This window comes from Neurospora tetraspora, assembly GCF_033439725.1.
Source record: "Neurospora tetraspora strain CBS 560.94 chromosome Unknown B0H65scaffold_5, whole genome shotgun sequence".
NCBI classification, from domain to species: domain Eukaryota; kingdom Fungi; phylum Ascomycota; class Sordariomycetes; order Sordariales; family Sordariaceae; genus Neurospora; species Neurospora tetraspora.
In genome coordinates this window covers 2,231,518-2,497,387 of record NW_026944387.1, presented here as the reverse complement: position 1 = coordinate 2,497,387, position 265,870 = coordinate 2,231,518, and the positions used below count along the sequence as shown (strand labels likewise).

General features: G+C 47.5%; 63 protein-coding genes and 1 non-coding gene across 64 annotated transcripts in view; 29 read left to right on the top strand and 35 right to left on the bottom strand.

Moving 5' to 3' along the window:
* B0H65DRAFT_232539 (uncharacterized protein) overlaps positions 1-862 on the bottom strand; it is a 1,053-nt gene extending 191 nt beyond the window's left edge. Inside the window, exon 1 of the mRNA XM_062822205.1 lies at positions 1-862. This exon is cut by the window's left edge and continues 191 nt beyond it. Coding sequence (XP_062680669.1) covers positions 1-571 — 571 coding nt within the window. The 5' untranslated portion in view covers positions 572-862.
* Positions 863-2,309: 1,447 nt separating this feature from the next.
* On the bottom strand, positions 2,310-3,845 carry B0H65DRAFT_428528 (uncharacterized protein; the record flags this gene model as incomplete). Its single annotated transcript, XM_062824768.1, has 2 exons — positions 2,310-2,699; positions 2,772-3,845. The coding sequence occupies 2 exons, from the start codon at positions 3,843-3,845 to the stop codon at positions 2,310-2,312; spliced, it is 1,464 nt and encodes a 487-aa protein (XP_062680668.1).
* Positions 3,846-4,449: 604 nt separating this feature from the next.
* B0H65DRAFT_429010 (DNA-directed RNA polymerase III largest subunit) lies at positions 4,450-9,051 on the bottom strand (the record flags this gene model as incomplete). The annotated part of the gene is made up of 2 exons (XM_062824795.1): positions 4,450-7,887; positions 8,062-9,051. 2 exons carry the CDS (start codon positions 9,049-9,051, stop codon positions 4,450-4,452), a joined length of 4,428 nt encoding a protein of 1,475 aa, XP_062680667.1.
* A 1,399-nt stretch (positions 9,052-10,450) lies between these two features.
* Positions 10,451-13,974, top strand: B0H65DRAFT_232508 (DDHD domain-containing protein). Its single transcript, XM_062822204.1, has 4 exons — positions 10,451-10,924; positions 10,989-12,405; positions 12,473-13,712; positions 13,789-13,974. The coding sequence occupies exons 1-4, from the start codon at positions 10,658-10,660 to the stop codon at positions 13,916-13,918; spliced, it is 3,054 nt and encodes a 1,017-aa protein (XP_062680666.1). The 5' UTR covers positions 10,451-10,657; the 3' UTR covers positions 13,919-13,974.
* Positions 13,975-20,518: 6,544 nt separating this feature from the next.
* On the bottom strand, positions 20,519-21,890 carry B0H65DRAFT_469595 (ribosomal protein L18e/L15P). The gene is made up of 4 exons (XM_062827019.1): positions 21,798-21,890; positions 21,318-21,422; positions 20,880-21,247; positions 20,519-20,824 (listed from the first exon to the last, which is right to left on the bottom strand). The coding sequence occupies exons 1-4, from the start codon at positions 21,799-21,801 to the stop codon at positions 20,747-20,749; spliced, it is 555 nt and encodes a 184-aa protein (XP_062680665.1). The 5' UTR covers positions 21,802-21,890; the 3' UTR covers positions 20,519-20,746.
* A 693-nt stretch (positions 21,891-22,583) lies between these two features.
* On the bottom strand, positions 22,584-24,410 carry B0H65DRAFT_232429 (mitochondrial carrier domain-containing protein). Its single transcript, XM_062822203.1, has 4 exons — positions 24,113-24,410; positions 23,311-23,940; positions 23,117-23,253; positions 22,584-23,066 (listed from the first exon to the last, which is right to left on the bottom strand). Exons 1-4 carry the CDS (start codon positions 24,119-24,121, stop codon positions 22,826-22,828), a joined length of 1,017 nt encoding a protein of 338 aa, XP_062680664.1. The 5' UTR covers positions 24,122-24,410; the 3' UTR covers positions 22,584-22,825.
* A 2,891-nt stretch (positions 24,411-27,301) lies between these two features.
* Positions 27,302-29,181, bottom strand: B0H65DRAFT_469581 (RNA-binding domain-containing protein). Its single transcript, XM_062827018.1, has 6 exons — positions 28,751-29,181; positions 28,219-28,275; positions 28,052-28,151; positions 27,762-27,982; positions 27,417-27,703; positions 27,302-27,324 (listed from the first exon to the last, which is right to left on the bottom strand). Exons 1-5 carry the CDS (start codon positions 28,831-28,833, stop codon positions 27,601-27,603), a joined length of 564 nt encoding a protein of 187 aa, XP_062680663.1. The 5' UTR covers positions 28,834-29,181; the 3' UTR covers positions 27,302-27,324; positions 27,417-27,600.
* Positions 29,182-29,668: 487 nt separating this feature from the next.
* On the bottom strand, positions 29,669-31,420 carry B0H65DRAFT_509878 (MBOAT, membrane-bound O-acyltransferase family-domain-containing protein; the record flags this gene model as incomplete). Its single annotated transcript, XM_062828353.1, has 2 exons — positions 29,669-29,788; positions 29,846-31,420. The coding sequence occupies 2 exons, from the start codon at positions 31,418-31,420 to the stop codon at positions 29,669-29,671; spliced, it is 1,695 nt and encodes a 564-aa protein (XP_062680662.1).
* A 2,293-nt stretch (positions 31,421-33,713) lies between these two features.
* On the bottom strand, positions 33,714-36,129 carry B0H65DRAFT_232277 (fimbrin). The gene is made up of 3 exons (XM_062822202.1): positions 35,930-36,129; positions 35,648-35,858; positions 33,714-35,509 (listed from the first exon to the last, which is right to left on the bottom strand). The coding sequence occupies exons 1-3, from the start codon at positions 35,950-35,952 to the stop codon at positions 33,812-33,814; spliced, it is 1,932 nt and encodes a 643-aa protein (XP_062680661.1). The 5' UTR covers positions 35,953-36,129; the 3' UTR covers positions 33,714-33,811.
* Positions 36,130-36,640: 511 nt separating this feature from the next.
* On the top strand, positions 36,641-37,834 carry B0H65DRAFT_527156 (uncharacterized protein; the record flags this gene model as incomplete). Its single annotated transcript, XM_062828869.1, has 2 exons — positions 36,641-36,861; positions 36,930-37,834. Exon 2 carries the CDS (start codon positions 36,959-36,961, stop codon positions 37,832-37,834), a length of 876 nt encoding a protein of 291 aa, XP_062680660.1. The 5' UTR covers positions 36,641-36,861; positions 36,930-36,958.
* A 202-nt stretch (positions 37,835-38,036) lies between these two features.
* On the bottom strand, positions 38,037-40,928 carry B0H65DRAFT_527154 (uncharacterized protein). The gene is made up of 3 exons (XM_062828868.1): positions 40,661-40,928; positions 40,303-40,587; positions 38,037-40,239 (listed from the first exon to the last, which is right to left on the bottom strand). The coding sequence occupies exons 1-3, from the start codon at positions 40,706-40,708 to the stop codon at positions 38,362-38,364; spliced, it is 2,211 nt and encodes a 736-aa protein (XP_062680659.1). The 5' UTR covers positions 40,709-40,928; the 3' UTR covers positions 38,037-38,361.
* Positions 40,929-41,151: 223 nt separating this feature from the next.
* On the top strand, positions 41,152-42,666 carry B0H65DRAFT_232245 (uncharacterized protein). The gene is made up of 3 exons (XM_062822201.1): positions 41,152-41,717; positions 41,772-42,228; positions 42,294-42,666. The coding sequence occupies exons 1-3, from the start codon at positions 41,367-41,369 to the stop codon at positions 42,476-42,478; spliced, it is 993 nt and encodes a 330-aa protein (XP_062680658.1). The 5' UTR covers positions 41,152-41,366; the 3' UTR covers positions 42,479-42,666.
* Positions 42,667-44,444: 1,778 nt separating this feature from the next.
* On the top strand, positions 44,445-45,886 carry B0H65DRAFT_527149 (exoglucanase 3 precursor; the record flags this gene model as incomplete). Its single annotated transcript, XM_062828867.1, has 3 exons — positions 44,445-44,889; positions 44,979-45,303; positions 45,375-45,886. The coding sequence occupies 3 exons, from the start codon at positions 44,445-44,447 to the stop codon at positions 45,793-45,795; spliced, it is 1,191 nt and encodes a 396-aa protein (XP_062680657.1). The 3' UTR covers positions 45,796-45,886.
* Positions 45,887-47,167: 1,281 nt separating this feature from the next.
* B0H65DRAFT_232233 (uncharacterized protein) lies at positions 47,168-47,879 on the bottom strand. Its single transcript, XM_062822200.1, has 2 exons — positions 47,560-47,879; positions 47,168-47,505 (listed from the first exon to the last, which is right to left on the bottom strand). The coding sequence occupies exons 1-2, from the start codon at positions 47,666-47,668 to the stop codon at positions 47,324-47,326; spliced, it is 291 nt and encodes a 96-aa protein (XP_062680656.1). The 5' UTR covers positions 47,669-47,879; the 3' UTR covers positions 47,168-47,323.
* Positions 47,880-47,932: 53 nt separating this feature from the next.
* Positions 47,933-49,937, top strand: B0H65DRAFT_469568 (Adaptor complexes medium subunit family-domain-containing protein). The gene is made up of 3 exons (XM_062827017.1): positions 47,933-48,087; positions 48,148-48,567; positions 48,638-49,937. The coding sequence occupies exons 1-3, from the start codon at positions 48,044-48,046 to the stop codon at positions 49,884-49,886; spliced, it is 1,713 nt and encodes a 570-aa protein (XP_062680655.1). The 5' UTR covers positions 47,933-48,043; the 3' UTR covers positions 49,887-49,937.
* A 26,595-nt stretch (positions 49,938-76,532) lies between these two features.
* B0H65DRAFT_443644 (uncharacterized protein) lies at positions 76,533-77,916 on the bottom strand (the record flags this gene model as incomplete). The annotated part of the gene is made up of 3 exons (XM_062825639.1): positions 76,533-76,974; positions 77,228-77,269; positions 77,822-77,916. 3 exons carry the CDS (start codon positions 77,914-77,916, stop codon positions 76,533-76,535), a joined length of 579 nt encoding a protein of 192 aa, XP_062680654.1.
* Positions 77,917-83,895: 5,979 nt separating this feature from the next.
* On the top strand, positions 83,896-86,743 carry B0H65DRAFT_576465 (uncharacterized protein; the record flags this gene model as incomplete). The annotated part of the gene is made up of 3 exons (XM_062830661.1): positions 83,896-84,736; positions 84,791-86,003; positions 86,097-86,743. The coding sequence occupies 3 exons, from the start codon at positions 83,896-83,898 to the stop codon at positions 86,302-86,304; spliced, it is 2,262 nt and encodes a 753-aa protein (XP_062680653.1). The 3' UTR covers positions 86,305-86,743.
* Positions 86,744-89,946: 3,203 nt separating this feature from the next.
* Positions 89,947-92,688, bottom strand: B0H65DRAFT_232111 (uncharacterized protein). Its single transcript, XM_062822199.1, has 3 exons — positions 92,622-92,688; positions 90,032-92,551; positions 89,947-89,975 (listed from the first exon to the last, which is right to left on the bottom strand). Exon 2 carries the CDS (start codon positions 92,401-92,403, stop codon positions 90,187-90,189), a length of 2,217 nt encoding a protein of 738 aa, XP_062680652.1. The 5' UTR covers positions 92,404-92,551; positions 92,622-92,688; the 3' UTR covers positions 89,947-89,975; positions 90,032-90,186.
* A 498-nt stretch (positions 92,689-93,186) lies between these two features.
* B0H65DRAFT_496237 (emp24/gp25L/p24 family/GOLD-domain-containing protein) lies at positions 93,187-94,479 on the top strand (the record flags this gene model as incomplete). The annotated part of the gene is made up of 3 exons (XM_062827795.1): positions 93,187-93,390; positions 93,558-93,863; positions 93,957-94,479. 3 exons carry the CDS (start codon positions 93,187-93,189, stop codon positions 94,104-94,106), a joined length of 660 nt encoding a protein of 219 aa, XP_062680651.1. The 3' UTR covers positions 94,107-94,479.
* A 2,252-nt stretch (positions 94,480-96,731) lies between these two features.
* Positions 96,732-97,418, bottom strand: B0H65DRAFT_469552 (uncharacterized protein). The gene has a single exon (XM_062827016.1). It carries the CDS (start codon positions 97,191-97,193, stop codon positions 96,753-96,755), a length of 441 nt encoding a protein of 146 aa, XP_062680650.1. The 5' UTR covers positions 97,194-97,418; the 3' UTR covers positions 96,732-96,752.
* Positions 97,419-99,524: 2,106 nt separating this feature from the next.
* On the bottom strand, positions 99,525-101,060 carry B0H65DRAFT_429324 (kinase-like domain-containing protein; the record flags this gene model as incomplete). The annotated part of the gene is made up of 4 exons (XM_062824817.1): positions 99,525-100,505; positions 100,567-100,715; positions 100,772-100,841; positions 100,929-101,060. 4 exons carry the CDS (start codon positions 101,058-101,060, stop codon positions 99,525-99,527), a joined length of 1,332 nt encoding a protein of 443 aa, XP_062680649.1.
* Positions 101,061-108,812: 7,752 nt separating this feature from the next.
* B0H65DRAFT_427898 (Non-repetitive/WGA-negative nucleoporin C-terminal-domain-containing protein) lies at positions 108,813-113,196 on the bottom strand (the record flags this gene model as incomplete). Its single annotated transcript, XM_062824716.1, has 3 exons — positions 108,813-109,147; positions 109,216-112,747; positions 112,858-113,196. 3 exons carry the CDS (start codon positions 113,194-113,196, stop codon positions 108,813-108,815), a joined length of 4,206 nt encoding a protein of 1,401 aa, XP_062680648.1.
* A 656-nt stretch (positions 113,197-113,852) lies between these two features.
* On the top strand, positions 113,853-116,438 carry B0H65DRAFT_231876 (AFG1-like ATPase-domain-containing protein). Its single transcript, XM_062822198.1, has 2 exons — positions 113,853-113,895; positions 114,009-116,438. Exon 2 carries the CDS (start codon positions 114,197-114,199, stop codon positions 116,300-116,302), a length of 2,106 nt encoding a protein of 701 aa, XP_062680647.1. The 5' UTR covers positions 113,853-113,895; positions 114,009-114,196; the 3' UTR covers positions 116,303-116,438.
* On the bottom strand, positions 116,313-118,059 carry B0H65DRAFT_469537 (uncharacterized protein). Its single transcript, XM_062827015.1, has one exon. It carries the CDS (start codon positions 117,724-117,726, stop codon positions 116,575-116,577), a length of 1,152 nt encoding a protein of 383 aa, XP_062680646.1. The 5' UTR covers positions 117,727-118,059; the 3' UTR covers positions 116,313-116,574.
* Positions 118,060-118,496: 437 nt separating this feature from the next.
* Positions 118,497-120,692, top strand: B0H65DRAFT_231866 (acyl transferase/acyl hydrolase/lysophospholipase). Its single transcript, XM_062822197.1, has 2 exons — positions 118,497-119,192; positions 119,272-120,692. The coding sequence occupies exons 1-2, from the start codon at positions 118,994-118,996 to the stop codon at positions 120,387-120,389; spliced, it is 1,317 nt and encodes a 438-aa protein (XP_062680645.1). The 5' UTR covers positions 118,497-118,993; the 3' UTR covers positions 120,390-120,692.
* A 402-nt stretch (positions 120,693-121,094) lies between these two features.
* B0H65DRAFT_576433 (uncharacterized protein) lies at positions 121,095-124,417 on the bottom strand. The gene is given in 7 exon segments (XM_062830660.1): positions 121,095-121,644; positions 121,671-121,947; positions 122,085-122,094; positions 122,331-122,421; positions 122,431-123,290; positions 123,479-123,511; positions 123,554-124,417. Coding segments are annotated over 7 exon segments (2,493 nt in total). The 5' UTR covers positions 124,331-124,417; the 3' UTR covers positions 121,095-121,199.
* Positions 124,418-125,217: 800 nt separating this feature from the next.
* On the bottom strand, positions 125,218-126,898 carry B0H65DRAFT_509860 (Aldehyde/histidinol dehydrogenase; the record flags this gene model as incomplete). The annotated part of the gene is made up of 2 exons (XM_062828352.1): positions 125,218-125,639; positions 125,716-126,898. 2 exons carry the CDS (start codon positions 126,896-126,898, stop codon positions 125,218-125,220), a joined length of 1,605 nt encoding a protein of 534 aa, XP_062680643.1.
* Positions 126,899-128,527: 1,629 nt separating this feature from the next.
* B0H65DRAFT_231828 (uncharacterized protein) lies at positions 128,528-132,302 on the bottom strand. The gene is made up of 2 exons (XM_062822196.1): positions 129,874-132,302; positions 128,528-129,811 (listed from the first exon to the last, which is right to left on the bottom strand). The coding sequence occupies exons 1-2, from the start codon at positions 132,220-132,222 to the stop codon at positions 128,822-128,824; spliced, it is 3,339 nt and encodes a 1,112-aa protein (XP_062680642.1). The 5' UTR covers positions 132,223-132,302; the 3' UTR covers positions 128,528-128,821.
* An 861-nt stretch (positions 132,303-133,163) lies between these two features.
* On the top strand, positions 133,164-136,197 carry B0H65DRAFT_469520 (uncharacterized protein). Its single transcript, XM_062827014.1, has 5 exons — positions 133,164-133,664; positions 133,741-133,873; positions 133,939-134,223; positions 134,286-135,072; positions 135,131-136,197. Exons 1-5 carry the CDS (start codon positions 133,591-133,593, stop codon positions 136,009-136,011), a joined length of 2,160 nt encoding a protein of 719 aa, XP_062680641.1. The 5' UTR covers positions 133,164-133,590; the 3' UTR covers positions 136,012-136,197.
* Positions 136,198-136,406: 209 nt separating this feature from the next.
* On the top strand, positions 136,407-137,920 carry B0H65DRAFT_231786 (histidine phosphatase superfamily). Its single transcript, XM_062822195.1, has one exon. It carries the CDS (start codon positions 136,802-136,804, stop codon positions 137,741-137,743), a length of 942 nt encoding a protein of 313 aa, XP_062680640.1. The 5' UTR covers positions 136,407-136,801; the 3' UTR covers positions 137,744-137,920.
* Positions 137,921-138,602: 682 nt separating this feature from the next.
* Positions 138,603-139,172, bottom strand: B0H65DRAFT_589830 (uncharacterized protein; the record flags this gene model as incomplete). Its single annotated transcript, XM_062831049.1, has 2 exons — positions 138,824-139,172; positions 138,603-138,679 (listed from the first exon to the last, which is right to left on the bottom strand). The coding sequence occupies exons 1-2, from the start codon at positions 139,005-139,007 to the stop codon at positions 138,603-138,605; spliced, it is 261 nt and encodes an 86-aa protein (XP_062680639.1). The 5' UTR covers positions 139,008-139,172.
* A 1,689-nt stretch (positions 139,173-140,861) lies between these two features.
* B0H65DRAFT_231647 (uncharacterized protein) lies at positions 140,862-142,484 on the bottom strand. The gene is made up of 4 exons (XM_062822194.1): positions 141,794-142,484; positions 141,655-141,734; positions 141,220-141,589; positions 140,862-141,159 (listed from the first exon to the last, which is right to left on the bottom strand). Exons 1-4 carry the CDS (start codon positions 142,058-142,060, stop codon positions 141,076-141,078), a joined length of 801 nt encoding a protein of 266 aa, XP_062680638.1. The 5' UTR covers positions 142,061-142,484; the 3' UTR covers positions 140,862-141,075.
* A 2,047-nt stretch (positions 142,485-144,531) lies between these two features.
* On the top strand, positions 144,532-146,993 carry B0H65DRAFT_231557 (uncharacterized protein). Its single transcript, XM_062822193.1, has 2 exons — positions 144,532-145,461; positions 145,518-146,993. Exons 1-2 carry the CDS (start codon positions 144,782-144,784, stop codon positions 146,857-146,859), a joined length of 2,022 nt encoding a protein of 673 aa, XP_062680637.1. The 5' UTR covers positions 144,532-144,781; the 3' UTR covers positions 146,860-146,993.
* A 1,114-nt stretch (positions 146,994-148,107) lies between these two features.
* B0H65DRAFT_231533 (uncharacterized protein) lies at positions 148,108-149,733 on the bottom strand. The gene is made up of 5 exons (XM_062822192.1): positions 149,374-149,733; positions 148,928-149,302; positions 148,672-148,837; positions 148,484-148,556; positions 148,108-148,407 (listed from the first exon to the last, which is right to left on the bottom strand). The coding sequence occupies exons 1-5, from the start codon at positions 149,546-149,548 to the stop codon at positions 148,237-148,239; spliced, it is 960 nt and encodes a 319-aa protein (XP_062680636.1). The 5' UTR covers positions 149,549-149,733; the 3' UTR covers positions 148,108-148,236.
* Positions 149,734-154,151: 4,418 nt separating this feature from the next.
* Positions 154,152-156,835, top strand: B0H65DRAFT_469499 (uncharacterized protein). The gene is made up of 4 exons (XM_062827013.1): positions 154,152-154,810; positions 154,877-156,100; positions 156,168-156,344; positions 156,409-156,835. The coding sequence occupies exons 1-4, from the start codon at positions 154,366-154,368 to the stop codon at positions 156,417-156,419; spliced, it is 1,857 nt and encodes a 618-aa protein (XP_062680635.1). The 5' UTR covers positions 154,152-154,365; the 3' UTR covers positions 156,420-156,835.
* A 349-nt stretch (positions 156,836-157,184) lies between these two features.
* On the bottom strand, positions 157,185-159,182 carry B0H65DRAFT_231516 (C2H2 type zinc-finger-domain-containing protein). The gene is made up of 2 exons (XM_062822191.1): positions 158,904-159,182; positions 157,185-158,841 (listed from the first exon to the last, which is right to left on the bottom strand). Exons 1-2 carry the CDS (start codon positions 159,053-159,055, stop codon positions 157,236-157,238), a joined length of 1,758 nt encoding a protein of 585 aa, XP_062680634.1. The 5' UTR covers positions 159,056-159,182; the 3' UTR covers positions 157,185-157,235.
* An 822-nt stretch (positions 159,183-160,004) lies between these two features.
* B0H65DRAFT_231496 (uncharacterized protein) lies at positions 160,005-164,705 on the top strand. Its single transcript, XM_062822189.1, has 2 exons — positions 160,005-162,516; positions 162,580-164,705. The coding sequence occupies exons 1-2, from the start codon at positions 160,143-160,145 to the stop codon at positions 164,610-164,612; spliced, it is 4,407 nt and encodes a 1,468-aa protein (XP_062680633.1). The 5' UTR covers positions 160,005-160,142; the 3' UTR covers positions 164,613-164,705.
* On the top strand, positions 164,706-165,438 carry B0H65DRAFT_231497 (uncharacterized protein). Its single transcript, XM_062822190.1, has 2 exons — positions 164,706-164,959; positions 165,056-165,438. The coding sequence occupies exons 1-2, from the start codon at positions 164,799-164,801 to the stop codon at positions 165,342-165,344; spliced, it is 450 nt and encodes a 149-aa protein (XP_062680632.1). The 5' UTR covers positions 164,706-164,798; the 3' UTR covers positions 165,345-165,438.
* A 1,138-nt stretch (positions 165,439-166,576) lies between these two features.
* On the top strand, positions 166,577-166,954 carry B0H65DRAFT_402115 (uncharacterized protein; the record flags this gene model as incomplete). Its single annotated transcript, XM_062823788.1, has 1 exon — positions 166,577-166,954. A coding segment is annotated over one exon (378 nt), but the record flags the coding sequence as incomplete, so codon positions are not given.
* Positions 166,955-168,555: 1,601 nt separating this feature from the next.
* B0H65DRAFT_576405 (uncharacterized protein) lies at positions 168,556-169,806 on the top strand (the record flags this gene model as incomplete). Its single annotated transcript, XM_062830658.1, has 2 exons — positions 168,556-169,536; positions 169,787-169,806. The coding sequence occupies exons 1-2, from the start codon at positions 168,861-168,863 to the stop codon at positions 169,804-169,806; spliced, it is 696 nt and encodes a 231-aa protein (XP_062680630.1). The 5' UTR covers positions 168,556-168,860.
* Positions 169,807-171,870: 2,064 nt separating this feature from the next.
* Positions 171,871-172,128, bottom strand: B0H65DRAFT_428337 (uncharacterized protein; the record flags this gene model as incomplete). The annotated part of the gene is made up of 1 exon (XM_062824754.1): positions 171,871-172,128. One exon carries the CDS (start codon positions 172,126-172,128, stop codon positions 171,871-171,873), a length of 258 nt encoding a protein of 85 aa, XP_062680629.1.
* A 3,725-nt stretch (positions 172,129-175,853) lies between these two features.
* On the top strand, positions 175,854-177,500 carry B0H65DRAFT_540414 (concanavalin A-like lectin/glucanase domain-containing protein). Its single transcript, XM_062829153.1, has 2 exons — positions 175,854-176,664; positions 176,730-177,500. Exons 1-2 carry the CDS (start codon positions 176,041-176,043, stop codon positions 177,426-177,428), a joined length of 1,323 nt encoding a protein of 440 aa, XP_062680628.1. The 5' UTR covers positions 175,854-176,040; the 3' UTR covers positions 177,429-177,500.
* An 863-nt stretch (positions 177,501-178,363) lies between these two features.
* B0H65DRAFT_443617 (uncharacterized protein) lies at positions 178,364-179,365 on the top strand (the record flags this gene model as incomplete). Its single annotated transcript, XM_062825638.1, has 1 exon — positions 178,364-179,365. One exon carries the CDS (start codon positions 178,364-178,366, stop codon positions 179,363-179,365), a length of 1,002 nt encoding a protein of 333 aa, XP_062680627.1.
* Positions 179,366-206,150: 26,785 nt separating this feature from the next.
* Positions 206,151-206,805, top strand: B0H65DRAFT_576387 (uncharacterized protein; the record flags this gene model as incomplete). The annotated part of the gene is made up of 2 exons (XM_062830657.1): positions 206,151-206,705; positions 206,743-206,805. Exons 1-2 carry the CDS (start codon positions 206,217-206,219, stop codon positions 206,803-206,805), a joined length of 552 nt encoding a protein of 183 aa, XP_062680626.1. The 5' UTR covers positions 206,151-206,216.
* A 1,596-nt stretch (positions 206,806-208,401) lies between these two features.
* On the top strand, positions 208,402-210,002 carry B0H65DRAFT_540411 (UDP-Glycosyltransferase/glycogen phosphorylase; the record flags this gene model as incomplete). The annotated part of the gene is made up of 3 exons (XM_062829152.1): positions 208,402-208,827; positions 208,884-209,440; positions 209,503-210,002. The coding sequence occupies 3 exons, from the start codon at positions 208,402-208,404 to the stop codon at positions 209,903-209,905; spliced, it is 1,386 nt and encodes a 461-aa protein (XP_062680625.1). The 3' UTR covers positions 209,906-210,002.
* A 1,287-nt stretch (positions 210,003-211,289) lies between these two features.
* On the bottom strand, positions 211,290-213,574 carry B0H65DRAFT_509846 (uncharacterized protein; the record flags this gene model as incomplete). The annotated part of the gene is made up of 6 exons (XM_062828351.1): positions 211,290-211,457; positions 211,614-211,702; positions 211,797-211,904; positions 212,424-212,528; positions 212,836-212,871; positions 212,965-213,574. 6 exons carry the CDS (start codon positions 213,572-213,574, stop codon positions 211,290-211,292), a joined length of 1,116 nt encoding a protein of 371 aa, XP_062680624.1.
* A 687-nt stretch (positions 213,575-214,261) lies between these two features.
* Positions 214,262-215,489, bottom strand: B0H65DRAFT_231426 (uncharacterized protein). The gene has a single exon (XM_062822188.1). It carries the CDS (start codon positions 215,389-215,391, stop codon positions 214,351-214,353), a length of 1,041 nt encoding a protein of 346 aa, XP_062680623.1. The 5' UTR covers positions 215,392-215,489; the 3' UTR covers positions 214,262-214,350.
* Positions 215,490-216,183: 694 nt separating this feature from the next.
* Positions 216,184-217,678, bottom strand: B0H65DRAFT_576377 (uncharacterized protein; the record flags this gene model as incomplete). The annotated part of the gene is given in 4 exon segments (XM_062830656.1): positions 216,184-216,924; positions 216,992-217,439; positions 217,506-217,553; positions 217,568-217,678. 4 exon segments carry the CDS (start codon positions 217,676-217,678, stop codon positions 216,542-216,544), a joined length of 990 nt encoding a protein of 329 aa, XP_062680622.1. The 3' UTR covers positions 216,184-216,541.
* Positions 217,679-219,377: 1,699 nt separating this feature from the next.
* On the bottom strand, positions 219,378-220,964 carry B0H65DRAFT_231348 (uncharacterized protein). Its single transcript, XM_062822186.1, has 3 exons — positions 220,440-220,964; positions 220,063-220,385; positions 219,378-220,002 (listed from the first exon to the last, which is right to left on the bottom strand). The coding sequence occupies exons 1-3, from the start codon at positions 220,671-220,673 to the stop codon at positions 219,480-219,482; spliced, it is 1,080 nt and encodes a 359-aa protein (XP_062680621.1). The 5' UTR covers positions 220,674-220,964; the 3' UTR covers positions 219,378-219,479.
* Positions 220,965-222,802: 1,838 nt separating this feature from the next.
* On the bottom strand, positions 222,803-224,092 carry B0H65DRAFT_469479 (uncharacterized protein). Its single transcript, XM_062827012.1, has 2 exons — positions 223,677-224,092; positions 222,803-223,316 (listed from the first exon to the last, which is right to left on the bottom strand). The coding sequence occupies exons 1-2, from the start codon at positions 223,936-223,938 to the stop codon at positions 223,198-223,200; spliced, it is 381 nt and encodes a 126-aa protein (XP_062680620.1). The 5' UTR covers positions 223,939-224,092; the 3' UTR covers positions 222,803-223,197.
* An 871-nt stretch (positions 224,093-224,963) lies between these two features.
* Positions 224,964-228,357, bottom strand: B0H65DRAFT_509842 (TUP1-like enhancer of split-domain-containing protein; the record flags this gene model as incomplete). Its single annotated transcript, XM_062828350.1, has 4 exons — positions 224,964-225,076; positions 225,145-227,808; positions 227,879-228,172; positions 228,321-228,357. 4 exons carry the CDS (start codon positions 228,355-228,357, stop codon positions 224,964-224,966), a joined length of 3,108 nt encoding a protein of 1,035 aa, XP_062680619.1.
* A 949-nt stretch (positions 228,358-229,306) lies between these two features.
* Positions 229,307-230,376, bottom strand: B0H65DRAFT_231243 (uncharacterized protein). The gene is made up of 4 exons (XM_062822185.1): positions 230,107-230,376; positions 229,692-229,927; positions 229,492-229,584; positions 229,307-229,409 (listed from the first exon to the last, which is right to left on the bottom strand). The coding sequence occupies exons 2-4, from the start codon at positions 229,896-229,898 to the stop codon at positions 229,341-229,343; spliced, it is 369 nt and encodes a 122-aa protein (XP_062680618.1). The 5' UTR covers positions 229,899-229,927; positions 230,107-230,376; the 3' UTR covers positions 229,307-229,340.
* A 1,796-nt stretch (positions 230,377-232,172) lies between these two features.
* B0H65DRAFT_231198 (uncharacterized protein) lies at positions 232,173-233,812 on the top strand. Its single transcript, XM_062822184.1, has one exon. The coding sequence runs from the start codon at positions 232,324-232,326 to the stop codon at positions 233,584-233,586; it is 1,263 nt and encodes a 420-aa protein (XP_062680617.1). The 5' UTR covers positions 232,173-232,323; the 3' UTR covers positions 233,587-233,812.
* A 6-nt stretch (positions 233,813-233,818) lies between these two features.
* Positions 233,819-235,713, bottom strand: B0H65DRAFT_469474 (nucleotide-diphospho-sugar transferase). The gene is made up of 3 exons (XM_062827011.1): positions 234,899-235,713; positions 234,382-234,820; positions 233,819-234,311 (listed from the first exon to the last, which is right to left on the bottom strand). Exons 1-3 carry the CDS (start codon positions 235,441-235,443, stop codon positions 233,991-233,993), a joined length of 1,305 nt encoding a protein of 434 aa, XP_062680616.1. The 5' UTR covers positions 235,444-235,713; the 3' UTR covers positions 233,819-233,990.
* Positions 235,714-237,835: 2,122 nt separating this feature from the next.
* Positions 237,836-238,788, top strand: B0H65DRAFT_231181 (acyl-CoA N-acyltransferase). Its single transcript, XM_062822183.1, has 2 exons — positions 237,836-238,264; positions 238,354-238,788. The coding sequence occupies exons 1-2, from the start codon at positions 238,039-238,041 to the stop codon at positions 238,692-238,694; spliced, it is 567 nt and encodes a 188-aa protein (XP_062680615.1). The 5' UTR covers positions 237,836-238,038; the 3' UTR covers positions 238,695-238,788.
* Positions 238,789-238,882: 94 nt separating this feature from the next.
* Positions 238,883-240,110, bottom strand: B0H65DRAFT_509838 (uridine-2'-O--methyltransferase TRM7; the record flags this gene model as incomplete). The annotated part of the gene is made up of 2 exons (XM_062828349.1): positions 238,883-239,940; positions 240,008-240,110. 2 exons carry the CDS (start codon positions 240,108-240,110, stop codon positions 238,883-238,885), a joined length of 1,161 nt encoding a protein of 386 aa, XP_062680614.1.
* A 444-nt stretch (positions 240,111-240,554) lies between these two features.
* B0H65DRAFT_496161 (DEAD-domain-containing protein) lies at positions 240,555-243,670 on the top strand. The gene is made up of 2 exons (XM_062827794.1): positions 240,555-240,963; positions 241,025-243,670. Exons 1-2 carry the CDS (start codon positions 240,739-240,741, stop codon positions 243,215-243,217), a joined length of 2,418 nt encoding a protein of 805 aa, XP_062680613.1. The 5' UTR covers positions 240,555-240,738; the 3' UTR covers positions 243,218-243,670.
* A 403-nt stretch (positions 243,671-244,073) lies between these two features.
* B0H65DRAFT_231155 (uncharacterized protein) lies at positions 244,074-246,464 on the top strand. The gene has a single exon (XM_062822181.1). It carries the CDS (start codon positions 244,372-244,374, stop codon positions 246,175-246,177), a length of 1,806 nt encoding a protein of 601 aa, XP_062680612.1. The 5' UTR covers positions 244,074-244,371; the 3' UTR covers positions 246,178-246,464.
* A 65-nt stretch (positions 246,465-246,529) lies between these two features.
* B0H65DRAFT_t325 lies at positions 246,530-246,617 on the top strand. Its single transcript has one exon. It is a non-coding gene; the product is annotated as a tRNA-Lys (tRNA).
* Positions 246,618-246,977: 360 nt separating this feature from the next.
* B0H65DRAFT_231167 (trimeric LpxA-like protein) lies at positions 246,978-247,987 on the bottom strand. Its single transcript, XM_062822182.1, has 2 exons — positions 247,366-247,987; positions 246,978-247,227 (listed from the first exon to the last, which is right to left on the bottom strand). Exons 1-2 carry the CDS (start codon positions 247,834-247,836, stop codon positions 247,039-247,041), a joined length of 660 nt encoding a protein of 219 aa, XP_062680611.1. The 5' UTR covers positions 247,837-247,987; the 3' UTR covers positions 246,978-247,038.
* A 513-nt stretch (positions 247,988-248,500) lies between these two features.
* B0H65DRAFT_469463 (uncharacterized protein) lies at positions 248,501-250,735 on the top strand. The gene is made up of 3 exons (XM_062827010.1): positions 248,501-249,040; positions 249,111-250,098; positions 250,160-250,735. The coding sequence occupies exons 1-3, from the start codon at positions 248,717-248,719 to the stop codon at positions 250,327-250,329; spliced, it is 1,482 nt and encodes a 493-aa protein (XP_062680610.1). The 5' UTR covers positions 248,501-248,716; the 3' UTR covers positions 250,330-250,735.
* Positions 250,736-251,212: 477 nt separating this feature from the next.
* B0H65DRAFT_428153 (peroxisomal biogenesis factor 11-domain-containing protein) lies at positions 251,213-252,887 on the top strand (the record flags this gene model as incomplete). The annotated part of the gene is made up of 3 exons (XM_062824738.1): positions 251,213-251,613; positions 251,712-251,854; positions 251,986-252,887. 3 exons carry the CDS (start codon positions 251,213-251,215, stop codon positions 252,885-252,887), a joined length of 1,446 nt encoding a protein of 481 aa, XP_062680609.1.
* Positions 252,888-254,153: 1,266 nt separating this feature from the next.
* B0H65DRAFT_231149 (SRP40, C-terminal domain-containing protein) lies at positions 254,154-256,093 on the top strand. Its single transcript, XM_062822180.1, has one exon. It carries the CDS (start codon positions 254,302-254,304, stop codon positions 255,808-255,810), a length of 1,509 nt encoding a protein of 502 aa, XP_062680608.1. The 5' UTR covers positions 254,154-254,301; the 3' UTR covers positions 255,811-256,093.
* Positions 255,907-257,251, bottom strand: B0H65DRAFT_231123 (uncharacterized protein). Its single transcript, XM_062822179.1, has 2 exons — positions 256,404-257,251; positions 255,907-256,337 (listed from the first exon to the last, which is right to left on the bottom strand). The coding sequence occupies exons 1-2, from the start codon at positions 256,862-256,864 to the stop codon at positions 256,004-256,006; spliced, it is 795 nt and encodes a 264-aa protein (XP_062680607.1). The 5' UTR covers positions 256,865-257,251; the 3' UTR covers positions 255,907-256,003.
* Between the last annotated feature and the right edge of the window lie 8,619 nt (positions 257,252-265,870).

Here is a 265,870-nt window from a genome sequence, read left to right as displayed (position 1 = left end):
CCCTACCCTCCTCGAACTTATCCACCTCCCTCAACACCCCATGCGCAACCTCTGCATACACCGCAATCGTCTGCCTGAACAGCTCTGCATTCTGCAGAGAACCGTACCGCGTGATGTCTTCGCCAAAATACCGTCCCATAGCCCTGAAGTGGTTGCCCAGTTGGGATATATAGCGGCGGATATCAGAGGGTGTGGCTGGGAGTGTGCGTGGTGGGTTTGGTTGCGGGTTTGGTTGTTGTGGGTTTGGTTGTTGTGGGTTTGGTTGTTGTGGGTTTGGTTGTTGCTGCGTGGTTGATGCAGTGGGTACCTCTATAGAGGGGGAGGATAAGGAGAGTGCGGCGAAGGCTTCTCTTACTTCTCTTGAGGCTATGTACAATTCTGAGGCTGGGTCGGATGACGTGTAAAAGTCGTTGGTAGTGTTGGTAGTGTTGCCGTTGGTGGTGTTGGTAGCGTTGCCGTTGGTGGTGTTGGTAGCGTTGCCGTTGGCGGTGGTTGTTGTTGTTGTTGTCGCAGGCTGGGGCTCCTCGAGGTTAGGCTCGTCATAGCTGTTGTTGTTCTTTTCGTCTGCCATTTTGGGTTGGGTCGGTGGTGAATAGTTTGAGCTTGCTTGTATGGAAAGTTAGACTACCTCTAGTCGTCAAGTTAAAATGGAGAGAAAGCTTTCTGGCGATGTGATGTCTGGTGGATTGCCACGCGATGTCGAAAACAAGTACTGTGGTCTGTTGGGGAAACCAGTGCTGCACACAAGCCAAGTCGTATACAAGTCAAGCCAAGTCAGCTTGTTGGGAGGCAAGTCAAGTCGCCCGAAAGCCTGTTCAAGTCAATTCAAGTCCAGAAGCTGACTTGACTTGTTGGACTTGTTTCTCCAAGGCACGGACATATATGTACTAAAATATCCCCGACTGTAGGTATCTGGAGGGGGGTGCATATTGGTCTGGTACAGGTATTGACGCAAGCAAGTTAATAAGCCAAGTTAAATCCGAGGTCAAAACAAGTCAAGTACACGCTTGTTTTTTTACAAACAAATTAAATTAGACCCCCGACTTGATTTGACTTGACTTGTGTGCAGCACTGGGGGAAACTGTGTTTACCGAAATGGAGGCACGTACGTAAAGAGGCAGACAAAACTGTAGTAAATCGCTTGAACTCGGCGATGGATTCGGGCAGATTAGAAACTAGTGATGATGTAGTCCTTGAGTTTTTCTGCCAGGGCAGTAATCACGGATTTTCGCCCCCGTCATCGCATCATATCCTTCCTAATCCTCGTCATCTCATGGGAGGTAGCTTCCACACAAACGCCGCGCAATTTCCAGTTATTGGTGTAGTCTGTCGTTCGTTCATGCCCGTTTCTGCAGGGGCAAGAGGGTTGGGAGGAGGGGTAAGAGATGCAGGTAGACGACAGGCGACAGGCAACACCGACCGAAGCATTTTTCACTGACAGTGACACCTGACACCGGTCACCGACCGACCGACCGGCTGGCTGGGTTGTTACTCCGTGACACAAGGAGCGTTTACACAGCAGACGTACCCAGGCTGGCGGTAACCATTGGATTTCTGTGAGATGCTGGTCGGGCGACAAATGATTGGATACGTTTTACTTTCTGGACTTCGTATCCCGAGAAACCCATTTTTTCAATGACCTGACAATTCGATACCCTGACATGTCGAAGAAGACGAAGACAGATAGTAATGTTGGATGTTGCCACTTGAGTGTCTTGCCTTGCGCGAGGAGTAAGATTATAGTTGATTATGTTTGTTCGATGCCCGATACCGAGAAATGGACATATTATGAATGCCATTGGGAACGAACGCCATCGCAAACTCTTGGCGCGTTGTGTGGAAGAGAAACAAACTCATCCCATCCATCCAATTCCAAATCGTCGTCCCCTTCGGCCGAGTGAAGAACTTCACCCAACACAGAAAAGGGGGTTGCTTTGACCAACGGCGACGAGACGAAGTGCTTCGTTTCACCACGACACTCGCGGTGACCGCCGTGCTGGTGGTTCCAATGCAGCTCACGGTCGTAAACCTTTCGACTTGATGAATAATTTCTCCTTCCCCCCGGTTGATCGCTCTTTCCAAGTCCTTTCTTTCCACCACTGCAGCTGCGATTTCGGGAAAAGAGAAGGAGGGGATGGATTCCCTTTCCTGTCTGCATATTTCCCCCACAAACCACCACTTTCTGGCATCTTCAGAGCCACTTCAATCCGCTTCGACCATTATCTCCCATTTGTCGCCGGTTCCATGATAACCGAAAAACCGGCCTCTCGTTACTCGTTCAGCAGAACAACAGCTCCCAATCCTTCTCATTAAGCACTATTCCCAAAGAACTTGGTAATCTTCTGCATCCCCGGCGGTGGTGCATTCCTAGGTCTGATCGGACTCCCCTTCCCCTTATTCTTCGTAGCACTGATGGGCTTTCCTTTCGCTTTCGACGGCGTCGGCGGCTTCTTCTTATTCCCCTTGACTGGTGACGACCTCCCTCCGGTCCCCATCGACTTTTTAGCAGGCGGTTGCCCATCATCACCCAGCTCCGAAGATGCCTCCCTCTTGATCCCTTGACGCAGCGGCGACGAATGCATTTCCCTCCCTTCTTGACCCGCTTCTTCGACCAACTCATCGATGGATTCAACCTTAATTTTTCCAGTCTCCGTCTTGACTTCCACTTCCTTCCCCTCCTTCCCATCCTCCTTCCCATCCTCCTTCCCATCCTCCTTCCCATCCTCCTTCCCATCCTCCTTCCCCCCCTTCGCCCCCTTCTGGTCCATGACCCCCTCCTCCCCCTTCCCACCCCCACCAAACCAACTCTCAATCGCCCTCTCCTCCCTCCTCACCTGCTTCGGCACCACCAAATCCTCACCATCATTCCCCACCTTCCCCACCCTCTTATCAACCGGATAACACTCCAGTTCCCCCTCAAACGGCCTCAAAACCCCCTGCAACTCCCCATCCCACACCTTCCTCCCCGGATCCAACCACTTTTTGAGACTCTCCGGCCCAGCATCCAAAATAACCGGCATCCTATCGTGCAAAAACCTCAACTGTTCATTACTCGACGTCGTAATAATCGTATACGACCAGATTTCGTTTTCGATGCCGTCTTCGTCGGTATAGTGGGCGCAATCATATAATCCAGCGAATAACATCAGTTTCCCATCTTTCCTTTTGACAAAATGGGGGATCTTTTCAACTCCTTTGCCGAAGGGACCAGGGGTGTTGAGCCACTCGAAGAAGCCTTGAGCAGGGATTATGCAGCGGTGCCGGTGTTTGATGCTGGACCAGATACCGGAGGAAGAGGAGGCGAGGGAGTCGTCGCGGCAGTTGATGGTTTTTAGGGTTGTTGTGTAGTTTGTTGATCCGGGTTTTTGTTGGGTTGATTTGGATTTGGACTTAAAGGTCCAGGAGGGGATGAGGCCCCATTTCATTGGTTGGAGGATGAATTGGTGGTTTTCTTTCGGTGTTCCGTCTTGTTGATGTTGTTGGATTTGATGTTCCGTAGGCTGAGTTTGGCCCTGTTCCTTTTCTTGCTGCTGTTCTTCTTCTGGGGACTGGCTCTGGTGCTCCTCCTCGCGTTCAACTTCCGCTTCGCCTTCAGTTCCTTCCTGAGCACTATCATCATGTGCCGCTCTCCTCCGTCCTCCAGCTCCACGGCTACCACCAACACCACCACCACCGCCCACCCTGGCCCTGTAGACAACCCCGCGATACCCCGGCGCAAAGTTGTAGCTCTGTCTTGGAGAATTGTCGCCTTCATCGTCCGGCGCGTCGTCGACTGGCATGTTATCCGCTTGTAACATGCGGCGCACCTCTGAAGGGCGCAGATTGATGGCGTACCTACCGCACATTGTGAAAATCCGAGTCGTCAATGAGACGGCGATTGTCTGAATGGGGAGTTGCGGGCGATGAAAGAAAGTGAAGATAGGTAAGAAAAAGAAAGGTGAAAGGGAACCATGACGTAACATTCCTTTGACACGTTAACGACGCGCGTTTGCTAACTGCAAGGTCAGAACGCCTGATCATGTGACCGCCAACAACCTCACCTCACTTCAACCCATCTATTTGGGTTGTTCGCCGTGTTCAACAAAAGGCCATTCTTTTTCGTACATAAAGAGCTAATAAACAAGTATAACCGCCAATGATCATTTTCTCCAAAACACCACCCTCCCTTTCCACGCGCGGCTTTGATTCTCTATAATTAAATACACACACACCACGCTCAAAACCTCAGGGTATCACTTCTATCCCGTCCTTCTCGACGCATGATCTCGCTTTCTGTCGTCCCCATCAAGAGACATCAAGACAGTTTAATGAAGCCAGTTTTTTTTCCTGACGGCTCCCAAGATCCCCGCACCGTACATGATATCCCCTGAGATAGTTTCTGTGCAAAATTTTCCGTTCGACACCTTACCATGCAAAAAAAAACACTAACAAAATGACACACTCACTCATTTAGGCAACAGCCACCATGGGCGCCGCCGGCATCATACCATCAATCTTTCCCCCACGCCCGGTAGACGCAGCCGCAGCCGCAGCAGTCTTCCTCATCTCCATCTTTGCCCTCCTCTTTTCGACCTCATCCTTCTTCCACACCTCCTCGAACATGGACTTTTTGGGTTTGACCTGGTGATCCCTGATGCCCAACCGTCTGACGACCTGGAACGCGCCGGTACCGATCTTCATGGTTTGGCCCATGATGATACACTCCGACACACCGAGGATGCGATCCGTCTTCATGCCCGCCGCCGCATCGAACAAGTGATCGGGCGTGCGCTCGAACGAGGCAAGCTGCAGCACACTGTCGCGCATCTTGGCGAGACCGTGGCGCGTGATACCGAGAATCTCGCCCTTGTAGGTCATGACGTCGGCCAGCAGGTCCATGTGACGGGGATCGATGCCCATGTCGCCCATGACGCTGCCGATTTCCTTGGCGATGGTGGTGCGGGCGGCTTCGATGCCCAAAACGTCGCGGCACTCCATGATGGAGTTGGAAATGCACTTGGTGCCGATGACGCCCTCCGTGGTCATGCAGGCGCGCAGGCCGTAACCTTCAACGAGGACCTTGTGCTCATTGGACTCGCTGGATTGGATGATGGCACGGAACGCCTCGGGGTAGCCGGAGATGGGCACCGCGGGAAGCATGCGCTTGAGGAAGTTGACGCGTAGCTGGAAGTCGGCGGCGGTCTCATCTGAGGTGGTGAGAAGCAATTGGCCCTTCTCGATCGCTGCGGCACGAACTCTTGCCGCTTTCTTTTGGGCGGTCAGATCCTTCCAGTCGTTGTTCACAATGACCTCGATGGTGTTGTCGGGACCGATCTTGAGATCATCCATCTCCACCTTGAGCTTGAGCTTCTTGGCCTTGACGATGGCGACCATAATCTCGCGAAGACCGATGCCGAGCTGCATGTCCGAAAGAGCCTGCATATCGATCTTGAGGACAATCTTGGCGACATCCGGAAGCCAGACATCTTCCACATAGGTGATGACATCGGAAATATAAGTCTTTTCGATCTTGCCCTTGACGATACGCGCGGCCTTGATGTCTTGGTTGTTCTCGAGCTCGCAGCTGATGACGGGCGTGCTGATGAGTTTCGAGGCACCAATAATTTCCTTGATACGGGGAACACCCTGAGTGATACTCATACCGGCGACACCGGCGAAATGGAAAGTCTTAAGTGTCATCTGAGTACCGGGTTCACCGATAGACTGCGCACCGACAGCGCCGACGGCGTGACCAGGCTCCACCTTTGCCTTGTCGAACTTGGAAAGACAGAGGTTCATGAATTTTCTCAGGGTAGCCTCCGAAACCTTGGCGACGCGATCCACATGGGCTTGCTGGATTTCCTCCTCTTCCGGATCCAACATCTTGATATCACCGCCATTCTGCTTCTTCTCCCATGCAGCGAATTCCTTCAGCAAGTCCGCGTTGTCCTGGGGCAGACAAGGATCCAAGCCGGCGAGCCTGCGTGCTTTTGCCAGCTTGAGCGCACGCTTGTCCATCTCAGCCTGAATAGTGTTGAGATAGACTCTGGCACCCTCATGCTCATCGATCGCAATGAAAACATCATGATCGTCACTTTCCGCAATGGTCTTGTCCTCGTAATGCAGCAACTCGCCCGTGACAAGGTGCTTGCGCACATACCATTTTCGCCTTTCGTCCAGAATCTCCCTGCACATGGCCGAGATCTCTGCCGGAAGCAGCGACCTGTCACTGTGGTTCATGGTCAGGCTTTCGGCATGATTCCACGACCTCTCGAAATCGACAGGCTTGGCATTACCCTCCATGTCTGCGGGATCCAGTCTGTCGGCACCGTACTGGAACTGCACAATGTTTCCTTCGGATGTCCGCACGGTATCATCGTACTGAGTTGAGAGATCTTCCAACGACTTCATGAGACGACGAGACATGTAACCCGTCTCGGCTGTCTTGACGGCGGTATCGACTAGACCTTCTCTACCAGAGATGGCGTGGAAAAGGAACTCGGTGGGCACCAGACCAGTGTAGAAACTGTTGCGCACAAAACCCTTGCTGGGCGGCTGGCGAGCGTTCTTGTGGAAGTGGAAGAGCGTACGATCCTGGAAACCATCCGCGACACGCTTGCCACCAATAATCTGCTGTCCGACAAGGGCAACCATCTGGGCGACGTTGATGTCGGAACCCTTGGAACCGGACTTGGCCATGATCAAGGGAGAGTTGTTGCGACTTAAATGGCCGACACAGTAGTCACCGGCCTGCGAACGGACTTTACTGAGAATACCAGAGATCTTGTTCTCGAGCGTCTCCTCCATGTTGCAACCGGGAGCCTTTTCAAGCCTTCCGCTCTTGAACTGTGCGATGAGGTCGTCGCAGAGTGCATACGCATCCTGAACCAGCTTGGCCTTGTGCTCGGTCAAATCCTTGGACGGATAAACGTCGCCAACACCAATCGAGAAACCGCGGAGGGTTAGTGTACGAGCACACAACTTGGCCAGGCGGTTCATGGCCTGAGCAGCGTGCTCCGGGCCCCAATCACGGAGGATAACGTAAAAGACCGAGTTCTTCTTGCCACCACCAACGGTCGACTTGTCCATTCTTCCGCACATGACCTCGGAGTTGCGAACAACCAGGTAGCAATCGTCAATGTCCATATCCGGAAGCTCACCAGGCTTCGCCTTGTAAACCTTGTTCTTGGCCTCAAGGTTGACCAGGACCGGTGATTGCTTGTTGGGGCGCATCAGAACGTTGAAAATCTGCTTACCCGTCCACATCTCGACAGGCTTGATGATGGTGGGCGGGGGAAGATCGAGATGGGTTTCACCCAGCAACATTTGCGTGCAGATGTAGGTGAAGGTCTTGCGGTCGAGGAACAAATCTTTGCTACTCAGCAGGTATGCCGCAGTAATGAAATCCTGCGTGGCGGCGATGATGGGTTCACCGTTCTTCGGGGTAATCAAGTTGTTTTGTACACCCATAAGGTTGATGGCTTCGGCGCGAGCCTCTTCTGTTTGCGGAAGATGAAGGTTCATTTCGTCTCCATCGAAATCGGCGTTGTAGGGTGTGCACACACATTCGTTGAGACGGAACGTCCTCCAGGGTCTAACCTTTGCACGATGGCTCATGATAGACAACTTGTGTAGCGAGGGCTGACGGTTGAATAGCACAATGTCGCCATCCTCCAAATGTCTCTCAACAACGTCGCCAAACTTGAGTTCCCGCGCGCGTTCCTCCCGGATGGACTCGTCACCGAAGTTTAGGTTGAACTTCATGCCGCCGTCCCTTTTGATGACACCCTGAGCACCAGGCCAGACTTTGGGTCCGTTCATGACGCATTTTCGCAACTTTTCGATGTTGTTGCGGTTCACACGCTCGGGGTATGTAAGGTTTTTGGCCACACGCTCAGGAACGGCGACCTGGTCAATGCCCAAGTTGGGATCGGGTGAAATGACTGTGCGGCCGGAGAAGTCGACACGCTTACCCGACAGATTACCACGGAAACGACCCTGTTTACCCTTCAGACGCTGGCAGAAGCCGCGGATGGGCTTCCCAAAGCCTGGCTGGTATAGACCGGGAACGTCACTGTTGACGTACATACCAACCTGAAGCTGGATGAACTCCCACTGTTCCATGATGGTGTTGAGGGCGGCGCCCTTGAGGAGCGATTCGCGCAAATGGCCGGCGTAGAGAATTATTTCGGACAGCTTACTTGTGATGTCGTCTTCGTTGCTGGCGGCTTCTTGCTGGACCGACGGGCGAATACAGATGGGAGGAGCGGGAAGATATTGCCACAAGAACATCTCTGGTCTGCCCTCGGAAGGGTTCAATCCGAGCAACTCGCAGTCTTCGGCAGTAATCTTCTTGAACAATTTCAAGACTTTGAGAGGGTCCATGTCGTCCATAGCTTTCTTGGAGTGCTTCTCGAGGTCCGGAGTGAATGTCTTGGCCTGGATGAAGGAGGAATCGAAGGCGGCCTTGGCAACAGGCGGAACCTTTTTCTGGGCAGTCGACTTGTTGAAGTGGGAGAACTTGTCGTGGGTGAGCTTCATGACGCTCAACTTGCGGATAACGCCCTGGGTGTCGTGGCAGTAGGGGCACGTCTTCTGCTTGCGGCACTCATCGTTGATCTTTTTGAGGATGGCTGATCGCTTGAGGTTATCGATACCAGGGGCACGGAGAGCCTTGAGGAACTTGGCCTTGGGTTCCTCTTCGAGCAGAACCTTTGAGCAGGTCTTGCAGATGTTCTGGAGTGTGGCTTGGATGTACTTGAGATAGCCGATGTGGAAGACGGGAAGCGGTAGGCGGACGTGACCGAAGTGACCGGCGCAGGACTGGAGAGGGAGGTTGCAGGTCTCGCAGGTGCCCGTCTTGCTCGAGGTACCGAGGCGGGGATCGAGAGGGCCGTGGGGGAAAGTGCGGCGACCGTTTTCGACATCGTAGAGGAGGTTGTCGGAGACTTCGAGGACACCCTGATTTACTATATCCTGGTGTGACTGGACTCCGAACTGGAGGGCTCTAAAGCGCTTGGGGAGCTGGTCGCCCAGCTGCTCCTTGATAGGAGCTCTCTGCTCAGCGCCCATTATGTGTGTTCCGTATTTCTGTTGTCGAGACTAGCGATGCGATGAAGAGGGAATATGCAACAGGTAGGGTAGGTGGTTATTGTGCCCTGTTCTGGTGATGGATAAAATGTTGCTACCGGCTCATTGCGGATGATGGCGGTTCGAGGTTCGTAAGGTGCTTGTAAGTCGCAATGGATAAGTTGCTGTGAAGAACCTAGAGCGAAGTGGAAGCCAGGCTGTCGATCGAGAGTGTGGTGGGCGACGAGAACCCCGAATCCCGCTATCGGCCGAGGCTTATATAAGTCGTCGACGCTAATACCAAGTCTTGTCGTAGTGGTATTTTCGAAAAGGTTGTAGAAAATGCCGTAGCAAGTGTCGGAGTACTTGTATGTTGATTTCCCAGACAATGGGAGTCGAAAGTGGAATGAGGTGGCAGATGCCGTTGATGTGGAAGGGAATTTTGGACGACTTCGCGACCCGTCTTGAAAATTATTTTGTCGCTGCGCGCTGCGTCCCCAGTGGTGCCGGCACCCATGGTGAAAACGGCGCCTGGGGGGTGGGCGGGGCCCGGGCGGCAGTCAAAGACAAACCCCCCGCCGTCGCCGCATGACTCCGCGTCTTGGAATTGGTTCAATTGTCGCGGGTTGGAGAGTGGAGACAGACTCGAAACCTGCCCGTGCCCCACCATGCGATGCATCCATCCGATCGACCGGCCCAGGCTGCTGATACCCCACCATCCGTTATCGTGTAGGGGTACTTGTCGCGTTTAAAAGATACTTGGAGCTGCTATCGAAGCCAGCAGCACACAGAAGTACCTCTGTATCCAGACAGAGTACCCGAAACTGCTGGATGAGAGCGGGACGAGGACCAGCTCCTGCCAATCACCGCTTGATTCTGATCTGCTGGAATCGTCATTGCCGTGTTGTCCAAGACAGCCAAGAGCTCCATTGGCCCTTCCTGTCATTCCATGGAAGATGAGAAAAGTCACAAGCCAGCGTTACTGACCTTCCTCCTGACTCTATTACTTCTTTACCGTACATACCATACATTGTCACATACAACATCTAAAAGTGTATATCTACCACACTTTGTTCAATTAACATTCCTCCCTGCCTTTGGTTCTGCGAGCTCCCTTTGTTGCAGTCTCCTCCTTCCCGTCTCTTGCATGTGCCCGCATCTTTTCCGAGGAAGCTTCAGCTGTTACAACCCGTGAGACTCCTTCATACAACAACTACGACTACCTAGAAACCAAACATCGAAACAGATTCTTCGAGATCGACCACCCAACCAGCAACTGTCGTTCAGAATTAGAGACTAACCCTTCCACCAACCAACATCAGCCAAGACCAAGTCCCGTATCCTCTCCCTTGGATCTTCCCAGCGACCGTCAGGAGCAAAGCTCGTCCTGTCAACTTGATTCTCGGCAACGTTGGCGCTTGTTTTCGCGATAAGGTTGCGTCTGCGCGGGACTGGCCAGGGTCCTCGTACCCGTCAGGCTCTCTACCCTCTGTCAGCAGTCTTCAGACCAACTACCTCTACCTTTACGTCTAGCGGAGGCCCCAGAGCCTCGTTCTCTTCTTCGGCTTCTTCCTCTTCCTGGTGGCCCTCTGGCCATAGCAGAAACCCAATGGCTCCAACTACCGGTACTGGCGCCGGCGCAGCCGACAAGAAGCCCGAAAAGTCCTACCTCGCATCCGCCGTCGACTCCATCAATCCTTGGGCCGCCAACCGGAGTACCACTCCAGCACCCAAGGAGCCGCCTCCGCCCAAACCAGTAGTCCCCGTGAACCCGAATCCCGGTGACCACAGTACCAATCCCTTTTACGGCCAAAGCTTTAAGCGATATCCTCCCGACTGCCCTCCGCTCAATGTCCAATGGTTCCATGCGGTAGATGTAGGTCGACTCTTGGATCACCGGTACAAATCAGGAAAGGCCCTAACTCATAGTTCTTCTCTAGGTTCCAAAGCGCAAGCCCAAGTTCCTCCAGTCCAAGCCCGACGATGACAAAAAGACCCAGGCGCAACCAAAGAAATATGCGCCTTTCTCTTCTGGAGACTCCCGAGCACTCGAAGTCGCCTACCAGGCAAGACTCGAAGAGTTGGAGCAGCAGAGGGCGAATCCGAAACGCTCAAACAGTGTCCGTCTAGGCTCCAAGCGGCCTCGAGTCGTCTCAGGCGACGAAGCAAACAACACAAACCTCGAGTCGACGGAGGATGAGGCCAAGAACCACATCCGTGTCCCCGTCAACGAAGATTTCTTGTTCGATGTCGACCTTGACGATCGCGAGTTAGCCCCTGTCTACTGGGAGGGTCCGGTATATGAGGTGCGTCGAGGAACCTGGTTCTACCAAGAAGGCTCGACTGTACGCCCATGTGAGGAGAATCTTGCAGCCCAGCTTGAAGAGGGATACCTAAAGATAAGGCCGTGGATGTACCCAATACGGACGCGCAGCGACTCGGGCACCAAGACCGTCACACCAAAGACCTCGGTGAGCAATCTCAAGGCTGCTGCTGCCGCCCAAAAAGAGAGCCCAGCGAAAACAGAGACCACAGTTGTCCAGCATCAGCCCCAGACATACCGGCTATTCGGGGCCTACATGAACAACATCGCAACATACCACGACGAAAACACTGCATGGCTCTCATCCGAGGGTGTGCTCTCTTGGGTGACCTCGACCGTGTACGAGAGGTTCGCTGGAGGTGGCTACATGAGCGGCGTGAAGCTCGTTCGCGGCTATAATACCGAAACAAAGAAGCCCAAGGATGACAAGCGACCCTCGACTCCCACGGGAACCAAGAGTTCTTCCACAGAACAGGACGAGAAGCTGCAAAAAGCCCTCAAGAGACGCTCTGCTCCGGCAGGTGCGCAGTCACTTTCTGAAGATGCCATGGTGATTAAGGAAGAGGGCGAAGAGGATGTGCCCGAGGAGATCGAAAGTACAAGGGCCAGGCTCACTCGCCAAATATCAAACCTGATAGAAGGCGTCAAAGATCCAGAAGCAGAGGCGGAAGCGATTCGGAAACGAGAAGAGAAGGAGATTCGGGACGACTACAATGCGCGACTCGGAGAGACTCAAGGCCGCGAAATTGAGCATATTATTCTCGTCACGCACGGCATCGGACAACTCTTGGGAAAGAAGATTGAGAGTGTCAACTTCGTTCATGACGTGAACATGCTTCGGAAAACATTAAAGGAAACATACTCTTCCTCGGCCGATCTTCGAGCACTGAACGGCGAGATTGAAGTGGAAGGCCCTGGCAACTCGCGTGTGCAAGTCTTGCCTGTTGTCTGGAGGCATCTTCTCGACTTTCCAAAGCGCAAACCGAAAAGAAGAGAGCATGATTTGGGTGAAGCTCCATACGAAGAAGATGAATGTAAGTGGTGCTCTTGTTTCAAGTCACAAATTTGTTTGAAAAAAAGCCAGTGCTAATTGTTACAAAGACCCATCTCTAGAGGATATCACGATTGAAGGTGTGGCCTTTGCCAGGTCGCTCATTTCCGACTTGGCCCTCGACGTTCTCCTTTACCAAAGTGCCTATCGAGAAACGATTGTGGAGATCGTTTCTCGAGAAGCTAACCGGATATACAAGCTGTTCAAGGACCGCAATCCTAACTTCAAGGGCAAGGTTCACGTCATCGGTCACTCCCTTGGGTCTGCCATCATGTTTGATATCCTCTGTCGGCAACGGGAAAAGCGACCAGAAACTGAGCCGTTCAAGAACCCGCTCAAACTCTGGCCAACGCACACCCAGGACCGCTACGAACCCAAAGAACCTAAGGAGCTTGCGTTTGAGTTTGACGTGGAAGATTTCTACGCTCTCGGCTCTCCCATTGGCCTTTTCCAGATGCTCAAGGGACGGACGATTGCGGCTCGTCACTTGCCCAACGTTTACCCCTCGGAAAGCCCCCTAAATCCCGAATACATGGATGACCCGTTCTTCCTTGCCGCAACAGCGCAGCACCACCATCACCACCACCATAACAGTGATCAGAGTCTCTCTCCTATCACTAATCTTCCGTACAGCATCTCCTCTCCCAAGGTCGCTCAACTATTCAACATTTTCCACCCTTCAGATCCCATTTCATATCGTTTGGAACCTCTGATTTCCCCGGCCATGTCCACCCTCAAACCCCAAGCTCTACCATATACCAAAAAGAGCATCTTCGGCTCCGTCGCCCCTCAGGGCCTCACGGGCATCGGTGCCAAGGTCGGGCAGAGCGTCAGCGGACTATGGAGCAGTCTCAGTGCCGGTATTGCCAGCAGTTTGCTCAACCGTAGTCTCGGTCTGAGTCAGGAAGATGTAGCCAACATTAACGCATCGCAGGCTCAGAACCAGAATCCCAGTCCTGGTGCTGGTACCAACATAGCGGGTGGTGTCATATCTCCCGAATCTTCCAAGATGTCGGACGCCCAGCGGAGCGAGAAGACGGCGGAGAGGATGCGCCAGCTGGCCAACGCCGGTCACGACGGAACTCTTATTGACGACGAACTGGAGACGCTCTTTAGCAAATTCGAGAGGAAGAGGTTGGATATGGTTCACGCTGCCAAGGAAGGGGGCAGCACCGCTGCGGCCAAGGAGGAATGGGTCAAGGAGGAGGCCAAGGCCCAGAAGTTGAAGAGGGAGGAGATGAAGGTACGGGCGCTGAACAGGAATGGGAGAGTGGATTACAGTATCCAAGAGTAAGTCGTCATTTCTGCGTGCTCTCGAGTATTGTGACTTGAAACGACGGATGGCTAACAGCTTGCGGCTATACAGGAGCGTTCTGGACTTTAACCCCATCAACACCATTGCTTCACACATGAGCTACTGGGCAGACGAAGATGTGTGCCACTTTATTCTGTCTCAGATGCTGGTATCGAACAGGACGAAGACGCCGAGGGTGTAAGACTTCATGTAGAATTTGTGCATAGTTGGGGTAGTTTGCATAGATAGTCGTTCTACGGTTCGCGGGTTAACAGTTGGAGACGACTCATCGAGGCTTTTTTTGGATTTCGGAATTAGCATAACCACATTGCATCCGCTTTACAGAGTTGTCCTTTCACTGGTGGTATAGACACTTGTAACCTTCTTCCTTGGCCAACCTCGATAAGGGGTGAGAAGTGCAGTAGAGATTCGATACATCCAACACCCAACTTCCATTGTTCATTATATCTCAGGGGGCTTCCCTGAGCCGCGTAGGGTCGGAAGGAGCTTTCCCCCAAAGTTCTTGGTGTATCTTCACGACCCGTTGTCCTTCTGCACATGCAACGCCATGCACCCCTCAATCCCCGAGTCCAGCCACGGCCATAATTTTTTATTTTTTTTGGGGGGGAAGTGGCAGAAGGAACAAGCCACGGAACCCTAACCAGCCCTAGACTTCTCCTTTTCCTCCTGGCACTGCGGTTGAGCTTCCAAACTTTCGGTTCCCCGACTTCCTTCGAAGCTCATCCTTCATCCGCTTTAGCCACTTCCTGCCTCCCACCCCCTGAACAATCATTCTTTGGACTCTTCCTCTTTATCCTGGCACTGCAGCCAGGGCTCCAAACTTCCCCTGACTTCCAAACTCCCCCCCCCCCCCCCCCCCCCCCCCCCGACTTCCAAACTCCCCCCCGACTTCCTTCATCCTTCGTCCACTTGGGCCACCTCCTACCTCCCTCCCACTGAACAATCAGTCCTGGACTTTTCCTCTTCATCCAGGCACTGCAGTTGGTGTTCCAAGTTTCCCTCCACTGCAGTGCTTTCGTTCTTCATCCGCTTTGGTCCCCTTCTACCTCTGTCATCACCATCTTCCTCCCAAGCAGTATCGTTAAGTAATCTTAAACCTGGCTTGAGGAAAAGTTACATCCCTTTCTGCCTCTTGGCTTCCCTCCTATTGACGCCTCTGAAGTGAGCCTGCTCGTACCTTTTGAACCTCCATCACTCCTCGTGGCAGCGCTTCATCCCCCCAGCGCCCCCCAGCGATCAACTCACCCATCCAAGGCAGCCCGCAATCATCCCTCCTTGGAGCCAGCACTGGCTGCGAACAGTTTCCTCGTACCCAGCGTTAATTTCTCCGAGGCACAGACACTCCTGTGCCTTCTTGGACTACAGCCATCTGACTGTTGTTGGCGTTGCCTACAGCCTTCCTGCTACCCGGCTCTAGCGTCATCCATCGCACCCAAAGTGCCAGAGGATATGGGTTCCCAGTCGTCCACCATGATGGCAAGCACACCACAAACCGCCTACGCTCCAACTCATGTCGCATCTCCAGTTTTGGTAAGTGTGTTTCCACATCTCCAACACCATCTTCGACTTGCCCTCCATCATAACGTTGTTTCTTCTTGTCTCAACTGGCTTCTTGGTTACTGTGCGTTAGAGTCCAGATCAAAGTACCACTCTTGTTCGAAACCGAGACTAACAAAGGCGCCATCATTTCAGGATACCAACAAGAAAGCCGGCTTCGTCATGGCCGACCCAGGTCCATCACAGTCCCCGGACGTGGAAACAGACTGGGCCCGTTATTCGCTTTCTGTCCGACTGCGATATGGCTTTCCGGATCGCCGTGACCCCAGGGTTATTCCCGTCGGCTGGACATGCTGCAAATGCCGGCACAGGAACACCCACCCCAATGCCTACGGCGAGCCTGCGGAGATTGAGCCTGGAAACACCGACCATTTGAAACCCTGAGCTGGGGTGAACTGTTGTAGCAGGAAGCGAGATCGTGACGGCAACGAGTTGGACCCCTCTCCTCATTCTCTCTGCCCGGAGTGTGCCTTGACCAACCACAAACGCCAGCCCATCATGTCTGGCATCGGCGACTGGGCAGGGAACGTTGCTTTATCCGACTTCGACCATATTGACCGCGCCAAGATTGCTTTCTGGGAATGCTGCCACTGCCTGAAGCTGAACAAGATCAGTGACTCGGTCGCTAGGCGTCGCTTCAGCTGCCATTTCCAGAGCCAGAGCCCCGGACACTGCCGCAAGCCCGACCACCCTCAGCTTCAGATTGAGACTCTGCGTGCGCTCCGGCATACGCAGAAGAAGTATTTCTATCCGCGTTTTGTTCATCCCACTGATGTCAAAGAAGAACCGCCTACTCCCGCTGAAAAGAGGCAAATCAAAAAGCTGAGAAGGCGCAGGGAGGAGACTTACCACGAAATGGAGAGACACACGAACAGGAAACTCATGCCGCTTTCCGCGCATGTTACCTGTGGTGATTGCAGGCTTTTGAACGGATACAAAGAGTACTTGATCTTCGCGGACAAGGAAAAGAGGAAATTTGTCAAGGGGGGCGTGCTCTGGGGCAGTGTCAACGCGAGGTTGCTAGAATGGCAACAGACCAACAAGAGGGCGCCCGCTCTTCTTCCTGAGTTCGAGAAGGACGTCTGGGATCAGTTCAGGATGCGCGCCAACGTCGACGCTTGTTTCCGCACCATCCATCAGTTCAAGCTTTACCGCGCAGAAAAGCTGATAGACAGATTTTCCTCACTCGGCAACTGTGACCCCAACCTCTATCCCGAATGCAGCAGGGAAAAAGCCAAGAAAATCATGCTGAAGACTGTTGAACATAGAATCAGTTCCGCGGTGAGATATAATCAGCCAGCAGCGGTCCTGATGTTCTGTCAGAAGTTTCGCATCATGCATGACCACGGCTATTTCAGGGATACGCGCCTTGATGAGGTGGAGAGACACCGAAACTCGGACTTCCAGAGCAAACCATCCCCTTTGAGGCAGTGTTTTACTCGTCAGGTCCCCGAAACCGACCGCCGCTTGACTATTGTCGGACTTGTTGACCGGACGAGGACCCGTTCCACAAACACAGCGGGACAAGACGAAGTTGAAGCTGAGGCTTATCGACAGCGACGTGCTGCGGCTCAACGGCGACATGCTGAGTTCCTTCGACAACACGGTGAGGCGTGTGATGAACACGAGGCGGCCTTTCAACGAATGCTTGACGATCACAGGGCGGCCTTGCAACGAATCCTAAGAGACGATTTGGAACAACGGAAACAGGCTGAGTCTTCGGCCACCAACGGCCATGCGCATCAGGAACCTCCTTCGGCCACCTAGTCGCTGGACAAGGAAAAGATTCCCAAGGCAGGGTCTGACATTTCTGGAACTGTCAAGGTTCCCAACCTTTGGTTCGACTACTGGAACGGTGTCTTCGTTGCAAAGGGAGAAGACTCGGACGCGACAGCTCCTGCAGCAGTCAGTGAAGATGACATTAACAATCTGGCCAACGACGTCGAAAACATCTGTTTGAACACGAATGCTGCTCTGAAAACCCCGGTGGAGAAAAGAAACGACTCTCCTACTGAACGATCCGGCGATGACGAACCAAAGACCACTCCTCCTCCTGAGGTAACAAAGCGAAGGGAGGATGGATGGAAGGACTCAGAGTCAGACCCTGTTCAAAGAGGCAAAAAGAAGACCGAGATATCGCAGGAGTTTGACTTTCCTGGACAATTGACCGACGATGACGAACCAAATACCAGTCCTCCTAAGGCAACAAAGCGAAGGAAGGATGGATGGGTGGATTCCGAGTCAATTAGACCAGGAAGAAATCCGAGATTTCGGAGGCCCTGCATGTTTGTTTGACTGAGAACACGCTGGTGATGAAGGATTATTGGAATGTCTGAGCGGAGCGTAAATATCCGGAGGGTTGCCCATCTTGAGGAATTTCGAGTTGGGTGATGAATCTTGGGCTTGTTTCCGTCATTATGGATGTTTCTTGTGTCGAGTTTCGGGCCTCATGTGTTTGGACAGCGAAGTTCACTTTTTTTTTTTTTTTTTGCGCTGCCAGTTGGATTTTTTGATTTGATGTTGGGTACCAAGATAGCGCTTGTCAGTTGTCGGTGGTCAATACGGTTGACGGGCCGTTTCTTTCATGACATAGCGGAATATAGTTTGCTGATCAATGGTTTCGAACCCATATGTGCCAATTTTCCAATATGATGGCGTGCCATGATGAAGTGCTTAAGTGATTGAGTATAGTGTTTGCTTTGTGATGCGGAGACAAGAGATGACGTTGAAAAATGTATGAAGCAATGCGTGTTATATGACTAAGCGGATCGTGCTGGTCGCTTATTGTAATTAGTTATCGTACAAAGCGAACAGAAGCGATGAAGAAAAACTTCACAAATTGCATGCAAGTCTCCAAACAACGACTGCCATTCTATCCACTATCAACCACTCACGTCCTCATCAATTTGAAATTGACGACCAATTTTCGTATTTCTTCTTTTGTTGTTGGCCTCAAGAACTTCTTATCTACACGGCAGGATAATCATCGTCGTTTACCTCGATCATCCCCACCCATTCTCTTCCGACGCACACATCCATCAATCGTCAAGAATCTCACCCACCCAAAAAAAGGCCCAAGATGTTACCCCGACGATTACCACCCCATCTTCGCCTTCGCTCATCACCATTAACACCCATCCTTTCATCCACAACCAGGAGCGCCGCCATATCTCTCATCACCACCGCATCCCCCTCGCCCACTATCCCCTTAAACTCCCCTGCCCACCAAACCCCACTCAGATACTCCTCATCCTCAACCTCCCAGTGGAAAGCCCGCCAATCCACCGATTTCTACGCCCGCAGCGCGCGCACCGCCGGCCTCAAATCCCGCGCCGCCTTCAAACTCCTCGAAATCAACAAAAAATACCGCCTCTTCCGCCGCAATTCTTCTCAGGTAGTCGTCGACCTCGGTTTCGCTCCCGGCTCCTGGTCGCAGGTGGCGCTCGACCTCACAAAACCGGATGGAAAAGTGGTGGGCATCGATATCATCCCTGCCCAGCCGCCGAGGGGGGTTAGTTCGATTCAGGGGAATTTTTTGAGTGAGGGCGTGAGGGGGTTGGTGAAGGGATGGTTGAGGGAGGAGGAGGGGCGGGGGAGGGGGGAGCAACTAAGACGACAGAGGGAGGCTGAGGCGCTTAGGGAGGCTGAGGAGGTGAGGGAACGGGAGTTGGAGATGGAGGAACGGGGGGAGGTGGAGGTGGAGGAGGAGGTTAAGGATTCGGGCGAAGAAGTTGTGGGTGAAGGTGAAGGTGAGGCTGAGCAGAAGAAGAAGGACGGCAAGATGATGGACGAGGTTGTTGTTGCCGGGATGGAAAACTTGGAGATTAATGAAAAGGGAGAAGGGCAGAAACAGCAACAGCAACAGCAACAGCAACAGCAACAGCAACAGCAACAGCAACAGCAACAGCAACAGCAACAACAGAAGCAAGCAGAGAACCAAGAGATTTTCGCCGATCGACCGAGTTATATCGAGTTGGAGCGCATGGCAGTCCGAGAGGCACAAATGCAGCAGCAGCCTGAGGTTTTGGAGCAAGACCTAGACTCCGAGAATAAAGCGACCACCGCAGCCATCGTCGAAACAGAAAGACAAGCTGGCGAGGAAGAGGGTGCTGAGGAACTTGAAGAGGGACACCAAGAACAACAACAACCAAAGAAGAAAAAGCAACCCGAGCAAATGCGGTTGGTTGATGTGCGTCTTCTCTCTTTCCCTTTCCACCGTCTCCCGTCCCCCGTCCCCCGACCCCCGTCCTCATCACTCATTCATATCCTCACCCAAGAACTCACGAACTTTGGGAACACAAACTAACTACTAAACACTTACCATTACACACAAAAAAACAGGTAGTACTAAGCGACATGTCAGAACCCTGGCCCCAAACCTCCGGCTTCTCCATCAAGACTTTGAGTAACCCGTATAGCAGGATGATGAACACGAGCGGGATTTCGTTCAAGGACCACGCTGGTAGTATGGTATGTTGTTTTGATCGTTTTCATCCCTTTCCTTCATCCCCCATTTCTTCCCCCATTCCCCCCACTACCCCCCCCTTCCCATTAACAAATATCCATCCCTCATCTACCCTCTCCCAAGTCCCATCCCCATCCCCAACCGTTACTCAAACCTCAACCCTCCCTCCACCTTCGAAAAGAAACACTAATTAACACATCCCCTCTCTCTTTCCCCCCCTTCCCCAAAAAAACAGGATCTCTGCTACGCCGCTCTCTCATTCGCAAACGACACGCTCAAACCCGGCGGTCACTTCGTCTGCAAGTTCTACCAAGGGTCGGAGGACAAGAAGTTGGAGGGGATGCTTCGTCAGCTGTTTACCAAGGTGTATAGGGATAAGCCGGATAGTTCTAGGAGTGTAAGTCTCCATTTCCCTCCCCCTTCCCGGTTGCAGTTGTTTGGACAGGACAGGACAGGACAGGACAGGACTGTTCTTGGGTTATTATGGTTGAGAGGTAGCTGACGAGCTTGGACTTGGGTTATAGGAGTCAAAGGAGGCGTATTTTGTTGCGCTGAATAGGAGGGGGGATGTTATTTTGGAGGATATTCCTATTTGATGGATGATGGCGCTCTATTGTTGATCTAAGGCATTGTACGAGTAAAACGACGTTATCGGGAGAATAACTTGGGGGCAAAGACATTCACATCCGCATGTTGAAGACATTGTACATCAGATACCCAAACACATCAACATTCACAGCAATCACAAATATCAAATGGTTCTGGTTAAGACGTGGTGGTCATCAATTTCCTTGTCATGAACTGAAGGAATTTGCCCTATGATGTTTGCACGCCAGCCGCAGCCCGGAGTATTGCCCCATGCAAACCCAAATACGCGCAGCAAAAACAGCCAAGCATAGCCATTCTTGCCAGCAGTACAAGAGAGAGCAGCAAAAGATTCCCCACGCCTTGTACCAGAGGATGTCGCCAGGGGTATCTTTGCTCCGTTTAGACCTTGAAACCCTTGGATCTTCTGCGACCACGAGCCTTCTCGAACTTGCGGCCCTTGGAAGCGACGTAGGGCTTCTGTAATGGGTGTCAGTAATCTGTTTCCTCTTGATATGTGTATGATGCGACGTACCTTGTGCTTGTGGGGACCGAAGCCGAAGTGCTTGACGGCCTCGCGAGCGTTCTTGGGGCCACGGAGAAGGAGGGTGTTGGCACCGGTGGGCTTCTCAAGGGCGAGCTGGTCGAGGGTGATGGCCTGGCCACCGGCAGCCTCGATGCGAGCACGGGCAGTGGCGGTGAAGCGGAGGGCAGCAACCGCGACCTTGGGGACGGTCAGGAGACGGTTGTCATCGGTGACGGTACCGACAACAACGACGGTCTTCTTCTCGTTGCCGTTCTTGAGGTTGGCGGCAATGCGAGAGAGAGAGATGGGGGGACGGTTGATGCGGGACATGAACAACCGGCGGAGCACGACCTTGTTGAAGGCAGAGTCAGTGCGGCCTGGGGGGGAGCGCGGGTTAGTATGCTGTCGTGTGGCCTCAATAATCAGGGACAGGAATCATAAACTTACGGGCAAGGAAGCGGTAAAGCTTGACCAGGAGCTTCAAGTAGACATTGTCGCTCTTGGGGGCCTTGCGGTGAGTGGACCGCTCGTGGTGCTTGCGGAGATCGATACCTATTCGTCGCAAACAGACTCCCAGTCAGCCTTCAATGGTTCAGGTATGCTCAGACTGGCGTGCCATTGCTCGACCAAGTGCGCGGAGTACGTCCGTTGTTGTTCTTTTGCGCCTCGAAGCCTATCCGCATCAGACCGTCGTCCTCTTCATTCCCAGAGAGAGGGCGCGATCTGATTGATTGCGGTATGGCATCTATCGAGGGCGACAACAGGACCATCTCCAACGACCGGGAACGCAGGTGAAAATTGCCATGGTCGCAGATCGAAAAGTTTCTCAGTTTTTCAACGTCGAAAATCTCGTCCACTCGCACACAAAGGCTTCAAAGGAGGCCATTTCGGTGGCAGTTGTGATGGTGTTTTGTTGATTTTACGTACCCATCTTGGCGGCTGACTCTCGATTGTCGACTGAAATCGGGGGTTGTCAAATCCAGAAATCAAGCGGTGCCGCAAAATTCACAGAAAGTTTTTGGTGTCCAACCGCCGGCGGATTTGTGCGGGCGGTCACCAATGGCACAAATTGGGGTTGTGGGCCTGGAGGCGCCAGCTGGTAGAGGACTGGTCTGTGCGTGCAGCCAGAGCATGGCTCGTGCGCCTAGTCTGCCCACCCGTCACTTCCCTGTCACTTTGTTTGTTTTCCCCTTTTGCGGGACGTTCCGTCATTTGTCGTCCCTTCTGTCTGTACCAAGTTCAGCTGTCACCACTGACCAGTCTCAACTCCAGTTATCCACGAACATCGAGGAAAGTCACAACAATTGTTGGAAAGACACTCGGTAGTATTTTTTATCTACTTGTGCTTTACGTAACGAGTGTGCTCTTGTGGCTTTTCTCTATCGCTAACCTTTCCCAAGACGCCCCGCTCTGGCTACTTAACTCCTTCCCCTTGTCAGTGTATCTTCAGCTGAGTATAACACATGCCTGAGTACTTTTGCTGTGCTTTTCCCAATTACTGTTATCCGAGAAGCAAAATGGCCTTTCATGCAATAAAAACGAGCTCCGATGCAAGCAAAACAAGAAGAAAACACAGAAAACACAATTCAACACTCTGCTTTATTTGACTGCTCTTGACAGACACTTGCCCGGTTGAAGCCATGTCTAGTTGTTCGATAAGAACCCGCCGTCATCACTTGATGTATGAGTGCTTCAAGTTCCTTCAACACCATTCCGACCCGTGAACTCACAGGTTGACTTGCGCTGGTTGATTAAAGTGTAGTATGAGTTGGTAAAACGGACTATCACCAATTATGTGCGAATGGAAGGCAGAAGTCGATGCGTGATGAAACGTAGGGCTCTATGTGTTGCCCCTCTATTATTGACTTCTAACGTCTTTTGTTATTTCCGTAGCTGGCGCTCGGTGGTCGAAGACCTTCGTCGGATTTGTCGGGTTGAATTCAAGCTCATGGCGATTATTGCAAGAGCTTGGTCTCCTCGGGCTTCAGGCCCACGAGGAAATCACGGCACACCTCGTAACTCAGCCAGCTCGATGCCATGCTAGGAGCCACCTTGAGCAAGTTGGGTACTATCCCCTTGTACAAGCCGCGCACGCCTTCCTCTGTGACGATGACGCGCACGGCGTCGAAGATACCCTTGTACTGGTAGCCCATACCAGACATGGTGTTGATCTGGAAGCGACGGCGCAACACATCACTATTCTTGGTCAGTCGCATGCATAAACCTCATAGAAAATCTGGACTTACAAAGGATAGGTGCAGGTCTGGGCCACCGCACCGGAAATCGCACCAGCGAGCAGCTTCCTGACGGCACTAGGGTTCTGCTCGCCGTCCAAGGTAAGGTATTGGCGCACGTGCTCGTAGACCATGAAGTTCAGGCCGACCTATTGCCCTCAGTCAGCATATACGGATTGCCTTGACACATGCCAAGTTGAACTTACGTAAGGAGCAACACCGGCGACAGTGGGAACGATTCCTCGATAGAGTGCCGGGAATCCGCCCTCGGTCCTGTACATCTTGACCAGAGTTTCCCACATGCCGGGCATTTTGCGTGACCTTTCACCGAGCTCCGCGAAGGAAGCAGTCTGGATGGACAATCTTGTCCTGACGATGTCGAGCGGGTAGGTGAAGGTAACAGAGGTGATGCCGGCAAGACCACCGCATGTCAGCCTGGACAGAGGTGTGAGAGAGTCGCCGGGATGCCTCTCAAAGATGTTCCTCTTGTAAAAGTTGTAGCTGCCAAACTGCACCGCCGAGTATGGCACGATACGGATGCAATTGGTACCGTTACCGGCCATGAAGCCCCTCCAGCCTTCCTCCCTCCACATCTTGGCCAGCGCCTTGCCCACACTAAGCTTGTACGCTTCGCGACCGTTGCTTTGGATCTGGTAGAGGATTTTTAGGCGCTCCAGAGGTGAGACTACCGTTCGGGATACGGCTCCGGCGACACCGCCGGCGCAAAAGGCAGCCACGGTAGGCTGAGAAACTGCGGATCGGAACTGGTCGGCGGCGCTCATTTTCTCGACAGTTGGTATGGGTAGAGGCGAGGGTGCGCCGCTAGCGCTTGGCGTCTGAAGGAGGAGAAGTCAGCAAAAGGTAAAAAGACAGTGACATGCAAGCAAGCGCCAACGTTCGCGGTCTCGGCTTGTAACGGGAAAACAATAGTAGAAGCACACTAAGCCGTGGCGCAAAGGTTATGGACCATGCGGCGTGTACAGATGGCCGAGAAGGGGGTGAACATACCGCGGACATTCTGAGGACTTTGTGAGAGGGGCTACCTCTTGGACTCGGGTTGGTGAGAAGTTATCGCGAAGTTCGATATGTCGCTGCTCAGGGGCGCAGGGCGCATGCGCAAGGTGGATGTGTCCTTTGGATGATCGCAAATATGGCGCCAAGAACAATGACGCAGGGTTTGTTGACTCGCGGTTATATAGCTGACTCGCGGTTATATAGCTGAAGGTGCAGCTCCCGTCGGTGAAAGGGTATCTCGTTGCAAAAGGTATTGCTATACCGCTGGTAGAAAGGTGAGTCGTCTTGGTGAGAGGTTCTCGTCGTGGTGATGGGAGAGTGAAAAATCGCAGGACGGAAGTTTTGTTCGGCTTTTGCTGGATCGGACTGGGGGGGTTGAGCGTTGTTCTCGGTAAAGCCAATCTAGGGGTTCCCGTCGCACCGGGATTATCTTATGTCGGATGGAAGGCTAGTAGACAGTGTGTGTAAAAGAATTAAAAGATGCGCGTTAAGTTCTTCGTTAATATACGGTAAGAGGCGCAACCTAACCAAGTTCTGTGACACAAGAAGAAGACTGGACGCAGGCAAAAAGGAAGGGAAGCTTCAGAAGGGAAAGGGTATAAAAAGGAGAGTCGGGAAGTTGTCAACAAGAAAAGGATCGGTCGGGTTCCGGGCCCAGTGACGGGAGCGAGAGATGCGGAGCTTTTCCTTTGGACTGCTCCTTCTGGAAGAAGTGAATGAATGAAATCCAGGGCGGGACCGAGTGAACGGCTTGTGGGGTTCCGTTGGGTGGATTTTCGATCCCGAATGACGAAAATTCCCAGCAATGCAACTGGAAAGCCATTGGAGCCGACAGCCGCGAGACCTATGCCTGCCAAGCCCTGCCAGCAGCGTGAGCAGGCACAAAGTCATTCCTTCCCGTCCCGTTCCAGCAGTGAATGGTTGCCCTGTCGTCGTCCTGTTATGCCTGTCATCTTGTCTTGCTGCCAATGTCTGAGCGTGGGTTTGAAGTTCTCGAACTTCAATGCTTTGTTTGACTTGTGATTTGCTGGCCAGCTGGCGCATTGTTTCTTCGATTTCATGTTTCCATCTGTCCACCCCTTTCCACAAACTCCAAATGAGAACAACAACCTTGACCCATCCAGACAGATCCAGCTGATCTCACAAAACCCCTTGGCTTGACCGTTTTTGAGGTCACCTGACCGCCCTTGACTAAGTCACTAAGGGTCCAGTGCTACGACAAAGGGAGACACTACGCCAAAATAGGACAAAATCGAGGATCACCCGTTCGGTTATGCCTTCTAGCCCTACGTTTGCTACGCTAGCTGGCTAGCAAACCTTACCGTTGCTCACCTACCCTTGACAACCTTCACCTTGACAACGTGTTGGGATATGTCCAAAGTGAGTGACTGGACAAGAACGAGCTGACAACGTACCTACGCCTCACTCACTACTTAGCACTTCAATGATACGCCGATACGGTATCTAGCAGACCACAAACGGGCAGCAGCAGTATGAGTTTGTTGTACCTGAGCAAGCACGACATACAACTCACGCACCTCCCAGAGAGCTCATGTGATGTAACCGCAGTGTAGATCAGACATAAGAGATAGGGAAAACGGCATGGCCTGCCTTGCATAGTATCTTTTTAACTTCGTTTTTATAGACCTCGAGGCTATCATGTAACTGGCACAACGGGGTTAGGTTGGTGTTCTCTTGATGAAAATAAGGATGCGTATATGAAGTTCACAAACAACTCTGGCAATGATATGATCAACATCCATCAAGGGGGTAGATATGTTTCTGTACTTGTCTCGCTTGTCTGACTTTGCCAGTACCTTGCCTAGGACTGGGATCACGACTGCGGCGATCCGGATAATCCGACTGTGTTCGATTCCAATCCGACTGTGCGGGCGCCATACAAAGTCGGAGGTCAGCCATGCCAAGACCACCGGAACTCCCAAGCTTGGCATCGACTTCGCGCGCGCGCAATCACCACCAAATGCAATCACCAAATGCTCTTCAAACTATCGACCACAACGGTGCCAAATCATCTTCTTTTCAAACACGGATTTCTCATTCACACGCGGGGGCCTCTCACCGGCCCCCTGCACCCGGAACTAATCCTAACACCTAACCCTAACCGCTAACCTTAATACTAATCTTAGGGTCAAAAGTAGGGTAACTTACATACCTTAGCCCCGCACAGTCGGATTGGAATCGAACACAGTCGGATTATCCGCCTCGCGACTGCAGATGCCAATGTTCCCAATTCGCCAACCAGCCAATCTCCTTTGCAGCTTTTACTCGGCTTCCAACGGAGATGCAAGATATCACGATTCAGATCCAGATCCAGATCGGGAATTCTTTAGCTCGGGCCATTTAGTACTGATAGGTACGGGGTAACGACTGCCCGAACCATTCTTCCCTAACGGTGGGAATACATGGCATCTTCTTAACTTAGTTGAGTTCTGCATGGTAGAAGTGCCTTTGGTTTTCCAAACACGTAAGCCGATATGTGATATGTGTCTCTTGGGGAAATGTCACGATACATGCTGGATCATCTAGACTGTGGATGAGTAAACCAGTTTGACTCTAGATACACAAGAACACCTAGTATCACAACGGCCACCGGAGTAAAAGAGTCCGAGTACTGTACATCCCCAACTGTGAAAAAAAAGACAAAAAGCAAGACCTGATCACCCGTCATACAGTTCGCTCATCCGCCTCTTCACATAAGTCTGCCCGTGGAACCCGATTCACCTCAGTAGCCCCTACCATTTACTACCTAAACAGCTGCTCTAGCTACTTTTCTGTTGAGAGATAAAAAAAAAGACGAAAACAACTAAGGAAATAAAAACAACTAGGCCACCGGTGACCAAGACCAAGAGCCCCTTTCTGCCCGCCCCTTGAGGGATCACCCGATATATTTGTTTTGTGTTCCCCCCTTTCCGGACTTGCCAAGACATGAAGTAAAGCCTTGGAAGTCATGACCTTTATATCGGCCAACAACAGCCGTTTGTTACGTCTTTTGACAGGTCATGGACCATGGATCCATACCAGCAGTGTGCCATCGTATAAAAGGGTCGTCCTTCCGGATTTTATGGAACCCGAACGGTCGAAATGGCGAGTGTGGTTTTCAATAGGACCCGATCGACCGCTTCGTCTCGATTCTAGAGTTGAGAAAACGGGCAGGAGGCGTCATATAACCAGCACGCCAAATGCAGCTGCCCAGGAAAGAGGGCCCGACATCAGCATGCCCACCACACACAGAAACAAAGGAAATCACGAAACCACGGTAACAGTTGGCGTTTCTTACAACATGCCAACACAGCAGGCGGGGCTTGGGTGACTGGCGCCCAAACCGGAGGGACCCCGCGCCGCGAGTGGGGTGATCTGTTTACTCGGCAACATCGAGGTCGTCGTGGGCAGGCCTTTCGGGGCTATCGATGGCTGCAGAGGGATAGGTCGTCAGATCATGGTCGTGCACGGGGGTTGCTCGCTCAAAGGGTGTACGTACCCTTTCTGTCGTCACCGTTGGTGCCGTTCTCGCGACGATCACGGTCCTCGCGGTCGCGGTCGTCCTTAACATCGCGCTCACGCTCACTAGAGGAATGTCAGCATCGGGCACAAAACTTGATGCAAGAGGTCAAGGGCCACCTACCGCTCAGGGCTGCGAGAGCGGTCACGAGTATCGCGGCGATCACGGTCGTAGTCACGGTCGCGGTCGCGGTCACGACGATCATCCTTCCTAGGGGAGTAATCTCTGGTGCTGCGCCTGGGGCTAGGAGAGCGGCGACGGGGGGAGCGGTCGCGGCCACGAGGACCACGCTCACGATCGCTGCGGTCAAAGCGCCAAGAAGCGGAGGGAGGAGTGCGAGCCCACTATAGTTGGAATTAGCAATCAGCCTATCATGAGCTTGGGTCTGTCGTGGCAGGAAAAGGTGAACTGACCTCGATCTTCAGAATGTCATCGCGGCCAATGCGCTTGTTGTGCATATCATGGTACGCGTCATCGGCATCCCGACGGTCCTCGTACTCAACGAAAGCGAAACTTTGAAGCTTGCCGTTAGCTCCAACTCGGTTCCATCACTGGGGAGGGATAAGTAATGGTAACATACAGTCTGCTGCTGGCACTGCGGGGAGCAGGAATATCGCAGCGCACAAGACGACCGTAGCTATGATATTCGTCAGTACTCGGGACCAACGTAGAATGATTCGTTCCGTAGAGATGGTGATGCCGTTTCGCAGAGGCGCGCGATCGAGCTCGAGAGGTTCCGCCAAAATCGACGGGCGACTCGCCCGACGTGGGGGGAATGGTACGTGTAGGCGCCGACCGCTCGGTGAGAGAAGGGGATGGTTCGAGGGCGTGGGCGTCGAAATGACAACGAGGTTACCTCGAGCGGATCATGATGCGCAGTGGACATAGCGAAGAGCGGCGGGAGAGACGGACAGGAGATAGGAGACTGTCGCAAGAAGGGCGAAGACGAAGACGGAGAGGGTTCGGAGGGGGGTTCGACGACGGGGGCGGGAGAGATGGAGGAGAGGACGGGGCGGGATGGGGAGGGCGAGGGCGGATCTCGGACAGGAACCGTACTCGAAGGTGGTGATCGAGTCATCGCCGTTGTAGTGATTGCTTTCTAGATAACGTACCGCTCGAACTCGTAGGCTAGGTCGCGTGCGCGGGTGCCGTGGCTGAACCCGGTCACGTAGAGAGTGGTGCCGTTGCGAGACATGGTGAGAATCGATTGCCGTGCGCGATTCGCGGTCGCGGTCGATGATGACAGATGGCAGGCCTAAGAGAGTAAATGCTAGATGAGTGTGTTTGTCCGAGAGTCCGACGCGCGGATATAAGGCAAGGTAGAGTTGCAAATGGAAAAAGGCGACGAATGGATAAGCAGCAATGGAAGTGGGATGGGGGGAAGGAGGTGGTGGTGGAAAGAGGAGACGGGACACACCGTTGGGGAGGTGAAGGGGAGAACTGATTTAGGTGAGAAGGGAAGCGAAGCAGCGGGAAGCGGAAGTGGAAGGGGAACCTCGAACCTGAAAATGGAGTTGGAAATTTGGATGTCGCTGGAGCACAGTGGAAAATCCGCTGAAAACGCCTTCACTCGTCGCCCGGGAACGGCAGGCTTCGAGGCAGGGAACCCGGACGCAGAAGGCGGTAAGGCGATGGACCCACCTCGAAATGACGTATGATTGGTGTATCGCCCGTGTGATTGGCAGCCGTGTCGCTACAGTACTGTAGTGTACGCACCAACAGCCTTGACACTAACAATTTCCTCAGGGCGGCAGGGTCCAATATTTCCACATGCCTTCCCGTCTCCCGTCTCGGCTCCCGTCTCTCCCTTTTGTTGATCTTCAATCCCCCAGTCACCAGTCAACAACACCAACGCCAACAAGGTCACAACCACAGTACAAACATCTTCAACACGAACATAGGATTAGAACTTTCGAATGGCGTTGTATTCCTTCAGAACCAGATATCCAAGCTATCCAAATGCATATGTCAACTATGCCACGCCTCCCTTTATCAAACGCCGACGTCGTCAGATATTCCCCAAGCTAGAGTTACAGAATCAAATACAAGCTGCAAAGGATACTCGGGCCCGTAAAGATGCCCAGCCAAAAGAAAACATTCCCCAATGTCTTCCTGTTCCGCATCCACTTTGTCCTGCTCATACTCACAAGCTGTCCAGAACCGTTAGCATGCTGTCAGTCAACGCATGTAGGGATATAGAAACTTACCGGCAACTGGAACATCTGCAAAAAGAGCAAATAGCCTCTCAGTTTCTTAAAGATGCACCACATGACTAGCTCATGGACACATGCCGACAAGAAGAAAGTGATGAGCGTGGCCGTGTGCTTGTCGACCTTCATGGCCGAGATGGAGCTGTGGTACACATGTCTCAACAAGAAGTTATGCACCGGTCGGTTCCAATCCCTCGCGAACTGATCCCACGACACGCAGTTCCACCAGGCATCATAGAAGCTTCGGTCGGCGAACTTGGTCAGCTCCGCCACAAAGTTGAGGATCGTCTCCCAGATGAGATACCACGACAGCAGATACTCCATCATGAAGGGGAAGATCAAGTCGGCCAACATCCAGGGGAAGTATCGGAACCGCTCGTTCAACGGCATCCCCATCTCTTTCATCCTGACCGTCTCCATGACCACGGGGTAGATGAAAGCCTGCGAGATCATGATCATGACGAAAATGACTCCGAAACAGGCCACCATCTTCTCGGCAGCATAGTACCAGTTGATGGACTCGGACCGCGGATACTCGAGCTCGTACACCAGCGTCGGCAGCACGATGAACTCGTAATGGTTGGCCAGCGTAAGGTTATTCGGATACACCCTCTTGTCGTCCGTCGCCTTGCCTCTCAGCTCATCCGTCATGGCGTCCACTTCCCATTTCAGCGCCCTCTCAAAAACATGGACCTGCTCCTCATTCAACGGCTCGCGCGAGTCAATCGCCGCGACAATCTTGTCCATATCATCTTCTTCCTGAGTATCAGCCCCTTGCTGCGCAGCAATCGACATCCTTCTCCTCTCCTTATACTCCTGCGCCGACGGCACTCTCGACAGATGCTCTGTCGACAAGTCTCTCGGCAGCAGCGGGAACGGCTCCGTCCAGCTCCTGTCCGGATCATGCTTGGCAACCACCTCCACATGCTCAAGCTCCTTCAGCTTTCCCAGCAACAGCTGCCGCTTCTTCCACACCGACGCCAGATACCCGTTATAAAACGCGTAACTATGCATCTTCATCAACATGACCATACCATGCATCACGAAAAAAACGGTATGCGTCCACGGCCAGTCCCTCACCAGGGGGAAACCCACAACACCAGCCACGAACAAACACTGCCAGATATTCTGCAACACCCACCCCTCTTTATCCCAATCGACCACGCCCCGACGAACAAGACGCTGCAGAATCCAAGAAAAGCCAGTGGAGAAACACATGACCCCGTCGGCGATGAGCAAGACCACCAAGTCCCGGTGGAACATGATTTTCAGGATTTCGTTCCGACCCAGTGGGTTGCCGTGCTGCCGCCAGTTCTCGGCGCCGATCTTGATGACGAAGAGCGAGATGCCGAGCCAGAAGAGGGTGAAGAAGCCGTGGAAGGGCGAGGAGGCTGCCAGGGCGTTTTGGCGGTCGAAGGTGGAGAAGTTGCGGGTGAAGACTAGGTCGGAGAATTTGCCTCTTCTTTTTGTTCGTTTGGTGTGGGCGTGGTGGTGGTCGGTTGATTCCGTTGCTGATGCTGATAAGTGATGTATGGACGTGGTGGGAGAAGAAGAAGACTCGGAGGAGGACATCCCTTCTATCCGCTGGCATTGCTTTTCAATAGCTGTCAAAAGCGAGTTGTGGATGTCTGTCGTTGAGGGGGTGGTGGTTCCGACGTGGATGGTTGGTCGTACTGGTATTGGTACTGGTTTTAACGCTTTCCCGTTGCCGCTTTCCTTCCCCCTCCCCTCTGCTGCTGAGACAGCAGCGTCCTCGTCACTACCAGACAACGGTTGCATAGTATCCATCGTCACGGTAAGCGAAAACGCCGTCGCCGGTTCCCCCGCCGCGGTTGATGAACTTCTCTCATCCACATCTCCGTTCTCATCCCGCTGAACCATTGCGTCGGGAGAAATGGTAAGGTCGTCGTAGTCTTCGATTGCTGGACTTTTTGTTCCGGACGATGATGATGATGATGATGATGATGATGATGATGATCTTGAACCAAGATCATTCCTTGTTGCTGCTGCTGCTTTCTCATTTGGCGGTCCGGTCCGGCTGCTGGCGCTGCTGTCTAATGGAGAAATTCCTCCGTCACCATCACTCTCCTCTTCTTGAGATAAATGTGGACTCTGATCAGGCGTTGGCAAAAAGAAGAAGGGCCGCTCGACAAGCATGTTTTTGGGTTTGCCGTTGGTGGTAAAGATGTTGTTTGATGTTGGTGATGAAGCTGATGATGATGATGGCTTGATAGATGGGCGTTTTGTTCGCGCTTTGAGGTGCCCGATTGGCGTTGGCACTGCTGGTACTGGCGCCGGGTAGCTGCTGGATGTGAATTCCATGGTTTCCATGGGTTTTGGGGAACTGGCGTTGGGTTGGTGGTGGGTTGTTCCAGAGTTATGGCCTCTTGTCGTCAGTCGCTTTCGTGACTTTTCGAGGACCAGATATGATCAAGTTGATTTCGAAGTATCGGTGAAAGATTTCCTCCTTCAGAAGAGAGGTCCGGATATAGAGAAAGTTCAAAAAGAACAATATGGTCCCCTTTGAATTGTGGATCCCCAGCGGATCGAAGTCGCACGGATAGCCGCGTGATATCGAAACGTTTCTTGCAGGGCAATCCTAATCTCGGTGATGGCAGCAATACTGTACCTCGAAAGGTGGTGTGGATATGCCGGTCGTTGTCGGTTGGTATACCATTAAGGTCGGTGTGATGTATCATTGGACCTTGAAGGGACAGTAAGAAAGAATAAAAGGCCAGGGTACTGTATCCAAAAGACTCTTATAAGAGAGATGAAGAGAGCGATCCTTCGTTCGGGAAAGACGTCAATCACATTCAAGAGAAACAAGATTTGCCCAATTAGAAAACCACAAGTGCCCAGTTCCGTCCAACTCCGGATCAAGCGGATCCTTTCTTTACACAAGCGGGCGGGCGGGACGAACGGGATGGGATCGACGGACTTTTTGTCAAAGAAGAGATGAACGGGTTATGGTATAGTACTGTATGTAAGTGATACTGCATTTGCTTGTGACTTTTGACTATTTGCGGCGCGGTGCGGCGGCGCGGAGACGGCGACGGCAAAGATGCGGAGCAGATCTCCTGATTCAATGAAAAGTCTAGATCCAAAGCTCCGTTCTCGCTTTCTCAGGGCCGAGTTGCGAAATGCCGTCCGTCCACCCCTCCTTCTCCCGGATTGGTCCCTCCCGTACGGTGTTATTTAACCAAAACGGAACAAAGGGAAGACAACAAGACGCTCGACAAGTTTCCTTCTGAATGGCTGAGTGGTGATGTATGTTCAAAATTCCTTTGAACAAAGCAACTATTCCTTACAAACATACCAGTTTGAACCCTTCAAACATACTAACATTGGGAACTTTCAAGAATCCACAAAACCCAACGCCATGACGCCGTCAATGATTCAGGCAAAGGTCCCGCTCGTTCGGTGCATGGAAGCTCGCGAATGGGGTCTGTGGAGTACCAGGGGGAGAGGGAAGTGGAGGAAATGACATATGCAGGGCCTGGCCTGGGAAAGTCGGATGAACCGGAGATATATCTCCAAGTTCAATAGGGCTGAAGTTGCCACCGCGCCTCAACTTAGTCGGGCTTTATTGGCTTGGGATTTGCAGGTTGTGTAACCAAACAGCTGACGGTTCGGAGTTGTATGGCGGCAGTTGGACTTCTTTGGGATGTGCAGTATCGCGAATTTAGTAGGTACCTGAAGACGAATGTGCATTCAATGTCATACGGCTTGCAGTGGTGAGGTGTTGGCTTCAAGAGGAAAATAAACATTCGTAAAGGCCATTCGCCAGTTCAACTTTTTAGTCCATCGCCCTGTCAAGGGTGTATCTTTATATTCATCCCCCGTTATCTCAGGTAAAACCAGTTCATCATTCCCCGTTATGTTATTTACTGCATCTTCTCATAAGTAGCCATCAACGAACCTAGCCCATGTGTTAGTCCGGTCGCGCAAATTGAAGCCTAATAGTCAAAGGAGTAACTTACCGATAAAGGTCGTGACCAAGCGGCTGCGCACCTGGCAGATATCCTCTGGCACCAGCCAGATAGTGGCGCCCATCTTTCTGGCAATGCTGATACTGAGCTTGGCGTTGAGGTAAGCATCATCATCAGTCTTGCCGGGAGTAACCAAGTCGTAATCGACATAGTTGCTCTTCATGCCATTAAGCACATCCAACAGGAAGATACCCGAGCCAATGGCAGGGTCCTTGAACGAGCGGATGCTCGAGTTGCGGCCGCCCTTGCGGCTCATCTCGTTAGCCCATCTGACCATCTCCGCATCCGTGATCTCACGCTTGCCGAGGCGCTGAGCCAGACCGTGCAGGGTAAGGGTGATGTCCTTGCGCATCAGCTGCCAGACGAGACCCAGTGTCAAGGTGCGCTGACCATCAGTGATATCGGCACCCTGGATACCGACCAGGGAGAAGCCGTTCTGCTTACCCAGCTCGATCGCATAGTTGGTGTTCTCGACGGCCTTGAAGCGCAGCATCTCACCGCCATGCGCGGGAGCCTTGTTGACGTGGCGCCAGTTGACGGATCCCTTAATAACCTTGTCATATGCTTGTAGGAGAACGCTACCGTCGCGGAGATCGTCGAAGAAGGACTGAACGGCGGGGTTGACGTCCAAGCTGTTGAGCCACAGGGTGAACACACGGGCCTCGCGCTCGCCTTCAGCATCAAAGTCCTCAACCTCGAGCTTCTCCTCCTCAGTAATAGGGTCGAGGGCAGGATGTGTGTTGAAGAGGTTGGCAACGAAAGCGAGGTTGAGCTTGGGGTTACCGGCAACGAGCGAAGAGGGAGAAAGGAACTTGCGGCAACCGAGCTTGTCGGCGTTCTGGAGAACCTCCTCAGCCCGCTGATGGAGGTCGCGCGTCTGCAGAGGCGCCCGCGTGCAGCCGTACTCGGAACCGATCTGAGCGAGAAGGACGGTGTAGTTCTCGGCATCCTTGACGTCGGACGAGAAGTTGGCTACCCTCCTGGGCCAGCCGGCGGCCTTGAGGTGGTAGTTGAACCAGCGGAGGAGAATCTGCTCAGGAGGGAGTCTGAGGAACTGCTCGAGGGTCTCGTCCTCCTCGAGAAGGCGGTAGAGCTCGGGGTGGAGCTTGATATCGATCTTGCTGAGCAAGCCCCTGCGGATAATCTGCCACATAAGGCCCAGGATAAGATGCTCCTTGACCTCAATGATATCAGAGCTACCAATGTTGACGACCGAGCAACCAATACCCTTTGCCGACTCAATAACAATGTTGTTGTTTTCTGTCATCTGGAACGCATTGAGGTTCTTGGTCTTCTTGCCGGGCATGTTTAGTACACGCTCATCGATGGTGTCGGGAACGCTGTCGTTGATGAGCTTGGCCAAGACCAAACCATCCTTGCACTCGTCGAACATCTCGAAAGTGTCGGTCGGGAAGGGCAGGCGGTTGCCGATGTCGCGGTCGCCCGCAAGGACGGCGTTGATGTGGCGCGTGAATTCGGTACGTTCATCTTCGTTGATGGTGTGGGTGATGTTAGCGTTCGAGCCTTGGACGAAGATCTTGCCGGCGCCACCGATAGATGGCTTCGAGGCGTGACTAGGAGTAGCGCCTCCCGTCCGCTGGGCGATGACAGAAGCGGGGGTCGAGGGAGCAGCGGCGGCGCTGCCGGGACCTTCGCGGAGCTTGGCGACGAGCTAGAGAGTCGAGTTTGTCAGCCAAATCTTCGATGAGCGGTATTATATTGAATGCGACCTGGGTGGCCTTCAACATGTGGTGGTGATGCGACCCCTCTCGACTGTTGCGGGGGAGCTTGGAGGAAGGCTTCGGCTTACCCCAACGTAATCTTCGAGTTCTACACGGCGCGAGGCGTCAAGACCGACGTCTTTGAGGGCTGCGCGGACGGCATCGTAGGGCTGGCGCTCGCTGGCCTGGGTGGCCTTGATGGCGGTGGTCTCGTCAATGTACCCCTTATCGTCTACGTCGAGCTTGCGGAAGGCATCGGCCAACCCGAAGATGTCGCTCTGTTGTAGTTGAGGGAATTTCCTAGTTCCATTAGCTATATTCTGCTATTGCGCACGTCGTCTGTAGCTTTTGGAGGCTCGCCATGTTCTTACTTCTGGATCTTGAGGACATTCATGATTGCGGATGGTGATGTCAAAAAGGGGTCGGTCGGGAATCACTCCTCTTGGTGATAAATGGCGTGATATCCGGCGGGAACCGTGGTAAGAGAGAAACCCTCTATTAACAAAAGTAATGAAGACGCCCAATGCGGTCGTCAGTATTAGATTATTTTCCTAATCGGTGTAGTGTAGGCGGTGCTGGTGATGACGGGATGGTCTGGCGGAAAAGGGGAGTGGATGTTATTTGTATGAATGCCTGGGCCAGCCGGAGTTCTTGCTGTTAACCATCAATGAAGTGCCTTGTTCCTCCTCCCGTTCCATGCGTCGTCGGCCGAAGAAGCGAAGCTCAAAAGAGCATGGCCGCTACAGGCGTCAAGGAACGGCTGGCGGGGGCGGGGACGCCATCGCAATTGAGACAAGCACTAACAGCAGGTCCCAGAAGCAGCCTGATGTAATCGCCCAGCTTTTGCCCAGAAAGGGAGCTGCGTAACGCCCTCGCGGCCCAATCAGCCATGCTTCAGGCAGCCAGCCCAGCGATAACCCTGGCGACTTTTTCCACTTGCATGGGAACCCTGAAACCACCGCCAGGCTTCCGTTTGGGTTGGGAGTTCTGTTAAGCCTGAACTTGTGCGGGACTCACAATGATACCTCGGCTCCACGTATGCATGGGTGGATCACTGCGACCCGACCCCTGAGCGCCAGGACCCTGTACCTCACTAACAGTCCGTAGAGAATTTTACTTCCCTTTTCTTCCATTCGCATCCTCGGGATAACCTCACGTCTGTCTAAGCCACAACAACCCGAAACCTTTTCAGCAAATCACTGGGGTTTTACGACAACTTGAAACCCGGGATTACGACGCCTCTAAACGCGCGTTGCTTCAACAAGTGATAATCACAAAGTCACTATCTCACTTCTTTCCCAAGGTAAGTCACCATATCTCATCCCATACTCACTGTGCCTCATCAGTGATCACTCACTAACGCCCTACCAGATATCATTAAACCCACACCCACCACCAAAATGTCCGTCTGCAAAGCCTGCGAGGAACCTCTCTACCTCGAAGTCGGCCCCGACTACGACCTAGACCAGGACTCCGACGACGACGACAACATGGATAACGGCGGCCCCTCCTCCTCCTCTCACCCATCAGGCCAACCAAGCCAACCCCAACAAATCCCCGACGACCTCGTCCTCCCCTGCAACTGCCACTACCACTGGCAATGCCTAATGGACCTCTCCTCTTCCGTGGCCCTCTCCCTCCGCTGTCCCTCTTGCAACACCTACCTCCCTACCAACTCCTCTTCTTCTTCATCTAACCAACCTTCGGTGCCCATAAGCGCAACAAACCCCATCCTCCCCACCTCCTCCGGCCTCGCAATCCTCACCCAATACCACAACGAAGGCGGGCTTCAGTCCTCCCTCGACATCTTACCTGCCCTAACCGAAGAAGCCTACCTCTCCTCTAACCCGTCGGCCAGGCCGGCGAGGGCGATGCACACCATGGCCTCTGAAGGCGATTTCGCGGGGATCATCGAGCTGTTGACGGACGTTGCCGCTTCAGAAGATGAGGAAACCACCATCACACCAAGCGAACTCCTCACCTTCCGCGACCCGCTGAACGAGGGGAAGACGGCGTTGCATTTGGCCGTGGAGAATGGAAGAGAGGAGGTGTTTTGGTTGTTGCTTTGGTTGGGCAGTGGACTGCCGACCGAGGTGTTCCCGGCTGAGGTGGTGCAGGTTGCTAATGGGGTTGGGGTGGGGGAGAGGAGGGCGGAGGTGGGTGCGGAGGAGGATGTGAGGTGGGTGAGGGATGAGAGGGGACGGAGTGTGAAGGAGGTTTGTGGAGAGGTTGGGGGGCGGTGGGCGGAGATGGCGGTGGGGGGTTTGTTTGATTAGGGTGTGTAAGGGAAAAGGGATCTGGGGGGGATAATGGGTTGTAGTGTGGATGGGTTGGGAGGGAGGAGTTGTAATGTTGTCTAAAAGGGGTCAGGGTGGTCTAGATAAAAGTTGAGGTGATGAGAAAATAGAGGCTAAAGAAATAAGGGAAAGCCTCGGTCATGAGTCAATGAAATCAATACACGGTATCACAACCCTTCCGGTTCTCTTTTGATATGACATGAATCATGAATTGCTTCCGTAAACCGCCTACCTTGTTGATGTATGTGTATGCCCTACAGAAAAGAATCCTGAACTATGCACGTAATCGTACTCTTACTCGTCATGCCATACCATGCCTGGCGATGCCATCGACTAACTGAACTCCATAAACACCGAGTCCTAGACCGCCAGCTAGACGCCAGAAAAATGCTTCCATCCCAGATGCCATATGCACACTATATAGCCAAACAAACCATGAGCCCATAACAACCACCCATCCCTTCGCATCAAAGCAACAACGACCGGCTGGTCCTAAACCATCCAGATCAATGCAAGAAGCTAGCATTAACACCCCTACGATCCTTCTTGAGCGGGCTAAACTTATCCACCTTCCCAAAAGGATTCTTACTCCCTCCAGCAATATGCACTTTACCCACCATGGTCTTTCCACCGGGCGCCACCACCCTCTTCGCCATCGCCTTCCCCGTGACTGCGGCCACCGCTTTGCCTTTCCCGGGAAGGATACTGGTGTCGACTCGCTCGCCCTCATCGTCGTTATCGAAGAGCGTGGTCTTGCTGGTGTTACCGAGCAGTTTGCGCTTCTTCTTCTTTTGAAGCGGTGCCGCTTGTTGAGAGGCGATGGGCTGCTGCTGCTCGGACTCGGATGTGGGTGCTGATGAGGGCTTGGTTTTGGGCTTGAGTTCGGGTTTCTTGGGGGCCGGTTTGCTGGTTTCTGGCTGGGGCTCGGTCCAAGATTCGCCGTTTTCTTCTGTTGACTTTTCTGACACAGCTTCCGCAGCGCGTGGTACTTTGTTGATCTTCAGTTTCGATACCTTGATCGGACCCTTCTTTGACGCTACCGAGGCTGCGAGCGGTTTTAGGGCCTTGACCTTGCCACGGCCCTTCTTCGCCTTCTCCTCCGGTTTGCTGCTGCTCTCCTCCCCTGCCTCATTTTCTGGCGCACTGCCGCCGGCTTTTTCTATCTGCTCGGTAACCTTTGCCTCGGTTGGTGTATTTCCTGTTGGGCGAAGATGTGCTAAGACGGAGTCATCACCAAGTTCCATGAGGGAATCCTCCGCTGGCGCGGGCGTAGGCTTAGGCGCAGCTTCAGTCTCAGCCGCGCCCTCAGCCACCGCCGGTGCATCCTCGTTGGTCGTTCCGTCTGGGTTCAGCGTCTTGTTGAGGAAAGGCGTGATGGAAAATGTGGACTTTTGGACCATGTCCGATGGGTCGAATCCCCTCTTCTTAAGAGGACGCTTCGGTCTGTCGGCTGCGCCCGGTGTACCAAGGGCCGTTTCCTCCAGCAACGCCTCATCCGCACGTCTCTTCTTGCCCGCAACCTTCGCCGCCGCCTTCTTAGTCGGTATCGTGGTTGTCGTTACCAGCGCCGCCTTTGCTGCCTTCTCTCGGGCCTTTTCCAGATCGGCTTTGCACTTTTTGAGTTCCTCCTTGGCCTCATGAAGTTTGGTCCTGAACTTATCCAGCTTTTCGTCCGTTGCTGCTTGTCGTACTTCGGCCTCGGCGATCGCTTGCTGACTCTCTTTTCGTAACCTCTCCTTATCCTTCTTTTCCTCCGCCAGAGCCTGCTTCAACTCGTCGAATTGTTCCTGTAATGCCGCGAGTTCGTCCTCCGATACGGATTCCTTGGTCTCCTGGTTTTTCGCTTTGCGTTGAGCTGCCCGCTTTTCAGCTGCTAATGCTTTTTCTGTCTCGGCAAGCTTCTCTCTGAGCTGTTCGACCTCTTCCTCCATCTCCGTAGACTTTTCCACTTGAGCCTTCGTCGCCTGTTCCATCTTGGACTTTTCCGAAGCAAACTTCTTTTCCGCCGTCGCTAGTTGTTCTCGAAGGGCCTTGACTTGTTGTTGGGAATCGCCACCCTTTTGTGCTGCCTTTCTCTCCTTGTTGAGTTCCTTTTCGAGTTCGCGGACCTGTTTTCGGAGTTCCTCTTCTTCCTTGGTATATCGCTCCTGCTTTTGAGCGGCCTTTTCCGCAGCGCGCTTCTCATTGGCGAGCTCGACTTCCAGCGTGTTTAGTTGGCGTTCTAGTGCCAACTTTTCGGCGAGGACATCTTTTTGGTGGGACAATTGGGATTTGAGGTGCTCGATTTCGGGCTTGAGGACGGCGACTTCGCGTGTTAGGGCAAGTTTCTCGGATAGGATCTTTGCGGAATCCTGTGATACTGTGCTGAATGCTGCGATTTCCTCCTATCGCATGGTGTTAGCATTGGTCCGACTTTTCCGCGCTAGCATTCATGCACACCGCCCTACCTTAAGGTGAGCGATCTCGCGGATTTGGGCCTGGATCTGCTTCTCCTGTCGGGCGCATTGTTGCTGAATAGACTCTATTAGGTGGCGAGCGTCGTCGGCTTGTTGTATGAGGATCTTGATGCGAATGTCCTTGTGCGCAAGCTGGTCCTTTAGCGTGACGTTATCATCGCGGAGTACCATGCTGCGCAGCTTCATTCGGCGCCCGTCTTCCTCCCTAACCAACAGGTCAGCCTGATGGACAGCCTGTTTGTATCGCATCTCCAGCTCAAACATCCTCTCTGATTTCTGTATCGGGACACATTGTTAGCCAACGAAGGGGGGCGCGCGGACCGGACGTCGAGGGTGGGCTATAATTGACCTGTTCGGGATCCATGTTTACACATGGCGACACGCGTTTGGCAGGCATAGAGATGCAGACGCGCGCAATTATTACTGCAATAGAATAATGCGTAAAGTCAAACGCAATGTAATGTTGACGGTCGCAATCCTGTAATTCGAAACTTGTATATTTTGTTGTCGTGCTTTGGTATGAATTCGGGGTTGATAGTGGTGGTGTGGTTGTTGGGTGGTATTGAAAATGACGAAGTCAAAAGGACGAGAGCAACCTAACAACGGTCAGATTGCCCGCCAAACCTTGAAGTAAACAATGTTCCGGAAGAGGGTTAGCCTTGGTGCGGCCCCACTGAAGAATGGGGAAAGACTGGATGGAAATGGAGCCGCATCCTTGCTGTTGCCAGCCGGCAGCTTGAGCTCCACAGGTGGGAGAGGTACCTGGAGGTACGTACCGGGACACGCATGTCATTTGAGGACACCTTGGACACCTCGATGTTTGGGAGCTGCCCGTGCTGCTGTCCAGTGAGCTGTGTCCACTGTATCCCGTCAGCTAGCTGTACCTTGGGTCGCCAAGCTTAACCTCAGCGACAACCATCACCATCACCATCACCAACCTCGACGACGCCGACGACGACAACGAGGCCACATCGAGAGAATTGGAAGCAATTGGCCGGTCACAATTGCCCACGACAACACTCTTTTGCTCTGGTTAAAATACAAAGCTCGACAAGATGCGCTGGCTGCCCGCCTTCCTGTCGGCGTCGCTGTTCGCGGCCGGATCGTTTGCTGCTAAGAAGTCCTCCGAGGAGCGATTCGCAGAGTTCCACGCCAAACAGACATCCCACGCCCCCGTCAAGCTCAACGATGCCTCCTTCAAGTCTCTCACTGCCGCCCCTCGCGATTATAGCGTCGCCGTTGTCCTGACAGCTCTCGATGCCCGCTACGGCTGCCAGCTCTGCCGCGAATTCCAGCCTGAGTGGGAGCTTCTCTCCAAGAGCTGGGTCAAGGGCGACAAGTCTGGCGAGTCTCGTGTTATTTTTGGTTCTTTGGATTTCGGTGAAGGCAGAGAGACCTTCATGGGTGTATGTGGCTAAGTTCACTCTCGAAGAAACAGAGAAGCTAACAACTTGTAATAGTTCGGCCTCCAAACTGCTCCCGTCCTCTTCTTCTTCCCTCCCACTACCGGTCCCCACGCTGCTGCTAGCCCCGAGCCAATCCGCTATGACTTCACCAATGGACCCGTTCCCGCCGAAATGGTGCACTCCTGGCTTGTCCGCCACCTTGATGGCCGCCCTCATCCTCCCGTCAAGCGACCTGTCGACTACCTCAAGTGGGCTGTGAGCTTCACCATGATTACCGGTAGCTTGACTGCCGTCTACGTCGCCTGGCCTTACGTCGTGCCCGTGATCCAGAACCGCAATGTCTGGGCCGCCTTCACTCTGATTGCTATCCTGCTGTTTACCAGCGGTCACATGTTCAACCAGATTCGCAAGGTCCCCTATGTTGCCAACAACCCGCGCGGTGGTGTGAGCTACTTCGCTGCTGGCTTTCAGAGCCAGTACGGCTTGGAGACACAGATTGTTGCTGCTTTGTGTAAGTTCTCGTGAGCTCTCCTATCCGTCTGCCTTCGGGATCGCTGACTTTGGATGATTTATTAGACGGTCTTCTTTCCTTTGCGGTCATCTCCTTGGCCGTCAAGGTGCCCAGGATTGCCGATCCCAGGTCCCAGGTTATCACAGTCTGGGCTTGGAGCGGCGTTATCCTGCTTGTGTACAGCTTCCTCCTGAGCATCTTCCGTGTCAAGAACGCTGGCTACCCATTTTACCTGCCGCCATTTATGTAAGGCGGCAGCGAGTGATGAGGCAGTATAAACGATACATCCTGCCAAGATCTATATCGCCAGGCTTGCAGAGCTAAACACACATTTTTAGGCGGGTTTTGCTTCAACGGCCATTGTTAGTTGTAAAATAGAGCTATTGCTTCTGAGAGGAATAGGAAAACAAAAGGAATAGAGCCACTCGAGTCACACAAAAGCATTGACGCAAGAGACAGAGTTTATAAAGACTTCATAAAGCCCCTGTCGGATTCTGTGTCTGCTAACGGGTTGAGAGATGCAACTGGCGGCAATATTTTGTTCCTTCTCCGGCCCTTCGTCTCTCACATCTGACAATACAATCAACAGCCAAGTCTCGCTCCGTGCCTGACACTCAGTCCCCCATTAACAGTCATCACGTCGTGCTTCAAGCAATGGAAAGTTGGGATGTGACAAGAGAGAACGACATGTTGAGCCGTCCAGTCGTTTTAGCCGAACCGGCGAGGGAGGAAGAGAGTAAGTATTATACTTCGGACGTAACGTACCGGGCGGCATGTTTACCCCAGCTTTTCAACTCGTAGATTCCGTCGCGCCTCACGACTGGTGACTGTGCCGGCTAATAAGCCGCGGCTTAATGAGAGGCACTTTATACCCAACAGCGAATGGCAAGCAACATATCCCGTCTTCAGATCATGGGATTGCGGATCATCCATATCGAGGGCGATTTATCCAACAACGACCACTTGGCGACTTGACCAATTCGATCCGGAGGACCCTTCGGTGGCCATCTTACATCTCCAGGGCAAGACAGCAATTCTCATCATAAGAAAGCCTAGACTCAAGAATTTGAGTGTTTCTATACCATCCATTGTAGAGAACCGCCACTCCTAACCGTTGTGCTACTCGGGAGTCGGGGGTGGCATTTCCCCAGACCATCAAGCTCGGCATTTGTCAAAGAACCGTAAACATTTACCGATGGCAGAACCACGGTGCTTCTTCGAGAGGTAGGGTACAACTCTGATGTCACTTGAGCTATTGCCTTCAAACGTTCATCACAGAGCTATGCGTGGTGGTTGAGTACCATAACAAGACCAACAAGGCTTCTCCGTCTCCAACTTAATGCACGGATGTAGAAGCCTTAGGCCGAGGCCGTAGCCCCTCCAATACAGAAGTTTAAAATTCACGGAGCCTCAGCTGGCTCGCAATATCTACCTTTTTTCCGCAAATCCCAGGAAGGTTGTCTGACTGCACGAGATCTTCAAGACACCCTAGACCAAGGGGCCGCCATCCGAAAGGACCTACACACCCACCACAAGACGTGCATGAAGGAGTCTAGACTGCCTTTCCATATTGGGTTTCCTTCTCTAGAAACGCCGCCGCCTCCTCCTCTTCCTCAAGACACTCAACTTCCCCACACTTTCTCAGGAACCAATCGCCAATCCCATGCTCGGTCCGAGCAATGGTTCGACTGAGAAGGCAAGAGATTAAAGTCAAGTGCTATATGAACAAAAGTGGGCATGGGACCTGAAGAGCGTAGCTTCCTCCGTCCACTGAAGAGCTGTAAACAGTTGAGGCGACTCTCAAAACCCTGCATGAGATGTATCCATGCGAATGTGCTTGGTCAAGGTGGACTCCTCAAAGTGACGACCTCGGAAGTTCCAGGCCGAGAAGATCTCGCGTGTGACGGGCCTGCCTTCCTGATTGCCATGCTGTGTTATTGTTCATCTCGAACCGCCCTCAGGGAGGATGGGAGGCGAGGCGAAATCGGCACGACTAGGTGGAGGAAAGATGATAAGTGTGTATGGCTCAACCTGGTTAACCAGAAGACAGACAACCGGGACAGTATGCCGAACGAGGAAGGGAACTCATCAGTATAAAGACCACAAAGCACCTCCCCGCTTCTGATCCTGCCATTCCCAACTTCTTCATCTCCCCCCATCATCATCACACTCAAGCAGTCAGTCTCTGGTTCGTGCCCCTCCTCCCCTGTTTCACGATGAAGTTCTCCAACTCCGCCGCGTTGGCCTTTGCCGCCACCGCCATCGCCGCCCCTTCCACCCCTACCTCGCAGGAGAAGCCGCGCGCCGTCCAGGCCGGCTGCGCCTCAGCCGTCACCCTCGACGCCAGCACCAACGTGTGGAAGAAGTACACGCTCCACGCCAACAAGTTCTACCGGGCCGAGGTCGAGGCGGCCGTCGCGGCCATCTCGGACTCGAGCCTGGCGGCAAAGGCTGCCAAGGTGGCCGACGTCGGCAGCTTCCTCTGGCTGGACACGATCGAGAACATTGGCAAGCTGGAGCCGGCGCTCGAGGACGTTCCCTGCGACCACATCCTGGGCTTGGTCATTTACGACTTGCCCGGCCGTGACTGCGCTGCCAAGGCCTCCAACGGCGAGTTGAAGGCTGGCGAGCTCAGCCGGTATAAAACTGAGTATATCGATGGTGAGTCTTTCTTTGTCTGATGACCCGCCCGCCCCATGGTATCCCAGAAAGAAAGAAAAGGGGCTAACAAACCACTCCCATCAAAACAGCCATCGTCAAGATCCTCAAGGCGCACCCCAAGATCGCCTTCGCGCTCGTCATCGAGCCCGACTCGCTTCCCAACCTCGTCACCAACTCGGACCTGCAGACCTGCAAGGACTCCGCGTCCGGCTACCGCGACGGCGTCGCCTACGCCCTCAGGAACCTCAACCTCCCCAACGTCGTCATGTACATCGACGCGGGCCACGGCGGCTGGCTCGGCTGGGACGCCAACCTCAAGCCCGGAGCGCAGGAGTTGGCCAAGGCCTACAAGGCCGCGGGATCCCCTAAGCAGGTCCGCGGTTTCGCCACCAACGTTGCTGGCTGGAACCAATGGTATGTTCACCACATCTCGTGGGACTAAAAGAAGAAGAAGAAAGGTTGCTGATGATAGTATCGTAAAACAGGGACCTCTCCCCAGGCGAATTCTCCAAAGCCTCCGACGCCAAATACAACAAGTGCCAAAACGAGAAGCTGTACCTTGACAACTTTGGTCCGGCCCTCAAGTCCGCGGGCATGCCCAACCACGCCATCATCGACACGGGCCGCAACGGCGTCTCCGGCTTGCGCCAGGAGTGGGGCAACTGGTGCAACGTCAACGGCGCCGGCTTCGGCGTTCGCCCGACTTCTACCACGGGCCACGACCTCGCTGACGCTTTCGTCTGGGTCAAGCCCGGCGGCGAGTCTGATGGTACCAGCGATAGCAGCGCAACTAGGTACGATAGCTTTTGCGGAAAGAGCGATGCGTATCAGCCTAGTCCCGAAGCCGGGACGTGGAACCAGGATTACTTTGAGATGCTGTTGAAGAATGCTAAGCCTTCTTTCTGAGAGGGAGGGGGAGAGGGAGAAGAGGTTTGGGTAGGGGGTTGAAAGCAGGGTGGCAGGAAAGTGGGAGAAAGGAAGCTGGGTTTGTCCTTGGAAATGAGAAGCAACTTGGATAACCAAAAATTTGGTACTGTACCGGTTTCTCCTAGGATTTGCTTTTTGTTCCCTCTCATAGTCAAGACTAGAGAAACAATGTCCAGCTAGTCATTGCGTGCATAACGATTGCCCTTTTGCTCCATGGAATATTTCACGACCTCGTCCTGGGCTATAAACGGACATCTCCTTCTGATATGTGTTAAAGGCCGGAACCATGGCTTACTCCCCGAGTGTCCTTCCAGCCATGGTTGCTTCGTTGTCGATATCAAAGTGATGTTCAGGGTCCCTGGGAGTCGTCAGCTGAATACATCTCCACTCTCAGGCCCGCTTGCCACGTGTGGTTTGAAGCCAAGTTTGGGTCGATGAAGCCTGGTCCCTGTTGTCATCCACACCATAAGCGCGGAAGTCGTGGTGGAGATGTCACCTTTGTCTCACTTCCCGATTGACTACCTACTGAGTTCTCTTTCGTGCCAGACTGGAGGCGAGCTGTTGGTACGTGTTGGAGCCGGAAGAGAAAACCTTGCAAAAGGAACGTGTAAAGTGACGGGTTGGGAAAGGAAATAGCAGATAAACATGAAGACGTGCGCGGGATACTACGCGCTTATAAACATTGTTAACATGTTAACTGGGTATCTCACAAAACAACAATAACACGAGCGTGAAAGAAGAAGGGACGCGCGCAGATCGCAAAAATGGGGCTCACCAAGACAGGTACTGCAAACCTCACAAAAAGGAAAGAGCGAAAAAAAAAGATTGTTCGGATGGCTGGCCGATTGGTAACCACAGGGACCACCCTACTGATACCAATCACCCCAGAGGTTCACAACTGTTACTACGGTAGCCCGAGCGAGACTAGATGGGCGGCCGAAACCCCCGGGCACCCGAAGGTGCAGGCCTGGGCAAATATTGAGTAAACAGCCGCCACCATGGGAATCGAACCCATGGCCTTTCGAGCAGGTTGTGGTGAGCTGTGCGCATCACCAAGTCCCACTCGGCCAACCACCCTGTTGACAAACAAGCTCGAAGACCCTCCTTATAAGGTCCCCCCTCTGCCGTCCCGTCTTACTATGGCACGGGCCCCAGGCAGCGACCGTTTCCGAACGGGCTACCGGGTGCTCCGTTAAGACCTCCTTTCCCGACGGTCGAACGGTCGAACAGGTGATGACGCCGATGGTGCACAAACGAAACAACCGCCCAGCAGAGCAAGTATGGCCAACATGGTATCATTTGCTAGAAATTCCTTGTCGTTCAGTCCAGCAACTCTTCGGGCCATAATGAATCTCGGCTGTAATGTGGCAGTTGACTGACACTGTCGCCTTAGTCCCTTATAGACCAAACCGTGTGGGAGGCTCTTGTTCACCCGGCAGAAGGCATCACACAGTGGGCTGCTCCGCGCTGGTCATTTCAAGTACAGGCTCTGGGCCTTCCAATCACCTCACTTGAACAGTCTGTACAAGCCCAGATAGGCCATGCCACATGAGAGACCGGTGATGGCCCATCTCCTACTCCTCATACCAAAGAAGGACTTGCTGGCCAGGATCTCGGCTTGGGCCTTGGTGAGCTGGGAGTGACCGGAGTAGTAGCTGTATGCGGCAAGACCAAGGAAAGCACTTCCACCTAGAGAGATTGTTAGCTTCTGAAGTTTCCAAGTATGAATACAGGAGTTCTCACCAATGATCCGGCAGGGAAGGCAGTCATCACCACGGTCCTGCTTGAGGATGTCCTGGAGCTTCTCAGGCCTGTCCAGGGTGTGAAGCGGGGGAATGTTGTCTTTGGCCATGGCTAATGACTCGACTGAGAGTTGAACGAGTGTGCTGACTCCGTCTAATGATCCCCTCGGTATTATTGACACCCCTGATGAGAGCACCCGGAGACGTGGAGTGAACAGTGGAGCTTGTTGGAGAGAGATCTGCCGTTGTCCACCGCCCACGCCGTTGACTTAGTCAAGCCTTGGCAAGGCAGTGAGAGCATGGGCCACCTGTTGTTGCGGGTTCGCATTGCGTCAGTGCTTCTGACAGTGACAGCGCTGGCACTGTCCCTGCCCATCGCTGATTGCCCAACTGCAACCCACAAGCCAGAGGACCACCATCACCGAACCCCTCCTGTTATCAAACTTAACCCTCGAGGTTCTCGTCTTTCTTCTTTTTCTTTCACCATGAACGGTGTCATCGAGGCCCTCCACATTTTCGACGAGCACAAGTAAAGCTGCACCCTTGAGACAGAGCAATGGAAAATACAAAAGCTAATTCCCAACTCCAGCAGCCCCATCCTGTCGCATACATACACATCGCGTCCGCTGTCGCCGTCGTACTTGCTGCCCCTCTATCTCGAACATGCCGCCCCGAGGCCGAACTTGATATACCTCCCTAATACCAACCCACCAACGCTCGTCTTCAGCCTCAAACATGCCAACCTTCTCTTTCTCCTAACAACTTCTTCAGAGGTCGAGCCGCTGCTCGTTCTCGAGTTCCTCCACCGTATCGTCGATTCTTTCGAAGAGTTCCTGGGCACCCCATTACTGGCCCACAAGATCGAGAGCAACTACGATGTCGTAGCCCAGCTTCTCACAGAGATGTGCGATGCCGGCACCATCAATACAACAGAACCCAATGCGCTGCGCGACTTGGTTGAGGTGGAAGGCTTCATGGGGAAGCTCCTCGGGAACTTGAACCTCCCCACGTATGATCATCCATTACCCGTTATGGACAAAACAAAACAAACCCCCTGACTGACTTGCGCATCTCTCCAGAAAACCTACCTTCTCCAACCCAAGCCCAGCTTCTCTCCTCGCCCAGCAGAACACTTTGGCCCTCCCCTGGCGCCGAAACAACGTGCGACACACCCAAAACGAGCTCTACGCCGACGTAATCGAAACCCTCTCTGTCACCCTCGCCCCATCCGGCCGACCTCTCGCCGCCTTCGCGAACGGCACAATCGCCTTCACCTCCAAGGTCTCTGGAGTGCCCGACATAGTCGTTACTCTAACCGGTCCGACCGGCAAGCACAACCTCGGCAGCATCATTGACCTACCTGTCTTCCACCCCTGCGTGCGCCTCGCAAAATGGCGCGAACAACCCGGCGTTCTCAGCTTCATCCCTCCCGACGGCCGCTTCACGCTAGCCGGTTACGAAGTCGACCTCCTCCCGCTGGGCGCCCGAAACCTAGGCAACATGAGCGCCCCAGCAAACAACCTCAAGCTCCCCGTCAGTCTCGAGATCAAGACCTGTCTCGGTCCCACCGGCTCCGACTTTGAAGTCCGCCTCACCGTCAACAGGATCCCAGGTACTGGTGGCGGCGGCGGCGGCGGTAGTGGCTCATCATCCAACTACCCGCTCTCCTCAGCCAGCGGCGTCGGTCGTGGCATGGGAGGCGGTCCCCAACCCGGCACGCCCGCCTTCCCCACGCTTCAAGACCTCAAAGTCACGGTGCCCCTGCCGGCGGACGTGCGCAACCTCGCCGAGATCCGCACCGCCAAGGGTGACGCCACATACAACCCCGGCGACCGTTTCCTCGAGTGGACTATTCCCAACAAAGACGTGGCCGCTGGCTTTGCCTCCCACTTTGCCCTCCGCTGCACCGTCGTCGGCCAGTCTTCTGCTGGCGAAGACGAAGACGACAACGACGATCCCACCGGTTTCGGCTTCAACACCTCCTCCGTTGGAGGCCGCGACTGGTCCTACGACGCCGGTGAACCAGCACCTTACCAGAGCGCTAGCGATTTGCTGTCCAGCGGTAGTGGTAGCAAACAACTAACAGCTGAGCAAGAAAAAGAGGAAAAAGAGCGGAGGGACGGGAAACTGGCGCAGCAGAACAAGATCCTGATGCCCAGCTCGGCGAGCGTGAGCTTTGCGGTCAAGGGGTGGACGGCGAGCGGGATCAAGGTGGAGAGCATCGTGCTGGATCCGAGGAGGAGTAAAGGACTGGCGGAGACGGTGAGGCCGTTTAAGGGGGTCAAGTATTTGACTGTGAGTAAGGGGGGTGTGGAGATTAGATGTTGATGTCTGAAGGATGAGGAGTGGGGAGTGAGTGGGTGTAGATTTCGGTTTGGGGCAAAGGGGAAGAGGGGGGGGGGGGGGGGGGATAATCAAAGTGTGTTGTTGTGGTGGTGAACGAGTAGATGTTTATGAGCATGTCTTCAAGATGGTGGTGGTGAAGAAGCATTGATTATCGTGGGATGTCTTCCCTTGTGTGTATAGACGCTATCTACCGGCATATGGACGTCTCTTTCTTCTAAAGACAAAACATTATTCCTTCTTGGAAAAATTCATACCTGCAGTGTTGATTCTGATAATTGGTTTGTTATTTTCGTTGATTTAGCCTCGCTCACAACTCCTGTTATTAGGTAGTTTGAATGAACACTCACTCACCAATCAAACATGAAGTCTCAGTCAGTCAGTCAGCAAAGGTCAGCCAGTAAAGAGTGACTATATAACTTTGCTACATACATACTTTCCAAGTTCACTCTACGAGTTATGATGGTCCGTCTTCGGTACCGGTATTTAACATTCCTCTCTCTTTCTCTTTGCCGTCTGGGGCTGCTGCTTCTCATTATCGAACTAGAGATGCTATCGTTACCTATCCAAGTGTTCTCATCTGGCTGAATGTTTGTTCTTCTTATGTCCGCCTGACCTGAACTTAACTGACTCAATTGATCATGTTTTTCTTTTCATTTAAAAAAGCGTCATCTTGCTGTTTTGCCGTCTACTGATTTGAACATGGAAAGCTCACATGACCTAACATCGATGCTTCTTTTGATATGAAATGTTGATATACCAAAAGGGCATCACTGTATCAACCGGTCTACGGGCACGCACGTATGTATATACTTCTCCCTCGCACGGAGGATGAAAGCACACGATTTGAGTTCACTGATGCCACGAGTATGATAACTCCAGCGTAGAGCTTCGTTTGTTTTTTCATGTCCATTGCTAGACTACAAATACAGGCACTTTTTTTCCCACTAAGCTGGCGTTCTGTGTAGAATAATATTGCTTCGTAGAACGACAAAGACGCATTCTCTTTTCTGGTCAAATCGGCCTCCATAGTTAAGCAATTATCGCCAAGTGTAACGCAAATGTCTCCTCCTCCTCCTCCTCCTACGTCCTTCAACACGTTCAACAATAATTTCCCCTTGGCAATCCATGGTCATGATGTCAGCATAACAGCTTTGAGTCCAGGTCATCACACTCGAAGGACGTTTGATCGCCAAAGAGGGTTTCTGTCGTCCGTCCTAGGACAAGTCAAAAGCTGCTGGCATCGGGTTGTGTCATTGTGTTCAGTCAGAGGTAACCGACTACAGGAGATCAGTTCCAGCTTTGGACCTCGAATATCCAAGATTAAAGGCTTTCGCCCGCTTGACCGGGTGGAAAGCTAGCCGCCTATGCTACCTGGTGAAACCGTTGTGAGTGACAATATTCCAAAAAGTCATCATTTTTTAGTGTTGTTTCCAGAAAATAGGCACAGAAAGACCCAGAAAGATCAACGGTATCATATGTCCATGGAACAGCAAGAGACTTCGACTCCAGTTTGATTACCACATGTGTGTGATGTCCTGTAAGTCGTGATTGTAGCCGCTTGACTATAAATATGATGTGTCGGTGGAGATGAGGGGAGAAAGCAGGGAGGGAAAGTGTGATGTCGAAGGGTAGGACACTTGGCTTCGAGAAGAAGGGATGGGATGCGAGAAGAGTCTTTTGTGACGACGCTAGTGTCTGCAAGTAATCATGGAGGTTAACTCAAGGCCGCTGGACTGCCAGGGATGCATATATCTCCGAGAGTTCGTCTGTATTTGTGTTATGGGTGGGCGGCAAGGTTTGGGGGTACATAAATAGGTCGTGATGTTGGAAGCAGTGACGTTAAAAGTGGATCCGAATCGACGCAGGTACGGTGTTGAGATCTGGCACAGATGGCCAGGTACTGGTACCTATGTGCGGCTCTTCGTCATGCCCTGGACCCCAAACCGACACGACCACGAGGCATGGCATGTGGAGGCTACTAACAAGCATTGCTTTGGCTAAGTGTGATGAGGGAACCGTTGACGCAGATGCCCATCTTGGGATGCGGAGGACGGGTAGATGTGACGGAACGCTGGGTACCCTGGCACTGAGGAGGTGTTGTTGGTCCGGCTAGGGAAGCAGAACAAAGAGAAGGGTCGGGTTTGGTGTTCTATATTTGGCCGGCCAAGTGACGATACCGATGCTCCGGCTTGACGTAACGGCGATGGCCCAAGTAAATCCCCGATGGTGTTGAGACAAGCCAGCCACAACCGCCGACGCTACATTAGAAGCCTTTTGAGCCGCCCAGGGAAGCGCCGTGACTCTGGCTGCGTTGCATATCCATCATGAACTAGCCAAGCTAGTCCAATGCCCTCGACATATGTTCCCTGATCCAGAAGATTTAAGGGAGCAGTTGTTTGAAGCCGTCTTGTGAATGTAAGCGCTCGGCGCATAGAAGGACCGTCGACAGACAAAGCCCAGCTCCTGACTTGATACTGTATGCATAGCATCCAATGTTGACAGTAGTGTTGACAAGGGATGAAGCACAGTGTGTCGCCCGTGCACGTCAAGTGTGGCTAGTAGCCGTTACGGTGTAGCCATGACTGCAAGAGATGGCAGGAGTTGTCAACGTATAGCGCCCACCCTTGAGCTCGGTATGCGGGCATGGGAGTCGAGGGATGGCTGGTAGACGGCTCTGTTTGGCTGACAAGAAACTAGAGAGACTGTTAGGCGCCCGATATTCTGCAAGTAACTGGAATTATCTCAACTTACGGATGGCGGATGGAAGAGTTCTAGAAGTGTAGAAGACGGGACAGTGGTTAACAACGGAGAATAGAAGTGTTGTTGTTGACAACAAAATAGTTCATAGGGCGCTTAGGAGCATCGAGTTGGTTCGTGGGGTAAACATGGAAGCCTTGGCAGGGGCATCGAAGCAGTGGAGGGCGGCTAAAAACAGAGACCGCGGCGGCTCCAGCGAATCGCGAAGTGGCTGGAGTCTTTAATAGCACCTCAGCCAATCACAGGCCAGAGAGAGGAGTTAGTTCTCGTGTGTTGAGACCCTTTTGTCGTCATGTTTTAAAAGGGCTTGTTTCGTCACAGAGTACTGGCTTTGACTGCGTTTTCGAGGATGACGTCGTACTTGTTGGTGGTGGTATTGGAGATTCAATTTTAAGAAAAGAAAATGTTTGGATCGTGGGATGGGACGGGACGATGCAGTGAGGTGCCTGGGAAAGGCGGGCCATCTGCTCACTGGAGCGGGCCAGGCCTGCCACCCGACGGTGACCTGTGCCCGGGCCTGACGCCACGAACGGGCAACCGTCGCGACGACATCTGCACAGAGGTGGTGGGCGAGGCACCTTACCCATTCAGGTTGTTTCCAGCGTTGAGAAGTGCCGCCCTACCTTACTCCTGTGCGCGGGGTTCGTTGACAGGCGACCTTACATGGAGATTTCTATGTCTCAGATTTTTGTACACCAGTCCACGCAATCTCAACCCCGCGCCCGACCAGCACCACGACCGTGACATTTTCGTTTTGGCAGGGACGGAATGGCAGCATGGCAACATGGATTGCTGCTGCCCGTTTTGGACAATGCCCGTTCGTCCTTCCTGCTGAAGAATCAATCAAGGCCATGGCGGTGAGTGAGATCTTGCCGAAATGTTGAACCGGGGCAGGTACGTATCCCTTTAACGGTGCAAAGTAACCATTTTTGCCAAGCCTTGGAGGGACTTATAGTACTTAGTGACTTGTTAATGCAGCTAAGCAACGCTAGCAGGCGTATCTATATAAAAGATCGACGATAATAAAAGTGTCGTTTTTGCTAGTAAAATTAGCGATTTTATATAGCGTATTAAAATAATAAAACAGATTTACCAGACTGTACTATCAGACTCCAATATCGCCAGATCTTTTATATAGTATTAAGGTTTTAAAATAGATCTTTCAATAATTTTGAACTCGTTTTCTAATAAGACGGTTGCCCAATAGGCGCCCCCCCTAACTCGCCTAGTAAATATTAACCCTGTAAACTGCTTACTTAATCGAATAGTCTTCCCTTGCCCTAGTAAATTAGAATTAAATACTAATAATAATAAAGGTAATTTTATACCCGATTTTAAAAACGATTTCGATAACGAAGACCGTAACGAAGGTCTCCCTAAGCTACTAAGCAATTAATTCCCGGCCCTTCCTCTACCTAACTATAAACTCTACCAATATATCTACTGGCTAATAAACGAATTCCCTAATAATATACCCGATAATATTAACGTCAACGTCGATTACGAACCTAAAAACCTTCGGTATAACCTTATCGACTTCTAATAATTCCCCTTCAAAACAATCCGCAGCAACAGCGGTATATTTACACACTAAATCCCCTATACTCCTATTACCATTTTATTAACGTTTTACAAATTCTTTCCCCCTCGTATAATAGAATAATAGGCAATATAGACCAACCTTTATAAAATCTTATTGCTGGGTAAAAATAACCTTTTCTCCCGCAATAAGCGTTGATAACCTATTTACGCCGCGGAATTATATATTATACTCGCTATTTTACTATATATTAGCCTCTACGTAGAGGCGAACCTCCTATTATATTAGTAAGAGAAAGAGGGGCACCCGAATTACCCAATCCGTTGCTAAATGCTTTTCTTTCGGTTCGAAATGCTTTTAAGGTGGTTTTACGTATAGGATCCAATTTAAAACGATCTCAATCTATAGGATAAAGTACGCGCCTTCGATAAATACGTTTAAAAAATCTACTTCAAATTGCGTACCTCGCTATAATACGTTACTATTAATAAAAAAATAGTAAAATATACTAATCAAAATATAATAATAATTTATATTCCTAATAAATTAATACCGTAGGGTATTAAATATTAAATCGCTACGTCTAGTAGGTATTTGTTTAATTAGAAGTAGTATAATAACGCGCTTAGTATTATTAATTCGAAAGCTTATATATATCTTCTTTTAAACTTTAATTAACTATTAGCTAATATATTTAAAATTAAAATAATCTCGCGCCGACTTAAAGAGTAATTACTCAATTCGTAATTAATTTACCCCCCCTACTATATTAACCGGTTTATTATATTTTCATTAATAACTTTTTTATTACCGTTCCTTTCGCTTACTACTGCTACGAACCAGGGAAAGCTAGGCTCGTAGTCACTATTCTACCTACTAATAAAGTCGTCAATTAACGGATTCTTTTAGGAGAAAAGAATCCAGCAGTGACGGATTTATTAAAGGGATTAATACGTAGCGGAAATCGTTATAATAGACATAACGGATTCTACTTAAGAAACTACGGTTAATTATAACTTAGAACTTAAATTAATAAATAGTTTCACTAAATAATTACTTCTAATTATAAATAATAATTAATTAAGTGAGAAAGGAATTCGTCTCAATAGAGACGAATCCGTTACTAACTATCTAATATTACTTAGAGCTATATCGGGGCCAAGATATACCGAATCCGGCATACTCTAATCCTAATATACTCTAGCCCAGCCGATTAATTGTTATATAATATTTCCTAAGGGTACAATAGATAATTATAGTAACGGTTAATCGATTTTATTTAATTATTGATATATACGTTATTAACGTTTTCGGCTTTTACCGGAATTAAAATATAAATTATACTCTCTTATACGCAAATATTTCACTATACCTACACGAATTACCTCTTTTCCCTCTTAGAATTCGTATTTTAATATTTAGTTATATCCTATTTATAAACATTAAAACCGAAACCGTTAATATAAGAAGAAAAGCCCAACCGATTTAACCGATATTAATTAATTATTAAGAAGAGGTAATAAATTATTATAATAAAAATTAGGTTAAAATTTTTTTCTTTCGGTTATAAAGCGTAGAATAAAGGTAATTGAAAATTTTTATTTAAATAAGCGCTACAGGACGTCTTTAATAAATTATTTAAGCGTTTTACCCCTGCGGTTAGAACGATTAATACCGGTTCCGCTATTTCTATTTAAATTAAATAAGCCTTATCCTCCCTTACTACTTTGTAAAATAATGAAGGGATTCTCTACGCTGGTATTACCTTAGCGGCGCCTTTTACGGTTCTATTATTACGTAAAGGGGGAATTATAATCTAAATCCATAATAATACTATCGTTATTAGAATTTAGACCTATAACTTTAATTATACGGGTGAATTTGTATCCTCCGCGAATATTAGGAGTAATAATATTATTTACCGAAGGTTAAATAAAATAGTCGGCGATATTAGTAAAAGATAGTAAGGATTCGAAGTGAACTTTGTATGTAGAATTAATTATTAGAATAACATTTTAGTAAATAAGTTTAAGTCCCAATTTATTTATAATAAAGGCGAAATTGCGAACGTATTCCTCTAATTCCTTAATATAATTTTTATTAATTAAACTTTTAAAATAATATAAATACGTATTAATATATTCGAAAAATCCGGCTTATTAATTAAAAATCTTTTCCTTTATATTATTTATTTTACGCCGAATCCGGTCGTATTATATATATTCTTAATACTTTTATAACTTTTTAGTAGATCTATTGAATTTAATAGGATTAATTTCAATTAAATAGAAATAATAGAGGCGGTATAGTATTCCGGTGAATTATTCGGGCAATATATTAAAGGTATTCGCTATTCGATAAGCTAAAATCTACTTATAAAAACGTAAAAAAATTCTCCTAACCCCTATTTTCGCCCTCGAAGTTACGAAAACAAATATATTTAACACTAGTAATTTTAAATTATTTAATTATTAGCAATTCGGAATAATTTATTTTATTACTATAGTATGTAGCTTTTGTATAATTTATTTAAATATAAAATATTAGGAGCTTTCGTTCTACCTCCTCTGATAATTCTTAGGTAGCCCCGCTGTACCTACGCACTAAATAACCGAATTCGGTATTAAATTACTTACTAATAACATATTATATAATAATATTACTTCCCTTAAAATTAATAGGGCGTACTTCGATAAAATATTCTACGTCCTCTTCTTTAAGGACGTCTAAATCCTCTTTAGCAACGCGACCGGATTCTTTAAATAGGAATTCGTATTAAATAATATCGTTATTATAAATTTTAATCATATTCTAAACAGCGTCCTAATCGTTATTAATAAAAATAAGTTAAATATTATATATAATAATAATAATACTAAGGAAGAGAATAAGAGCAAAATAATAAATAAGTCTATTATATTTTCCTTTAAAAGCTACCGTGTTTATAACTTTATATAAGTAGCAAAATAGGTTATAAGCAATTATTAATAGCCGACAAGTGTTAAAAGAAGGGTCTAATCGTATAATATTAATATTGCGCTTATTTAAAGAGGTTTACAGACTATAGAAAGCCTAAATCCTTTAACCGTCGTTATATTAGACCTATTAATCGTAAACGACGCCTTTTGGATTAAATATAGTATTATATTTGAATTTATATATATTAACCGGGGTAAAATCAGTATTATAGAATATAATAGCGGGTAAGAAGTTAACCGTAACGTTAATACTTACTATTAAAATAAATAGGATAGGATTCACCTTTATAATACCGTTATTCTTTTCTAAAATAAAACCGAGGGCCGTTTCTAAATTTAAAATTTAATAGCGGCAGGTAAATAAATAGCGGACTGTTTAAAATACCTCGTCTAATTTTTAATCGTAAACTAGGAGGATCGGCTTATAGAATCTTATAATTTTAGCAAACTCCTATTATTAAATTTAATGGCCGTACAGGCATTCAATTTAAACTTTAACTTAGCAACGGATTAAGTAGTAAAAATATTTAACTTACTTTTTATAAAGTATTATAAATACTAAAACAAAATTAACGGTTTATTTAAATATTTAAACGATAATTTTATTACTAAAAACGCCAAAAATATATTCGTCCGCCGTATCCTAAATACGGGTATTATAATTAAGGATAATATAATTAACTTTATTATACATAGTATCTAATAGCTTTCTATAGGCGGTATTTAGTAACTTCTTATTTTATTACTCTAAATTAGTAATAAAATATCTACTAACGCTATTAATAAAGTCCAACAAGTTGGTGGCAATGACCCGACGGCTACAATTACTACGTTAATTAACTAATAAATTTACTATATTATTAATCTACGTTAAAGAGAGGTAAATAGAGAAAAAATAGATTTCAGATATAGTAGAACGTAAAAATATATATATTATAAAGGACCAAAGGTAGAGAAAGAATAGTAAAAATTAATTTAATTTAATAAATAATAGGTATAGGATTGATAATTTATAATGAAAAACGCGGAGAATTAACGAATATATTATATCAAAAAAGAGAAAAAGGACTAAAAGAAAATTGAAGGGCCACAGCTCTTAGGGTTTTAAAAAAAATATAAACGTTACGTGAAAAAGCAAGTAGCGAACGGTATAATAAAAATTATAATAATAGTTACGGGTAGAAGAAAGGTAAAAAGTAAGGAAAAATTGCGCGTACAAAAGTAAAACAAATAATTAAAGAAAATAATAAAGAAAAGCGGCCTATATTCTTTACTAACGTTTTTATTAATTACGTAGTAAATAACGAATTTTATTCGTCCTATATTAGACGGGTAATAGATTTTATTCGCTTGCCGGCCGTATTAATAGCGGCCTAAGCGTTCTCTACCCTTCTATTCCCTTCTCCGTACCAGTAGCTCGATAATAACGTTAAATTTCGGCACTTTCTTAACTAATATAAATTCGGAGAAAATATATCTAGAACGTTCATACTCCTTTTATTATTTAATAGGGAATTCTACTTTATAATTACGTACTATCTTCTTATTTAAATTTATTAAGACCAAACGTTGAATTTATTTACTATTTAAACTTCCTACGCCCTTCCTATTTATTAGAAATTCGATTACTTTGCCCTTATGCTTATAAACTCTAATATATTATTTAAAGATCTTCTTAAGTCTAAATAGTATTTCATCGTCTAATTTTAATTCTGTAGGCGGATCTTTTTAACGTTCGAAAGGATCCGGCCCGTTAATAATCTTATAAAATTATACTACTAAGATAATGCGATAGAGCTTAGACGTTAGTAGGAAATCCAATTTATAAATAAAGTAATTAACCTTCCTAATAATATAATATAAACCCGCTTAAAGTATTAATTATTTCTTCTTCGGTTTCCTAAGTAGTTTGTACCTATTACCGAATCGTACGAATACTAAATCTCCGATTTCGAAGTTAATCGGTATATACCGAATATTATACCGCCTCTTTATAGCTATACTAATTATATTAATTAATTCAGTAGCCTTTAATTAGTATCCGGACTTTAGGACCTATAGAGTATCTATATTTAAATAATTCTTATTTATTACACTCAATATAAGGATATTTAATCTAGAACGGAGCCTAAAGCCGTATATAATTTGGTTGGAGCTTATACCGAAGGTAGCGTATATCGAATTATTTAATTAATATTAAATTATTAGTATAATATTAGTCTACGGGTCGTCGGAAATTGTGTAATAAAAACGGATGGCCGTTTTAATAATTTAGTTAATATATTCGGATTATCCGTTAATTTAAGGGTAATATACTATAGAATATAATAACTTTATATTACAAACTTTAAAGATTTCCTTCTAAATATCCGAAATTAGTTTAACGTCGTAATTATTAATAATTCGTTAAGGAATACCTTAATTGGTAAAATTCTATACTCGCAATTTTACTACGGCCTACTCCTTAATTATATAAGTGGAGTAGCCGGTAGTTAATAGCGTTTTTTTATTGAATTTATAAATATTAGTATTTATAATATTTAGTGTATTATATCCGGGGAGAGCTTAGAAGGTGCCTTTAAATTCGATTTTAAATATATTGGTTACGAAATTAGTAGTTATTATATAAAAGGGCTACGGTAACGTCCGAATAGGTTGGAATTTACTAAGGGTTAATTTGTAATTAGTTTAATATTTTTAATATATACCGTAATAGTTAACGTAGAATTATACCTTCTACGTTTTATAATAAAAATAAATATAATTGAAGTTTGCTATTATATAATTTATATTAAAATATTAACGTATATTATGAATTAAAGCAAAGATCTCCTATATATAATTAAAAAGTAAATATAACTTTTTCTCGTTATTATAAATTATATAAAAGAGTAAACTATTTTTAAATTTAAATAAGCCGGCCGGTAATTAACCCTGGTAATCCGCGCGCTTTAGCGCCGATTTCGGTTCAAATGCTGAATTTATCTCCGCCTAAATTATAGTATAGAATATATTAATAATTTTTTAGTAATACGAATTAGTTTATTCTAAACCTCGTAGATTAATAATACTATTTAATCCTTATACCGAAAATAGACGGATAATTAATAGAAGAAACCGGAAGTATCGAAAATAGAGAAAATAATATAGCCTACTATATTATCTATAATATCCTACTAATTTAAACGGGCGTAGATATTAGGAATAGCGATTTCATTTAATAGGCGGAGATTAGAAATAATTTAGCCTTTTTCACCCTTTATTCCCTTATGTTAAATAATAAAGACGGAATAAGCAAATAGAATTAATTAATTTATAAAGCTTATCCACCCCTAAATATAAAAACGGTTATAAATTTTATTAAAGAAGGTACGGTCCTTATATCCTAAAGGGTAGACCTATATTTACTATTTTCAATTTTACTAACCCTCTATTAAATTAGTACGCATTTTCTCGTCCTCTATTATAAAGATAACACTTCGATTATAAAAAATATTAAAATTATTTACTAATTTAATAAAATTTTCCGCGAACTTAAATTTTTTATAGTAAACGTTAATTCCTTTAGCCGATTTCACTTTAAGAATATTATTTGGGTTATTAAGTCCCTACGCCGGCAGTTTAAATATATCCGGTTGCTTTAACGAAATAAGATTATTGGAATTAGCTTCTTAAATTAGTAGGGTAAATTGGTAGTCTTCTTTATTAAAGAATATAGCGTATTACAATAGAATAAATCTAATTTAAATAGTAAGTATAAAGTAGTTGAAATTATAATTAATAATTAATATACTAAATTCGTCTCTAATAAATTTATAAATATAACCGATTATCTTATAGGCTTCAATAATTAATAATTATATAGTTCTATTTACTACTATAACGAATTTAGCTATTTTGTAAGTAATAGTATAGTTGAAGATACTATCGTAGTCGGATTGAAAATTATATACTTTAAGGTCTAACCTCCGTAGGTCCTTTTCGAAATTAAAATATTATATAGGAATTTACATTTTAATAAAAGTTAGGACGATAACCTTCTGGGAGGTGGTAACTTTATATAATAGTATTTAATATATATCGGTATTAGTATAAATTAGTTCGCTATAAATTTAAACGATTTTCTCTATCCTTATTTTATAAAAAGCTTAGCCCTTTACTTTTATATTATATACCGAACGAAAGCGAACCTTCTTTAAAATAAAATTAAAAATAATATTATAATTAATAAAGAAACGGGTTCTAAAAATAGTTTAGGGGCGAATTTAGGAATTATATTAACCATAACCGGGAAATAATTATTAATCTAAGTACCGTAGACGCGGCCGCGGATATAGAAATTAAATTCTATTTATTCCGTAATTTTTTTGCTCTCCGAAATACTATTAATATAAAAACTTTAAATAGGTAAGAATCGAAGGTTCTTCGTAAACTCGTAAATGAATATTTTATTTACTAAAATATTAGAAGCGCCTAAATTGAAGTATACGTTTATTTCGAGGCCGTCGGGATCCCAATTAATAAATATCATAAAGTAAATAATCTTTCTCGGAATATAAATAAATTTAATAATTAAAATCGGGTTTGCCTCTACGATTTAATTATTTTAGAAAATAAAATTAATTTCCCTATTCTTATCAGAAAATTTACAATCGGAAGCGGGTAGTATATCTTAATCGAGGGATTTATCCTATTTAAAATTACTATTATAAGCGCCGTCGTCGTCTAATTTATAGGCGGTAAAAGCTTAATAATATTCAGCCTAGTTGCCGAATTCTTCTCCCAAAATAATAAATATTATAATAGGCGTATTACCTTTATTAGAAATATCTTTAATATATATATCGAAATTAATAGCCTCGTTATAGTCTTCGTCGTTTTCTCCTTCGCTAATAACGATATAATTAAATTCCCGGAATTTCTTCACCTTCTTCTTCAAATTAAAATAGTTATTATATAAATAGAAATAATCCCTAAAGTAGGAATTTTTATTATTATTAATCTTCTATTAGCAAAAATATTTATATTGATAGCCTCGGTAATTAAAATTACCCCGGCGACTATTATTATTAAACCTATTGGTCTATCGACGTTAATTATCTAAACTTCGGTTACAATTACCCTTATTATAACTACGGAATAAAAAGCGGCTACGCTAATTATTACTATAAAAAAATAATTATTTTCCCTAATTAATATTTTTTCCTTCGGGGTTGTATTTAATCTCTTCGTCCTCTTTTTTGTAATAAATTAAAAATTTAAATTTCTAATCCTTCAATTCCAAATATTTTATTTTAATTTTAATATTTAAATAGCGTAAATACTTCTTTTTAATATCGTCGACTATAAACTTATCTATTAGACCTTAAAGGTTAGGATAGAAGCTAACGTATAATTATCAAAATTATTAATACGTAGTAATATTACCCTATCGGCGGGCGTAATAGAATAATTAACTAGTAAAAGTCCGAATAAATATTTTATAAACGTTACGGGCTTTGGAAAATCTATTCTTTCCTAATTATTTAATAGTTTTAGCGGGCTTAATACTGAAACATTTATTTATAACATTTAAAAAGATTTTTAAGGATTCGGAATATACCTCGTAATCGGCATAAAAATACTCTTAAATCTACTATTAAATTACATCGCCTTTTAATAAATTTAGGAAATAAAAAAGAATTTTACCAATACGGCCTATTATTCCTTCTACTCCCTAATATATACTAATTTCCTAACTAAAAAAATCCTTATAATAAAGGACCTTTCCCTAATAAAATACTAAAGAACCTTTATAGGCTTTATAAGGTATATTAAACTAAAATATACTTACCTTTTAAGCCTTCTAATCGTTATTGGCGGGGTAAACCTCAGTCTAACGAAGACTATTAATAGGGCTATTCTCAAAGAAATTAAACCGTCAGAATGGAGGAAGAGGAGGGCAACTAGTACCGCCTAAACTTTTAGGACTACTAAGGCCGCTAGGGTTACCTAAAGTACTAGCCGCGCTATTACAGGGCGGCGGCGTACTATTAATATTATTAATAGCGTTAATAATAATAATTAAAATAATAAGGAAATTAATTGGAATTAAATAGGTTAAAGTATTAAAGTACCTATAAAGGGGTATACCCTATTTATAATTATAATAATTATAATATCCTAGAAGAAGCGGGATAGTTTTATAGGAATACGGGTAATTAGGGGCGCTAACTTTAATTAGAAGCGGCGGACTGGGCAGAAAACCGGGTAAAAAACTAATTAGTAAGAAACCGGTTAGTAAGAAGCCCAGCGGAATTCGGGATAATAATACGCCGTATAAAGGCCTAGGAGAAGTAAAAGTATTAAGTATTATTATAGGAGGAACTACATTAGTAATTAGAACTATAGTTCCGCTATAAATAAATAGACTGAGATTAGTAGAGATAAGAATACCGAATTTTATAAAGTAAATACTAAATTCGGTAGCGCCGATATATTTAGTCTTAATAACAGCCGGGTCGGCCAAATTATTAATTAAAGTCTATCTTCTAAGGGTTATTTTATTAAAAGGATCGAAAAATTTATTAAAAATAATAGAATCGTTAGAAAGATAGTTTTTTATACTAATATTAAATTTACTTTTTTTATGTTATGGGATATTCTAGGCAGGTGCCTGAATGCCCTACTTTATTTTAGCATATACTCTATTGAGCGTAGGACTGCTCTGTCGAACAGAATATATTATATAAGAGTATTCTCCCTATCAACCTCCGTCAAAGTTAACTAGATTATTAATTTATATTATATTAACCTAACGTCTATTTTATTTACACTCTATAAAATCGTATACGAAGTCCTAGGTTAAGGCTTTCGATAGTACTTATTTTTAATTTCCTTTAATAAGACTATCGTCAACCATTATATACTATTGTTCTATCTAGCAATTAGTTACTTACTCTATTATTCTATGTTAGTATTATTTATAAAGTATTACTTCGCGTAATAAGTGGTGCCTATAGTTTAGTTTTAAACTGACTTTATTATTCTTTATTTTTTATATCTTTTTTCGTCTCTTCCTTTCATAAAGGGGGAAATTCTACCTTCGTTTCGTTAATCTTAATAACGATTTATTAGACTTATTACTACTTATTTAATTTGCCCGCTTAAATTAAATATTTGCCTATCCCGTTTAATTTTGAACTTTCCTTCTTTATAATTCTTTTGTTATCCCCTTAAATCTTAAAGTTAACTTTTACGATATTAAATAGTAACGCTACTCCTTAGACGGCTTTTAACCTTTATGACGATAGTCTAATACGTAAAGTACGTTAAATTTTTAAATTTATAGTAATTTAGTCCTAATTTTACTATAAAGAACGTTTTACTCCTCCAGCCGCTGAGTTTTTTATTAAAGCCGCTAAGTTTCACTTTAATATAGAAACCGGCCAAATTGAAATTTAAAAAGATTAGGCTAGCGAAATTAATAACGATATTTATAATAAAAGTTAGATCGTCCATATTAATACGGCCGATAGAGAAGTCTAATGGATTTTATATAGATATCGTAATTTTATTATTAAATACCTTTTTAAGGGACGTTAAATTTTGCCTTTTCCTAAGGAAAGAAACGGCGCTTCTGCCTAATTTAGGAAAATCTTTTAATAATAATATATAATTAAATTGAAAATTAATAATAATAATGCTATTTAATATAAAATTAATAACGATATTATTAAAATAGCTGTTAATATACTAATTTCCCCTAATATTAACGGCTCTGTCACTTCTAATTCTTAATTTTCGCCTAATACCTTTTCCGATACTATTAGAATAATTAACGCGCCGCCTCTTATAAATTCTATTCAAATTCCTATTCCTCTTTCGTTACTACTAATTCTAACAAAATAACTTTCTTACCCTATTCAATCCCTTCGTCCGCTCTCGCCTATTAAGTCCATTATTTCCCGCGCTAATTTAATTATCGAAGTCGCTACTAATCTTACTTAATAGCTTGCAACTAATCCTACTACCAAATATTTCGCTAATATAGCGCAAGCGGAGGTTCTAATTAGATTTGTCCAAAAGTAGTAATAAGAGCGAGTTCTCGCATAGCTGGAACCGACTATAGCCGATAAATTCTAGTTTTTGGGGAAATAAGGACGGTAGCAAACCCTTCTTCAAGAAAAACTTTTAGCCTAATAATAATGGTTTTACTGAAAAGGGTAGTGCGAAGCCTTATTTTAATAGCGGAGGATTTAGGAGTTTGGCAATAAGTTTAATAAATGCGATAGTGACCATTCGGGTAATAGTGGTGGTCGTAATCGTCGTTAGGGTAAAAAGTTCGAAAAGCGTCGTTTTTCTAGGGATGGTCGTTACGCCTCCGTTAATTCCGTGACCGTCTTTACGGATAATTCCGACGCTGATAATAAAATTTATTACCTATAGAGCGAAAGTTATTACTTTATAAGTAACCTCGAGGAAGAAGTAATTAAATTTAATATAGATATTTCCATTATTAAGTATAATAATAAATTTTCTATTTATTTTACCAGTTCTTTCGCTCCCTTTAATATTGTATTTTCCGATATTCTATAATCTTCTATTTTACTGACTTCGTTTTCGTTAATTCTGGTTATTATTATTAATACTATTCCTATTAAAAGTATTAATTTTAATAATTATATTATACTCTCATTGTTAAATCTATTATCCGATTCTAATTTTGTAATAATTCCTAAATATTTAGAGTTGATTTAAACGTTTAGTAGGTCGTTTAATCCTTCGTTTAAAGATTGAATAATAATTACCGAAAGTTTTCGGGCTACGTTAAATTGGGTCAGTAAGGTAAGGGAAGCGGATATTGCGTTAAAATTGCTAATATTAGCCAACGGACGGAAGTTTAAATTATTAGAGGTATAGTATAAAAATTAATATTATTTATTTACTTTTATAAAAGGGTAAATAATTGAAACTATCCCTGATATTATTTTATAAAACGGAGAATTAAATTTAAAGAAAGTTACGTCTTATTTATAAGTAGATATTAAATCGAATTTTAACATTCTTATAGTTACTATATATTTTAATTCCGGTTATTTATCGATTATAGTAAGCCTTACGTTTATTAAAAAGTTTTTACCCAATTTTTAATGTTTATTAATCCCGCTGAGCGTTATAAAGGGAATTAATTTAAAAATAGTTATTAATATTATTACCGAATTTAATTTCTATATAGAAGGAAAGGCAAATGGCGTTACGGTTAATAATTATTTTTTAAATATATACTTTAATTATTGAAGAATTTGGCCCGAATATATTATTAGGAACTAATTTCTTTCGCTACTATAGTGTAAAAATAGATTTTAATACCGCTCTTCATTCTTTAAATCTGTTTTTAGTATGAAAATGTAGGGAGAGGTCTTTTTTAAAAGAGAAAAAGCCGGAAAAGATACGTTAATTACCGAAGTATTTACTAAAAGAAATATTATTTTTATAGTTTATTAATTAAATACTTTCTAAATACGTTATAACGCCTAATTTAATAATTAGTAATCCTATTAAAGTGAACGTCCTATTTATAATTTTTACGCCTAATTCTATAGTTTATTAAATAGTACGGTAAATAGTAAAATATATAAAGTAGTTCTTTATTTTAATTATTTTAATAATAATTCTTTTATTCCTATAGGTACCCGAGTCTGTATAATTATACGTCCTTCGCTTAAAGTTAATAAGAAAATTGTATTTTTCGACGTATTAAACGTAATGTATTTGGCTACTAAAATTTAAATTGGCTTCTCTCTTAAGTAATACGTTATATATATTGATAGGATTATTAAGGATAATAAGGAAGTTACTATTTAAAAAGAGGTTTTTGGTATTTTATTTTATAGATTGAATAAATTTAATAATATCGATTCTATCCCTTCCAAAGTAGGTATTAATATTTATAATATTAATTCCGATTTTATTTAGTAATTAAAAAATTTCCTAAATAAGTACGTCGACGTTTTTAAAGATAGAAGGATTATTCTAATAAAAGAGGAGGATAAGATACGTATTGATTTCGTCGAAGGATAGTAAAATTAGCAGAGAATCGTTAGGGTTTATTTATTTAGAATTAAAAATTACGAATTTCTTAATAAGGAATATAATAAAATATACGTTTAAAGTAAAATAGCGTTTATATTATAATTTATACCTATTATATACCTTATATTTATTATGTAGCGGAAGGTTAACAGCGTCGATAAAGGTCGTATAGTTATTAATTCACGGCCGCTAAATAATATTATTATTCTGGACGTTTACTTACTACCCGACTAAAAGGATATTATTAACGTTATAGTCGGTAAGAAATTCTTTTTAATTTTTAATACCACAGGTTTCTTCTATTAATTACTTATTTTAAGAAAATATTATAATAGAATAATAGTAATTAGCCTACATAGTTTTAAGTAGTTTAATATTGTATTTATAGGTTTTAAGAATTCGCTCGCCTTTATATAGCGGTTTATAAATCGATTCTTCTTCGATTACCACTCCTTCGTTCGCGCCTATATTAATAATATCGTTATTTTTAGTAATATTAAAAAAGAATATCAAAAATATATTAATATTATAATAAATTTCCTTAATAAATATTATATTTATATTAGTATTAATAAATCTTTTATAATTTACCCTTTAGTATAATTATTCGGTAATATTGTCGACGGCGAAAGTTGTAAGCGTACCGAAGATTATATTAAAGCTTTTCTAAAAGTTTAATTTTCCCGATATTTTAGATATTTTTAAAATTTACTTTAAAATAGTCGGTTAGTTAAGATAAAGAATATTTTAGTTCGCTATTAAACAAGAATTATTTAACTATAAGAAAACTAAATTATTTAAGCGAGCGCGCGAATTAGGAAATTTATAATTAAGAGTAATAAAGTAAGCGAAAAAGGTTTATACATTAAAAGTTAAATTTATACTAATTAAGGAGAAGATCGAAGCTTTTTATAATATATAGGAAAATTTATATAATTAAATATGTATATTCTATTGTATTAAAAGCGAGGCTTTATTTATTAAAATTAACGCTAGCGGTATAGTATATAGAGTTTACATTTTTTAATTCAAATACCTATAGGATAGTGAATTCATCCTTAGTATAAGTAAAATTCCCTTAATTATAATTAAACCGGTTTGCTTCCTATTAAAATTAACGATTTTGGCCGAAAAGAAAAATAGTTCTACGGAAGTAGAAATCGTAGTTATCATTTAGGCCCTCCGGAAATTTAGAAAGATAGTATAATTTAACGAATAGTGCGTGAATATTATTATTAATTATATTTCTATTACCGGTATTATTAAATATACTTCTTTACGAACTATAAATTTAGTTAAAAATAACCCTAAATTTATTAATATTACTAATTAGGCATTATAATTTTATTTAAATATTTTCTATATTTTAAATACCTTAAATATTATTCCCGACGCCTTATTAAAGTTATTTATTATTAAATTAATTAATAACGACAATATTTCCAATAAATCTATTAATATTTGGTCCTACTTTCCTTATTTAATAAGTACCTTAATTTGCCCACTAGTCTTTACTTATTCGAAGATAGTCTTCTTTATTATATTAACTATTAAAACGAGGGACGGCTTTATATTCCTTATTTATATATATAGAAAATACTAAAATTAGTGTACAAAAAAAAATATTATTTTAGTATTAATAGGATAATAGATAATTTATTTTAATTTTATATACGATATAAAATATAAATAGTTCAGGAGTATATTAAATATTACGAAGTATACTATTAAAATTAATATAATTAGTAACCAACTTCTAGCGAACTTCTTCTTATTCGAATATTCCTACGCCTATTTTATATAATTATTATAAATTTTGTTACTAATATATTAATTATTAAGTTCGCTAATACTATATAGTTTATCTTTAATTTTAATAAATTTAATATAATATATAATATTATTTATAAATTTAGTAAGAAAGTACTATTATTAATAAATTACTTAACTTATAGTACGTATAGATAGATTAAAGTTTTATTCTAAATTTTACATTATTACAATTAAGGTTTACCGGTTATTATTATTAATAATTGTGATTTTAAATTCGTTTCCGGTATTTAGCGTAGTATTTTCGAGGTTTTGGCTATTAATTTACTTTTTTTTATAGTTTATTACGCTTAAATTAACGGATAATCGGAATATATTAATTAAATAGTAAAAATAGCGATCTATATATAGTACGCTATTAATATTCTTCCTTAAATGTTAATATTAGTAGCTTTACAATATAATTTAAATAATACTATTTAATTTATAATTAAATTATTGTTTAACGAATTCATATAGAGGTTTATACTTCGGGCTATATTCAATTTTCTCGTCCCGGATACGGAAGAGGCGTTAATTATAGAATTATTAGTTTTACTACGTTAAGAATATTAATTTAAAATAACCGAATTTATCTATAGGGTTAATATACCTACTAAGGAATATTATAACGTTAAATATTTTCCGATTATTTTCGAAGTTAGAAATAAAATTTATTTACAATTAAATAAAGGTTATTATTTACCCGGTAGTTTAAGAAGAAATAGTCCGTAGAATATATAGGCCCTTATAAAATTCTCGAAAAAATTAACCCTCTAGTTTATAAATTTAATCTACCCGGCGATTAACGTACATATCCAATTATTTCGGTAATTTACTTTTATAAGCCCGCTTAAAGTTTAGATCCTTTCAATTGTAAAGTGCCGCCTCTTAAGCCTATAAAGGTTAACGGTTAAAAGGAATAGGAAGTCGAAAATTTGGTAATTGAAAATTAAAGTCTATTAAATATTAAATATCTTATTAAATAGATTAAATATCAAGATAAAGATAATATATAGGAATTACGTGTCGAATTTATAAGGAATTTAAAGGAGAAGGTAAAGGAATTCAATATAGAGTACCTATTAGAATTTCCGTTCCGGGGTATTTATAAGAAAGTAATTTAGTATATTAATTGTTAAAATAGGCGACCGTAGGTTAGATTTGGTAAGAGTATTAAAAAAGTTTTTAGTAACGCGGAGGAGAGGAGGCGAATATTTCTTTTATTAAATTTTCTTCGTTTTTGTTTTCTTTAATTTTTACTTTTAATTTATCAAAATTTCTAAAATATCGTTTAATTGAATTCCCAATTTTAATGAAATTATCAATTAATATCGCCAGTTTATAGTATATTATATTATTTCTATAGTTTCATCGCTTTCCTTTCTATTTTATTCTAATAGAATAGCGGTAGTACGTAAGACCGCTAAGGTTTAGGTAAGTATAATCGTATAAGGTAAACAACTCTCCCAGTAACCAATTAGGAATATAATGTCGAATAGAATCGAAAGGTTTTAATACGTATATAACCTTTTATATAATTCAAAATCCTTCTTTCCTTTTAAAATTTCTTCTCTATTCTATTAATTTCATTATAATTTGCCCTATCCCTACAATTCCCCTTATTCGCCAAGCCTATCCCTCTACCTATTACTTATTATATTACTTATTAATATAGAAGATATCGAAATACCTTTAACGCCTCCTAGCAACGAACCTATAAACGGTCTCGATAATTAAATTAATAATAATAGCGACCTTAATAATAACTTTCGTACCCTATCGTAAAATTACCTATTGGCTCCGCTTACTTTAGAATTAAATCAACGTTTCCTAACGTTAATAATTATAGTAAGGTACTTTAATTACTATATTATAGCTAGCTACGCTTACAAATCTATTAATTTTAATATTAATAATCTATATATTATAATCCCTAATTTTATTATTAATCGTATCGCTAGTATAAATACCGTATATTTACGTAATTTCTTCTAGTATATTCGCTTTAAATATATTGTTAATTATTTTACCAGTTTATATAATTTTACCGGCCCTTATAACCTATCTAATTATTACCCTAATATTAGATTTTACGTACTAAACGGTATTTTAACCGTTAATAATAAGAAGGCTAACGATAGCCGCCGTTATATACCCCTTATAATAGTCAACTACTTTTTCGTACTTTATAATAATTAATTACTATCGGTCTTCTATAATACAATCGATTATATTAGCGTTGAAATTAATTTCGACTAAGTAATTTTATAGGCTTTAAATAGTAACCTATACTATTTTATATCGGCTATATTATTAGCGCTAATCTTCGAAAACTTTATTTCTAGTAGTAGATTTAGCGACTAGTAAGACTAAATTACTACCCTATTTGGCTATTTTAATATTCGTATATAGCTTTCGTATTTAGAGAAAACCTTCGAACTTATTCCGACCGTTTCCATTACTTATAGTAATTTTACCTTTTACTATAATTAAATAGAAGAAATCCGCTACGCCTCATATACAATTTAATACCCTATCTATTCTAATAATATTATTTTATAACCTATTAATTTTATCGGCCGCCTTATTATTTTTAACGGTTACAATTTTTCGGAAATTTAAGAATAATACGAATTAGATTTCTTAATTATTAACGCTATCGCTATTTTGCGTCCGATTCCTATAATAGTTATTCCGACCGTCCTTTTTAATATATTTAACGCTAAAATAATATTTAAAAAAGCGCGCAAAATTACCTTATATATTATCTAATCGGGTAATAATACTAATACCTATAGCGAGGCTAATAGTAAAAGTAAGTCTTACCTATTCTTTGAAAACGTAATTAATATATTCGATAAAAATTACCAAGATTTAAATATTTAAATTAATTACTATTTCCGCGCGGATATCGAGAAAATTATTAAAATATATATAATAAATATTAATAATTATAGGAAGGAATTTACGAGTACTTATAGTTTTTTATAGAATAAATTAGTACGTAATATTAAAGGCGCTTTTAATAGCGTTCTAAAGAAACGTAGTAATAACGACCCTACTTTTATTAATAAAATTCCGTTAAAAATCACGTTACTAACTATTTGATACTTTAATTATAATATTAATTTATCTAAATAAATAAGTAATTTACTAGGTTGCTTAAGTTATTTATATTACGTTGAAGTAACCGTAATTAAGTTTATTATAAGTAAATTTCCTATACGTAAAATTAAAGTCGTTTATAAAATAGAAATCGTTAAAGAAATCCCAGTTACTATTAGAATAGGTAATTTAAATGCTATTTTTAATATTATTACTACCGCCTTCGAGAAATATAAGTATTTTTTAGAAAATTTTAACTTCTATTAGGGAGAAGTAGTAGAATAATTAAAGGTAGAATTATCGAATATATATTAAAAACTTATTAAATTTTAAAAACTTTATATCCGTTACGTTCCTTTATTGGCGTTTATTATACGTATATATTATATTAATATAGTGCCTAATATTATTCCTCTTCGTATTATTAATTCTAACGATATATTACTTCGCGGTACGCCTAGCTTTACTAATATATTAGACAAATTCAATACTATAGCTATCTATTCTATTAATCGTTTCGATATTATATTACCTATTCGCTTTCCGCGTCCTAGTAGTATTATAGAGGATTGGAAGTAAAATAATTCCCCGCTTAGTTATAAACGTATACGTTAGGATCCTCCTAGGTTTAACGAAAATAATTACGAAGATAATAATAATATTAATACTCGCTCATTTCGTCGCGGCTATTATTAAGAATCTCCTCCGTCCTTACTATCTACGCTAATTGCTTATTATTATTCGGTTCTCGTATTAGAATATTTTAATTATCGGAAATAGTTTTCGGTAGTCAAGGGTTATATAGGATATAAAAAGGATAGTTCATTAATAGTAAAAAAAGTAATAATTCTTATTTTCTATTTTATATTTAATAATAATTTTAGTAAATTGTAAGTACTCTTCTCCTTTCATCGAAGGGGAAATATTATAGGATATTCTAAATAAGTACCTAAATATCCTACTTTATTTTAATATATATTCTATTAAGCGTAGGATTATTGTATCGAATAAAATATATTATATAAGAGTATTTTCCCTATTAACCTCTATTAAAATTGATTGGATTATCAATTTACATTATATTAATCTAACGTCTATTTTATTTACATTCTATAAAATTGTATACGAGGTCCCAAATCGAGGCTCTCAATAGTGCTTATCTTTAACTTCCTTTAATAAAATTATCGTTAACCGTTACGCACTATTACTCTATCTAGCAACTAGTTGCTTACTTTATTATTCTATATTAGCATCCCTTGTAAACCATCGCTTCGCGTAACATTTTAATATCGGATACAGAAATATCGGAATTAATCTTTAAATATACTTCTACTTCCTATAGAAGGGTCTTAATAATTGGGCGATAATATTTAATAATATTTAATCATAGAATATAAATTTCGAATATCCTAAACGTAATAAAGGATAATAATATTAGGTAAATAGAAATCCTATTATATTTAAATAGTATTAGAAATTTAAAAGTAGAATTCTAAATTCGTAATCTTTCGGTTACCTAACGGTCCTCCTTTAAATTTCTAGTGTAAACGCGGACCTTTAACGTTAATTAAGTTATTAACCTATATTTAAAATTAATTATACTGGATATAACACTAATAATAGAATAGGAAATTAATATTAACACTAGCGTACAAAACGAAGAAATAATTAGTAAAGACGAAAGTAATATAAATAAGCGGCGATTTAATATAACCGTTATATTATCTTCGGCGGGGGCAGTATCGAAGAAAATTCCCCGAATAATTCTTATAATACTAATATAACTACGAGTACGTATAAGATCCGACGTTCGAAGGTTAACTAACCTACCTACTTATATAAGGTCGATATAAAACTGCTCTTTAATATCTAAATAAATTAATCCGTCCTTAAGGAGAAGATTAATTCCTATCTAAATCTAATCGACCGCTTTACCCTTACTTTTAAAATTGGATTTACTTTCGTAATATAGGACTATAATTAAAGAAGACAGATCGGCAGTATAATAAGAGACTAGAACGGTTAATAAGGAAGGCTTAATATTATATAGGGTTAAAACTATTTCCTCTTTAATTATTCTAACTATCTTTACTCTTATTTCTTAAATAGTAAGAATTTAATTAATTTAATAATTCTTCGTAACGAATTCGTTAAATTTAGCGAAGATAGAAATAAAATATCTTTTTATAATATTAAAGTCGGTAATTCAGTGCGGATAATATATAAATATATTATTATCATTATATAATTTATTATTAATTATATAAAATATACTTTTACTAAGCTTGGGCCGAATTCTCTTATAGTAATTAAAAACCGCTAAATTGTAAACGTCCACGCTCGCCTATAAGGGGTAATTAAAGTAATGTTCGTAAAATCTATATAGACTATTAACTCTCTTAATATCAGTTTCGGTCTAAATATTAAGAACTATTTTGACAATACGGGACGCGATTTTAAGGGGACAAAGAAATAAATATAATAGAGTAAAAATATTTACAAAGTAATAATAAAGGTAAAAAATCTTATTCAATTCTAAACTATAGAAATTCCTTACTACGAATTAGGGAGAATTAAACTCGTAATCACTATTCTACCTATTAATAAAATCGTTAATTGACAGATTCTTTTAGGAAAGAAAAATCCAATAATAATGAATTTATCAAAGGGATTAATATGTAGCGGAAATCGTTACAATAGACGTAACGGATTCTATTTAAGGAACTACAATCAATTATAACTTAGAATTTAGGTCAATAAATAATTTTACTAAATAAATATTTTTAGTTATAGATAATGATTGATTGAATAAAAGAAGAATTCGTCTTAATAGAAACGAATCCGTTACTAACTATCTAGTACTACCTAGAATTGTATCGGGGCCAAAACATGCCGAATCCGGTATGCCCTGGTCCCAGTATGCTCTGGCCTAGCTGACTAGTCATTATGTAATAACTACCTTCGTATTAAAAATATTGCGATTACCGGTACGATACACTCTAACCGTATAATACTTTAATTCGCTAAACTCCGAAACGAAGATAATAAGAAAAAGAAAGTACCATTTAGGGCACTATATTAATTCATTTTAAATATCCCGATACCCAAACTTAAGAAAGGCGGAAAAATACTAATAATAAAGGATTAAGAAACCGGCGCAATATACCTATATATAAAAAATCGCTAAATAGTAAACTTCTTATTTATATAATATATAAATAACGAATTCCGTATATATATATACTACCGCCGTTGTACTTATAAAGGCGCTATAAAAAATCACTTTAGCGATAAAAGTAGTAAGCGAATTTAAATACTATTAATTATTTAAGTATATAATTACTATATAAATAACGTCGACGTTAATAACTAACTATACGCGTATAATACTTATAATTATCGCTACCGCCGTAAATTATTTATAGTATTATTAATTAATTTCTACCTTAGTATATTACCTACATTTAATTTCTTACTAAATACTATACTAACGATATATTATTTTTATATAGAAGTTATTGCGGCCAACCTCTTACTTAATTAGAGGAAAAAGCTATATAAATCCCCCTTTTATTAAAAGAATTAGACTATATATATAAACTTTCGAAGCCAATTAATTAACGAAATTTGAGCATTTTATAGTAAATAAGCTATCTAGTACCGCGCTTTACCGAACCGAATCCTAATATCGAATACTAAGGGAATTACTACAAACGAATATATAAGAATAAAGTTCTCAAAACGAAGTACTTATACTATATATTTATCTACTCGATTTAGATAGTTAGCAGCCTTTAATATTAATGGCTCCTCCTCTACATACCGCATTCGTACGTTTCTCGATTGCCAGACGTATAATATTATAATTTATAAACGAGACCGCTACTGGACAGCCCATATACGTTAATCGACTTTGGGAATAGCTTCATTTCGGCTTGAAATATATTAGTTAATTCTAGCATCTTCTCTACCCACACTTGTACGACATCCCCTGCAGTGACAAAAGTGCTGCAAATGCTGGTAAAATCGAGGTATCTGCATGGTCAAAGATGTCAGGCGCTAAGAAGGGGAGCAATCGATTGGCTAAAATCCAGGGCTTGGCAAAAATGGTCACTTTGCACCGTTAAAGGGATGGCAGGGGACAGGCGCGACCTTGGGGTTGCATTCTCACCTTTTGTTCCATCTTTTTCCGTTGACTTTTCCAGTCCTTTGCTGTTGCCTCGTCGGCACCTCCTTCCAACTGCTTCCCCAAGGAACCAACAACAGCACAGCGCCTGCACGGTCTTGCACTCTGCAACCAAATGGAAGTTTTCTCCTCTGCCTCCTCCCCTCTCCCACATTCCGAGTCCGCTTGGGCCTTCATCATATGCCAGACACTTTTGGATATTCCAACATGACTGTCAATTCGCGAGCTTCAATGAATCTCGAATTCCCAATTTGTTTGAAACGCACATGATTGAGACCGTTGTTGCGGAGGCTCCAGAAGCGTCGGAGGAAACGAAGAAACGAGGAAACGACGGCAGGCAGGCCACTGGTCACTACACACCCTGTCACCCCATCAACCCAAGGCCCCAAGTCCCAGACGGGTCGTCCATGGTTCATCGCAACAGCGTCAGGGGCAGCACTGACCATGGCGGAATCAAGCCGTCCTCGAGACTTGGACAAGCGATGACCCATGAATCTTCGATTCTCGATGGCATGCAAGGCGGGGAGACAGGCACGACAGGCTACCAGGACAGGCGACCGCTCAGACTCTTGTTTCGTCACGCATGTTATAGGACCAGGGTGGCTGATTAAGGGCAAGCTAAGTCGTCGACAACAGGATCAGTTCACCCAACATCGCCTTGGATCACGTATACTGATTTTCATAATACATAGCACTCCCAGGCACTCTCGTTGGGTCCTTGAGCCTCTACATATGCAGCTCCTTCACCATTTCGCAAGTGGTGAAGCTCTCTGCACAACACCGGACTGTGGACAATGAGTCCCAAAATGCGTTTTTGGCGCGCTCAGAATCAAAAGATCCGCCTAGCCGGATCTGATATGCCAAATCCTACCAGGGACCGTACATGTCGACCAGTGTGTGTCGAACAGCACGCCTATACAAGTCGACAGCTGGCAAACTGTGTGGTATGCCAGCAGCCCGTCGCAGCTGTAAATCTCGAGAACCATAACCTTGGAAGCTCAGGAGACACACCATCCCCTTCGAGCCTTCTTATCTGCAAAGGGCATGGTCGGGTACCAGTCACGACTGGTTTCTAAGAATGGGCCTTGATTCGACCTTTAATAGGCCGCACGTATCCAGCTGTCATCCAATCATACCCAGTCTGTCTGCTGTCTCTTGGTTAAGGTAACCAATCGCACGTCAAGCTTTGGCGGTAAACATCCCGAGAAAGTTCTGCGCTAGTAACGTTAACGGTATTGATTACATAGCACGCGCGACGACAGCCCTTGATAGCGACAGCCGCCGCCGCAACTCCCACACTTGCTGACACGGAAATGTTGAAGCGGGCGAAATGCGACTACAATATCTACTTGACTTTCACTTCGGCATTCTTCCCATGGAACCAAAGAATCCCGCATCTTGGTCTCCTATAAACGGGCCCGCACGTTTCTATATTTAACGCTCAACTTTGACACAATGAACTCACCTGGCATTCTGGACACGATCTCCCACCGAATCCGCTACGTACAACAGACCCAAAAGGAAACATCCGGGAACAGTGACATGATCAAACGCTGCCATGAGAGCGCCACAATCAAGTTATGAAGTAACTTTCAGTACGCCGTTGTGGTTGCATTCTGGCAGGTGGTCCAACACCCTCGACAGCTTGCTGCTCTTGTGCACTTGGCCTAATTTGGCCGCCGGAGGGCATCTCCAGGTGGGAGACTGGAGGCTAGAGTACCTCACGCCTGAATCGTACAGTTATCACGAACTCTTACGGCTAAAAGGTCCTGGCCAAGATTACCATTAAGTGTTTGACGTTCGGCACTTCGACATGAACGGTTTTGCCGATATACACTGCCCTCTTCCGCGTACTCAATACGGGCTGCTGTCCGTCAATCCTTGTACAAGCCAGCCGCCGCTGCTCCGGGTGCAAGAAACGGCGTTTAACAACGCTTAACAGCTTCAGTCGAAGTCCACACATCGCGCTTTGCTAGCTGGCGATGCGGCATTCATCAGACCGCATTTCATCTGTGTTACCCTGCGAAGCCAGCCTGCGTTAGCTGCCACAAATCATCGCCGTTCCTCATAGCGTACTGTACGCAGTACTTCAAACGCAGGCGCATGAGAGGACAGAGAATAATACGTCGCGCCAAATTACATGGGACTACACCCCCTGTCGTGTACTTCCTATTGGTCACCTTCATGTGAGACTTGACTTCGCTTCACGCTCTCACTCACCACACATCTCGGCAATGATGATACAGCCCAACGCCTATGGTTTGCGGGCAAGGCGGGGTCCGTCTGAGAGCACGAGGAGGCTTTGGAACACCCAAGACGAAAGAAGACGTTCGGTTCGTTCTCCAAAGATGCGATTTGTCTCAACAGGACGAACAGGCGGAGTTAACTCAAGTCCTACAGGCAACAGTAATACCTCAGCACGATGGCTCGTACTAACTGCAGGGGATTGTGCTCCGCACAAGCATGCCAATTACGCCAGAAAAAAGTCTGGCACAGTGGTACATTCGCCCACAAGTTCGCCGAACGGGGCGAATGCAACGGTAGTTGATGCCCGTCATCTGCTCGGTGATCGACTAGCCAGTGACTAAGAACCAACAGCGAGTCCTTCCATGCTGTTTGATATGTACGAATTGGATTCATATCGAAGACTGGGGGTTCAATCCTACGCAGTGGACTTCTGACTGCCTGGCCAGCCTCGCTTTTATAGTTGACAGATGAGCAAAGGCAAGTCCATTCCAGCCCCCATAATCATCAATGGCGTGGTCATATCTGATGCTGATTATCTCTAGGAACCAGTCCGCTTAGATGCAAAGTCGCGAACAGCCCGTAGTCGCCTCTCAACCCCCGTAGGCCACTGCTAGTCCACAATGTCACGCGATATGCCCTGTCAAGATGGATTAAGGGGCCCGTTCAAGGTATATCGTCTCCGTTAGGATGTGAAAGCAGTCAACAATATGCCGCTCTTGAACACCAGCTTGCGCTTTGGCGAGACTATAGGTCCTGCCCATGAGAGGCTCGGTTGTAAGTGCAGGACCCTTGCGCAAGAACCATGTGCCGAAGGGGGATCAGGGGGTAGGAATCAAGCATGGTGTTGAGAACGGTCGTTGACAACGGCGACTCGTCAGAGCAGCTTGCGCATCTGAAGCGGTCGCGGTTGCTCGCGGTTGTCGTTGTCCGGGGTATTTACCTGAAGCCTTCAAATGTCCCTGGTCAGGCCGCTCCTTGTTAGGGCCCGTTTGGTTCAGCCAGCTGTTTTTTGGACGTGCTGATTTGGGGTACAAAGCGGAAAATGCAGCTAGAAAGCTACTGCTTTGTACCAAGCTCGCCAAGCAAAGACGTGTGGGCTAAAAGACGCGTTGTTGTAACCGGGGTTGTGATTCGTAGTTGGTTCTGCCAAGGGCATGAAGATAGAAAGAAGCAGAATTGGCCTGCATGGGCCCACTAATTGCTTTCTTGGGCCTTCCGAACCGCCTGCATTAGCGCGATACTTTTTGACGCAGCCAAGCTGGGTTAAATGGGCAAACTGACCCCCAACTGCCTGCATATAACAACTTGCTGTTTTGCAGGGGTCGATTTCCCATACAAAAGAAAAAACAGCTGGCTGAACCAAACGGGCCCTTAAACCGTCAGTCCAAAGAACCGGCGAACCAATGCCAGTGTGTGTTGGCCATCGGACGAGGTACCGATACAAGGACGACCGAGGTTAGAGGCCAGCAGTCCACCAATCCACCCCTGAACAGGCGCCATGTCACCCAATAGCTGGTGGTGTTCTCGACACACCCCATACCGTTTTAGCGACGCTCGTTTGCCCTTTCGCTTCTCCCCAGTAGGGGATGGTGGAGAATCGTTGACGGATCTACGGCGTCTCTCGAGGGCGTACCGCAGTAAAAGCGATTTTGCGCACAGTAGATTCGACAATGAGGCCTCACTTTCCGTCACTTTACAACTCCCATCAACCGGGAGTGATAATTCAGAAACGTCATCTGTTTTCTTCATCTCATGACCTCACCTCACCACACGGTCTTTGATGTACCATCCCAGCGGTGCACGGTTTGGCCGGAGATCTACATGGTCGTGCTGCCTCCCAGTGCGGCCGCTTCCCGCTCGCTTCCCGCTCACGGACACCAGTGATCAGGGCATCATTGACCAGGCTGGCGCGGTGCGCCCCTCCATACTCTCGTCACTCCGGGCTTCTCCGCCATTGCCTAGAGCTGTTACCAGAGGCACATTCCACTTGCAGGAACGTAGACTTTCTGCTAATCGACCAGAACCATACCAACAAAGGAGCCATTCATAACAGTCGATCATCCATCGACTTGCACTATCTTTATCGATGAGAAGAACCAGGCAGACCGGGCTAGACGTGGATGGATGTTTTCGGTAATACCGCTTTTTCTCATTCAACTGGGTTTCATCCTTCCCTCTTACAGTCTAGCATATCTAGGAGTCACCTCAGAACTGGGGCGCCATCGTCGCCGACAGACTTAGCGAACCACTCAAAGCTTGAATGGCAAGCTGGCATGCAAGTGACTCGCAGCGGCTAGAGCGGATGACCGAGCCCGCTAGGGCGACTGTGTAATCCGATAAGGCGACTGTGTGGGGCTATACAAATTCGCTGCCAGAGACAGCCAAGACCGCAAGCTTGGCATCGCTCCAAATCGGCTTGCGCGCTCGCATCACCACCACATCCTCACCAGAAGTCATCATCTTGAACGACGACAACGAGAGCTCAAAACGACCCTTTTCGAGGCGCTGATTTCACATTCACATGCGGGGGCCTCTCGCCGGCCCCCTGCACCCCCGGAACTAACCCTAACTAACCCTAACCGCTAACCCTAACGCTAACTAACCCTAACCTTCTCTGTTAACTTGGGGGACTTACACCTTTGCCCAGTGCATGTCTCCACACAGTCGCCTTATCGGATTACACAGTCGCCCTAGCGGGCTCGGCGGATGACACAACAGCGCAAGCGTCCTAGACTAGAGTAGGCCTAGTTTCTGCGGGTAGATAAAACCCAGTTGAATGAGAATTAGCGGTACCGCTTTTTCTCATTCGATTTGGATTCGCTCTAGCCAGCTGCAGTCTAGTATTGCCCACTTTTCCAAGCTGATCGGAAGCAAGACCCGCCCAGAGTGGGTATTTGAACGTGGTGGCAGGGATAAACCAGCTGTCTGGCACTCGCTTATATGCCCAGATAAGGTATGGCGGCCCGCTATACCCTTTCTGAGCGAATCCAAATCGAATGAGAAAAAGCGGTACAAGCTGCGCGGATACCGACCACTTGCTAGCGATACACGAGGCCCATTTCGGTTATTTGTTCCCGGCAGCGGTCGAACAGACGCATAATCGCGCGTTAAATGGACACCAAGCGCTCCGCATTTACATGCAGAGAGGAGGTGTGCGTCTAGGCTCCAGCACCAGCGGGCTCTATCACCCCGATCCTCACCACGTAGCTACGGGCACACCGCACTTGTTCATGAAAGCTCCGACCATCTGCTTCCTCGTGCGTTTCCTGCTTACCAAGCGTTGAAACGTTGGATAGTGAGGTCGGCATTGATTGAGCCGAAAAGGTTCTATCCGAGTTGCTGCATGCTGGTCTTCAAAACATGACCCCAAACCGTACTGGCCGCGTCTCTGGATTCCATCAGTTGCGGGGGTGTTTTTAAGGTCGCAAAGACCGAGGAAAAGGCGCGCCAAACAGCCCGAGTCTTAGTGTACATCTGAATGACCCCGGCTATCTCCATCCAGTATTTATTCCATGGGTCTTTGCTCTGACGTGTCATACCCTTGCTCCGAAAAGGAAAACACAAAAGAGAACACAGGCTCACACGCAATCTCTCTCGCACACACGCCGAGAACTCGACCCATTACCCGCGACTTTGTTTGTTACCACCTCTACCGACGGAAACTCTGCAACGACCGGCCCGCAGGGAAGAGCCGACGAGGGCCAGATATATACTTGATACATACATCAAACTTTAGCAATCCGGAAGGCCTTTGTATCATCAGGCGCGAACAAGTAGGCTGGTCATTGGAGTTAGCATCTCGTACTTGATGGACGTTTCGTTGCTGGCATTCAGGACGCAGTCTTGGCAGTATAGATGGGGGCCCGTATAGCGCGTTGCTGAGAGAGGTCGGTGTTTCTTCCTTTTCGTCAACAAGACTCGGTTCCTGTACTTCTCGTCACATCCTTTCTCTGTGCGCTGTGCCCCGTGTCGGGTAGCTCTGTCACTTTTTTTTTTTTTTTTCTGCTCGGGTCTCGTACCAAGTGTTGCAAGTACACTGTACAGCGTTCAGGTTCCCGTTTGTTTGTATCATCCACAGCACATCCCATTTCATGTCCGCACGCCATACCACACCCGCAATCCGGGGTCCCATTGGCGGCGGTCGTCACTCCATTGGGATTTGGGACCATTGGGGACCATCGAGACCATAGAGACCATTGGGGTCGCAGCCACGCTCAACCTCCACTGTAAGGTACCTTGCCTGGGCACCGCTGCCAAGTCTACCAAGCTGCGACTGGGCCCATTTGGGCTTTTGAGCTTGAGCGTTCGGTTTGGTGGGTCGTGGCCCTGCAACACAACCCAACATTCCTGTCCTCAGTCCACACCCATAGCTACCCCAGAAGGGGTCATGGGCAGCTGGCCAGTGTCAGTCAGCAGCGGAGCTCCAGCCAGCTAGCGTCGAGACGAGGGTGGTGCTTCCAGCCCGGAGCCACCTCGCCAGGCCAGCTCCTCCCGCGCCGAGTTGCAAAGTCTCCAGAATCGCAACCTCCGACGAAAGGCTGCTGCTTGCTGCTGCTGCTGCTCATCATCGTCCTCTCCCCAAGCATCTCACATAGCGCCCCTGCAGCAAGCATCATATCTGCTCCTCACCTCACATCAGTTTCTCCAAGGGTAGAGAAGGCACGGCCACCCCCCGTCACTCCGTCACCCCGTCACCCCCCGCCTCCACTACATACACGCACGCATCGCATCCGAGAAATCCTGCAGGCTGGTCACACTTTTTCTAACGCTGATTCATCAGGAACTTCACGATCCTACTGCACGCAAAGAGTCCATCCACCTTTGGGTACAGGTTGAGGGGTTCTGTTTACCCTGCGTGCTACCATATATCACCGCCGGCTGTCGTGTTTCTGCACCTCTGTCCGTTGACGGAGACTTGCTTGATCGCGTCTGGCACTGTCGGGCATCTTCCAGTCACATAGCTTCCCGTCTGCTATCTCACAGTTGAACCCCAGAGTTCATCATTTCCAATTTTCATCCATCACCAACTCCCATTTTTTAACAGCGCCTATTGCCTACATCAGCCGTACGGATTTCGACCTCTCACATATACTGACGGCGGCAACTCTGGGGACCGTCCTTCATCTTACGCGTTGCCATCATCGGTCCATATTCTAACGATTTGACCACTTGCCTTCAACCCAGGAAGCAGCTACGCCTGCGCACGATTATCGGGGTTTGGGCGTAAAGGACGCCAGCTTCAGTTGGGGGAACATTTGCTGAGATCCAAACATATCAGCATCACGATCACACATGGCGACTTTCACAGCTCTAAATGGGTCATCGCCCAGGCCAACTGAGATCTCCAATGGTGCTCGGGAGCCTGAACGCGGAAACGGACAGTCTGCTGGTCCAGACCCGAGATCCGCTAGTGATGTTGCAGTCAGCCAGAGAGAACGGGACCGGGAAAACTGGGGCACTTCGACCCGTGAAAGGCTTCCGTATCCTACGGCAAATTACCACGATGCTGAACCTGCCCCAAAACGGATGCGGGCAGATTCCGATTCTCACTCTCCCAGGCGAGAGCACAGGCCTTCACCCATTCCTACCGAGCGACCCGAAAAGTTTGAAAGAACAGAAAGAACTCCTATTGAACGACCCGAGAGGTTCGAAAGAACGGAAAGAATGGAGAGAATGGAGAGGCCCGAGGTAACAGAGAAGGCCGAGCAGTACGAACCTTCACGGCCTCAGTCGAACTCCCATGACCGCTATCCGTCTCCCCAGAAGGAAGGGTATCGTAGTTACGAAAACCGTGACAGCGATGACCGATGGCGCTCTCAGCAGGCCAGAAGTGAGAGGAACGCAAGCTACGATGCAGCTTATTCGGCCGGACCAGTATCCGGCCAGTCCGAGGAGCCCATGGGCGAACACATGCGCAGAGCGACCAGTCAAGCAGACAGCGGCGACTACGATAATCAGAGCCCCGATGGCGACGACAACCGGTACTCGGATCAGTATACCCCTGAGCAGCGCAGAGATGGCACCGTTCAGTCTGATCCCAAGAAGCGGAAGCGCAATTTCAGCAATCGGACGAAAACCGGCTGCCTGACTTGCAGACGGCGGAAAAAGAAGTGTGATGAGACCAAGCCTCAGTGTGAGTTTTTAGTCTGATCGTGAATTGCCTTTGGGTTATCTAACTGTTTTCAAGGTACCAACTGCATCAAGGGTTCATTCCAATGTGCCGGTTACCCACCACAGAGGGGTAACTGGCAGAAGCCCGAGAGCAAACCAGCCCAAGTCACCATCGAGTCCAAGGATCCCAACTATGTCCCTCCTGGAGCATATGGGATGCCGCAGCAACCGATCCCTCCTTATACCAGCAACACTGCCCCGATACTGAGCCAACCAAAGCAGCGCGAGCCTTTCCCGATGGCGCGTGGGCAGCAACCCACTCTCCGCATCACACCCCCTCAAGGACGGCCTCTTCAAAGCGACGACGACCGGCTCACGGCATCAACTCTTCCTAGTGCATCGGTTATTAGCCCAGACAACAAACTGTCTGCCCTGTCAGCTTATCCTTCAAACGTTTTCCCCACACCCATCAGTGCCCGGACACCCCTAAGAGAGTACGCGAGAGTGCCACCGCTCCATGACTTGACGAGGACGGACCCTGACCATCAACCACCACCTCCACCACCGCCTCCTCAAAGCGCCATTTCCGCACATCCTCCATACAATCTTCATGGTAGTCGAACGGACACGCCAACATCAGCGGTTCAGCCTCTAATCACGTCTCAGCCACCATCAAGTGCCGTACAGGCGACTGCGCAGCTAGCACTATCCCATGCGCAGTCACATACTCCGTCCAGCGCTACCGTGCCCCACGTGCGGAGGGAGAAAGATGAGATGATCAGTGGCCGAGCCTTTTATCCATTCGACAAGGAGCTTGTGCTAGAACGCGAGAGATGCAATGCAGCTTGTTGGAGATTCAATAACTCGACCAACCCTAGCATTGGCGTATCACCTGCTGAACGCGCACGACTTTTTAAGGAGATCTTGCACCCACGCGAAGGTGTTCAGTTAACGCCCAACCAACTATCACCCATAGGCCGTATTGGTCATGTTGGTGAACACGTTTCGGTCGAGGCCCCGTTCAACTGTGACTATGGGTACAACATCTCCATTGGCAACAACGTGTCTATCGGCCGGAACTGCCTGATCACCGACTCTTGCGAGGTACGCATTGGCCACAACGTCATTATCAGCCCGAATGTCAACATCTACACAAACAGCTGCTACACAGACTGGAGGCGCCGTGACGGAAACAGGGGTGCGCAGTTTGGCAAGCCAGTCATCATTGATGACGATGTCTGGATTGCTGCAAATGTGGTCATTTTGCCTGGTGTGAAAATCGGAAGGGGGTCAACGGTTGGGGCTGGATCAATCGTTTCGAGGGTGAGTTTTATTCTTTAGTCAACCTCCAAGAGTGTCAATACTGACGGGATTATGTTTAGGACGTTGCTCCTTACAGCATCTACATCGGACGGAAAGCAAGCATGCACCGAGGCATTCCAGCTTGATGCTGTTATTGTCTGGTCTCACTGTGATGGGCTCGACAGACGGCTGTGTGTCCCCACGCCTCCTACCGCGATCAGACCTCGATCTACTTATGTACTGGTCTTTCCAACCAACCACGGACTGCAGTTTCCAACCAGCGGATGAAACCCGTCTCTGTTTATTTCTCGCATATGTTTACCGTTATTTCCATTTTATTATCTTACTCCTCTCTATCTCCTCTAATTACTACTTGTCACATTTATGTGTGGGGGCGAATGGATCGATCGGCGGGAGGGTGGTTCGAAAGGAAACATGGGTTTGGATCAGGAAGAATGGATGGAATGGGATGGGAAAGGACAGGACAGAGAAGAACGACACGCCGCTACGATCAAATTGCCAGGATGTCGTTCGAAAATCGAAGAAGCATCATTATCACCATCCTCACGACTTTTATCTACGTCATGCCATGTTTCTACGAAGGAGGTGTCCCAGCGAGCGAGCGAATCTGGATGAACGAAACGAGTGCCTACGGAGGGGTGGTTCCAGGTTGGTTGACTTTATCTTGCGGTTTCGGCTATCTGCGACTTTAATAGCACTATATACCCCTTTGCTTATTATCAGGATAGGATAGGGTGGTTGGTTGGATTTAGAAAGCGTAAAAGGGGGCAGTAAGGAAGGATGATATAACTCTGGTAGTTATCGGCAGTAGTTGGGTAGTTAGTGAGTACAGGTAGTTGGTTAGCAACTAAGTTGATATGACGTTGGTCAGAATCTGCGGTGCCAACTCACCGTACCCAGGGTCACTTGATGTGCCATGTAACAGCTTCCAAGTGTCTACTCTCCGGTGCCTCACATGCCGTTGGTCACGTCGTCAAAGCATGCCCGTCTGTTTGTCGATCCGAGCTATCTCGGATTGTGGTCTCTCTTTCGTCAACTCCCGTGCATAAATGGCATGGGGGCGGCTCTTCCTGGTTGCATGCATACATACGAGGTACATACCAAGAAATCGGCAATACTGAGTACCGCAACGGGCCACATGGCCAGCCGTGATGCATAGACACTAGGTAGGCACGGTAAGCACTCGTGGCATCTAAGGGATATGTACATGTAGCCGCCTTGGACCGCGCGGACGCAGCAGCAGTGGCCGAGTGCATACCTAGTATCGGGGCTATGACTTGCCTACCCTACTTACCTGCATGGCGGTTGCGAGATGAATACTGTGCGCCATATATGCTTGCGTCGGGCGAAGTTGAACACCGGCTCACCGAACCGGCAGGTACGCTCGGTACGCAAGCGAGGACGGTACGGTAGAGCCGCACGCGGCCGGCTGCACGCGGCTGAGAGGCAGAGAGGCAGAGAGGCAGAGAGGCAGTGAGAGGTTCGCAAATCTTGATGCATGGCATGACGTATAGGAAAGGACTACAAGTAAAGAGTTTCCGCAGAAACTCGGGCCGTTCGTCGTCAGTTATTCGCATTTTAAGCACGTTTGAGGCATCTTTAGCATTGCAGACTCCTCGAATCTCTTTCAAAACCCAAACCCTAAGGCACTCAAGTTGCGTCTATATAATAGAGCCTGGGATAGCTCACAGCTTGCACACAAATTCTGTTAGTAGCCGAAGATGAACGGCCCGAGTTTCTGCGGTAAACGAGGCACATGACAAGACATACCTCTAGGTACGCAGGGTACGGTAACTGATGTGGCTCTATGCACCTGGAAGCTGTTGTTGGTTTTGATGTTCACATGTATGCAATAATTGGTATCGTGATATGCTGGTATATGATGGGGAGTGTTTCTATAGACTCCTCGCACTCGGGGCGTTTGCTCAAGTTACCTACATTATCTACAAGGCCGGCATATGTAGTTCGCCAACGTATATGTTGCTTTAGCCCCCAACTCCTTCTTCTGGATAACAACACTACCTAGTTTCCCTTGCATGCGGCTGTTTAAGTGATCGACAAAAGCTGAAGGCATTTTCATAAGCCACGTGCCAGCTTATATCTAATTTCGACTTCTTAGACAAAACCATGAGGTAAAGTCTCATTGCATTCCTTGGAAATGAAAAAAAAAAAAAAACAATCAATAGCGTTGTTTGTTTGTTAGCCCCCAAATCAATAGCTAACCAGCTACCTCCCTGTATTTCAGCTGTACATGTATTGAGGCTGAAGGTTTATATGCCAACACGTGGATCTGTGCCTCCCGCACGCATACCTCCAGAAAACACATGGCCGGTTAACCAGCTTGTTACCCTGATCAAGTGTCTCAAGTTCCAACAGTTGTTAAAGAAATGCAACCGTAGTATCCCGGAAAAGAAAAAACATGGCATGAAAGATGAATGCGCGATGAACGTTACAGCTGAAGTTTAATAACCACTCAAACTCAGCTGGAGTGTCTTGTATACCAACACGGTGTTCCGGTGCCTCCCTCAAGCATAGCATAAGAAACCACATGGCCAATAACTACACAACCCTGATTTTACGGCCCCAACAACTGTTCAAGAATTCGTTCAAATTGGTAACATTATCGACGACAAAAGATTGTATGAAAGCGTGGTAAGCTGAAGTTCGTGCGTTGTATCCACATCGGCCACATGTCACACACGTGGTTTTATGCCTCACGGAAGGATACCCAAGAAAACACACGGTGAACAATGCAAGCGTGGCATTATATAGAAGGGTGACATGATCGGCCGAAGCTAAAGGCGCGAGTTATTGCCATTTCCACATAACGGTAGTTAGGAACAGGAAGGTAGCATGTTGAAGTTACCCCCACATATGAGTGAACATTTCAACGCTTGTTCTGCCCCCTCCAAGGCCCAAGGACTGAGTTCCTGGTTATTGACACTACCTACCCATCTCTATTGTATCTGGCAATGAATGATACCGAAATCGTAAGTGGGATTTTGCCATGGTGCTTTGGCAGGGATTGTTTGTCGAGATAGCTTCACACGTGTGTGTGCTGTGCCTTACGAAAGCATAAAACACATGGTTGATTAGCTTAAAAGTACCTATGAAAGGGTATATGATTGTCAAGCTGAAGAGCTACTACCATGTGCCGGTAGTTAGGAACAGGAAGATGGCATGTTGGAGTGGGTGACCATCGTTGATTGAGCAGTTCACCGCTTGTTCTGCCCCCAAAGAGTGATGCCCTGTAGTCCGTTGATAGCAATACATAGTATCGAAGACATGGGTGGTAATATGTCATGTCTCTTGGCTCTCATTATTTGTCGAGATAGCTTCACACGTGTTACACATGTTTCTGTGCCCCATCGTTACATGTAGATATCATGGATATCAGTACCCTACTTGGACCCCAGATGAATAGAATAGATATTGCGAACGGGAAGAAGTTTGTTGGCGGAGGATCATACCATATGTTTCGAGCTGGTGTGTGGGTTGTTAGTGTTGTAATCGAGTGATTAGAGATAGTATGTTGGAGGTGAAGAGCGCTATGAGAGAATGGTATAGAAACTCACGTGTCTTATCGTCGTCATCTATTCTTGGTAATGAACCGATCTTTCTCCGAGTTTCCTCCAACACGAAGGGTATGAGTTCGTAGAAGTATAGGTACTACTTCTGCCTGTGCATGGGGAGAACCTTTGAGTTACCCTCATTGCGAAGGTCTGATCAGCTTCTCTTCCCCGTCTTTTGACTCGGTAGCTGTCTCATCACTCTTCTTACACTTTCCCGTTCATACCTTCTTCACCTTGCTTTTTGAGGACTCAGGTTACGTGTCTCTTCACCTTCTTATCGTTCTTTGTCAGGTCTCCCTTGATAGCATTTCAGCCATGGACTTCGGACCAAACCAGCGGCGTGAACACGCAGAAGCCCCGAGTGTTCTGAAAGCATCACAGTCAGAGGAAATAAAGATAATGAGATAAAGACGCTTGCATACCTATTCACAAGGAACTAACTAATAATACAACCACCCTCTGTATGCCATCCACTACCACTAGCCGCACACAGCGGACATCAACCTGATAGCGCCCATCCCCCAGGCCACCGGAACCGAGATACTGCCTAGCTCTGACTGCCAGCCCACTCACAAGCTTACTTCTTCTGCTTCTTCGTACTCCTATCACTAGCATTGCTGAGCACGCTGGCACTCCGCTTGTGCTGTTGCGCCCCTGCACCTGCTCCTGCTCCACTGCTACTACCGTTCTCATCCGCCTCTTCCTTGATCTTTGGCTGATTGCTGCTGCTACTTTCAGCTCCTTTCTCGCCCGCTGTCGCCGCTGCTGCATCTCCTTGTCCCTTTTCGCCTCCACCCTCCTTTGTTGTCGCCGCAGGATCTTCTCCATCCTTCTTTTGTTGTTGTTGACCTTCACCTTGTTGCTCCTTCTGCGCCTTGGCGTCCTCTGCCTTCTGATCCTTCTTCTGCTCATCAGCCTGAGCAGACTCAGCCGATTTATCCTTGGCATCGTCACCACCACCACCGACATCTTTCTCCTTATCGCCTGCTCCTCCAGCTTCTCCTCCTCCTCCTCCCTCCTCCTCGCCATCCTTCTTCTCCACCGTCTCTCCTCTCGCCTCCGCCTCTTCCCTCGCAGTCTTCTCCCTCTCTGCCTTCTTGGCCTCCTCAAGCTTGATCTCCGCATCGACCTTATCGCTCATCTTCCTCAGATCCACCAGCGTCGTGACCGCGCCCCAGAGGACCTCGAACTGCGCCGTCACCGCCGCCGTAGGCATAATAAGACGGGCGGGGATGTCGAGCTCGAGGAGCAGGTTCGTGATGCGCATCTGCTGCTGACCGGACTTGTGACTATACAGCTTGTTGATCTTCTCGTAGCGGAACGTCGGGCCGCTGCCCAAGCGGTCGTGGTGAGACACGCCGTAAACCTGCTCCTCGTTCTCCGACAGCTTGCGACGCTCGGGCTGCTGAGGGCCCTTCTTCTTGTTGGCGGCCGGAGCGGGAGCAGGAGCGGGGGTGGGCGGCTCGGCGGGGGTGGCGGGAGTTTGGGACACCGAGTCGCGATGGTGGTGGCCGTGACCGTGACGGTCGGCACGTTCACTGCGGCTTTCGTTGCGGTGGTGAGAACGAGAGTCCTGGCGCTCATGACGCACAGGAGGCTCGCGGGCGGGGGGCTCGTGATGGTCATTGGCACCGGCAGTGGATGAGGCAGCGAGGCTTTCCCTCCGGCTAGCGGCCGGAGGCACTTCGGGTGCGGCTGCGACGGCGGCGGCGGCGGCAGCGGCAGCGGGCGGAGCAACAGCAGCAGCAGCAGCAGCTGGGGGGACGCCGTTCTCGGGACCCATGATGCTCTTGCGCTTCTTGGACTTGTCCACGTTGAGAAGGGTCTGCAGGAGAGACTGTAGGCCGGCGGAGGTCTTGAAGGAGTTGATGTCCGACTCGCTTGCAGGGTAGTCGAGACGGTTGTACAGCTCACGACGCTCCTCGTTGAACCGCTCCGTACGGGCCATGATACGTTTAATCTCGAGGAGCAAAGCTTCCTCCTCACGAGCCTCATCGTTGGATCGTTTCAAGGTGTTTTCGGCGAAGCGTTTGCGGTTCTGTTCCTGTTTAGGATCGAAGTGTAGCATCATCTCATAGAGCTCAAACTCGGGCCTGGTCATGTACTGAGCAGGCTTCTGAACGGCCATCATCTTGGCAGCAACTTCGTAGTATCGCGCTTTCAAGTCCTCCATGGTCCGGGGCTTGGATGCCGGCACCACAGCCATGCCGTCGGGAGTCTCACCCTCGGGCTGTTGAGGAGCGTACTCGTACCTGTCCCAGATGATAGGCCATCGTAGATCAAAATCCTTTGCCAACTCCAGCAGATAGTCAGTTTCCTCCTTGGTCCAGTCGGGATGCTTCAAGTTGGTGTTGTATTGATCCTCGCTGTACTGCGGTACCGACACCCGGACGTTGAACTTTGCAAATGACGAGTCCTCGGGCTTATCGGCCGAGTTCTCTGCTGTCGCCGCACTGTCTTGCCCTTCAGCTGAACCATCTTGCCCCCCTTCAGTTCCATCCGGTTTCCTCTTCCAATGCCTCAAAACAAGGGCGCCATCATCCCCTCTGGCCGAGTTCGTGAAGGCCTTCAGTTCCCATTTGGCGGCCGGTTTGCGACTGACCGTCCTTCGCTTTTTGAAGATAGAGACCTCGGGGACTATGGCGATGGGGTTGTCGCCACCCAGGTTTTGTACTTCACGAGCGAGGCCCTTTAGGTTTGGACGTGGTGCAGCAGTCCTTGCCTTTTTGGACGGCCTCGGCCCGGCATGGTCTGAAGGGAGGTTGAGGACGTCACGGACGTCGTGGGATGTCATGATGTGGGGCGCCGGGAGGAGGGGGTTAGGAGTCGAAAACAAAAAGAGAAGGACACCGAAACCCGCAACCAGGAACTGGGGATAAATAAAGATTTAATACGCAAACGAGCCTGTAACTTCAGTGAACGTCGAACTGCCTCGGACCGCCCTACTCCCAAAATTCATCAAAAGAAAGCCTGATATAAAATCAACTCGCGATATTAGGCAGAGCACATTACAAATTTGGGTTTTAGCTTGTGTCCCGTAATGAAGAATATCGAAACTGGATGAACTGCAAGCTGGCGATGGGAATCTTGTTGAAACGACGCGGTCTGTGGAATGTTGGTTGTCGCTGGAAAAGATTCTTAGTGGAGACCTTCACGCTTTCACAACCACTTGGAAGGGTTAGGGTTGGTCTCGAGGAAGCGTGAATGCACGTGACTGCTCATTGCCTGCCGCTCACAGAAGGGAAGGCCAGACCCAGGCAGGTGGAAGCGGAGCCCCTGGGACTCTGGATGGCCCCGGCTCGATTTTCTGAACGTGGCAGCTTCCCAAGGCCAAGCTCTCTCATTGCGGTCGCGACTTTCGAGTGTGCTACAGTGAAAGGGTGCAGCATCCACCACAGCGCATCACCAACATTCCCGCCCCCCCTCCGTCCCTCAGTGTACCTATATACAGCATTGGCGCAACAACCACCAGACGGGTACAATAACAACCACGGTCGCCGCCTCTTTTCCTCGACAACAATTACCCAATCGCCCTGTTCGGCGCAATATATAGAGACAACACAGACACACCACAACCATGAGGTCGTTCCTCCCGCTGCTCTCGCTGGGCGCCGTTGCTCAAGCGCTCCACTTCTTCATCGACGGCACCACCCCCAAGTGCTTCTACGAGGAATTGCCCAAGGACACTCTTGTGGTTGGCCACTACACGGCAGAGGAATGGGACGACCAGAGGCATTCGTGGCAGAAGCACGATGGCATCAACATCTTCATTTCTGTAGATGTATGTTTTGATACCTCTTTAAGCTACCAAAGCTACCCCTGACCCCTATCCATCCCACCTATTCCAACCACCACCTACCTACCCACCTACCTACCTTCCACGACAGGCAGTCTCTTCCCCCTTATTCCTTGCCTTGACGATAACTAACAAACCCTTCCCCTCTCTAGGAACTCTTCGACAACGACCACCGCGTCGTCTCCCAGCGTGGCGGCCCCGGCGGCAAGTTCACCTTCACCGCCGCCGAGGCGGGCGACCACCGCATCTGCTTCACGCCCACGTCGACCTCAGGCCGGTCGAGCTGGATGTCGGTTAGCAACCCGAACGGCGGGATCAAGCTGACGCTGGACATGGCTATCGGCGAGTCGAGCGCGATCGAGAGTGCCGACAAGGGCAAGCTGCAGGATCTGGCGACGCGGGCCAAGGATTTGAACAACCGGCTGCAGGATATCAGGAGGGAGCAGGTTTTCCAGAGAGTAAGTCTTCTCCCTTTCGCCGAATGGGGTGGGATGGGGGATGTTTGAACCCGGGAGGGACAGAAGCTAACAGATAATCTTCAACCAAAACAGGAACGCGAAGCCGAATTCCGTGATCAATCCGAATCCACCAACTCTCGCATCGTCCGCTGGGTCTTGATCCAGCTCATCGTCCTCGGCATCACTTGCGCCTGGCAGCTCTCGCATCTCCGCACCTTTTTCATCAAGCAGAAGCTTACGTAAAGAGCTTCCACCACTTTACCCAAATATGGGTCATATGGGAGGGCTCATTTGCAACAAAAGGTACACAGATGTAATAGTGCGAGCGGCATATGAGGGTCGGGGTTATAATAGGATATGGTCTATCTTTCTTTTTTGCCTAGATAGACAGGCTCCGGGCGTCAGGGATGGGATGAGGTTCACCCATGCTATGCCAAGCCAGAAAGGACAGGCTATGATCAAAGAGAGAAAAGATGCTATAGGCGGGTGGGTCGTCCTCAGCGACAGAGTGACGAGAAAGTCTAACGAAACGTTTTAAAATGTACTACGCATGCTTCTATATAGCATGAGCTGTCATGCCTTGATGATATATAATACACATACTTCATACAACCAACACTCACGCATCACACATCGGGCGAATACCACTAATCAAGCACAAACCAAAAAGATGCGCGCAGAGATACTGACTCACCTTGGTTGCTTTACATGCTCCTATATAGCATGAGCTGTGATGCCTTGATGATATATAATACAATAGCCTACTCCAATCACACTCACATATAACGGCAAGACATGTAGACAAGACCAAGAACAATTATGCGAAGAGATATTCACGAAGGTTGCTTTACATGCTCGTATACAACATGAGCTGTCATGTCATGCCCTCGATGATATATAATACAGACAATTAACTTTTTCACACAGCACTCTCACACATACATCTACCTCGGTAGAGACATTTCAACACACAAACACTGACGAAGAATATATATACGCTGAGATACCAAACGTAGTGTAGTTGCTACATTCACATCAATCTCTCGTCTGCGAGATAGCGTGGACTATCATGCCCGCCCCTAGTGGTAGTATATAAATGCATATAACTCTCTCATACAACTCCTTCTTACAACCCCTCCCCACAGCCCCTTAGAACAACAACACTCACACATACCTGTACCTACAACAAAATATATCAACACAAAACAAGCTCCAAACAAGATACATATGGACACAATCCCATAGAAATACCTACACAGTAAAATCACAATTCACTCGTTTGGCTACATACTTACTTAGGCCTCGTTAACCTCGACCTTCCAAAATTCCATTGTTTCTGATAATTAACAATCCAGAGTCTTTGACCACAGCATACCTCCTCCCCAACGGGTATCGAGTTCACACAGCCATACAGCTTATTCACAAATGCATTGTCGTAAACTGCATTGAAATGGGGGCCAAAACAAAACAACACAACACAAAACAACACAACACAAAACAACACAACACAAAACAACACAACACAAAACAACACAACACAACCAAATCAAAACCGACCCACTACTAACTTCAACAAAAACTTGTAGAAGGGAGCAACAAATCAGGATTCAGAGCCATGCTGCTGAAAGGAAAGTCTTGTGGAACGGGGGCATGTAGATAGAGAGTAAGGTAGAGAGAGACTCAAAACTCAGAATCAGAACAGAAGATCACCAGGAAGGTTTAAAGATGCTTCCCTCTGTCAGCCCGAAGGCATCAGGAAGAAAGAAAGAAAGAGAGGGCCATTAAAAAAAAAAAAAACGAGTAAGACGGTCGGTCGTCATTGTCAGAAGGGAGCAGAGCAGAATCAAGTGGCTGGCTGCAAAGAATTAGGGAGGAAGGAACAAGCTGCATTGTATTGTCTAAGGTCTGAACCTAAGTAACCTACGCTATCTCTCTATCTACCTCTACTCTTCCTGAAGTCCGTCCATCCTTCTTACTGTGTACAATTCAATACTAGTTTGTTTGTTGCATAGTTTGGTTCTTCGATCATAGATGGGTTGAACAGGCAGGAGAGTTTAGGAGCTCTCATTGGCCATTAAAGAGAGGAACTGTCCTCCGTTTAAAACGACATAAGACAATAGCAAGGGCTTAGGACGCCATAGAAGCCTCTTATGGGTATCCTATTATGCCTCTCTCCTCCGTCTCCTTCAAGGCCTTTAAGATTAGAAGATATCAGTTTCACGGCGTTTACCCGATAGAAAGCCGAACGCTTGCCTATACAATATCCAGTAAAGCTTTGGCTCTTTTGTACCACACTAACAAACAAACCAGGGGCAGGGTTGAATTGTATACCTTTCTGAGGACCTCCCTCCCGTCGAGCAGCTTCCGGAAGAACGAACACAAGACCGTCGCCCTTCCGCTTCTTATTTACCTAACCTAAGCCACCTGATCAGTTCCTTGGTTCCAAGCCGAGTGTCCCTATAATCCCTGACAAGGCACACTACCGGCTGAAAAAAAAAAAAAAAAAAAAAAAACCCCGAAAACTTTGTGTCCCAAATCAAGCACCTGTGCATGTGCAGCTAATGAACTTTCCAGGTGGGAGGTGTACTGTATATTGATATGGGGGGGGGGGGGAATTCGCTATCCGTATACCTAACCTAATTCCAAATCAAAAATCCAAACGGCAACGGTGGCGGCGGCGCAAAAAGGAACCCTCGCCGCTGTCCTAAGAAGAAGAAAAAGACCCAACGAAGAAAGGGGAAAAAAAAAAAAAAAAAAAAAAAAAAAAGGTAAGACAAAACTCTCAAAATGATAGGAGGCTGAGGCCCCGTCCTCGTCCTTTCTCCTTAAACACCACTGCAGGAGCCCCAAAATCCGAGGCCACCTTCAACTGATGACTTCCATGATTCGTTACTTTTGGAACTCTTTGGCCGTCGTGTGCTCGGGCGATTGGCAGTGCATCTTGTACCCGTTTTCATCACAACAAAATTTATCGCACCGTAGGCAGTACCAGCGGAGGCTTGCCGCCCAATTGCCGACGCCATAGAGGATATACCAGACGGGCCAGCAAAACACAAACACATTCGATAATACGACGAAAAGGGCCAACAAAAACCCACGCTGTCTGGGCCCGAATTTGTCGCCGGAACGGTCAGGGTTTAGACCGTCCGCAACCCAGGTCCAAATCCGCTCCGCCTCGTACGTCGTGTACCAGGTGATCCCTAGAACTATGTAGAGACCTATTAAGGCCCATCCTAACGTTGACCATCCAAACCATGACCATCCATCATCCAGAGCAGTTGGCGCCTCCGTCGGAGGCGTCGACGGGTATTGTCGTGGTAAAACCGGCATCGTGTCGAATTATCCCGGTGTTCGCGTAGCAGCTTGGAGTAGACGAAGGGTTTTGGAAGGGGCTTTGGACGGGAGACTGTTTGGGCGGAGAGGGGCCCGTCAGAGGGGGCAGGTAGGGCCTGAATAGGGCACAGCCTTCCTCAGGTAGAGCAGGGAGATCTGCAACAACCCCAAAGAAGCTTCAAAGAGGACGCCTTCGTGGCCAGCGCCGGATGAGTCTTCCACTCTCACAGGAGAATCGTGATTGTGGATCTGTGAAAGACGGGAGGCTAAACCCCAAGCTGATGATGGTACGTGGTGTTCGACGATGACTACCTTACTCGGTGGAATGGGTGGTGGTTGCTGTTGAGTGCCGGCTAAGGAGGAAGAAGGGGATATCGGGGATGATAGTGCTGACGCCCGAGGTAACGGTGATGGTGGTTGGCAAAGATGTTTTGGACCAAGGATCTGGGAGTGACGGTGGTGATCGATTTACTAAACTTAGACGGCGAATCAAGAGGTCAGGGTCAGATGGCTTGACTTGGTCAACTGGAGTGGGTAATATGAGGGCAACTTACAATGGTCAAAACTTGGTTGCTTGCCGGAGGAAGAATCCACGAGAGGGATGCAGGGCAGTCTAGAATAAATATATCTTAGGACTTGAGTAGTGATGGGGGCGACTACCACAGGGAGCTTAACGTACGGGAAACAACGACCTGATTTGTTTCCTGATATTTGTCTTCAACTGATTGACAACTTCCACGAGCGAGTTTCTGCCACGACAGCTACCGATGGAACGATGGTTGATGTTTCCGATGCTAGTGTCGAGAACAAGTGGTGAATAGAAAGAAGAAAGAAAGTGGGAGAGACCGACAGGAGAAAGAACGGCTCAGAATATAAACCCCTCTCATTCCAGTGATACGTGGTCCTTCCTGTACCTCACGAGAGGCCTCACTTTCTTTCCGCTAGGCCATGGCGCAGTTACCACATTATCCTCGAAAATTGAGGTTCAGTGTTGTGTAGAAGACGCAGGGTTGAATGTCTGCCAGATGCGTTTGGCGGTTGTCGAAGAGCATGTACGTGGTTGTCAGACACCTTTAACCCTGCATTCCCGAGCCTCAATTTCGAGAGATAATGCGGTATATGCAGCAGGTCCGGAGGTCCGAGGAGCAAAACCCGACGAGGCATGGGCGGCCTCGGTCCAAGCTTGTATAGCAAGTAATAACCGCAGATGTGGCAAGCTGAAATCAACGAAAGAATAAAACAAAGCTTAGAAGGCACCAGAGAGGTATTTTCGAAGATGAAATAAAATTCCGCCGTCTCCCCTCCATCATATCAGACCGTGAGAACAACCGAAGAGGATAAGATAATTAATACAATGAAGGGTCAGTGAGTGAGTGGATATAATGATTATTATACGTAGTTCGGAGATGTATAAGATGCTGACAAGACAACAATAGCGCGCAACAACAAACAAGGTAGACAATGACAATAGACAGACAGTAACAAGCTCAGAACCACACACCCGCGAACAGCAACACTAAAACACCGAGGCGCTCCGTTCCAATCAAAAGTGAAGACTCTTTCCTCTTTTCCCCTTTTTTCGTTTTCCTTAGATCTTTTCAAACTTTCTCTCCCGACTTTCCCTGTCACTTCCCTCCCTCCTCCCTCATGTTTCCCCCTCCTTCCCCTTTCTTCCCACTCCGAACCGCGTCTTCCAGCGGCAAGATGAGGGAGGCTTGACCGTTTGCACGGGTTTGTCGGGAAAGAGGCAGCTGTCATTAGAGACGGAATCATCCGAGACAGCTTTCCTCCACGTGACTCGGCTCGGCCTTCCATAGATAGCGGCCCGGCGTCGTAAATCCTAGCATCCTCTCGCAAACCAAGGCCAGCCAAGAAGGGAGGGAACAAGAAATAGTAAAAAGAGGAAAGGGTTCCCGGGGAGGTCGAGAGAGAGGAAGCGAAGATAGCGAGAGACAGAAGACTGAGTCCGGAATACTAATCGTATGGTCGTAATGATGTGCCCCAGGTAGATCAAGCAAGTAAAAGACGCCAGATGCGCGTAGCCGAGTAAGACCGCTATGAAAAACAAAGGAAGGTATCCTCTATAGTCCCCATGCAAAAACATTTGAGAACCCCATGTTTCGGCAAATTCATACAACAGGACTCGTCCCCTCTTCGGGAAACCCTCTATATAGATGGGACGAAGACTTGCTCCCCACATTCTCTCCTTTTAAAAGCTAGCCGCACTGTTAGCGGTGGGGATCATCAACACAGCTGCCACCGTCTTTGGTTGTTGCTCACTCAAGGATATTATTAAAGCAAACGGACACAAAATCAGCACCAGCCTTTTCAGCTGCAGCACAGGGCCTTCCAGATGCCCTTGATGCCGCCTTGCTGTTGCTGTTGCTGGTTAGAAGGTGGTGGGTTCGTGTTCTGTGTGGCAGTGTGGGTCATTGTCGCAGTTCGTTGCGGAGGCTGCTGCATGTTGTATGGTTGCGCCCCAGCTCCCGCCGACTGGGTGGGCGTGGGTTGGGACTTGTAGGCCCGGTTATTCTGCACGTTGACGTTTGGTTGCTCTTTCGCCCGCTGCCCCGGCTGAGCTGGAGGCGAGGGCTGCGGGGCGTTTAAACGAGCGGCCGTCAATTGAGCTCGGGGGTCGCTTGCGTGATGGGTCGTGGGCCCCCTCGAATTGTGGATCTCCATAGCTGAGGGCCCAGGTCTCGCGTTTGGGTTGTGCAAAGCCCCAGGCCGGTCCCAGTCCCCCTTCTTGTCGGACTTGTTAACCTTCATCCAGTCATACTCGCCGTCCTCGACGCCACCGGCATCCTTGAGCGCCTGAGAGAAAAGTTCGCGGAGGTAGTCGTAGTCGGGTTGGTCCTCGAAGCCAAGGTTGCGGACGTATGTGAGGTATTGGGCAAACTGTTCGGGGAATCCTTCGCAGAGATCTTTGATGGCAGTGGTCTGCTTCTTCTCGCCAATCTTCTCATACTTTTGCTTGTTAGTAGCAGCCTTGAGGCCTTGCCACGGCAAGCCACCGCGGAGGAAGTACATGAAAACGTGGCCCAAGGCCTCGAGATCATCTCGTCGGGATTGCTCGCGGCCAAGATGGGTGTTGATGGACATGTAACGGGCAGTTCCCGAAAGCGATTTCCTCTCGCGGTAGGGAATGTGCTGCTTGGTCTTGGGGTCACGGTACTGCTTGGCCATACCGAAATCAACTACGTGGATGACATTGGCGGTCTTGGTTCCTTGCCTTCCGATCAAGAAGTTGTCGGGCTTGATATCGCGATAGATCAGGTTCTTCTCGTGGATGGTTTGGACACGGGACAACTACGTAAAGGTTAGATTACCTCGTTTCAGGAGACGCAGGGAAGATGACCGGCCAACATACCATTTGCTTGGCGACCATAACGACCGTCTTGAGACTGAACCGGCGATTGCAGTGGTCGAAGAGATCTTCTAGGGAGGGACCGAGGAGATCGATAACCAAGATGTTGTGAAGACCTTCTTGGCCGAAGTAGTAGACATTAGGAATCCCAGCTGTAGATACAATGTTAGCAAGGTACCATGACAACTCGATAAAGGCCTGTACTAACGGCATCCCACAAGGATCTTGTATGTCCTGTACTCATCGCGAAGCTGGGGAGCATCACTCTTGCGCGGCTCCTGTAATCATAACAATTGTCAATCCAGTTCATCCTACGTCGCGGATGGAGACGGCGCGACGAGCCGATGTCCGAGAGGAGGACGTACGAATTTGATGGCAACCTGCTGGTTATTGAGGAGGTTGGTACCCTCGAAAATGACACCGAATGAACCCTCTCCGATTTTCTTTCCCACTCGGTAGTGTACACCGACGACGTTGGAAGACGTCGACGAAGCCATTGTGTCGGATTGTCGTCGCTCAAATTGATTATCGTGTGTTTTTAGTAAAGGTTAAGGGTCGACGGAGTCGTGATTAAGGGTGATGGTCGTCAATCAGGATGTCGTCGCACGTCTGGGCAATTGAAATCGGCGGTCAGTAATTGTTGAGGATAATGATTGTATCGATGACAGGAACAGGCTGCGATGCGTGTGTGCGTGGTGCCGATAACAACGATGACGGATAACGTCCCCAGACAGGAGACCTAGGGGCCCATGTGTGTATTGCGTAACTGGGTAGGAGGGATTGACAGGAAGGAGGTGGAAAAGGAGGAAAAAGTGCAGTGGTGTGTGGGAACCTGAATTGGCAGACGATGGTTCCCACGGGTGTGGCAAGGCAAGGCTGTCTGTGTGCAATAGGGATGCAGGGAAGGAGGCCTGGTTGTGCCTGGGGACCAGCCGACCAGGCCATGACGGAAAGAGATCATTCAGAAGCGGGCCACTCCACGGCCACGCCCACAGCAAGAGGGACAAGCGACGAACGAGCCAACACTCACCCTGGATTCTCGGTAAACACGCTGGGTCCTCTTTCTCGGTCGTAGTCGGTGAATGGACGGGGCTGGGTTGGCGGATGCCGGAAGGGAAGGGCTTCTGTTCGGAATGCAGCGACGAAAGTCGGGAAACGGACAGGAGGTCCTATTCGAAGATGCGACACGACGAACGACGACGACGGTGACAGTGACTGAATTGCTTTGGAATTCTGCAATTCAGGTTCTTTGAGATTGACCAAGTATAGGTACTGGAAGACCGGGATACGGGGGCACAGATGGGTTGCTGAAATTGGGCCGATTCCTAGGGTGGAGTGCCGTGGTGATTACGAGAGGCTTCCCCAGTCGTCTGTTGCTTCTTTGCGCAAGCGAGGAGGAGTGGTATGCGAACGGATTGAAGGAGGCTCAGAGGGTCGCGCGCTGGAGAGAAGGCTGGGATTGATGGGATGGGGGACGAAGGATCCGTCTACTCCGTGGTGGACAACTTGGATGCGAGCCGCGTTCTCTCAATGACAGACCCCCAAAAGGAAAAGGAAGAAAAAAGAAAGACGTTTGTCGTCTGCAGCGTCTGCTGTCGGGGCAGAAGTGGTGAAAGGGGGCAGCAGACGGACGCGGATAAATGACGATGGATCGGGTTTTGGGGGTGGCGGGCTGCCGAAGGTGGTGAGAAGGAGAGAATATGGAACGGGACTCGAAAGGAGGCAGGACGGCAGCGAAAGAGAGCGAAGAGAGGGCGGCCAGAGGGGGGAGTCGGGAACGGAGCACTGCACCTGCTAGCGCAGACGGAAGGCGGGCGGTGGTCCAGTACGTCCAGGGCAAGTGGAGAATCCTGGAAGCGGAATGGCTTGACCTTCAGGCCTTTTGACTCTTCGTCCACTCTTCTCTGGCCAGGGAGCGCGGGCGGATCGCTGATTGATTGAGGTGCCCGATCAGGTGCACACCACCAACCCCAAGCCCCGGCCAACGAACGACGAGCTTTCTGACCACTGCTGCAAAATGCTGCACCGTCCACCTGCACTGCGACGAGAGACTGCGCTGCGGGAAGAGACTGGACTGGCTGGTGTGCTGACTGTGACTGTGAGAATCACAAGTGGTGCCCTGAGGAGAAGCAAAGTGGAAGGGCGGGAGTGGGAGCGACGGCGGGAGCACCGTTGCGGCCATCCTGATCCAGGTCCCAGTCCAGTCAGCGTGCGTGGACAACCAACAAGTGGGCACCTTGTTCACGCCAGCCTTTCACTAAAAAAAAAAAAAAAAAAAAAAAGACACACACAATTCACTACAAGAAAAAGGCGCGAATTGATTGTGTAAATCTATCAAAAGTTGGTGTCAACAGACTGCGCGCCAACACTGCCATACCCAGATGGGGAAGCCGTTGCCGTGGAGGTTGACGGAGCCGAACAGGTCGGTGAGATTGGACAGGACTTTCTGACGGACCAGAAAAAGCGAGGCGGATAAAGTGACTGTGTGCCCGCTAAAGTGACGGATCTCTAACCCAAAGGAGAAGTGCGTCAGGCATGTCCCTACAACATCGACGACGACCAAAGTCAAAAGTGAGCAGCGTAATGAAGTATTTGGGTAGAGATCTAAAGCGGAGAGCCGTAGGATATTCCTTCCTCCTCTTCTTTATCCCCTCATCAGTTTCGCTAGGATCTTAGTTCAGATTCAGAGTGGCAGGCGCGAAGCACCGGCGGACGCAGCAATCAACAAGGCACCGTCAACAAATCGCCAGTCCATAACGGCGAAAACCAAGGACATGCCAGGCGACGCCAAAGAAGCTTGAGCAAGCAAGAACACCAAGACCTCCAGTGATGATAGGACCGTGAAGGTGAAGGTGATAGCGACGGCGATAATATAGCCAAGGCTTCTCTAAACTACTGCACCCTCCAAAAACTTGGGTGGGTCAGTCTCCTTTGGGTTAGAGGTCCGTCACTTTATCAGGGCATACAGTTACTTTATCCGCTCGAGAAAAAGAGTTGTCGCGGCCACAGCAAACCAAATCAGCAAGCAGCCCACGCCAAGGGGCACTGGCCCAAGGGGCCCCATTCATTTCTGGAAATACGATTGGCTCGCATTGCCCTAGCTCCAATATTTTCTGTCGCCAGGGGGGCATGGAGGAGGACGGCCTATGCAGAGACCCCTTTCTGGTCCGTGCTTTGATGTTAACCTGTTGGTTTTTCTCCTCGAGGCTGCGCCGTTTCCAAGACACATGCATGGCCGAGACAATGCAACCAAACAATCAGATGCTAAACTGGTTTGTGTTACTTTTGGTCATACGCTGAATTTCGCCAATTTGAGGAACAAATGGGCAATAAATGAGGTTATTCATGCTGCAATGGTCTCGGGACTGTCAGTTGCTCGGTCACCCAAAAATGAAGGTCGAATGAAGGCTATCGCGATTCACCAACACCTTTGCAGCAGGCTACTGATGTACCCCATAGCGGACCCCATATCCGGGCAAGCCTGCAGGCCAATGCAACCCTGGAACGGCAGCTGTCCATGCAATCCATCCTCAAGCGCCGCCGGTCCAGAATGGCCGACCAATGTGTGTGGATGGGTGTGCTCGGTTGGTCCGATCTGTGGAGGGTGGTGGTATTTCCCTTTCTCCCTTTGAATAGGTACTCGGGATTGCCCATTGCCAATTGATTAGAGGCGTCTATTGAACTTCAACAATGGCGTAGGGGGAGGCGCGGTTGGCGCGGTCAAACATGTTGCAACAACACCGGGGACGGGCAGAAACGGCGAACGAAAGGACGACGAAGACGACGACGACGACGACGACACCACACGATGTCCGGCCCTCGGCGGTGAAGGCCGAAGGAACATGAGCATTTTGCCGACTGCTCCTTTGCGGTCTTGGCATGCGAGCGACGGAACCACTGCAGGCCGTGCGTCCCCATTCGATGAAAAACGTGTGCCTGGCACATAACGGTCGATAGGTAGTATGGACTGTGAAGATGCGGAGCTCTCCTTTTTATCACCGCAAGGGCCGGGCCGAGAGTCGGTCTTGTATCGATAGCCCGCCTGATAGATATGTGAGGTGAAGACGTTTGACAAAAGAATGAGTTCGGATATCGCGCCTTTGTGCTCTGAAGCTCTGAGCTCTCGGCTCAGCAGTGGGTGGGGGCTGCTATGCTAGCCAACAGTTGAACAGTGCCATCGCGGCTGGTTCCGAGAGGCCAGGCCAAAAGGTGATCGCCTGTGACAGCTCCTTCCCGACTGGGCTTGGGCTGAAGGACGGAAGGAAGTGTTCTGTTGTGTTGAGAGAAAAAAAAGAAGGTCGAGGACCGGACGATCAGCCACAAGGAGTTGCTGGTTGGGGTTGCTCAACATCAACATCGAATTCACGCTTGATCACGGGAGAGGGTCTCTGCATCCATCATGCAGTGCGGACGGACAGCCTGCAAATCTTCGTTCACAGAAGGAACAACACACCGCCTGCAACTTGTTCCTGACAGCAGACTTGATGTTGCATTTGAGCTTGTTGCCCTCTTTGCGGCTGCGTTGAACTCGCTGCATCTCACTCGGCCTCCAAGTCTCTTCAACAGATTGAATGGCCCATTGAGATACTCAGGTCTTCTTCAATTCGGAACGAATACGCCAAAGACATTGGAATAAAACAATTCCGAGAAAGCGGCGCAGGGCAGCCAGCTTTCGATCTGCTGTGGGGTCTTTCACAAGGAGAAGCCGGCAAGAAGAAAAAGAATGGAATTCAAATGGAAAGAGACAAGAAAAAGGAGAACAACGCAAGAGTTCCCAGGTCCCGACCAGAAGCTTATTGAGTGGGGCCCCAGCCGCGGCACGGCCTGCACGGGCATGGCGGCAGCAGCGAACGAACGGCTGTCCGGCCCGGGTGTCAGGATCAGTTGGATCAGGATTCAGGAACCAAAAGTGAGTTCGGCAACCGTCCGTCTTGTCGTCCATTGTCTTGTCTTCACACACAACTCGATATCTTTAGTCCAGAACTTTTCGTAAAAACCATGTGAAGATCTTGATGTTAGAACAGATTTGTTTGATTTTCTCGCTGCCCAATTCTGACCACCCCAAACCACCAAGCCAAACCCCAACCAACAAGGCCCCCCAACCCAACTCCCCAGGGGGCAAGTCGTCGATCGTCGCCGATTTCAAACATACAAACTTCCCACAAGTACACAAGTCACATCCCATAGCGAAATGGCGAAAATCTTACCGTGACTCCATTCCGGTAATCGAGTTTGGACCACTTTTCATTCAATCTTGCCATTCCAATTGATATTACCCATGGGGTTTTCAGACACAGAAAAAAGAAAATGAATGACGAGAGGGTTTTTGTTCTTGCATGAGTCGCTTCCCTGTCCAAAATCAAATCTTGGACGTGGGATGGGGACAAGGATTGATACTTGCTACGTACTGGGGGAGATGATCTCCCAGATTCCCTCATCACGATGACCTCGAAGATGACATATGAATTTACAGGTTCTCGCAAATCCGGCTTTCTCCAACCTCTTTGAGGTCATCTCATTTGCGCGCATTTTCATGTCTTATTGACGCTGAATCATCAAGCTCAGATATAACGCCATTTCCCCAGGGGTAACGCGTCTACCTAATCATGGATCATGACGGGACCGATTTGGTACCTGACATGACCTGGATTGCTGCTCGGCCAAACATTCATCCCTAGCATGACATTGACACATGTTCTTGGCTTGTCAGATCTATATGAGCCTCAGATATACAACTTCTAGAACAAAAACTCCGGCCCGAGTAGGCTGGTCTAATTTCTGCCACTGCACCACAAGAAAGGGCTTTTTATACCACATGCTTTATTCTTCATTCCCAATAATCAGGCGTGCCAGGGACGCCGAGGTTACCAAGCTCGACATAGAAACATTGAAACTTAGAACTTGCCTTTTGTATCACAATGGGCAGTCGGGCAACCAGAGTACCAAACATTCAATCAGTTTGATCATATGCCGTCCATAAGTCGTACAAAGTTCTAACGGCTACAATTAGCATGTACATTCCTTCAGCAGATTCAGGTCAGCAACTACCTATGTATAGCCAAGCGAGTCAAGGTACCTGACTGACAAAGATGTGTTGTGACTGATCTGATACAATGTGGTAAGAAAAGGAAAAAGAAGATAACCGCCGCGGTAAATATGCGTAAGCTCTTCTTCCCGTCCCGTCTCGGCTTCCATCCCGTATTAACGACTTCCGATCAGATATTCCCGACTTTACTTCCTTTTCAGTCGGCCCGCCTCGGCCTCTTCTTAGGTACTTTCACCTGGCGTCTTTGTTGAGATTTTATACATATATAAAAAGATCGCACAGATTATCTATCACTGCTCTCCAGATCGCTGCTGCTACATCATGCGTTCATCATACACACAGGAATCATGTTCCACGGCTCCAATATATACAACTCTACGTTCTGTCCAAGATGTCAGGAACAAAAAAAAAAAAAAAAAAAAAAGGTCGAGCCTACCTATTAGTAGCCTCAGACCAATATCTCGACAAGACATCATCTATCTATCTGTCTTGGGGTGCTTGAATGTCTTTTCACAGAAACAAACAAACTCAGCAAGAAAAGAAGAAAGAAAATGAGACTACTTCCAGATGCATATGTACTGTAGACACCAAGATGTCTGAAACAAAAAAGCAAAGTCGATCGAGCCCCGCGCCTCCTCACTCAGAGAAAGTAGTATATCCTCCCTCTATCTAGATGTCTTGGACTCTTCTTTAATGTCTCTTCTTCACAAAAACAAGCCACCAAGCCACCAAGACATGAACAAGAGCCACATACCAGCATACCAGGAAAAGAAGAAGAAGAAAATTGACACACTTCCAGATGCATATGTTGACGCCCTGATCCCAAGCTTGGCCAAGTATGTAAGCCACATACATGTCTCTTGCCATCATCATTCTTCTTTTGGAAATTGGGATCTCTACGGACGTATACAATCCAGCCCTGGTTTGTTTGTTAGTTTGGTACAAAAAAGCCACCGCTTTGCTGGATATAGGAAAGCGTTCGGCTTTTTAGCAGATGGGTGCTGTAGACTAATATCTTCAGTCTTTTGGATCTTAAAGGAGACGGAGAGAGGCATAAAAGAGGCTTCTGTGGCGTAATAAGCCCTGGTCATTGTCTGCCGCTTCAAACGAAGACTGGTTTTCTTTCTGAGGAGGCCGATGAGAACTCCAGTTCTCCCCTGTTCAACCCATGGCCGAAGAACCAAACTAACAAACAAACCAGCATTGTATTGTAGAGCTAGCTGAGGTGGGTGGAATGTTTCAATACGCCACGCCACGACCTTTTATAAGCGTCATATGTACCTCAATTATCGGAACTTGAAAGTAACATCTTTCAGAGTTAGACTGTAGAAGAGGTAAGATAGCTGTCATTTGTTTGAGCTCCGTCCGGGCTGATATTAGGCTCGCTCGTCACCATATATATATATATATATACCTACAGACTTGGGAAGGTAAACGACAGGACAGGCTGAATACCTTACATCATCATGGAGTAAGGATGGAATGGATACCATCGGCGTACAGTATCAAGAATTCTTCTGTACAGCTTGTAGACGTTTTCGTTCATTGCTTCGTTTAGAAGTTTAAGAAAGCGCGAGTACGTATGTTTTTGTGTTCACGAGACTTTTTGGGAGGTAGTTAAATCATGACAATGGAAGGTGAAATGAATGTTTTCCCTGATCCGTCCGTCGTAGAAGAAAGAATACAATTACACCAAAAAGAAACGGGGCCCGGACAGTAAGACAAGTAGCTAGCTGGCTATGCGCACAATGGTTTATACAAAAATTATTCCTTTTCCATCTCTTTTTGTCGTTTGTCATCTTGCACCATAAGAGTGGATGTTGTGGCCACCTACTCGCTCTTTCAGCATTCACTTTATTCCTTTCACTTTTTGTTTTCAATGTTTCTTCTTCATCTTGCTTTGTCATGCTGTTCCTTGGAAACCCCAGTTTTACTCTGACCCCAATACTGCAGAAACCGAATGACCTAAACCAACAGATAAAACCGGACAGGCAACGCAAGAGATTTAGAAGTGAGATAACCACCGCTTTTAACCAATACAATAACCACGTTCAGGTCAACCCATCCACTTTTTGTTCAACTCATTCCTCTTGATCTCCTATTCTTTCCTTTCTTGTTGTCTTACACTTGTTCCCATGCCAGAGTCCTACATCCAAAGCCATGCCCAGACAGCAACGCCAAAGAGCATCTCACGCTTCCAACCCTACCAGAACGACGATCCTGCGCTGACCGCGCCCGCGGCCTCAAGAGGGGCCCTCGTACTGCCGTTAGCAGCCAGAGCCGCCTTCTTGGCCGTCATGCGGCCATACACGAGCGCGACAGTGTTCTCGGCCGCCTCGAGCGTGGTCTTGTACCACTCGTCCAGCCGGGCCTTGTCGATGTAGGTCTTGAGCTTGGCATCCTCGGCCTTCATGGCGTCCATGAGCTTGTTGCGGAACGAGTCGTCCATACCGTCGAAGCGGCGGTCGAGACTGTCGGTGTAGACGCCGAGGGCATCGGAGGGCTTGATGCAAGGGCGGAAGGCGTCGTTTGAGTGTTCTGTGATGGCAAAAGTGGGTTAGCACTGTGTGGGAGATATGTCTTGGGAATGGGAATATGAAACTTACGCTCGTCAACAACAGCAAACAAGGTCCTGTAGAGTGCTGTCTCGCCGAGGACTTCCAGCTGATGCTGGTCATCCTTCAGGTTGGTAACGTTGACTTGCTTCCAGTCGTCACGGATGAGGCAGCGACGCCAAATGAGGCGCTCAGCATTGCTTCGCTCCTCACCCTTTAGGCCGTTTTTGGCGACCTTCAGGGCTAGGTAGAACTGGTCGCCGATGGCTTCGAAGTGCTTCGGGTCAAGGTATACTAGGGTAAGCAGGTCAATGAGGGTAAGTGGCTGGAGGGCCTCGTGCTTAAGCAGGCGCTCCATGCCGTCCTCAAAGACGCTTTGAAGTGCCTTTTGCTTCTTCTGGGCGTTGATCCACCCACCGTGGAACTTCATCGCCAGCTCAAACTCGGCTCTTTCGTCAACGGCTTCTTCAATGGTGGGTCGGATCTGACTGTAGAGGCCATTCTGGATCGTAATAATCTCAAGAGCCTGGTCAACCTTCTCAAGCTCGGCCGCCTTGCTATCGGAAAAGCCGTTGCTCATTTCACTGTCACCGTTGCGTTGATCGGCTTCCTCAGCCAGCAAAGCAAGCTTTCCAAGACTGAGCTCGATCTTCTTGCTCCACACTTGCTGCTCTCTGGTAAGACCGAGAGTGAGCAGTGTCTCGGCAGCACGAGCAATGTCGTTCTCCCTTTCAACGTCATTGATCCAAGAGATCTTGGCCAGTTCGGGCCTGGATCGGAGGAACTTGGTGGCATAGCCCTCCTTGTCGTAGGGGAACTCGAGGACTGCCTGAACGCCGCTAGCGTCAAGTAGAGCCTCGTACGCCGGGAAGGCGAACCTCTCCTGATACTGGTTGAAGTAGCCACCCATCTGCCTCTTCCGGTCCTCAGCCTTAGCACGACACTCCTCAGCCTTGGTAGCAGAAGTGCCGGGAGCTAGAGCACTCTCCTCCAGCGCGAGAATATGCTGCACCATGACATCTGCCAGCGCGGCATATGCCTCATGCTCCTGCGCCAGAGCAATGGCCTCATCCCAAAGATCGTAGTCCTTAAGTCGTAGGATCTTCTCGTAGACATTTTTGACGTAATCCTGAAGATACGTCTTGGCGATCTCTTGTGCGTGAGGATCACTAGACTTCTCAGCCCACGAAATAAACTCGTCAAGAGCGGTGAAGTATCGGCTGGTGAGAGCAGGAAGCATGTCCCGAATGCTCTTGAGGATTTTCACATCCACAGAAGCCTTTTCCGGAGAAGGGAAGTAGTAATTATCCAGCCATTCGTAACAGAACTCAATCAGGCGCTTGAGATTGTTAGTGATGAACTGAGTGGCAGTCCAGGGCTCAGGGATCGCGTTGCCTTCGGGGCCTTTCCTAGGATTGATACCATACAGGCGTGCATTCCTCAAGCGGTGCTGCTCCGCCTCCTGAAGGGCGCCCTTGTTGACGATGGCCGCTTCCAGTACCAGACGATTGATACCGTTCTCGTCGGTGAGACGTTCAGTATAGGCATATTTAATAATCTGGTATGCCCAAGCAATAAAGATCTCGAGCCTCCACACATCGTTAATGAACCAGTGGCGAACGGGGTCAACTTCACCGACAGCCGGATTGGGCTCCGTCTTTTGGTTCTCGTTGATGTACACCACCGTCTCGGAAATGAGGTTTTGTTTATCCCCCTTTGGCCTTTCGGCGATAAACTGCTCATTCTTCCGCCAAAGCCACGTTGCTACGGCCATCTTTTCAGAGTCGTAGAGCAGCATCCACCGAGTACGAGCGTCCAGATCCACCTTCAAGGTGTTGAGGTGGGATATTAACCTTTCGAGATATTCCACCCTGGTCCTCATGTTATTTTCGAGCGAGGCGGGCACGTTGGGGATGAACGGGGTCTTGGAGGCTACGATCTCATGACTGAGCTCAATAGCGGCATTTCCGATTTCCGGAGCGGTGAAAGGCAGGCTTCTTCCTTGGAACACCAGCGGGTTGTCGCTCTTGATACCAAAGAAGACGGCCTGTTCGAGCTTGCTCTTCGCGCTGATGGTTGGCGGCTTTTCAGTCGCGAACCGATCAACCTCGCTAACGGCAACTCTAACTGTGCCAACACCCTGCACCAACAACACAGCTGCAGGATTTTTTATCCTGTGTCGCAGTCGAAGCTCATCTTGGGAGTGACCGCTGGTAGTAGGCTCCTCTGTACCCGAGCCTACTATTTGCACATTGCCCTCATCTCGTAGGTCTACCACGTCTTCGAATGTGGCGGGTATGATGTGACTGTCCTCTTGGAGTTGTGACTCGGGGGAATCCGGTGGGGCGGCCATGGACGCAATCACAACGGCGCGGTCGAAGACGACAAAAGCCACCATTGCAGGGCGTGGAAGGTAAAGTTTGGGCCTCTCGGGCGCATTGGGTCTCACAGGACTGGTGTAAGAAGTCAAGGGTCGAACTGCACCAACCTTCTTGTTCTGGCCAGAAATGACAACCTCGACCAAGGCATAGTGAGACTGGCTTTTGCTGGAAGAAAAGGAAGTGAGTAGTAGCAAATGCTGAACAGAATCTTCGTCATGAACCAGAGCCTCGCTGAGTCGGCTAGCCTCCACATACTTCTTGTCGAGTCCTCGAGGAACGCAGGTAAAGTCGACAATCTCGAAGGACTCCTCAGGTAAGCCAGCGGATGCTGGGTCAGCCTCCTGTATTTGGCGAATAAGCTCGCTCTGCAAGTCGATATCGGAGAGGATCTCGTGGTGGCCGCCCCTGTGAATGCGCCAAGCGTTGAGCTTACCCTTAGTCGTAGCTGCAACAATGACGCGCTCTCCTACTCTTGTGGCATGGCTGGCGCGGACGGCAACGACATCTCCATGCGACGAAGTGGAACCGAGGACCTGGCGAATACTTCCCAGCAATCCACCTGTGGCATTGGTGAGGCTGCTACGAAGGAACTGTACGGAAATGGCAGGCCGGCCATGCATGTCGCGAACGCTCAGGTAAGCAAGACGGCCAGAGCTGAAGACGAGGACGAAACCGGCGGATTCGGCATTGACGATCTGAACGACATGCTCTCCAGAGAACATGCCAGGTATTGTGTCCTCCACTCCGTGTCGTTGTTGGCGAATGAAGTCAAGGGTGGCGGCGCTCGAGATGGATTCCCAGTAGGCGATCTTGCCGCTCATGGGCATGACAACGACAAGGCCAGGTTCATCGGATGCAGCCGAGGGCGAAACCAAGGAGCCGAGTGGTAGCGGGTCGGTCGGGTTCTTGGAGGGATAAGGAAGGCCGAATGTAAAGGTCTCGGGCGAGGCGGCGGTAGAAGCATAGGGCCAGACGAAGGCATGGGTATGGGTAAGGCTCAAGGCGTATCCGCTGGTCGAGTAGACGGCACCGTGCTGACGATCTTGGGAATTGTTAGGTACTCCAGGCTTTATTGAGAGTTGCTCCAAAGGTGGAAGGGCGTTTGGGAGGTAGCTGTGCTGGGCGATCTTACTTTGCGCATCCGCTCGGAGTCTGTCGGGTAAAGCTGGGAGCTTGCTCACGGTATAAGCATTGTTTGTAGTCTGGGATTGTGGTCAGTAGCTAAGCTTCCAGGAGCTGTTTGTGACTATAGATGAGCTCCCACAATGCGCAGTGACGCGAGACAAAGCCGGGAAAGGACGCATCGACATACCAATACTATGCTTCCATCACCCTTCGCGGTCCGTTCACCGGCCTTTTGCTTCTTTGATCGCACACTGAGCTCTTTGCGAGGACCACCGAGGTTTTCAATGCCGTCGCGCTTGATGTCGAGCAGGGCAAGCTTGTCGGACTTGACTTCGTACATGTCCGTATCCGTCTCTGGGAGGGCCTCGGTATTCGCAACTGTGGTTTCGTGTAGAGGCACCCTTTGTCGCTTTGCCTTGGGGGCCTGGACTGTGGCATCTGTGTTCGAGGAGGGGCGCGCTCTGCGGCGGCTGCTTCGTGTCCCCTTTGCGGGGCCGCCTTGATCTTGTTGGTTTGGCTCAAACATGTTGGTGTTGGTGCTGGTGCGTGACCGTGAGTCGCGGTGGTGGTTGTTGTGGTGGTGGTGGTAGAAGAATGCGGACGGCTAGCTAGAAATCGCCAAAGCGAAGAAAAGAAGCGATGGATCTAGATGCTGGAAAAGTCGATGAGTTCGATCGGTGGTCGTGACGGGTGACGTGAATAACAAGGCGCGCGCGCGTGCTCCCTTCGATTCGAATCTCGGCCTTTCTCTCTTATTTTATCCTTTGATCATGGCAAGGCGCGGTGCACCTGAATACCACAAAAGGGAGGTGATGGATATTGGAATGTCGAATTTGTGACGGAAACACGGCGGCGTCGAGAAAGGATGATGGATGCGCCGTTATCGATTAGGTATACCCAAGTCGTGGAAGATGGAGAGGTCGCGATTGGGAATGTTGTACCAGTAAAAGGGCAGAACTTGAGTATGTCGCTACTGTCTAGATGTCAAGTGAATGGGGAAAGGCGGGCAATTCCCTTCTTCATGACGAAGCCTTCAATCATTGGATCCTTGTTGACTTTTGGGCAACAAAAAATCACAGGCCTCCGGAGGTCAGTCGCTGCTTGCTGGTGCTGGTCCATCGTGGTCACTGAGTGGTCAGTCTTGGCGTGTTGCTGGCTTTGTTGGTCAGTGCTTCAACACCCTGGAGATCTCCACACACGACCACGAAGTGCTGGCTGCCAGGAGGTACGTACCTTTTTCTTTCCCTTTGTCCTTTCCTGGTCCTTCAGCTCTTTCACCTCGTCCTCCTAAAACTGCCTCTAACAAACCCTAACACTAACATGCGTTTGGTGTCCAAGTTCGACCAGGTTCTTGGACATATCTCTCTTTCTTCACCCCTTTGTGAGGCCGGTTTCCTTACCTTTTACTTGTCTCTTTACCGTGGACTCTCCATCTTCGAGTCATCAAACAATAAAATGATAGCTCTAGGTACAAGTGGACACCCATAGAGAGCTCTTGAGGAGCTGGACTGAGTTGACATCTGTTAATGACATTGGTGCTGTTTGAGAGTGACATCATTGGGGCTGTTAAGTTTCATCCCCTGAATCCACTGTTAACCTTAACAGTCACACGGACATCTTCGGCTTCTCTGTATCAGATCTCAACTCCATACAAACAAAAGCTCTATGTGCGGTTAAAGGACTACACTCCTTCTCAAGAGTACCAGTCAAGACTCCAGCAGATCACAAAGGCCTTGGACTCGGCAAGGAAGGAGGATGTTGAGGACGAAGAGACCCAGCTGGCCGTCCGCAGCCACCCCATCAGGAGGAACCCTCTCTTTGCCAAGTTCTTCAGCAAACCAGAGGACAGAGACACTTTGGCATTGACTAGAGTTCTTACAAGCCACCAAGCTGCTCTGCACATTGACTCTCCCAAGGGTCTTTTCCTCTCAGGCGAGGTTGGCACCGGCAAGTCTATGCTGCTAGATCTCCTAGCCGAGGGCTTACCCACTCACCGAAAGAAGAGATGGCACTTCAACACCTTCATGTTGTACGCCCTCTCCAGGCTGGAGCAGTTCCGAAAGTCGCGTTCCCAGTTGTCTATGGGTGATCAGGAGTATTCCCTCCTGTGGTTGGCAAAAGAGATGGTGGAGAAGTCTCCCATTCTCTTCCTCGACGAGTTCCAGCTTCCCGATAGAGCTGCGAGCAAGATCATGAATAACTTATTTATCGCCTTCTTTCAGCTGGGAGGTGTCCTCATTGCATCATCTAACCGGATGCCCGAGGAGTTGGAAAAGGCCACAGGCGGGTATTACCACCCGCCCACAACCGGTGGTCTGATCAAGCAGGTCTTTGGCTTTGGAAAGCGCCAGGGAGAGTTGTTCGGCCAGACCAGTGACTTTGCTGCGTTCCTGGAGGTTCTCAAAGCACGATGCGACTTCTGGCACATGGAAGGTGCCCGAGACTGGAGGAGAAGGGAGAGCCAGCAGATTGGCGTTACAGGTAAAAGCGTGGACAAGGTGACGACGGCTTCAGGGGCGGCCTCCTTTCAACCCGTGTTTGGGTTATCATCATCCACAGAGCCACAAAAAACAACTACTTCAGAGGAGACCATCACCGAACAGGGTCTTCAAAAACCATCCATGTACTTTCTCCCCTCCGACCCCGAAGAAACCTGGACAGCCGCCGTCAACCAACTCGTCGGCTCAAATAGCACCGGCCAACAGTGGACCCCAACCAGCCTCATCGTCTACGGCCGCAAGGTGCACGTCCCGCGCCACCACAACGATGTCACCTACTGGGACTTCTCCGAGCTGGTCTCCTCCCACGGCCCAGCCGACTACCTCACCATGGCCTCGACCTTCCACACCTTCATCATCGACCAGGTCCCCGTTTTGTCTCTGGCCATGAAGAACGAAGCCCGCCGCTTCATCACCCTCCTCGACGCCCTGTACGAGTCCAAGTGCAAGCTCCTCATCCGCGCCGAGGCCGGGCCTGATGATCTCTTCTTTCCCGAGATGCGTCCAGCCAAACCAGTCACCACATCAACAACAACAACAACAACAACAACAACAACAACAACAACAACAACAACAACAACAACAACAACAACAACAACAACAACAACAACAACAACAACAACAAGCACGGGCAATGGAACCGAGCAGGTAGCAGGAGTAGTAGAAGGAGACGCAACCTACTCCGAAACCATAGCCGAAGTCTTCCAAGACTCGATCGCGCCTTTTCGTCCGAACATCTCCGAATACGACCCGGACCAAGACTCGGATTTCGGCAAAGAGCAGCAAGTGTCCCTGACGCGCAAAGTGGACTTCAACCAGACCGTTTCGGCGTTCACGGGGCAGGACGAGCGGTTTGCGTACAAGAGAGCGACGAGCCGGTTGTGGCAGCTGTGCAGCAGGCAGTGGCATGCTAGGACGGATGAGGGTTGGTGGCAGCCGCTGCCGAAGGAGGCGAGGCATTGGGAGGGCAAGGAGGTTAGTAAGCCGTTGGAATCACCGTTGGTGAGGTTGAGGATGGGGCCTTCTGAGAAGGATAAGACGGAGATTGTCATGGGGGAGTCGACGGTGCTGGAGGAGCCGGTGGGGTTGGAGAGGTTTAGGGTTAGGGAGATGAAGGAGGGGAGCAGGCGGTGATGGGGATGAGGTTGGATGTTGGGTTGTATATAGATGTTTTGGAAATGATTACATGTTCTCACGAGTGCTTCGGGCAGACCTTGACTCAAGTCTTCCGTGATATACTTCCAGGGATACGAACCAAGTTCCTGATCAAGGCGGGTTTAAGGCTCAAAAGCCATTACCAACGTCGTGCTATAGACGGAAGCTAATTAGCGACCATCAAGCGGGGAAGCATCTTGCTTTCTTCTTTGGTTTCCCGAACACATTTACACAAGCCCCTAGACCTAGACCTAGACAGCCGTCAAAGCAGCAGCAAGCTGCTCTCCCCTCTCACCACCCAGATACACATCCTCCGGCCCGTCCGCGCTCACCAACGCCAGCTCCACGGCCTCATTATACCCCTTCGTGACCATATCCTCATCCACCCTCAATCCATTCTCCACCAGCGCCGTCACCACGCCCCTAATCCTCGCAATCTCCCTCATCGTCTCCGGCTCGATCCTATCATTCTGGCTCGAATACATCGTGGCACTAACCACCTCCTCGAGGTTCGTAATGCCCGTCTGACCCTTGGCCTCCTCGGGAACCACCGGCTCCACATGCTTCGAGATCCAAACATAGCCATTAACCCCCAAAATCACATCAATCGGGCCGCCATTATTCGCCGCCTCAAGCGTCCACACCTGCCTACGGGACCGCACAACCCCGCCGCCGCCACCGGTACCGGAAACAGCCATAAACACGCCGTTCCTCAGCTTGCCGTACTTGAGCGAGCGCGTGTGCAGCACCGCCCCGCCGTCCTGGAACAGCTGCTGCACCTCGGCAACCACGAGATCACCTTCGGCAAAGAAAGTGCGGATCTGCAGCTCGTCCGTCTCCGTTCTTTTGCGGAGGATACCGCCGGGCAAGTTGATCGCCGACAAGGGCAAAGCAGCAAGTTGCGTGGACCCGACGTCCACCCGCCACCGTTTTGCCTGGACTTCGACGATGCGGCCGACTACCAGGTCGCCTACCTCGGGCGTGTAGCGGGCGCGCAGGGGGCGGACGGACAAAAGCTTGTTGGTGCGCGTCACGATGCCCGCCAGGGAGGAGGTGATGGCTTGTTCTCCCAAAGAGGCCGAGGAGAGGTAGGTGCCGTGGCCGCGCATCCATTGCGGGTCCGTGGTGATGCGCTCGCCGGGGGTGACGATGGCGGAGCGCGGGACCGAGCTGGTCACGTTGGTCTTGGGGCGCTTGGTGAAGGTAGAGGAGGCCGCGGCGGCGGAGCGGCGCTTGCGCGGGTGGATGGTCACGCCGCCGTCGAGGGAGACGCCACCGGGCTGGGAGTCGGAATCTTCAGAGTCGGAGGTGGCGTCGGACATTACGTCGTCGGAGTCATGGTTGAGGTTGCGGCGGGGTGGTTGGTCCCGGAAGGCCTTGGGTGGGAGGATTGTGATGGGCATGACGTGTGGTTGTGGTTGGTTGTGTGGTTGTTGAAGGTTGAACAGTCTGTGGTGAGACCGTGAAATAGCGATATCAATCTCGAGTGTTGGTGAGATGAGAGTCGAAATTTGGGTGAGGTCGGAGGGGGAACAAGTTTTCCTTCCGTCCTGGTTCCGTTGTCGAACTTTTCCAAATCCCAAGATTTCCCAAGTACCCTGACCTGCAGCAGTTCGTTGTTTGTGTTAATTCCTCTTCTGGCCACAGAAGTGTGTTGTTTGGACCTTTGAGTCGATCTGGAGTTGAACGACTTGACGTCCAAATGTTTGTGTATTGAAATTCTGATATTGAAATCGATACGGTATTGATGATGAACTTTACACAGCTGGTGGAGCCTCGTGCCCTGTCGTTCGTGGTGTGCACGGGCAGATAGGTACATACAGTGCAGGTACCACGAAAGTACGTACCTCCACCGCCGCACCGCGTCCTTCTTACCCGGCAGCTGGGTGGATCTGGGCTTTTGCCCAACTGCAAAAGCCAAAAGTAGCCGCACCAGTGTTAGGCGACGTCACACGGTTCGTCTTTCGGAACTGCTGCAGTGACAAGGTCCCATCCCATCGTTGAAATGCCTGCCCCAGGGCAATTGAGTCCAGTGACGGACTGACGGTGCAGTGCCCGCCCAGATCCGACGGATTTACCCCACCCGTCTTCTCCACACAAAGACCCCGGACAACGGGCCAGCCGGGCGTTGGGATGGCCCACTCCCGCCGGCCGCGGCTGTCGATTTCCAGGGCGGTTTGTTGATGAGTATCCGTACCTGCTTACTCAAGCTTCCACTTGCAGGAGACAGCCGTCCCTACTTGCCCGGGCGTCCCTACCGTTGCTACCGTCGAAAGCCGATCATTCCGTGTTCTTCCACCAGTTGCTGGCATCCCTTTAAACGTAGTCCCGTCCTTCTCTTTGATTTGCTCCCATTGTTTACTTGTTCCGGGTTTGCGCCATCAAACATACCTGACTTGTTTGGCAAACAAAAAACACCAATTCGAGATTTACATAAACATCCCCGACTTCGGATTCCACCAGACTACGACATAGCCGTGTACTACTTGACTTGGCGCCGAACGGACATCGACTATCGGGAACCATAGCGGTGGATCAAGACAAGACTATTAGTGAAACCAGACCGAGGTTCCGGTAGCGACGCACGACACACGCGGTAGACGGACGGACGGACGGACGGCCGGCCTGGGACGGGGACAAATCGAGGTTTCCAGGTCCACATACACCGATATGCCTTTGCGCGGGCCCCTTCGTAGGCCTGCGCTTGCGCTTCCTCCTTCTGCGCTTCTCTCCTCCAACAATGCCATCACAAAAACACCCCTTAGAATATCACCATTACCACGCTCGGTAGTGGTACGGCAGCGTAGAGGACATGCGACACATTTGCCGGTACCAGACACACGGCCAAAGACGGCCATCTTCTTTCCAGGTTCGTAGTGGTCGCCGGCTCTCCCGCCTTCACATGCTCAAGTTGCGAACGACAATGCTAACAGCCATACGATATACAGGCCAAGGCGTCCAAAGAGTCGGCATGCTCACCCCCTGGCTAGAAGCCTTTCCCTCGACAACTTCCGAAATCATCGACGAAATCGACTCGGTAGTGGGCTACAAGCTCTCGGACGTGATACAAAATGGGCCCGGCAAGGACCTCAACCTGTCGCCCAACGCACAACCAGCCATCATGGCCACCTCGATAATGATCATCCGCATCCTCGAAAAGCACTTCAACTTTAGAGTCGAAGACAACGCCCACTTTACTCTCGGTCACTCTCTTGGCGAATTCGCTGCGCTTGTCGCAGGCGGCTATATCCATTTCCAAGATAGTCTGCGTATGGTGCACAAGCGAGCGGAAGCCTTTTCCAATGCCACCCGGCAGGCCGAGGAGATGTACGGCGGAGAGTACGGCATGGTAGCACTCGTCAGTAGCAAGGCCGAGCACCTGCCACCTTTATGTGCCGCAATCCGCGAGTTTGTCGGCTACGACAGCGCCGGCCCGAAAGTCGAGAGCGCCGACGACTGGAGCCCAATCGACCAGGTGCTTATTGCCAACGTCAACAGCAAGACCCAAATTGTGCTTAGCGGAAGCATTGAGCGCATCAAGACACTAGTGGCCCATGTGCGTCAGTTCCTGGGACACGACCCACGCGCGGTCAGGCTCAAGAGCGACAGCCCGTTTCACAGTCCCATCATGAAGCCGGCCGTCGGGGTGCTGCAGCAGATGATGGCGGGAAACAGCATGGTCAAGGGAAGGGAGAATGAGGATATTGTCACGTTTCCCGGCAAGGTTACGTGCATTAGCAATGTGACGGCCAGGCCCTTTGAAAGTAGGGAGCAGCTAAAGGACCTTCTGGCTCGGCAGGCGGTCGAGACGGTACAGTGGTGGGACAGCATCAAGTATCTGGATCAGTCCATGAAGGTCAGGAGATGGGTCGGTATCGGGCCGGGGTACGTGGGCCGGAACTTGGTGGGTAAGGAGGTTGGCATGCGCGGGAAGGATGTCATTAAGGGCGCCGGTGTCTGGGCAATTACCGATCCGAAGGAGATTGAGGAGGTACTCAGGGGGCTAGAGGAGACGGACTTTTACGAGGACGACGAGTGGCAAGATGCATGGGATAGGTGGGACTGAGCAAGTGAAGTTGTGTGTCCAGGCATTTTCAGCGTTGGGCATTTATGGAAAAGGGCTGTCATTTTGGAAAACCTGGGAAAATCATCGTCACCCTTTTTTTCGAGCATCGGCGTAGCTTTGGGTTGGATACGGGGAAGTTAAAGGAGTGTTTGGCCAGCGGGGGAGGAGAGGAGCACTGCGCCCGGCGTTGTGGATAGGTTTACCGTTTCTTCGGGCAGACACTGGAAGCTGTATATTGTATCTGTTGTCATAGCCAACTAGAACGAATCATTGGGGAAAATGAAAGGTTCTCGCATCTACCGGTACCTTACTGAGTTGTGTGTTTTGATGGAAGCATACTGTGAGGTTGAAAAGGGGCATCAACATGATCATTCACACCCACTGTAGACGCGGGAAATAGGGGTCCACAGGTCACTAAACAATGGTTACCCAAGCTACCCCAGACCCACTTGCTGCAGCTCCATGGATCAGCTTCCCGCGTCACCACGGCGGCCCGCGTTCTGTCATCGTTCAACTGAACAACATCCAAACTGTCGCAAATCAAGCAGGGCACTCGACATCACTCAGTCTTCGCAACCAAACCTCTTAACCGGAAAATCCGCATCACCGCCTCAACATACTGCGATAATACCAAATCAAGCCCGAGTACAGGACCACCTCCTTGAAGAATGGCGACCCTAATCCCCTCAATAGCCTGTCTAGGCGTAATAGGCCGTAACGTAAAGCTCCCCTATCCCCCTCCTTTCCCTTCCTTACTCATTCCTTTCCCTCCCTCCCATCCATCCAGTTTTGCTAACCCACCCCCTTCTCTCACTGAAACAGAACAACCCCCTCCACATCCAAATCTTCCCCTCCTACGACCCCTCCACCAACACCTACACTCCGGCCCGCACCTCCCTCCAATTCCACCTCCTGCTCTCTTCGACTCTTGACGTCTTCGAGTTGCGCGCGCGCCGCAACGCCGCGGCCGGCGTGGGCTTGTCCGGTGACTTTGGCCTGTTGCATGCGGTGGACGACCGCCTGGCGGCGTACGGGTTCGAGACGAATACGGGGACCAAGTTTGTTGCGGTTGTGGATATGAGGGGACGAAGGGTTGATGGGAGAGGTGGGGGAGGAGGAGGGGCGGGTGGGCATGGGGTAGGGGGACAGCAAGGTGGTGGAGGGTTGGGGGTTTTGGGGCAGAGTGGCGCGGCGGCTGCGGCTAGTAGTGTTGGATTGAGGGAGGGGGAGATGAAAGTTGTGAGTACTTCCTCGGCTATTCCTGGAGGGGGGGATCTTGACGGTGTGGGATAAGGGGCAAGAAGTGGAGAAAGAAGGACGGACACATATGCTGACATGGGGGACAGGTCTTCAAGGCGATGCAGACGGCGTACATCAAGCTGTTGCAGAACCCGTTCTTCGATCCGGACGAGCATTCGCCGCTTACGGGGACAGGCGGAAAGAGAATCACGAGCAAGAAGTTTGCAGAGGATATGAGGAGGATAGGGGAGAACTGGGGACCGGGCGTGACGGTTCTTTGAAGGGGTTACTCTTATCGAGAAGTCCTGAAGCGGGACCTCTTTGGTTTAGCATATGGGTCAATGGGCGAGAGCGCTAAGTTGGCGTTTCTGGAGTTTGGAGGCTTTATTTTTACGGGAAAGCGGGTTGTTTTTCTTCCTCGGTGGTATATTCTAGAGGGACGGTGAGGGGACTCACGGGTGTAGTGCTCCAGACGTGAGCATACAACTACTGGTCAAACGACTACTTGAGAGGCCCTTACGATTGACACACCGAAACAAGACAAATAATTAATACAGCTATATCAGCAATCATTTCTTCATGAAGGAAGCTCTCCAACCCGATATCCACACTACACAAAATAAAAATATCAAACATGACGCCTTCCAAACCGAGCACAACTCAATCCCACCCGTTACTCAACACAAACTCCTCATACGGCACCCCCAACTCCTCAAACTCGCCCTTCTCCGGCCTCGCCATCTTCGCCCACCCTCTCACCAGCTCTCTCCAATAACACGCCTCCGCCGCCGGACTAAAGTACCCCCCACCCACAAACAACTCTCTCTGCCTCCTGGCAATCCCCTCGGCAACTTTGGGATGCTCCTCCAACCAATGTATCGTATCCTCCAAATCCGACCAATCGGGGCTTACAAACACGATATTCGCCTCATTGGGATCATACCGCTTCGGCCACGCCCTCTCATGTCTCACGTGCGGCGTCCATGGCACCACCCCATCTTTTGCGGCTGCTCCGGGTTTTTTAGCCCTGGTATCTTTCGTCTTCCCATTTTTTCTCATACGCAACGACCTGGCCTTGTCCAAGTCCAGATCGCTCGAGAATAAGGGTTTGACCAAATGCGTGGTATGCTGCATCCACTGGATCGGCGGCGTGAGCGTTACCGAGGCGCACATCTGGAGGAACTGGAACCGACCCGAGTAGGAAATGCCTTCGGTGTGCAGCACGTATTTGTACTTGCAAAAGTCCTCGATCGCCAATGCATTAGTGGCGTTTTTATTGTCACCCCCGCCGCCCGTCCACTCGAGCGATTGCACATCCGCCCACGGCTTGTTTTTGGCGGTGGAAACAAGCTTGTACCGCAGCTGCGGGTTGTGGATCGAGTTGAACCAAGTAGTTCCGCGCCAGACGGCGCGCGGGTCTTTGTGGCTGTGCCAGCGGTTTCCTTCTTGAAATTGGGTTTCTTCGAGTTGAGTGATGGCGGAGGCGGCGCGAGAGATAGAGCCGATGAAGGGGAGGTCCCATGCCCAGAAGGAGAAGTGAGGAATCAAAAAAGTGCGGGCGTCGCGGTCCGAGGGGGCGTGCACGGGGTCGGCGTTGCGGGTGTATTGCAGGGCGGTTCCGAAGGGGGTGTCGAGGATGTTGAGGGTTAGGATTGTGTCGAACTCTTCTTCGAGATGATGTGTACGGTCGGAGGAAGGGGGCGGCAAGGTGAGCAGGGCGCGGTGGAGCTGGTGGAGGGCTGCTGTTCTTGACTTTTTTTTTTCGTGTGTGTCAGTGTCAGTCAGTCAGTGTCAAAGGGCGGGAACGGAACGGAAGAAGAAAAAGGAAAAGGAAAGAAAACAAAACATACATTAACCATCTCCCTACTCAAATCCCTCTTCCGCTGCGCATGCAACACATAAATCCTCCCCTCCCGGATCCGCACCTGCATCGGTCCCAAATCACTGCTCCTCTTGACCTTGAACGGCCCTTTCGCTACCGTATCATCAATCTCCTTCATCAGTCCCGGAAACGTAGCCCGACATGTCTCGCCGTCCAGAGACAAGTTGTTCAGTAGTATCTCGTCAGTCAGCTTTCGCCGCACGCTTCCTCCTCCCCGAGGCGAGGAGGACTTGGTGCGAGAAGAGGAGGCGATGGCTTCGTAGTCTACTACTTCTTCTTCTTCTCCTAAATCTGAAGGGTTAAAATTGCCGCCGCCTTCTTTTTTGCTGCTACCCGACGAGAAAGAGTAGAAGAAGGGAGAAACGGTAGAGGAACCACCATGATGGAAGAAGAAGTAATGGAACAGTGACCAAAGCGTCAGACAAGAAAAAAAGAGGATGGAGGCGAGTTTGAAAAGACGTCGACGTTGGCGGTATTTTTTGAGATTGGTGATGCCGTTCATGTCTCGCATATCTCTCCGGAGGTTGTCTCGAAGGTTTAGGGATTTTGTTGAGAGGGAAGAAGAGGGTATGATGGGTACTATGGAGAAGCGGGAGTGGTGGTGATGGTGGTGGCTGTAGGCATGGCTTTCGTTATGGTTGCTTGGTTTAGGACTTTGGCCTCCTTCACTTGGGCTGTGGTGGCTTTGGCTTAAAGGGCTGTGGTTGTAAGCTTGGGAGGAGGAGTAAGAGGGAGGAGTGTATTGGCTGGCCATTCTGCTGTTGGTGCTGGTGCTGGTTCTCGATATAGGAGGAGGGGGAGCACGGCGTGAGGTAGACATTGATGTTGGTGAGGTTAAGGGTGAGGTACCCGAAGGTTTCGTTATGGGGGCATGTGGGACGAGGAGGTGAGACGGAGGTAAAGTAGAAGAAGGTTGGATGGAGGTTTGGCTGGGTTTTTTTTTTGAGAGTATATATATATATATATATATAAAGCATCTGATGAATGTTGTCTTGGACAATTACATGTGGTCTTCCACTGCCACTTCCGGTAACGCATGGAGGGGTGGCATACTGCCGTGGATAAAAACCCGGAGGATAAATGTCCGGGTTACTCTTCGGGGGAATGTTCCGCGCGCGGTGGTGTATGCCGACAACCCTGATGAGGATTTGACCACTTCCTTCCGGTAAAACATAGATCATGAGTTAATCTATTTGAACTCGACCTAGAAGCCGAGGTATAAACAAAGTTGAAGCGTGCTCGAGTAGCTTACAGTTGTCCGACTTGTAAGTGTATAGTTAAAGGTAACGGGTTGAAAGCTGCTCTGGTTTTAAAGAAGGATAAGTATGGCTTCATGATGTAGACCGTCAAAGGAGACATAGACTGGTCGCTTTGGAAAAACTGGGTATATAAGCTGCTCTTCCTAAATGTGCAAGCTCAAGGGGTGATACACCGTACATATTAAGTCTTTGAACGTATCCAAACCGTGCCATTACTTCTTCGACATTATCTGCTTCCGCCCATTATCGACCCCTCCTAATCATATAATATCGTCCCCCCTTAAATCGACCATGTCACTGCTGTTGTTGAACTCCTGACTGGAACAGGCAATCAAGAAGACGTCGACTCGTTATCTATTCATAAAGCGCATTAGATACATAAACCAAAAGAAAGCATCAAAAACACTTGGAAACAGACGGAGTGAGTTGCCGCGATCACACAAACAACTCAACGCCTCCTCGCCTTCACATAAACAGACAGATAATAGCCAGCCACAACGACCAGCCACCTTTTCAACGCACCTTTAACACCGCCACCATCGGTACCCAAGCCCAAGAAGAACCACATCCAGTATCCGGACCCTTTAGCGACGGTCCCCTGGCGGTCAAAGTTGGGCTTCTTGTTGGTCCAGCGCTGCAGGAACCTGAGCTCGCTCCAGTCGTACGGCATGTAGCGCACGCGCAGGAGCTTGTCCATCCAGTTCGGGGTCTCGGACACGGTGCGGAAGTGCGTGAAGTTGTCGAAGCTGGCTTTGCCGCGATAGGCGCCCCAGCCGGAGTCGCCAACGCCGCCGAAGGGGACCGTGTGCACGGCGCCGTGGAAGTAGGCGTCGTTAATGCAGGCGCCGCCAGAGGTCATTTCGTCGAGGACTGTGGGTGGTTGGGTAGCTTGTTAGTATAAAAGATTTCAATAACATGAAAGGGGAAGGGAGAAAAAAAAACATACTCTTTGTAGTCTCCGCCTTGTCACCAAACGCCATCAGCGCCAACGGCGTCCGGTGCACGGCATTGGCAATGTTGAGCGCCTGGTCGAGGTTGTCCACAGGGTAAACGCTGAAGATGGGACCGAAGCTCTCCTCCTGCATCATCGGATCATCGAGGCTATCCACCAACACCGCCGTCGGCTCGATGAACAGCTCGCTCTCGTCCATCTGGCCGCCCATGACAATCTTGCCCTTGGTCTCGTCCAACATCTTCTTGATCCTGTTGAAGTGCCTCGCGTTGACAATGCGCGACAGATCCGGGCTGGCCTTTGCTCCGTTGGGGAACATTTCCTTGTACGAGATCTTGAGGAACTCGATGAAAGTGTCGGCCACGTCCTTGTCGACGAGCACGTAGTTATGGCTCATGCACACCTGTCCGGCGTTCAAGCACTTGCCCCACATCAGCCGGCGGGCCGCGAGCGCCAGGTTGGCCTTCTTGGTCACAAAGGCCGGGTTCCTGCCGCCCAGCTCGAGGCACACGGGCGTCAGCGTCTCGGCGGCCTTGCGGGCGATGATGGAGCCGACCTGGGCGCTGCCGGTAAACATGATCTTGTCCCACTTCTCGTCCATGAGCGCGTTGGTCTCGGGGACGGCGCCGTTGACGACGGCGAATGCGTTGCGGTCCAGCCGGCTCTCGATCATTTCCTTCATGACCATGGCGCACGCGGGTGTCAGCTCGGACGGCTTGATAACGGCCGTGCAGCCGGCGCCGATGGCGCCCACGAGCGGGGCCAGCACCAGCTGGACGGGGAAGTTGTAAGGGCCGATGATGAGGACGGTTCCCAAAGGCTCCTTCTTGACGCGGAAGTTCATCATCGAGTAGGTGACGGGCACGTCCTTGAGCTTCTCGGTCTTGGCGAAGGTCTCGAGGTTGTTGATCATGTGCAAGCAGTCGTTCTTGACCCAGTCGACCTCGGTGAAGTCCGACTCATATCCGCCCTTGTGCAGGTCCTGCTGGAGCGCGGCCAGCAGCGAGGGCTTGAAGTCATCGAGGGCCCAGTAGAGCTTGCGCAGCTGGACGAGACGCCATTGCAGGTCCTTGGTCTTGTGGGAGGCGAAGGTGGCGCGGGCGGTGCTGGAGACGGCGGGAATGATGTCGAGGGGAGTGACCTCGAAGGGGGCTATTAGTACTTTGGATGCGGCCATCTTGACTGTTGTGTTGTGTGGTGTGTGGTTGATGGTTGGGTGAGAAGATGATGAGTTGGGATGATTAAATCCAGGAACAACACAACAAGGAAGCAGGGTTGGACCGGGAAGAGGTGAGACGAATAGACGAAGAAACGGCGGTGATGCACCGGTTGTACCCGTGGAGAAGAGTGGGGATGGGTCAGTGTATCTCCACGGGTAATGATATAAAGACCGGAGGACCCTTAGGACGAAAGGATAAAGATGATGAAGAGAGGGTGAGACCTCGATCCCCACAAAATAAAGGAAACGACAAGTCGGTACGCCTCACGGGGTCTTATCGCTGCAAGTTTTAGGTAGACCAAGGTAGCTGATAAAGAAATTGTTACTGTTACGACCTCACAATTGGTTCGACCCCTGTAGACGCTAAAATAGATATTTGATCGGCCAAAGAGATTTTGATGAGACGCTGACAATTGAACAAGAACAACGAAGAACGAGTTCCTCAATAATCACTGGATGGCATGAAGCGGTAACGTGTCCGCGATAACACTACACGTGTATAAGACCGAGGCTCCAATTGTGGAGATGTGACTTTCAACATGACAGGCCCCTCCCTCGAACAGTCTAGGACGACGCCAGCACATCCCGACGACGGGAGGCCCAAGGGATATTGGCACCCAAAAAAGCTCCATCTCAACTTCTGGATCGATGCGGTATCGGATTCTGAAGTGGACAAGGAGATTATGGACTCATTTCAACATGCCAAAATCTCCATCGCTGTGTCCTGCGTGCTCAGACCTCGTCTCTCAAGAGGACACTTCTCTGCCTAAGACGCTGTGTGGTCGTGCCGATCTTTATGTCATGTCATACTCGTGGGTGCTTCGTAAAAAGATATCAGAAAACCCAAAGTGGAACTCACCTCAGTTTGATCATTGACGGGTGCGGACCGATTCCGCAATGACGTTCCCAAGCTCAAACGTCTTGACAGTCGCCAAGACTTCCCGAGAATTGAGCTGACCACAACTTTTGGGCAATCGGGTCTTCGAAACGAAACGAATAAGACTTCATTTGCTTGTATCTCCACCAAATGAGCATATAGCACTCTTTCTGGTAATATAATTGAGTTTCTTGGTTTTCGTCTTTCATTTCGAAGGTCCGTTTGCCAAAAACTTGTGTTCAGTTCAATTCTCGGGAAGTCTTGGCGACTGTTAAGACGTTTGAGTTTGGGAACGACAACGTCGGGTGGGCATGTGAACTGTCGTTCCTGTTCCCATTTGGCTGAACGGGATCGCAGACAATGCACCCTGTATAATTTGATAATGAGGTACACTCTACGCGGGGCCTTAAACCAAACAATAGGTGTAGAGTAAGTATTCTTATGTACCCTGCTAACAGACCTACCAGGTAGAGCTACCCCGCAGAGGCGCCCGCCGTTCATGTCAGGGGCCATGTGGCTGTCATTCATCTGAATTCATCTTGTCCCCTCCCGATTCGTAAGATGGGATGGAAAGAATCACCTTGGTAACTATAAATATTGGCCACTGGGAAAAGACTTAATATTCTCTCGCCTCACATGTGTACAACAGTAGACGACCAATCGTGGTTTGTCGTGGATGTACCAGGTAGACTGCCTTGAGGGCCTAATTCATCATCATCATCATTCATCTCTCTCATATCCACCGGCGCTCTCAAGCCATGTAGTCTAATTATATACAAGTTAAGAAGCTCAAGGTAAGTCCAAAGTATGTACACTTGCACTCTTATAAGACCATGTGCTGTGTCTCCAATAGTACGTGTAAGCAAGCAAAGGACGTGGGGTGGTGACAGAAGTGGTTTCCGCTTTGACTCGAACCCATTATCATCGTTGGTTTCCAGTTCCAAACAAAAAAAAAAAAAAAAAAGCCTCCCGATCGCTCAACCAACGCCTTCTTCCAAACACGCTCAAGTACCCTGCCTCCGATAATATACCATATAAGCCGACGTATTCCCATTCGCATACATCACCTCCGTCAAGTCCGGTATTCCACCATTCCCATTCATACCCGGACCGCCACTCCCAATCTTCACCCTCTCCACCACATCATCATTACACTTGAACCAATCCGTCGGGTCCTTGGACTGCTCGTCCTGCACATACGTATAGTAATGCCCGCCATTGATTCCCTGGCCCACATGCACCGTGACGGCATAGCAATCGTACTTGATGCGGCCGGCGTAGTGCGCATCGTCCGTGGTCGCCATGTCCGGGTCCGGCTCGGCACAGTACCTAGTCAGATCGAGGTCGCGGATCGGGAACCGTACTTTGGTGTGGATCTTGTTTGAGCCACCGCCAGAGAGGATGGAGCTGAATGAATTTCGGGACTGCCCAAAGGACGAGTTGAACCGGTTGAGACAAAAGGCGAGACGGTCAGGTAGTCGAGCAAACTTGGCCCGTCTTGTTCTGCCGGGTTTGTTGCACGTTTCGCACTTGAGGTCCGGGAAGTGTTCGGTTGCTTGGTGGCTGGCGAGAAGACGGTCTAGGTCCGTGGCGCCGTAGCCATTGCCTTCGCCTCCGGTCTCGGCGGCGATGTTGAGGATCCAGACGTCGCAGGGCTGGAACATGCGGATCTCTTGCCGGCACTCGGCGTTTTGGCAGCGGGAGATGAACACTTCTAGACCACGGAAGTACTTGTCGATGATGGACGCACTGGCTGTTGAGTAGTCACGCCAATAATCCATGGCGTTCTGGATAACTGTCCCGTTCTTGGGTGTATACGGCTTCTCTTCTTTGGGCGGCTTGCGGTCTCGGTGAATGTTGGTCTCGTCATGGATGTTGTCAATGATGAAGGAGTAGAACTCCTGGGCGTCTTGCTGCGCCGGCCCGCCAAAGATTTCGGTTTCTGGCTTCTTCCTGCCATCCGCGTTCTTGGAGTGAATGAAATGGATATAAGCCTATGGGGTGTTAGTTTTTGAATCATAATTGACGGCCACCCAGTCCCCAAATCATCACTTACCATGAGATGCTTCGCTTCCAACGATCTCAGCGTCCCCTCATCAAGCCAGTGGAATAGACCAGCCAGATACTTGGTGAGTAACTGTGGGTTTTCGTTCTTCTCATCGGCTTTCAGTGGAACTTTGTACACATCCTTCCAAACACCCGTGTACAACTCGCGAGCAAATCCAGGTGTGGCAAACATGGCTTGCAGGGAGCTGTTGGCGAAGCAGAACACACCAGGGTTGACAAGACCAGTCCTAAACTTCCGAACCTTCTCGATTCCTGATTTGAGTGACGACCGCTTAGGCGTTGCCGTGGTGCTGGTATCGGTTTCTGCTAGACCGCTATAACTCCTACGTGGGACTGTCGGAGCCGGGCGAGTGGGAGGAGATGGTAGCGAAGAGTAAAGGTTCTGTTCGTGGACGATATGTCGAGGCAGTGGGCTCGCTGGCCGAGCGGGAGCAGGGTTAATGGGTGAAGTCATGGACTCCTGTATTGTTGAAACTGAAGGGTACCTCCGCAAAAAGTCTTCCGTTGTTCTCACCGGAGTAACGATGTCGACGTTTTCTTCCCATTTTTGAACCTCGGCGAGATCTTGAATCGGCCGCGTTACGTTTCTGCGTAGACGATTTGTGAGGTTGTGGGTCAAAGGTGGCCTTGGCTGTGATCTCGCAGCGGCACTCGTGGAAGATGTCTGCAAAGCTCCGGTCCCAACTAGGTCAGTCCATGCCTCTAGTCCACCTTTGAGCAACTTCAGTCGCTGCTGTGAACTTGATCCGCCGGCGTAGTCATACGCTGTAAGGGCATTGTAAAAAGTTAGGACCGCTCGTTCCTCTGGTGTCTGGGGACTTGATACGAGGCGTTTGGACTGCTGGTCGTAAAACACAATCAGGGCAAAATCATGCCGCCTATCAAAATGCAGCTGTTCTGCTTGCGGTGCTAGTACCATGCTCTCTGCTATTTGGCTGGCAGAAATATCTGGCCTCATCAGCACTTCATTTTCAACACAAATAGTTGCCTGAGACATGATGTGCCCATCATCATACTCATCGCGACTTCTAATGTCAATCACGAGAATGGACACGTCCCTAGCGCCAACTCTCATGTAACACTCAAGCTCTTCGGCCGAGATAATATCACCATCGGGTATAGCCGGCTTTGGTCTCATCTTTGGACTTGTAACAGGTGGTCCAGAAACAAGGCTTTCATCGGACGTACGGGGTCTGCCGTTCCTATTCATGCCAGTGACCGATGCCGTTGAGCCCTTTCTGGTAAACATGGCACGAGGAGCACTAGATGGAAGCTCGGCTGCCTCGTTGGACACTGTACCTCGTGGCGGGTTATAGATAGCAGCTGGTACGCGAGGTAAATCTGCTCGAGCAGCAGCAGGAGGAACACTCGGTACTTGTGGCCTCGGGGGGTCACGCGGTGCCGGTGGGCTTATTGGCATTATTGATTGTGGAATCGGCTGTGTCCGAATTCGCGGATCCTGTACTGTCGTTGTATTGGCCGGACTCGGGGTGCTGGCGGTGTTTGCTCGAAGTTTTGCGAAGCGTTGAGCGAGGTCCTGGGCTGCATTATTGGTAGGAGTTGGCGCCGGACCGCCAGACTGTTGAAGCGCATGCCCGTGGAGAGCCTGTGGTTTGGGATGTACGGCTGGCTTGGACCTCCCGGGCGACGGCCATGACTGAACTGGCAAAGCATACGTACTTTGTTGAGGCGAGCTATAGACCGAACTGTTGGGACTCGTGGTATTTGACGAGAAACTAGAATGTGATCTCGTATGTCCGTTTCCGACCCCGACACTGGGCATTTTCTGCTGATTTGGGCTGCCTAATAGTGGCTGGACGCCCGTTCTGGCATTATCTTGTTTGATCTGTTCTTTGATCTTATCGAACTCGTTTATCAGGCTTTTGATCTGTCGGAGGAGATATTGATGTCGCATATATACGTTCGGTCGGCTTCGTTCCAGCACCGCCCAGTCCTTATTCTTCGGGATGATATCAAGAGCTATGATGTTGGCCTTGATGTAGGACTTGAAAGCCATGTCAATCCTACCAAAGGACTGGAAGGCTTTGGCCTGCTGGAGTGCTTCTTCGGCGAGTTTGAGAGCACTTTCGATTGGGGTCGCTGGGTCTATGCTGACTGTAACAGCCCTGATGTCGTCAATATGCGGCATTGGTGGTCGTTTCCCTCCTCCGGCCCCGGCCCCTGTCCCGTTTCCTCCCCCTCCTCCTCCTGCTCCGTTTATTGTCCGGCCTTGTCCACCATCATGTGTGCCGTCCAAGCCTCCTATTATGTGGCCATTCTGCCCGTTGACGGAATGCGCAGATGTCGCATGGTTGACCATGGTCGAAGATCCAGCCATATGCAATCCCAAGTATGAGTGGTGTCCGTTGGCGCACCTGGGGCGCAAAGCGCAAAGTGCTGATGTCGAGTTGATATAGCGCGCCGCGGATGCTGATGTATGCGCGCGCAAAGGGTGGCGGTTCGGTTCTATATAACGACGGTCGAGCGCGTTGGCAGCTGTTATGGAGAGTATGTCGCTATGACATCAAGCCTTCCTGGTTTTGCGTTGTCGTTGACTTCTTCGTCTTCTTGAAACGGGGAAGCAATGGGTGGTTCGTGGAGAGGATGGACAGGATGACGACGGTTCGAGGACGGTACCATGAGTGGCAGCCTGTGATTCCTAATCCTTGCTTGGCCCAACGAGTCGTAACTGGAGGGATAGAGGGTCAGCGCAGCGAATGGGCGACCGGATTCCTCGTATCTTTTTCAGCTGCTCGGATGAAGTGAAACTACCTTGGGTAAATCATTCCATAGTTGATATCGAGGAGGCGGAAGGTGTTCGGCGTCGGCCAAGGAAATGGTTACGGTCAGTCTCTGGTGGGTTTCTTAGTTGGTGGGGGTTGTTGACTTGTTGTCACTGGGAACTTCATCGGGTCTGGCTCCCCGATGTTATGGGGACACAACAGGGGCAAGGGCAGTGCGTCATGGGACGGGACGGATTGCCCTGGATGGTTTCCAACAGTCCCTTCAGCAGCTGTCTTAGTTCTTTAGCGCTATGTGTTAGGCATAAGCGGCTATACGCTGGCCTAAACCCTTCTACCACTATCTGTTGTTTGCCGCTAACTAACACACAGCTGCCCCTAGCAATTGCATCACCGGTGATGACCTGGACCCTCTGGAGGCCGAGCTCACCTGAACACAGCGGCCAGGCCAGGGCAACCAAGTCGCTTCGTGGAAACAAGACCCCGCAGCTCCGCTCCTGCAAGAACCGACATGGGGGAGGTACGTACCCTGGCCCTTGGATGACCTTGGGGGCTTGAGCGGGAATCCTGAAGCACGAGCCGGGAACAGAGCATGGATGGTCGGGGCTCATGCCGCCTGTACTTGCGAGGCTCATACGTAACCAACGGGCAGGCAGAGACGACCTAACAACAGCCCGAGGCACTCGTTGTCAGTGGCTGGCATCCTTCCTTCCATCTTCCACCTCTTCCTCCTCCAAGTCACTATCATACCTTGGTCGACATCGGCCCGTCCATCTTGTTATCGGTCAGAGAAGCTGCTCGGCAACCCAGTACTGGATGCCATTCGGCTCGTAATCGAGACAACTACCCAACCACCTGAAATACCCTCCCGCCTCCACCACCGACACGGCGATATCGTCCCCATCTCCAGCCTGTCCAGCTTGACGCCAAACACCAAAAGCGCATACTCGAGAGAACCTGTCAAGATGATGAGTTGGTGGTCTTCGGGGGCCAACACTGCCCTTGACGAGCAGATAGAAAAGGCCACCAGTAGCAGCTTGTATGTTGTGTCGTCTCGTGGTTCCTTGCTCGCTTCTGGTACGAACCTCTGTCTAACCCGTCCGTTTCTTATGTAGGGAAGATATCGCACTCAACCTCGAGATCTCCGATGTAATTCGCTCCAAAACCGTCCAGCCCAAGGAGGCCATGCGCTCGCTCAAGAAGCGCATCAACCACAAGAACCCAAACACACAACTGAGCGCCCTCAACGTATGCCCACCGCTACAGCCGTGTCCCACCCCTCCCCCAGGCCGCGTCATGCTAACAGGCACCAGCTTACCGATACATGCGTCAAAAATGGTGGCGCACATTTCCTTGCCGAGATCGCCTCGCGCGAGTTCATGGAGAATCTCGTAGGCCTTCTCAAGGCCGTTGGTCCCGCCGCTCCGAACCCCGATGTCCGCAATAAGATCCTCGATTTGATTCAGTCATGGGCCATGGCTGCCGAAGGCCGCTACGAACTGTCATATATCGGGGAGGTCTATAAGACGCTTCAGAGGGAGGGTTATTCTTTCCCTCCTAAGCCTACGGTAGCAAGCAGCATGATCGATAGCAGCGCGGTAGGTCTTACTTACAGACGGCTTTGTGACCATGTGCCAGAGCTAACTAGGCACAACAACAGCCTCCCGAATGGATTGACTCGGACGTGTGCATGAGATGCCGAACCGCCTTCACGTTTACCAACAGAAAGCACCACTGTCGCAACTGTGGCAACTGCTTCGATCAGCAATGCTCGAGCAAATCCCTTCCTCTCCCTCATCTCGGAATCATGCAGGCAGTCCGTGTAGACGACGGCTGCTACGCGAAACTTACCGACAAGGGGGGGAGATCCGGAGGGTCCGACCGAAAGCACCACCATTCATCAAGTCGCCATCACCACCACCACAAACACAAGAGCTCTTCGTCGATGCAGCCACGCGACGCTCGAGTGGACGATAGCTTTGACGAAGACCTAAAGAGGGCTTTGGCTATGAGTCTGGAGGAAGTAAAGAGTTACTCTCGCGGTTACTCGGAGCCGGCGAACAACACACAATCGAGAACGGATAAGCAGTCCACCTCGGTTTCCAAGATTGCGGAGGAGGAAGATGAGGATCTCAAGGCTGCGATTGCCGCCTCACTCGCAGATATGGAGGAGCAAAAGAAGAGACACGCGGCCGCCCTCAAGGAACAGACTTCCAACGTCGGCAGCTCTTCCTCGGCCGCCCCCTTTACGCTTCCAAAGAACGATTATGAGCTCACTCCAGTTGAAGCCGAGAACATCAATCTTTTTGCTACTCTAGTCGATCGTCTTCAAACGCAACCGCCCGGGACTATCTTGCGCGAACCCCAGATCCAGGAGCTTTACGATTCGATCGGCGCCCTACGACCGAAGCTTGCCCGTACATATGGAGAGACGATGAGCAAACATGGTAAGTTGTGCCTATTTGCTTATTTGCTGGATAGGCGGTCCAAGCTAACATGAAACAGACACCCTTCTTGACCTACATGCGAAACTGTCGACTGTCGTCCGCTATTATGACCGAATGCTTGAAGAACGTTTATCCAAGGCGTATGGCCAGCACACCATTGGCGGGTACAATCTTCCGGCTCCTCGACAACCTGCTGGACCCTATCCCACGTTAGACTCGAGTGCTCCCAGCGCTCCTGGGGCAGCAGAAAACTTTTATACTGGCGAGCAACAACCAGACTACGGCCACGCACCTTACGGACAATACCCACCGCAACCACCGCAGTCACAGTACATGCCATACGATAGACGAAGCTCCGTAGTTGGGCCGCCGAATCCTCAGTATCCTCAGCAGCAGATGCCACAAAGGACAGGTAGCTGGGGCAATGCTCCTCCCGCTCAGGCACCGCAGTACAACTATCCAGCTAATGAGGCGGGCCATGTTCAACAGGCGCAGTCAGGTGCACCGGAGTCAGTCCCTGCTGCGTCTAACAATGACCCGAACGCCTCATATTACTACAATCCCGGGCAACATCAGCAACAGCAGCAGCAGCAGCCAGCGCAGCAAGCCCCGGCGGCTCCTGACCATAGTTATCCCAATCTTCCTCAGCAAGGACATTCTTACCAGCCGTCAGTGCCACAAACGCCTGCTTCCGCACCTGTCCAGCCATCGCAAACCCCACAGCAAGCCCACCAACAGGCACCACCGCCTCAGCAGGCTCCGCAACAGCCATACTGGCAGCACTCAGCGGCGCAACAGACTCCCATTCCGCCTGTGTGGCAGGCTCCTCAGCAGACTACAGCATACCCGGGCTATAATCAGGAAGCGTTCCCTTCGGCGCCACAGCATGCGCCAGCCCCGAAGCAGCCGGTTGTTGAGGAAGCTCTTATTGAACTTTGAGTGATTGTCACTTTTGGAGATTGTGTTATAGTAGTGCATTATTTGCATGGCGTTTTCTGCGGTAGATAGGATACTGCATAGGTAGTTGGGAGGAGAGGTGGTTGAGACAAAGAAGATGCTATGCGTATCACAAGATATGTAAATTGAAGTTGTGGCCCTCAATGGGTTTTACAAAGCACAGGTTGATCGATGATTGTACTTGTGTGTTTCTCGCAGTTGAATGTTACTGCTGTCTCAGCAATGAGGTTTCGGTGTTGATTCGGAGCTGCGGCTTACATCAACTGGACCCGCCTCGGTACTCTTTACCCCGGAGCCCGGGAACCGGACAGTGTCGAATCCACCGGGACCCATAGCCGTTCATGCGGCATGCGGAGAACGGCCAAGATCGGTTGAGAACCCTGAGGGTTGCCGGCCGACCGCGATGCCTCATTGTATTTCGGTCCGACGATCGCCTCTGATCGACCGTATCAGAAGTTGCCAACACAATGGCAATCCGGGAAGCCGTGTTACGTATTCGTTGTTCCAAATGTTGTGGTGCTGTTTGATTTCGCCTCGTGATTTTTCTCCCCGTTGATCATTAGTCATACTTGACCACCTACCTACTGACTCATACACAACATTGCTTCCCAACAACACCCTATCCTCTCTTAAACCACCAATCTACAACCTACTCTCAAAGAACATCACTACCCAATCCACGTTTCTCCCAACTTTCTGAGAAACCCTCACCACATACCATCTCAACTTCCAAGAACAACCCGCACCCACCTCACCATCAACGACATCCAAGATGCCTCCCACAACCCCCAAGACAAAAACCTACATCCACCTCGTCCGCCACGCCCAAGGCCACCATAACGTCTCCGCAGCCAACCACTCCCTCCCCGACCCCCTCCTCACCCCCCTCGGCGAATCCCAATGCTTCGCCCTCCGCGACTCCTTCCCCTACCACGATAAAATCACCCACCTCGTTGCCTCGCCCATGCGACGCACCCTGTATACTTGTCTGTTGAGTTTCCAGCCGGCGGTGGAGCGGTTGCGTTTGCAGTCTCAGTCCCAAAATGATGGGAAGAAGAAGAAGGGGGGTGGGGGTGTGGTGGTCGCGCTTCCCGAAGTGCAAGAGGTTTCGAATCTGCCGTGTGATTGTGGATCAAGCCCGGAAAAGTTGCATGAGGAGTTTGATGAGGGGGGTTTGGTGGATTTGGGACTCGTGAAGGAGGGGTGGCAGGATAAGGCGTCACCTGATAGTCCGTGGAAGCCGGAGATGGAGAAGTTGAAGCGGAGGGCGGAAAAGGCGAGGAGGTGGTTGTTTGAGTTGGCCTCTCAGGGTCAGGGTTCTGGTTCTCCGTCGAAGTCGGCTAAATCTCAGGCTGACTGCGGGGAGGAGGAACCGGAGGAACCGGAGGAGGAAAAGCATATCGTGGTGGTAACCCACGGTGGCTTGCTCCACTTTTTGACGCAGGACTTTGACGGGATGGATTTAAACAAGGGGACCGGGTGGGGGAATACTGAGTGGAGGAGTTATGAGTTTGTTGTTACGGAGGCGGAGAATGTCAGGCTGAAGGAGACGGAGGAGAGCTGGAGGAAGAGAAAAGGGAGTGCGAAGCCGTGGACGGAGACGGAACAGTTGGAGATGATGGCGGCTGTTGATGAGAGGTTGAGGCAGTCGTTTGGGGATGGGGTTAAGAGGGTTGGGGGAAAGAGGGTCGGGGGGGAGAGGGTTGATGTTTAGGAATTGGGATGGGTGGTATAAGCGTAGACTAGAGCTATGGTGTTGGGTTATAGAAGAGCTATTGTTTTTGGTCCTAGTTTGAGACACGTCTAGCAACCTATTTAGACATAAGTAACTGATAGACCGTTGTTTTCAGTTTCATCACACAAGAAAAGACCACTACTTGCATCGCCTTCTCACTTTCCAGAGAATGATTGCTTTCATACTGTGTATATGTCTTCATCTTCATCTCATACACAACCTATGCCCACATAGAGTAACATGCATCTCATAATAATCATTTCATGTACATATCATATCATCTCCGTATCTTATCATCCCTCACCAACATCCAATCCAAGATGGCCAGCGAGTATTCCCGGAACGATATCGTAAACCATACATACATCCAAGCATAAAAGAAGAAAAAGAAAACCCCCGAAAACGCCGTCATAGTGGTGGACCACTGCCACTCTCCTGGCTGCCACTATCCCGCCTGTTGATAACCCAGTCCGGCCTTCTAGTCTCCTAGTAGTTTCCAAGTCTCCCAGTGTGTACCAGTGTGTAGTACCAGTGTGGAGTTGCAAATATAAGATGCCCGCCAGTATATCCAATGATGACTGGGTATCATATACTCGTGTAGTGATAGTGTACCATCAATCATCCCGTGGCTTTCTTTAATGTCCATATGTCGTTCGTGTAGAATATAGACGTGATATGGGGCATGGCCAGATCAAGTTTTGGCTCATGCTTCCGTGTCCGTCCGTTGTTCCATGAAAGTCGTTAGAGATATCGTGTCGAATGACGAGACGATTCCTGTCGTCTGTCTGTTCTTCGATGTTCATCCATCCAGTAAGTAAGCATGAAGCAAACCCAATTCTTAGTTGCGGAACACTGAGCAGCCCGCTGGACAAAACCCGTATCCAGGCTGATAACCCAGACCAAGAAGCTTGGTTGCTTCAAGGAGCGAAGTTGATCTCTTCTCTCTCTTTAGAAGCGAAGTCTGATCCCAAGTCCATCCAGCTTCGTTCTTCCCAGACCAATGCAAGTATTGAAAATGCAACTTTTGCACTTTTTTGCGCGTGCATGCACTTCACTAACGCCCCCTCGAATGCGAATGCTCATCATCATCCGTCAAGCTGGTGCTGCTCCCGCTCGACGAGGTGGTCACGGTGCCGTGGGCCTGGCGCGCGACGCTGACGAGGCGGTAGATGCCGAAGGCGATGGCGGCCAGAACGATGAAGAGGACGATGATGATGACGGCGATGACGTCGTTTCCCTTCATTTTGGGCGATTTGTGTTTTGGGGGGTTCTTTCGGGTTTCCGGGGATTTGTTTTATTTGAGTATTGGTGTTGGGTTGACTCTGTCAGTCTTTGGTGTTTGTTGTGGGCTTGGAAGTTGGGATTGCCGCCGGCGGAAGTGGTGATGTTGTTGTTGTTGTTGTTGTTGTTTGTGTAAGTAGTGTTTGAGATGAATGATCAGATGTAACGTGACGGTTCTTCTGTTAAATCTTGTTAGCTTCCTGGAATTTTAGCTTTTTCTTCATATCCGCGTATTGGTCGTGGAAAGCCATCAAGTGATGGGGGGATATATTGTGCCCTTGTGATCGGACTCGCGCAAACTCACCCAAAGAAGCACGTCGCTATGTGTTCGTCTGAAGATACCGAATTGGAGATTGTGGTTACAGGGAAGCAGCCTGACAGAACAATCCAGATCGCGGAACTTTATAGTTGGGGTTTATTTTAAGCTTCCGCCGTTCAGACCGCTTTGGCGCTGAAGAAGAAGCTCTTCTCCGCAACCGATGCTGGCTAATGCAGGTGTTGTTGACTTATCAAAGTTCGTGATGGGATGGCGGTATACGTTTCGTCGTCGTCTATGTGGATTCCGATCGGCCTCTCTGCCTCTGCCGTTACTTCCTTTCTCTCAACTCAGTTGTCTTTGAGACCCGTTTGTCGAACTGTAAAATGGAGAGAAGAGAGGAATGGAAGCAGTTTGGCAAGACAGACGGACAAGATCAGCTAGGAAAAGCGGTATAGCATCGATCACAGTCGCATTCCAGTTCCAAGCAGCGCGTGGTAAGTGGGCGGTGGGCGGGCAAGCAAGAAATAGTCACATCTGCCCAATTCACCCCGCCACCTTCTTTACCATTTGCTTACAAGCATTTCGTAGGTAAAAAGGCCTACCTGTAAGGCGCATCGTAAGTGGTCTCCGGGCGGAAAAAGAAGAAGGCTGGTAAACACCGGAGCGTCGTACCTTGCGGGCCCCGCCAAGTTTGACGTTAGGGCGCGTCCTCCGGTTGGCGTTCGGTCGACGTTGGTCGAGATGGACAGGGGTGCATTCAGTTGGGCTGGGTGGACACGGGCCACTCATTCATCCGCATTTAGAAACATGGAAAGCTAGGAATTGGTCAGTATGGTCAGGTACTTGGAGCTGTTACCCCTGGGCTGGAGCTGACGGGAGCATCTTCAACATGTGCAGATCTGTGTAGGTTTCCAAGGCAGAACTGTGTGATGGAATTCCAGATCCTAACCATGTTATTGAATTACGTATGAGCTGGTAACTGGAAGATGCTAAGCCAGTACATCCGTGACTTCAAGATCATGAGTTCTGTAGGAGTACAAGATGTTCTCTGCTCCCCTTGAGGATGGTCTAAGTAAGAGGCAACACCTATTCCAACAAAAATTCAGAAAGGGAACAGCTATTTTCCTTGAACGCCGCACCCAAATATTGCTATGCCTCGAATGAATCCTCGACTGCACTCCGTTGTTACACGCGATGATACAGGCCGTTTTGATCCGCCACTCCTTCAAATCACGATACCGAAGAATAAACTCGCCGGGAAGTGGTGTACTGAATCCGCTTTAATGATAGAGAGCGGCGAGAGTCAGAGACCCCCCTCGAGCCAACTCTTAATTTCAGCGTAATATCTTAAGTACCTCCACCAGACACGCGTTGCGACAGATAAAGAATAAAAAGACGACAGACTCAACTCGATTGAGATCTTGATGTGAAACAAAAAGGACTGAACAGCCTACATGTCTCCGGAACAAAGCGTGCCGAAACCCAAGTTACATGCTGAAAGCGCTTTCGTGGCGCAACTGAAAGGTACAGGTAAATAGAAGTGTTGGCGGCCGGTTGAGCAGTGGACACCTCGAATCGGCCATGGCCAGTCCGGGGCCTGACGATTAGGGTCCTATCCCGTTCGACCTTTCCGCAAGTGGTGAAGGGAGTGGTGTGCGGCGGAAAAAGAGGAAATGACGTAGCGGTATCATTTCCGTGCATGACGGTCACTTCTGAGCCGAGCAGGAGGGAGTTTTGACTGGAGCTTGTCGGGAAGAGCTACCTCGGTACTCTATTGCGAGACGCTGGCCTCGCGATCCTCCGAATCGGGATCCCTCTTGATGATCCGTACATGGCGCTCATAGAATTGCAACATCTGGGTAACACGTGGTCAGTCAGTCCTATCCCCAAATCAAGATTAATGATCAGCGCATACCTTCTGCGGGCACCTCTTGTAGATGACACTGGTTTCATGTTGCGTCTTATGCCCGTTCTTCCATGTCAGGTACACCATGAGCTTGTGAGTCTCCTCGTCCTCACAGGCATCCAGCTGAGCGATGTGCTCTTCCCAGCTTCCCGCTGGAGGCTTCCAGGCGGCGTTCTTAGCGGTCTGGGGCTCCTCAGAGTTGAGAGGATGGTCACCGTTCTTACGTGACCTCTTGTTGCTGCTCGCCTGGGGAGTTCCGGAGTTCGAAGAAGGGCGGCCGCGCTTTTTGATCTTCTGCGCTGCAGCAGAGGCCTCGAAAATCTTCTCCCGACCGCCAATCTTCACAAAGTACTCCTTGAGCCTCTCCGACGCGCCCTCTCTGTGAAATAATGTTATATTAGCAAAACAGAACGAGTCAAGACCCAAAGGGTTCGCGATCCCTACATCAAAGTGTCCTCGGGCTCCCAGGTCTGGTCAGACTTCTTCTCATAACCCTCCCATTTCACCAGGAACAGTGGTTCGTTCTGCAGTTGCGTGTTAGTACCGCGCGCTAGATGTGTTTCGGTGCAGCAGTGTAGCGTACATCGTCATTGAGCATATGGTCGAGGATTTTCTCGACGACGTAAACGTCCTCCTCCTCCCCATCACCTTCCTCGTCGTCCTCACCGCCCTCCTCGGCGGCATCGCCATTTTGTTCCTCGTCCTCGAAGTCTTCAGGCTCCGGGATGGTGTACTTGACGGACTTCTTGTCCTGCGATTGCTTCTTGCTGCTGGAGGTCGCCGAGCGAGTGTCAAGCTCGACATCGGAGGCGGCCTCCTCGTCGCTGAGAGCCGATGGGTCGTAAGGCATTGTTATGTCGTTTACTTGAGTGGACTTGCGTGGATGTGGAAGAGTGTGTTGTCGCGCCGCGATCTGAATGGGGAAGGCTGATAGCGGGACACGGGGGTGGCGGGCGCGTCGCGAATTCGGCTGGTTGGGGTTGTTAAGTGGCAGGTACAGTTGATTGCGCCCGGCAGGTAAGTACTCTCTGAAATGCCGAGAGCCCAGGACTGCAGCTTGGATGTTCAAACAAAATGCTGATCAAATTATGAGATACCTCTACAAGCTACGCCCAAGATTGACTTTCGCTTGAGAGGGTCGTGATAGGCAGCGGCTCTGCGTGAACGATTATGAACCTGGTGCAGATGTTCTACTACAGTGGTGCGCGAACGGGAGAGATTCGGACAGACCACTGAAGTGTGCTGGGATTCTAGGCCTGCATAAAGTGTCGGAGCGCTTCTGTTCTTGCCCGCCGCGCCGACGCGAAAAAATGGGGAACTGGCAGTGAGGCTGAAGATCCAGCGGCTTGTGGCGAGTGTTCTGCACGTGACCTCGCGTGAGAGGATTCGGAGTCAACTTGTGGCTGAGGGCGATGCTGGTTGGTCAATCCCGAAAGTCTGGACTCAGCAGATCATTTGACGACTTGGTGACCTTGCGCAATGATGTGTGACCCAAGGACCTTCACCTTCACAGATACATGATAAAGTATATACTGAAAGAGGAAGATGATGAAGGAGGAAGAAGCACCACCAGCCCAAAGAAATTTCCAACAGTTGTATCTTTCGGATTTCGTTTGCTCAGCGAAGGCAAGTGCGTATGACTTACAATCAGATAACACCCGTTTGGTGACGTCAGACGAATTGACAGAAATCATAAGTACCGAGTGTAATCTTTGCACAGCGGCTCCTTCCAAACAGAAGGTTCACACTTTCCACTTGGATGAGATAGGCGCTCTGCTTGTAATTTCCACTCGGGCAAGAGTGTTCTCGGATGAAAGTATTCCCTTGTTCTCAGGCAGCGTCAGAGGACTCTCAACAGACCGTATCCTCGCAATCAGAACCAAAGTTCCGTCTCAAGCGCACCAAAACAGAGCAATCACTACATGAGATGACGAGCATCTCGAACTCTCAGAAGCCGCCAATGCCAAGCTGCCACTTTTTTTGTTCTCCTTCTCTCCGTCGAGCAGGTGGCAGAATGCACTACATGATAAAAGGCGCAACCAGCTGCATGTGATGGAACACAAACCGCATAGGACCCTTTCAGTTTGCCTGATGGCACCAGTCTTTGTCGCGCTAAGTGTGATGCCAATATGAAGGGTCGGTTTCAGACTTCAAAAGGCAATCGTATCGGAGGATGGACGAGACAGTTGACAGCATCTCAACACAGAATCTTGCGTAGACAGAGTGATAGGAAACGGGCTCATCAAATACGTTGTCTAGGTCTGGGTTTGGATAGGTGATGTTATTGATCAACCGGCTGGCGCTAAAACGCGGGTCGGATGGCTCGTGCCCGAATGGGCGAAGAGACGGAAGGACTGAGCCGCGATCGATCGCGTTGATAGATCGGGGTATTCCCAAAGACTTTCCAGAGTATAACCTATCAATATTCCGATATATGCACAGCAGTCTCCTTTCCAATGATACGAGACGGCGTCAAGTATTGCAATACCTAGGTAGGTGACAGAGCTGAGCTCAGCTGTGTTCATGGACCTTGGGTTTGGTCGAAACAAGTGCAATTTGGCGATGCATCTTTGCGCAGATGCAATTTCACTGCAGGTACCGCGCCCCGGTCCCGGATCTGAAAGGTACTATGCCTTAATCCCATCAAGTAGGAGAGTATATGTCGATGCGAGTGAGCGATCAACAGCATTGCCTTCGTGACAAAAGAGTCTATTGAGCATCAGGTAGCCTAGCTCGAAAATGGGAAAGTGAAATAATGCCAAGCCCAGACATGAATTGCGTACAGAAAAAGATACTATGTTACTGCGCGGTCTAAGAGCCCTTGTCGGCTTTTAGTGTACAGTACCCCCTATACTGTGCGGAAGGATCAGAAAAGAAACTGAGAGGTTCAGGTTCCCGTCCCCAATTAAAGTTCATGAATTGTACGCGATATCTCCAACTTGTCAAGTTTTCCATTTCCAACTTCAAAGTCAGTCGGGACCCATTTGCTGGGACAACTCTCATCACCTTCAGCACATCCTCCTCACCCAGCCATGTTCGATTCTCTTTGCACAACAATACAGGTGGATGATTTCTGAGCGAGGCAGTTCCAGTCCTCAACCATCGACAAGACAATATCACCAAGGTCCTCGTCCTTACTTCACCCACAGCTTGTTACGGTGCGCGCATATCGGATTTTCGTCACATTTGGGCCCGATCATCCGGCAGCTACTGCGCATTCATCCGATAACTCGCGTTGAGGGGCTGTATCCTTCGCTCGGAGACAGCGCAACAAAATTCTCACCGGAGCGCCGTGAACTGCTTCCGAACCCCGAGATCAGAGGCTCGGATCCACCTCCGACTTGCCGGATTTCTCAAGCAACAAAGCGCTTCTCTCCACCAACGCTGCGCAATCTCAATTGCCCGTCGCGCAACAGCTCCATTGTTACAGTAACTGAAGCTCTTTCATCTGAGCTCCGACCCCGAAATCCCGGGACTCCATACCTCACTTACAGCTCCGGAAGAAACTCCGCATCTTCGGCACCGCCACCGGCACCAGCACCGGCACCAGCCCGGGATTACCTCACACAAAATGGCCGAGACAGAAACACCAGCTCTCTCGGTTGAGTCAAACCCAAACACCCCAAAGCACGTCAAGGACAAAAAGTGCCCTTGGTGCGGCCAACCATTCACTTCATCCTCCCTTGGCCGCCATCTCGACCTCTACGTCAGACCTAATAATCCCAAAAAGCCTGACGGCATTCACGATGTCATGGCTATCAGACGCCTTCGCGGAACGATAACTAGGAGGAGAACCAAGGGTACCTCCAGGCGACGAGACGCCTCAGCATCTGCTGCCGGCAGTGCGACACCGGGAGCACCCTCCAAGGATGGCATCAGTCCTGCCCCCTCCGATGTCGTCCAATCTCCGGCTCCGACTCCCGCCGCCACCCAGAGCAACCGGGGAAGTGTGAGAACGCCGTTTGGGAGGAATTACCCCTTCAACACCCCTTGGGAGGCCACCGGGGTTATTGACTTAACCCAAAGAAGCAACGGCGTTGCTTCACATCCAGAAGAGAGGCAGGCTCTCCCAGATGGCCCGAGGCCGCTGGCTCCTGTACCACCACCGCCGCCACCGCATACGTCTTCTTTTGTCCAACAGCCTTTGCATCACCAACCTGATCCGAGGCAACTGATTCAAGATGCCCAGGATACGGCGAGAGCGGCCGAGCTTGCCTTGCGTGAGATCGTCGGCTCCTGGAGGGCTGCCAAGTAAGTTGTTCTTTTGCATTTTATAGTCCGGCATGGTGCTAACATACATCTGAAAGGTTACATATCGATGTACATTCGATGCCCTTTGACTTTGACCCTTTAACCCTGGATTTCCCTGCACTCGTCCTCCAATGCCTTGAACCACCACCCACCATCTTCTCCTCCACCTTCTACCCAACCTCCACCTCCTGGTCCATCCAGCCGCCCGGATGGGACCAGTTCAAAGCCCTAGAGAACCACTTCCAGGAAGAGTTCAAGAAATGGCGCCTCAACTGCAAGGCCGCCACGACCGCTTTCAACGAGGACCTCAGCTACCCGCCGCCCGTTAACTTCGTCAAGGTGGACATCAAAGAAGCCATCCGGCGCTCCGAAAGCATCAACAAATCCCTTGAAAAATCCGTCGCGGAGCACCTGAAGAAGACCTTCGGCGTCTGGGAAGCCTTGAGCCAGTTCGACCGCGAAAAGATGTGGCAGCTCGAGCTGGCGCGCAGCGTGGCCCGCAAACAAAAGGAGATCAATGCCCTGAAAGAGGAACAGCACCGTGTCCGGCAGGAGAACAACAACCTCAAGCAGCAGATCGAACACCTCAACATGCTGCAGCAGCCGCGCGAGTACAAGCTGCAGACCCCCGCCACGTTCCCCGCCGAGAAGAAGCTGATCGATTACATGTCTGAGCTGATGGTCGTTCATAAAGTCTCTGGCGTGGGAATGGAGCCTAAGGGTCGCCATCATGACCTTAACACCGTTTGTAAGGAGGCTATCGATCGCTGGAAGAAGGTGGTGCAGTCTGGTCGGCAAGGCCCACCGGCACCTCCCCAAGGACAGCAGCAGCAGCAGCAAAGACCGCAAATAACTGGACCGCCGCCAACGCTGCCACCACCACCGCCGCCGCCGCCGCCGCCGCCTCCGAGTGTGCAACAAAATGGGAGCATGCACCACCAGTCCCACCACCAGCCCCAACACCAGCCTGTATACCAGCCTGTATCTGAACCTCAATTTCCTCAAGCCGCGTCTGTTCCTGGTGGTGGTCCCCCCTCGCATAATCCTATTCAAAACTACTACTCAGCGGTAGCAGCTGATTACGCCGCGAGGAACTCTTCAAGCTCATCAAACGCAGCTCCACAACAATCTCAGCAGCAGATGAGGGACAGGGACGAAGATATAGAAGCTGTGAGTGACGATGAGGATGATGGTGATGATGGTGAGGAGGGCGAGGAAGGAGATGATGGCGAGGAGGACGAGGAGGAGGGAGACGACGAAGACGCCGAAATGGCCGGCACAGAAGAGCCACAACGATCGCACAAACAACCACAACGGCAAACTGAAGGCTCAACAGGAGGTACTGGTGGTGGTGGTGGTAGTGGCAATGGAGCAGGCGAGCCGATGAGCACAGACTAGAAGTCTTCTCACTCTTCTGAACGTCGGTCTCCCGGGCCTCCCAACCCAGAGCCGGGGATTTTGGGGTGGAACACCGGCCTGCTCGGGTGGCATGGCCCGCCGCCGCCGCCTTCCGCTCGTGGCATTGCAGTCCGAAAATATTGTGAGGAGAAGGGTATTGGTGTGTGGCACTATTGCTGCAAGAGTCCACGAAGATCGCGGGCCTTACGGTCGGGGGGCTTTGAACCGGTCTGAATAGTACAATAGTGCCAGTAAGGTGTGGGCATACCTAGACATCTAGGCACCTAGGCCTTGCGAGTTGGGTCGCTTTGCCTAGTCGAGATATGTAAAAGATTGGAGGGGGGGTAGGGAACTGAATGTACAGCAATGTATTGATAATGTCAATCTGAGACGCGAGCCGGGAGATGGAGATGGAGATGGAGATGGAGATGGAGATGGAGATGGAGATGGAGAGGGAGAGGGAGAAAGCGATCTGATTTTGCTGCATCTCCCATCAATCGGTCAATTCAAGTCGGGATCAACGTGCCTTCTTTACGTATCTGCAAAAGCATGTACATCATGACCAGCACTTGGATGATGTTTGGAGTCAACGCCGCTGAGTTCCACACTTTAAACTTTTATCTTGTTGAAGACCAGAATTGCTGTCTAGAGTTCATAAAGAAGGAAGTAGACAAGGAAGGGTATCCCGGAGCTGAATGGCTTGCTCGCTATCTCAACTGAACTCGCTTGGGTACCTCTTTGAGAAAATCAAAAGGACAAAGAGTACGGGCTGGCTGGTCCGTGACGTGCGAAAGGGTATCTATCATTCTCAACGCACGCTGAGCTGGGCTGGAAAACAACAACTGGGGTGGTTGATGTGAGATTACCATCCAAAATCATGAGAGCAGGTTAATTCATCAACCAGAGCGTAACGCCAAAGGGGGGGCCAAGCAACAATGAGTAGTGATGTGATGATTAATGTGAACGAAACCTCCCTCCCCCTTCCTATCCATACTGCGGGCGAGAGCGCGCGCGCGTGAACCAAATGGCTTGAACCAACAAAGAGAAACCCCCCCTTCTTCCACCTATAGTAAAGAAATATCATTCCATCCATGATCTGAACCTTCAGGTTCATGTTCATTCATTGCCCGAGAAAAAAAAAAGCCAAAAACCCGTAAACGCCATCTACCCGCTTTCTCCGCGTCAAAATCTTTCCTCCTCTAAGATCAAAGATCTCGCTCTTCTACTTTTCTTTCTAAGATTTGATCGTCATTTCCAAAAGAGCAGATCATCCTCCTGAAAATCAGATGCCTCATGCTGTCATGCCACGCTGCTCGGAGGCATAACCTCGAGCACAAAGTTGTTCATGTCATGCGTAGAAGGCCAGCATGCGAGCATCTAGCTCTGTTGTGTCGTTCCCACTTGCTCGGCCGAGCTTGAAGGGGTATTTGTCCCGTCGGCGACTGTTGGCTTCTCCTTCTCCTTGTCCTTTCCTCCTGTTGATGAGGAATCGTTGTTCTTCTTCTTGCTGGACTGTTCGTCGTGGAACAAGCCGTGCTCTTCGATGTACTATATACATACCATCATTAGGGTCAAAATTCCGACATACTAGCTAGTAGCGGGGGAAACACAAATAATGGCATACCTCAACAACAGGATCAGGAATGAGATATCGCACGCTCAAATCCTTCTTCAGGAAAAGACGGACTTTGGTGGAGCTAAATGTTGCGGTAAGACAAGTTTTGCGTGTCAGTCAAATTGCCACTAGCTCAACCCGATGGTGTGGTGGTACAAGGGTCCCCTAAGGGTCCCTTCCTGGCGGGATCGACGAACCTGATGTCATTTTGTATCACCTGGCTGATGACCCAAATGTTACTTTCGTACTGCCTCAGCGTGGCAAGCGCCTCGTCGATATCGGTTCCCGAGCGCTCAATGATGAAGGCGCCGTACTCCCCGAGAATGACTCCCAAGTCGACCGGCGACCAAAGCCCGGGCTCTCCTGTACAAAGGGTCAGCTTGTTGTGCAACGATACACGGCGATATCAACCACCAACTCCGTGGTGACGTGTGGGAGAGAAGGCTTTCATACCCATTGACATGACCAAATCCGCGCCAGCAAGAAGCGCAATCTTGGCCTTCCTCCGCACACCATCGGTGCCCTCAATGCCGCCCAGCACGGTGTTGATTTCGTGGTCGAAGTGTCGAAGCACCCGCGCTGTGGGCACGTAAGCGGGCTCGCCGTTTTCGTCGCAGTTGACCGTCTCGAAGGGGTCGACCATTAGCCAGGATGATTGCTCGACGGCGCGGGAGCACATCTCCACGCGGTGATGGCCGGGCGCTAAGCCAGCCTTCTTGTAGGCGTCGCTGACGGGGGAGAGGTAGCCGCCGCAGACTTCAAAGCTGGTGTTGAATCGGACAAAGTCGGAGGCCATTTCGAACATGCGAAGGTGGAGGAATGTAATGGCTGCAGGGAAAGAGGGAAACTGTTAATAAAGTCCTTTGGGGAGAAATAACGTATGCTCTTCGAGAACTTACGGGAGAAAGAGCCGCAAGCTACGAGGACCAAGGGTGTCCTCCCAGGCTGTGTCTGCCGGAGCTTCAGCTTGGCCTGGGGAAAGGTATAAGGCACCATGGTGTTGCCGGTCGAGGCTTGCTCGGGAGGAGGATAGGTAACGGGAGTCGCCATGCCCGTCGAAGGTTGGGAAGACATGGTGACCTGTTGTGATGTGTGATATTCGTAGGTGTCGTTCGTTCGACTAGGTAGATTGCGATACTAGGTACCGGCAGGGTCGGGTGTCGCAAAGCAATGCGTCCCGGGAGACGGGTGACGCAGCTGGGGTGGAATGGGACGCTCAAGGCGGCTTGCCGTGGATGCGATGCGAGATGATCCAGCGGCCAGGGCGAGAGTGTGCTGGGACGGAGGGACCACAATGCGGGGTGACCCAGATGTTGTATAAGCGACGGCGGCGGATCTTGTTTTGACGAAGATGACCGGGGGGGTTAAGCCGTCAAGGCGGATGTGCTGATGCAAGAAGACAGTTGCCGAAAGCCGGATAGGTCGGTAAGGTGTTCGGGAATAAGATGCGTCTTGGTGTGTATTCCAATGGCGAATTGCACGGTTCGAGAGGTCACAGTTCTTCCAGCGAAGTCGGATTCGAGGGTATATTTAAGGTACCTTGGGTAGTTGTAGGTAGTTGTCGGCTCCGATGCGTCAGGTATTGTGGCCGAATTGACTTGACTAAGAGCCAGGACGGGCGCGCGAGTTGGGCGGTGGGCGGATGGTCTGAACTTTTAATCGATTTGAAAGCAGACGGGGAAGTGTGTGACTGTGTTGTATGCACAGATGCAGGGCGACAGCGATGGCTTGAATGATGAACGGACCCTTTTTATTTAAGATGGAAGAAAACGACGACAACGGGAGGCGGCACAGGCAGTTATCAGCGCGCGGGGTCCAGGTCGAGCAGGTAGGAAGGATCGCCAATTGGTTCAAATTATATACCAAAAAGAGGGTTGTTGGATGATAAATGTCAATTCCAGAGTGTTGGTGATTGCCGCGCCCGCTGTCGGCGGCGGGGGCATGGAAAGGCTTTGCGGTTGCATTACCACAATGACCCACTCTCTGCTTGTCAAAAACCACTAAAAAAACGCAACCCACTCGGCGACTCCTCTCACGATCCTCAATTGCAACCGACCCTTGCACTTATCCATGGTCTCTTTTTCGACCTGCAGGTCTGGATTTACAATTGGCTGTTTGAGTGTTTGGTACCTTTTGCCTGGGGAAGTGGAGGCACACGAGACACCCACCGGTCGACCATCGTGACTCCAGCTCCCGCCGTCAGTCCTCCCGTGTTCCCGTCCTTTGTTCAATCTGACAGTGGGGGTACAACAGAAGCCTGGAGAGCGCCGAAGGGCTCAGAGAGCAACTCATAGTGTAGGCAACGATGGTTGATTCATGGCATGCGAAGCTGTGACGGCTAATTCGTCAGCGTCGGTATGTAGTCACCAAGACTGCTGACCGATGACGGAAGCCGAAGAAACCCCAGGATGCGAGGAATGGAACTTCGGCATAACATATACGGGAGTCTCCGATTAGAGGGCACATTGTTTTCCACCTGCAGGTGTTCACGGTCATTCGCGGGACTGTGAGCATATGAGCTCTAGAGACAGCTACTTTTAGCTGATTCTCGCCGTTTTCATATTCGATCCTCCCAAGCGTCATCAGCACCTATACACAAACAAGCAAAACGTTGTATCAAGCAATTAACCTTTTTACGTATACAATACACCCACCCACGTTGCTGGTCGGCGTTCTACATACCTCTAGTCGAAAAGTTCAACGGGTCAGCGACGGGATTATCCTTCAAATGCCGAGGAATGTTCGGCTTTCTCTCGCAGTGGGGCAACCAGGCACTGGTGCGATTCACAAGCCAAGCTCCCGTCTCTTTCTGTTCGGTTTATTTGCGGAGCAACTGATTTCTTTATGTCGAGTTGTCCTCAACATCAGCCTGAACAGTTGGACACCTCTTCGACGCTGTGACTTTTATGGACTCCTCACCATCATTGCTGCCTATGACAGCTCACTTCACTTTAATCATCCGTGCGGAATACGCACGGCCTGTCCTCTTGTAGCCCCAAGTCCAACACAATGCTCTTGTGACCATTATCTCGGGGTTTCTCCATGAAGCCTACCATTACCAATCATTTGGCTTCAATTCCTTCTACCGAACGAGCCGAATCGATCGTCACCGCTCTTCAATCGATAGTCCGCACGATATGATCACATAGCTCACAAGAAATATTGGGATGTCGCTGGAGCTGCCAGATGAGAAGAATCAATGCGCCTGACGTGAATCAGCAAAACGATTGGCAGCTGGCGGCGATAAACATCGGTCATCGATGTGATGGGGAGAGGTCCCGTTTGATATAGACATGTGGTCTGTGCGTTTTGTCTTTTTCGGTGAGCCGGTGTGTCGGTGTACACACCGAAATACTTGGTGCACTCCGGAACTTCTCTCTTTCACCTTGCAACGTCTGTTGTCGGCCAGAAACGACTGACCATCTCCTACATGGCCGCCGACGCAGCTCCTTTTATTTAGAGCATGAAAAACATGCTTTCCGAAATCGGAGAAGGTTTCGCCTGATTTCCATTGCATCTGCACTTTTTACTAACAAAAACTCTGTAGTGTTTCATCACCAGATGCAAGCGCATTCCGCATTCCTGCACTATATAAAATCGTTGACCCCGAATCTGACACTCTCACTGCGGTTTTCGGACTTCGTTCTTTGATGAAAGTTCACCATCAAGAGGCGAATTACCAATCTTCGTGGCGTAGCAGATCTCGTTCCTGTTAGAACCGCTCTAGCCATGCTGCAAAGGCAGATACCACCAGCAACGATTCCGGCATATATGTGTGGTTAATAGGCACGCGGCATACCCATTGCAGCTATGAGTTACGAATAAGCTCTTACTCGAAAGCTGCATTCATTGCTTTCACGGACATGGTTCTCCTGAGGTTCCTACGTTCCCTGGAAATATAGTTTGTGCTTTCAGTGGTTGCGTAACCGGCTTGGACAAACTCACTCCCATCTCATCGTTAATGGCGCTCATCGAGGATAGTACGATTTCGAGGCGATGACTTGGCCGAACACTTCTTTCATGTTTTTGTCAAGACTTGGAGAGGGACAGTGGGGAGGATTTGCCGGCATGATTGATGCTTGAGGACTGCAATCGTCGCAGGTTTTTTTTTTATTATACCTTCGACCTGCCTGACCTCTTGCAGCGGGCATATCGGACGGACATTACCTACTTTCCTGATTCCGCGTCAGAGGGTTTGTTTTCAAATGTCAAAGTATATACCTAAACAGGAGTCTCCCGTCCCTTAAAAGGTGCTTTCATCCATTTCCAATTCCTCTCATCACTCTTCATCCACCAAAATCATCTGCGTGCCTCGATCAGACTCAACAACTCTCGATATTGCTACTTTTATCGCGTTTACGTCTCGTCCATCCGTCTCCACAAATACCGACCGTTCACAACGGGGAACAGACACGGCCAGCCCAAGCTCACTTCATCAGCGTGCTACAACGCATCACACGAACGAACGACTTTAGTATCGCTCCTCCCAGACCGTGCTCTCAACACATCAGACCCCTAAAGCCTCTTCTTCTTCTTCTCGCCATCATGGCCGACAAGAGAAACATGCGCGACAAGCGCAAGATGCAAGGACGCCGCCACGCCACGCGGTCAAAGACGCCGTGCAAGACCCCCAAGAACCATCCCATCCAAACCCATCAAGTTCACGTTCAACCTGCCGCCACCGCCGCCACCAAGTCTCCTGGAGAGCAGATCTTGACCAAGTTGTATCTTAAGACCGCTGATGCGGCGCTTGATGCCGAGACTGAGCGCCTCAAGGCCACCATCCAGGCAGACCGTGAAAAAGCTTCATTGCTCTCCTGGATCCCCTTTTCTTTCTAAAGGCACCGCTCATTACGCCAGGGATGGATATGCCCGGTTAGGAAGTCAGATGGGTTTTTACTTGGAGAGCTTCAGAGACTTGTGAGCCTTCTATCATGTCTCAATCATCCACGGAAAGACAATGGCGTTGGACTTGGATTATGGTATTCGAACGACGTCTGTATGACTGTTATTGAATCTTGTCGTTTTATTACAAGCAATAGGAGTGTCGTTCAAGTTCTACAGTGCTGCTTTCCTTGTGGCTTACTCATGGTAAAGGGCCGTTTCTCTTTAAATGCGACTTGTAACGTTTGGAAGGTGCATCTCACCCTGATCTTCCATTCTAGTAGTATTTAGACCTGGCCTGGCGGGCCATTCCTCTTCGCTCATCCAACTGATCCAAGCCACCAATCCAAGCATTTTTCTTCGCCATCAAGTTCACTTCGTGTCAGACCCTGTAACCAGGTTTTCTATGATATCCTACATCACCACCCTGTGATGCATACTACATAACATTGCATATGATACATGCCTGCGGGGAAGATGCTCGTTTTAAGCGTACATCACGAACTGCAAAGCTCACTTGGGTAGAAGATCACGGTAAGTGGTTGGTTTAATGCTGCACGGCGTCTACTTGATAATGAATCAACGTTCAATCATAAAAACCCAAATATCATTAGCATATCGTTCTCGGGAGCAAGTCAAACGTTGTGTCTGTCGAAAAAACGAGGAGTCCTCACTCAACTCGCACCCCCTTTCCAAGTAAACATGTGGCAGTGCAAATAGCCACAGACGGGAGCGTGTGAGCCACACTTGAACAGAGTCAGTACTACCCGCCTACAGTGCCTTTGACGTTTGACTCACCCCGCCAGCCGCCTGTAGGGCAGTCCTTCCCGTCCCCCGTTAACGGCGCTGCCCTGAGACGAAAAAATTGCCCCGCTGTGGGTTCGAGTTTGTCAATTGAATCGCGACCAGTGCCAGTGTCGCCTCGAGAAAAAAACTAGACGTTCTCCCTTGCAACCCGCCCTTTGAAAAGTCGCAACTTGTCCCGGACAGCGATACACACCATAACCATGGCGGATTCGAGTGCTACCACCCCCGCGGCCCCGGCCGAGCAGCTCGCCAACCTCCATCTCGACGAGGTCACCGGAGAGCGCATCTCCAAGAGCGAGCTGAAGAAGCGTCAGAAGCAGCGTCAGAAGGAGGCCGAGAAGGCTGCCAAGGCTGCTGCCGCTCCCCCCAAGGCTGCCTCCAGCAAGCCCAAGAACGCGGCCGGCGGCGAGGAGGACCTCAACCCCAACCAGTACTACGAGATCCGTACCCGCCAGGTCAACGAGCTGCTCAAGAACCCCGAGACCAACCCCTACCCTCACAAGTTCCAGGTCAACTACGATGACTCCAACTTTGTCGACGAGTTCGGCTCCCTTAAGACCGGCGACACCCTTCCCGAGAAGGAGCTCAGGATCGCCGGCCGTATCTACAACATCCGTACTGCCGGTTCCAAGCTGATCTTCTACGGTACGACTTCCTGTTCGTCCAAAACAGACAAGAGCAATGCGCTAACCTGAGTGTGATGCGCAACAGATATCCGCACCTCTGCCGACACCAAGAGCATTGGTACCCGTATGCAGGTCGTCTGCCAGGCTCAGTTGGCCAAGGAGGGTGGTGTTCCCTTCGAGAAGCAGCACGCCCACCTCCGCCGCGGTGATATCATCGGCATCGTTGGTTTCCCCGGCCGCACGAACCCCAAGAACCTCAAGGAGGGTGAGCAGGGTGAGCTTTCCGTCTTCGCGACTGAAGTTCAGCTTCTCAGCCCTTGCTTGCACATGCTTCCCAGTGTCCGCTACCCCTTCGCCGATGCTGAGCAGAGAGCGCGCATGAGGTACCTCGACATGCTCTGGAACGACAGGAGCCGTGAGACGCTTTGGCAGCGCAGCAGAATGGTCCGCTACATCCGCGACTTCTTCCACGAGCGCCGCTTCATCGAGGTCGAGACCCCCATGATGCACGCCATTGCCGGTGGTGCCACCGCTCTTCCCTTCGTCACCCACCACAACGATCTCGACATGGACATGTTCATGAGAGTCGCTCCCGAGCTCTTCCTCAAGAAGATGATTGTTGGTCAGTTCGGCAAGGTTTTCGAGATGGGCAAGAACTTCAGAAACGAGGGCATCGATCTCACCCACAACCCCGAGTTCACCTCTATCGAGTTTTACTGGGCGTACGCTGATGTGTACGACCTGATGTCCATCACCGAGGAGCTCGTCTCTTCGCTCGTCAAGGAGCTTACCGGCTCTTACAAGACCAAGTTCACCAACCAGCACGGCGAGACGTACGAGGTCAACTGGGAGGCCCCCTGGCGCCGCGTTGAGATGATTCCCGCCCTCGAGGAGGCCACCGGCGAGAAGTTCCCTCCTTACGACCAGCTCCACACCGACGAGACCAACGCCTTCCTCCAGAAGATTTGCAAGAAGATGAACGTCGAGTGCCCGCCACCCCTCACCAACGCTCGCATGATTGACAAGCTCACTGGCGAGTTCATCGAGGAGACTTGCATCAACCCCACCTTCATTCTCGAGCACCCCCAGATGATGTCTCCTCTGGCCAAGTACCACCGTTCCAAGAACGGTCTCTGCGAGCGTTTCGAGGCGTTCGTCTGCAAGAAGGAGATTGCCAACGCTTACACCGAGTTGAACAACCCCTTCGACCAGAGACTCCGCTTCGAGGAGCAGGCCCGCCAGAAGGACCAGGGTGATGACGAGGCTCAGCTCGTTGATGAGAGCTTCCTCAACGCTCTCGAGTACGGCCGTATGTATATCCCTGACATGAAGTTGTATTGTATGGAAGGACTGCTGCTAATGCGTGATGTTTACAGTGCCGCCTACCGGTGGTTGGGGTCTCGGTATCGACCGTCTTGCCATGTTCCTGACTGACAACTACTCGATCCGCGAGGTTCTTGCTTTCCCCTTCCTTCGTGAGGAGAAGACTGCCCACAAGGAGAAGCTTGCTGCCGAGCTTGTCGGTGTCCAGCCTCTTCCTGAGGAGGGTATTCGTAAGTGATTTCTGGTGTTTGTGGTAAAATGGTAGATATAGAGACGCTAACTGGCTTGATACAGCCCACAAATAGATGTTTGAATATCATAGCATAGACTAGATGAATGTCAATGGATACCTTTGGATGAATGAACATGGCATGGTTCTGATGAATTTTTTTTTGTTGCTCCTTCAGAAGTGGGCAATGTCGATATGTATACGCTGCAAAAAGTGAATGCAAACAAAATCCTTGAACTCCACAGGAGTGTTCGATCCCAACGGAGATGAATGATATCAACCGGATATTCCACTTGATATCATGATGTTGAAAGCGATGGTCGAGGTGGTGGTGTAGAGAAATGATTGCATGATGTACACACGGGATCTTTTAGGGTTAGGTACGAGTGACGGCATATTTTTTATTTATCTATCTTCGGATCGTTCGGCTCTTTTTCTTGGGCTTCAAAGTTTTGTTGTTGTACATATCCGATCTTTCGCTTTCAGGTTTTAGGCATTAGATATCGTGCAAAGGATTTCAGGTGAGATAGATGATTTTACATTTATCACGCTATGAATTTCGCTGTGCCCAGGAATATTGTTTATCAAGGACTGGAAAGACAGAAGAAGTCCATAAACATAGCTTGCGCTCCTGCATCTACACATCTAGATATCACCCATCATTCGACCCTGTGCGGACGTCCCCAGAAATCACCATCACCATCACCATCACCATCACCATCACCATCATCCTGACCCGATGCGAAGTAGTAGAAGCGACGACGATGCATAGAATGGTATCGGTAACATAAAAGAGAACTCATGCAGAAAATCCTAACAGAAACATACAAGAAGAAAAGAAACCCAAACCAAGCCCCCCCACCCAGGAAACGGTAACGTAACAACGACCCACTCACCTGAGGTAAGAAACAGGATTCCTGTGCACCTCCTTGAAGTGCTTCTTCATGCCCACCACCTCAGCGCGCTTATAAGAGTCCCTATCCCTCTGGCGACCCTTCTCCACCACCTTCCTGACCTCCTTGCTCTCCACGTCTCTGATACCATTGGCACCGACAAGACCTCTCGTCTCACGGGTGATGACGTGCCTTCCGTGCGCCTTGCGGTCTCTGAGCTGGACCTCCGTGTTTCTCCTGAATCTCGGCTCGCCGTCGCTGTCATACTGCATCTCCGCATCTTCGGCATCTTCACCACCGGCGGCCTCAAGAAGGAGCTGCTGCTGGCGCTCCTCGGGCGTGGGGTAGTTGTGCAGGTTCTGGCGGAAGTAGCGGTTGAGCGAACGGTGACCGACAGAGCGGCCGGATGGCAGGTGGAGCTCGTACTCGTCGTAATAGACGGCGTTGACGCCCTTCCTGCTGTGGGCATGGAAGCCGTCCGCCTGGCGGTGGGGACGCGGGTCGTCGCGCGAGTGGTGGCGGTGGCTGGCCAGACGCTCGTACTGGTGGTAGTGGCCCTCGCCGGGGACGGCGTGGAGGTCGTCGGAGTCGAGAGACGAGGCTGAGCTGTCTGTCTCCCAGCCTTCTTCGTCGCCGCCTTCGCCTCCTTCAACCTCGACCTTGGCTTCGCGCTTGCCGCCTAGCTTGGCGCCGCCGGCTCCTTCCTCTTCTTCCTCCTCCTCGTCCTCGGTGTCCCACCCGTCGCCGTCGGAGTAGGTGCTGCGGAAGTCGTAGAATTCGCCAATCTCGAGCTGCTCCTCCTCGGTGGTGTAGGGAATTTGGCAATGACCCTTGTCGCGCATGTGAGTTTGCACGGCAAAGGTGTTGGAGCGCATCTTGCCGCACATCAAGCACTCGTTGAGCTCGAACACACGTCTCCTGAGCGAACCGAGAAGACCCTCCAGATCGACGAGGTACTGCTTCTCGGGAATGAACATGCCGTGTATCCTCTCCATGTGGGTAGCGTTAAGGGCGGGAGTAGGGGACTCGTAGTTGCAGAACAAGCACTGCTTGAGGAGGGCGGTATCGGCTTCGGGCTGGGTAGGGGTAGCGGTTCCGGAGGTCTCGGGTTGTTCGCTAGCAGCAGCGTCTTCCACGGGGTGGTCCTCCTTGTGCTGGTCGGCGGCAGAGAGATGAGGGTTGGCGGGACGGTCGACGGGCGAGGCAGCATCCTCGATGTTGGCCTGCTTGATACCCTCGACAACCTCGTTGAACTCCTCCTCGGCATCAGAATCGACCTCGGACTTGGCCTCCGAAGCGGGCTCGCCCAAGGAAAAAGTCGAGCTCATAACCGAGCTAACCTCGTCGTCGGCCTTGGTGCGTCCAGTGGCGGCAGGGGCCCTCGAGGCCAAAGCAGCGGCCCTCATCTTGTGGTTCTTACTGCTGATGTGGTTCTTGTACGAGTTCTCGCTGTAGTAGGTCTTTGAGCAAGCTTCGCAGGTCATCTCAAAGCTGGCCTTGTCTGTTTGCGCGGTAACCTCGGCGCGGGACTGGAGAACCTTTTCGGTGAAGACCTCGGAGGAAATGGGAGGAAGGGAAGCGACACGGCGCTTGAGGTTATAACGACTAAAGGGCAAGGTCAGTCATGTGCGAAGTCGAGATCATGAAGGTGGTAAGAAACAACATACTGCCAGTCACTGCGCATGTGACCCTTTTGCAAGTCGATGTTGCGGAAAGCGACTTGACAAGTGTTGCACGTGAAAGGATGAGTGGTTCCCTGGTCCATCCTCGAGACATCGGCGGCCATGGGGGCCGTCCTGCTGGCGGAAATAGTAGCCATTTTCGTCGTGTTGCTGTTTGGGGATGGTGTTTGCGACAGAGGAAGATCTCGTGAGGATCTCTTGATGGGAAGAGAGAAAGAGAGTCGCTTTTGTATCAGCTACTCTTTATTAATAATCAGGCGATATGCGCGTGGTCGTAATGCCGGGGCCGTGATGGATTGCCCTGAAGGATGAGACAGCCGGAGGGTTCCTGCTGCTTCTCTTTTGCCACTGGGTCACTCGTTTGCTGGCGAGTGGTGACTGGTGTCTGGTGATGATGTTGACAAGAGACAAGGTCGGTGGTCGAAGTGACTTTGTCGTTTATCTAAATTTTCCAAAGGCGGGTGGACACTTTGGGTTCTGTTACTGCAGTGATAACCCAGCGCAATGGGTAAGGTGCGTCAGTGGGTGGAGGACTAACATGCATCTGCTGAGCAAAAACAAAGCGACGGAAATGTCGAATTTTGGTGGCGGTTTTGCCTTGCCTGCCCGCGGCTCGCCAACACTGCCCCTCCAAAAGTCCGCTAAATCGCAATCTTTTGGTGGGGCAAACAAAGTCCCTTGGAAACTGCGATCGCAAGGGACCCCATTCTGAGCCATTCTGACGAAAGTCCCGTCACGGTGGGAGTTCAATTGCTGAGTCAGACGGCGGGAAACGGTGCCATCTTCAACAGGCATTCTGGGGGAGGCCCGTGCGCTTCCCTTTACGCATGAGATCTTGACGGCGTGACGGTGAGGTTCCTGTGCACTGGCGGCCAGAACACCCCAGCACCACTCAGCAGGGCATCCATTGTCCATCTTCAGCCTTGGCCAGATCCAATCTCCATCCATTCCCGTCTGGGATTCCTTCCACTTCCACTTCTCCAGTACATTGCTATACTAGCTCCTCCACACGAACTCATCAAAAGCGCGGCGACTTGCGACGAAACCGACGCCGATCATCCCGACATCTCGACCTCCCCATGCTTCCATCCGACCCTTGAGCTTCAGCTCCCTTTGCGCCGACGTAACCACTCTACCCGGCGCATCATATTGCATCGCATCACACTTTCTATATTGCTACCACGACAACTCGCTTTCCCTAAATAACGCCGCAACATTGATGTCATGACTCGAGATACTCTTCGTCCAGCCGATGGCAGCCATAACAACAGCCCCGAGTTAGACGTTCTGGCCGGCCTGTGGGAGGAAGCGCGCTTTGCCAGGCTACCATGGGATGCCCCGGAGGAGTTGAGAGAGTTGGTGGAGGAGATTGACAATCCTAGGAAAGTCTACGCTGTCCACAAGGCTAGTCGAAGACACAACTTCCAGCTTCTAGTCCAAAAGTACATCTTCCAACTACGCGAAGGCTGCGGTACCGAAAATTGTACCACGTCAACATGCTTCAGCTGCCGTAGGAGGCTTGCTGGCCGAGCACCCATCCGACGATACAATACCACGAGCGCGAGGACCTTGGCGATTTACCTGGCGAGCCAGGACAATCCTGAGAATGGACTGTGTCCTGGTTTGCGCTTACCCAAGGCACCACCGGCCGCTCTCAACTCGCTTCGTTTCTCACCAGCTCCGAAACCATATCCCACCAAGGGGCCCAGTGTTGCTGGCGACACAAGCTCACCCAAGAATACAGCAGGCGGGAAAGGAAATAGGACACTGAATAATGACAATGGGAAGGACAAGGAACGACCAAAAAGCCCCACCCAACATGCAGAGAAGGCAGGGCCAGGTTTCAGGGTGATAGAGAGGCCGACAAGCAAAGATTATCGATCCTTTGCCGCAAATGTGTTCGGAACCGTTGCTTTCAAGATGATGGAGTGGCTTACCCCGGCTGCCATGGAAGAGATGTCGCGACTTGCAAAAGCTTACGAAGCAAGCGAGCCGACAGTCCCAGTAGATCGCCAGGCTGGAACGCCAAACGCCTCAAAGAGCGGGTCTTCAAGCCAACAATCCGGCGTTGGACAAGCCGTACCGCCCGCTGCTGTTAAGGAGGGTAGGCCCAAGGATGTGGAAACGAAAGGCGATGGGAAGCAAAATGAGGACAATGAGAAAACGGCAGTGAAGGAGGTCAAACCAGCAAGCGAACAGTCAAGTCAACAAGCACATCGCCCTAGTGGTCACCGCCGGAATTCGAGTGCAAGAGTTAGGGCACCATCCGGCCCGAAGCCTAAGCGCAAACTATCGATTGACCATTTCACCACTGATACTCGCCCCAATGGTACCGCAGACAAAGGATTGCGAGGTCTCAAGGCAGCCGGCTCGACACTAACACGCCCCATCTCCCAGCTTTCGTCGGCCGGCTATTTTGACCATGTCAGCTTGGAGAAGATGCCTCCCAAGTCTGCCGATCTGAGACCCAAGGCTGGCATTCGCGGGCAATTTGATGGTTCCAAAAGTAACGAATCAAGTCATCAGTTGAAGGTGGCCTCCGATTCTGGGGCTTCTGGTGTTCAGGGAGAAAGACGAGCAGGTGATATCGAATCCGATTCCGAAGATGATCACATACTGCCCCAGACGTTGTCGAGGCTCGATCCCCGTGTCGTTGACTTTATGTGCGATGTAATACAGGAGGATGGCACCGCCGAAAGCCACGTCCTGGAACCACGAGCGGTAACCACATTTCACAAGGGCTACGCGGACCAGAGCAAGGAGCTCGAGAGGAAGCTTGAACCCAAACGCGCTCGCTCACCCAACATGAAACTGGAATGGAAGCTGTTTGTAGAACAATCTCTCTTCCATGTGTTGAATGATCCACATCAAGCTATCCGATCCTTCACGACAAAGGGACAACTCTACGATTCGGAAACGTTATGGTACTGCATGCTACGCATGACACGAATTGCCCCCACCCTCGTCTTCCATAGTCTGTGGATGGCTGCTGCCAGTCTGTTCGCTCCGCCAAAGACGCTCCAGTCTCTCCGGTCGCGGACCACAAAGCTTTTCCCCAAGTCCGAGAAGGCTCTGTCAAACGAGGAAGCTGGTCGGCTTCTGTCCATTTGCTTACACGCCTTGGTCGCTGCAGCCCCGTTGGTCAATGACGATAGACAGCTGTATGACATGTCGAGAATTAGGGCTCACGGCTTGATATTTGCTGGCAATGGCTCGCCAGCTGCTCAACCCACTGATCTGTGTCTTCAGTACGAGGATGCCTTCTCTGACGAACTGGCCCTTCGTCTTGCCAAACGGGTTCTTGCAGCCATCCCTACACGCCGGTACTTTGATGAGCTGAAGAGGTCCAACTCTGCAGACGATGATACCAAAGAACATGACGTGCTTACACCCCTCTTCTCGCAATTGGATTATTTGAACGAGGATGCCTTGTACATCCTCAACTTCCCCTTCTTGGACCGCACCGTTCATGAGACGCGCGTTCCTATCCTTTTGCTTGACTGGGCAAGAGCTGTGATGATCAAAGAGTGGGATGGTAATCCCGAGGTGCCTGGAGATGGACCCTTTGGTGGTGCCCTGGCCCTCATTGATGCTATGCGTATGTTGATCCCTGACCAGTTCTTTACATGTCATTCGTGACGCTAACGTGCCTCTTCAACAGACAAGAAACGTGAGGACCTCCTACTTGGCGACGTCCAGTTTCACTCCAAGTACTTTGCCGATCGGTTAGACGTAGTGGAGGCGCCTGTCGGCTGGCTTGCGCACGCTTCCACGCGGAAGAAACTACACCTACTAGATTTCCCTTACCTGTTCGACAGCAATACGCTCGTGGGATTCTTCCGCGCCATCAACCTTTCTCGCATGAACCGCTATTACGAGCAATCAGCCTCAATTCAGGAGAGGTTCGAGGTCTACATGGGAAGATCCAGCCCGATGAATGAGCACCACAAAAGGGTCATCTTGGACAAGCTTAAGGTTGCTAGTTCCAAGTACCTTGTCCTTGAAATCAGACGCAATAGGGTCATAAGGGATGCTTTCGACCAGCTGTGGCGGCGAGAGGAGCGGGAAATCATGCGGCCGCTCAAGATCCATCTAGGTGAGCGTGCTGGCGAGGAAGGTTTCGACTCTGGTGGTGTCCAGCAGGAGTTCTTCCGCCTGGCGATGGCAGAGGCATTGAACCCTGACTATGGCGCGTTCACGGTAGATGAGAGAACCAAGATGACATGGTTCCAGCCTGGGTCCGCGGTGGAGGAATGGAAGTTTGAGCTTATCGGACTGCTCATGTCTCTGGCCGTCTACAATGGCCTTACCCTTCCAGTCACCTTCCCCAAGGCGCTTTACGCCAAACTCCTTGGCGAGCCCGTTACCGACCTCGATCACATCGCAGACGGCTGGCCCGATCTCGTCAGCGGGCTTACCATGCTCCTTGACTGGGACGAAAAGGAAATGGGCGGTTCCGTCGAAGACGTGTTTGCTCGCACGTACGAGTTCTCTGTCGAAAGCTTTGGCGAACAGGTGACCAAGCTCATGACGCCTCCGCCTCCACCCATCTCCTCTCGTAGCGGCAAGTCGGCCGCCGAAACGGACGCCTTCTCTCGGGAAGAACCCTGGCCTCAATTCTCCCCCGCCTTTCGGAGACTCAGTGACGCCTCGTCTTCCGCCTCGACCGCCGCTCTCGAAGAAGAAGCACCCCTCGTCACGGCCGCCAACCGCGAGCAGTTCGTGTCTGATTACATCCGTTACCTGACCGATGTCTCCGTCCGCCCGCAATTCGAGGCCTTTGCGCGCGGCTTCCGCACCTGTCTCCACCCCAAATCGCTATCACTGCTCACCCCCTCGCTTCTCCAGTCCCTAGTCGAAGGCGTACAGGAGATCGACATCGCCGAACTCCAGCGGTACACGCGCTACGTAGACTGGGACGCATCCCACCGGAGCGTCCGCGATTTCTGGAGTATTGTTAGGAAGTACGACGACAAGATGAAGAGGCGGCTGCTGGAGTTCGTCACGGCCAGCGACAGGTTGCCTGTTGGGGGCGTTAAGAACCTAGTTTTCACTCTTCAGAGAAACGGTAAGGAGGATTACACTGACGTGGATGAAGAAGATGAAGAAGATGAAGAAGATGAAGAGCCATATACTACCGATGAGGGGTGGGAGGTGCAAGGTGAATACAGCACCGATGAGTATACCTCCGAAGAGGAGGATTTCTGGGGGCAGCGTGAGGAAGAGGAGGATGATGATGATGGAGTTCGTCGTGGCGAGGTCGTCATTGAAGATCGCGGCGAGAACGAGAGCCAGGTTCACGCCCAGCCGGCTCCTGAAAGTTCCATCACCGCCAACAACAACGTCGCGGAGGATGATGCAAGGCAGCAACAACAGGAAAACACACCGCCGCTGCCGCAGCCGATGACGCCAGCGCAAAGAGCCTCTACTTCCCCGCCTAATGGACACAGAAGACGCAGGAGCGAAAGAAGTTCTCATAGTCATCGGTCAAGACGCACCAGTACCCGCAGCGGCAGCGGGGAACAGGAGCAGGAGCATCAGCAACCCAAGGAGAAGAAGAAGAAGGCTCCGAGGTTGCCCACCGCTTACACCTGCTACGGCATTCTTCTTCTGCCGGAGTACAGGGATAAGGAGATGTTGAGGGAGAGGCTGGCTATGGCGTTGGAGAATGCCCAGGGTTTTGGGTTTGCCTGATCTGTCTGTATCTCTTTCTCTGTTTTGTTCGTGGTGGTTGTGGAATAGGGCATGGAGGGGTATACGTAATGTTAAGGAGCAGCGATACATAAGGCGTAGCGAGAAGGTAAACCTGTTGACCTGTTCAAGCGGGTTAACCGGCTGCTGGGATAATTGAAGGTTGGTTCCAGGTTGGTGGGAAGGAGCATGTATATATACGTAGCGGAATGGGAGAAGGTAAAAGCGTTGTTCAATTTGGAATTTGGAACCTTCTTATACTTTAGCCCCCTTTCACTTGCGTACTTTCTCTTGCTGGTTGTCTTTTCCCCTTTTTCCCCGTCCATACCACAATTTCTCACTAAACTACGGTATGTCTTCCTTCCTTCACTCCCCTCCTCTTCATGCCCTCCCCCGGCCTATTCCAACCTTCAGTTTCCCAAACCATGCGGCTAATGACGACTCAGTCATCCTCCTCACCCTTCCACCATCCATGATCAAACCACCTCTTCCTTCTTTCCCATGCGTGCCCATACCACCCATACGAGCGAGCCCCCATCACTCCCACCCCACTCACTCCCCACCGCCAGAACTGTACTCACGAGAACTAGAACCAGACCAAAGACTAAGCCCAAACCCAAACCCACACCCTCACCCGCCCGCCGCCGGATCTTCTGTCACCGACGTAGTAACTGCTGTAGTACCCGCTACCTTGACTCCTCGGGGGCCTGTTCTTGGGAACCTTTGAGTCCTTGATTATGACTTTGGGGTTCTTCTTCTTCGGAACCTTTGGGACTTTTGGGGTCGAGTCCTTGTGTTTGTTCTTGACTGAGTAGTTCTTGACCGAGTCCTTGATTACGACCTTGTCGTCGTTGATTACGGCCTCGTCGGGCTTGGGGTGGTTCTTCATAAACGACGGGGTTTTAGTGGGGATGACTTTGGTGTTGACGTCCTTAGGGTTCTTCTTCTTTTTTAGGACTGAGTCCATGTTCTTGATTGCGACCTCGAGCTTCTTTTCCCAGACCGAGTCCTTGATTGCCACCATGGACGCGAGGGCGTCGTCGAGCTGGGCGGGGGTTTTGGGGGGTTTATCTTCCATTTTTTGGACGGGTTTGTTTTTTTCTGTGGGGAGGTAGGTGTTTGGTGTAATGCCTCAGAGGGTGACGTCGGTTGGTGCTGTGAGCTTGGTAGAGGCAGGTAGGTAGGTAGATGGTAAGGTAGGTGCGATTTCGTGTCTGTCCCTAGAGTTTGCGAGAGAGTGGGAAAAGGGGAGGAGAGTGGTCTTGGACTTATAGCTATGGTAGACGGCCATGGGCCGGAGACGGTGATGGGGGTGATGAGGGCTGGGTGGTGGTGGTTGGGGTGTGTAACGAGAGATGGTGAAGGTGATCGCCCGTTTTGCTGCCATTTGGTTTTGACGATGGGTTTCTCGCGGTGAAGACGTCGAAGGCGGTGATGGACTCCCGGATGGCTGACGGTGTGAACGGTTTGAACGGTGTTGGTGATGGTGCTTAGGTGTCGTTCGGACTGGTTTTCTGCCAATTCGGTTTGGTGGTGTGTCAACGGCAACTTTGGTATCCAGCAGCACGCACCGGTTTCTCGGTTCCATTGTCGACAAACGGGCGAGGATAATCACCAAGCACAACGACCGACCCGCTGATGGTTCGACAAAGAGCTTTTACGCGTGCGCGGGATGATGGGCCCTGTTCGCGGCACGGAGATCGGACCAACGCCGGCGTACAATGCTCTTTGACAAGATTGCGGCAAGCATTCGAATGGCTCATTGTGTGTTGAACGCGCAAACGTAGTCGGCACTGGCTCACGAAGTCTTATATCTGCAGTGTCCCGAAATCCTCGACTCCATAGCCGAGCAGGTCAATACACGCTTCGAAGTGCATAGTCGAGAACAATCCTGTCAGACGCCAGCTTACGCAGTACCGATTTTTCGCTACAAATCATGGAGAACCCGGGTGATTGGCAAGATCCGTCTCTCGCAGTGGCGCCTTGCTTGGATTAGCGAGAAAGAACTATCGTCCTTCCTCCTGGATCCACAGACTGGCAACTTCCACAGCTGGCTTTTCGATATTCTAATGGATTTTGATGTTCACAAAAGGGTTGCAAGAGAGGTCCAGAACAATCCTCAAGCAGAAATTCTAGAAATGCTGGTCAGCCAATGCCACGATGCTGAGGTTATGAGCCGAGAAACCCGTGACTTTCGCAAAATTGTTCTGAGAATCTTGTACCTGAAATTGGATGTTCATTGGCTAGCTGCCTTTGTAAGTAGGAAGAGGCACAAGGAGGCCAAGGGGTTTATCAAGCAGCTTCTGGAAGAGTTGAGGAAGAGACGGCGTGAAGAACGACGGAAGGGCTACGGCAACGACGACGACGACGATGATGATGACGACGCCTTTAAACTCTACAAGCCGATAGCAGTTTTTCTCGCAGATTAAGAAGGGTTATTGGAACAAACCAAGGTGCGCAATTTACCTTTACGTTCTTCTCTGTTTATAAATTTGTCATACGTACGAAATGCTCACCAGAATTATAGGCGAAGATGGAATCGGAGCTCAAGTGGCTGCTATCTACCACTGATCCGAGGGATAATAAAGCGGAAACTGCGAATGTTGCTCAAGGCAGCGAGGGAAGTGTATCTACATCTCCTACAGCATCCTGTACTTTGGAGAATGCGTCCAAGAATGTCAGAAATCCTGAGGCATAGACTGATATGACGGATTGTCTACGAGAGAAGTATATCTGTGATGGGTGATGGATCTGAAACGGGGTGGGAAGGAATGATAGGAGCTTATGGGGGCTAATAACAGCGTTTTGTCTTCGAGTAAATGACCTAGCACAGCCTGGCAATGCTTTCAAAATATATTCCTCCAGGGATGGCTACCCCGTCCATCATTTCTTGTCGGATGGCCGAACCCTCACTATGCCCACACTTGCCAAAGGCACCAACAATTTTGGTGCTATCACTTTTACCGTTACTACCGCTGACACCACCATCACTGCCTTGATCTTAGATACCGCACGTCTGCCTTTATGGAATCTGGATGGACGAGGTTGGTTGTTGTCTGGCGACATGACTGATCTAGGTGTTGTCGTTGCTTTTGTCTAACTTCTGGACGAGTTTCCTTTGGAGGAGGCATCGGTGGTTTTCGGATTATCAAGGACTAAAATAGAAATATGGTGTACAGAGGTGTAAATAGCAACAATGATACTGCTTTTGGAGAACGATTGCTCATTAGTCTGGTTTTAACATGCTGGTGATGCTGGGCCAAGTAAAAGCCCCAGGGAGCTGATCGAAGCATGGCTGAAGCGTGAGTCCCTGATCCCCCAACTAGTTGCGTCATTTGGAAGACATACTTCTTGTCTGACCCAACAGGTCACTCCTATAACTGCGGCTCGTTTGTTCTTTGACTCGGAGCGAAGTGTCGTAGCCGCTTCACAGGCGGCAGGCCGCGCCAACAAGTTCAGGGTAGAATAAAGAAAAGGGGGTCTCGAATCCATCAGCGACAAAGGCGTGGACAGCTCTGTCATAATGGAAGCGAACTTGAAAGGCGCCAAACAATGCCCTGGTAATCAGTTTCTGGGACACTTCACGTGCAACAGGGTTTTTCTTTCTAGGTGTTTGCACCATGGGAAGTATGTCACTTTGGTGAGAGAACCACCCAGCGCGAGGGCTTCGCAAGAGATGCCACGCGTGAGAATTGAAACTGCTTCCTGGGAGTTTTCGACAAAGAATGGGATCCCCTATGGCTCCTGCCGTCAGTGTCAGTTTTAGTTTTCCAAGTGGCGTCGATCGATGTTGCAGTGCCGCCAAAGCACCAACCTGCCGGTCGAGGTATGTGTTGGGACCAAATGCGGCATGCGCGACCCAACAAGCAGCGCCGCGGCATCCTTTGACATGCCGCCCCGCCAGCACAAAGCCAGAACAATGGAAAGACCGAAGCGACAAATTGCCAACTTATTCCCTTGAAAGGTGAGGGTCCCAACCAAGATCATGAATGGGCGTCAACTTGGTGGTTAATGGACGAAACGTGAGGCGATTGATGGATATATGGCTTTTCCGTCCACCATCTCTACGACACTTCCGAACACGCATTTCACCCCGGACTTCGAAATCAGGCATACAAACGCATACAACACAGAGAATTTGCCAAAAGAGCTTGCCATACAAAAAAATTCATCGTTCGTTCTCCGATCAGATTCTCCCTCCATTTCGATACCCCGCGACCTTCGCCTAGTCCGCCCGACCTCAATTTCAACATGTTTTCACTCTTTTCCCACCTTCGGAAGCTCTTCGGGGCAAAACCCGGAGCCGACGAAGCGACCGACGCAGCTGAGACGAACTCAATCGAGACGACCCAAACGGATACTTCCTATTCAAAGGAGGTCGAGCATCATCAACCCATGCCAGCGCCAACATGGACCCTCCCTCTCTGCGGTCCACTCCTCAACAGACTCCTCCCCAAGAACGGTACCCGCAACGCAACGAACTGCAATTATACCAAGGACGACGACTCAAGTTCCTGCGCCAGCAATACTTACGAGAAGGACGACTTCGTCTTCATCAACCCACCTACAGAGTCAGCGGACGCCAACCAACCAAAGCCAAACCCGCTATGCGCCCCCAGATTCAGAACCGCTCCTGATGAAACAGGAAGAAGAACGTTCGAGTGGGATTTTCCAGTGGCAATTGACAATATTATCCGTCCCATAGATATCGCGTTTATCGCCGATCTCTTGGAGAAACTCAGGGACGGCGTCGCGAAGGATGCTCCCATCAATTATTCGACCCGGTGCATGGCGCCCCTGATCAGGACTAGAGTTGCGAGATGGGCGGATGGAGTGATCAAGGAAGTGGATCAGCGTGTTGAGGAGGAGATGGCCAAGGTTGAGAGGATTCGGAGGGAGGCGGAGGGGAGTAAAGAGGATGTGGATGGTAAGGAGGTAGGTGATAAGGAGGTGGATTAGGAGGAAGGGGGTATTAGCACATTGGCGGAGAGGGGATACTGAAGGGGATTCCTGATGGCATTTACTCCGGCGGCCCCAACCTTTGGATAGAGAGGCCCCAATCCCTATCTGGGCCCCAATATTTCAATTCTGGGCACAACTTTTCAACGTAAATTAACATTTACATAGTAATTTCCAACAAGAAACACAGCAATGTCAAACAACATAATTTTATATAGAAATTCGTATATTCGTCTAGATTAGAACCGCCTTCTAATCCTATACGTAGTATTCTTACCCTAAGGCGGAGCCATCCTTGGGGGGCTTATACTACCGACCGCCAAAGTAGATAGAAAAGCGCCGAAGGATCTACTTTCCTCCGAAAAGTCCCGCTTTTCCCGGGCCCGAACGGCCGGCCCTACTGGCCTCCCGGAAGCTCAATCCCCCTCATCGCTTTCAATCCCCCTTATCGCTTTTAATCCCCCTTATCGCTTTCAATTCCCCTTATCGCTTCCAATCCCCCTCATCGCGTTACTCCCCCTTATCGCTTCCAAATTTGGTTATTCAAAGAACTTTATCATTTGGGAATCCACTAAGTAACTGGGCTTAGCACTGACTTACACTGAAAGGGTATTATACGATTACTGTCTGATTATATTAATTAGTTGAAAAAAAGAATTTGCACGTTAAACCCTAACCCGATTGGGGTCCAGATAGGGATTGGGGCCTCTCTATCCAAAGGCTGGGGCCGCCGGAGTAAATGCCTTCCTGATGTTGAACGCGCATCGCAAAGGGATAGTTGGCATGGAGGGTCATATTGTTTTGGGTCTTGTGTCTCCGGGGAGAAAGTTCTACCTTTGCGCAGAACGAATCCAGACAGGGTGCGAAATCTGGTATCGTTCTCTATTTATTTTTGTTGTTGTTTCTCGTGTTATTCCCTCCTGCGATCATCAAAGTCAAAGCCTCCGTTATGAGCAACTTCCAGTTTGTCCTTGTTCATCCTTCTGTCGGACATTGCTAGCAAATTTCTCCTTGACTCGCTCGCATGCTGATACAAGATCCTGCAAGTTGTCATCGGCCCTCATGATAGCACTTTCCATTTCTCTAATCATCCCGTCTAGCTCTGCAAATTTCCGGTTGTGAACATCGAGCAGCTCATCAATTTCCTTGTCTTGGTATGCTTCCAAACCATCCGCGTTGCAGCGTCTCGCGTGCGTTCGAGGTCTCTCAACTTAGCTCGGGCAAGCAGTTTGGCAGCTGGAGTGGCCGGCATTTTCGAGGTGCGGAATCGAAATGTTGAAATACTCCGTACTGGAAGTATTAGTGCAAGTACACAATGTTTTTGTTGTGGGCTCACAGTGAGTGACAGCTGTGGGTTTGGAGTAGAATTCGAAGCAAGAAAGCTTGATTTATGTTGAATCTGATTTCCGCAGCAAGTAGGGTACTCCATGCTTTGTCAACAGAAGCCATAGACTCGCTCATTGCGTCAGCGTGAGTTATCACATTGAGGAGAAAGCCACTGTTACCAGCAGTATAAGCAATGGCAACGTTATGGGCTACATCCTTGAATGAAGCAATTGGACACGAAACCAGCCAGTTTGTAAGCAACGAATTCGTGGCATTTTAGTAGCACGCAAAGATTTGGATGCATCAGAAGGGCTTATTTGCCAGAGACACCCAGGGCGAGTTGAGCCTTGAGAACCATTCCGAGGTGAAGCACTCAGTTTGTAAAACAATGGATGTATCACGTAAGCATATCCTCTCAGTCCCTCAATTAGTTGCTGGATTAGATTATGTGCGTTGTGTTCATTGATTGCGAAGTTGGGCTCGGGGTGTCACAAAAACAAAAGCTCTCCATCAAGATACTTCATCATTCTCACATATCAACATAGGAAAAGCACATGGTATTTCTGCCAGTCACCACCTGCAAATGGAGCATCAATTCCGGTATTTTAACCAGGGAGCTTCATTCTTCAAGTCACGTATCTCGGAAGTTCATCTTCGACCGTGGCGTACTATCTGTTCATGAGTGTCCTGGTAGTGTTCATGCTGACCATGTCAATGTGGAGCCCGCACACAATACAACCAAGACTGGGAAGGAATCATCAAAGCTTAATGCGTCACCCCTGAGTTAATTCCTGCCACTTCTCTCTATGTGTTTACCTGCACAAATGCCTGGCTCTTGCTCTTGCAACCTCTTGCACTATTACTTCCTTCCTTCCACCTGTGCACTGTTCCCAGCGTTGTGATGAGCCTTTCATCACGTAATTGCCCACTCAATTCCCATACTAGGTACCTTTACTTTCCATCTCTCAAGTCCGTTCTAAGAAGCCTTTGAAATCGTCTCCTCAAGCTCCTCTTTCTCCTTCTGAAGGTCGAAAGTTAGTCCATACTCGACGTAACTCACCAAGCGCACAACATTGAAGTAGATCGTGGACACGAGATTGTCTCTGGAACTCTTCCAATTGATCTGCCACAGAAGCTGTTCGGCCATTTTGCCGACCTGCGCGATCATGGGGTTGGAGTCGAGGGCGTAGATACCGATGTCCCGTTCGTATTGCCTGGTGAGTACGGAGGACATGGTGAAGGTTGTGTTGGAAAAATTTGGTGGTATAGTTGGTGTTGATTGTTTTACTGAATGTCAGTGGTGATTGTGATTGTTGGAGTTGGGTCCGAGGCCTGATGCTGGGTTAACGACATTGGGACTGTCGACCTGGACCCCGAGGACTCTTATACACAGAGGTTCTGGTCGGACTTTGCTCGTTCGAGTTCTTCATGGCTCATCCTGCTCTACAAATATGTGATGCATCACTCGAGAACCTGTAAACGTTAACCGTTTGTCGAACCATCTACAGGCAAACCATCATGCCATTGGGATGAGCAACATCTGGATAAGTAACCAACGGTATCGTGTCATCAGATAATCCTACTCGATGGAGCCAAACATATTTCTTGGACAGCGATGAATGGCGGCATCATGAGATTCTCACAAACAACAATGATTGTGGAATTCGACGCAACCTTGTCTGTATAATACATGGAGCATTGCGATAAATCTGCAACAATAGGCCTCCCACTTGCTTTCGGAGCGTCGACAGTCCATGGCTAAAGTTAGTGTACCCAGAAATGCTGGGTTTGACAACTCTCCGGTCCTGGCGCCTTGCCAATTCATTGTTTGACCCGGAGTTTTCTCATTCGACCGGCCGGTTATGCCGCAACCGACTCGCCCAACGACCCGTCAGTTGCCCTCGGCGCCAGCGAGATGACATTGCCGCACATTAAACAATGAACGTTGTTGTTGGTCATATAGAACGCCGCATACATGGAGACTGATGAGCAAGCGCTATGCTTCAAGTGTATAATCACACTGCTTGTTGAAGGTTGTGATCAATGTCGTTGGTTTTGACGACCGATTATCCATTTGCAGAAGAGATGACGCTCTACGCTCGTTGCGCCGAAACTCGGCACGAGATAACACAAATCAAGAGGACACTTGAAGGAGCGCGTTGGCCTTTCAACCTCCACCTATCCGCTTCTTTAGCTAGTGCTGAGGAGAATGGATGTCAGCAAGATCTGGAAACCTACCGAAACAAGAATCCGCCATTCTAGGAAATTTTCAATAACTGGTTCTATGAAATTCATACCCATGGGACTCTTGCAATGATAGATGCAAATGAAGATGCAAAAGAGGACCTCGTCCAGAAGTTAGCGACAGTTAACGAAAAGTGCGAGTCAGGTAAGAAGATGAATGGGTCTGGGTGCAGAAGTGACGGACGCTGACTTTCATTCCTTGCAGCTCGCAAACACCTCGGAGTTTTGAAAGAACGGCTTGAGCAAACATCGGAGATCATCCAGGAGACTTCCTCGGCGTGCAGTGTCAGTTTCCTACGTGTGCAGTGTCACTGCGTGTATAGTTATATCTACCCTCATATTCCTACGCGTGCAGTGTCATAGTAATCCCTAACCTTGTGATATTTCCCTTGGTGTTGAACCAGTATCTGATCTGGTGATAGTTCGTTGGTGTTGAGGGGCAGTAACTGAAATGTGCAAATTAATTATATTATTCTATCTACCCAAAGCAGGTCTAATCGGATCGCTCCCTTACTCTCCCAACTTCTTTCTTAAAGGTCTAAGAGTCCTCCACTTCTAGCTACAGCTTAAGGTACTAACGAACGTGTTATAGTAAGGTACAGTATGTTTCGTGCGGGAAGGCTGTTTCTTAGGGATTACTAACACTGCACGCGTAGGGATATCTGGGGATAGCTTCCTACATATACAGTGTACACTGCACACGTAGGAAAGTGACACTGCACGCCGAGGGAGTCTCTCATCCAGAAGAGGAAGCAGATGGATGTCTCCAAGGAACCCATTCCCGAGGATGACGAGGCAAGCTAATGACTTAACCCAATGAGAAACAGCACAAGAAGCAAAGCTGACATTCGTTTGCCCATTAGGAATACGAGGCTCCCGGAAGGCTCGTTATTGAGGTCAACTTGACCTACAGAAAGATTGCGATCTCTTGGAGTGTTGAGCAACTTCCGAGTATTAAGCAACTGCCAAAAGATTTGCCCACCACCCTCCCAGGCCTTCCTGGTAGCTACCAGGACGACGATTAGATTGGCATGAATTGGAAGGATCCCATGTTTTCCCACATGTCGTGGATAGCCATGGTAGGAATGGGCTCTTCCGAACTCGAAACCCTATGCAGACATCATGGGAACCTTCAGGATGTGAAGCTTGAATGGGTCGCCGAGAATAGTTTATTTTCCATTCCAGCATTCAGAGCGCCGTGTTGACTGCTTAAATTAGTATTTCATTACCTAGGAGTGTTGAGAAAGTAGCTGAAGCTACATACGTGAATGTGAATCGCGGAAGCTGGTGTTTTGTTAACGACCGGGGCGTCGACAGCAAACATGTCAAGGGTGATTTAAGATTCTGCCCCCGACAGGGCTGATACCTACCTATCTCTACCTACCTTGGCCACATCAGCTTGTGTGTATCTCCTATGATCCTACCCCTAGCATACTAGTAGGATTTTGGACGGCTACCTTCTTAGTTCATAAATAATCAGTCCCACATCGTTACAATACGGTTCATATTCCAAATTTTATACATTCTCCAGCCCATCGCCAATGTATGTGGAAATTTCCATGTAAAAGGGATCGTGTCAGTTTGCTAGACGAGTTAGGGAAATGGCCTGACTTACCCGAGAGTGTTTGTCCATACTAAGTATCTGGAGTTTGCTGTTACACATGAGATTGACGGATGACGGATCTGGTACCCCCTGTACATACCCTTTCCCGCTCCCCATGTTCCTGAAAATTTGACAGCCACTTTCAGGCACCGACGAGTAAAAGATGGCAAGGAATAGTGGTGGCGGATACATACCTATCACCAGGACCAGGATCATGTGACCCCCCAGATCCTGACCAGATTCCATGTCGAACATTTTGACATGAAACTCGGACACAAACGGGAAGAAACGTGCCCGATAAGACACCCTTATCTCCGTTTCCTTCTGGGGGTATATGATAAATACTGGTTTGTTTGTTAGCGTGGTCCATCTGCTAAAACGGAAGAGGGGAAGTGTAGAGCCCTCTTTGGCCCATGAGAGCAAAACTGGTCTCTGTTAATAAAATTTTGCCAAAGGCCAAGGCTCTCAACGCCATAGAAGCATCTCTCCGTCTTCCTCAGGTCCTCTCAGCCCTCAAGATACCAGTTCACAGCATCTTACCACTAGACTCTTGGCCGCTTTCCCAGCTTGGGGAGGTTTGGCGTTATCTGTACCAAGTCAACAAACAAACAAACCAGGGCTGGATTGTATACAAGTATCCCACCCGCAGGGTACGATGCTGTTAAAATTGCAAGTGCCGGCGCCATTCCGTCGAGGCGCAAACACCCACGTGTATACGTATCTCGGTCCCGTCGCCGACCCAGCTGCAGGGAACATTCCAGCATTGGTGTCAAAGTTGCATCTACCCTTATTGTCCCCAATGTCATAAAGTCGAAACACGGCGATTTCCCTGTGACTTCTGCACCTGGACGCCGGCTTTCTTGTTTCAGTTATTTACTGACAAAGTCCATGACTGGTGTCGGTGGTTCGAAAGGACCGAAGAATGTACCTTCGCTCCTGACTGAGCATGTTATCTCACTTATATGAATCACCGGATACACATGTTATTAGCATTCGAAAATGGGAAGACCACAAAAGGGAGAGTTCAAGTGTGATCACGAGCGCACTCGAAATCCAGGCCGGTCCTTGAGGATACGAACATCGTGAAGATACAAAGGCTTTCTTGTCCCCAAGTCCCAACCAAAGCAAAGAAACCTGGAATATAAGCGCCAACGTACCTGAATAAGCTCCTTTGTTCCTGCCACAGGAACAATCCCGCTTCAGCACCCAAGTACGCGACCCAGTCCACCCAGCGGCTACTCGAGCATCCACCATCTTCAACTTCTCGCGTACCTAGTCACTCTGCAAAGCAAAGCAACCATGATCTCCCGAAAACTCAGCAGTCTACTGCTACCACTCTCTCTCCTCTCTCTCTTCACCGAGGCAGCAACCGCCCAAAAAATCGGCACTGGCATCCCCGAAGTCCACCCCCGTCTCCGAACTCAGAAATGCACCCAATCCGGCGGCTGCAAAACCCAGCAGACGTTCCTCGTCAGCGACGCCCGGCACCGGCCCTTCCACAACACCGAAGGCGAGATCGTCGAATGCTCCGCCGCCAACAAGACACTCTGTCCCGACGAAGCCACCTGCGCCCAGAACTGCATCCTTGAGGGCGTGGAATACGGCAGCCTGGGCGTGTTGGCGAGCGACACGGCCGTGACGCTGCGCAACTACCTCTTTGACGGGAAGGAGCACAGGGGCATCAGTCCGCGGGTGTACCTCCTCGCGGAGGATGGCGAGAACTACGAGCCGATCAAGCTGTTAAACCAGGAGATCAGCTTCCAGGTGGACGCGTCCAACGTCGGGTGCGGTATGAACGGCGCGCTGTACCTGTCCGAGATGGACTTTTCAGGCGGGAGGAGTAAACTCAACCCGGCTGGGGCGAAGTATGGGACCGGGTACTGCGATGCGCAGTGTCCTAAAAGCGACTTTATCAATGGCGTGGTAAGCGAGAAGCCTCCCATACAATTCGTTTTCGTCTCTTCTAACTCTCTCTTTCTGCACCCCAGGTAAACCTTAATTCCTCCCGCGTTTGCTGCAACGAAATGGACATCTGGGAAGCCAACTCGCGCGCCACGACCATGACTTCGCATCCTTGCAATCAGACAGGCCCCTTCCTTTGCAACGGTGATGAGTGCGAGAAGTCAGACAAGGGAGGAAGCGGTGTGTGTGCCAGGAAAGGCTGCGGAATCAATCCGTTCAGGCTTGGTGCCCCAGAGTTTTACGGCAAGGGCCAGGAACACAAGGTTGACACCTCCCGGCCGTTTACAGTCGTCACCCGCTTCTTGACGGATGAAAATTCGACGACTGGCGCCCTCAGCGAGATCAGGAGGCTCTACATTCAGGATGGAAAGACGATTCCAAGCACTTCCGATTCAAATATCAAGGCTCTCACGAAGGCCAACATTTCGCCCAGCGGTGGCAAATTTGAAGGCGCGTTGACGGAGGGGTACTGCAATGCTCGGGATTTCAACGACCATGCGCGGTTAGATGGGTTGAAGACGATGGGTCAGGCGCTGGGGCGCGGTATGGTTATGGTATTGAGTATCTGGAACTCTGAAGCCGACTCAATGGCGTGGTTGGACGCCGGGAAAAACGGGCCATGCCAGGAAGGTGAAGGGAAGCCGGACAAGATTGCCAAGAAGACGCCGGACGTCACAGTCACTTTCTCCAACATCAGATGGGGCGATATTGGTTCGACTGCATAAGGAGATGCATTGTCCGCGGGCGGCCAGGAAAAGTGAGGGGATAACCAGCGGCACGGTTCATCTGATGGTCACCCTTCAATGGTGTTGTAATATTGCATGGCTCTTCCTCGTCCAAGTATCAACCTAGAATAACGAGCTGCGATTAGCAAAATAAACCTTGACTGCTAATAACTGAACTCGTACTCGTGGTAAACGGTGTTTCTCCAACCTTCTCATATCTCCAGCCTTTTCATCCTGACTTTTCCCATTCACTCAACCACAGCCCTCCATCCGATGCATTTAATTCCGCCTCCTGCGAGCCTCAAAGAAGTCCGCAGAAGCTGGTATTTTCACGTGCAAAATATATCACACCTCGCAAATAGCTCAGGGCTTTTTACTCCTGACCACCAACAAAATCGTCTGCCAATTTCTGTCAGCACAACAACTTGCTCTTAACTGACAGCCTTGGGACCCTTAAGTTCAGGTCAACACGCATCAACAACAGCACACACAACCTTGACTCAATCGGCCCTGACTTGAACGGCAACGGCGTCGCTTCGTACAGTTCGAGTCCCGAAGTGACGACCACCAGCAGTGCGCTGCCCGGTCGGACAACCTCCACATTCACTACCAGCTAACCGCCATCGGCTCCCAGCTCGATTCACAACGTCGCCGACTCGCAACCCTGACCAGAACCTCAACCACAACCCTGATCACTAGCTCGCTCACCGACGATCAGGCCTCGGTCACGGCCCTGACCATAGACTCATCCTTCTTCTAGTCTACCAAGCACCGTACAGAACAACAAGATCGGCTCGGTACAAGGCTTTTCGAGGGCGACATTGGCACCCAGATACGTTTTATTGCACTGAGATCCCGCCAAATTCCCACCTATCAAGATCCCATCCACCAATCAAGATCCCATCCGCCTATCAATATTCCATCAAAGATTCGCCATGTCGGCCCCCGTGTCGATTGTTTGCCGCAAGCGATCCTCCTCGGGCAACGAGGACGCTTCTTCCGACGATAGCTCGCACAAACGTGCGAGGTCGAGCTCCCGCACTCGGAACGCCAACAAGAACCACTTCAACAATGTGGATCCCTTCAAGATGAACAACATCAAGCAGCTCATTAACGACGTCGCCGAGAAAATCGAGAAAAGTCGTCGTGCCAGTAGTGGTCAAACCTCCGAGGCTACCATGAGCTTCGGCTCCCCGTCCTCTCACACTTCCACCAAATCCACCACCTCCGGCCAAGTCGACTTCGGCTTCGGCGTCGACACCAGCGGCGACGTCTTCACTTTCCATCAAAGACCCGTCTACAAAGAGTTGGCTGACTTGCCCACCACTCCGCCGAGAACCGGCAGCGCTCCTTCGTCTCCAGAGCCCCCCAAGAAGAAACGCAGCAGGACCCAGAAGCGTGCCGATGCCAAGCGCCGGCAGAAGGTCAGAGAGCAGGGCGAGAGGGAAGCGCGCCAAGCCGAGGCAGCCAAAGAAGCTGAAAAGCTCAGGCAAGCCAAGCAGGACGAGAGGCAAGCCAAGCAAGCCGAGACAGCCAAAGAAGTCGAAAAGCTCAGGCAAGCCAAAAAGCTCAAGAAAAAGCTCAACGCTATCCAGAACAACAGCATTCCGTCGTCGCCGTCTCCTATGTTGATGCAGTTGGACGCACCGGTGGACGAGGACGTCGAATCCTGGGGCGCCCGCATCCAGGATGAGCTCATCGAGGCCAAGGCTGAGATGGTGTCGATGAAAAGGACCATCGACTTCCTCATGGCCCAGGTCCAGTATCTGCAGGCGAAGGCGGACGGGCACGCGGCTATCAATCAGGCTGCGCTGAGGGAGATGCAGGCTGTTCGCAGCGGTGCCGCACGACTCCTTCTCAACCGTTCGGATATCACCGTTGAAGACCATCGGATTCTGAAGGGCATCGCGTCCGAGTCGCCATCGTCGCCGCTCTGAAAGGGATGGGATATCGCCGATGAACCTTTTCAGCCGACCCACAGAGCTATAGCATTTCTGCTCTGGATCTGGATGGCCTTCCGCTGAGAACAAACGCAGCAATGGTATCGGATTCTTCGTGGAGTCTGGCAGCAAAGGATTGATTTTGACTTCCATGGGATTCTAAAGCGATGGCATGGTGGTGACAGACAGGCGTTGATGTGCATCTGGCATGGTTTTTGGCGTCAATCTGCGTATCGGTTGTGATTCTTCTTCTACTTCTTTTTCTTCTTCTCATCCTTCGTTGCCAAGTCAGATAGCTGGCGCTAGATGCAAAGGCCGTCAGGCATGCTTCATGGATCGGGGTGTGGAAGAAAGCAGTTGAGCGCCTCATCATCTGGTCTTCCCTTTTCTTCCTCTTTTGCTCTCACTCTTTCTTGTGGTGGGGGGGATCATATTTACTCGGGGGTCTTCTGCCAATCATTATCCGAATGAGAGGAACGGGATCGTCAGCTCTCTGTTAGCACGGCGGGGGAACTCAGCTATATTGCAACCTATTTCTCTTGGTCTGTTACCGCCCTCATGGTGGCATGGACTAGATGGGCGCAAGTACGGGATCGAGCTTTTCGTTGCATGTTCGTCCGGGGCGGACAGGAGGGAATCCAAAATTCGGGGAAAGGAAATGGGAGATGAACATACAAAACAGAGATTACTTGCTTCATTCCCATCGTCTTTGATGTTCCAGCAGTTCGTTGGATACCGGGGCGTGATTCCGTATTCCATGAGCTTGCAAGTTGTGCTTTCGAAGGCCGGGCTAAACGCTGATATCTTCAAAATTGAACCAGGAGGACTCAAACACGTTTAGTGCGTCATAACTGTGATTGATTACTGCCATACTGCCCCTGACAGCAACAAGACTCCCGTGACTGGGTGGTGGTGAGATCTGATGCCGAGGGGCTACCAGTGCCTGAGACGCGTGATGTTGCTTGCAAGTCAAGGAACACGTGAACATCACCTTAATCTTTCGCGACGGCTAATACAAGGACACAAACATATGGAGCAAATGATAGCTGTCCGGGTTCGGAACAACGAACATCCTGCGCAGATACCCCAGCTGTACAGGGCGGTCCGGGCGTTACCGTTACATTACCTGTTTTGACTCTGCACCTTCCGCCCATCGCTGTTGTGAAAAGTCGGCACTTCCTCCTGGAAAAGCAATGGAAGAAGGGGCCGACGCAGTTTCGTGCTTATAGACAAGCAGGCGGTTCCCAAAGAAACAGTACACACAGGACCACTATTTTTGGCTGAACCCGTGTGTACAGTCTTTTTGGAACCACTGCACCCGACAAGGGAAGAACAGCGGAGCAGGTCGGAGGCAAAATGTCGAACCGGACCCGGGCATCGCTGGCGGCCGAGTCCTATGCGATGCTGGAAAAGTGGAAACCGGGATGCAGCCTACAAGAAATGGAGACGGCGAGAGATATTGGTAAGACACTCGTTGGCAGAACCATTACGTTATTCATGAGCACCTTGGAAATGTCTAAATACGCTCCAAGACCTATGCCAACCTATCTATTTGTTCTCTCATGCGCTCAATCCTTGATGTGATTCCTCAAAATGTGACGATCTTGACTATCATCGCAAAGGACAGAATTTCTTGTGCCCCGCTTTTCACAGGATGAGAGATTGCCAGGCGTGGCCGCGGGGAAGGTGCAGTGCGCAGCGGGACGGAAGTTGCAGATGAGGTGCTCGGGGGAGCTTCGATTCCACGAAAAGTCTTACTCCTGGCACCTTATAATGTCCCATAGGTAGCACTCCTAAGATCTCAAGACTAATCGTCGTAAATAGTGAATATCGTCAACATCATCGAGGAAGAGCATCGGCCTGCAAGATCCCATTGGGGGTCCTCATACGCGACAAATGCGGAAGTTTGTTTGTCTTGGCACACAGCGCCCCTGAATTGTGGATCACCGTTCCCACACTCAAGCGCCTTGTCAGTCTTGGCGCGCTAGTTGTGTTGAGCTGGCCACAACACCGACTTTCCAACGGATTTTGACAGATTGACCAGATTTAACCGTCTTAATCAACGTATATCAACCGCATCGCATCGTAAATTATCGAAATCTGTACTAAAAAGCTAGTATTTCAATGCTGGCATATTGGCTATCGTTTTATTTAGCGTTTTTATTATCTTTGCTATTGTTATGGCCATACAATATAGTGAACTTTCCCAATTCGAACTAACGAGCCGTCGTAAATTTGATGTTCTATAACGACGAGCCTATTAAAGATATCGCTATAACCGCTGGCGTTTACAAGCGTATAATATATTGATATAAACGTAGTTTCAACATTATTGGCAAGCTAGTACTACCCTCTCGAGCGTCCCAAAATTCTAGGAAGCTTTCTATGTAGGCTATAGAGGTATGTTCGTAATTATAGTAACCGTTTGTAATTACTATATTATAATTATAATTAACGTTGTAAAGGAGGTTATAAAGCTATTAATATTAAAATTATCCCTATACTTCGACGAGATTTGTGCCTTCTTAATTAACGAATATAATATATATATATTGATTAAAATTATATAGCGCTATTTATACTAGGAGCGTTAGAAGAAAAAGAGGCTAACGTTCAAAGTGGTATAGTAAGAGCCTAAACTAGTAATAGAGTAAATAATAAAAATATCGTTATTTATTATAAAAATATTCGTCTTTTACAGTAAGTCTAGTATAAATCGACGCAATAGAACTTATTATATTAATTAGGCTCCCCGTGTACTATTACAATAATATTAAACCGCTTTAAACGTAACAAATAGTATTATATTCTCCTAACTATATTAATTAACGGCGTATTCGAAATACTAATTTTTAAGAGACAGATAAATACCACAAAGTTTATTAAATAATTTAAAAATCGCCCCCTCCCTATAATAAATCCTTTTCCTAATCGTAATAGTATTTTAGTAATAGATAACGTAAATTAATATCTATATAATAAATTCTATTATGTGTATATAGGCGCGGATATATTACTCTAATATTTACTGCTATATTCCCTAGAATTCAATCCAATCGAGGCGTACTTTAATAAGTTTAGAAAGTATATAAAGTGAGTATATAACGACGAAGGTAGCGATAAAATAGCTAATAAAGACTTCCCTATCTCCTTCCGTCAAATTGTTAAAAATATTGGGTATAGAGTATAATAGATCCGTAACTACTTTAAAAACGGCAAATTAATTATAAAGGGTATTAATAATATTAATAAAAGTTATACGATTCTATATACTAGCCAACTAGAAGAATTTAACAAAACTACTAACGTTATTACGCGAAGGTAAATAGGGAAGGTAATTAGGTAATATAGGGGGTAATATATGATTTATATTATAATTTAGTACTAGAAATGCTAGAAACGCCAGAAATGCTAGAAACGCCAGAAATGCTAGAAATGCCAAAAGTGCTAAAAGTGCTAGAAGTATTAGAAGTGTATTTATTTATATAATAATGAAAAAAGGGTGCTAGAAGTGCCAAAAATACTAGAAATACTAGAAATACTAAATAAAGTACTAATATTTATCTATATAATAATAAAAAGAATATATAAGAGTACTAGAAATATACAGAATCCCCCCTTATAACTAAAGTAGTCTACCACTTTTACTATAATTCGTTTCATATACTATAACCGCTAGCGGTAGTACTGCCTACTAAAGAAGTATATACTTTCATAATACTAAACTCGAGGGCGGTAATATTAGTCGGTCGTATTATAAAGCTATATTAGGAATTTAATATATAATAATAATAATAATTAATTAAATTTATTAATTAGAGGGTAGAGGGTATACTGTAGAAGCTATTTACTTAGGCAATTATTGATTGTTCCTACTTGAGGAAGGTTTTAATATTATTTTTTAATAAATTATAGAATTCTATTATAAAGTCTAGCTTTATAAACTATTCGATTGGCTAGTCCTTAAGCGCTATAATATTTGTAACGGGGGCGCTTAGTCCTCTAAGTGCCTTTCGTAGTACGATTAAAACTTGCGATATTTACATTACTATTATAATCTTCCTAAAATAATACTCTTAGTAGAAGGTTTTCAAGAATTTAATAATAAATTCGCTTAGGGTACGGTTACGTACCGGGGGTAATAGCGAAGAAGAGGGAATTAGAGGGGACTTATCTTCATCGGTAATAGAGGGTAGTACAATTAATAGAGGTATTAGAGGTACAGTTAAGAATAAGATAGAGGATGCCCATATAAATATAATAAACGAGGGTAGAGGAAGGTTACGTCTAGTAGCTAGCGTATTATAATTAATAAAGTAACTATAGAACGCAATAATCTAATAATCAAATAGCGTATTTAAGGTGGCGCTTAATAGGGTTACTACAATACCCGGTACTAATATAGTAATAATAGAAGTAACTATAATAGAGGAAGGAGGAAGAGGCGGCGGGAAAATTAAATAATAAGGGTAATTATATAAAAGGTAATATATTAACTAATATAGCGGGTATAAATATAGCTAGTATAGGGGGTAGTATAACGCTAATAGCTTCTCCTCCCTTTTTAATATTAGCTATTAAAAATTATTAATAGATTTTATACTAGTATTATTATTACTACTATTAACATTATTAATAATATTAATATATACTAGGAACTTATTACCGCTACGTCTCCTACTATTCGAATTAATACTAGCCGTAGCAACTTCTATTATAATTATCCTTTAAATAATTAAAATAGGGGGATTTCGTACAGTAATATACTTAGCCGCGATAGCCTCTACTTATTTACCCGCGTCTTTAATAGAGAGGTTATAATATATTTTACTACTATTAACGAAGTAGTATATTTAGTAGTTAACTCCCTTATTATAATTTTTATAATTATATTTAATATTATATTCCTACGTCTAAAAGAACTTACAGTACATAGTACCATAGTGTCATGGGGCTAAGGCCTGGGCTGTGACGCTCTAGTCATTGACTAGAGCTATTATAAGGCGCCGTGGCTATATCTGTGCAGCCCCTATCAAAACTTCGCATCTCTAGTAAAGCCGCCTCTCAAATAGAACTTTCCTTCTTTATAGAACTTCAATTAAACTATACGATTAGTACTTATATTAACTGTACTATCCCTGTTATATTAGGTTCTATTATAATAGACCTAATAGAATAGGATAAATAGCTACTATCATAGTAGTAGTAGGGCTTACCTACCTAAATAGCTATAGTTAGAGTTCTTATAAAGTTTTCCGCCGCTATAACCGCCGTAGCCGTAAAATAAAAAAAAATTACGAAGAGAAAAGCCGTACGCTTCGTACAAGAGAAGGAAGATTTCGTTAAAATATTATTTACTAGCGATATATTTATTTAAATAATAAGAATAGCGTTCAATATGTAATTTACTATTTAAATTTAATAGAATCCTTTCAAATTTAATATAATTATTATGATAATTATTATTACTCCGAGCGCTACAATCGGTACTATATAAGAAACCGCTCCCTATTATAATTTTAAACGTAAAAATATCCGTTAGCTAAAATAGGACGGAACCCTCTTTACGTTTAATTTTTATATTACCCGACTACGCTTTATACACGAAGAAAAGAGGTTGGTAAGAGTTATTATTAACAATAAATTAGGTTAGTTAATATTATTAGACGCCTTCCCGGCTGATAAAATAGTTAAGGTAGAAGTTTTTTAGCGTTATAACAATATTAGTAGTATCTATAGACTTAAGGATTTTTTTAATTATTTTAAATTAATTGTTAGTAATAAGAATGAAAAAAAATTAATTTTAATCCGTTTATATATTATATAAACAGGGAGAATTGATTTTTATTGGATTGGTTCTTTACGTTCGAAGAAAATTTTACGAAAATTGGAAATTTTATTTAGGAAAATAATTCTAAATTGGTTTGGTTACAAACTTTTATATTTAATACTCTTTACGATTAATTAATTATAATCTATATACCCGAAATCTATAACCTTTATATTAAATAATTAAAAAATATTATATAGAAGTTTAAAACTAGTAAAGCCTTTTATAATATTAGGGGTAGTAGTAAAGGATACGGTAGTTGTTATTAGAGCTCCCTTTCCTAGCGCGACCCTACCCCTACTTTTAAATACTCTAAAAATATAAATAGTAATATTACGATAGGCTATATTAAAATAAAGGGTAACCCTAGTAATAAGGACGTTAAGTATATTAAATAGGTCTCTTAGGACGAAAGAAATAAGCGTTATATTTTAAATTTTTATTTCTATTACGGAGCTAGCGGGTATATAGTCGGTAATTATATATATTAGCCGGTATAATATCCCCTTATAAATATTAAATTTATTAAGATTAAATTTAAGGTAGAACCTATATTGGAAAATAATAGTAACTATTCTTCTTTTAAAAAGTAAGAAAAAGAATAGTTCCCTTATAAAGTCGAATAAAGGAGTATTTTAAAGTGCTAAGTAAGGAAGCGGGAATTAAGAGTTTTCTAGGACTTATAAAGATAGATATTATTAAAATACTTATTACTATTAATAATAAACTTTATTTCTATACCTTCGTTAATAAAGGTTGCTAATATTATATTGTAATTAGTAAAAATATTATTAAAAAATTAAAAATTCCCGTTATACTTATATTTAACAGATAAGTACGAAGAGCCTTAATAAAAATAGAAGGGGCGGAATTTAAAAAATTATTTATTTTAGGGTAAATATTTATAAGTATAAATTTATTATTTATATTTACGTAGTCCTTAAATTAAAATTCCCTACTATTCTAGGGAAATTATAATTAATTATTATAAAGGCCTATTTTATTCTTTATAAGTATAAACTATAATATAGAATAATCGGTTACTAAATCCCGTATTTAGGATATTCTCCGAAGAGTTTCTCTCTAAAGGCTAAGGAGTTTAAAGAAGTAATATACTGTTTAGTAATTACGTTTGTAGTTATAATGAATAGGATTAAGAAGAAAAGCGGCCGGTAAATTGCGGAATTAATAATATTCGTAATAAATTTATAAAATATCGAAAAGGCCTTTAAACCTAAGGTCGGTATGATAAATAAGGAATTGCGAAAGATAATCCCTATAAAAATATATAATTATTTATTCGTTTAGAAGTAAAAAGAGGTTAATAAAGTTAATCTTAACCGTTTAAGCATCGATTATAAGATTGAGTTTAAGAAAGACAAAAACGATAAAGAGCTGCTTCTCTTTTATAATTACTTTTATAATATATTACGAAAAGAGTTCTTAGTATTGAAGAAAGTCCTTAGAGATTTTTTCAATAAGGGTTTTATCCGTACTAATAATTTAATTACTATTACGCCAATTCTCTTTATTAGGAAGTTAGGAAGAGGTCTTCAGTTTTATTACGACTATAAAACTTTTAATACTATTATTAGAGTAGATCGATACTTATTACCCTTAATTTAAGAAACGTTTAAAATCATTATTAAAGCGAAATAGTTTACTAACATAGATATTGTATAGGCGTTTTATAAAATTTGTATAATCGAAGGAGAGGAAAGGAAAATAATACTTCGAATTTAATATAAATTATTTGAGTAGATAATTATACTTTTCGGACTATTAAGAGTATTCGCGACGTTTTAATAGTATATTAATAATATTTTAGGAAATTATTTTAATAATTTTACGTTAGTATATATAAATAATATATTAGTTTTTTCATTAGGTTTTAAGGTAGATTATTTATTTAAAGTATATAAAATCGTTAAACGTATTACTATTATTAGGTTCTATTTAGACCCTAAAAAATACGAATTCGTAGTAAAGAGTATTAAATATTTGAGTTTTATTATTGTTGTAAGTATTAATATTTAAGCGGACTTAGAGAAGATTAGAGCGATTATTAAATAAGAGGTACTTACGTTTCAAAAAAGGGTATAAAGCTTCTTTAGGTTTATTAATTATTATTAGATATTTATTAAAAATTTCTCTTCGGTTCTAAAATTGCTAATAGCCTATACGGGTAAAGGGGTCCCTTTTAAATAGATTGAATAATACGATATAATTTTTAAGAAATTAAAGGAGTTAATTATTAAGGCCCCTATTCTTATTTAGTGGGATTTTAATTTATTTATTTTTTTAAAGGTAAATTATAATAGGTATAATTTCGGTAGTATCTTTACTTAAGAGAGGGATAGGTAGAGGATAGCGGTTATTTAATATTCTTAAAGTTTTACCCCCGCTAAATATAATTACCCTATTTACGATAAGGAAATACTTACGATTATTGAATATATAAAGGAGTAGTCTACGGAATTTGAAAGTTATAAGAAATTTATTATTATTATTAATTATTATAATTTCGAATATTTTATAGAGAGGTAAAAGCTTTTTAAAAAGTAAGCGTAATAAGCCTAATTTTTCTTACGGTTTAATTTCGAAATCCTTTACTACCCGGGGAAGTTCGTTGTAATTCTTAATATTCTATTCCGTCGGGATTAGGACTGCCTTGACGAAAAAAATATAAAAGTTAGGGAAACATAGTTAATTGCCTAATCTGCTCTTAAGAATTATATTTATATAATTGTTTCCTTTATTATAGCGGAGAAGAGCGTAAAAGTATTTAAGAATCCGGATTTATAATAATTTTTTAAAAAGGTTTTTTTTTAAAAAGATAAGGTCTATTAAATTATTCGCTAAACTATTATTAATAAAGATAGGACCCTCTTAATTTCTACGCAAAGTTTAAAGGTTTAGTTCGGTAAGTGTACTATTAATAGGCTCGGCAAGTTATACTATAGAAACTATATTTAAATTCTAAGAGCTTCTGCTATTATTAAAGTTATAGCCTTATATATATCCCTAAAAAATATTAAAAGGAACGTTCTCCGTACCCGTATTATTTAAAAAATATATAATTTGAAAGCCCTTAAATACCTTAGAAGAGAAAATACTATTTACGCTATAAATAGATATTTTTATTAGCTGCTAATAAGTATTTATATCCGTCGGTTCTTAATTAATTACGATATTTATAATAAGGTGAAATATTAGAGAGATTAGAAAAGAGGGCTGTTAAAATCTCTTCCTATCCTAGATTAATTCTTTAGAAATATTTAAATAGATTTTATTATTAATTTCCCCCCCGTAGGAGGCTACGTTAACCACTTCGTTATTAAAGATAAATTTAGTAAATCGGTAATTTTAAAATCAATACCCTTTATAGAAGTAGAAATAAAAATAGAAGCTTTCTTTAGGTATTTCGTATAATATTATAGGTAATTGTAATCTATTATTAATAATACGGGTATTAATTAAACTAACCAATTTTAGAAGTATTTTTATAATTTATAAGGTATCGATTAACTTTTAAGTACCGCTTTTTACTCCTAAACCGATAGTAGCCCCGAGAAAATAAATTAGGAGGTATAAACCTTCTTAAGGATTTTTATTAATTATGCTTAAAACGATTCGGATCGTTAATACCTAATAATATAAGTAGTAATTAATAGCCGAATTAATATCTCTATTAATATATTTCTATTCTTTATTATTTCTAATTATTATCCGTAATCTTTAATAGCCTTAGTAATTCCCCTAATAAAAGTAGATTTTAAGAACCTGTAAGTAAGAGTTAAGGATTTTATTATAATATTATAATAAATTACAGATCTATATTAAATAATTATAATAATTTCTATATAAGAGTAAAATCGTTTTACTAACTATAAAAGGTAATTAATTAAAGTCTTTAAAGTAAGGGATAAGGTTTAATTAAATTTTAAAAATTTTATTATAGCGCGCCCTTAGAAGAAGCTCGATTAAATTTATACGAAGTATATAGTATTTAGAATTCTTAGCCCTTTCGTAATAGAATTCTCCGACTTCTCTTTAAAAGTTTTTAATAAATTTTATATAAACTTATTTAAAAAAAAGTTCGTAATAACCTTCTACCGGGCTAAATTACTACCGACTTTTAACTACTAATTATTATAGTAAATAGGAAGAAAGAATATTTCGTAAATAAAATCCTTTATTATAAATTAAAAATGTTATAAAATAATTTTAATTAATTAGATTAATTAAGCATAATAATTTTAGGAATTATTAGAGGAATTCGTTAATATAGCGGCTTTAAACTATTTCAAAGCGAAATATAATTTAGCTGATATTAATAATAAATTAGTCGAATATTTTAATATAAAATATACGAAATAATAGAGATGGTAATAAAAGAAGAAAAAAAGAAGGTAATAAATATTAATTTTAAATTTCTTTAATTTTTTTTCGGTATTTTACGTTTCCAATTATTTTTAATTTTTATAATTTCTAATTACTTTTCGAACAATTCGAAGCGGGCTATTAACTTTATTATGATAAATTCCCTAAAGGGGAAGGTGAAGGTTAGGGGAGCGGCCGGGGTAGTAGGAGCGGTAAGGGTTGGGGGAGCGGCGGTAGCGTTGCCGGGGGCCGAAAGGAAGTGGCTATATTCCTATTTAAAAATTTCGGTTAATTGAAATTTATTTTTACTAAAATAAATGAAATAAAAGAAATTTACAAAGAGATAGCGCTATCTTTATATAATTTAGCGGTATAGCGTTAAATAATTATAATTCTACGGATATACCCAAAAGCTTTCGTCTTCTCTTTATTAGAAATTACTACCTCCTAAATTATAGCGAACTTCTAGGTTAGAGACGAAACCTAATTATACCGTTTACTATTATTATAATATGCTATATACGCCCGGTTTCCAGGCTTAATATAATATTTGCGCAGAACGTTTAAATATAAAATATATGGGATTTCGGAGAGGTTATAATCTATTTAAAAAATAAATGAAATTAATAAAGATTTTTTAAAATAGGAATAATAAAGAAGATCTATTAATAAACATTTAGATTTAATAAATTTAAGCTTCTTAAGGGTAGCGATAGGGTTTTTAATATGTTTACAATAAGCAGCGGTTTTTTAGGAGGGAGATTAGAAATTATATAATAACAGTAAAAACGAAGCTTCGCTTTTAAACGGTTAAAATAAAAACAAGGATAGTTCGGATAAAATTAGGCGAAATATTTATTTTAGTCAGGAAAGGTAGGCGAAGAATTAATTGGGGAATAGTAATATTTATTTTAGTAATTTAAGCGATGGTTAGAGAAAAAAGAAGAAAGAAGAGAAAGAAGGAAAAGAAGTTAGGGGAGGGGTTTTTATATATAATTCTAGAAGTGTGTATATGCGTGCGCTGTTGCTTATTGCTTATTACCTTCGTCGGTTGAAATAGAAGGAGCGAATGCGTAGAAGGGTAAGAGGAGGGAGGAGGGGGGTAATATTATAGGGTTAAGGCCCGGGTTATAACGTTCTAATTATCGATTAGAATTATTATAAAGCGTTGTAGTTATATTTATATAGCTTTTATTAAAACCTCGTATCTCCGGTAGAGCCGCGTCTTAAATAGAACTTTTCTTCTTTATAGAGCCTCAATTAAGCTATACGACTAGCACTTGTGTTAACTGTGTTGTCCCCGTTATACGTAGGACTTGCGCTCCCCGTATACCTCTCGCTCGCGGTCTTATTTATTAAATTTATTAATCCCCTTTAGTATTGTATTAATTATACTCTTCCTCCTTATCCTAGATTTAAGGGTAATAAACGCGTATAATAATTATAGTATAATAATTATAAAGGGATTAACTATATTACGAGAGGAGGTAGGGGTAGAAGGTACGTTAGTAACCGAATTAGTAATTAAACTAATAATAGGGACGGGCGTTAGTATTATAGCGGGCGGATCGAAGAGGTAGAAGGTAAAGGCGAGTGTAAAAGTATAGTATTAAATAGTATTATTATGAAGGTATACCTTTATAATACCTTCGCTATCAAAATTGTAATTATTATTATTAAATTGGGCGGTTATAATAGTCTTTACATAAACTATAATTTTATTCTTCCTATTATTATTATAAACGCTAACGGTATATATAACACTATAAAGGATAACCTAGTGCCTAACCTTAGCAGCGGCCGCATTAGCAATAGTCTTTTAAATATACCCTATCTATAAATAGAAGACTTCCCTAAATAGAATTATCCCAAACCACTAATTATATATCTTACTATTCTCTTATTCGACCTCAATCTCTTAATAATTCCTACGGTTAAAAATCATAAGGGGTTTAATTCTAAAGGTAGTAAAATATAACCCTGTAACCGTAAACTCTACCTAAATATAAAAAAGGAAAGTAAGCTTAAGAAGTAATACAATTTACTTACGGGTATACAGTTAAATTAGGGCTAAAGATACTACATTTTCATCATCGTCGTTAGAAAAGTAAAATAATATATTAATAGCCTTCTTCTTAGGGGTAAGGCGGACCGGGAGATTAAAGAGTTATTATTCCTCCTCTTCCTCCTTCTCCTCTTTATCGTCGTTATTTTCGTTGTTATCGCTAGAGAGTTCGATAGGGGCTAGCCATATAAGTAGGGAAGAGGGCACGGGAATAGCTTCGGCCTCGGTCTCGGGTTTTAGAAAAGGCTTTAATTTTAGAGTAAGCGCCTTCCCTTTCCCTTTATTCTTAGGGGCGGCCTTCTTAGGGGCGGCCTTCTTAGGGGCGGCCTTCTTAGGGGCAGCCTTCTTAAATAAATTAGCAATAGATTCAAATTCGATAAGAATACAATTTTTTTTCGTAGGGCGAGTAGAGGTGTATATTGGATTCGAACCTTAATCCTCGTCGAAGTAGACCGAGGTAACGTTGGCGCGACGAATCTACTTCTAATTCTACTTCAAGATCGACTTGGGAGGCATTATCGCAATAGTTTAATTAATTAATAAAATTAATTAATAGAATACAATTACTTTATTTACTTTGCACGATGAAAGAGGTTGTATAGTGCTTTAATTCTGTACAGAAATCGAGTAAAAAGGCGATATTTTACGATATATATGTATGTTTGACTGGCTGTTATAGCCAGCTTATTAAAGTCTTAGCAACTAATAAAGCGTTTAAGTGTAGGAATGTTGCTCTGATTAGGACCCCGCATTTGTAATATTACTAGTAATAATCGATATAGGTTCAACGTAGCTTGATTGTGTGTATATGTGTAAGACTGGCTCTATAGACTTAAAGCTCTAGTATCTGGGTAAAAGTCCCGTATATTCCAGTCCAATTAGGTACGTACACGTTTAATAGATCTCTTAACTTCTAATATACCCCCTTAAATCTAGAGTACAAACTACGCTAAATCTATTTAGAAATACCCTAAAATGCCCTAAAATCCTTCCAAAATTAGCCAAAAATAATATTATTCCTAAATTACTTCCTCGTTATAGTAACTTTCAAACTATCATTCGTAAAAATCTTACTCTACTATACTTACTATTATACTTGCCGATTCGTTACCCGAATCCTCCTTTACAAAGTCCTCTATACCCTTCGGACAATTTATACCGATATTTCCGCTACTAAATTCTTATAATTAAATCTATAACTGCTATAATTCTATAAATCCCAATTATTTTATGGATTTCAAATATACTATAGGAAAGAGGCTTTTGATAAAGCTATTTATAATCTACTTCTTAATAAGTACGTATATTATATTTACTAACTTCCTCTCCTACGTTTACTTTAACTAATACTTATATATATCAACGTACTTAAATTTAATTACGAACTAAACTCCCTTCCTTACAATAAATTATATCGTTTATTTATTATTATAACCTATAGGCGTAGCCTCTTAATCTTCGAACCCTAGGGTAAACTCATTGAAGAAACGGCGAATATAAATAGCTTCCTTAGCTCCTTAATTAAAGGATAGCAACTCGGCCTTTACAAATAAAATCATAATTATATTTTATTTATCAATTCGCTAATCGATTATAATACCTAAGAATTTAAATACAAACACTTATAAATTCTTTCGATTAAAACAATTGTCTATGAATAAAAACTTAATTATAATATACAAGTCCTAACGGTCTTTACTACCTAATTAAAGAGCATAGTCTTAAATTGTAAGAAGGTAGAGCAATATTCGATTTATAATTATATAATATACTAAATTAGGATTTAAATTGAATTGAATAAATTTAGAAACCAGGAAACCTACGTCTAGTCGCAACGTAATAACAATATAAAGAATCGAACCGATTCTAACCTAATATACGTAAATTCTATACGGGGTTGTATTATTTTAATAAAGTAAGAGTTCCTCTTTAATTATAAGTATAGAATATAATTTCTTAATACGTTTAACCTTTTCTATAATCTTTTAAATATAATCGTATTATAATAATTAAATTAATTTCTTCTTTCGGTCTCGAATAATTTCGATACCTAAAAACTATTTTAATAATTCTCTACCTATTAATTAATACTTCTTTTCTATAGTAACTACTACCCTTTTAGTTATATTAATTTCCTTATTCCTATACTTATAAATGATAATAATATCGTCGATATAGAAGAAAAAGAATACGTTATCTTTAATTAGGATACTAAACTCTATAGGAAGAAGGTTTATACTTATAGTCACGAAGGTTTTAATAAATTCCTACTACTAAAGGAAAGGAGATCTCTTTAAATTATATAATACATATAGTAATTAAAATACCTAACCTTTCTTAATATACCTAAAGGGAGCCTTTATAAATATTACCTTATCGAATATAGTATTAATAAAAGTATTCTTTACGTTGTACTAAATTAAATCGAGGTTAAAGTAGGCGGTTATAATTATTTAGATATAGAACGATTTAATTATTAAAATCACTACGTATATTTTACGTACGCTATCCTTAGACTATTAGTCCCTACGTATAACTAAATATACTTTATATTTAAGAAATCGGCCGTCTTAATTGAATTTATAAATATATACCTATATTGAACCAACTATTTCGTTATTTTTTACTTCCTTAATACTAATCCAATTCTAAGATTTCTTATCCTTATATTCGTTTAAATATTTCTTTTCTATATCCTTAAAAAGGTCCTTAAAAGAGTAAGAATTAAAATTATTATAGTATTTTGAAAGGGGTAGAAAATCAATTCAATAAAGGGTCCTTAATATACCCTTTATTTTATAATAATTAATAATCTCCCTTATTATTTTTAATTTAGGATTATAGCCAGGATCGATATTGATACTCTTTTCTTTTATTTATTTTAAGAAAGTGTAATCTACAACCTTATTTCCCTAAAGGCCTATAAATCGATTACCTTTTGCAACTAAAAATAATACGGCCTAATAAAAGTATTAATTTATAATTAGCTATAATTCTTTATTAGAATGAAAGAAATTAATTATTAAAAACGTAGTTAAGTTATTAAGAGGGGTAAGGAAATAGCCCTCTTCCTTATCCTTCGAATTTAAGACTATACTCTAGAAATCCGACGACGATTGTACGGGTAGCGATAGTAATAGTTCTAGAAACCCTTATAGTGTTTCTAAACCCTATAATATTTCTAATACTTACGAGACCTCTAAAAATCTAGATTATATTTATATTTCCAAAAACCCTAATTCCTCCTCTTCCCTTAATATATTTTTAATCTCGGTAAGAAAGTTTTAAATAACGGGGCTAAGAATTCCGTTATTTATAGCGGATATAACTTTAATTTATAAGACGTTTATTTATGTAATATTTATTTAATAAAGATCTTTTAATTATATAATTAATTTGTAAAGGAAATATTGAAGGTATTATAAATTCTTTTTATATTATTATTAGAGAAGACCTCGTTTTTATTAAATATAATATTTCGTATGATGATAATAGAATTAGTATAGGGATTCTAGATCCTATAGATATTCGTTAATTAATATCCAATTAAATAGCCGACCCAAGTACGGTCCTTAAGTTTTATTAATTTATTCTATTCTTTTATAGTTTCTATTATAAGAGTCAAGGTTTTATAATTATATATTTTAAGATATTTAATAATAAAGAAAGGGTTTAATAAAAGAATAATATTATTTTTAAATTGGTAGTACGTTTCGAATCGGTTTTAGGCAACTTTTAATAACATTCCGCCTTAGGAGTTAGGTTATATAAATATATAATTACTCTAATAATTTCTATTTATAATTTATAAGGAAGATTTATATTTAATTATATTATTGTATCCTAGATTTTATAAATACCTTTTTAATTTATACGTAAAAAGCTCGCAAAACGTTAAAACGCGGGTTCTTAGTCGACGACGACAGCAAAACCAATTTTAATATTAGAATCGTATTCAAGACGTCTGGTTACCCCTATTTACAATGTTGTATTAATTGCATATTGAAAATACGAGTATCGTAGCAGTCGGGAACGACGGCGGCGGTCTAGTAGCGAGCCGATACGCGCCCGGAAATCCTGCGGCTAAAATACTAACGACGAGAATAACGACTAATAGCGCCGAACCCAAAGCCTCTGCAACCCCGAAACCCCTTTAGGAAAATATAAAGAAATTCCTTCTAAAGGCTATATATTTCCCTAATATTAATAGCCCGCTTAACGCCCGCACGGTATAGGTAGAAAGACTTTTTGATACTACTAAGGATATTTTATATATATAAAATTAAACGCCTGAACCTCGTAATATTATTATCGAATAATTTAAAAATAATATAAAAAAATTTAAAAAAATAGTTGCTAATATTATAAAGAAGTAAACAACCCCCCTAAAAACTTAGGCTGCTATAGCCACGGACTTAAATACCTAAACAACGGGCCCGAAAAAATCATACCTTACTCTAATAAGCACCTAAACCTTTATCACCCTCTTAGCTGAACAATATTTAATAATTAAATTAAATAATATATTATTTTCTATAGAGTAGGAGAAGTATATAATAAATAACGTCGTACAAATAAATAATTAAAAGTACCTAAAAACCGACGTTAAGGTTATTACGAAATTATGTTTCAATAAAAGTTATATTATTATATTTAAAAAGGAAAAGAAGAAATAATATTTAGAAAATTAAATTTAAATAATATATCTTCTATAAAGATATACTAATTATATTCCGTATGATTTTAATAATAATTCGCAGCGTACTGTAGGCTCTTATTAATAATTCGAAATTAAAGAAATTAGTTGAAGAAATATCCAAAGCGAATAAAATTAAAATTGTTAGAATAAAGGCATTCCGGAAGAAGTACGGGAGTAAAAAGGGTTCTCTCCTTTTAAAAATTATTATTATAAACGATAAGGTTCGTTTTATTAAGGATTCCCTCTTTTAAATAAATAATATATTCTATTATAAACCCTTTAAATATAACGCAATCCCTTAATAATATTATAATTATTAGGAATTTAATTATCTACGTAATTATTATCCTAAGGAGAAAAATGTACGGTACCCCTGCTACGCTGAAAGGAAATACTTAGGTAAAATAATAAAAGATATAGAAATTAATTACCCTTCTAATTAATAACCCAACTTTATAAAATACTTCTCTTATAACCATAAAGGATATTTTATATGTTTTTATAATTACCTACTTATAAAAGTAGCGCTCGGTCGTTTCTCTATAGCGTTTATAGAATACCTACGCGTATTTACCTAATAGGCAGAACTAATTATAATTAATAAAACGCCGGCTCCTAATTAACCCGAAATTATTTAATTAATTAATAAAGTTATATAATAATAATTCTTTTAATAAATATAAATTATAATAATATAAGGACCCGAAAAGGAGGACCCCTTTATAATACTTATTCGGTTATAACCTATACTTACTAACAAAAATAGTAATTTAAAAATCCTAAACACAAACGATTTAAAAACTTTAGAGTCTAAATAGTAATAAGTAATAGTTAATAAGAAAAGTAGCCCCTATACGAAGGTATAGAAAGAGCTCCGCACTAAATTAAATACAATTAAAGCGAAACTTTAAAAGAAAATCGCTAAAATATTAAATATTGCTACTAAATCGAACCTTTAATTATATGAAAAGAATATTATTTAAACGCCTATTATATAAATTTAAAAATTCTATATTAGAATATAGCGAAATTATATAATAAAATAAAACTCGTACTAAAAATAGAAGACTGCTATAATATTATAGCGTTCTAAGAGTTAGGCCGAAGCGCGGCCGTAAATAATATCCTTAATACTAAAGCTTTCCGCTGTGAAATATTGAATAATATTAATTAAAAATACGTAGCGCTATATATAAATAAATACTTTATAATTAACTAATAGGATATAACGGGTCTGAACGAGTATTGCACAGCGAGCAGTCATATAAGGTTGAAATGCTATATTTGACAAAGAGAGCAAGAAGGAAGACTACACTAGAATGATACAATTGAAACAAAGTTTTAAGGTACGGCGTACGGGCCAGGCAGGCCAGGTAGTTGGGTAGGTCTAACTAATTAGAGGGGGTATATTAGCTTTAACGCTGGCCAGTTGTATACACCTAGCTTGGCAATGACCAAATTTAACCCCTAAGCTCTAACCCTATAATATTACCCCCCTACTCCTCCCCTTTAGAAAGTATAACCTACAATATAAAATACATTGTATTTAAATATACGAAAATGACCAAAATCCAGCACAACCGTACCCAACCAAATGCCCATCTAAACGGGGAAAATTAATAATACTAGAAAAGATAAGATTTCTATCTAAGCCCCTAAATAAACGCTATATTATACCTATTTACTACCCAAGTCGGTAATTAGCGCGCCTACCGTTACTTATATAGAGTTACGCTATAGGCTAGGTATTAAAATTTAATTAAAGAATATTTCTCAACCTTACCTATTTAAAAAACGTTTTATAGAGATAATATATATTTGTAATAGAATATAATTGAAGTTATTACTTAATGCTTCGTATCGCTCTACTTTTTTTACTAGTAGTAATTACCGTTTCCCTCGTTGAAAAACGGACTCAATAATCCTATACTTACGAAATATAATATTTACTATTTCTAGGGTTACGTAATAGTAGATATTAGTATTTAATTAACTATACGTAATTAAAAGCGAGCATCTAACTAATAGATAGGCTCCCTCCACTATAATTTTGTTAGGGTAACTAATATTAGTTTTATTTAGTCCGAATCCTCCCTTCCGTAGTTCTTGCTATCGTAACTATTTAAACCTCCACCGGGTTATATTCGTATATTATTTATCCTCGTTTTTTTATATTATTTAAATTAATAAAAACTATTCTTATAATTCGTATACTTACCCTCCCACTTCTACTTATTCTTCTACTTCTAGGATAATAATAGAGTTTTAATTAAAGTTACTAAAATATTAATAAAGGTATTTATAAGATTACTAGCGTTATTATTAACCGGGGTATATTTCAAAGATAGGGAAGTAGAGGTTAAAGAAAAGTATTACTATTAAAACGATGAAAGTATTTAAGTAATTAAAAATATTATTTAAATACGTCAGGTCAGTCGGAAAAGCGTTATTTCTAATTATAATTTAAAATAGCGGTTAATTGGCTAATTTTATTAAGTTCTAACTATAAGTCAATATGAACTCGGTAAAATATTTTTTCGAAGCGGGCAAGGAAAATCATTATTAATTCGCTTAATTTCTAATAGAGTCGGTAAAGCTCTTATTTAGCCCTCTTAGCGGCATTAGGGTCCCTATACGTAAGCCTAAGCTTATTGATAAGGGTAACCGGCGATTATAATACGGGGGAGTTGGCGAACGTAATGAATAGTTTTTTAATAGCGGGTGATAAGTAAGTGAGTAAATAATAGAAGTATACTTTTATATTACTAATAGTAAATCTATTTATATAGAACTTAGTTTACGTATTTAAAACCTAAATTTCGAATTCCTCTTTATCCTTTAAGAACTTTTCGAGCTAAGGAAATACTAATTTCGGGGCGGCGGGTCTTAAGATAATTTCGGTCAGCAACGTTTAGAAAGCGGCCGTAAATTACTATAAACGTTCTTAGGGATCTTAAAACTAAGGAATCGCGGGGAAAGCAGCTAGTATTATTATTGAGAGGGACGGGGGTCCGGGTAGTAAGCGGGAAGTAGATAAAAATTTTATTACTAGAAGAGACGAGAGCAATAGAGAGAGAACTTTTTAGCGTACTTACGAGAAAAGGGCAACGGTATTAACTTAAAAAAATAATTAAATATAATATAACGGGTTTAAACGAGTATTGTATAGCGAGTAATCGTATAAGGTTAAAATGCTATATTTGATAAAAAGAGTAAAAAGGAAGATTGTACTAGAAGGGTATAGTTGAGATAAGGTTTTAAGGTGCGGCGTACGGGCTAGGCAGGCCAGGTAATCGGATGGGTCCAGCCAACCAGAGGGGGTGCATTAGCCTTAGCGCCGGCCAGCTACATACAACTAGCTTGGCAACAGCCAAGCTTAACCCCTGGGCTCTAGCCCTATGACATAGGATTATAAATAAAGAAAGGATTAGATAATAATAAGAATTAGAGAAGAGGAAAATAAAATAAGAGTATAGTCAGTCTATTTACCGATTTAGAATTCGGGTCTTAAACGCAAATAATATACTCTCCTTAAAAGAATCGTATCGAAACCGAAAGGGAGGGATATTATAATAGGGGATATAAACCTCCATCACCCAATATAGGATATTTATAGAAGGACGAATAAGGGTAATTATATCTTCTTTTTATTAATAATAAATTACCGATTTATATTAATAACGTTGTGAAACGAACTAATATAATTACAGAACGAAATATAGTAGGAATTTAATAGTATTATTAATTACGCTTAAATAATAAACATACTATATACTACGTACTAAATAGTAAAAAATAAAATCCTTACCGGATCGGACTATTAAGACTAATTAATTCTAATTTATATTGAAATTATTAATAAGCCGGAAAATACTCTAAGAAACTATAGCTAAGTATTTATAGATACTAAAAAGGTTAAAGAACTTATTAAAAATATATTATAATCCTATCGGCGATTATTATAATCGCTAAATTAAAAACCGTAACCGATCGACTAATAAAGGAATTAATTAAAATTACTAATAAAATAGTCCCGAAATGAAAAAAGGGGAAGGGGTAAATATATTAATTAATAGAATTTAAGTGTAAAAAAAGCTATTAAATATATAAGACGGATAGTAAAGGTTTAAAAGTAAAAAAAGATATCAATAAGAAGGCGAGAATTAGAGGAAGCGAAATAAAGATAAGCCGAAACTATCCAATTGGCGCAAACGAAATAATAACGTACCTTCGCAGAAAATATATTAAAAGACCCAAAGAAATTTTAAATATTTAAATAGTAGGGTAGAATATAGAGTTATCTACCTTCTAACCCTTCCAAAATCTTAACGCTATATTAAAAAAGAAATATAAAGAAAAAATAGGATTATAAAAATAAAGTGGAAATCCTAGTAAAAAGATTCTTCCTAAGGGTAGAAGTACCGATAAACTATTTACTAAATTAAAAAAAGAAACGAGGGACCGAACCATTAATAAATTATAAAATTAGTATAAACAACATAATAAAAGTACTACGCCGTATAGCCCCTAATAAGGCCCTAAGAAACGATTAATTCTCTAATAAGCTATTTAAAATATATAGAAAATAATTAATAGAAATACTAATTATAATTACTATTAGAAATTTTATCCTGGGTTCGTTCCTAGTACGGTAATATTATATAAAAGTAATAATATTAAAAAATTTAAGAAATTTGGTAGTATAAAAGAAAATAGTAAGAGTATAGTACCCTATTATAATCCTAAATTACGTAGGAAAAATATTAAAAGCGATAATTATAAAGTAGTTCGCCCTCGTAGCGGAAGAATATAAATTCTTATTAGAGGGTTAAATAGGGAATAAAAAAAAAGAAATTAATAGAATTCGTAATTAGGGTAATAATAGAAACGGTATATATAATATAGGAATTAAGGGTAATAATATCGCTACTATTCCTAAATTTTAAAGAGGTATTTAATGAGATTAATTATAAATAATTCTTCTATACCTTATAGGAAAAGGGGCTTCTATACTAATTATTCTATTAAGTTGAAAATTTCCTAATAAATTAGAAAGAAAATTTATTCTTTAATAAAAAATTATCTCGGGAATTTCAAATACCCGTAAAAATATTACAAGGCTCCCCCTTCTCGCCTATCCTCTTTCTAATCTTTATTACTACTTTATATAAAGTACTAAAGGAATTAAGGGGGATGATAATAATAGGATTCGCAAATAATACTAATATTTTAACCTTTTTAAAATTAATAAAAGAAAATTATAATAAACTAAAGGAAGCTTAGCGGATTTACTACGGTTAGGCGGAAGAATATAGAATAGAATTTAAAACTAATAAATCGGAACTTATCTATTTTACTAAAACCCGGCAATTACAAACCGAAACTATTAACTTTCGGAGGATACTAATTAATTCCTATAGAATTAGCACAATTCCTAAAAATATAATTAGACCGAAAATTAATTTACCGAATATACTTTTAGGCGGTAAAAAAGAAAATAATAATATAAATTTTTATATTTATACGTATTATAATAAACACGTAGGGTTTATAATTTCGTCCAAACGAAAGAAATATATATAAAAGTAATTTATATAATAATAACCTACGGAACGTTAATATACTATATATTAACGGAGCCGTTTAAAAAACTATGTAATTTTACGAAAGCTCTTATAATGATTTAAATTAATTAGTTTAAAATAATTTCTAAAGTTTACAAAGTAATATTCATATTTAATATCAAAATAGAAACCTTCTACCTACTCCTTAACTTCTAGTTTAATAAAAGGGTTAAAACGTTTAAAGATTAGTTTACCCACTTATGAGTAGCGGCCTTTATTAAGGGGACGCTAATTTAAATAGCGGGAAAATTATAAAGCGGAAAAAGAAGTAAATAATTATAATTACCCCCGGTTAATAGCTAAGTAAAAGTTAAATAGGCTAAAAGATAGGCTCCGAACGAAGATATTCCGATATTATGAAGAGAAGCGAAAGAACTTACGTTGGGTAAAAAAGAAAAATAATTAAAAGAAGCAATTCAGAGGGAGTAAGTTGTAAAATAGTATATTAAAATAATTAAAGTACTAAGGAAAAGGAAGGAACTAAATATTATAAAAGCGCGTACGCAATTCGATAGAATTATATTATAATACTATATTTAATTTAATATAGATAAAAAATGATTATTGTATTACTTTTCGAAAATTATAAATTTATTCCTAATATAAATTAGGACGGGTAAAATAAATTTACGGACGTTTCTATTCGAAAGAAGGGTATTATGGGTAATAACGACCTATTACCGGTATAAGCTAGTTAAGGAAACGTTCAAATATATTACGTTAGAATATAGGGAGACGGAAAATATATAATTATAGGGAGACCTAATTTGTCCGTAGAATATCGAACAACTTTATAACGAATTTAAAACCGTAGAAGGAACGGAGCGGATTCTTCGTTAGGCCTTGCGCTTAGGTCGATTGTAGGAGTATAAGCTAGTAGTAAAAATAAAATAAGCAAAAAAAAGCGGAGGAGCTACTAGGGAACTCAGATTGATTTTTAATTTTGGAGCGCGGGAGAGAGACCGCGTACCGGAATTAAAAATTACGCTTCGGGAATAACGGTAAGGTTATACCGAGTGGAAAATAAATCGCGAAGGTACGGCGCCGATACGGCGCCGTCATGATAGAGTAGTAGAGGGTTTTTAGCTGGCTACGGTACGGTTTTTCCCACCGACTAAGAACGGAAGTAGCACTACATACCCACTAGGTGAACTACATAGTTAGTTAGCGTATATAAGACTAATAATAATTATTGTACCCTTGGTCTTAATTATACCCCTTGAGCGCTCTGCGCTGCCGTTTTAAATTTACGTATAAGGCGCTAAAGGCTCGATACTAATTCCCTTAGCAGTAAACTAAGTAGTAACTTTTTTATTATTAATCATTTTATTATTATATTCGACTACCTAAAATATAATTTAATACTAAATTTATAGCCTTATATAGAGGGATTCTAAATACGTAATAATAGATTCGGCTTTTTTATTACTTAAATAATATATTTAAACGAATTTAAACTATTAATTTACGATTATTATTAAATTTAAATACTTCTAACCTCTTACTTTTACCTTCTTATAAGAAAAGGAATTAACGGCTAATTATAATTTAAAGACCTTTAAATAATTACGAATTTCTCTACGTATTTAATATTTCAATTTAACTTTAATATATAGTTCGCAATATATTATATCTAATCCCTTACATCGTACGCTATATTCTTATTCTATTAATTTAATTAAAATTTCGGGTCCCGGGTAGTTAAATCGAAAATATTAACGAAAGGGTTTACCCTTTTAGGGCTTCCGTTTAATATAGTTTATATATTGTATCATAAACGAAGATTCGTTAATACTATTTTATAGAGGGATATATTTTAAAATAAATTATTTATATTTAGAGAGAGGATATAATAAATAAGAGAGTCCGTAAAGTGGGAGCGTAGGTAATTATTCTTATAATTTTAATAGATTTATTCATCTTTGAATTATTTTAAAGAAATAAAGTTATAAGCTATATTTAGTATTAAAGCGACGTTAAGGAATTAGTGCTTTCTATTTCCGTCGTCGTCCTAAATTATAATTATAATAATATTATACCCCTCTATAAGAATTTACTTATTTCCCGCCTATATATAATTACTAATATTTAAAGAAATAAAGTCTTCGAAGCAATTAACCTTATTAAAAATATATATTATTATATTTAAATCGAAGATTATAAAGGTTTTAATAAATATATAGCGCTATATTTCGCTATAAGTATTAAAAAAACTACTTTTACTTATCCGGCGATTATAGAATTAATTATTTTAGTCTTTATTATCCCGCTACGTTCGTAAATAATTGATAACTTTTTTAAGTATTTTATCCTTCTTTAAGTTAATGTATACGCGCTTTTTAATAGTAGGACTTTCGATTTAGCCTTTTAAACTAACTATAACTTAGCGTAGTTATTTAAATTATAGTTCGATTACTTATAGAGCCTATGTGGGAATCGATACAATCGTTTATTCGTTAGTAAGGACGAAGAGGAAATATACTTATTTTTATTAATATTCTTCTTAAATTTACCGTTTTTACCTATAGCTTCTCCCTATCCTTCTACTTCCGGATTAGGGTTTTATTCGTCGCTAAGAGCATCGTCCTTAATAAATTTACCGCCTAACGTAATTACAAATATAATACTTTTAAATAAAGGGGTACAACCTTTTTCCTAAATAATATTTATTATTATTATTTTACGAAAATCCTTAGCTATAATACGGAAAAAAAACTTTGAAATTAGGGTTTCTCTCAATCTCTTTATTATATTAAAATTAATAATTATTTATTTAAGTAATATAAGGATTCGACTTTTTAATTATATAGAATTCTAGGAACTATGAATTTAATTTATTCATTTTAATAATTCCTTTAGTAATATAGAGGGTTATAGCCGCCTCTTAATAAAAGGTCTAATTATACTAATTACAATTAACTCTACTAAGGGGTTTAAAAATATTAATAAATTTAGCCTGGGCGAACTTCTTTACCTTATAATCGTTAAAAGCGGTAGATTTATTAAAATTATTATACTATTCGTATAGATTAATATATTTAATAGAATCAATCTCCTAGTAATTATTTCTAATAGTTTTAAATATTTAACGACGTAACGTAATCTTTTTAATACCTAAATTAAAAAAGGTTTTAACTTCTATACGCTAATCTAACTTTTTAATTATATAATTACAATAATCGTACTGATAATAGAAGCCGTAAAGTTTAGCGGTAATAAATAAGGCAACCTCCCTATCCTTCTTAATTTCCCTAGTTTCTTTAGTAAAAACTTCCCCTTAGTAGTTAACGATATTAGGTTCTACTAATTCGGTTGGCTAAGGAACGCAGTTATTTAGGTCGATATATTTCCAAAGACCCAAATCCTAAGCTATAGAAATAAAGGCATCTTCCTAAACCGGCCAATCCCTAAGGCCGTTGAGGGCAACGCTGTTGATTTTGGTCGTAGATATTATTAGCAATTGTTTAGTCAGTTATCATTATTGGCGATGGCTTCAACAGTTGAAATAATAAGACTCTTAATTGTAATATTATTGGTAATAATCGATATAGGTTCAACGTGGCTTGATTGTGTATATATATATAAGACTGGCTCTATAGACTTGAAGCTCTGGCATCTGGGTAAAAATCCCGCATATCCTAGTCTAGTTGGGCACGTGTACGCCCAGTGGATCCTCTGGCCTCTGACAGCATCTGCCCAAACTCCCCGCCGGTCAACGCTCTCCGGGCCCTGATTTGCCTGAGAAAATGACACGATGAAGAGAGCACCCAACTCAGATGTGCGCTTCGAAGTCGCTCAACACGTGCGCTTTCAGGCTGGGAATGCCCTTATGCCATCTGAAACCATGATCTCCAATCACTTCTATCTCAACGTTGGCGTCCTCCACGAATTTTTGAGGACTCGTATGCTGCCTGGGAGCTCCAGTCTGTTGAAAGACCGCCCTGGGGGAAGCTCGTGACGCGTAGCCAGCTTCACAGATGACTATACACATGGTCATTGAAGATATGTCTTCCCTATCCTCGACACCTCCCTTGAAGGCGGCGCTTTCGGCCAAGAGCCCTTCAGTTTGACTGTTTTTTTCATTTGATTGCTCAAATGCACGAGGTTGGCTATCCGGTTCATTCACCTCCGAAGTTCTTGGTGCTATTTGCGACGGTATCATCACCACAAAAACACGTGCGCCAAGGTCGGGAAGTGATGCCACCGCAAGAGGTGATGAGGGCCTATCCCGCGAGGAAGTGGACGTCATGCCGTGGAGAGCGGAGTTTACCACTATGGTGGCCCTGTGGCGCCCTCTCTTATCGTATGGAGTTTCCGTTTCGAGCGAAGTGGTAGTCGCTGTGGACGGCATCCGCAATGATCGCATCAAGATGTCGAGGTGTCGGGGCGACATGTTGCGCGAACCTCGGCTCATGCTCGTCTTTTGGGATGTTAAGCAGGGCAAGTCGCCGCGGCAGCTGCGGTCGCTCTTGTTGGACGAGGAAGTAGGCGACGCGTCGGCGGCAACACAGGCTATTCGTTACCAAGACATCCACGACGTTTCGACATTCCGTTACACGGCTGACACACAGACTGTAAGCTTCTGGCTTCGAAAGGATGTTGTGGACGCAATGCTCGACGGACTGGGCGAGTGGACGGCTTACATATGGAGGACCGACAGCTGGGAAAACATTGGTGATGGGCTTCCGATCGCGACCCGGTTGGAGATGGGAGAGAGCTCGGCTAGCACCGCGCGTGTCGGCCGGCAGTGAGTGCAATATGACAATGCGCCAGATCAACCAGGACGGAGCTGGGCCATTTACTTGGATGGCCAGGGCAGGGCTGACTTTCCTCTGATGGTCTCCCGACCAGCTTTCTTGTTCATTTAAAGATTAAGTTGTGCAAGTCGCACAACCAAGCGCACAGCGGTAGCTTGGTAGCCTGAGCTGTTGCCTGTTCCAGAAAGTCTCGATTGCCTCGTCGGCTGCCGACGCTTTGCTGCGGGCGTGGCAACAGAAAGGGAAGGAAGTCGCCTGTGTCGCAACTTCACCCATTTAGCCTCATGATTGGGTGGTTCCCGCTCGGTTTGCCCAAGGCAGAGATACCGTTTACAATACCTTACTGTGTAAGGCAACGTACGAACTAGAAGTCGCGACGTACTGACTGCAATGTTCGTGTTACACCCGACTCAAACTCGCACAACGGATGCTTCCCCGTCCTTCTGGTGTATGCTGTGCTCTGAGCTCTGATTCAGAGTTGAGCTGCACTTCACGCTCATGACGACAGGCCTATCTGCATCATGAAGGGTACCGCTCATGCCCTGGGTGCTCTTATCAGCCTTGAGGTTGCTCTCGCCATACACTTGGCGGGTAACTTCCGTGAAGCTACTGCAATGCCCCATGTCTTTTTTTCTCACAGTTCCACAAGCAACTCCCGTCTACACATGGGCGCCTTCCGTTGAGGACCTGTATGGTGGGACTCTCAATATCGGGCCACGGCAATTTGAAGCTTGCACACGGCCAGCACGACCCGACCCAACATGATCCCACGCGCTGGCAACCCACGCTTGTGGTTGCAGCTTGTTCGTCACACCCATCTTCAAAGAAGTTGTTCCTGCAAGTGTTTGGACTTTGCGCTGCAAGCAACAAACCGCTTTCGAGCGGCAGAAACTGAAAGTACCGTGAACCTGCTACGTCTGAGTACATGTAGCCTCACTGTCTCTCAACTTCCGTGGAGCTTTCTCACTTTCGCACGACTGTATCTGACGTACTTATCGGCCAAGATGGCCTACCTACCACCTCCCGTCTAGACTAGTTTTCAAGCTGCCTCGTCAGATACCTCATGCCTCTTGCTGTCGATTGTGCCCGTTGTAGGGTTGAACGGACTGTTTGTATTCCCCTGCACAGGCTTTTTCGTCTTTCTGGCCGAAATCCACCTTGGGGTCTGTATGCATCCAAGATACAAAGTGCGCATTTCGTCATCCCATCAAGAAAGCTGCCAGGTAGCCCGAACTCCCACCGCTGTAATTTCGACTGAAACGCTTGAAGGACTGGCGCGTGACTGAGTTCAGATGAGGCTCAACGTTATCTCATAAGATGATAAGTAGGGGGATTTTCTTTGACTGATCCCGTCCCTGGTATTGAAGTTGTGGGGCAAAGGAAGGCACTTCGCAGTTTCGCACTTGGGACGACGGGTAAAGTTCTGATATCGTACCTTCCAGTTTCCCTCTTAAAGCCCACACCTTGAACAAAACCCTTCTTCCCCTCTTCCCCCTCCTCCCCGTCCTCCTCTCTCACATCTTCCTTTCCTCTCCAGCACCATAGAGACCTCACAGCTTTCTTCGCCATTTTGACTAGGTTGCGAGACTCGACTTCTCTTCTTTTTTGAGCTGACTTGACTTTTCAAGTTGTTCGTTCCTTTTTCTTCTTGTCCCTCACCAACTCAGCGGTCACCATGACCATCTCTACCGACGCTCCTTACGGACCCCGCGGGGGATCTAACGGCATTCTGACAACCAAGATGCGCGTCTTTTTGGTTCAGACTGCGCAAGGTCTCACTCCGTCCTCAGGAGGTTACAAGGCCAACGTCAATCTCCTTCGCCAGTTGCGCCTGTTCGGCCATGACGCCGCTCAGATCTGCTACGGCTTTGAAGACGAGGTCGAAAAGTACGCCGAGGTGGCCAGGGCCAAAGGCGTTGAGCCCAACGTGACCAACCATTCGGCTTTGCCAGTCATCGACTCCAAGGGTAACCAGCACGAACTTGATGTCAAGACATTCATGGATGAGCATGGCATTCACAATATTGTCATTTCTCGCGTCCCCTTCAATGAAGCTTACCCCACTAGGGAATTCTGGCAGGACACCAAAGATTACCTTGAGGTACCTTTCCCCCATCCTCCATACATCAAAATCGAGTACTAACATCTGTTTTCCAGGGCCGCTCCATTACTCAGCGCATGCAGACCTTGATCGACATCTTCTCCGAGCATATCACTGCGTACCGTCCTACTCACGTCGTCTTCAACGATCCCGTCACGATGAAAGTCACGGCTGACCACGACATGCGGCCCACGTTCAAAAGAATCAATGTCATTCACACTGCTGAACAGCTGCCTTTCGGCCCGTATTGCAACGGCATTTTGGGTCATTGCTCGTCCCCTGAGGTCGAGGACCAACTGCTTAGAGAGCTTGAAGGAATTTGGGTGGTCTCGAAGGCCATCGGAGACTATGCTTGGCAGTACGGAAGACTCAAGACGACGTTCCTTGTTCACAGCCCCCTCACCTACCTCGATGCTCGCACCGGAGGCATGCCTGTTCAGCGGTACAACATTGACAAGTTCGAGGTCGGCATGGTTAACCCCTGCCCTCACAAAGGCCTCTCCATCCTCGTTGAGCTCGCCAAAAGACTTCCGCAGATTCAGTTTGTCACTTGGAGCAGCTGGGGCTCTCGAGGCAAGCACCTTAATCAACTCAAGGAACTTCCCAACATGAAGTAAGTCCATATTCTCCTGTCCCCGAGTGCAACCCAACGCTTACCTTCCACTTTGAATCAAGGGTCATGCCCACCACCAGCAATACGGATGAGATTTGGGACCGCATCAAGGTCCTGCTTGCACCTTCTGTCTGGCTCGAGGCGTGGGGAGTTGTCGTGACTGAGGCCCAGCTTCGTGGCATCCCCGTCATCGCTTCCAATGCCGGCGGACTCAAGGAAGCCAAGATCGACTTGCCGTACTGTCTCCCTGTGAACGTTGTCACCGGCGCCAAGCACGAAAATGGTGACTATATCGTCCCGGAGCAGAACATCGACCTTTGGGAGGAGGCCGTTCTTCGGCTGATGACCTGCCAGCAAAACTACGACAGGGTTGCGCAAGCAACTGCCCAAGGCTCTGTCAAGTGGCTTAACAGTCTCGACCCCCGTGCCCACGAGAAGTGGTTCCTTGGGATGATGACTGCTTGAGCCAAGCATATTTCCTTCCAGCATCACTGCATATCACACCATGTTTGGCGTTATTCTCTGGATTTTTCCTTTTATTGGTGGGAGACGTCATCTTTGTTTACCATCACCGGATTGATAGCGTATGCCAGATCGGACATCTACGGAGCAATACCAATACAAGTCATTCTTACTACTTCTTCATGTTTCTGAAGTTGTAGACGTACGTTCTTGGCACTTGTTACCTCTTCCTCACAGGTTACGACTCCGACTGGCAGTTGGAATAGGCTTCCTTGACATAAGAACCTTGGAAACATAAACTTAGGTGGTGTAGATGTCCAAACCCTTCATGGTGTGGTGCTGCTGGCTCCAATGTATACTAGAAACAGCAACTTCAAGCAAGTATATCAGCAAGGTCTGATATCCATTTCTTGCGCTTTGGCGTCCTCCGCTGGGTTTTCAAGTGAAAACCAGTGTTTGCTCATCTGTAAGCGTTCATTATGCCTGATTGGCCGGATAGGCGCAGTATCCCGAATGTCGAGGCGTAACCACGGGGAAGTCTCACAGCTGCGTGGAAGCCAAGGCTGTTTCCTTAGTACAATCTGTCCTCACTGCCGTGGCAATCCATACATGGCTGTCAAGATCGCGGGATCTTGCCAGCCGTCGTGTTCCTTCCATAGCTTGCTCGAATTCGCAATGTTGTGTCCCAGAAACGACAAGCACACGGCGGATGCAAGCGATCTGACGCGTGTGCTGCTGCACTTTTAACATGCCAGATCTGAAAAGTGTGCTCCTGCTCTAGAAGTATATATCGCAGGCCCAATCATGTCGAGTGGAAATGTCATTTCACGACATGAGGAAGGCGCAACCAAAGGTGGCCGGAAGAAAAGGGAACTGGAAGCAACGGTTTAGCGGTATGGTAAGTCACCACACATTCCCAAGACTAGGTCTTTCCAAATTCTGTGTACGGATCCAGGGCTCTCATTTTCCACGGCCACTCTTCTGAAACAAATGATCTCCTAGCGTGATGATCTTCCTGTCGAGATTGCATTTCTGAGCTAACTCAACCGCAGTCTTTCCTCCAGTGTTCTTTCACATGCTATGGTATGGGACAGTCTCTTTCCTGATTCTCTTTCCAGAACGAGTCCAGGACAAACGGCTCTAGGGGCAACTGGAACAAGAACAACTTCCCTCTGACAACCTCGGCAACTAGACCATCCAATGGAAAGAGGATGGAAATTGAACAGATGGCAGTTGCTCATCAAAAGTAGGTTGATTCATCCATGAATTCGTGCATTCCTATCATCTCATGTGACGTCCATACCCATTCCCCTCATCTCATCATGATATCGTACATTACTCAAACGGTAGAATCTGGTGTTCGCCGTCATTGCTTTCATTCTTCCTTTCATTCCTCAGCCTCCAGTTTATGGTGTTTCTTATTTTTAAAATGGGTCGCTCCAGCAATTCCTTGCTTGAGCTTCTGCTCCTTCTTCCTCAACTCCGCCGCATCCTCCTCCGCCAACTCCTTGTCAATGCGAGCACCTTTGCTGGGCTTGAAGCCGTGCAATTCCGCCTGTTGGAGTAGGACATGATGTCAGTCAGTCATCCTGTTCTGAGAGTTGAGAACTGGACTGAAGATTTCCTGTGGACAAACGCGGGGGAGGAGAAAAGAAAAACAAGACACGAGACGGAGTCACAGAGTGGGTGGTGTGTGGGTGGTCAAACTCACAGCACGTGTGGGATCCATCTTGATTTTTTCTTCCAACTTTTTTTGCGTCTCCTCTATGACATGCTCGTTGATCGCGGCGAATTGGTCCTCTGTCATAGTATCATGGGAGTCAGTATGGCATTGCACAAGGTACAGCACACGCCTGCTTGCTTGGTTAGTGCTGAGAGAGACAGAGAGACATACGAGGGCGGTAGGCCTTTACGTTCTTTCCGCTGTGCTGAGCGAGTTCATCGACGGAGGCATGGGGAATGTGGCGCTGGTCGCCATCCTCGTAAATGTTGGGGAAGCCAACTTTGGAGTTTCCGGCGTAAGACATGATGGTGATGATAATGATGGATGGAAGAGTTTAAGAGGGGGGTGTGATGTGTCTGTGCGTTTGTATTTGATAAGTGGTCTGGACTTGTCGGTCGGCGGCGGTTGAGTTGAAACTCGGAATGTTTCGTCAGAAGTTTGGTTCTAGATTTGTTCTGGAGATTTTGTTTGAGTGAGTTTGTTTGTTCGATCTCCTTTCAGTTTGCTGCTGTCTTTCATCGCGGGGATATCACTTATATCACTATCGAGGAGTCGAGGGGGGTGGGATCCACTCTAAACGTCATCCACTCGGACGCAAATCACCGGAGCATCGGGACCATCGTTGAACGGCCCTTCAATGACCGCGCAAAGCGTCATAGACACGAATGGGTACCCAGCCGGATGTACCTTTCGGCCTCAATAATTTCTCAGTTGGTAAAATGGAAACGGATGGTCGTCAGTCGATGCAACTCCGATGATGAGCATCATGGTTGGTGATGGGGAGGTGGGAAAGGGGACCAATGCCAAGAGCTACCCCTGTCATGACAACGACTGTGAAAGTGTTATTGCAGTCGACGACACTGTTGTCGTCAAATGTAGAATTTGACGTTTTGGATCGATACTCTTGACCAGATTTGGATCGTGATCAAGAGGGAGCAAATACTACAATGTCCCGAGCACGAATGTCAGCAGAAGTCAAGAAAACACACTTTGATTACCCAAGCGCTAACAGCACGATTCTATACGACCAACTCGCTGACCAAAAACCCGCTTCCTACTCACCCACCCCCTACACAACTTCCCATCCACAACCTACCACATCAAAGCCGGTGAACACGTCCCTCCTCCCTCTTCCCAATCCCCAGCCGTTCAGCTAACCTCTCTAATCCCACCTTGATCTCCTCATCTTCCCTTTCCTTCCCCCGTTTACCCTCATCACCCTCCCCATCACCCTCTCCCTTTCTATCTCCATCATCCCCAATCATGAACCTCCCCACCACCACCAAATCTTCCACCTTCCCGCCGTGCACCTCCCCGTTCACCTCCCTATCATTTTTACCCTCCTCCTCTCTATCCTTTCCTCCTCCATGTCTTCCTCCCGAGCCTCTATATCCCAACAAATACCTCCCAGCCCTCCTCCTCCACACCCCCCTCAACTCCTCCACAACCCCAAGCAACCTCCTCAGCTCTTTTCTTGTTTTCTTTTCCTCGACAGTCATGTCTAGAACATTATGCCCTTCTTCTTCTTCTTCTCCTTCTTCTCTTTCTTCTTCTTTCAAATCCGAGGAGCGGCGCAAATAAGCATGTTCAAAAGACTTATTAACCTCCTCATCCAACAAAACATTGGCGTCGCGGATGAAGGATTTGGTAGCTGAGTTGAGACGGGTGAGGGAGGTTTGGAGGAGTTTGTGGGTTTCGGATTCATCAAGTGCGATTTCGAGTGAGCAGGAAGAGGAGGAAAAAGAGGACGAGGATGCGGTCAGTTTGAGGAAGCGAAAGTCGCGCTTGAGAGAGAAGGTGGTTTGGAGGAGGGAGTGGGTGATGGAGGGGAGGGTTGTTGGGGAGGAAGGGCTGGAAAGGCTGGGAGGGCTGGTGACCGGTGGGCTGAGAGGGGTAGAGAAGTTGGATGGATCGGATGGGTTAAAGGAGGCAGCCGAGGGGGATGGCATGGCTGTGGTAGCGGTAGCGGTAGCGGTAGTAGTGATGTTTTGAGTTGTAAGGTGAGCTGCGTCAGTTGACCGAGGTGAGTGAGCAAGACTGGAAACTAAGTCTAATGCGTTTTGACTTGATGGACTTCACTAGAAGGTCGATGTCCTACTTGGAACCTTGTTGCTTTTTATATCCTTTGAAATAAAGCTTGCCAATGTCCTTTGGTAGCCATGCAACTTCAAGAGTTGCTCAGAGCTGTTCAGAGCTGTTCATGAGAAGATAAGAACAAGCGCATTGTCCGGGCGAGTTTGTGTGCTTCTCCGGTTTCAAGTTCCTTTGTGACTTGTGAGCCTTGTCCGCTCTTGCCGGGTACTGCGGGTAACTGGTTCGCTGGTATCCATTGTGTTGTCTGTTGAGACATTGACATTGAACAACAAAGAATAAATTCATCAGATATGACGCGGGTCTGGAATCTGTGCCGCGAGACAATCAGCAAGGGAAGCTGTTCATTTCTTGGTTTGATGTTCTTGCGTCTGAGGGACTGGGCGGTAAGTGCTGTGTAATGTTTGGGGATGTTTGGCTGGACGGGGATACTGGGCGTTATAACCTCTTGTACCATCTGAATGTAGGTCGGCGATGTTGGTCAGCACGTTGATCACCTCGGCCAAAAACATACTTCCAAGGTCAATGTTAGTTCGGCCACAAACTAAAGTGATCTCCACTGGATAGTAAAAGGGTATCATTAGAAATAGAACAAGGAAGGTCCAGAACATTTCCCAGCACAACAACACGCCCACTACTTCTGCCGCACATTCTTTGGTTTCCGCTTCTTAAACACCACAGCGGGAACCGCGTCCACAGCCCCAGCCGCGGCATCAGACTCGCCCGTTGCAAGTGGAGCGGCAACCTCATCAGCAATCCCCGACACACCCTCACTAGGTTCGCTCTTGATAGCCGGACCCTTGGGAATACCACCACTCTCCTCCGCATCTGCATCATCTTCTTTCTTAACCACCTCTCCACCGTCCTCCTCCTTCACCTTCTTGACGCTCTCCTCCCCGCCCTTTTCGCCATCATCTTCCTTGTTGACCTCCTCTCCCTCCTCAGTCTTGATCTTCTCCTCCTTCTTGAGTGGAATCCCCCCACTCAACAACTCCTCCAACTCCTTATCCTCCTCCACCTTCGCCACCTTGCTCCCCACGCCCCACTTCCTCGGCCGTTTAAACAGTCCCTTGATCGCCTCCTCCTGCTCCTTTTCCTCTTCCGTCCGTTCCCTCTCCCTCTTTACACCTACCGCCCTCCCCTCCGCACCCACGGGGATCACACCCTGACCCGTGGCTGCGGCTGCGGTTGCAGAAGTGTGACTGTCATCCTCATTAACCACCCTAACATTAGTAACCTCCCACTCCCCCGCCAACGCCATACTCCCCCTCAGCTCCGTCGGGATATTCACCCCCAACTCAGCCAGCTGCTCCAGCTGCCTCTGTCTTTCCGCTTCACTCAACCCAACTTCAGAAGCATTGGCTCCCGTCGGACCACTGTTCGCTCCACCACCACCACCACCAGATTTGTGTCCTCCTCTTTGTCCAGCACTGCTGCTCCCACTGCCCCCAGAACCAGAAACAACCCCATTCAACCGCTCAACCTCCCTCCTCGCTCGTTCCTTTTCTCGTTCCTGTTGGTCCGCGGACCGGTGTAGATCGCGGAGGGAGCGCTTGATGGCGCCTTGGTGCTTGGCGGTCGACTCGTGGTTTCTGCGCTCGAGAGGGGTGTCGCGGACGAAGACGGAGCAGTGTTTGCACCAGTATTTGGGCGTGGATTTCCAGTATTCGGCCATGGTTGGAGGATTGCGGCAACTAGGCAGTGGCTTGATAGATAGTCGGTTCCAGAGACTAGAGCGCAATGTTGGACGGGTGCTTGAAGTGATGGATCGTCGTGCGAAGAAAGGGGCAGCTGCCACGAATGGTTTCGAGTCGCGTGCTTGTCGTAGATTTGACAACGTGTTTCGAAGGTTATTGCGCGCCTCGTTGAGTGATGTTCAATGACGGCGATTTGTTGTGCGAAGAAGTGAAAGGTTGCCTTCAGTTCCGCGCTGTATGGAAGGTTGACGCGACGGCGAGGATCCCATTGCAGTGCCAAGCAGCCGTGACGTTAACGTCCACTGAAAATTGGGTGGGTCCTGCAACTCCAGTGCAGCTGGCAGGCAGCTTGGACCTGGGCTTGAACGCTGTGACCCAATTGGCTCAGGGCTTCAAGGCCTAGACTTACAGCATGTCAACCTGAATCGGGAAACTCTCACCTGAAGTCAAGTACAATCTAATGCTGGTTTATTTGTTAGCTTGGTACTCCTAATATACTGGACGAGATCTATCCCGAATTGTCCCAAACCTCACAAAGATAAAATGAATGGCTAGGTACGGATCGGAAAGGGATTAACAAGATTCAATGTGACATATTGAGTTTCTGAAATAGCATATTCAAGGTAAGATTACGCTTTGGTTATAGAACGAAACGAATCAATGGGACAATGAAAACGCCTAGGGAAGTTGACCCGAGGTCTCGAGCTAACAAACAAACCAGTACTGGACTCTACGTATCACCAACTTCACTCGGCATCACGAGATCGAGAAACGACAATGTTGGGCCCAAAACCTGTTAAATGTGCTCGCTTATTTCATCCGTCACCGTCATTACTAACCACGACGTCGCAACCACTGGTGTCACGCGTCTCCCTATCATCCATACACTTCCTCATTTTATCGCTCTATACCCCGAGACTCCAAAAACTCCCCCGAACAGTCCGTTGGTGTGCACCCACTGCTGTCGCAGATGCATGGTCTTTGGGAGCCATTCGTGAAAGCACAATAGTACCGTTGCCCAAATCAATGCAAATCAATAACCTTGTTGGCCGAAATCAACACACACCCTCCACATCAACACTAACTATCAACCCCTAACCCAATAGCTCACTCTGCCGGGACCTATGCTCAGATGAACCGGATGCCACCGACAACGCCCATCACAATACCCATGTATCCGTTGATGCTAGACAGCCAGCGGCGGCCGGCATCGTTGGTGACCACGACGCTGGGCTTGGGCGGCTTGGAAAAGCTGACAACGACAACGCCCCCGGGAGGAACCACGGTCGTCTGAGCCGGCGGGGATCCGGAAGCAGGAGTAGTCGTCAGGAAGATGTTGGGAACCGAGTTAGAGGGCGTGGGTTGCGACTTGGAGGGCTTCCCAGGTGTACCCGGGGCAGGAGGTGTCACCTGGATCTGACCATCGGCGTATTCAGATACAGGTACCAGGTCCGTTTGTGGCGTGGGGAACTCAAATTCGGAACAGAGGGTCGGGTGTCCTTGGATTTGCCCTACATTGGCAGTGTCAGTCCCAACGTCTAACAAATAATGGGTGGGGAGGGAGAGGGAACGACATACCATCTCCGATCTGGCCAACCGAGCACAGCGGAACAGCTGCCGTGGTAACAACAGCCTTCCCCTCTCCATCACTCTGTGGGATAATCACTGTCGTGGGTAGGACTGTGGTCCCGACGACGACCCCGTTGATTGCAGCGTCCTGGTGGCTGTCACCGCAAGGGATCACCAAGATCTCTGCGGGACTGCACTGCTCAGCCCACCAGCGGTCATAAAGGTTTTGGAAGTCACCAGAGCGGCACTGGTAGAAGACAGTGGACCCGCCGAACGCCAAAGAGCTATTGTTGCACACCGAGAAGCCAGCCGTGTAGATGGCACCGGCCTGAGGAGGGCCGTCAAACTGGAACTGGAAATTCGAGGCAATGTATCCGGTCCCTCCGTGGGCGTCAGTCAACACACCATCCACAAGCTGGGAAACGAGAGTGCCTTCGCCATGGCACTGGCGGGCCTGCTGCTGTACCAGCGTCTTGTCAGCCGATCAATCTTGATCACCGGGGTCTGGACACTCAACGCTTACCTCGCTTCTCTTGGTCGGGTTGCCGAGCTCCAAGATTGATATCTCAAACTTGCCATCAAAACTCGGGGCAATCCCGCGGGGGCCTTGGCTTCGGGGGCGATCTTGGCCGTGACACCCTGGGCAGCGGCCGGGGCCACGCAGGCAAGAAGAGAGAGGGCCTGATATGGCTTCATCTTGGCGTGATGGGCTGGCACGTGCTGGGGGTTCTCTTCACTGGATGATGGTGGGGGGTATCCAGAAAACAGAAGGCGAGAATGGAAGCGGCTAAGGAGATGCCGTGACGATGGCAGCAGTCCTGGATGGGGGAGAATGCGATGGAAGTGTCTGGCAAAAGTGATGTTGGAGATGAGAATATCGTAAGCAAAAGGTAAGAAGTTCCTGAAGCTGATCTTGTACGAGACGGAGAAGAAGATCTGGGGGGGACCGAGGGGACGGAAGGCCGGGTTTAAGTGGAAAACTTGGAGCCGAGTCGACGTGACGGGCTTTGACTTGTTCATTGCCGTGTATCCTTGGATTCGGATGTTGTTGATCTTGTGGTTGGACTGGGCAACCACGGATGTCCGTCATTCGGGTACCCGGGAACTGAAGCCAGTCTGCCAGGTATCACCCGTCAGACCTCCATTCTTTCCTGGGTCAATTCAATAGGTCCTTCCCGCCTTGGCCATCTCTCTGGCATGGTTCGAGGAGGCACCTTTGTGGTTCTCCTGGGGGCAGGAAGGAGAGGTGTCAGTGAAATGGCACATGCAAGAATGGCACCTCCAAAGTACCACGCTTGTGGTTTCCATCTGGGAGACGGAGATATGGAAAGGGCCATGCTGTTCTGACGCCCATACTGATGTGGACACTCGACACTCAAGATTGTTTGTTGACTCTGAAGATAACAGGTACTGTGATACCTTCCTCGAACAAGTCCAAACCCGTTGGACTTGGTGTTGTGACCACCGTGCACCCACCGTTCGGTCCCAACCGCGTGCGTTGCATATGTCTAAAGTGTCACTTGGTCGCGACTGGTTGAACAGACCTGTCTTCCTCAATCGTCACTGCTTGACATCATTTGAAAAAGACACATGAACGAAACCAGCCCAAACTGGCCGCCATGGTGACTGGAGTGTCGCTTCCCCATCCAGATGACAGTCGTAGCTACCCTTCGGGCAGCTCCCTCGTGAAGCACGACATCTGTGGCCCCACCTTGAGAATCTTAAGTTGGTAGTAGTACCTTCCAAGCTTTCAGAGCAGCAAGGGCAAATTATGACACACAATCTTGCTACCTACTTGGTGCGGCCGTACCTGCCTTTTGCTCAACTAGAGGTATGGTATGGAAGCAAGGGACCGAGGCAGTTTTCAGCAATTGCCTTGTCGGTGGTTGGGTCCGAATTCGGCGCCGGCACATCGAGGTTCCGAGTAACCTTCTGTAGCGCATCAGATGTTCGCTCTACTAAGCACATTTTCACTTTCCCCTGATCATCTCGGAAAAGCAACTTCAGTCCAACCACTCAAAAGAAAAGGCATGAGCTTCATCAACTACACGGAGCAAGCTCGTATGGGTCCAGAGTTTCTGTCTGTGAACACACCTGAAGGACGACACTTGAGGTTGTGCACCGTTACACGCATCTCAGCTTCTGCTAGTCAACACACCCTGCAGCTGTCATCATCCAAGATTGAAAAGTGGTATCATTATCCCCTGGATCATGGTGGAAACAGGCTCCCCAACTGGTGCTACACAACATGCCCAACTTCTCCATCCTTGACCCCAAAATGGTTTCATGGCTAAAGATGGATTCTTCCCCGTGTCACCCATCTCCAGCTATGCACCGGCCAAAGATACAAGACATTTTCGCACGCATCAAAACCTGGACCCATTACACATCATTGCCGGATATCTAAAATAAACATGAACCAAAACAACACGCCTTATGACTCCATACCTAACGAAAATTCCTCAGCACGAGTCGACCATCGCACAGTCACCATGTCTCACTGTGAGAATGATGTAGGCTGTGGATATCCTTGCGAGTGACTGGGCATCTCATGCATATTGGAGTTGTAAGACTGGGTGGTTTGAGGGTACTGGGCTGGGGTATGACCTTGGGACGGGGTGTGACCTGGGGCCTCGGCATATTGCTGAGGAGGGTGGTGAGCCGGAGCATACTGAGCGGGAGCCTGCTGTCCCGGATATTGCTGTTCGGCATGTCCATATGGGTATGGCTGTGGGGATGGGGTCGGCATCTGGGCCGGTGCCGGTGCCGGAGACGTTGTAGGCGTTGGTTGATACTGCTCTACCGGCTGTTGTACGGGGACCTGCGGCTGGTATGCCTGCTGATCGGTGTACTGCGGGTATGATGGAGGTGCAGGTCCTCCTTGTTGGACGCTGAGCATCGGCGTGTGCTGTGCGTTCATCTCCAAGGCCCCATTGTGAGTAGTCTTGGGTCCCTTAGTGGCCTGATAGTACAGACGGAACTTGTGCGCGTTATAGGCAAAGGTTGCGACGAAGAGGAGCCTGGTCCCAACTCAAGTCAGCAACAATCATCCATCAGGAAATCCATTGCCTGAGACTCACATTTGAAGGGCACTCAGACCTGCAATACCAGACATCATGGCGAGGCCGCCCTTGCTAGCGACGGCAAATCGCTTCACAAGCTCACGCTTGCTCACGATGCAGTGATTGGCGCTGATGCTGCTTCCATCGTCATAACATGCCTCGACATTAACATCAACTGTGAAGGCCGCCCGGTTCGCCGCATTCGCACCCATGGAGGCCAGCCAAAGGATGATCATGAAGAAATCCAAAGACAAGGTCGCCCAGATATTGTACGCTTTTCGAGCACTCAGGATCTTTTCGCTGACCAGGGACCAGATGCAGATGATCCAGGTAAATAGCGACTTCGCAATATGTCAGTCGATGATATCAAGGCCCTCCAGGGAGATATGACTTACACAAACGAGACCAAACGCCACAGCGTCCATCAGATAACCATGAATGAGAACACCGGCCAATCCGGCAATTATGAGGCCAAAGAAGATCTGGAAACCTCTCACAACGACATGCCAAATCGGTGTTTCGGTAGTCCATGGCTCCTCATTCCCCGGGGCGGCCTTGGGTGCTGACCAGGACTGCTTCCATTCTGTGGATGTTGCAACAGCCGGTTGTTTCGGCTCGTATGAGGCCATTTTGAATCGAGGCTCTGCAATGCTAGCAGAACCAGTATGTTGTCGAGTTCCTTGGAATGAGACTCGAAAAGAAATAAAGGAGCCGTGGTTCAGAAGAGACCACCTGAGCCTGACCTTCTCACACGCGGATGGCCTGACTTAAAAGAAAGTCGACATGGCAAGGGTCTGCCAGACACACTGCATCGAATTCGACCCAAAAGTGGCACCGAGTTCGAGGGGTATCAGGCCCGCAGTGAGTCGTCCCGCCGTTCTCCTTCAGCCAACTTGGCTTTGGTCGGTTCTCTTGCATGGGACGAGGCGGAATCTGTGAACTCTGTAGCCAAGAAAAGAAACACGGCAAGCCGTTCGCATGCTTCCTGGTCATTTGGACCCAATGGGAGGTCAGGGCTTGATACACTATTGCTTCAGCCGCAACCCAGGCAAGGAAACATCCTGCCATTCATGCCGGTGGTTGTTGGTGGTGATACCCTGATATCGGGACAGGACGTTGGGTCTCGGAGCTCGCAAGCCCATAAAAGGTACAGACCTCTTCAACGATGGTCTAGCCCTTATAAGGTGGCTGTTTTCTTCGTATTGCCATCGTTCAATCAACGACGAGTCCAGGCGAGAACTCAAAGTCATCAGCTGAACCTTCATTCAGCGAGACTCGTGAATTCCCATTCGCAGTCCCTTGACTTTTCGAGTCACAAAGCTCATGGGAAAGGATAAGGTTTCTGGTCCCTTGCTCTAGCTCGGCTAACTCATCCATTCGATGGCCAGCTTCCATGGTGTGGCTGTCGACAGGTATCGTGACTATTGGCTTGGCGTTTCGCAGCCCGTCCAAGGAAGGAAACAGTACGTACCAGGCTGTGTCACACATCTTTGAACATCTTTTCCTTTTCTTATCACCGCCGTGAAAAACAAACAATGGGATTTTCTGATAGGTACAGTGTCCCCTTTTGGTGTTTCCCCGCAAAGACTCATCCGACGCCTTGCTGAACACCTCAGAGAGCTGACCTATTTCAGACCAGACAGATACGAAACTATCTCTATCCCATGGGCCTCACTAATTTCTCGGGTCATCTTGGACAATCTTCACTCACAGGTCCACGATAGAGCTTATCCTGAACTTTACAGAAAAACGGGGACCAGGTTACCGGAACACGTTCTTTCCGCCCTGACGACCGATAACATGGCCCTGCTTCAACCACCACTTCCCAAAAGGGCTTGCTGTGCGAAACGCCAAGACTCGGGCCGTTGATGTGGTGGCTAAGTGACTTGGCGTTTATCAAGGGAAACTGGGGTGTTACATCGCGCAAAGCTTAACCAGCGTGGCGAGGCCCTACTTGGTGATTGGTTGAGGTGCAGGTCAGTCACTCTTGGTCAAGAATGTATGGGCGAGCCCTTTTGGTTTGACCGCAAGCTCTGCAAGATAGAAAAAAGAGATGCCATACTTGCTTGACGAAGAAGTCCATAGAGGATGGAAGGGTAGAGGCAGGAATACGTCCAAGTTCGTTGTGCGAAGAGATATGTAAGCCCTCAAAATTCCCTGATTCAGTCTTCAGGTCCCGTCGTGTTGGGCCTCAAGCCGTCTCAAGACTTCCTTTCCTTTTATTCAGGTATTGTCAATTTCTCTACATGACCTCGTCGGGCTATTTGGGTTACTTATTGAGAGTGATCTTTCGAGGTCCCATTGCAAGAGCAAAAAGGGCTCCATACTCAACTTAAATGTTGCCGCACCCAGCAATGACGGGTTTCACAATTTCAAGGTTGCTGGTCGAGGTGACTGTTGAACCGTCTTGACACCGACGATAAACATGAGCAAGTGGAACAAGTCAATGAGCCTGATCGTTCAATATAACCGCTCGTTTACAACGTTGATGACTGGAAATTCGATGTTTGTATGGTCAGTCAGACAAGTGAATGTCCAAAAACACCCCGCAGACATCAGGGCTGAGGTTTGGGTATGGTTGACAAAGCACCTGGCGTAACTGTGTTTCTTCACAAGATCATGAACATGTTTCTTGCCGGAAATCGAAGAGTGAACCTCCATGATGGAAGAGATCGAACAGACCCACCCGGGCCGCTCCTGTGGACCCACTTCCGGGATTTATGGGTCTTTCGGATCCGGGATCCGGAAAACCACCGGGGTGCCATGAGCAATAGTCACTCCTAACTCCTTCAACTACATTCATAGCAAAGCTTCTGATGACAATGTAAAAAATCATGAGCCGGATACGTATCAACTATCTCGAGTCCAGATACGGCACTGCCCGACAAGACATCCGACGTCCGTCGACCATCTTTCCCCCAAACAAATACGAGCGAATCAACTCGAAGCTGCCTCACTCTTTCCACATGAACCGTGTACTCATATTCCGCATACATCCCAACACACCAAACCTCTCATCGTCAACACATAGCCGGCCCTCCTGCTTCCTTCCACCCGTCAAATCTCCAATGCGAAAATCACCCCAGACATCTCACCCTCATCCCCCCATCCATCCGCAGCTTACCAGATTCGCCCAGGCGCCCGGTTAGTTACCTACCACCAAGGACAATCAACCCTATACCCCTTCAACCCTTTCTCCCCATCAGAAAAATATCCTCCAACACCCATCACCACTCCCGGATCTTTGCATCCCTGCTCTGTATAGATCGTCACTATCAGTATCATCAATGTTAGCATTCGTCTTTCCACCCTTCTTGTATCGTCCCTCCCTTTCACCCCCCTCCTACCACATCCCATCCCATCATCCCCGGCGGCAGCTCCTTACATGTTCCCTCCTCCTTCCATACCCTTTTCCCCCCAGCCCAGCCGCTTCCCGTCCCCAGCCCCTCGACCCTTCTGTCTCCAGCGTCGCCATGCCATCCCGAAATCCAAACCTCCCACTGCAAGTCCACAAGACCACCTACCTAACAAGAGCCACACCAAAACAAAAAAGCCCAGCGATATCAACAAGACGAGATGAGACGAAGGGGGGAAAGAAAAGAAAAAAAAAAAGAAAAAGACTTTTTACTTACCCTGGCATCTAGCGTCCAGAAATCCCACGCTTAGACTCCGGCTCTCATACAACCCCAAACAATCTCGTGTTGCCTGCGAGAGGGAGAGGGTGTAGCCCGTTGACCAGCCCTGGTCGTTACAGTCTGGGTCGGCGAAGGAGTGGAAGGTGGTTATTATTGGGTCTGTAGTTGATTGACGGCTGTCGATGGTGATGGTGGTGGAGGAGTGGACTCCGGTGGTGGTTAGGAAGGGGAGAAGAAGCAAGATTGTGAAGTATTTCATGATCGGATTGTGGTTTGTTTGTTGGAGATGGGTTGGACGAACGGTGAGACGGTGAGTCGTTTGGGTGGTGGTGTGACGGGATGGAGTGACGGGAGGAACTGGAAAATGGTGGGTGGCTAAGGGGATGTTACAACCTTATATATCCTGTAATACTACGACAGTGTTGTATTGCAGGCATGTTGTGTCTGTGGCGGTGTCAACAAAGCTCCATTCCTTCCTTCGGTGGTTTTTGTACATGTCACCAGGTGGTCATCAGTTGAGCAACAAGAATGTGCAGAGCACGAGATTATGACTGGTAAAACCAATGCCCGCGTAAGCTGTCTATTTTGTTTGATGATAGTCATCACAGTGCTGTCTCTTTGAGAAACCTCCAGTTAACGCCGAAATGTAGTAGAAAAGGCCTTCCGAATGATAACCCCACACAGATTTAAACTTTTTGATAATCTGACAGGCGGAAGAGGTAAAAATGATGATTTGCTTTCTTGTCACAGGATGCTTGCAGAGGCAGTTTTGCCGCCTCGAATCCTTCTTTGAATGTCTGCCACTTGTTCATTACGGGGGAAGAATGCGTTGGGCGTTAACTGGCCACGGTATAGGTATATACGAAGCCTCGTACGGGGTAGTCCATATTCCCATCGGTCCTCCGCTTCGTCAGCTTTTGCCGCGAAGCAGTAATCTTGTTGTGCTCAAGTGCACACAGCACAGGCCTATGTAGGATCCTCTCCAGGTTCAAAAGTGGTATCATACCCATTGCATAGAGCTGGTCCTCACGAAGATGATACTTGGTCCTTCATCCGCTAGATGAAACGCTTAGTTTTTGAGGCGGAACGGGTGACCATGGGATATTTTGCTTTGAGTCCTGTCCCTTTGTAGGGGGTCTTTGGACTCCTGGGCGTCTTGGTCCTCTGTTGATCTTCGACTCTGGTGCCACCAGACGGGAAGGTGGTAGAACTGATGGCATTGGTATGCTTGGGCTTCACAACCAAGGGGCAGGGCCCAACCAAGTCAGACACGAGGCTGGACGCCTAGTCCTCCACCTCCATGCCCTCGTCGGTGGTCTCCTTCTCCTCGTCACCCAAGGTCATGTCCAATATCCTGGCGTATTGCACAGTCAACCGGTGGAGATCGCGGAATTTGCCTGTTGTTATCGAGTTAGAACAGTCATGTATAACACTCGTTGGAAGGAAGTAGCACTGGTAGACTCACCCAAGATAAGGACAACACCCTGTAGGAGGTCCTTACGGTCCCACCCGCAAAGCTTGTCCTGTTTGCTAAACCACCCCTCTCCATCATCTGCGTCTTGCAAAACGCCTCCAATTAAGCTATTCAGTAGCTCCTCAACCTTGGTCTTCTGATTTTCGGCTCCGATCCTTTTGGCGTACATGAACAGGTAGAGCCTAAACTCTTCCCGTGCGCCCAAGGCCAGCGCACCCGCAATGCGGTTCTCAAGGTGAGCAATGCTGACGGTGCTTTCGAAGTTCTCAAACCCGTCTCTTGCCAGGAGGGCCTTGACGAGGCGCTGAAGCGTATAGGCCCGGCCTTTGAGCAAAAATTCAGTCGTGGTATGACGTTCCAGGTACGGGATGATTCCGGCTGAGACATTGGCTTCCCCTTCCCCGTTCTTAGCTGCGGAAATTGGGCCCACGGCTGTCGTCTGTAGCGCGCTGACCGAGGAATCGTTGCTGTTCCAGTACTGACTGCCCACGGCCCACCATGATTCCGATAGTCGTTGCCAAGCATATAAGCTCGTTGAATAGTAAAAGCCGTCTCCGTTGCTCAAGGTCACAACAATAACACCCGAACTGTTCAGATGAGCAGACGTCACACCAGGCGCTGGAGTTGCGCCATGAGGTGATAGCGAGGTCATTGCAATGTCGAGAATGGGGGCTAGAGAAACAGGTGGGTGGGGTGACGACATTGTCTTGATGTTGTAAACATGGCATAAGCCAACCGCGGTAACGCAAAGCAACCACGAATCTCTCGCTTCAAGGATGACGGGCTGTGACTCCAGCATGATGGCGTTCATAAGCCTCCGTCCTGCTGGGCTCCATGTGTGAAGCGTCCCGTCCTCACACGCCGCGGCCCAGGAATGCTTGCTTCCAGCGACCAGGATAATGGCACGGGGTAAGAAATCCTGCCATAGCAAGGCTCCCCGTTTGGTGGCTGTTATGCGCGCGGGTTCACGAATGTGCGCAGGATTCTTCGCCTCCAGAATGACGTTCTCTGGTACCTTTGTTGCGTCTTCTAGGCTGGTCTCCTCTTGTAGAACGCCCCTCTCCAGCGGCCGAAGAATGTGCGATCGAACCTTAGGGACAGCCAATCTGACCTGAGAGTAGGCAATATTGGGGCTAATGACGGCCGGTCGGAGGAATTCGGGCGTAGGCACAAGACCATGAGCAGGTGCTGAAAGAGGCGCCGGCTCTAGACCATCAACCCCATTTACTACTATAGGGACGGGACCAGTAGCTGAGCGTTTGGCAGAAGGCTCCTCCTCCTCCTCTCCCTCCACTACAACCGCTTTTCTCTTGTTTCCCAGTAGCATTGCCGCAATACCGCCGCGAGGTAGACCGTCATATGGCTTCGAGAGATCCAATATCGTTTGGGGGGTGTCGCTTTGAACCGGTTTTGTCGAGCTTGCACCAACAAGCTGTGCCTGTGGCAAGGATGATAACCCTGTTCCGGACGATGAAACAAGCAAAGGAGCAACCCTCTTCTTGCCGTCCTTCGTGATCGTAACACGCGATTTCAGCTCGGCAATTCGCTCGGCCGTCTTGTCGGCGCTTTCCTCCTCAGGCTTTTCTGGCGGAGCTGGGGTTGCTGTGCCGTTTGTGTCGGCAGTCTTTCCTGCCGGTTTGACCCCATTGGTTGTAGTGGTGCTTTCCTTTTGCACAGGCCCTGTATCCCCCATCAGGGCACCCATTCTTGATTCGGCTCCTCGTAATTCTTTCTCCTTGCTGTGGTTCTCAAGATGAAGACCGTCGACGTCTTCGGCGGTCCCCATTCCCTTTCTGGATCCGCCATACTTTTGCAGGGCTTTGTCATTCTCTTCTGATTTTGCTACCCATCCAAGCTCTCCCGTCTCAAATTGGGCAGCGATTACACCACCATCCAGACTAGCGGCGAAGACAGTCTGACCATCGGGGGTCCAAGCGAGATCGGAGACTGATTTGGACGCTATGTCCTGGATTATCAGGACAGGTCGAGAGGTGTTCGTGTTCCAGATGGTCAGTGTTTTGTCCTGTCCAGCGGACGCAATGACCGTCACCAAGCCGGGGGCGGCAGCGCCATTCGAGTTCGAGTTTTCGTCTGGTTTTTGTGTGTAAAACAAGCGGGGTGAAAACATGCAGACCTCAGTAGGGGCTTCATGTCCAATTAGGTTGATTTCACTGTCCCAGCCGGTACGCTCTATAATGGCAATGCTGCTCACGGGGCCATTGACTGCATTGGCCGCGGCAATGTGGTTGCCGTCGGGAGACCAGCTACATCTCCGAAAGTATGTCGTCAGCGGCGAGTGCTTAAACGGGACGCTAATCGAGGTTTCCAGGATAAAGTTGTTGACCATGTCGTGCTGGGTCGCGTTCGGCGCTGGCGCGGTATAGCGGAAGATCTTAATGGTCCTGTCATCGCTTGCCGTCGCAAAGAACTTGTTGGCCGGATCAAACGTAATGCCCTTGACGTGACTCTGGTGTACCGCCAGCGTCTTGAGCTTCTCAAAGGTATGCCCTGACCACACAACAATCTTGGAATCGAGACCGACTGAGACGAGGAGCGAGTTGTCGGGGGACCAGGCGAGGTCTTGCACATCGTTGTCGTGGCCAACCAGTCGCTTATACGTCTTCCAGTTCTCGACTGGGGGTGGCTCATTTGTACCTGGAAACCTAGTTAGCACTCTGCCTCTCTGCCCTTTACTGCGTATCTGTCCCAGCATGTCTGTCCGTACCAAAAGTAGATGTGTGGGATGGTGGGTTGCTGTCGAGATGGTAGATGCAGATGATCTTGTCGTCGGCGCCGGAAGCGAGATAGCGGCCGTTGGGGGAGAATCGAACGGAGTGGATAGTTCCGAGATGGTGGCTCATGTGGCAGAGCTGCCGGGGTTTCGTGTAGTTTCTGTCATGGGAGTTGAAGATGGCCTCGACGGACCAGACGCGGACATGGCCATCTCCGCCGGCGGTAGCCAGTCTCTTGCCGTCGGGAGAGACGTGGCAGCTGTAAACTTCGAAGTCCTTTTGTTCGCCTAGGTATCAACACAAAACAATGGTTAGCTGGGGATTTGACCATGACCAAAACATAACACTGTGGTGTGGTGGGTTCGCGATTGCCGCCAGCTTGGGGACATGATGGCAACTGAGGCGTGCTTCGGAAGCTGACAAGGACAAACGCACCACTATGGCTTAGCCATGAAGGCTTGATAAGATGCATCTTTGGATCGGGTCTGTCAATCGATACGGTATATTCATGTCGGGTGTGACGCCGTCAGTCCAGGGAAGTTGTCCGGGCAAAGACAACAACGGCCGGCCAACTTTTTGGAGGTGGTAGGGGAAATGGAATGGAGGGATTGGGATGCGCGACGAACGATGGATGCGCCGCGTCAGTCGGCCTGCTCTCCGTCTGGGGGTGTTGTTACGTTGTTCTAGTCCTGGCAACAGCCAATTGGTAGGCACAATAGGGCACAGAGACACTGCTGTGACGCTGTTGTTTTGACGCCCGGCAAGAGCCTTCCTCTTGAGATATTCAGGTCTTGGCAGGCCCAGTAACATTGCAGCCAGCCGGGATCCCATGTATTGCCCCCGGCATCTGCGTGATGGCGGGCTTGCCTGCCCTGGAGGGAGATGCAGCTGTGGCCTGTGGGCTCTGTTTCCTTCCATCAACCTTCTGTCAGAACTTCTTTGGAATTTCCTCATCCGTTTCAACTTTGAACAAACCATTGCAAGCTCAGCTGAACCTCATAATATCAATCACGAGCGCCTTCATTCTAGACCACTACCATCACCTCCTCCGCTTCAAGACATGGGCTAGGTACACACAGCACCATTTACCGTTTCACGGCGCAGATCCCAGGCTGTGACCTGTCGCCAGGATATGTCCCTATGACCTTTGCCTGGTCTCGATTGGCCTCACTGGGCAAGACTTGTCCCACGATCCATGGTCACTCAAACGGGAAAAGGCCACGAGAGTTTGATAACACGTTCGGTATTTGCGCTTTCATACACTCACGAGACACCAACAGACAGACCAAACAAAAGACGGAATAACCCAACATCCGGATTGCACGATTCACAAACTCCAAATATCAACCGGCAGAGATATCCAACCAAAGAAATACATGACAAGTGACAGCAGACATGGGCCAAGCTCCTCCCGCCTTCTGTCTGAGAGACAGACGATTCGGACGGTGATCCAGTTTACTCGGCAGTAGCGGCAGGAGCAGCGGCAGGAGCAGCAGCAGCCTTCTTCTTGGGCGCAGCCTTGGGCTTGGTCTCCTTCAGTGCCATTTGTTAGCCAAAGTGAATGATGCCAGTGGGAGAATGAGGTGGTAGGTGGGTGAAACGGTACCTTTGGCTCCGCGGCCGCCTTCTCGGCCTTCTTCTCTGCCTTGTCGGCCGTCTTTCCAGCCTTCTTCTCGACCTTGTCCGCTACAGCCTTGACCTGTAGCTTGAGTTAACATCGGGATGCTGCACAGGACAGTGATCATGCACACAGCCCAAGAGGACCGGACATGACCCATCATAAATCCAGCAGGGGAGAATGCTTGCCTTCTTCGCAACAGTGCTCTCCTTCTTCGGGGCGGCCTTCTTGGTCACGCCCGTAGGCTTGGCGCCCTTCGCGGGCGCAGCCTTGGGCTCCTCAGCAGCTGCGGGCTTGGGCTTGGTAGTCCTCTTGACCGCCGGCGCGGTGTCGACGACGGGGAAGACGCGCGGCTTGGAGTTGCCGGTTGACGACCGAGTACCTTCGCGAGGCATGTTGTCGTGATTTAAGGTATATATGGAAACTGAAAAGGCAGACGTATGAGCGTACTATTACGGTTGGGAGAGCGCGACTACGAGATAGAGCAAGCGTCGAGCGCAAATGTGGTCGCGGATCATGTCGCGAAACAGATCCCCGCGCAAACCTTGCGCAAGCGACAACATGCGATGCGCCAGATATCGCAAGCTGGGGGGTTCGACTCACAGTACAATAATACAACAGCAGGGCAAAATGCAGCAAAATGCTTTTCGCAATGATACGATAGACAAAAGCTGTTCTCACAAAAAGGCCAGATGGTGAAGAGGGGAAGAGGAAGAAGAGAGAGAGAGAGAGAGAGAGAGGTGTCGTAAGGTATGTCGTCGCGAGTCGCAAACGAAAAACAACAATGGTACGGTAGGTCGGGCGGCGGGCACCACACACCAAAAACACACGAGGTTGGGGGCTCGAGCACCGGCGGACTATTGGACTCGTAATAAACACCCACCTTTTTCTAATCAACCAGGGCTACGACATTCGTGGACCTCACAAGCTTCTCCTTTCAGGTTTGGTTCTCGTTGCAACGGCCAGCCCTGAGCCAGGAACGTGCTGTGCTGCTGAAATGAGAAAGGAGAGCTTGTTTTTTTGCCGCTGATAAGGGTAACCGGTAACGCTAATAGCTCCTCACAGTGACAGGAATGGGCGTCTCACCAAGCAGCAGCCGCTGGCGGTAGACCAGGCAGTGGGCCTAGGCTCCAAGTGGATGATTCCAATGGTGAAAAAAGCTACCTCACCACATGATGAGAAAGGAACATTACCGCCCTTTTGCTGAGTCGACCGGCTCCCTGACCGGCAACGGGAAAGTTGCAGAAAACCGGGTGGTGAAACAATGTGTTGTTACCCCTCGACAAAAGGATAGCCAAGGCCTTGTGAGGTTCTCATGGTCGCCAGGGTTCTGTATTCAGTGCTGACCTGAACAACCGTAGGCGGCTGCCACGTTGTCAGCCCAAGCCCGCGCCGTACGGAATCCAGATGCGGAATGGAATGGGCTTCTGAGTATGACGCTTACGTAGCCAGGGCAACCTGAGCGTCCGAAGACCGGCGATCCTATTTTGGGTGACTTGGGAGAGTACCGTTGAGGATGCTCTAGGAAACGGGAAGATGGACAAGATCTCACAAAAGACGGTGACCATAAACACGGGGAAAGCTGATGGAAGAAGACATCAATGTTTGATATGTCGATTCGAAAGCACCATCTGATCTTTGGCTGCAAGGTCAGCAAGGGAATGCCCTGTCGGCCCGAACGCCCGTTTCCCTTTGGTTCCCAAGCTGACGGATCATAGCTTGTGTGCAGTGACGACTGACGAGACCCACAAACGTCTTTTCTAGGGGTCGTCGGTCGGTGAACCCCACGGGGTCAGTGCCCGAGTAGGTGAGGATTTGAAGCTATTCAGACACTTGGTTTGCATGGTGTGAGACCACCACGGTGGATGAGTAGAGGTAAAGACTGAAACCCAGATCAATACATGCGATAATTCTCTTTGATACAGCAAGCTGAAAATCATCTATTCAAGACTGCTCACAATTTAGAGCTACAATTCGGCCGTGAGAAGCTCACAGCGAGAGTCGAAGGTTGATGCAAGTTCAGCAGTGAAAGAGCGCAGGAGATGTAGCGGTCGCGATCACTGACAGGCATGATCGTCCAAGTACCAGGACGGTGTAAATCACCCACAGCGGATACAGTGGAAGGATGGAACCCCACCATCTTCAGGGGCAGCAACTGCAGGGTCCAATAGCGCAGCAGGGCAGCTTATAGTGGAACGTCCCAAGTACGTAAACGGAAAGTTGGATGTATTCCCAAACAACATCACTCTCGATGTGATCAAACATCCTGTCTTGTGAATTTTCATCCTACAATCCGCCATGGCAAACAGTTGATATGGAGTGGATATACCTCACACTGTCTCTTGGGTAAGGCGGGTTTCAAGCTGTGTGGGAAGCCGCGTTATACGTACGACAACCACTCCTTCCTACCTGCCCTGATCCGAAACTTCACAGAACAGACATCGACAGTACTCAGAAATGAGCCAGGTGGAACTACTAGCTTATTTAAGAATGGCGGGAATCGTGATCCTCAGCTCTAAGCTCTTTCTGACCGCGGGCTGAATTGGAAAACATGTGTGAGGAAACGCGAACTATTCAAGTTTGTGCAACGGGGGTCTGTTTCCCTCTCATCACTTCCCCCTCAAGTTCACATCATCCATTCCGTCCCTTTCGAAGACACTCCAGCTTAACAGGACAGTTACGAAACATCAGATCACAACACCCACTCCACAAACTGTCCAAGCCGTTACCTTCATGCCATTCTTTTATTCTTCCGTTGATCTCCAATCATAATCCACCACTTCGTCAAGGCTTCACTTGAGTACTCTCCTTGCTCAAACCATGGTAATAAAAACCACCCGGCGTCTTCTAACCATCACAACCGGCCTCGTCCTCATCTACCTCCTCTTCCCCACCCTCTACTACTACGGTGATTACATCCGCCAAACGAATCCCTTCTCCGGCCAGCGCTCCACCGAACAACCCTTCACACCCACCGACTCCGAGCTCGCCTGTCTCCGCGGTCATGGCGGCGGCGGCCATGCCTTCTTCCCCGGGTCCAGGTCCGGGGGCAACGACAACGACAACGAAAACGAAAACAACAACGGCCATCCATCCCACTCTTTCTCAGAAGGGACAGTCAACCCAGGAGGAATCCCAAACATAGTCCACTTCATCTACGGCCTCTCCAACCCGCACTCCCACCCCTCAGCCGGGCACTTCGATTTTTTGTCTTACCTCGCCCTGCGCGCCGCTCTTGTTTCTCTGCAGCCGACCGTCGTCCAACTCCACTACACTTACCTCTCTTCTCCTCCGTCTCCTGATCCGGGCGCTGATCCGCTATCTAACCCCTGGATCCGGAGACTGGCGCAGAAGTGGCCGGAGAAGTTTAGGCTGGTTCACCACCAGCCACCAGCAGAGGAAGGGCAGTATGCTCATATGTCTGATACGCTGCGTCTACAAATTCTGTTGGAACAGGGGGGGATATACCTGGATATAGACGTTTTTGCTGTTCGGTCTTTTGCCTCTTTGTTATCTGCACCAGCAGATGGGAAAGACACAATCCTAGGCTACGAAGGCGGCAACCGCTGGGGTCTATGCAACGCGGTGATTGTCGCCCGCCCCAACGCGACGTTTATCAAGAGGTGGTTGGATACGTATGAGGATGTGGACTTGGAGAAGGAGGCGTGGAATTATCGGAGTGTTTTGTTGCCGAAGGAACTTGCCGAGGAAGGAAACGACGAAAGCGGTGGCGGCAGGGGAGGTAAAGGAGAGGAGGCAAGGGGGAAAGATGGGAAAGATGGAAAAGAGGCGAAGAAGGGAGATGTCTGCGCCCTACCTCCCGACGCCTTCTTCTGGCCCACTTGGACATGGAGACACGTCGAGTGGATGCATACCCCCTTGAAGACGAAAGAGGAAAAGGAGTATTGGGAGAGACAGATTGCGAGGAATGGAGGGGGGCTGTTTGAGAATCAGATGGCGTATCATGCTTGGGGGCAGATGGCGTGGGATAGGCATTTGAAGTGGTTGACGCCTGAGGTGATTAGGAAGAAAGATACGAGGTTTAATTTGTTGGTGAGGAGGTTTTTGGAGGATGATTTGTGAATAGGGGACTGGGGTGGGGAAGGGAAGATGGAGTCATAATGGGCAAGCCCTGGGTAATCGTAAGGTTCCGGTTTGGGGGTTATGGTGCGGTTAACACTTCATTCGGCGTTTGGTGTTTGTCGAGGTTAGGAAGAACTAGACTAAGGTTCGGTAAAGGGGTTCGGTGAAGGGACCAAAGGCGCTTGGTGCCATAGAACGGTGTCGGTATTAAAACATTTCACGTGGTAATTCTTAATAGTCTTTTTTTTGCATTTCTAGGAGGAAGTGAAACCATGGACGCTACACACTATCCTATACCATTCTCCCAAACACCGGCCCAATGCTGAATTATCTCAAGTTTCCCATCTCTATGTGCCAGCTCAGAAAAGGTTTCATCTTCAGGTTCTCATTATATCTATAAGACGTCATGGGAACCAGCTGCGAACAGACTCTACCATACCCAGACGCCTGGCCGTATTAGGTTCTTTGAGCTTATTCGTGCAATACCCTGCAAAGTTCCGAGTCCTGCTCCCGTCACACTCGCACCGGCACCCAATACCGCCTTCACGTTCCGGGCTATATGGACCAACAGGGAGCAGCTTCGACTCCAGCAGTTGACCATTTGGTGCGTTGGCTGGACACTGGTAATACCAATCGTGGCGGTAGCCAAAGTCTTCGAAGTGGTGGACTTTGTGGGAGGGAAGAAGCGTGTGCAAAGCGAGAGAATGGACGGCTGCGTCACCCCACTGAGAACGACGTAGAGGAGTTAGTACTTGGCCTGAAGACTGTTCTGATAAAAAATGAGAAACAACGTACCCGCTCGTAGTAGAACCCCCCAGTCTTATCGAGATACTCAAACAACCGCTGATACTCCTTCCCCCGAAAAAAGTCCAGGTTGGCAATCTCAAAGTTAGACCAGTAATGGCACAAGCTCCACCCGTCGCCAGAGCGGTCGCGGTGCCGAAACCAGCCCATGAAGGAACGAAGTGGCCATGGCATCCACGAAGCAGCCACCGTGGCCTTCCAGAGCTCGGTGGTCGGGATGTTGTTCAACTCCTTGTAGTCGGCTATCTTGCGGAAGAGGCTCGGGCACGTCCGCGGTTCCTCTGGCAGAGCGACGGTGAAACCGTACACCTTGTCGTGCTTGGCCATTTCGACGAAGGGGTCGTAGGTAATCGAACAGTAAAAGTCGACGTCTGGCTCGATTCGCCAGTACCAGTTGTAGTCTTTGAGTGCTTCGAGGGTGTAGAATTTGCTGCAAAGGGGAACAAAATGGGGGTTAGCAACTTAGCAAAACGCAGAGGAAGCAACGGAGGACCGTGGCTAGACTCACCCAGAGTAAAACCGACACATATGATGATAAGTTTCCAACCCAGCATACAAAATCCCCGCCTCCCCCTGTGCTTTAACAGCCGCCTTCGCATCCGCCACATCCATCCACTCGGGAAACAGCCAGTCCTTCTTCGGCACGAGCTCGAACCTCGCTTCCCCACTCACAGTCGTGTTCATCACGCTGATGAACTCCTTGCTGAACGGCTCATCGTTCAGAAACACGATGGGGTAGTGAAACCACTGGTTGAAGTGTTTCTCGATGCTCTGTACCGTCTTGAGCGCCTTCATCAGCTCCTGGTTGCGGACCAGCATCACCATCGCTGCCTTCTCGCGCGGTTGGCCAATGGCGGGTTCTTGACATGACGTGTAAAAGGGCTCGTCGAGCTCGTGGTCGGGTTGTTGGACGGCCCAGCTTTGTGTGTGGAGGAAGACTTCGATGACGGCGGCTGTCAAGATGAGGAGGAGCGCAAATCGCGTGTGGCGGCTTAGTGTGAGGCGCGGTAGACCCGAGGGATATAGCCGTATGGAGGGGCGTAGGCGGACCATCGTCCGCGGGTGCCAAAGGGTAGGCGGACCAGAGTCCGGCTCTGGGCGCCCGCTAGGTTGAAAGTCGAAAGCTTTGAGATCTGGGAGTCGTAGGTAAATGAAATTCAGGTGACCCCGCTTTGGTAGTGCGATGAGGGTCGAGGTTCGACGGTAGGTGTAGATCACTACCTGAGCATCCTCACAAGAAATAAGGATACCTGCGGTCCGATCATGGCAAAAGCTTGGAGGAGAGATATGCGGTCAGGTCAAGGTGTCTGGATTGTTGTTGAATGTTTGGATAGGATTCAATAAATTTCACTCGATTAGGTTTCACTCAACTAGGTATAGCGCGGGGAACTAGCAAGGCCGTCGACCAATCTCCTGCTGAGTTAATGCGGGTCGAGGGTTTCTTGGGAACGATCCAGTAACAGGGTTGGCTTGAGTAAAACCAAATTCTGTGAGACGAAGCGGTAGAAGTAGTCACCCTAGCCTACCAGGTCCCCAAAGACGCAGAAAAGGACATATCGTCAGAAAAGAGGGTACATGCATTCAGCTGACGAGACAAAGTGCGTCCAAGGATCTGGATGTGGTACAAACATCGATCCTCATCAGAACACTCTAACCAGAGAAGACTCCCAGATATCAAAGATCGATCAGAACCTAATTGACCTGTGGGAGCTCTGAATGACCTCAAGGAGTTTATGACAAGGAAAAATTGTGAAGAGCAAGAAGAAAATTTCCTACTGCAGTAGAAGGGAGGAACGACCATCTCACAATTCACAAAGCACCTTAAGAGTACCTTCCCAGTGCGTGCAGTGCCATACGTGTGTCCAACCGGATAAGGAACATTCACGCTCGCTGTCTCTTCGCACTTGCCGCTCGTCTTCTGGTGAGTGCGGGAATGTGCCTGCCCACTGGTGCAATTTGACGGAACCCAACAACTCAATCGTCTGTCGGGAGGACAGCTCGAGACGATGACTTCACTGCAGGTCCTACACCGTCGGGTTCACTACCCGTAGAGATCTTGTACAACTCATTGTGAGCTTCTGGGCGATGATATGTTTCCCCTTTCCATCACTTCGCACTCGGACCTTCAAACACCATCCATCCAATCTGGCTGTGAAGTGAAACGTGTGCCTGCTACCGGCTCGAACGACAAGTCAACGGGAACTCCAAGGCCTTGCTTGAGTTCCCCTTTGGCTCACCTCTGTGCACTTCTTAGCAAGTATTCTATTCCCCCCATCAAGTGTTGCTAACAAAATAAGAACAAACACATTACCCGTTGGGCACACACAATACATAATCACAGTTGATCATATAAAAGGGAAGGATTGAGAAAAAAAATGGAAAGAATAGAAGACTCACCCCTGAATCGAACGCGTTACAGCAGCAGCCCTTGAACGGGTCCCAATCGTCCAACACCGTAACCGCTGTACCATCCGACCCAGGGGCCCGGCTTGTCCAGTCCTCTAGGTCTTGGAATTAGGCGCAGTCGAAGTAGTATATCTACCTTCTGACACTGCTGTAGAGGGAATGATTGGTTGTGCTGAAGGGTTATCACACGGTTCGGGACCGAGTGGTGGGATAAAAGTTGGGATGGAAGGTTGAGGGGTCAGGCTGGGGCGTTGATGGGAAGGCACGGAAGTGAAACTATAGAAGTAGGTGATAAACTGGAGACGGTCTCCGGCAACTCCTCCTCATCTTCACTACCCTTCTCTTCGTCGTGTCTTCGAAAATACATGGCCGTCCCATCCCCGTCGAGTCGCAACGGCGGAACAATCCATACCGAACCTTCAAGATGGGAGAGCCCTTCCAAGAGGAGATCTAGAGCCAGACGACACGGAAGTGGCAAAGGGTGAACTGCATGACTTGGAGCGGCTTTTTGCGGCGTGAGGGAATGCAAGTCATCAAATACACCGTGGGGTCACGGTCACCCGCGGCCAGGATTGGGCAAGAGGACGATTCGTTCAATGCTGAGGTACCGCCTGGGCAAAACTCAAGGCTTAGGGCTCGCCAGGTTAAGGTGGTTCTGCTCGAGAAAGAAAGATGTGCCGGTTGCTGGTTCCACGGGGCGAAGGTATAACGACACGATGCTCTCCTTTGTTCGAGTTTTAACGAATGGATCAAGTGGTATCTGAGCGAAGCAACCGCTTGGACATATTTCAGACTCGGCATCAACAATGAAGCAGCAGTAACAGATCACGAACAAAACCACATATATACACTTACATATGTCGTTTGTTGACATTAGGGGGTGTCAATAGCAGGGGTTCGTGATATTGATACGTTCGGGCTGATGTAAAGGCTCGGCCCGAGTGTTCAGGTCCCACTAGCCGAAAGCCCAGGCCGTTTCTGGCGTTGTAGTGAGTCATTTGCATCAATAATACCCTACTTGAAGTTAGTACGTAGAGTGATAACGACAGCAGACGTGGCAGGCACTATACAAGACACTCGAGTCTTTATGACTCCTTCCAGGGACTGTAAAGATAAATAGAAGAGAATACTCTTCTGATAGGAAGAGACCTCGAACTCGAGCAACTGGTCCAAAATCAACATTGCCTATTCTTGTCGTGACGAAGCCAACGAGGCCAAAACACAATCCAGACAAAACACAAGATGACTCCCAAAGACCAGATACGCACTTGGACCCGTGAGGTCGGTAACGAGATCTACACCTACTCGACCGACCCAAGCCTAGTTGACCTCGCCGCCCTCAACGCGGCTCTGGCTTCCGACACCGTCTGGTGGGGGCGAGACCTGCCACAGGAAGCGTTGAAGCGGATGGTAGAGCACTCGTATAACTTTGGGCTATACGTCAGAGAGAATGGAGATAGCGAACAAGGTAAGGTCTTCCAGAAGCCCACACAAACACACACTCATGCATAAGGTACACACACAAAAGCCACACTCACTAACACAACCCCTATCAAGAAAACGACAACGCACACCAGCAGCAGCAGCAAAAGCAACAGCAAATGGTCGGTTTCGCCCGCCTCATAACCGACTACGTAACCTTCGGCTACCTAACCGACGTCTACGTTTTGCCGGAGTACCAAGGCAAAGGGCTGGGCGCCTGGATGATGGAGTGTCTCAACAAGGCGCTGGAGCAGTGGCCCGAGCTGAGGCGGGTCGTGTTGTTCACGGGCGACGCGTACGCGGCCAAGCTGTACGAGAGGACGCTGGGGATGAGGGATACGCAGGAGAAAGGAGGGAAACTGGTGGTTATGCAGAGGACGGGGCCGGCGGCTGTGGCGAGGAAGATGGGGGATTAAGTCGGGACGGGCAAGAAGGGGCGGCAGAGAAAATGAGAAAGTTGTTTGCATGCATGGTGGTATCATGAGATTAGACAGGTTGGTTGGCTTTATTGGGGATTTGAAGCAAATAGGCAGGCAGGTAGGTAGATGTTGATTGGTTATTGGGAATCTTTTTTTAAACATAAAAAATTAAACGGAAAAGAAATTCACGCCTTAGCTGTTGCTGTTCCTGTCTTCTTGTACGCTCCGCCGTTTTGCCTCCTCAATTCAATGGCACGCTTATACGGCGGTGCCGTGGGCGGCTGGACCGGGTCGAGCGAGACGTGGTCGTCTGGAAGTTTGTACGAGGCGTCCGAATCGAAAGCGGACAGATCGCCACAGGCGACGAAGGGGGCCACCCATCGGATGTCCTTCAGCGGCTCGTTGGTGAGGTCCTCCACTTTGACGTCGTAGATGCCATCCTTATCTGCTGGCGTCTGGATGGCACTTTCTGTTGTTGGTTCCTCCTTGGCTTGCTTCTCGGCCAACATCTCGGCGAGCTTGTTGCCGACGCCGAGAGGCTCTTCGAGGTTGGCTGTGAAACCCTCGGGAGGCTGGAAGTTGATGCAGACGATGAAGGCCTCGACACTGCTGGCGCGCGAAGAGCGGGGCTTGGCGACGTAGACCTTTTCGAAGAACACCTTCAGCTGGGCGTAGAGGAGGTCGACGTTGCGGCCCCGGAAGATCTTGGCGACGAACTTGCCGCCGGGCTTGAGGACGCAGAGGGCGAGGTTGAGGGCTGCGAACAGGAGCTGCGACTGGACGTAGATGTCGAGGTCATGCAAACCCGTGACGTCGGGCGCACCATCACTGATGACCAAATCCACCGGGTGTGACGCTTGCTGGTTCATGGTGCTGGGATCGAAATCGGGGTCCAATGCCTTGAGCAAGAGCGGAACGGTGGCGGGATGTGTGATGTCGGCTCGGAGGGTGATGATTCCTGGTAGAGGGCTGATGGGCTGCAAATCGATCGATACGATCTTAACCTGTTCTCTGGGAGCTGGTGTGTTCTCCTGAGATTCTTCCACCTTCTGAACATCCTCCTGGGCGTCTTGCTCGGGGAAGACGTTGAGCATCTGTTGCCGGAACTTGGCTTCACGGTCTTGCCAAGCACAACGACCGAACTTCTCTCCCTTGATGAGGACTCGAGATAACACTTGAGACCAGGAACCGGGGGCAGCACAGAGATCGACCACACGAGTGACATTTTCAAACAAGTTGAATTCTGTTGACAAGTACGGTGTTAGCAGTGATACACTGTTTTACACGAGGAAAAAGTCAACTGTCTTTACCTTCATCTAGTTGAAGAAGCTTGAATGCACTTCTGGCACGCCATCCTTGCTCCTTTGCCAGGCGATAGTAGGCATCACGCTTATCTTTTGATGATTTTCCCATTTTGAATTCTTCACTCACTTGGGTCAAGTAATGAAGCGTGAGTGACGGGAGTGAAGGAGTGGTCAGTGGATGAGCTTGTGAAAGAGACTGGGGGAGTTTGGGAAGATCAAAATGCCCCACTTCTGTGACAGGTCGCTGTTGCTGTACTGGGTGCCGAATTGGATTTTGGCGACGAGGGGTCCGTCTTCAGCAAATTGTCACCGCCAAAAAGATTCTGCCGGCATAATTACCGAGCACCTTGGCGGCCCTACCACTTGCACATCGAAAACACGCATATCTGGATGTAAAGTCTTTGAAGATAAGAAACATCCTTGAGCTGTTCGATGTCGTCTAATCTTTATATTAAGTATTCAATTGAAAACAGGTTGATTGTTTCCACGTCCTGTCCTGTCGGCACCTCTACAAGCTGTCATCCAGAATAGGTAGGCGGTGTCATTTACAGCAGCTAAGCTAGCCTGATCCAGCTAGCGGCTGCTGCAACCTAGCTGCAGGGTGGAGCCAAAATTTCCATTTCACTTTTACAACCATTTTCACTGAGAAAACACCCCTTCACAAAGTTTATCAGTGCAACCAACAGCCACTGAACACAATACCTTTTCCCACCCAAACACGACGACATATACATACCATGACCGTCGACAAGAAGCGCAAGAACACGAAAGCTCACGCCAGCGGGCCAAAGCGTCGCAAGACGCAACAGCAGTCCAAGCAGACCAAGCGGCCCGTTTCCGTCGATGCGCTGGCATGGAAGACGGTCGACATTCCCGAAATGTTCGATGACGCCGAAGGTTTCTTTGGCTTGGAGGAAATTACCGGTGTTGATGTCGTAAAAGAGGGAGACGTCGTCAAGTTTGTAAGTCTTGTCACTGATGATGACAATAATGGGGCATGGATCAACTCACACATATCGACAGATGGCTGCTGTTCCCAAGTCAAAGGCGGAGGTAGAAGATGATGGCGAAGAGTTCGGTGGTTTCGATGATGAAGAGACACCTAAACCTGCTGAGAATGCGGATCAGGAAGTCTCGACATCAGATTCCAAGGTCGAGGCAGTGAAAACTCCAGCCAAGGACAAGAAGGCCCCCAAGGACCAGAAGAAGCCGAAGGAGCAGCAGAAGGAGCAGCAAAAGCAGCAAAAGCAACAGCCAAAGAAAGAACAGCCAAACAAGGCAGCGAACAAGAAGAACGCCGAGGACAAGAAGAAGGCCCGAAAGAACGAGAAGACCACTGTCGAACCGAAGGACCCCGAACTAGAAACTGATCTCTTCACCAAACTGGAGGAACTCCCCGAGCCTGAAGAGGAGGAGGTTGACATGTCCGAATGGGTGCCGCTCGATTTGTCGCCTCGGATGATCTCGTCCATCGCCAAACTAAAATTCACCAAGCCCACCGTTATTCAGTCCAAGGCTATTCCCGAGATCATGGCTGGTCACGACGTTATCGGAAAGGCATCCACCGGTTCAGGAAAGACGTTGGCTTTCGGAATTCCCGTCGTCGAAAGCTGGTTGAGCGCTGCTGAGACGAGGAAGCAGAACAAGGAAGAGAAGAAGGGCGCCACAGCACTGATTTTGTCACCCACCAGAGAACTTGCCCAACAGATCAGGGACCATCTTCAAGCGCTCTGCAAGGGTCTTCCTATGGCGCCTTACATTTGCTCGGTTCTTGGTGGTATGGCAGTACAGAAGCAAAAACGCCAGCTTCAGGTTGCCGATATTGTCATTGCTACCCCCGGTAGAATGTGGGAGGTCATGAGCTCAGACAACTCCGTGCTCGCTTCTCTAAGGAACATCTCCTTCCTCGTATTGGATGAGGCGGATAGACTTCTGAAGGACGGTTCCTTCAAGGAGGCTGAGGAGATTTTCAAGGCGCTTGACAGGCCACCGGTGGAGGAGAACAATGAGGATCAGAAGATGGGCAACACTGATGAAGAGGGACAGGAAGAGGAGGAAGAGGAAAGCGAGGAGGAGGAGGAAGAAGAAGAGCCCGTCAACAAGAGGCAGACTCTCATTTTCTCCGCCACATTCAACAAGAACTTGCAGCAAAAGTTGGCCGGAAAATCCAAGTTCAAGGCGACGAGCACTCAGGACATGGAGTACCTTCTCCAGAAGCTCAACTTCCGCGAGACCCCCAAGTTTGTCGACGCCAACCCCGTCCACCAAATGGCCGAGAACCTCAAGGAGGGTCTCATCATGTGCGGAGACATGGAGAAGGATCTCTACCTCTACGCCACTCTCATGCTCCAGCCCACACGGCGTGCGCTCGTTTTCACCAACTCCGTCAACTCGGTCCGTCGCCTGACTCCCCTCCTCGAGAATCTCAATCTTCCAGCCTTCCCTCTCCACTCCGGCATGATCCAGCAAGCCCGTCTCCGCTCCATCGACCGCTTCAAGGCCAACGAGGGCGCCAAGAAGAAGAACGGTTCTGCCGCTATCTTGGTCGCCACCGATGTCGCCGCCCGTGGTCTCGATATCCCCGAAGTCGACCTCGTCATCCACTACCACGTCCCCCGCGCCGCCGAGGATTACGTGCACCGCTCCGGTCGTACCGCCCGTGCTTCCAACTCGGGCACGAGCATCCTGCTCTGCGGTCCCAAGGAAGCCGTGCCGACGCAGCGCCTCGTTGCCAAGGTGCACGCCCAAGCCGAGGTCAAGGCCGGCAACTCGGGCAACAACACCAAGAAACTCGTGTCGAGCGGTCTGCGCACCATCGACATTGACAGGCGCGTCGTCGCCAAGCTGCGGGAGCGCGTCGACTTGGCCAAGAAGATTGCCGATGCGGTGCAGGCCAAGACCATGGGTGGAAAGGAGGACGACTGGATGAAGAAGGCAGCGGAGGATTTGGGTGTTGAATATGACTCGGAAGAGCTTGAGAAGGCAGGCAAGTGGGGCGGCAAGGGCAGCTTCAAGAAGCAGAAGCAGAAAGAGGCACAGCAGATGAGCAAGGGAGAGTTGGCGTCGCTGAGGGCTGCGCTGAGGGATCTCTTGAGCAAGAGGATCAACACGGGCGTCAGCGAGAGGTACCTCACTGGATTGGATGTTAGTGAGTTGCTGAAGGGTGAGCAGGGGTTGTTCTTGGGCCAGGTGGACGGCTTGGGTCTGGATGATTAGAGGGACTTGGAGCGGTGATAATTGCATGTTCGTTTTACGGTTAATCTTTTATCTAAAGCGGTCATCTACATACCATGTCTCTTGGCTCAGTAGTATAGAAGTAAGATGTCTTCCATTTTCCATCAAGAACTAGAAGAACGGTTTACTTTTCGGACTGTGCTGCTAAGTAAGAAAGGGTCCACGGATCCACGAAGGACCCCATCTTCCCCATGGCCTAGATTCCCAGTGTTGTGGAAAGTTGAGACCCGATGCGACGTTCCCGGTTTCGGTTTCATCATCCGGAGAACATTCCGTTCCGCCGCTATGATTTTTTCCACCCGGCCCGTCGAAGTACCCCACACCGGGCCAGCAGGGTCTGCGAACTTGTGCAGCGAACGTGACAGCCAAGTATTGGGCATTTGTTGTCATTCTGCTTGTCTGGGCGGTCGCTTCACTGTTTCATTGGGTATCTGGGCAACGAGAAAAACGTCACTCTCGCACCATCCCGTCTGCTGCGTGGATGGCCTCATGGGGTTTTGTAACAAGAGACAGACAAAAAAAAGACTGACATCTAGCTAGACACCCCACTGTATCCGGACCCTCATCCGTACAAACAGTACAGTAGTACATAGTACCTAATCGCGCACCTCCAAAGAACTCTCCCGTGTCTCAACATTTGTCTCCCGTCACACACCATTCTTCAACGATCGACGTTTGATTCGCCCTGTGCACTCGAACGCCTCACCCAACAGTTCATCCTCCTCTTTGTTTCTCACGGTCTCTCATGTCATACCCCTCAGCATAACCTGACAGTGACAACAACAATCCTCTGATCGCAAGACCAGTGTCGTCATTCAGCACCCTTTTATCCGACGGTTTCCGAGATAAGCCAATCGCAGTTCGCTACCTTACGATTGATTTGGTTCATCGTTGCCCAATATCGGCTTAAACACAACAGCATATCGGTGTTTTGGCAAGAATACGCCTTCCGATCTATTGATTTCAGCAAAGTATCCACGGTGGAAAAAGCGCAATATTCGAGGCCTGAAACGGCATTCTGATCCTTCTTTATCGAGCCGAATCCGAACAAACACTGCGCCCTGCGAACCACCGACCGAGCGGACGAACGAACGAACGAACGAAAACAACACACCTAATACCGCCAGCTCGCCGCCATGGCTGGCAACGGTTCTCTTGCTAGCCTTGCTAGCCGGGTATCTGCCATCGATCGCGTTCCGTCTACGGCATCCCTAAACGAAATCCAACGTCCTCGAAAACTTCGTCTCCTGATCGCCGCAAATGGCCCTCGAGATGTCGCCTACGCGCAGGCCATCGCCGTCCGCCTGTCGAAAGAGCCCCAAATAACAACACGAGCGATAGTCGACGACATGACCCACCGATTAGCACAAGAAATTATGGTACACAAGAACAAGAGCTTGAGGGCAGATGGACCCGATGGTCTTACGGGGAAGGAGATCGAAACATATCAGCAGGAAGCCTACGAACTGATAGAATGGGCCGACCTTCTCGTCATTGCGCCCATCGATGCGGACCACCTGGCGAGGATGATGTGCGGTATGGCAGATACACTGTTACTGGAGGTCTTAAGGGGTTGGGATGCCTCCAAGAGGATACTTCTTATACCTGGCATGACCACATACATGTGGGAGAACCCAATGACTAAGAGACAGATCAGCAAGCTTCATCGGAAATGGAGCTGGATCCGGGTACTTCCCCCAATCCTGTGGCATTACGACGACTCCCCGAACCCGAAACGTATCGTGAAATGGGATGCTTTCAATGAAGTACTGGCGATCATCAAGAACCAGGCCGATTTGCTCAAGATCGGTTACACCGTCGAAGTATCCGTTCAGCAGGGAACATCCGCCGCAACAGGGAAGAAGGCCAGAAGCACACTACCACCAGAACTATGGAGCATGATCTTCGAATACACCAACGACTGGGAGCTAGCCACCTCCATGGGCGTCTTCACCACCATCCCCATGCCCGAGAGCGAAGGCTGGCGACTCCAACCCAAAGACCCCAACGACCCGTTGCAGGTATTCATGCACGAGCTAGAATGGACGCTCCTGACAGCCAACACCAAAGCCATCTGCGAAAAGCTCTCGCAAGCGCCTGAATCATTCCAGGATCTCTCCGCCCTCGCCGTCCACCTAATATTTAAATTCGGCCTCACCGAAGTCCTCACCTACATCGAGTCCAACTTCCCGCACCTCTTCAAGTGTTTCGACGGCAAGACGATCCCGACCAAAGCCTCGGCCTACTACTACCGCACCGACATCCTCGAATGGTGGGCGCGCTCCCCTTCCTTTTTGGAAAAGCAATACGACACGGAAGCGCTCAACCTAGCCTCCATGCGCGGCAGCATCCCCGTCCTCGAATGGTGGCGCCGCTCCGGCCTGCCCTTAAAATACACCGAATCCGCCTTCGAGCTAGCCACCTCTCGAGGCCACCTGGACGTGCTCCAATGGTGGCGGGACGCCTCCCAAAGAGAACACCCGTCGCGCAACATCTCCCTCAAACCCGGTCGCTCCCTGCTGATGGCGGCGCAGTACGGCCACGTGGAGATCATGCGCTGGTGGCTCGAGCAGTCGGGCGTCCCCCTAGAACACCAGGAGCAGGTGTGCAAGATGGCGAGTAGATGGGGCCAGGTGAAAATTTTGGACTTGTGGCGCGAGCTGAGGGGGGACGATAAGATGCAGTTTGATAATCAGATTCTTATAGAGCCGACTTTTCATGCGCATATCCCCGTGCTGGAGTGGTGGCGGAGGTATGCGCATGGGGAGCTACCCGGTATGAATGGGAGGAAGGGCAAGAGGGTGGAGTATAAGACGATGGATATCGAGGAGGCGCTGGAGGATTCGTTGGGCGATCAGACGAGGGTGAGGAGGTGGTGGGCGGAGAATGGGTTAAATCTGGGGTTGGGGACGAGCGAGTGGATGAAGGTTAGGTATTTGTGAGTTGAGTGAGTGATGGGATGGGATGGGATGGGACGGGATAGGTAATGCAATAGGAGATTCAGTTGGGATAACAACGAACTCGAACTAAGAACGTCATGACATTTATGATTACGGCACAATCAGGATTTCTATAGATGGTGTAAAAAAGGGAATATCACATGGTGAAAGGGGAATGAATAAACATATTTTGGTATTTGGTAGTCTGGGTGGAAATGCAGTCAGTGAAGGGATACAGAAAATAGGAGTCTTGTTTTGGTTGATATTGTTGAACTTTAAAAATTTTCATTTCGGATTGACTTCATAAGGTCTAGATTCAGCACACTTTTCATCAAGGAGTGATTGATAGCCGCTTGCCCGGCTAGCTCAATCGGTAGAGCGTGAGACTCTTAAGGAGTTCCTCCGTAATCTCAAGGTTGTGGGTTCGACCCCCACGTCGGGCTCAATTCCCGATCGTTCCTTCAATTTTTGCATTTTTCCCTAGCAATGCGAGCTAGCTGCCCTTTTCCCTCTTTTTCAAATTCTTCTTTTGTTCTTGTGTCCTTTTTGCCTTTTCCCCTAAAAAGCATGAACATGTCTATGTTATGACACTCCATCTATTCCCCTCTTTCCTCTCGCGCAGCCGAGCTATACCCTCTTTTTTTTCTTTTACATTCATGGTGATGTTGGTATGGCAGGACATGAGACCTATCTCAAAACCTTTCGGCATGTTTGTGTATGCCACTCGATACCGTTGTGATTGAAGCTCTTCGAGAATAGTTCGAGTTTCGTTCAACACAAGAGTTCTCTTCCACTGCAACCAGGGCAACATGACACCGCACGTGAACTCATTACCAGCACATCAGGGAGCAAGTAACCTGGGTATCATTGGAATTTTGCCGGGTTGCTGGGTATCATTCGCCTGAGGACATCGATTTGGCGAGCTTGTGCTTTGTTCTTCAGATCCGACACTCCTCTTCTGTCGACTCTCCGTAGGCCGTTCGAGTAGATTACCGTGTAGTCTGGAATAGCCTCACCTGCTGCAACGGTGCTGTTGGCGGTCAGGGTGCAATGCTGTGGCAATATCAGTACTTCAGTCCAGTCCAAACCAGTCCAGTCCCATACAGCCACGACCGAGTAGGTCCAGCAGCACATCAATCACCGATGCACTGGAGCAAGAGATAGAACACTTGTGTCGACAGTTGAACTCACCTTCCCAACAACAGCCCCCGCCCCAACCCTCGTCCCAATGCCCACCGTCGTGCCCTCCCCAATCACCGTCCCGCCGCTCTCAACCTGCGCGCCCACCTCGACCGTCACATAATCGCCCAGCGTCACCGCGCCCATCGAGCGCCCTTCCTTGTCCGGACTCCCCTTGTGATACCTCCCCTGCAGGTCGGCTGCCCCCAAGCAAGCGCGCTCGTGCACGATGCAGCGCCGGCCGACCGTGACGCGACCGCCCAAAGACTCGAGCCGCGCGCGCGGGTGGATCACGCTCTCGGTGCTGACGATGATGGTGTGCGCGCCCGTGAGGAGGGCGCTGTCGGCGATGGTGCAGGACGAGGAGAATTGCACGGGGGGCTTGGGGCCGGATTGGGAGACGGCGGGAAGGATGGAGTGTCGTTTGTGGTGCCCATGGGCAGAGGAGGAGCTGGGGCCGGGGGAGGGGGTTGCTGATGACATTGTTGTTGTGGTTGTGGTTTGTTGGTGTCCAGACACTGTAATGGCCGATGTACCGTCGCGTTAGGTATTTGTTGTCTTTGTAAACAAGATCTTGTGCACAAGATGTTGTCTCTAGTTTGGGCGGTCGGTCTCGTCCGGCCGATATTTGGAGATATTGGTCGCTCGATCGGGCGGAGATCTAGATTGGGTGGCCGAAGCTCTGGGTCGCTGGGAGCTTGGAAGCTCGGGCGCTATCGTCAACTTTATGGAGTTGATGGAGATGAAGATGGAGGTCGTGGGTTTGGTGGGCGGGGATTTGCTAGTCATGCATGCTTGACGTTTGCAAAGGGCATCCCTGACTCGCGGATGATGGATCTGTTGGATCTGAGGTCTTTAAATTTTCGTGGAGCTCTTTCAACCTTCAACTCTTTCCAACTTTCAACCTGGACAACATGCGCCATTGCATGCGCACCTTGGGACGAAAGAAGAGGGCATCTTGACGCAGGAACAAAGCGCAAGATGTAAGGAGGTGAGACGAGATGGCCCAGCCAATCGGCCACAGCTTCCGACTTGCAGCCTTGGGACGGAGGGGCACTCTGCAGTGCATTGGCACCGTGACCTCGCTCACCTCGGAGCACCAAGAAGCTCCCGCCACAGGCCCAAGCGCCACACCTGAGCCTATAGTAATGGGCCAATCAGAATGGCGAAAGAATCGGTTACGTCCATGAAGTTGAAGGCCACCAGCCCCATGGGGACGGGAACAAGTGGGCAAGTGGAATAACCTCACCCACTCCTCTCGAGTCCCCATCCCCGACGACGACCCCCAGAGTCCCCTCCCGCTCCCGGCCTCCATAGGCATACTCCACACTGCTCTGTGTCCGGAGCAGATACGACTTTCATCATGCTTTCACGTACCGCGGCGCCCACCAAGGCGTCGGCCAGGACCCTCTCGCGCGCCGCCGTCGAGCAATGCCGAACCTTTGCGACCGTCCAAGATGGCTCTGCCAATCCCGTGCGCCACTACGGCGGTCTTAAGGACCAGGACCGCATCTTCCAGAACCTCTACGGCCGTTACCCGCCCGACCTGAAGCATGCGAAGAAGATGGGCGATTGGCACAAGACCAAGGAGATTCTCCTCAAGGGTCACGACTGGATCATTGGCGAGGTCAAGGCTTCCGGTCTTAGAGGCCGTGGTGGAGCTGGTTTTCCCTCGGGACTCAAATGGGTGTGTTTTCGCAAACGGGCCATTAGAAAAATAAAACCAATTGTACTGACTGTTTTCTCTCGCATGCCAGTCTTTCATGAACTTCAAGGACTGGGACAAGGACAACAAGCCCCGTTATCTGGTCGTCAACGCCGATGAGGGTGAGCCGGGTACCTGCAAGGATCGCGAGATCATGCGCAAGGATCCCCACAAGCTTGTCGAGGGCTGCTTGGTCGCCGGCCGTGCCATGAATGCTACCGCTGCCTACATCTACATCCGTGGCGAGTTCATCCAGGAGGCTGCCGTTCTACAGAACGCTATCAACGAGGCTTATGCTGATGGGCTGATCGGAAAGAATGCCTGCGGCTCTGGCTACGATTTCGATGTCTACATCCACCGTGGCGCCGGTGCCTACGTTTGCGGCGAGGAGACCAGCTTGATCGAGTCGCTCGAGGGCAAGCCCGGAAAGCCCCGTCTTAAGCCTCCTTTCCCCGCTGCCGTCGGTCTGTTCGGTTGCCCTTCGACTGTCGCCAACGTCGAGACTATTGCTGTCGCTCCCACCATCTGCCGCCGCGGTGGCAGCTGGTTTGCCGGGTTCGGCCGTGAGCGCAACCAGGGTACCAAGCTTTACTGCATCAGCGGCCACGTCAACAACCCGTGCACTGTCGAGGAGGAGATGAGCATTCCGATGCGTGAGCTTATCGACAAGCACTGCGGCGGTGTCCGCGGTGGCTGGGATAACCTTTTAGCCGTCATCCCCGGTGGATCCTCGACGCCTATTCTGCCCAAGCACATTTGCGATGACCAGTTGATGGATTTCGATGCGCTCAAGGACAGCCAGTCCGGTTTGGGTACTGCCGCTCTTATCGTCATGGACAAGAGCACCGATGTCGTCCGCGCCATTTCCCGACTAAGCCACTTCTACCGCCACGAATCCTGCGGCCAGTGCACACCTTGCCGTGAAGGCAGCAAGTGGACCGAGCAGATCATGAAGCGTTTCGAGAAGGGCCAGGGACGTGAGAGGGAGATTGATATGCTCCAGGAGTTGACTAAGCAGGTTGAAGGTCACACTATCTGCGGTAGGTCTATCTGGTTTGTTCCATGATCATTGTTGATTGGCACTGACAATGATCTGTTTAGCTCTCGGCGAAGCTTTTGCCTGGCCCATCCAAGGCCTCATCCGCCACTTCCGGCCCGAGCTGGAGGCCCGTATGCGGAAGTTTGCTCAGGAGAACGGTGGTGAGGCTCTTGCTGGCGGCTGGCAACACAATGCCAGACAGCAGGGCAAGCTTATCTCCCCTGGCATGTAAGGGGTGACACGATGACAACAGTGAATAATGAACAACAGGATGGAGGCCGGAAGAGTGCGTTCCCAGTACGCAAAGAGCCTGCTTTGTTACAAGCCTAACATAGAGAAAACCGGCCGCGTTTAATGCGTGTCTGTATTGTACGTTTGTGCATAAAAGCCATGCCCTAGAAGCTCTTAGACTGCCCCGGTTGGGCTTATGTTATTGTATTTATTTTGGCTTTTATGCTTTGCTGAGTTGGCGTGATTTTAATAAGGGGGTATTGAATTTGGATGAGACACAATGCGTTCAGGAGAGATACCAGATGTCTTTGACGATCCGGTCAGATCGCATGTGTTGTTGTTTTGGTGGTGATGATTCTCATTCCGCTATGAACCATTGACAAATTCAGGCCCAAAGCCGATCAAGCGATCATCACAGCAACCTCCACTTTATGTCCGGGGAACTCCCGCGCGGAGTTTCCACTCGTTCACAGCCGAGAACAGCCTTTTTCTGGGGACCCTGATGACCTGTCAACATTCCCAGGGCTCCATGCCTGCCCAATAAACACCTCCCAAGACACCCAAACCACAGCTTCACAGCCTTCTTTTGCCCCTCTGTTTTTCCTTATTTAGGTTCATAAGAGGTCGTAAACAGTCACGCAGATGGGTTCTGTTTTGGCTTTGTTAATCGTTCATATATAACAGGCCTTCTTCTGAAGATCCTCTGAGCCAAAACCCTCAAAGACTCTTTACCGCTTTTTGGGATATCATTTACTCTCAAAAACTCACAACCACCTTCACCATCAGACCACAACTTTTTGAGAACCCCAACAAACTTCAACCACCCCCCATCCAACACGCACCTAAACACACAAATCCAAGCCCAGCCCAAACTCTCACACCAAATGCCCCCAGGCGGCTTCTCCCACCAACGCTCCCAATCCACCTCCTCCCTCCCCCCGCCCTCCTCCTCCGCCTCTGTCGCCGGCTCCTCCTTCGGCATCCACGCCCGCCACGCATCCACCTCGCTCCGCGGGCCCGGCGCGCACATCACCCGTCCCACGGGCATCCCCAGCTTTAGGGGCTATTACTACTATTACTCGCTGTCGCTGAGGACGGGATCGAATCAGGACGTGGGAGGATTGTTGGCTGGTCCGTTGCTGGGTGGTCGGCAACAAGCGGATAAGGACGCGAAGGAGAAGGAGAAGAAGAAGAAGAGGGGGGGTCAGCAGGGAGGGGGGAAAGGAGGAGGAGGAGGACAGGGAGGAGGAGGAGCGGGTGGTGCTGGTGGTGGGAAGGGGATTGGGTCTTGAGGTTGGGGTGTTGTTGAATTGTGTTTGTGAGTTTGAACACGCATACACATACATTGATTTGTTTGGAGGTTTGGGTGATTGGGGAAGTTAGGATGACTCAGAACACTAACGTTACGATGGACGAAAAGGGGCCGGTTGTGGCTGATGGGAAGAGGGCTGTGGTGACGGTTGAGCGGATGAAGGTGAAAAAGCGAAGCAACTTTGAGACTCTCATAAAGTTTGGGACGGATGCCAGTAAGTTGATTCCCCTCCTTTCACGCTCCAGCACTGCGCTGAGGGCACTTGATACTTACTCTCTGCTGCGCTTCTCCAACCCAACATCCACCGCAAACGACAATCCAACCTAACTAACACCCTCCCCTCAGCTGGTCTCGAACGCACCTTCCGCCTCTTCCAAGCCCTCGCCCAATGCATCGCCCACATCCCCTCCATCCGCTCCATCTTCATCTTCTTTCTCTACACTCTCCACCAGGTCCTCCGCGCCTCCCTCGTCATGGGTCTGAGCACATTCAACCTATCTCCACCCCTAAAAGAATCATTCCCCCCGTCAACCGAAGCAGAAGCCCAAATCATCACCATCGCCCTAGGCGTCCGCTCAAAACTATCCCAAGGCCGGCGCTTCTTCCGGCTCTTTCGCTTCTTGGAGAGTTTTCATTCTGCTTCGACTCTTTACTACCAGCACCAGGCACAAACGGAAACCGACAAGAGCGAGGCGGATATTTACTGCATGTGGCTGGATATCATGTCCAAGAGTTTTAACGGGATGTACAACCTCTTCGAGGCGCTGGGGTTCTTCGCGGCGCTGGGCGTGCCGGGGCTGGATCCGTGGGGAGCGGAGGTTAATAGGTTTTTGCATGTGGAGGGTCAAAGGTTTTGGTTGTTTGCGCTTGTTTGCGGGGTGGTTGCGGGTGTGGTTAGGCTGGTGAATGATCGGGACCAGGCTGGCGTTGATGGTGCCGGTGATGCTGCTGAGACGGAGAAGGAGAAGGAGAAACAGACAGGAACAAAGGAGGAGGATGAGCATGGTAACCAACTAAAGGAGGAGGAACGCCAGCGCGCGGTGTTGGAGCAGAAGGAGCAGAGGAACGCGATTCGGAAGGATCGCTGCATGCGGATCCAACGTAGGGTCATGGCTGATCTGCTTGATCTTGCTCAGCCCGGTGCTGTTGTTGGGTGGTTTCCGGACTGGCCGGGCATGATTGGGCTTATGATGGTTGGAAGTACGTGGCTTACTGGTGTAGAGGTCTGGGAGAAGTGTGCGCGGTGAATGAGTGGTGGTGGAGTTGGTGGTGGTTCTTGTTCATAAAAACCTAAACCTTGGATATAGCGACGCTCGTATAAAGCTGTGCGAAAAGAAAAAGGGCAACAAGCATTTGTTGTATCAGCAAACTAAGGGGTCATACGTGTTTATATATTTCGAATCTTCGGTTTCATTCATCGCATATAGTCCAATATATAACAACTTATGTTCATAACCCGTAAAGCTACCAACTCGCAACCCTGTACTCCCTCACCACGTTTCAAGATCCAAGGGGTGTCAGCGGAAGGCATTACCATCCAGCGTATGTATAGAGGCGTATAATCAAGCGGCGATGGACATCGGACGAATCGCGCTCCCATGTTGGAACTTGGGTTAGATTGAGGAACGTAAAAACTTCAGAGGTTGATAAATGGGATAGGGATGTTAGAAGCAGCAACGGGTGATGTCAAGATGAGAACGCTCGGAGCAGCCACACAAGCAGGAGCACATTCTCATTTATAGCTCCCTAACTTCTACCAGGTGTTGAACCTCATATATCCCTTCTGAAATGGTTTCATAGGGTAGCTTCTGCGGGGCCATCATCGTTGTGACGCGTCCATTACCAGTAATACGAAGAAAGCACCTTTTATTCCACACATAGCTTTGAAAACTAGAAGAGAACGAGGGCCTAAGGATGGCCTGTACCCGTCAGCGGTTCTGTGGCCAAGGGGCACACCCATAACTCTGTATAATGTCTTGACGTTGAAACACTCGAAGTTGGAGATCCAAGTGGGAGAGCAAATGGGAGTCGAGCCTATTCGTCTGCCTCATGGACCAACTGCCAACACCCTTCCATGGACGATTCGAAGAGTGAGCCGTTGAGGAGCTGGTGGCAATAAGGGCCGAACAGAACCTGAGTCAAATGAGTTTCCGGTTTTATGGCTTCCCACTCGTTGTCTTTTCAAGTGCTATCATAATCCTCCTACGATCAAATATCGACTGCTGGATGACGAGTGTTCAAGAAGTGTTGGGTTGTGAGAAGGGTCAGCATCGGCTGACACTAACAGTTTAAGGAAGTCAAAGTGACTATGCGGATTAAAACAGACGCTTGAACCCTGTTCTGTCTTGGAGCTGGCGCAGCAAGGATACCCCGCCTTGCAACTGTCCGACAGCTGCAGCAAGAAACATAGGACGAGGTACCCGAATGCAAGGGCATCAGGAAGGCCGAAGGGCGGAGAAATGCGGCAAAACCCCAAAAGAGAAGGCGGTCTGGCCCAATTCAGCCAAGCCCCGTAAATTTTTGCCAGTCGTCCGTCGCGAGGCCCATTGAATTTCGAATTCCGCAATCGATCCTCGCCCAGCGCGCCCGCGTCCTTTGTCCAGAACCGATTTTTGTTCGAGTTCCAGAGGATCCTTTTGGTGTTTTCGAATTCTCACCTCCATGTCCGCCCCGCCTTCCTGGCTATTCTCCAACAACACTACCTCCTCGTCGACCGCTCCTGCCTCAGCAGCCTCTACCGAACCAAAAACCAAAATGGCCGGCACCAAGAAGGTCGTTAAGAAGTCGGGCGACAAGAAGAAGGCTGCCGCCCAGCCTTCCGCTCAGCTCCTTGCCGCCGTCGAGAAATTCCTCACCGAGAACAACTTTGCCGACGCCGCGACCGAGTTCACCAGGAAAATCACCAAGAACGGCTGGGAGAAGAAGTCTTCCGACGCTTCCCTCGTTTCTATCTTCCAGACCTGGGAGGCCAAGCCCAAGCAGGCCGGCAGCACCAGTGGCGACGATAGCGACAGCGATGACGAGAGCAGCAGCTCTAGCGAGTCCGAGTCTTCGGACAGCGACAGCGATAGTGACAGTGAAGACGAAAAGATGAAGGAGGCCCCCGCCAAGAAGGCCGAATCCTCGAGCTCTAGCAGCAGCAGCGACTCTTCCAGCGACAGCTCTAGCGACTCCAGCTCTAGCGAGGATGAGGCTAAGAAGACCAAGGCCGCCGCCCCCGCCGCCCCTGCCGCCAACCCTCTCAAGCGCAAGGCCGAGTCCAGCTCCGAGAGCTCTTCCTCTTCGTCCGATTCTTCCTCCAGCGACTCTTCCAGCTCTGAGGATGAGGCCCCCAAGGCCAAGAAGCAGAAGGTCGCCGAGTCTTCTTCCTCCTCTTCTGAGTCTTCATCTGACTCCTCCGACTCGTCTTCTTCCTCCGAATCCGAAGACGACAAGAAGAAGCCCGCCGCCAAGGCTGCTTCTCCCAAGAAGGCCGCTGTCGCCAAGAAGGAGGAGTCTTCTGACTCTTCCTCTTCCGACTCTTCTTCCGATTCTAGCTCCGACTCCTCGTCTTCTGATTCTTCCTCCGATTCCTCTTCCGATTCGGATTCGAGCTCCTCCAGCGACTCCGACTCCTCTTCTGACTCTTCGTCTGATTCCGACTCCAGCTCGGACTCCGACTCTGACTCTTCTGAGTCTGAGGCTGAGAAGAAGGAGGTCAAGAAGGAAGTCAAGAAGGCTGTCAAGTCCGACAGCTCCTCCAGCGACAGCTCCTCCAGCGATTCTTCGTCCGACTCTGACTCTTCCGACTCCGAGGACGAGAAGAAGACCGACAACAAGAAGGCCGCCTCCACTAACGGTTCCGACTCCTCTGCTACCATCAAGGCTTCCACCGAGTCTACTCCCGTTCCTGACAACGCGGAGAAGACCAACAACCGCGGCAAGGCCAACGGCCCGCCACCCAAGAAGGAGATCCAGCCCTTCTCTCGCGTGCGCAAGGACGTCGTAGTTGACCCGCGTCTCGCTTCCAACGCTTTCGCCGGTCACGCGTGGGGCCAGAAGGCGCACGAGGATCTAATTGTCACCAGAGGAAAGGGCTTCACCAAGGAGAAGAACAAGAAGAAGAGGGGCAGCTACCGGGGCGGACCCATCGACACCTTCGCCGTCGGTGGCATCAAGTTCGATGACTAAACGGTCATTGTAGACCTGTTCTGTCCTGTCTGATCTCCTTTCTCTTTTTTTGCTAAAACTCGGTTCCTTCACTGGTATAACAAAAGCTCTGCTTCCTCTTTCCGACCGGCCAAAGTCTTCTCTGTGTGCTTTTCGTTTGCATTTGCGATATACCATTTTTTCTCTTTCCTATCTTGATGCATTGTCTGGGGGGTTACGTGCATCTTTTCTTCACTTGGCCAGAGGACAACGACATGTTCTCGTCGTTACCATCTCCTTCCTGTGTATAGACTAGAACTAGGATAGCTTGGTTTGGACTTACGCGGAGTTTGATTTCGATGCGCGGGTACCAAGTTATCGAAACCATATATAACGAGCTTACATCAACCTTACTTACTTGATGATTGTGTCTTTGGTTTTGACTGCCGGTTGGGGCCGTGAACTGACGATCAGAGTAGAGTTTGCTCTGGTGTTTCCACGCTGGTCGTGAGAGCCTCGTGAGGTTGAGTTGGTCATGATGATGTCTGTAAAACTTCCCGTAACCTGGACTTTTCCCATCCCTGTCAGTATAACCAACGGTCAAGCGTCAAGCAGAACCCGCCTGCGTTCGGTACACTGTACAACGTATGACATCCGGAATGGTGAAAGGTCTGAAAGAGGCTGTTGGCTTGATTGGCGTGTTGTCTTGTCTCCTCCTTTGACCGTTCGCGAAATACGATGACAGGCAGATAGATCTTCTACTTCGCGTGCGGCAGTTATCAAGGCGGCTCGTTAGGCTATGTTGGTGAACTAGTGAGTGGTGTTGTTCGTCAAGACGGACAGGGCTGAGCACCGTTGGTGTCCCAAGGGACCGGAAACAGTCAAACCCCAAACTAACAAGCGGGTCGTTAGGGCTGAGGCAAACCGGCACAGCCTCGGATGGACAATGGTTGGTTGGTTGGCTGCGCAACGCATTTCCGTCATCGTGTGAATGGAGAAAAGAAAGGCTGATTGACGTTATCAACCTGAGGCAGTTGGAAAGGCTTCCCCAGTTGATCGATCCATCTGGTTCTGGGCTTTGTTTCTTGACACACATCTGTTGCCGGGCTCTGTGTGTTGGCACACGTGAATGAAGGCGGGTTTGCCCTTTCACATGTTGGCCCGAACGATGACAAGGGAAACATACCGGTAGTCATTCAAACACCCCGGTCGGTCCGGAAGGGGTACAAGCCTGTGTGATCAATCCAAACCGGGATTTTCAGATCGCAAGTTTTCAACCTGTTCCAACAGACATTTTTGAAAAGTTTCGTGGAAGGGATATCTCATCGGATCCGGTTATTAAGTTGCTGCTTACTGGATGACTAGCGCAGGTCCGGAATGTCAGCCGGAGATCAGGTATTTCGTGACTGGGCGTTGGGGGATTCAATGAAAGTGAGTGAAGTGATCTTTAGGCAGCTTCAGGAGATAATCGGTGTTTTTGTGCCTTAACTCCGCTCAATTGACTATATGTTTGGCGCAGCTAGATGGTGGGATGAACAAACTAGATTGCTGGTGTCTTTGGTTGGTATTCCACTTAGATATGTCCGGCGGCCGGCCCCGGTAGGTAGGTATACGGTGAGCTTGAAGGCGTTTGGATTTGAAGCTTCCAGGTGATTCACTGATTGCGTATGACACTCTTGTGAAGCTCGTGCGGCCGATTTCTTCTACCATCAGCTGATGATGTGCTAACTGGAGGGCTATCACCAGATGATGTTTCGAGCAAGTGGACAACAATCGAAGTGGAAAATGGTCACGGGCTGTTGGTCTTGCTTGCGACTGTGTTGTGGCGGCGTCTCATGTCGGCCAACAGAGTAGAAAGTGTTGTCGGTCCTCAAAGAAAGACTAGCGGACGGCCTAAGTCATTGTCTACTGGAATGGGGTTGAAGAATTATAACAACCTACGGCAAGCTCGTGTGGTGGACGGAGGTGTTGAAGTTGGAGTTGGCCTTTGAACTTGGTCTTTGGGGTCTTGTATTAGAGCAGTAGCCCCAATGAGCCGAGCCGTTGGCGAGCCGAGCTGAGCCCAGATATTTTGGTACGAGCCGAGCCGGGGGGGTATTTTGAACGAGCTGGAGGTTAGGCTCGGCTCGTCATAGCTCGTCAGGCTTGTATAGTATGGTTCTCCAATATTTTTTGGTGTATGTACCCCAATTTCTTCTGCAGAATGACCGGATCCAGGTATATACGTAGAGTCGGGGGTATATTTCAGCATCCGCCCATACGTCAAAGTGAGTAATTTACTCTTTTTACGCGTTAGGTTGTAGTAAGAAGTGGTTACTTCTCGTTGCTATAGCAACAACAGAGGTCTTTAGTATACTATTTTCAAAACAAGCCTAACGAGCCCATAGCGAGCCGAGCTAGAGCCGAGCCGAGCTGGCCTCTACCGCTTTTTTTCATTCGATTTGGATTCGCTCAGAAAGGGTATAGCGGGCCGCCATACCCTATCTGGGCATATGAGCGAGTGCCAGCCAACTGGTTTACCCCCTGCCACCACGTTCAAATACCCACTCTGGGCGGGTCTTGCTTGCGATCGGCTTAGAAAAGTGGGCAGTACTAGACTACAGCTGGCTAGAACGAATCCAAATCGAATGAAAAAAAGCGGTATGTGGAGACGAGCCGAGTCGAGCCATACTCTCGAGCTCGGCTCGGCTTGGCTCATTGGGAGCACTATTAGAGGTACCAAGGTACGTACTCCGTTGAGTTGGGTCGTGCACAAACCAGTAAATGCTTAGGCCTGTGTACTAAGATTCTACAGCCAGCTCACTGGCTACGGTCCCTTGCGATTGGACAACCTCACAACCGCCTAGAGAAGTCAAAAGAGGCGCAGCGACGGGATTGTGTCAGATTTACTGGTGTGATCTGGTTGATTGATTCTGTGTGACTGACTCGAGCGCTCTGCTCCAGAAGGTCTGGGGGTTTTGGGGGTAACCTATATTTGCCAAGACTTATAAATTAAGTGGCTGGGACTCTAGCATCTAACCTATATCTAGGTAGAATACTACCCTGGAATTTAATATACCCCCTCACTTACAAACCTCTACTTACTTCTTTGAGGTTAAAAGTGAAACTATTTATATATTACTCTCGTCTTTTCATATTTTCAATCTTAGTATTTTATCCAAATTATCGAAATTAACCTTCTTTGGTACCGGATTATCCTCTCCTCCGCTATCCTTCTACGGCGGCACTTCGGCTATACGTAACAATTTCCTAAATTTCCTATACTCTAGAATACCTAATACTTTCATCAATCTATCTACTAGCATCGATTTCGTCTCTAAATATTCGATATTAAGTATTTTCTTCTTAATAATCTCCTCTTTTAATTAATATTTATAAATATTTATATACTTTATCTTTATATTAAAAGTAGGCATCTCTTTTATAAGTACTTTAATAGTTTATTGGTTATTATATCGTAGAGTAGGGATAGGGTCCTTTAATAATTTTACCCTTAGAATTAAAATTAACCAGTTTATAAAAAGGGTTTCCTTTACTACCTTTTTAATTATATACAATTTTATTTTTATTGTTAATGTAGTAACTATAATCTATTTAATTATTCCCTAATAAATTAGACTACTATAGAATTTAATAGTAAACCTTTATAAACTCTTATAATTTTATTATTATTAATAAACGAAGCATTAGAAATAATTTTAAATTTATTACTACCACTAAAGTAGAGTCCCTATATTTTCGTTATTCGAAGATATTATATAACCTTTTTACTAACGGCTATATAGTAGAATTAGGATTATAATTATATCTAATTAATTTATTTAATACGAAGGTAATATTTAATTAAATATTAATTACTATATATAATAATAATCTTATATTAATTTAATAAGTATATATTTCTATATAGTTAGCAATACCCTTGTAAGGGACTAATTCCTTATAGCTTATAAGTACTAGAGTAAGTCAATAATTAAATTTAAATAATTTCGAAATTTTATCGATATATACTTTTTAAAATAATTAAATCTATTCCTAATTTCGGTCATATATAATTTCAGTACCTAAAAACCATTAGAATTTATTTTTTCTAATTAAATAATATTTTAATTATAATTCTATCCTATATTTTTTAATTTTTTCTATTTTATTTTTATTAAATATAAAGATCATATTATCAATATAATAGAGTATAAAAATATTATTCTTTCTTATAATATAAGGGTCCTTAAGGATTGCTTCGAATCTTATTAATTTAAATACTCTGCTAAACTTGCGTTACTACAATAAGGGTACTCGTCGGAAACTATATAGTATTTTAATTAATTTGAGTACCTTGCCGGGGATTTGATACCTAGACGGTATACGTATATAAATCTCCTTATTACAAAAGGTATTAATAAAAGTATTAATTATATCGTATTAAATAAATTTAAGGTTCAAACAAATAATTAGAGTAATAATAGATTTAAATAATTTCCTTATTAAGGTAGAGGTATACGTATTTATTCCCGTTTTACTTTATTACTTCCTTCTTACAACGAATTCTACTTTATATTTATTAAACATATTATTTTTATTAAATTTGTAGGCGTATACTTATATATAATCGAAGATTTATTTACTTTTTACCTATAATATGCCTTCGTCAATCTCAATCTACGTTTGTATATCTTTATAACTTTGTAAATAAGTTTCTTCTATTTACTTAAATAATTGACCGAATAAATGGTTATTAAAATTATTATAATATTTGGGTATAATTAGTAAATCCCGTTGGTAAACCCTATTGAAACGGCTATATTTTATAATTAGCCGTTATACTTCTACCTTAGTAATTATCTTCCTATTTATTTTCATTATTAGCTATAATAATCTATTAGCGTTAAAGGCAACTTCTTATAATTTTTACTAATGGAAATACTTATCGATAGTTCGGTTGATTAAATAATTAATATAGAGTACGGTTGGCGGGGTAAATAAAAATAGCGGGTATAATTTTATAGTATATTCGATAAATACTTTTTTATAGTAGGCTACTAAATAGCGATTTCTTACAATTAATTACTCCCTTCTTAGGAATCTTCTTAATATTATTCGTATTTTCGATTGACGAGGCTCGAAAGGAGCGGTTTAATATTTGTATTATCGATATTATTCTATAGTTTATAACCTTTTTTCTTTAATAATTCGGATACTTTCGAAGGTTAATTATACGGTTTGTCAATTTTATTAAATAAATCCGCTAATTCTTTACTATTTATTTAGAGGTCCTCTTTCAATTTTTTAAGATTTAGGTTATAAGTAATCTTCTTGTTAAAGATTATATCCCTAGTCTAAATAATCCAATTTGTATGTGGATTCTATATACGATAGATAGAAGTCGTTAAATAATTGATAACAAACCCTATTTATATTTTAGGTAAATATTTTTAACGCCGCTACTCTTTCTTCTATACGGTATTTATTATAGTAAAAGCTTTATAGTTATAAACTTTAAAGTGGTTTAAATTTAGTTTACGAGCTTCTTATTAATTATTTTATTATATAATATAGGTATAAAACTGTTCGAAGGAAGATTTCTAATTATATAAGTAACGAAGGGAACGATTAATAAGGTAAATTACTATGCAAGTGATTTCCGGCTATAAATCTATTGGGAATTTCGAATTCATTAATATAATATTATATCTTTCTTTAATAATACCCCCTAAACGCTCTACTTTACCGTTCTATATTTATATATTGAGAGTAGAAGGTTCAAAATTCGCCCTTTATTATAATAATTTATATTTGACCTTATTAGTTATAAATTCGTTATTGTATTCGAAAGTTTTAATTTTAATATTGTATCAGTATTGTAGTATATTGATATAAAATATTAGTGTAGTAGTTATAGTAATTGTTTAATACTTTAATAAGTAATAATCCTAAATGTATCCGGACTATCAATAAGTAATGAGGAGAAAGTATTTAACCTCGTTAATTCTTTTGTTAAATTCGAGGAAATTAATAATGAATTTTTTTCCAAATCTAAAACCTTAGTCTTTAATTATATGGTTAACTTATTATTTAATCTTTATTATCGCGTACGTGTCGTATGTAATTAAGGGTATATTGCGTAATTTTTAATTAGTAAGTTTAATTCTATTAATATTTTAAAAGTAGTCAATTACTTAAGGTCCCGGGTAGCCAAATTATAGATACTATATTTCTATTAATTATTTAGAGTGGCGTTTCGTATAGAAATAAATTTTATAATGACGCATTATAAACGAGGCTTTAGTAAATAAACGTAGGATAATCTCGATAACTGTTTAATTATAAATAGTATCCAAATAATAAAAGAATAAATTATTAGATTTCTTTAAATAATTATTTAGTAGTTAGTAGTTTTAATAGACATTTTACTTTTATAGTTAGAAATAGGTGACGAAATTAGTAGCGAAATTAAAGTAAAAGGCGACCTCCTTTAATTATAGTTTTAAAGGACCGTTCTTACCCTTAATAACGACGTCAACCTCTCTAAACCTTTTAATCGCTATTTAAATATCGCTAGCCTACAAAGAATTATCTAGATTAATATAATAAAAATAAAGCAAACGAATAGTTTTATTAAATATATAAAAAGAATTACTAAAATCGAATATCGTTAAATTCTTAAGAAGGTAAATTTCGTTCCCAATTTAATATACTCCGTTAATTTAAAAGGTCGCTCTATAAGCAAAATTTCGAATTACAATAGGTAATTACGTGTTCTCCTCCTTCATAAGAGCCTTCTCTTTACTACTATTCTCAATTACAATTTTCGTAGCCTCTTTAGTAAGTTTGGGGTCCTTCGCGAAATTAGCTTTAATAATACGTTAAATAGAAGGGAATAGCCTTATAATATACTTCGGCTTCGCGCTTAAGTTGATATACTAATAATCCTTTAAAGAATATAATCTTCTCTCGTATACTTTAAATATAGAGATATTAAATTTCTTACGTAATTAAATTTCGGTTTTATCCGACTAAAGCTTCCTTTTTCCTTTAGAACCTTTAAATTTTTCATTATTCTTACCTTTTTAATAAATATCCTTATTATTAGCAATTTTATTTTAATTTTCGCTATTATATTTTTAGCTATTATTATCACAGGTTGACATTGGCCTTATAGTGTGCATTACGAGTTCTGCCTAGCAAGCAGAACATCATCCTATCTTTTATAGGTTTGGCTTACTAGGCATATGCACTCTAGCCTGTCATAGTATGTTCTGTTTAACGGTGGGGAGGTCAGGGGTTCAATTCCTCGTAGGGGCATTTTTCGAGGGCGATTTTGGAAGTCTCTCCCGTGAGCAGCATTGCATTCCTCCGTCGGCCTTGGTCGTAGACATTGTCTCCCGAGCGACAATTGGAATTGCAATAGCAACGACGGTGATAAGAGTACTAAGATGTCACAGGGCTAGCCTATGACATTCTGGCACTACACTGACTGCCTTATGTACTATGCCTAGAGTACAGCAGTTACGTATAGCTGCACGTGTGCGCGTGTACGGACTGGCCTACTAGGGCTCTCGCCTATATAGCTAGTTCTCTACGTACACCTTTCTTTCCTCTCCTCCGTACAATAACGTATATTTTATCCTACCCCTAATAGTACTTCGCTCCGTAATAATTTATTATACTTTATTATTATGTTACATGCGCTTAAGGGAGAAATTAATTAATTAATTAAATTCTTAAATAGGTGTAAATTTCGTATTGCGACCCTTTAAAATTTAGGCCCTCATTAACGGGATAAATATAAAATTCGATTCTAATATCCCTAGGTCCGAGCTAAGAGTTAATTAATTAATTAATTAGGTATCTAGTCCTTTCTTTCCTCTTATTTTTAAGACGGTAATTTTAAGAGATTATTGCTGTTGCAATTAATTTAGCGATTAATATTGGGCGTCCTAGTTATTATAAATAATTTTATTGTAGCTATTGTAATCGGAGCTTTCTAAGTTGTTGATTCCATAAATTAAGCGATTTATAATAACTTTGTAGAGGTATTTATAAACCTTAATAGTAATCCTTTTACCGGCCTCCCTTCGATTTCGATTATAGAATACGCCTTCGTTTTTACGACTATCCCCGTTTTTTATAACGTAATTATCACTTTAAATCGTTTAATTTACAATAATATTATTAAGGCTTACGATTACGTTTAAAGAGTAGAAGAAGAGTTAGAAGATTCTTAAAGGGAGGTTGTTAAATTCAATAGTAATTTAGTTATTACGTACGGCCTTCTAATATAAATTTAAGGTTAATAAATTATATAAAGAGATTGTTACTTTAAAATAATCTTTTACTAATTTTAAAATTAATATTAACTTCGCTTTTTAAAAATAATACGAGAAATACGTTGAGCCTATTAATGATTTCCGTGATCGGTTAAAATAAGTAAATACTGTTAATTTTATATACGACCTGGCCTAAATCCCTATTTTTAATAACTCCGGACCCCCGAGCAACTTTAACCCCCTAAACGATTTTAATATATTAATTATAGTTACCAGTAACGGATGGTTGGTATTGTCCTATTCGTACGTCCCGCCGTTTAATATTAAGGGTAATACCCTCTTAGAATGCGTAGAGCGCTACTGAATTTAGCATATAAAGATTAAATTATATTAAATCGATAAAGCTATTTACTTTACGCCTAAGGTTAAACGTTTTTTATATATCGTTAAGTTTTTAGAGGGTACGCCCTTTTCTACTATTGAATTAGATTTGATTACGATTTTCGAATATTCTACCGATAATATGAAGTAGAAATAGAAGATTATAATAAACCTCTTCATTAAATTCAATATTAAATACGATAATATCGACCTTATTATTTACGTTTGCTGCGAATTAAATAAATTAAAAATAATTAAGGATATACGCTAATAAGTTTTTGATGATTAGTTTATTTTATTCGTCGATTATTATAAATTTGACGATATTATAAAAGTTTATTATTTTTGTAGTAAAATTATTAAGGAGGTCCGGGCCGCTTTCGCTTTTTAATACCCTTAGCCCGCCGATAATAATTATATAAAGTAGTTTAAAATTGCCCGGGGCTTTGCTTAGAATTTCGAAGATAGTACTTACTACGATAATTTTATTAACCTCTTCTATAAATTAAAAATTACTTCTATTTCTACTACGGATAAGCCTATTAATTAAAGTAGTACCGCTATAAATATTAATATTAATAAAATATCTGCTACCGATATTACCCTACGTAGTATAATTTCCTAAGAAGTTTTCGATTACCGTATGTAAATAAGCGTTTATACCCGCTACGGCCGTTAGGGTTACTTTTTAATTGCGTATTATACTAATATTAATTTTAAAAAGGAGGTCCGCTTATTTTACAGTAGAAGCGGAGGTCGTAGAGGAAGTAGAAGCGGTAGAGGCGGCGGTAAAGGAAGTAATACTATTCTTTAATAAAGTTAGTATAGTTACGGTTAATAGTAGTATAATTAATATTGCCGGGTTAGGGGTTATTAAGTTAACGCTATAAGTATAGCCTCCGCGGCCGCTTAGGACTATTAGAATGCCCCGGCCCCCGCCTATTTAATCCTTGCTTATTAGCCCAGTTTCGTTAACTTTATTTAGGGTAATAAAATAATATTGTCAGTTAGTAGGAAAATATATAACTTCTAAATTAAATTGTAATTAGAAGTATAAATTTATAGGATTGGGAGGAAAAAAGGGAAATATCCCTATATAATTAGATATAATCGAAATATATTAATTTTTTGTAAATAGCCGTTATAAATACACTAATTTATTAATTTTTTCATATTTATTTATTTAACGGATCGTATAAATTATATTATTCTACCTTAGTCGATAACGGCTATATTACTTTTAATTTCATTAATAGACGCTTTATTTACCGGTATCAATTTCCCTGTTATAAAGTAAGAATACTAAAAATCCTTTACTTCGCTAATAGACGTCTAACTAAAGGTAATATTATTTATTTCTCTAAATTAATAATATAAGTGGGATTTTATTATGAAATTACTAATATATTAATTTACGATTTAATAAATAATAACCCGGTTATTTTCAGCCACCC

What these genes read in the sequence shown, in the direction of transcription:
- B0H65DRAFT_232508 (XM_062822204.1), top strand. Translation starts at nt 10,658, where the DNA reads ATGGCTCCAACTACCGGTACTGGCGCCGGCGCAGCCGACAAGAAGCCC. An exon ending in TCCATACGAAGAAGATGAAT is followed by an intron (nt 12,406 to 12,472) that starts GTAAGTGGTGCT and finishes ATTGTTACAAAG; the next exon opens with ACCCATCTCTAGAGGATATC. An exon ending in GTGGATTACAGTATCCAAGA is followed by an intron (nt 13,713 to 13,788) that starts GTAAGTCGTCAT and finishes GCGGCTATACAG; the next exon opens with GAGCGTTCTGGACTTTAACC.
- B0H65DRAFT_469595 (XM_062827019.1), bottom strand. An exon ending in GCTTTACCGCTTCCTTGCCC is followed by an intron (nt 21,248 to 21,317) that starts GTAAGTTTATGA and finishes GCTCCCCCCCAG; the next exon opens with GCCGCACTGACTCTGCCTTC. An exon ending in TCGGTCCCCACAAGCACAAG is followed by an intron (nt 20,825 to 20,879) that starts GTACGTCGCATC and finishes CACCCATTACAG; the next exon opens with AAGCCCTACGTCGCTTCCAA.
- B0H65DRAFT_232429 (XM_062822203.1), bottom strand. An exon ending in TCGCCGGTGTTGCTCCTTAC is followed by an intron (nt 23,254 to 23,310) that starts GTAAGTTCAACT and finishes TGAGGGCAATAG; the next exon opens with GTCGGCCTGAACTTCATGGT. An exon ending in CAGACCTGCACCTATCCTTT is followed by an intron (nt 23,067 to 23,116) that starts GTAAGTCCAGAT and finishes GACCAAGAATAG; the next exon opens with TGATGTGTTGCGCCGTCGCT.
- B0H65DRAFT_469581 (XM_062827018.1), bottom strand. Translation starts at nt 28,833, where the DNA reads ATGTCTCGCAACGGCACCACTCTCTACGTGACCGGGTTCAGCCACGGC. An exon ending in ATGACATTCTGAAGATCGAG is followed by an intron (nt 27,983 to 28,051) that starts GTCAGTTCACCT and finishes TTCCAACTATAG; the next exon opens with TGGGCTCGCACTCCTCCCTC. An exon ending in CGCTCTCGCAGCCCTGAGCG is followed by an intron (nt 27,704 to 27,761) that starts GTAGGTGGCCCT and finishes ACATTCCTCTAG; the next exon opens with TGAGCGTGAGCGCGATGTTA.
- B0H65DRAFT_232277 (XM_062822202.1), bottom strand. Translation starts at nt 35,952, where the DNA reads ATGAATGTCCTCAAGATCCAGAA. An exon ending in AATGTCCTCAAGATCCAGAA is followed by an intron (nt 35,859 to 35,929) that starts GTAAGAACATGG and finishes TAATGGAACTAG; the next exon opens with GAAATTCCCTCAACTACAAC. An exon ending in AACTCGAAGATTACGTTGGG is followed by an intron (nt 35,510 to 35,647) that starts GTAAGCCGAAGC and finishes TCGACTCTCTAG; the next exon opens with CTCGTCGCCAAGCTCCGCGA.
- B0H65DRAFT_527154 (XM_062828868.1), bottom strand. Translation starts at nt 40,708, where the DNA reads ATGCCTGCCAAACGCGTGTCGCCATGTGTAAACATGGATCCCGAACAG. An exon ending in TAAACATGGATCCCGAACAG is followed by an intron (nt 40,588 to 40,660) that starts GTCAATTATAGC and finishes GTCCCGATACAG; the next exon opens with AAATCAGAGAGGATGTTTGA. An exon ending in GCGAGATCGCTCACCTTAAG is followed by an intron (nt 40,240 to 40,302) that starts GTAGGGCGGTGT and finishes ACCATGCGATAG; the next exon opens with GAGGAAATCGCAGCATTCAG.
- B0H65DRAFT_232245 (XM_062822201.1), top strand. Translation starts at nt 41,367, where the DNA reads ATGCGCTGGCTGCCCGCCTTCCTGTCGGCGTCGCTGTTCGCGGCCGGA. An exon ending in GCAGAGAGACCTTCATGGGT is followed by an intron (nt 41,718 to 41,771) that starts GTATGTGGCTAA and finishes AACTTGTAATAG; the next exon opens with TTCGGCCTCCAAACTGCTCC. An exon ending in ACAGATTGTTGCTGCTTTGT is followed by an intron (nt 42,229 to 42,293) that starts GTAAGTTCTCGT and finishes ATGATTTATTAG; the next exon opens with ACGGTCTTCTTTCCTTTGCG.
- B0H65DRAFT_232233 (XM_062822200.1), bottom strand. Translation starts at nt 47,668, where the DNA reads ATGGCCAAAGACAACATTCCCCCGCTTCACACCCTGGACAGGCCTGAG. An exon ending in CCTTCCCTGCCGGATCATTG is followed by an intron (nt 47,506 to 47,559) that starts GTGAGAACTCCT and finishes CAATCTCTCTAG; the next exon opens with GTGGAAGTGCTTTCCTTGGT.
- B0H65DRAFT_469568 (XM_062827017.1), top strand. Translation starts at nt 48,044, where the DNA reads ATGAACGGTGTCATCGAGGCCCTCCACATTTTCGACGAGCACAA. An exon ending in CACATTTTCGACGAGCACAA is followed by an intron (nt 48,088 to 48,147) that starts GTAAAGCTGCAC and finishes TCCCAACTCCAG; the next exon opens with CAGCCCCATCCTGTCGCATA. An exon ending in GGGAACTTGAACCTCCCCAC is followed by an intron (nt 48,568 to 48,637) that starts GTATGATCATCC and finishes GCATCTCTCCAG; the next exon opens with AAAACCTACCTTCTCCAACC.
- B0H65DRAFT_232111 (XM_062822199.1), bottom strand. Translation starts at nt 92,403, where the DNA reads ATGACATCCCACGACGTCCGTGACGTCCTCAACCTCCCTTCAGACCAT.
- B0H65DRAFT_469552 (XM_062827016.1), bottom strand. Translation starts at nt 97,193, where the DNA reads ATGCCGGTTTTACCACGACAATACCCGTCGACGCCTCCGACGGAGGCG.
- B0H65DRAFT_231876 (XM_062822198.1), top strand. Translation starts at nt 114,197, where the DNA reads ATGACATTGGTGCTGTTTGAGAGTGACATCATTGGGGCTGTTAAGTTT.
- B0H65DRAFT_469537 (XM_062827015.1), bottom strand. Translation starts at nt 117,726, where the DNA reads ATGCCCATCACAATCCTCCCACCCAAGGCCTTCCGGGACCAACCACCC.
- B0H65DRAFT_231866 (XM_062822197.1), top strand. Translation starts at nt 118,994, where the DNA reads ATGCCTTTGCGCGGGCCCCTTCGTAGGCCTGCGCTTGCGCTTCCTCCT. An exon ending in GACGGCCATCTTCTTTCCAG is followed by an intron (nt 119,193 to 119,271) that starts GTTCGTAGTGGT and finishes TACGATATACAG; the next exon opens with GCCAAGGCGTCCAAAGAGTC.
- B0H65DRAFT_231828 (XM_062822196.1), bottom strand. Translation starts at nt 132,222, where the DNA reads ATGGCTGGATCTTCGACCATGGTCAACCATGCGACATCTGCGCATTCC. An exon ending in TGGAAGCGAAGCATCTCATG is followed by an intron (nt 129,812 to 129,873) that starts GTAAGTGATGAT and finishes AACACCCCATAG; the next exon opens with GCTTATATCCATTTCATTCA.
- B0H65DRAFT_469520 (XM_062827014.1), top strand. Translation starts at nt 133,591, where the DNA reads ATGATGAGTTGGTGGTCTTCGGGGGCCAACACTGCCCTTGACGAGCAG. An exon ending in CACAACTGAGCGCCCTCAAC is followed by an intron (nt 133,874 to 133,938) that starts GTATGCCCACCG and finishes AACAGGCACCAG; the next exon opens with CTTACCGATACATGCGTCAA. An exon ending in GCATGATCGATAGCAGCGCG is followed by an intron (nt 134,224 to 134,285) that starts GTAGGTCTTACT and finishes GCACAACAACAG; the next exon opens with CCTCCCGAATGGATTGACTC.
- B0H65DRAFT_231786 (XM_062822195.1), top strand. Translation starts at nt 136,802, where the DNA reads ATGCCTCCCACAACCCCCAAGACAAAAACCTACATCCACCTCGTCCGC.
- B0H65DRAFT_231647 (XM_062822194.1), bottom strand. Translation starts at nt 142,060, where the DNA reads ATGCCTTACGACCCATCGGCTCTCAGCGACGAGGAGGCCGCCTCCGAT. An exon ending in ACCATATGCTCAATGACGAT is followed by an intron (nt 141,735 to 141,793) that starts GTACGCTACACT and finishes ACGCAACTGCAG; the next exon opens with AACGAACCACTGTTCCTGGT. An exon ending in ACAAGAGGTGCCCGCAGAAG is followed by an intron (nt 141,160 to 141,219) that starts GTATGCGCTGAT and finishes CGTGTTACCCAG; the next exon opens with ATGTTGCAATTCTATGAGCG.
- B0H65DRAFT_231557 (XM_062822193.1), top strand. Translation starts at nt 144,782, where the DNA reads ATGGCCGAGACAGAAACACCAGCTCTCTCGGTTGAGTCAAACCCAAAC. An exon ending in GGCTCCTGGAGGGCTGCCAA is followed by an intron (nt 145,462 to 145,517) that starts GTAAGTTGTTCT and finishes TACATCTGAAAG; the next exon opens with GTTACATATCGATGTACATT.
- B0H65DRAFT_231533 (XM_062822192.1), bottom strand. Translation starts at nt 149,548, where the DNA reads ATGTCTTCCCAACCTTCGACGGGCATGGCGACTCCCGTTACCTATCCT. An exon ending in AGCTTGCGGCTCTTTCTCCC is followed by an intron (nt 149,303 to 149,373) that starts GTAAGTTCTCGA and finishes CTTTCCCTGCAG; the next exon opens with CCATTACATTCCTCCACCTT. An exon ending in TTCCTGATCCTGTTGTTGAG is followed by an intron (nt 148,408 to 148,483) that starts GTATGCCATTAT and finishes GTATGTATATAG; the next exon opens with TACATCGAAGAGCACGGCTT.
- B0H65DRAFT_469499 (XM_062827013.1), top strand. Translation starts at nt 154,366, where the DNA reads ATGGCGGATTCGAGTGCTACCACCCCCGCGGCCCCGGCCGAGCAGCTC. An exon ending in TTCCAAGCTGATCTTCTACG is followed by an intron (nt 154,811 to 154,876) that starts GTACGACTTCCT and finishes GATGCGCAACAG; the next exon opens with ATATCCGCACCTCTGCCGAC. An exon ending in CAACGCTCTCGAGTACGGCC is followed by an intron (nt 156,101 to 156,167) that starts GTATGTATATCC and finishes TGATGTTTACAG; the next exon opens with TGCCGCCTACCGGTGGTTGG.
- B0H65DRAFT_231516 (XM_062822191.1), bottom strand. Translation starts at nt 159,055, where the DNA reads ATGGCTACTATTTCCGCCAGCAGGACGGCCCCCATGGCCGCCGATGTC. An exon ending in CACATGCGCAGTGACTGGCA is followed by an intron (nt 158,842 to 158,903) that starts GTATGTTGTTTC and finishes CTTGCCCTTTAG; the next exon opens with TCGTTATAACCTCAAGCGCC.
- B0H65DRAFT_231496 (XM_062822189.1), top strand. Translation starts at nt 160,143, where the DNA reads ATGACTCGAGATACTCTTCGTCCAGCCGATGGCAGCCATAACAACAGC. An exon ending in GGCCCTCATTGATGCTATGC is followed by an intron (nt 162,517 to 162,579) that starts GTATGTTGATCC and finishes CCTCTTCAACAG; the next exon opens with ACAAGAAACGTGAGGACCTC.
- B0H65DRAFT_231497 (XM_062822190.1), top strand. Translation starts at nt 164,799, where the DNA reads ATGTATATATACGTAGCGGAATGGGAGAAGGTAAAAGCGTTGTTCAAT. An exon ending in CAATTTCTCACTAAACTACG is followed by an intron (nt 164,960 to 165,055) that starts GTATGTCTTCCT and finishes ATGACGACTCAG; the next exon opens with TCATCCTCCTCACCCTTCCA.
- B0H65DRAFT_540414 (XM_062829153.1), top strand. Translation starts at nt 176,041, where the DNA reads ATGATCTCCCGAAAACTCAGCAGTCTACTGCTACCACTCTCTCTCCTC. An exon ending in GCGACTTTATCAATGGCGTG is followed by an intron (nt 176,665 to 176,729) that starts GTAAGCGAGAAG and finishes TCTGCACCCCAG; the next exon opens with GTAAACCTTAATTCCTCCCG.
- B0H65DRAFT_231426 (XM_062822188.1), bottom strand. Translation starts at nt 215,391, where the DNA reads ATGGCCGAATACTGGAAATCCACGCCCAAATACTGGTGCAAACACTGC.
- B0H65DRAFT_231348 (XM_062822186.1), bottom strand. Translation starts at nt 220,673, where the DNA reads ATGGCCTCATACGAGCCGAAACAACCGGCTGTTGCAACATCCACAGAA. An exon ending in TGGCGTTTGGTCTCGTTTGT is followed by an intron (nt 220,386 to 220,439) that starts GTAAGTCATATC and finishes CATATTGCGAAG; the next exon opens with TCGCTATTTACCTGGATCAT. An exon ending in GGTCTGAGTGCCCTTCAAAT is followed by an intron (nt 220,003 to 220,062) that starts GTGAGTCTCAGG and finishes AGTTGGGACCAG; the next exon opens with GCTCCTCTTCGTCGCAACCT.
- B0H65DRAFT_469479 (XM_062827012.1), bottom strand. Translation starts at nt 223,938, where the DNA reads ATGAAATACTTCACAATCTTGCTTCTTCTCCCCTTCCTAACCACCACC. An exon ending in TCTGGACGCTAGATGCCAGG is followed by an intron (nt 223,317 to 223,676) that starts GTAAGTAAAAAG and finishes TGATACTGATAG; the next exon opens with TGACGATCTATACAGAGCAG.
- B0H65DRAFT_231243 (XM_062822185.1), bottom strand. Translation starts at nt 229,898, where the DNA reads ATGCCTCGCGAAGGTACTCGGTCGTCAACCGGCAACTCCAAGCCGCGC. An exon ending in AGAGCACTGTTGCGAAGAAG is followed by an intron (nt 229,585 to 229,691) that starts GCAAGCATTCTC and finishes CTCAAGCTACAG; the next exon opens with GTCAAGGCTGTAGCGGACAA. An exon ending in AGGCGGCCGCGGAGCCAAAG is followed by an intron (nt 229,410 to 229,491) that starts GTACCGTTTCAC and finishes AAGGAGACCAAG; the next exon opens with CCCAAGGCTGCGCCCAAGAA.
- B0H65DRAFT_231198 (XM_062822184.1), top strand. Translation starts at nt 232,324, where the DNA reads ATGGTAATAAAAACCACCCGGCGTCTTCTAACCATCACAACCGGCCTC.
- B0H65DRAFT_469474 (XM_062827011.1), bottom strand. Translation starts at nt 235,443, where the DNA reads ATGGTCCGCCTACGCCCCTCCATACGGCTATATCCCTCGGGTCTACCG. An exon ending in ATGTGTCGGTTTTACTCTGG is followed by an intron (nt 234,821 to 234,898) that starts GTGAGTCTAGCC and finishes TCCCCTTTGCAG; the next exon opens with CAAATTCTACACCCTCGAAG. An exon ending in GGGGGTTCTACTACGAGCGG is followed by an intron (nt 234,312 to 234,381) that starts GTACGTTGTTTC and finishes CGTCGTTCTCAG; the next exon opens with TGGGGTGACGCAGCCGTCCA.
- B0H65DRAFT_231181 (XM_062822183.1), top strand. Translation starts at nt 238,039, where the DNA reads ATGACTCCCAAAGACCAGATACGCACTTGGACCCGTGAGGTCGGTAAC. An exon ending in GAATGGAGATAGCGAACAAG is followed by an intron (nt 238,265 to 238,353) that starts GTAAGGTCTTCC and finishes ACCCCTATCAAG; the next exon opens with AAAACGACAACGCACACCAG.
- B0H65DRAFT_496161 (XM_062827794.1), top strand. Translation starts at nt 240,739, where the DNA reads ATGACCGTCGACAAGAAGCGCAAGAACACGAAAGCTCACGCCAGCGGG. An exon ending in AGGGAGACGTCGTCAAGTTT is followed by an intron (nt 240,964 to 241,024) that starts GTAAGTCTTGTC and finishes ACATATCGACAG; the next exon opens with ATGGCTGCTGTTCCCAAGTC.
- B0H65DRAFT_231155 (XM_062822181.1), top strand. Translation starts at nt 244,372, where the DNA reads ATGGCTGGCAACGGTTCTCTTGCTAGCCTTGCTAGCCGGGTATCTGCC.
- B0H65DRAFT_231167 (XM_062822182.1), bottom strand. Translation starts at nt 247,836, where the DNA reads ATGTCATCAGCAACCCCCTCCCCCGGCCCCAGCTCCTCCTCTGCCCAT. An exon ending in CGGGGGCTGTTGTTGGGAAG is followed by an intron (nt 247,228 to 247,365) that starts GTGAGTTCAACT and finishes ATATTGCCACAG; the next exon opens with CATTGCACCCTGACCGCCAA.
- B0H65DRAFT_469463 (XM_062827010.1), top strand. Translation starts at nt 248,717, where the DNA reads ATGCTTTCACGTACCGCGGCGCCCACCAAGGCGTCGGCCAGGACCCTC. An exon ending in TTCCCTCGGGACTCAAATGG is followed by an intron (nt 249,041 to 249,110) that starts GTGTGTTTTCGC and finishes CTCGCATGCCAG; the next exon opens with TCTTTCATGAACTTCAAGGA. An exon ending in TGAAGGTCACACTATCTGCG is followed by an intron (nt 250,099 to 250,159) that starts GTAGGTCTATCT and finishes TGATCTGTTTAG; the next exon opens with CTCTCGGCGAAGCTTTTGCC.
- B0H65DRAFT_231149 (XM_062822180.1), top strand. Translation starts at nt 254,302, where the DNA reads ATGTCCGCCCCGCCTTCCTGGCTATTCTCCAACAACACTACCTCCTCG.
- B0H65DRAFT_231123 (XM_062822179.1), bottom strand. Translation starts at nt 256,864, where the DNA reads ATGTGTGTCAAGAAACAAAGCCCAGAACCAGATGGATCGATCAACTGG. An exon ending in GATGTCATACGTTGTACAGT is followed by an intron (nt 256,338 to 256,403) that starts GTACCGAACGCA and finishes GGATGGGAAAAG; the next exon opens with TCCAGGTTACGGGAAGTTTT.